Consider the following 288,358-nt stretch of genomic DNA (forward strand, 5'->3'; position numbering starts at 1 on the left):
GAGTCAGGCACGGAGGGAGGGTGGGTTGGGACACGCACTTCCTCGCAGTACGGGAGAAATAAGACGGTGAGCGCGTGCAAGGAAGGGAAGGACCCTCATGGGTTCCCCAGCGAACACAGCACGCTCGTTCCTGCGGGGGCACTCAGGGGCTTTCTGCCACGGCCACCGACTCTCCGTGAGCTTCATACACACGGGAGAGAGACGCACACACTGACTCTGTGCTAGCTACGAAACCTTTCCAAGGAGCCTGCCCGTAAAAGGTACTGCTTCCTTGTGTGTGGGGATGTAAACGACGGAAATGCACAATTAACAAGCAGGAAATGATGAGTCACAGTATTATTTGCTTCAAACGGGAAGCCTGCTCGCTCTAGCAGGCTTACAGCAAAGTATTTAAGTATTTGATGCATCGCCTCCCACGGTGCTCTCAGTTTTGAACTGTAAAGGAGTAATAATAAAGGCGATGGCTTGCAATAAGGAGCAGTAATAATAATAACAAGGTGAGTCATCCTTCGTAAAGTAAAACCTGCGGTCGGCGTATGGCGTGACTCACTGGCATGATCAATTACTCCACTTAGTAGGTATCGGTATTGGTCTAAGGACTTTGTTTTTTTTTCTGGTAATCCGTACTCAATTTCTAAAACTCATTAGAAAAGAAAAAGATTAATTTATTTTGGAGAAACTGTGAACAGAGAGGCAAAGAGAGAGAACGGGACTTTCCACTGGACATGGAGCCCGACGTGGGGCTCAATTTCATGACCCGAGACCACGACCTGAGCCAAAACCAAGAATTGGACCCTTAACCCACTGAGCACCCAGGCGCCCTTGCAAGTCATCTAAAACATGAGCTGGTCGCAAAAATGTTGCTGAATCACACATACATGTACAGAAACATACCTGTGTAATGGTTCTTAGGATCACAGATGTAAATATAAAACCAAAACTCCAAAACTTGTAGAAGAGGGGCACCTGGGTGGCTCCGTAGGTTAAGCCCCTGCCTTTGGCTCAGGTCATGATCCCGGGGTCCTGGGATCCAGCACCGCATCGGGCTCTCTGCTCAGCAGGAAGCCTGCATCCCCCCCCCCCCCCCGCCTGCCTCTCTGCCTACTTGTGATCTGTCTGCCAAATGAATAAATAAAATCTTTAAAAAAATTTTGTAGAAGAAAACACGGCATCTTGGGAATCTTGGGTTATATAAACATTCATACACAGACCACAAAAAGGAGGGGTCATAGGAGAACACACGTATAAAGGGGCTTTCATCAAAATTAAAAGACACCAGTAAGAAAACAAAACGCAAGCCACAGGTAGAATAAAAATCTTTACAACACACACACACACACACACACACACACACACACACACACACTTTCACGCACGGATCTTGCATCTAGAATATATTAAGAACCTAATGTTACCACTCAAGGATGAGACAAAAACAACCTGCCATTGACAGAAAAACAGCTCCCCCCACAACGTCTACAACCTAATCCCCAGAACCTCGGACTGTCGTACCTCACAAGGCGAAAAGGAAGTCGCACGTGATCAGGTTAAGTGTCTGGAGGTGGGGGATGGTCCTCGATTATGCAGCCGGTACAACGTCATCATCAAGGGTCTTTACAGACGAAAGCAGGTGGGTCAGAGTCAGAGGAGGTCCGCGCACAAACACAGGGGCTGGGAGGGGGAGGGAGGACCACAACGCAAGGAATGCGGGCGACCTCTTGAAGCCGGAAAGGCAAGAAAACAGTGTCCTGCAGCCCGTCCAGAAGGAACACAGCTCTGTCAGCATCTACACTGTAACCCAGCAAGCTGACGTCCTTCTGGCCTCCAGAATGGCACCATAATAAATCTGCTGTGTCAAGCCACGAGCCACGAAGCCGTCTGTGATCATTTGTGATAGCTCTGATAAGAAGCTAATACACGACCCAGCAGAGGAACCAGGGGGGGTAAACGGCCCCACAGCCTCTGCAACACCGACCGAACAAGCAGCAGCAGTAAAAGGGAAAACACAACCTATCACAACACGCAGTAACACATATGAGTTTAAGTCAATTACGGGCAAGGAAAGACGTCAGGGAAGTTCTCAGAAGAGCCAAACCATCCACAGTGGGAGAAGCAGACCAGCAGCTACGTTGGCATGGGATGAAGACACGGACGGGCTGCGGAGGGGCATGGAGCCTCAGGAGTTGTGGGAACGTTCTTGCCTCGAGTGTGCAAGTGGAATCACGCTAAAACGATCTCACTGTGCACGTTAACCTACCCTGGAAGGCGAGCCCAATTCCAGTTTCCTGGGACTTGACTTTCCTTCATAAAAGGTCATTTCTGTGTGTCGCAAGAAGACATTTGCTGACTGCATCCAAACTGTCTGGTTCTGTCCTCCAAACAGGGGCAGTTTTACATGAAACTGAGCCCTCCAGGACTGAAGACAACCGAAAGCAAAAACCACCCAACATGTCAACCCTGCCCTTCCCATGGGTTTCAGAGCAGCCATCAGGGTATGGCCATCACAGGACAGGACGGATGAATTAAGATCTCCCTCAAGTACAACAGACATTGAGAGCAAAATTCTGTGGAGTTATACTTAAAACTACAAATTCTAACTAAATTTCTGACTTGGTCTATACCGATGAAAATAAGCTTCATAGTCCAAAGAGTCAAGAAAATCAAGGAATATTGTCTGTACTTTGCCTATTTGAGTTTTTCCAAATTTACCAATTGGGTATCATCACCATTTACAGTACAAGGTCAAAATGGGTAAGTGAGGCACGGTGTGGTCCTGCTGCTGACGAATACTGTCCCTGCGGTCAGCCCACGACAATCAGGACGAGAACGTGGGGACAAAGAACAACTTCCATGAACATGGTCCTCAGTCCACCAGAAAAGACACCTGTCTGTTAGAAACCATGACATTTGTTCCCAAGGACAAAAGACTTAGCAGTGTTGCCGGGATTGAAGGGTAAGATGAGCTTTCCGTAGGGAAATCCCAGGTGTCCCGGGACCCCTGTCAGGTCAGGTGTCCCCGGCAAGCCACGGGGTGCAGCCAAGCAGCCTTCCACCTACGCCCATGATCACACAGAGTACGTCTCATGGAAGCCACTGGATGGATGACCCCATCCCCTTTTCTTAAAATGGGTAAGCAACAGACAAGTAAGATGATCCATTCCGGGCATGCGGGCCACCCTCCTTCAGTGCCTTCTGCTTCCGCGCGCCTAGCGTGCCGCTCTGCTCCCCCTCCTGCCCCAGGGAGGCCATCATGTGCTGGGGAACGTGAGGTGTTGGCATCGGCCGGCTGTGGACGCAGCCAACGGCGGGGAGAAGGGGAGGCTGGAGACAGAGGGGCAAAGAGCAGACAGGGCGGCACTTCCCTCCAGGACAGCATGTCCCGGGCTTGGAGAACTGCCCCGTCAGAGACAAGCATCTTCTGAAATGGGGGGATATTCAGGGAAATCACTGTGGGATTGGGTGGTGATAATGAAGCGTTTTTCCGGTTAAAAACCTCCCAAACTCAGCTCAGACTCACGTCACCAGGGGCAGACTGTGTTCCGATGCTTAATGAGACGTCACGGATCCCCACATGCTGAGGCCACTTGGGAATCAAGAAAATGAGACGCATGAACGGACGGACCAATCTGTAAAAACGAGACCCGGAGACTGAGTTTCAGCGACGTTGCCCGGCTGGGTGGGCTGTCTGGCCCGGAAGTGCGCTGGCAGGCCCACCCCGTCCGCGGTCAACACGCGGCCTCGGGACGCAGCCTCAGCTCCGGGCAGGGGCGTCCCGCTGGGCTTCTCTGGGCGACCCGGCAGCATCTGCTTCCCCTGGGAGCTCGAGGGGAAAGGCAGACTCTGGGATCTACCAGACCCACCGAGTCAGAGAGCCCGGGGCCCTGGGGGCCCTAACAAGCCCTCTGACGCCTGCGCAAGTCTGAGCGCCGCAGGGCTACACGTCATCAGAGTTCACGCCGTGACGCGACACAGAAGCATCGGCACAAGAGGGGCGGTAACGGATGGCACTTCCCCGACTGAGTGGTGCTGGAATGTGTGACCGTGGCCTGTGACATGCCCTAGGAGCACGCCGCAGCCAGCTCTCAGACAGGCAGCCTGATGCCGACACGGCACACCGACCGTACAGGAGGCACAGGAAGGGTCACGTACCTCCCTGCCTTCCTCACTGTGCTTCCCGGGCTCCACACACCTGCTCTCCCACAACAGCGGATGTCTGTAAGCATCTGGATTCTCCCATGGGCTGGAAAGGTCCGTGTGCTTAACCCCACACGTCCTCCGTGGGCAAACCCAATGGGCTCTAGGATTCACGTTAATTGCCGGCACCCGGATTCTCCCATGGGCTGGAAAGGTTTGTCTCCTTAAGCCCGCACGTCCTCCGTGTGCCAGCCGAATGGGCTGTTGGATTCACATTATTTGTTGGCACCAGGTTCGTCTCCTTGACCCCACACGTCTTCTGTGTGCAAACTCAGGTTCCAGGTCTCACGTTTGCCCTGTTTCGTTCTCTGTTGTTGGAAAGACTAATGTAGAAGTTGGGCGCAGCGATATTTTGCTGCGGTGCCCCTGAATCCAGTTATTCAGCTGAGGGAATGAAGGGACAGTGTCGCCAGACTCTGGCAGCGAGTAAGCAGTCACCCACGGGTGAGTTCTCCCCCAAGATTGCTCTTAAGCCTGGAGCAGCGCTCCCCAGACGGGGGCACGGAGGGTTCCATGAGCTTTCAGAGTCCTACAGGGACACCAATCTCTGCTTCTCCTACAGGGAGCCTGTTCCCCTTCATCTGCCGCATGTCATGCTCACATCGGAGTCTGTGCGGGGACCTCAGCCCCTATGGCCGGTGGCAGAAATGCCCGCAGCAGCGCTGAGCAGGAATGGACGGCACCCGTGACTGAGAAGCTCAGAGGAAGAGCCGTACCTCCTCCCTCGTGGACTCACTTGGGAAACAGAATACCCAGTGTCAGAGTCGGAAAGCCACCAAGAACACATCTTTCTGTGTTGGGCAATCCGTGAGGTGGGCGTTTGGGCGTGTCAGGTGCCGGCCACCTGTCGAGGCGGAAACGAGCAACGCTGGTTCCGGACGGCGGCTGCCCCCACGCAGGTTATGTCAACACCGCTCTGGCATCTGGAGACGAGGGCACGCGTGCCCAGGGACATGAGCACATCCTGCCGTGACGCACGGGCGGGGATGACAGCGGTATGGGGTAGGGGCCCATGTCATCACCGACCCGCCGTCCTCCGTCTTTCTCGGCAGGGGTGTCGCAGGGGCACACGCCGCGGAAGCTGCGGGCAGCTCAGCCCGGGGAGGAAGAGGAGTGACCAGAGGACCCCAGAGACCCGAGTTCACATGCCGGCTTTGCCACTTCCTAGCAGCGTCACCTTGCCTGAGGAAAATCCCGCGGAGAACTCAGTTTTCCCCAACGCTGCAGGAGGGGGGAGGCTCCCTGTCCCCTAACTTTGTCGGAAGACGGAACACCTTGCGAGAAACTGCGGAACAGAGCACGTGCTCCACGCACAGTTGTTTCCGTGAGGTGAGGCTGGAAATAAAGCCAAGGCGCTTTCCCTAACGGGCTCCGAGAGGAGGCACATAAAAATTAAAGAGGGTGCCAAATGTGAAAGCCCAAGTGAAGCGCGTGGAGAGGAGCATCCTTAGAGGGGACCCTTGCCGGGTCGCGTCTTTAGAAGGCCACCTCCCGTGTGTCCCGAGCTCTGGTCCTGAGTCCCACAGCTCCCCAGGCGTGAGGCACAGACCACCGGACGGGAGCACAGACCCGGAGCTCGCAGAGTCTATCCACTCCCACACCATCGCGGCCAAAGGCAGTTGGGCTCCTCTTCCGCCTTTAATGACGGGGAAGGCGGGCTGGTTGGGATGACTGCAGAGAAGAGCGAGGCCCCGTGGCTCCTGGGGCAGCCATGTGCTCCGTGCATGGGAAGGTGAGGCTTCCCAGATGGGAAGGACCCAGAGGGGAGATGGGTGTGTGGCAGGGGCTGGGGACTGTGTGGGCTGTAGGCCGCTCCAGAACCGTGGGGCCTGTCCCACAGGGAGGCCGTTCTCTCTGGTGTGCCGTGTCACAGTTCTCCTCCACAGCCAGGGGACCGTACCCCGGGGCAAAGAGCCTGGGCATGGAGTCGTACACTCAAGGGAGCTACACCATCTTCAGGGTAAGTGACAGGAGAGCAAACCGTCAGTCGTATAAAGCATGTTTACAACCAGCTGATACCCGTGATGAAGGAAAGAGCCCAGAAGGAGGTGAGTACCATCGACATTCGCTCTGTTCGGGGGCAAACCGTTCTCTCCTGTTGGAAAGCGTACTTTTAGCCGACCGCATGTGGAAACAAAGGGTTTCCACGTGACTTTCCTTGTAGGGCCAGGTACTGAGGGCCGCCCCATCTCCTGCCTTTCTCACATGCAGTTTTCAAGGCAGACCCGCAGACAGGACAGCTTGCTCTCCTGCTCCCTGGAAGGAGGCTGCCGCTGTCCTGTGGGAAGTGCCTCTGCTTCTGAAGGGGGGTCCGCCAGGGGACTCAGAGGCTGCAGCTCCCGCCGGGAGCCAGCAGCCATCTGAGCACCACCACAGGGAGTCAGGGAGCGGGACCCAGGGCCGTCGCTCTGGTCTCGCCCAGATGACTTGGAAAGGCTGCCCACACCGCACGATGGCCCTCGGATCCCGCCTGGCAAACGAACGCAGACGGAGGACGTGTCACAGAAGACAGGCTCCGCACAGTGTGCAATGTCCCTGACACTCAGCCACTGTCTCCTACGAGGCTTCTCCCCAGATCGGACCAACTGTGCTGTTAGACCCTTGTGGCAACTACGCACACATGTGTCCATCAGCACCGCTGTAGGATCGGAAGACAGTGGCGCACCCCGGGAGAACTTCTCACAGGAGGGTGGCATGGAGCCCGAGAACCATCCGTATCTACGTTTTGTTTTGGAAAACATCCTCACGCACAGTGTGGAAAGACTGAAACACAAAATACTTTTTATATGTGAGTGTCTGCTTCTCGGTTCATTATCCAATGACCAGCTCAAAAATCCCTCTGGTGGGCTTTGTAAATTATGTTCCGTACGGATGCTGGAACAGTATTTTTATACCTCAGAGCAGTGGTTCGTGAATGGGGAAGGAGGGGGGTGATTATGCCCACAGGGGGACAAAAACAAAAACAAGATAAATGTGTTCTTGTTTGTCAATCTTTTTTTCTCATCTGACGCAAAAGACATTAAGCGGCAATTATAAATCTCTAGGAGCACACAAGGTAGAAAGATGAAACACCAGTAACACTAATAGCACAAAGGATGGGGTGCACCGAAGCCGTATGATGGCAAGGCTTTTGTACACTTTTTAAATTATGTTGGCATTAATGCAAACCAAATGATCACATGTTTAAGCCGCTAACGGTAATCTTCAGAGCAACCATGAAGAAAATAACTAAAGGGAAAAAAAAAGAACTACACAATAACCTAACATACACATAATAAAAGAAACAGCACGAGAATCGAAATGGTACACTAGAAGATGTCTCGTTAGCGTGCAAGGAGGCAGTCACTGAGAAATAAAGGAAAAACAACAAAATAAGGCACAGAGAAAACAACATGCCATACCAAAATCGCATTTTATGAAGAATGGCATTTTATGTAAACGGCTAAAATCCCTAATAAAAGGCAAAGACTGCCAGAACGGACTTTAAGAAAGAAAAACAACGTGAGCCAACTTACAGGGCGTCTGTAAGATACACTTTTGATTGAAAGGTGCAGAAGGTTTTTAGGATGGAGAAGAAATCCAATGTAAACAGCAACCAGAAGAGCAGCGGCACAAGACAGACCCAAGACAAGTATCTTTGCTAGAAACAACACAAAGGAATGTAACAGAAACCTTCTACAGAGCCGTCATTCTGCATTCCAAAGACGCAGCAATTACAAACATGCATGAACTCAGCAACACAGCCCCAATGACACAAAACAGAAACTGACCAAAAAACTGGAGAAAATGATCATTCAACAATGTAGTTGGAGATTTGGATCTCACGCTTCTGATATGGGATAGGACTCGATAAAATGTAGCAAACAGATAGGAGAGCAGATTTGATACAGTAACTACTTAAACACCACCAACCAGCTGCACTTGGCAGGATTAAATGTAGCGAGCAGACTTGATACAGTAACTATTTAAACACCACCAACCAGCTGCACTTGGTAGACGTCCATGGGACGCTCCATGCAACACTAACGTCACACACCTTCTCCAGGAAAACGCACCTTGACGTAGGAGTAGGAAAAGGCGGTACGTGAGGCCAAGGCCCCATAAACCTACAAAGGCTTGAGATCATACCATGTAGTTCCCTAATCAACAATGGAAGGAAGTTAGAAGTCAATAATGGGTACAAAATGGGGGAATTCATAAATATGTGGAAAGTAAACGACACGTGTGTCCTGAAGGGTCAGGAATGTCGGAGATGCTGCGGGATGAGCGGAAATGAACACACAACACCGTAAACCTATGGGGAGAGGAAAGCAGCGTGTGGAGGGAAGTGACTGGCCACAAACGCCGACGCTAATGAAGAACGGTCAGAGACACAGCGAGCGGATGACCTGCAGAAGAGGAAGGGGCTGCAAAGCCAAGAACGGGCAGCGTCTGAGTGAGTGGACAAAGCAAGGGAACCGATCCTCCCCTTGACCTCCAGAAAGGAATGTGACCTTGTGGACACCTTCATGTCAGCCCGGGGAGACCTACTCGGGATTCCCAACCTCCGAGACCGCGCTGCCCTAATACGTTTACACTGTGTTAAGCCGCGTGGTTTGTGATAAGGGGTTACTCCTGCAACAGGAAACCAACACTGTAAGAAACTTTCCCCGCCATCTATTTTTGGTTTTCTTCTAACTGGACTTCTGTACAGTGGCCTTTTTTTTTTTTAAGATTTATTTATTTGAGAGAGAAAGAGAGCACATGAGCAGGGAGAGGGGCAGAAGGAGGGGGAGAGCTATTTCAAGCAGATTCCAACTGCCGGTTAAGCGCGGAGCTTGACGTGGGCTCGACCTCACCACCGTGAGCTCCTGACCGGAGCCGAAATCAAGAGTTGGAGATGCTCAACTGACTGAGGCCCCCAGGCGCCCCTGTGCAATGACTCTTGAGCACGTCAAAAACACGGCCTGCCAACAAACCTTTCTTAAATTTCATTCGCACGGGCTTTCCCAACCGAAGGTCAACGGTCCCTAAGACAGTTTCAGCTTCCCCGAGGCTTCCCACCTGCTGTTCAAGAGCACCGTGGCCTCGGGCTGTCTTACCCCTACATCATCATCACACATGTATAAACCTTATCCATCACCGGGTTCCTTTTTCCCATCTCCCACTGACGCATCATGACACTTCCATTTAGCGAGGGTCAATAATTTAAGTTCTTCTTGAATTTTAAGAGACAAATGTACGACCGTGGCGTTCCAGATGGATGTGTCTTTCTCATACTCGAGATGGATCAACACTGTGAAGAATGAGCTTCCCAATGCCCCAGGCTTATGGCTTCATGGTGAATCCGTAGTGAATGTACATATTCTTATGGGTTTTGAATAAATGACAAGCAGCAGCTGCCCTGCACAACCTGCACAGTGTGAAGACGTTCCTCCCCCAACCCCAGGAACCGCTTCCATTATCTAGTTCTCGGTGGTCTCTCCTGCTACTCCGGTTTCTGCCGTGACTATTGTACGACGGCGTCCCCTTCAGAGGCGCGCTGGACAAGGACACCAGAGTGAGCATCCCTACGGAGCCAACGGCAGAAACCGTCTTCACGGAGGGTGATCCACAGCACTGGGGTATCGAGCGATCGTGCTGAGATGAAATCAGGGCTAAACAGCTCCTCCTCTAAAGACACAAGGGCCGCCCGCCACAGGCACACTCCTTTGGCTGCTCAGGTGTGCTTCCTGTCCCTTCTTCTCACCTGTGGGTGGAGGCGGGGGAAGGTCGGAAAACTCCATTATGGAAAGATGACAAAGGAAAACGGGATGAATGTCCAAGTACTGCCGTGGGCACCGGCCTCGCCAAGCAGCCCTGAGCACGTGCCGTCCACGGCCCTGGCACAGTCTGCCCACCAAGTCTCCAAAAGCGCGGTCCAGGCTGCTTGATCCGCTCACGGTATCACCCAGTCTACGTTCCCGGGCGGACGGCTAGACCTGCCAGCACAAAGGCACACAGACTGGGCAGCTTCAACAGTACACGCGCATCCCTCCCTGTCCTGCAGGATGGGAGTCACAGACACAGGCTGGGCCGAGATGGCTCCTCTTGAAGCCGAGGAGATGCCACATCCTCCCTGTGTCCTCACAGGTCCGTCCCTCTGTGCCTGTCTGGGTCGTCCTCTCCTCTTTTTACAAGGACAGCAGTCCTATGCGGCCAGGGCCCATCCCAGTAACCTCATCCCACCTTCATCACCTCTTTAAAGACCCTGCTCCCAAACACAGCCCCATTCGGAGGTCCTGGGGGCGAGGGTTTCAACATGTGCATTTTGGGATTCCATCCCCCAAGTCCATCTACAACACAGCATTACAGATCTTCATCTTTTTGGGATTTCCTTCTGCCAAAAGCAAAGGCAACCAACCACTTTAAATTACCCTTGTAGATCTTGTTTTTCGGGGGACGGGGCTACCAGAATAATCAAGAATGAAGAACCAAGATCCTTTTAAAAAGCAGATGCTCACACACTAGAAACCGCTTTACAGATCTCAGATTCTACTGAACTCTGCTCGGGATTTCTGCCAAGATCCAAAGAGCAGTGATGTGTGGGTCCCTCCTTCCATGCGGACTACATGGCCGGTAAAAAGTACTGACGTCCCAGCGTTTCTGACCAAAGGGGACAAGCTTCGCACCCTGATCTCCAGCTGGGAAGTGGCCACCTGTCTGTGAACCCACACAGGCTCCTTGGACAGAGAGTGAAGCCTGGCTGCTGCTGCTTTTCTGCTGCACGTCAGCGCAGGCCTCGTCAGCTGCTCCTCTAACTCAAAGCCCGTGAAAGATACCAGCGCTCCCTCAGAGGTCATTTCACAGCCCTCCTTCCGACCTGCTTAAACTTGGGAAGTATAAGGAAAATGCGGAAGTCTCGCCGAGTTCAGAGACTATTGGACTGAGGCGGAAAGACATTTACACGGGCGCTAAAAAGAATGCACAACCTGATCCGCCGCATGGGAATGGAAAGTATGGGGTAGAGGACCAGTTTTCCCCAGTGGATGGGTAGGTCGTTCAATGCCCACCGCACTCAGTGACAGCTGGAAGCGGGAAGGCCGCCGAATACATCCCGGGGTGCTAGTTAATGCTTTATGACTCACAGTCTTCCACCTCCCCTGGCCTGTGGGGCCGACAGAGCTGTAAATAAACGTCGAAAGGCACACTCGGCTTACTGATCCTCACTCACAGTTTAAGGGGACATTATCGGAACGCGACTGAACAGTCAACTTCACACTCATCGTTTTTACAAACTTCATTTATTAGGCCAAAGTGATCACTGGGTCTTCAAAGAGGCTCCCCCTGTTAATTCGGACAAGAGAAGCACCGAACAAGGAAATAAAAGCTACTGGCTTTCTAAGTATGGTTTAACGAGCGTAAAGGTGTTTAAGCTGAGAGAAGAAATTGTAAGCAGGATCGAACGCTGTGACGGCCTCTTTGCGGTGACAGTTCGAGTCCACTACGTTTGTACACAGCACGAGCAGATACTAAATGTTCAAGCAACAGGTACATTCTGAATCCCTAATGTTAATAGCCATACAGAGGCCCGCCGTCCCTCGGTGAAGTTAGGGACCTGGGATGGCGTGCGTCCACGGCTACAGAAGAGCAGAGACTGAGAAAGGACGGGCATCCGACGGGATCGCGGGCACAGAGTCGCTGGCCCAAGGCAGACCCATGCCCCAGGCCCTGCAAGCTGACACCAGAAGGGACCTTCCCATATTCAGCCAGAGGTGGGCAGGGAGCTTTGGAAATACGACAGCCCCCGTGTACCAGCAGGGTCTTCTCAGTGTGAATCTGGGTACTCAGTTCACACTTAGAACACTTCTATCTGGGGACACGCGGTCCCATCTGCCAAGTACCACACAGCCAAGTTCTGTAAGGCCCCCATTTACACGCTCCTGTCGGTGCAGACAAGAGATGCGTGGACGAAACCCAGACGGCTCTCGGACGAAAGCGCGAGGCCCACGGGGACTACGCCGGGAAGAATCGAGATTCTGTGTGTTACATTACATGTCCCCGAAGGCTCACCCCCTTCATGTCTTTTCTGTCACTGGCAACCGGGCATTAAGTTTAATTGCGCTTCGACGCAGGTGGGCTAGGAGTTTCCCAGGTGCAACGACACGGCAAACAGGGCTCTTACGTGGGAAGGCAGGAGAGATAGTCCTCGGCCTTCGGGGGTTCTGGCAACTGGTGGTTTGCACATAATTAGAGAAGGCAAGGACATAGGAGACAGGTGCCGGGATGCAGTTCCGTCCTGCCCAACATGCCATGAACAACACTTTACAGCCCGTGAAGATCACGGGGTGCACCCAGCCACACCCCAGGTCCTGCGCTCGTTTCTGCGCTCATCCGGGCCGCGCTGTGCTGAGAATGTGGGGTGAAGGACGCGGTCTCACGTATCAGAGCTGGCTCGTCCCCACACCCCATATAGCCGCATACAATGCAGCTGTGCACACCAACAGGTACGTAATGCCCGGGCCTCCTCCGCCGATAAACGCGCCACGTCTGGGCGCTGTGCTACGTGCTCGGGCCCAAAGGGTCCGCAGAACTGACCTCGATCCAAACCTCCGTGGGGCACGGTCTAGCAGCCAGGGTTTTGCTCACGGATCTGCTTGCCAGCCTCCGGAGTCAGGCTGAGCCCTTCTGTGCCTTCCGAGCACGGTAAGCATTCCACCGGCCCAACTGTCCCCAGGGAAACAAAAACTGCACGCAAGCGCCTTCGCCAACAAAGCCTGCCTCTCTGGAGGTATCACTTACGTATTTTACCCGAAAACAGCCTGCAACCTGACCTGCACGTACGACGCCCTGCCTTGCTGAAGGACGCAGACCCTTCCGGAGGGCATGGGAGGATGTACCTGCTGCCACGTCCACAGAGGCTGGACCCAAAATGGCAGGCGTTGACTCAGGGTTCAGGAGGAATCACAGGACGGATGGGAAGCCCGAGAAGGATCCTGACCTGCCTCCTCTCTGTCGGGTCACACCCTTTCCTCCTCGCTCCCAAATCCACGTCTTTTTCTCTATTTCCATGCAACACTGAAGAAAGCCAATCAAGACACGTAGCAGAACAAGCCGGGGGGAGTCCATACAGCTGAATTTCCAGATCTCTCCTTCCCAGACCCACGAAGCAGGTCTGGGAGTGTCTGCACTGCGTGCGGGAAGGGGGACATGACGATGTCAACTCGCACTGCCGTCCAGGGACTGCCACCATACACAGACGGGCCTCGGCAGCGGGCCACGTGTTTTGGTGTTCTTGGCAGGGTGTCAGCCTCAAGGGTCTTCTCGGTGTCAGATGGGAAACCACGGCAGCTTCCCTGCGTGACGGCCACGTCAAAGTTGCCAGACTTCCAAGCGACTGAAACCCAGGGTGCGCATGTGCCCAGAGCAGACCCCTTCACTTGTGTTGTGTATTATGTACCTGGTGTGTACTTCAGAACAAGCCACTGCGATCCAGCCAAGGCAGAAGAGAATGCTGGCCACCTCCGTCTCCCTGGGTTCCTGCAAACCCCAGCATGACCCAAAGAGTCTCGGAATCGACCCTCTCCCCCTCCTTCCATACCGGCCCTCTGTGTCCTTGCAGTGGAGTGCGTGGTGTGTCTCAGACAGCTGTGTCTGCGCCCTGCCCTCTCGCAATCTGTGCACAGAACCTCATTCGGAAAAAGGACCTTTGCAGACGGGATCAGGTCAAGAGTCTCAAGACAACGTCATCCTCTATCTGTCGGGCGGGCCCCAAATCCAATGACAGGGGTCCTTGTAAGAGACGCAAGAGAAGGCTCAGACGCAGAGGAGAAGCCATGTAAAGACCGTGGCACACGTGGGAGGGAGGTGGCCACAAACCCAGGAATGCCCGGAGCCTCCAGAATCTGGGAGAGGCAGGAAGGACCCTCCCCTGGAACCCTGGGACAGAGCATGGCCCTGGCCACACCTAGATTTCAGACTTGTGACCTCAAGAGCTGGGAGAGGGTCACGAAAGCCAGCAGCCTGTGGTACCCTGTTATGGCAGGCCCCAGAAAGTACCACAGTGCTGGGGTCAAGCCTCTGAGCCCGTCTCCCTGAGTGGAAGCCTTGGTCACGGATATCATCCAACCCCCCTGGCCACACAGCACCCTGTGCCCCTGGCCTGAGAGACTCCCCAACTTCCTCCCTCGTCCTCCCGACTCCCTCGGCCCGGCTGGATGGCCTGCTGCAGGATGCATGTTGTTTGGGAGGCACCCTGGGCAGCCGGCCCACTTCCTCCTCCCTCCCCAGGAAACTGGGTCAGCTCAGCAAACAAACGACAATGCGGCAGGATGGAGAAAGTCTGCTTCCCCCAACGCAGAGCCCACGGCGGTCCTGACTGTGTCCCGGAAGTGTGTGGGAGGACCCATTCCTGGTGTCAGAACCCAGCATCTGGGGGGCCAGCGACAAAGCCTGTGGACCCACATACTGAATGAACGCCCTGACCACGTCTGTCTCCCTGGGAGCTCTTGTGAATCTGTCCTATGCTCTCCTTGAACTGGTTCTGAAGCTAAAACCCTACCCCAAAGCAACCCTCCAGGGCAGAAATCGCCATCTGTCTTGAGCCGCCTGAAGCCCTCTGCCGGGCCTCAGATGACTGGGTACCTGTCTCGTTCAAACTCCCCAGTGGGCGACTTCAAAGGTCTTTATCAGGCTGCGGGATCAGGCGAGGTCAGCACGACGGGTTTAACAAGACGGCTGCTGAGATAGGGCTGCAGCTTCGGGAAGGGACCGGCTCGCAAGGCTGCACCTGGCAGAGCCAGCATGACTTCCGTGCTTGTGCGAGAAGCACACGCCCAGGCAGCCCAAAGCGGCAGCCCACAGCACGGGGCCCCACGCATACCACGGGGACAGCTGACGATGATTTTTCTCTGCACCGATGCAGAAATAAGGGACCTGCTTATGGGCCCATTCCTCAAAGAGATGTAGGAACGTCGCAGGGGAAAACTGCCTGAGGGTACGGTCTTCATCCAAACGCTCCTGGGTGCCGGGATCCTGCAGGGTCACCCTTGGGAGCAGCAGGAATCCAGCGCTGCCGCTGAGGGGGGACGGACGTGCCCCAGAGAAGACCCGAGATTGGTGAAGTGTTGCCTCCCTGTGCGCCTGTGAGACGAGGCACGACGCCGCCCACGTCACCGTCACTGCCCCAGCTCCCTCCTCGGCAGCACGGGCGATGCCGGCAGCACGAGCCTGCGTCCACCTTGTAGCGCTAAGTGAGATATGCCCAAGACTCCTCCCGGGAGCGCGGGGCTCACAGGAAAGGCTCTCGACAGGCACGGGCTGGGGAGGAAGCCACGGAGAGCCTACAGAATGGCAGTGGTGGTCGGAAGGACATACTCAGATGAAGGTTAAGGCCGCATGGCTTCGGGGGTGGGGCAGAGGGCGCGGAAGAGAGGATGGGCAGGGAATTCCCAGTCTCTGCGTGTGGCCCACGGCAGGGCAGGAGGAGAGCAGATGGGGCCAAGAATTCCAGACTCGGTGGGACATACACCGTGTGCCAGGCGGGGTTACACGGTGGTGACGGGGAAGCACGGATCAATGCAGGAGAGAGGGGAGGCCAGACCACAGGCTTGGAGAGTCCTGAAAGCCAGAGCAGTTGCTGCAGCTGGTTCACGGTGATGTGCAAGACACAGACGGGGTCCACACCGGTCACGGAACGGAAGAGGAAGAGGACAGCCTGAGGAAGGGCGGAGAGGAACGGTCCTCGAAGCCAACGAGATGGAGTCCCAAGGACGGAGTGGGGAAGGGGCGGGGGAGGCAGGAAGTTCTGGAACTGTAAGAGAAGACTGGATGTGGCCACACAGCAGGGTGCTCCTTTTCTGGGCAGAAGCCAGCTCTCGGTGGGGTGCGGCGGCGAGGGAGCGGGAGCAGGAGTGCGGCCCCCTTTCCAAGAAGCCTGGCAGAACACGGAAATGGGGGAATGCACTCTGGCCGGCAAACGATGGAGGAAAACCACAGGCTCAAAGACCACGTTGATACGCCACCCAAGGCCCTCAGCACACGGTCACTACGGTTCCACAAAAGAGACGGAATCACAGGACTACACTATGCCCGGCTTCTTCGCCCCATGAGTGTGGATTAGACCCAGGGAAGTAACACCCCGCTGAGGGGAGGATGGCCCTTCTGTGCCTGAAGAGCGTCCCGTGGTTGTGTCAGGGCACCGCGACACCGGACGGGTCAGTGTTTACAGCCCCTTGCTTGTACTGCTGGGGCTGGGAAGAGAGTGGGGTTCCCATTTCGAGGGTGTACTCCTAACGTGCCCTCTTCAGCACTGTGCTACGTGGTGCTAAGTTCGCAGGAATCAGCCAGCACGGCTTCCTCTTTCTGGTCCTCTTCACGCTGATGCCTCTGCCTGGACCAGGATTCCGTTCCTTCCTTCCGCAAGGGAAGAAATGCTTGCCTTCTCCTCGGGATGGACCACGGCTGCTGCTCCTTACCTCTAACAGTTGCATGCGTCAGCAACGAGCATGCTAAGTCCGCACGTTGACAATCACCCCATCGTTTCACTCAAGCTCAGTCTCACGTCAAGATCCCTTAGACCATGGTAGCCTACAGGTAGTGGGAGAGGAGACAAAGCCACGTCCGGAGCTGCCAAAGTCAGCTGACAGGTGCATGAGAATCCGTCTCCAGAGTGCAGGGAGTCGGCAGACAGGTGCCAGAGGGACACAGTCCCCGGGTCTAACCAGAGCACCGTGTCAAGAGACACCACCGTGCAGAGAGTGGCAGGGGGCTATTTTCTGAGCAACTTCAGGCAGGCTTTATTCCTCTTGTGCGTGTGTGCTTGTCAGCTTCCGTGTGACGCTACCACAAGAAAATCTGGTGTGTCGCAGTCTTGCTTTGCAAATCCCCAGGGCCGGCTCCCGCTGCACTGACAAGAAGACACGGAGGGCCTGGATGGGAAGGGGACCTCGTCTTCTCCAAATGTTTCCTGCTGTCCCACAACATCCAGGAACGCTGCCTCAAGTGTCCAGGGAGCTGGGTGTTCTGGAGCTCTTCCTTCCAACATGAATGTTATTTAACGATGTCTTTTTAAACAGAACCTACTGACTACGAACAATTCATTCACATTTGGTTTTGTTTTTTCGCGCTTTGTGCTAAAGCCTTAATCGTTCTATTCCATCTTAGTAAGTTTCAACCACGTGGGAACGTTCCAAAAAAGTTCCTGGAGTACCCAGGAAAGACCCATGCAACCGAGGCCTCTGTGCAACCAAACCCTACAACCTGCAGACAGCGTGACCACTTCATTCCTAACTCCGCACGCTTCTCCAGAAAATAGGACACTCATCTATACAGCCAACATAAGTTGGAAAAAAAAAAAAAAAAAACTGACGTTAACCTTTCCAAAATGTCTACAAACTGTAGACAACTGTACTTGCTTTCTGTGCATCTCTGCTTTCCAAGGAGAGGTCTGAACGCCCCTGGACGGCGTCCCCCACAACCACTGGGAGAAGCCATGCCTGCGACCGGAATGAGATGGGAGCAAAAGCAGCATGGGCTGCTGACGTACGCGCGCGGACAGACCCTAGGTTCCCACAAACACCCTCTCTTCAGGGTGAGTGGTGCCAGCGAGGCCTCCATGTTCCCCGAAGCCACACCCAGCCCGTCTATGTGCTCAATGGTTCAGGCCTCCAAGACACCATGGCCCTGCCTATACCTGGTATGTCAGGCTACACGCTTCTCCCCAAAATGCCCCAGGTGCCACCGTGCAGGATGACAGTGGGTTCCACTACGCTTCTGAGGACCAGATTCGTCGGCAGGCTGGGACTACGGCGACAGAACAGACCACATGCCAACTGTGTCCCCAAGAAGGCAACAGCTGTGCACGAGGCATCATTTCCAGCTTAGAGGGCACGCGGGGATGGAGGAACAAGTAAGGAGACACCAGGTGGAAACGAGCAGCGAAATCCCAAATCCCAAACAAATGTACACATTCCACAACATCACTGGCCTGGACTTTTCCAGAGGTCGCCACGGAGGGGGGAAACAAAGGTGATGTGATTTGGGGATGGGAGACGTTTTCTGATTTAAAGCAGGGTAAAGGGACAGAGGATCCATGAGGATCCCGTTGGGAAATCACTAGAGCATTTTCAGCTGCATAAGCGGCTACCCTTGTCTCCACGTTCCGGTACAATCATTACTGAGAATTCTTTTGTTTTTTCTCCCTCGTTAAACTCAAACTCTGTGCTTGATAAAGATACTGTGTCTCCGCTTCAGCAAACATGATCCTTGCTCAACCGTTTCTTCCGCTGGTCGGGAATGCCCCTTTTCCTTCCCTGCCCCTTTGTGTACTTGACAAACATCTCTGGGGACTTCCTGTTCACAGCACGGCTCTGTCCCTATCGTGCCGTTGCCGTGTTCGCTGGCAAGTTGCGCACAGATTCCACTCACTGTGGCTTATGTCCCATCTGGACTCTGAGACGGAAAGAAGAGACTTGTTTTGAACCCCGTACAGCACGTGGCCAGCACACTGCTTCTGAACAGACGAGGATGAGTGAGGGCACGGCTCGGGAGCTGTGCCGTCCTGCATGGGGACCTGCAGCCACGGGAGGCTACTGAAATGGAAAGTACGACCACATAAACGGACAATTCCGTTTCTCAGTTGCACCAGTCACGTTTTACGGACGCAGGGAGCCCGTGTGGTTCCTGTCCGCAGCGCAGACAGAGAGAACATTCCCACACGGTAGGCAGTCCTGCGGGGTGGACAGCGCTGGTCTGGAGAGCAGAGAGGTCAACAGTTCTCATCAAGGACACCCCACTTCCCTTAGTCATGCAGGGTGCAGAGAGTGGGGATTTCAGGACACTTAGCTGTTGGCTGTAGACATCACAGGGAGGACGGGAGGGAGCCAGATGGTAAAGGAAGGCGCCTGCCAAAGGCGCAGAAGGTACACTAAGGTGTGCAGGAATGGCAGGCCACCTCGGCAAAGCCAACGGCGACGAACCTTCTGGGGGCAAAAATGATGTGCGTCACAATTGTTACGTTTTCCAGAAAATTCTCCATCCATGCCCTGCGTGGATATCTGCACAGTACGGCCGAGACTGCCCCCACCCATTTTAAGCACAGTTAAGTGCAGGTTTTCAGAGATGAAACGCTCCAATTACTAGTCACTGGTACACATGCACACCTGACAGCAGGAAATTTATTTCCAAATGTAAGCCACTGTGGCACGACATTCTAGTTTCCAGCCAGGGGCCGCGCCTGAATCCCTTCCCAAATACCTCACCCCAAGGTGTGACGCGGCATCGGGCATCTGAGTGATGAGTGCTTTTACGGCACGTTTCCTGGGGCACTACTTCCCTTGCTCTTTACAACGCACGACATCCGCAGCGGCCCCTGGACAACGACAGAGTGTAATGTAACCACAGGGGTCAAACCAACAACAACAACAAAAGAACCAGAGTCAAAGCCGTGTCATCAGAAGGACAAAACAGACCAAGGAGTCCCTCCCCCCCCCCCCCCCGAACTGCCTTTCCAGAAGAAAGGAGGGAGACGCAGAAGCTGGATGCTGAGACGGCTGCCCCGTGGCGGTGTATCTGTGACGCGGAGGTGCCCCACAAAGCAGACCGTGGGCTGGAGGCACGTAGGGGAAAGCGAGCGCAGGGCATCGCACACCTGCAGGGACAGGGCTCTGGTGAAGAGCTCAGTCAGTCGCCCTGCCAGCTGGACTGCACTCTCCTCTCTGAGCACCAGTCTGCAGTGGGGATGCGGCAAGGGCTCTCGAGAGGGGAGCAGCTGCGCTGCCCACTGGTCAAGTGAGCACTGACTGTAAGAAGGAACGTGCGGGGCCACAGGTCGCGCGCGTCTGCTGGAAAGACTCCCCAAAGGGGGCAGGGTTTACCAGCTTCAGTCCCTACGTGGCTGTCATCCCTATTCGTGACAAGGGTCCTGCAACACACAGAGTCTCTTCTTGTGGGAGGATCCCTGTCCTGGGTGTGGGGGTAGGGCGGGGGGAGGGTGCGCCCACCAGCATCTTACTCCAAACACAGAAAGTCGGACTCAGGGCTCGCTTTCGTGTGGGCTCTGCTCTGCCGCCAGGCCTCTGACTGGCCTCCAAATTTCAGCAAACTTCTTTGCAAGGAACTTAATTAACTTCCACCTAGCAAGAACAAAAACCCCAGCACCAGCTGCTGGCTCCCAGGAGGTCAGGACAGGAAGAATGTGAATGACAGCCCCTGGACTCCAGCCTCAGACCCCAGGGCACAGAACAAAGGGCGTTTCCAAAATGCCCTGCCTCCGCTGGGGTATCTAGGCAAGCCCTCAGAGTAGATGAAAACCACAGGCAGAGGCCCCTCAAGGCTCCTTTCTCTGCTCTACCTTCCTGAGCAGCTGCCAGGACCCTGGGAATGTGGGGACAGGATACACGAGAAGAACCAACGCACACACTGAAAAGCTCCTGGTCTCACTTTAAAAAGTCTCACACAGGTCACGTGGGGGTCAGACGACAAGGCGCTGTGGCTCCTATGAATATTAGTCTGGAGCATGGGCTCACCTTATGGAAGGAAATTCTCTTTTGTCATGAGCCTCATGGATGCTCCAGGGTGGAAAGAAATTAGCCTAGGTGAGGCGAGCAGAACCCCAGAAGGACAGGGGTTCTGGCCACAGACCGGGCACGATGGTGCCGCAGTCCAGTCGAGCAGTGACTTTCGGAACTCAGTGACCGCCACAAAGGCCCTGCACCACACACACACACACCCCGTCTGTCCGGGAGCCCACACAAACAGGCACCGCCAGTCTCGGGTACCGTTACTTGGCAGTCTGGGAACTAAGGCAGCACAAAGATGTCCAGCACAGTTCACGTACTCTGCCATGCGAAGGTGCAGCCACACGCCAGCCGTTTGCATCCTGGAACCCGTGTGCATTTAGGGAGACGTGGTAAATTATAATCGACCGTGCAAATCTCTTTCTCGTGCCCCGCAGAGATCTCTTACTATTTTCTGATCTTAAGAATTCAAACATGACCTTATTTTTCTTTGCTAACTTTTATGGATGTTACGTAATCACTGTCTGGGACACCCAGAAAACACATTTTACGTGCACTGCATTTTACACGTTCTGACCTTCCGAGTATTGTTAACCACCCTCCTCTGCCTGGGCCCGGTATCAAGATTAGACATGGTGGGCTGCTCCCTGAAGCCCTCCGTGGGAACGTCCCACGCCAGAGGCATTCGCCCAGCGTGGCTAAGGAACACGTGAAAGGTGGCTAGCTTGACTGAGATGAGCTTCTAAGTGTAAAATGCAGATTTCGGAGCCTAGGTCTCAAAACGCAGGTAACAGGTCTGGGGAATTTTTACACCGATGGGTGGAGACACAGTATTTCGACTATGTCGAGAGAGGAAAAAACAGACCGTTCAAGTTGGTTTCATCTGTACGTTTCTGCTTCTTCAGTGCCGCCGTGCGACGTTCTATGCTGTCCTATTTCTATCAGGCAGCACTGCTCCGCACAACAAACTTCTTGTCTTTTACCCAGAAAGGGCCCACCCCTTGTGCTCCTAATTTCAGTTATTTACGAACTAGATAATCTTCGCATGGCACAAGCCGAGAGACTGTTTGAAAACCTGTCATCTTCTTTCAAAATCTTGTCCCGGCTCATAAACAATCTCAGTTCCCTTTCCTCTTTCTCTAAATGGCCTCCGAGAACCAAAATTAGTACCTGGACCACAGCTGATTGTTACCTCGTGTCAACAAAAAACACAACCCGAAAGGGCCTTTCCTATTTCACCTGTACTGGGAAGTCCCCTCACACTGTCAACATGTCTACAAAAATTGCCACTTACTTCCTCATTGTCCCGATTAAACAAGCTTTTCCGGAACAGAAGCATTTTCGGTGAAACCAAGTGTTTTCCATTTCATTTCCCCGAGAACAGCCGTCCTGGGGGCTACCGTGGCCAACGGAACTTCCAGGGGAAACACATTCACCGTTCTAGAAAGCAGACTTTCTGCAAAAGGACTCCTTACGAATTCATGATAGGGCGTTAGGCAAACAGCAGATACTTGGGATGAAGTCAGGCGCTGAGGAGCTCGAGCAGGGGGCAGCGGCTGGACCCAAGCGAGGTAAGGCAGTAGATTTTAGAGAGCAGTGTTTTACACAAGACGCTCTGGAAACAAATGGAGTAAGCGAATTCCTGCGAAAGTTCTGCCAAGTCTTACTACCTCAAACAAGACTTAAAGCAGAGAGGCGGGGGCAAAGGGCAGAAAACACGGAGAAAATCTTCCGAAATGGCACTAACTCTTGGTTCTCGGACCAGTTCCAAGGACTGGCTAACAGTGCTAGGGGCTAGTGGAGACCCTGGTTAGTCGCTGTCCCTGCAGGCGCCAGGGAGGGTCCCAGACGCCGTACTGATGGCTCCAGGGACCGGTTGCGCTTGAATCTGGAGATAGAAACAAGCATGCAGCTCATTTAGAACTTTAATCAATTTAATTTCAGTGACGCATCTCGGCGGCATGAACGTTCATGAGACGCCCACCACAGGTTCTCTGGACCTTCCATTAGAGGGTAAGGAATTTGACAATTTAAGTGCTTGACCACCTGGGCAGGAAAATTCATGTCTACCAACTAGGCTTATAGATCCCAGAAGGTTTCTGAAATGGAGTCGTTTCAGAGGTGGTACCTGCACATACTGTTTTCTGCAATTAGTGACCTCAACAGGGAATTTTTTTTCCGTCCTTAGGAATTCATCGGTTTCTGTCTCTGGGTTCATAAACCAAAGTGACTGTTTTTTGTATTCCTTTAAAAAAACAATCAGTCTTATTAGCAGAGAGCCACGTGTCGATATGATGGGCAGGGGGGCAGGGTGACCATGGCCACGAAGATGATCACAGCATGTATATTTAGAATCGATGATCTGCACTCCGTCCTTTTCTGCTGTGTGACCTTGGGCTAGTGCCTTAACCCCTCTGAGCTGCGGGGTTTGTTTTCACGGGTGACTGCAACCAGTTCCTCCTGCTCTGCAGGGTCTTAGGGCAAGAGGCGGTCATGTGTGAACCTCTGCAGCAGGGCAGGAGCCTGCACGGAGCGCGGGGGCATTTTTGGAGGCCCAGGAGGCCTTCGGAGGCTATGAGGTCAGAGCCTATGACCTCCGGGTGTCATGGACGGTGACGCCGAGGCTGTGGTTCTGTCCTGCTGCCTGCACGGAGCGGCGTCCTCTCCGTGTCTGGACGTGCTCCCTTCTTGCGGTGACCAGCGGCCCGTGACCCCCGCTATCAAAGGGGCCGTGGGAGACCCCCGCAGGAGGCCGGCGGTTTCCGGCCAGCAGCAGGGCCGGGGGACTTCTGGGACGTGCCTGCGGCGGGGCCGGGGCCGGCGGGGCAGGGTGGGGTGCGGCCCCGCCACGCCCCTCCCGGCGGACCCTGAGCTGCAGGTCCCTGCGGGCCGCCGCCCCGAGCAGGGCTCCTCCGGCTCAGCGCGGACCCGCGAGGCCGCGGGACGGGCCGTGCGGTGCGGCGGCCCCCACTTCGGGGACACGACCCCCGGCCCGCACGGTGCCGCCAGCCACGCGAGCACCTCCGCGGCGACCCCCGGGCGCGCACGCGGGGAAACGGAGGCCGCGCTCCCGCCCGCCCCGCCCCCGGCCGCCGCACGGGGGTCCCCAGCGCCGCCCCCGCGCGCACCGCCCCCCGCCACGCACTCCGTCCCGCGCGCACCGCCCCCCGCCACGCACTCCGTCCCCACGCGCGGCGCGGCCGCCGGAAGTAGCGCCCCGGGCGGCGCCGACGCCGGAGCCCCGCGCGCGGCCGGCCTGACGTGCCCCCGGCGCCCACCGAGGGTCCCGCGCCCCCCCCACGGGCGGCCCTCGCGGGGGACAGACGCAGCTACGCACCCAAGAGGAGGCCGTCCATGTCAAAGAGCAGGTGGGTGACGGGCCGCGGCGGGGGCACGGACGCCGCCATTGTGCCGCCGTCACGGCCGGGCGGGGGCGGAGGGAGGGGCGCGCGCTCGCCGGGCCGCGCACGCGCGCTCCGGGGCTGCGCGCCAGTGCCCCCCCCCACCGAGGCGCTCGGCGCACGCGCACCGCGAGCCTCCGCGCCCTCAGACGCTCTCGTGCACGCGAGCTTGCAGCCGCCCTTCGGGTCCCGAGTCGCACTGCGCACGCGCACCTCGGTCGGTCTGTGGAAGCTCCTGTAGTGCACGCTGTGAGTCGCCGTCGTGCACGCGCGCTTGCGACCCACCCTCGCGGCCGGAGTGGCACTGCGCACGCGCACCTCGGTCGGTCTGTGGAAGCTCCTGTAGTGCACGCTGTGAGTCGCCGTCGTGCACGCGCGCTTGCGACCCACCCTCGCGGCCGGAGTGGCACTGCGCACGCGCACCTCGGTCGGTCTGTGGAAGCTCCTGTAGTGCACGCTGTGAGTCGCCGTCGTGCACGCGCGCTTGCGACCCACCCTCGCGGCCGGAGTGGCACTGCGCACGCGCGCTTCGACCGGTCTGGGGAAGCTCTAGTGCGCGCCCTGAGACGCGCACGCGCACGCGCGCTCCGCTCTGCCTGCCGCGTCCCGCGCGCGCGGGCGACTTTTGGAAGTTCCGCTCAGCCCGCACCGCGAGGTCGGGACGTAGCACGAAGGGGCACACGTTTGCCGCACGGGCACCCCGACACGCGGGGCCACGCAGAGCCTAGTTTCCGGCCTGCGGGAAGTGCAGGACCTGAGTTTGGAAAGGGCGTGAGGAAGGAGGGCGAGCCTAGAAGGGCCGGGTCGTGGGGCTGTTTGGGGGTGGGGGGCTGGGAAGGTGCTCCTGTCGGCATCAGCGCCAGCCGCCCGGTAACCGGGAGCCCAGATGGCGCGGGTATGCAGTCCGCAGCGGCCGTCCCGGGACCCTCGCGGATTTCCTTTTCAGTTTCGCGCGCCCGCCGCCTCGCGGGTCCGGGCGCATGCGCAGGGGCGAGCGGGTCCGAGGCTCTGCAGCCAGCCGCGCACCTGCAGGTCCCGGGCGGTCCTGGGCAGCTGAGCTCTCCCAAAGCGCCCCTCCCCCCGGTAGATCCGATCGAAAAGGGCCTGAACCGAATTACTAACGTGCCCTGCCGCCTCATCTGCCTTACTCGCTCTCAGTTGTTCCTTGTTTTTCTTTCCCCCCCTTTCCACTCTTGCTGAATGCAAGCTGTAAAGATTTTTTTTTTTTCCTTTTGGGACACTCCCCCAAAACACCTCTTGGACCCTGTTTCTGTTCAGAGTCGGTTGATGTCGCATGTGCACGCTTACGCATCACCTCTTTAAAGAAGCAGATGCCAGAAAGTTCTAGACACTTTAAAACGTGAGGGTGTTACTGCTGGGACGCTGGGGACAGCTTGCCCCACCCAGCGGAACGTCTGTGCCTCAGTTTCCTCGTGTGTGAAGTGTGGGCATCAGAGGAGACCACGCAGGTCAAGCTCTGAGTATCAGGCATTAGTACATCCATGGTCAATGCGTGTCTTTCCAGAGCTCTTGCTAGGAGAGAGTCTAAGCGTGATTTCTTTTTGGTGGACGCCGGACGTCATTCAGAGAAGGTCGTTCATCAGCGGAGTAGTGAGGCGACTGTGACCCCAGGGTGCTAGGCCTGCTGCGACGAAATTCCACACACTGGTTGGCTCGAACCGCCTCTGTGTTCCGGAACAGGTCTGGAAAAGCCAGAAGTTGGAGGACAAGGTGCCAGCAGCAGGGTGAATGCCTCCCGCGGGCTGTGAGGACTGGGTTGTGTCCAGAGCTCTCTCCGTGCCTGGTGCACGACCTTCTTATCTCTTTCTCGCATCTGCTCTCTCTGTAGCTCTATTTCTGCTTCCCACTTTCTCCCTTTTCTCCTCCTAACCCTCGCTCCCCTAATGACCACCTTTTAATCTTATACCCTGGGTGAAGACTCTGGCTTCCAATAAAGTCACCCCAGCTCCCTCCCTGTTGGGACTCCAACTTTTTGTTTCTTCCTTTTGCTGTCTGAGGTTATCTATCCCATGCTCACGTGTTGGGTCTGTAGAATTCTCCTTCCCAGATTTTCTACTGTCTTTAGAAACCCTTGGGAATGCATGTTTTTCTCTCCCACTGTAACATCACAGCTCTGTTGATTCCTTAGATAAGAGGAGGGAAAGCTTCCAGGGCCAGAACTAAGCTTTCAGAGCTGCAGGAGATAAGCTGGAAGCTGTCTCTGGTGAGTTCCTAAGTCAGGCAGGGATAGCTCCTTAGAAGGAGTTTCAGGATTTCTACAGATTTGCTGCAAAAATAAGCCGGCTCGTCAATGCAGGTGATGAAGGTGACACAACCGGAGGGTAGAGACATCTGGAGTGTCTTCCTTGCCCTGTTCCAGCCATTGTGGCTCCGGGCATGGCTCTTGGCAGAGAATCCAGCTTGTTCACTTAGAGGAACACAGGTACCAGCTGGGAATTCCCCTCCAGTTCCCTGGACCTGGCAAAAACCTCACTGGACTTGTGGAAGAGATGCACTGGGCAGTTTTGTGGACTTGTTCTGTCCACAGAGCTGAAAATGTGCTCCGAATCATTTTTTTAAGTCTTATTTTCTATAGTCTTATTTATTTATTTCTCAGAGAGACACAGAGAGAGAGAGCGTGCACACAAGTAGGCAGAGAGGCAGGCAGAGGCAGAGACAGAAGCAGGCTCCCCACTGAGCAAGGAGCCGAATGCCGGACTCGATCTAGGACCCTGAGATCATGACCCGAGCCAAAGGTAGCAGCTTACCTGACTGAGCCACCCAGGCGTCCCTGATGTCTGTACTCTTGAGAAACACCTCTTGAGGATGACGGGAAATGCCTCTTTAAAAAAACAAAAGCAAACTAAACTGTGAGAACCATCATGCTTTTCTATGTCATAACCTAGATTAGAAAAAACAAAACAAAACTGAAAATGTGTTCACAGTTAAAGTGGTTTCTGTGCAAGTAACTAGAGGCACTTTAACTGTTGTTAATCCTCCTAACAGTCTGAGTGTCTTTGGAGAGGGAGGATGGATTTCCTTGCACGAATTACAATTTATTTTTGCAAAATTGTGTTTTCCCCGTGAGATGATGGCTCACTTTTCCTGACAACTTGATTTATTTTTTTTTAAAGACTTATTTGTCAGAGAGAGAGAGAAGGTGTGCGTACAAGCAGAGGGAGCAGGAGAGGGAGAAGCAGGCTCTCCACTGAGCAGGGAGCCTGATGCGGGGCTCATTCGCATGACCCTTGAACCATGACCTGAGCCAGAGGGGGTTGCTTAACTGAATGAGCCTCCCAGGTGTGCCTCTTGACGACTTTCAACTTGCCATTCATTGTACGAAGAAAGGATATGTATGTCTTAGCCATTCTTTATCTTGTTGGGTTGGTTCTTCCGTCCCTGTGTTTGCTTTCTGTGTTGTATCTGGAAGGCTGCTTGTTGCCTAAGCCATCTTCGGGAGCACACCCAGCTCTGCCGTTCAGCCTGAGCAGCCCTCATTTCCTTCCCTCGCTCCGACCTGGCGCCCGGGAGCGTGAGACTGATGTACGGTGCCCTTCCTGCAGGCTGCCTGTGTGGACCCCTGCAGCAGCTGGTGGCCGGGCTGGGTCTCTAAGGCATGTGTGCAGGCAAGCCCCGAGGGACACTCGAGGTCGCTGCTGGCCGAACTCGTCAGGCTTTGTGAGTAGTTTGGAGAGCCTCATAGGCTCTGCCAACAGCAAGGGCTGCTTGTTTGCATGGGTCAACATTCCTCTAGCAGGAGAACCTGCAGGGGGGCGGCTTCAGACACAATGGTGGCAAGGCAGAGGGCGAGCATAAAGAATGTGTATCTTTCCTTATGTGCACGTGCATATGTGTATACAGATACATTGTTACGTCTCATTCCGGGGCTTTAGAATCATATTCTTTACGGACATCGTTTAGACCTCAAGTAAAAAGATGGTGGCTCATTGCCAACCCGAAAAGGACGGGGTTCAGAGATTCTATAGGCTGGTGAGCACTTGAAGGTGCCTGGATAATGTTGCCCGAAAGCGTCACGCTTTTTCCCTGTCTCTCACCCTCTGCATCTGTTTCACGTGGATGTTGCTCTCTATCCTTTGTCATGTCCAGTGAACAGGAAGTCAGCTCTTTCTCTGAGCACTACGAGACACTCCAGCAAAGTAATGGAACCCTAGAGGGGGTGGTGGGAACCTCCGATCTGTAGTGGCTCGGTTGGGAGCACAGGTGACAAGCTGAACCTGCCGTTGGCATCTGGTGGTGGGAGGAGCTGACTTGTAGACCGAACCTGGCACCTGGGGCCTCTGACACAACTTCAGGTATAAGGTACAGGTACAAAGACTTGAATTGCAGGACACTCGGGCTGGTGTAGGAACGTTGCTTCGTGCTCTGGGAAAATCCGCACCTACGAACTGGTGTCAGAGTCATGCTCCCGAAGGCCTTACCTCCACATCCCATCCTGCGGGGGATGAGGGCTCTGCCCTGTGAGTTTTCACAGGGAGAGGGGCATTCGGTCCATTTTAGAGGGTTACTTTGTCTTTTGCCATTGAGTTATTTTCAGGTTCCATAACACACACCCTTAGTTCCTTGTCCCCTGCATGGAGTGACCAGGTCGCCCTAGCATGCCTGGGACCGAACCAGTTTCACTCTGAAAGCCTTCCATCCCCCGGAACCCTTCAGCCACAGGCTCAAGAAGACACTTGGCCAGCCTTCCCTTAGCTGCCCCTGTGTGAGGCACAGGAAGGTTATGGGTCAGGACTGAGCCCACTGTCTCAGCAAGGTGGTGCGTGGTGAATGGTGATAGGATTCAGTGTCCTGGACTTTAAAGCAAGGGGAGGGTGTGGTTGGAGACTGATGACTGACATACATGTCACTGTCAGTGATCATGCAGACATGCCTTTGTGGACTGGAAGGGCAGGTTATGCTACAGACCTCCATACCTCCATGTCCACATGGGTCGGCCTTCCCTCCAGTGTGGGCACGTGCATGACGCCTCACAGTGGAACAGCATACCGTTCACGGACACTGCAGATGACACCACGGGCCTCGGCATGTGGGTCGAGATAGCACAAGGAAGTGCAGAAATCACCCACCCACACGCCTCTAGTCCAGGGTCTTCCCTCCACGCCGTTGATCATTTGGGCAGGAAAATGGACATGGACTGAATTTGTTTCCCAAAATTCATGTATTGGAAGCCCCAACCCCCAGAACCTGAGAACGAGGCTACATTTGGAGATGGGGCCTTTAAAGAGGTAATGAAATGAATAATGAGGAATGGGCCCTGACCCAATCCAGTGGGTGTCCTTGTAAAAAGAGATTAGGACACAGACTCACACAGGGGACAACCACATGATGACACAGGGAACAGATGGTCTTTGTATGCTCAAGAGAGGAGGCGTTAGGAAAAACCAATTCTACCCACACTTGGATCTTGAACTCCTAGCCGGTGGTAATTTGTTATGGCGGCCATAGCAGACTATCACAATAATGCTGTGTGGTGGGAGCCATCCGGGGCACTGTGGGATGTTTAAGAGTATCCCTAGTCTCTACCTGGTAGAGGCCAGTAGTACCTCCTTTGCTGGGAGTATGTATGTATGTGTCTACCTAGCCATCCACCCACGTACCCGTCCACCCATCCATCCATCCACCCACCCATCCATCCACCCGTCCACCCATCTATCCATCCACACATTCATCCATTCATCCATCCGTCCACCTGTCCATCCACACATCTGTACATCTGTCCATCTATCCATCCGTCCACCCATCCATCCACACATCTTTTCATCCATCCATCCATCCACACATTTATCCATCCACACATCTATCCATCTATCCATCCACCCATCCATCCATCCATCTGTCCGTCTGTCTGTCCATCTATCCATGTATCCATCCATCTATCCATCCATCCACACATCCATCCATTCATCCATCCATGCACACATCCACACATCTATCCACCCATTCATCCGTCCATCTATCCATCTACACATCCATCCGTCCACCCATCCACCTGTCCACACAACCATCCATCCGTCCACCCATCCACCTTTTCATCCATCCATCTGTCCATCCACACATCCATCCATCCGTCCATCCACACATCCATCCATCTACCCATCCATCCATCTGTCCATCCACACATCCATCCATCTACCCATCCATCCATCTGTCCATCCACACATCCATCCATCTACCCATCCATCCATCCATCCACCTACCCATCTATCCATCCATCCATGCATCCACCCATGCAACCATGCATCCATCCATCCATCCATCCACCACTGCTTTGGACAGTGTGGCCTTCCATGCTTGTAGAACAGTGTCCTGCCCCTGAATATTCTCCTGAGTGACCTCAGGTGAGCAAGACCACTGTGACTTGCTGAGGCCATGCAGCTCCATGGAGAAGTAGAGTCTGTCTCTCTAGTTGCAAATGTGCTGTGCCATGTTGCATGGCCTGTCTTTCCCCATTTTTCCCTTCACGTCTGGACCTATAGGTCCCAGGTGGCATGCATGCAGACTGAGAGGACAGTAGGGACCCACGCTCTCTGTGACTGGGCACCGTGGACTGGGTCTTCTCCAGCCCTGGGTGCTTTTGAGGCCTTGACCTCTGACTCCACCCATAGGAGATGGTGTCTGCACTGTGTTCAGGCTCTTCATGGGTCTGCAAGTGGAACTTCCCCTGAGGACACTGGGCATCTGAATGGACCCTGAAGTCATCACTAACTCGGATCACGTTGCTTCCTTTTCACCCACCTGTAGCCGGTCTGGGAGGAAGGAACTTGGTGGCCCTTTGCTTGGGAGGCCTTGGAAGTATTCCCCACTCTCCCCTCATTTCCCCGCAAGCTCAGACAGCCCTGGAAAGGAGGCTGAAAGTACATCAACAGCCGAACTTGCTGCTCGTGGCGTTTTCCCTCTAGGACGTGGTTGATGTTTTGTGGAGAGGGTCATTATATTTTTTAAAAGATTTTATTTATTTCATTTGATAGAGAGAGAGATCACAAGTAGTCAGAGAAGCAGGCAGAGAGAGAGAGGGAAGCAGGCTCCCTGCAGAACAGAGAGCCCGATGCGGGGCTCGATCCCAGGACCCTGAGATCATGACCTGAGCCGAAGGCAGAGGTTTTAACCCACTGAGCCACCCAGGCACCCCGAGAGGGTCATTATTTTTGATCTTTGCTATCAGAGTACAGTGTCGAGGACCAGCCTCTGGAGAAGCCAAGTTCGGTCCTCACCGTGACAGACAACACGAGTCCACGGGGCAGCATCGTGGGAGCTCTGGCCAGACACACAGAACGTCACACCCCACTGGACCCACCGAAGCAGCCAAGTGACCAGGTGGCCTGGGCCCATGATCCCTGCCTGGGCCATGCTGGGTGCTCGTTCCGTTGGGTTATGGGGGTGTATGAAAACCTCTGCTGGTGATTCTTGTATGTAAAAGGGTGGGAAACAAGTTCGGCCTTACCCGTGTATATTATCTGCAGGGACACTGGTCACTGATCTCCACGGGGGACGGTCATGCGTCCTGACCTGCTTTCCCCATATCTTGGGGGAGATACACAGGGGCAGGGGTGGCATCCGTGCCCTCGGCTGTTTCCTTTGATTTCAAGTTAATGCAAACGTACGTTTTAGAGTTAAATGTATTCACCGGTTATTTTATTTTTAAATCAACTCTCACAAAATGCAAAAAGGGCTGAAAGAAACATCAGTGATAAAAGCGTGATCCAGACTCAAGTGAACGACACGGAAAGGTTGCTTCTGGCTTGAGCTTTATAGCTTTCCCCAGTGAGGAAGAAGGCACGTAGCGCAGGCATCTGAGTAGATCGTGGCCATCTGTAATTCCACGTATGGATGGAGGAGGGACGCTCGAAAACTGGGGGGTTGAGGTGCACCGTCTAGAGTTGTCTCTCTCCCTTTCGGATCCTTCAGTGACTGGACATGACCACGGATGCCTGATGGAGGTCCCTCAGGTCCATGGTGGCCCCGCTGGTCGGAGCTCTGTTCAGCACTGGGATACGTGGCACCCAGCGAGGTCTCCTGCCCTCTGTCTCTCGGTTCCAGCCTCCCTCTCATTTTCATGCTTTCTGTCCTGATTTTGGGGGTCTGGCTGAATCCTCTGGGAGACTGCCCTCCCTCCAGGACCTATTGGGGATAGCTGTGTCTGTGGCGGACATGCCCGGGGATGTCGGCGGCTTGCATCCTTCTGGCTCGTCCCCCATACACAGGAGTGGTGGCGCCCGGGGTCCGGCGCCCCGAATCTCCTCCCCGTGGGCAGAGTCAGAGCCCAGCCTCAGCCCACGGAGCACACACGTTGCACAGCGCTGCTCTGCTGAAACCGCTGGTTTGTCGGAAAGGCTCGATGCCACGCGGCAGTTTAGGCACGACGCAGGGAGCCCCGCTCAGTTCTTGGCAATGTTGATGCAGGACATGTGTCGAGAGTCCGCAGGAAAGAGTGATTTGGTGTTTGTGGTTAAAGTTGGCTTTCCGTTGCATCAGGACTCCAGTAAAAGCCGCCAGCGCTCCAATGAGTAGGACATGCTCCCTGCTTTATCAACCATGTCAACAACCTCGCCTGGGAGGCGGTGTAATTATTCTTACGTATAAATGAGCTAATGGAGCTTGAGAGACGTTAACTGCCTCGCCTCGGGCCACACACCTCACAAGGAGCAAGGCGGAATGAAGCCCAGTTTGGTCTTGATTCCTCGAAAGGAACCGACAAGCAGAACTGTCTGTTTTTATATTTTTCTATATACTTTTTAATTTTTTAAAACGATTTTGTTTATTAAAGAGACAGAGAACACGAACAGGGGGAGTGAGAGAGGGAGAAGAAGGATCTGTGCTGAGCAATTGAAACCATAACCCTAATACATAACTAATGTGAAAATCAGATACATTTATTTGTACCAAAAAAAAAAAAATAGAGAAAAAAATATCATGGAGACCACCAGCAAAAAAATAAACAAGAATGGGGGCGCTTGGGTGGCTCAGTGCGTTAAGCCTCTGCCTTTGGCTCAGGTCATGATCTCAGGGTCCTGGGATCGAGTCCCGCATCGGGCTCTCTGCTCAGCGGGGAGCCTGCTTCCTCTCTCTCTGCCTAGTTGTGATCTCTCTCTGTCAGATAAATAAATAACATATTTTTAAAAATTAAAAAAAGGACACTTGAGAAAATATATGTAAAATGTAAATATATTTGTCTTCCATATACACGCATACATTCCGTGTAAACGACGTGTGCGTCTGTGGTTTTCAAAACCCCGTGAATAGATGTCACTACTTCTCATCTCGGCCGTGATTGCCGTGTACACGTGCGTCATGTGTTGGTGCCCTGAAGAACCCTCAGAGGGAAGTTTTCTCTGTATATGGTGTGTGGGTGTGTATACGTGTAATTACACAGATCCGAGAATTATGTAATCGTCTACGCGAATGGGTGGATCAAAGACGTGCCGTAGATGTGTTTGGTTCTTCTGTGGACAGACGTCCATGGGGTATGTCCGTCGACGGCCGCTGTATTTAACGTGCAAGGGATAACATCCAAGAAGCGTGTATTTCCCGTCTGTTCCCCCAGGGCCCTTTCTACTACTGGCGAGGGGTCTTAGATGCAGTCAGTTCCTGTGAGACCTTCCTCCTGGGGTGGACCACAGGGCCATTTAGGGGAAGGTGGTACACCCAGAGTTCATTATGAGTTTAATGATACAGCTCCACACCCCGGAATGCATTATATCAAAAAGCGGGGCGTCGTTCGTGCACAGTGCTTGCGAGCCGTCAGAAGGGCATGGTGACTGACAGCCATACGTGACCGAAAGCCCCTGCCTGGAAACCACTCGAAGATTTACATCTGCCTTCTTTGTTCGGCACCTGTCCGTGTTAACGTACTAATTGCATGGTGGTGGGGGGGCTTTCCCCACGTGGGTTTCTTTGCTGCCCAAGAAGATTCATTGTGATCACCAGGAAAGGTCTTGAGATGAGAGTTGGTTGAGCATTTCTAGGGTTTATGAGTGTGGTGGGTGGTTTGCTGGAGAAGGGCCAGGCTCCTCCTGGATGTACAGAGAGGTATACGGCAGCTAGAGTGCTGGGTCGCTGTAGATCATGGAGTCCGACCCCACGCCCTGTCCTCCCCACACGGCTAAGACGAGAACCCTTCTGTGAGCGCCACGTGGCTGGTGCACTTGCCTGATTTGCATTGAGATGTTTCTTCCTTGATTCAAGGCCCTAATGACCAAGCCTGGGTCTTCACGTTTGGTCTTGGAGAATGAGTCTTTGCTGGCTGATCCCTGAATGACTGCCTCGCACCCTCGCTCTGTGGGAGTCGGGGATTTTCCAGCAGTCTTCTCGCCGTCAGGCTCTTCCTCCGTAGAGTCCGGAGTGAGAAGGCGTACCCGGTTTTGGCTTGAGGGTTCCCGTGTGATGCCACTGATGGTCAGTCCCATTCGAGGGCTGTCAGACACCAGCTAGGTTCAGCACTGAACAATTTTCTTAAGAACCTACATGAATTAATAAAACAAACCCTCTTCTTTTCATGACCCCAAAGGAGAGTAGTTTGCGTAGTTCCATCAAATGAAATATTTTCACTTCCGTACACTAAAATTTTCCAACAACAAGGGCCTACCAAAGGGCAAGGCATCACGCCCTGGCCTGTTGTCCCTAATCCCCACGCTTCCCTGAAACACAGTGTTCTGCCTTCCCCATAGAAGACTGGGCTGCTGCTCACAGACCTTAAGTGCTTTTCCGAGGTCCCACAGCGAGCCAGTAGCAGACTAAGAGCTGAATTCCTATGCATCTGCCTCCAAGTCCTCCTTGCTCTTTCTAAGATTAATCATTTTGGGAGGATAGTTATCCTAAGATGCTAAGTTGGAAGCATTGGGAGAGGAGCAAAGAAATAAAGGGGGGGGGGAATCTTTGATGTAGGTAGCCTGGATCCCTGTGGGTTGGGCAGCCCTGTAGCAGGGGTGCAGAAGGAGACGGGAGGGGTTTGTGAAGGGTTTCTTTGCACTGCGTCCTTCCCACGCCTCAAGGGTGCTGAGTTCCTGTTTGTATCCTGGCCCAGAGGGGAGGGTGCGGTGAGACTCCTAACAAAGATCTGATTGTGCGTCTCTAGGCACCAAGGGCTGGCACCTGATGAGACTGGGCTGGGCCATGAAGGAGAAAGCCAGAAACTCCTGTCCCCAAGCAACCCTCCCGGGACTACCCAAACGATGCTTTTGCGGGTGGGGGACACACCCGGGAATGCAAGTGGTTTCAGAATAGCCCTGGACATTGCATTCCAAGCGTAATGGCGTTCAGAGGCTGGAGGCATCCTGGGGCATGCTAGAATTTGGGCCACGAGCTTATAAAACATCTCTCCAACAGACAGGTTTTACAGCGATCCCAGAAGACCACAGGTCCCCTTGTGATGATGCCTCGGTCCTCGTCCTTGAGGATAAAATATTCCTCTAGGTGTTGATGCCCAAGCATCTGGGGTTACTGTTAAACATATGAAATACGTTGGCACCAGTATGTTATAGATTAATTATTTGGGTGCCTACCAGCCGCCGGAGGCACACAGAATCATTGAAAATGAGCAATGTTTTATTTATAGATGTGGACTCAAGAAAAGGAGGACGCAGCATGGTTTTACCTTCGTTTCTTTTTTTCTAAATGAAACACGAGGGACGACGTGAGGGGAAATACGAAAAGAGAAAAACCCAGGAAGTTTTTGTGTTTTTCCCCCCAAGGGTGTGATTCCCAGACTGGGCCGTGGGAGCAGAAACTCCCTGTACCCGTCCTGGCGGTGGACGGCGGGCATACCTGCCTGCGGGCCGCCCACGGAGCTGCGAGGTGTCCTTGCTCACTGCCTAACCCTTGGTGTTGACAAGAAGGAATTCCTCGGGGCCCTGGGTGCTGTGTAGGTAGGCGTAAGTCACCTAACAGACAGGCTGGGAGGGCTCGTGGGCCGCAGGCTAGCCCCAGGGCATTCAAAAACCATCCCCCTGCCTCAGCTGCGAACCCAGGCCTCCCTGCTGGAATATAGCACGTCGGCCCGTCCGCCCCTAGACCCCTGCCCGCTCAGAGAGGCCTGCTCCCCTTCTGCATCAACACCGGCTCTGTTTTTTTGTGCACACTGACGTGCACGTTTCGGCACAGCAAATGCTCCGTGCACGTCCGGCGTTTGTTGTTTTTTTGTGTCCCCCCCCCCCCCCCCCCCGCCCAACTGAGCACGCTGACAGGTGAGCAAAGGTTGCTGCGGAGCACTGGAAGCTGCCACCCGTCTTGCGAGGACGGATAGTGACCTTGTGATCCCCGCGCTCAGTTCAGGAAGTGCATGTTTCCTCTGATTTAGACGTCAACCATGCAGGGCGTGAGGAAGGACCAAGTGGACGCATCCAATCCCTGAAATAACTTTTTTATGATGGATTCGCCAATCAGCCGGTGATGACTCCGCGGCCGAGGAGGGTCCGTGGGAGTTTGCCGGGCTGTCTCATCATTATTCACGCGCCGGGAGCTTTGGGCTGGGTGCTGTCCAGCATGCTTCCTTGAAAAGCTGTGTGAGATCCTTGGAGGGAGGGTATCCTGTCTGAGTTTCCTGGCGAACACCCTGGTGGAAAGCCCCGTAGGAACTGGTGAGTTGGGTTAACTTTTTGTTGTTGCTTCTCTGCCTCTAAGATGTTGAGATAAGTGTTCAGCCGAGGGCGACCGGGGAATCGTCAGTCTGGTGTTCCTGGTTCAAACGAAATCCCAGAGTTTCTTTCGCTGCCTCATTCTGCAACAGTGTGGAACAGCCTGCAGGGAGAGAGTTAATTCAGGAAGTTTTATCGACCTACGTCTTAGCTGCAGGAGACTGCATTTTTAGGGATCTTCTGGGGAGAATAAGGAAAGTGTGTACCTTGCTGCCTATTGCGTGACATTAAAAGACAAACAAGCAAACAAACAAAAACCTGTAGAACCACCTACAAGAAATTCCTCTGCTTTCATTGGTTCCTTTGCCCTGAAACAGGGAGGTCTTTTTCGGGGGAAGAAAGCGATTGCCAGTCTTTCTTTCGTTGTGGATTAAAGTGGTAGTTGGAAAACACACGCTGCATACAGAGAACAAGGGAGAGCCCAGAGGCAAGAAACCCAAGAAGAAATGAGCAAATACAGAGATGCGTTTTGTGCTATAGTTTACTTAGAAGGGAAATTGAATTAACTGTATGTATCGAGATACTAGGAGCCGTGCTTCCCAGTTAGACAGAATGAACACACATGTTTTTGCGTCAAGCGTCCGCCAGGAAATGTTGCTATTATCCTAACCTTCCGACTCTGCTTTTCCTAAGGAGTAAATTCGAGACAGAATTCATGGCAGTTCTCTTTTCTTAACTTTTGGAAAATTTTTTTAAATATCTGGGGATGCCTGGGTGGCTCGGTGGGTTAAGCGTCTGCCTTAAGCTCAGGCCCTGATCCCAGGATCCTGGGATCAAGTCTGTCCTCGGGCTCCCTGCTAGGGGTGGGGCCGGGTGTCTGCTTCTCCCTCTCCCTCTGCTACATGCGTTCGCTCTCTCTCTACCAAATGAATAAATAAAACCTTGAAAAAATAATTTTGGGGGAAATACTTATTTTTCACTATAAGCGTACAGATCCGAGATGTGTCAGGAACCCCTGAAGCAGAACACGAGTGATCCCAGTTGGCAGATGTGCGGCTCAGCACGGGGGTTTCTCCCTGCAGTGCTGGACACTGGGTTGGGCTGTGGAGGCTGTCCTCCCAGAGGGGCAGGGTTCAGCAAGGACTGTTCCGTGGCTCAGAAACGGGCCACTCTTTGCCCTGAAAATGTGGATCGCTTCCAGGAGATAAGCATCCGGGAGACTGTGACCTTTGTCATGCTTGGCAATACATAATGTAGCAATCCCGAGCCTGCCAAATGGGTGCTTGCGTGGTTGGTTGCTTTGTTTTGCAAACAGAGATGCTGAGGCCTGTGAATAATCCCTCCCAGATGAACCCTCTGTGCTATCTATCGTGCTATCTCGTTATCCTTCTAGTGAACCCTCAGAGTTAATTAAGATGTCAAGTGCTTGCTTGCTTCTTATCTGGGTATCAACATTTTTTCTTTTAAGATTTATTTATTTGAGAGACAGAGCGGGAGAAGTGGGGAGGAGCAGAAGGGCAGAGTCCCCAGCAGACTCCCGGGTGAGCACGGAGCCGGGCCGACCCCGGCCTCGATCCCGTGACCTGAGCCAAAATCGAGAGTGGAACATTCAGCCGACTGTGCCCCTGGACGTCTTTCACGTGTGCATGGGTTCCCTCCTCAGAGCTGACCCTTGAGGACCGAGTTGGAGGGGGGATGAAAAGAATTGGCTTTGGGGACGATGTCACTAAAAATGGTGAAACTCCAGGGGAGCGATGATCCTGTTTTACGGTCATTTACGGTAGGCCCTCTGCGTCTCAGCCGACATGTGACGGTCCCTGACAGGTCATCTTCATGAACTGGTGTCTGCAGTGACATTAATATTGGCCAACTGCAAAACTGCCCCGTTTTCATTTATAAGGAGCTTATAATCTAACAGCCGATGATGTCACCATCCAGAAATGTAAAGGGTGTCCGTGCATGCCGAAAACAAAACAAAACAAAGAAGATACAAGGGCTCCTTCCATTTGCCCTTAAAACCCAGCAGTGAATGTCAGGCGTTCCTTCAAGGGCTGATTAAAGTAAACATTCGAAGTTTGCAGGTAAACACGCAAAGACTGTGCTCTCCGGACCACTCTGCAGGTCGACTGTTTTGTTAGTATCTTGTCCTCTCATTAAAATTCCTGCCTTGTTTGGAAGTTAACCCTGTAAAACTTGGTCGCTGAGTCAGCAAGCCCTTACCCAGCACCCTTGGGAGTCAGGTAATGAACGATTCTGCGGTGATGAAACACAAGGCCCATCTTCCCTCCAGGCACCTCCGTGAAAATAGTGCAGGTGCCAATGTCAGTAATGATTGTTTATGATGACGAGGATGAGGAGGTACAGGGCAGAGACTCACACCGGGCAAATTCACTGTAGCGCCTTTGACTTTCCACTCTGATAGGAAGCATGGAGGTGAGACGGACGGGGTCGAGGGTTCCTCGGAGCGGTTTCAGGACCAGGGGAGGTCTGACCCAGAGACGGACGCAGGACCGGATGTCCTCTGTGACAAGCGATTTGTCTGCCCCAGCGCTGGAAGCTTTGTTGTTGTAGGGACTGAGATGGGTTTGTAGGATGTGGACACTACTCAGGAGATGCCCCAGCACACAGCCACCAGCAAAATTGTCTGCAGACATTCCAAGTGTTGCCTGGGAAGGAGAAGCCAAACCCCCCCTGCCCCTCCCTCTCTTCTCAGCTGTTTGCCAGGCTTCCAGGAAGCGCATTGGTGGTGCTGGAGGTTCCCCCAGCTGGTCTGACCTCGGTCACTCTTGGGCGTGGGTTTCCTGTGTCCTCGATAACCCCCTGTGTCGCAAGGGAAGTACGAGCTTACACAAGGTCAGGAGGCTTAGCCTGCATCCTTTTCAGCATGCACAGGCTTCCCCGCTGTCTTGACTCTTTTCCTTTTTTTTAATTCTTTTTTTTTTTTAAAGACTTTATTTATTTATTTATTTGAGAGAGACACAGCATGAGTTGGGGAGCAGACTCCACGCTGAGCAGGGAACCCTATGCGGGGCTTGATCCCAGGACCCCAGGATCATGACCTGAGCTAAAGTCAGATGTTTAACCCAGTGAGCCACCCAGGCGCCCCAAGACTCCTTTCCAAGTGCTCCCTTGTGCATTACAGATCTGCAGCTCTTTGTTCATAACCAACAGGAACAAAGGAAGGGAAAGGATTGGACATGATTTTTGGGTGGCTTATTTTGGGCAGTTCTGCATCAGCAGTATATAAAGTGATAAAGCTGAACACTGTTTATTCATCCCACGGAATGCAAACAGTCATTCTGTTTTCTGCAAACTATTCCTCTGAGTGACGACAGGCTGCAGTCCAGAACTTTCTTCTGGGGTGTTTACCGGGTGCATCACTGACCCACCGTGGTGTCCTTCCGTATGTGTGTGTCTGTGCATTATGGACCGAGACAGTCATTCGCCGATGTGAATGTGTATCCAGTCATTACGTTGTGTGCCTCAAACTTAATGTGTCATTTTGTCAATTACAGGTCAGTAAAACCGGCATATATATCTGACAGTCAACAAAACTGGAGTAGAGTTGTACAGATGTGTCAGAGTTTCACTGACTTATAATTGACCTCCAATGTCTCGTCAGTTTAGAAAATATATGTGTATCTGTATATGTATGTGTCTTATCAGTTTAAAAATATGTATATATACTTATATATACATGATTTGATATAGATATATACGTGTGTATATATATGGATACATACACACACACACACACACACATATATATATACACTTGATTTGATACATATCACGAGGACTTGATACATATTGCAAAGTGATCACCAGGGTAAGTTTCCTTAACATCCACCACCTTAGGAAGTTACAAGTATCTGTTTCTTGGAATGGATAAGAGATATAATAGGATGAGTAGAGTTGTATAGAAAACAGCCGTGCTCCTTCGGGGTGTCAAAGACCGTCCTGGGGACAGCTCTGTTTCGCAGCAGTCTCTGCATGTTTTTCATAAATTGATTTTATTTTTTTAAATAACCTTCTAAAAGAACAAAAAAAATTTTTTTTTTAATTCTGAAACACAGTTGACCCCAAAAGTTTGCATTTTGAGACTGTGGAGCTGGGTTTGTCATTGTAAGCAGGGATCAGTTCGTTTTGAGCTTGTGCTGACTTTGAACCGTCTGAGAATGGTGGTACCAGGTGTTTTTTTTTCTTTTTTTTCCCCATTTAGAGCATCCCTTCAGGGGTGACATTTACTACTTCAAAACTCATGTTTTTTTGTAAACCCTGCAGGCCTTGTGATAAGGTGGGAATAGTCAGAAACCTATATTCAGCCGGTAAAGTGGGGCCGACCTTCTGTGGCTTTTGGTCGGCATGCCCAATGAGAAGCAGCTTCTGACCCTCCTCCCCAAGCCGCGTACCTAGGAGCAAAGTCTGCTTACTCAGACCTCGCCAGGATCCTAATGGCCCCGCCTGGGATCCCAAGGCTGGCATACTCCCTCAACACTGTGTCTTGGCTTTTGAAAGCCAGATGTTTGATTGCATTAAGCACAAACCCCAAGTACGTTTTCAGCTAGTGAGGAAGTCGGTGCTGTTTGGCGAGCACGTGGACGTCTAGATCAGGCTTTCTCAGGCTGGGCACCGTCCATACTCAGGTTGGACAAATCTGTGTTATGGGTGGGTTTTGCATGTTGTGGGATGTTCAGCTGCAAGCTTGGACTCTGTGCAGGAGAAGCCAACAGCACCCTCGCAATTGGGTGATGGTGTCGCTATACCTGTCAGACAACGTACTGGCTGATGAACCCTCTCTCACAGGTGCGAAAAACAGACCCATCTATTTATTAGAAAGAGAAGGAGAGTGAGTGTGAAAGAGAGAGCAGAAGACGTGGGGAGAGGCTGAGGGAGAAGGAGCAACAGGCTCCTCGCTGAGCAGGAAGCCCCGTGTGTGACTCGATCCCAGGACCCCAGGATCATGTCCTGAGCTGAAGGCAGAGGCTTCACCCACTGAGAACCCAGGAGTCCCCATGTTCCACAGATGCGTCAGGGTCAAGAGACGTTCTGCCCCCACATTTTGTCACGTACCACATGCAGGACTCATCCATGGGGTGTCAGGACTCATTTGCTTCCTGGATATTTTGGGCCGTCTCAAAGAATTCACGTGTCACGAGGCCGACTTAGGACAGTCAGCACCATGCAGTGGATTGCTGGGCCTTCAGGTTGCAAATTAGTCCAAGTGACGAGTTCAGTCATCAAGGAGGTTATAATGGCAGGTGTCCAGAGCTGGGTGTGCGACTCAGGAGGTCTTAGGTTGCAAGTTACAAACTCATGGCCGCCCCACTCATAAATACACTTCAGATTTGGTATCTCTTTTTAATGTTGTTGTTGTTTTTTTAATTGGGGTGAAATTCACATAGCGTACAAATAACCATTGTCAAGACGTAGTTCAGAGGCATTTAGTTCGTTCCAGTTCTAGAACTTTCTGATTCGTTCCCCCAAACCCCCATTCCCTCTGCCCGCAGGGCTTGGTAACCACAGACATCTGTATATTTGCTTATCGAGGGCATTCCCTGTAAACAAAGTCCTACACTGTGTGGCCTTTTGTGACTGCCTTTTTCCCTGCCTCATCTCATTTTGGGGGTTTTACTTTATGGCAGAACTCTGCTCTATTTTATAGATAGAAAGGGATTTTCTAGTTCCATGTGTGGGAAGGTCACAGAATCAGAGGAAAAGCTGCGGGATTTCAGGCTGGATTTTGTAAGGTTGATTGACATGAACCGCAGCGGCCATTTCTGGCTGCCAATGGAGGCTGACCGCTGGATCTGAGCACCGTTGGTATTGCATCCTGGTTAAATTCTGTGGGATTATCACTATTTTGCATATCTTTGGACGCGAATTACTGTCGTGGTTAATTTACGTTGCTGCCCAGCAAATCCGCACAAATGTCATGGCTCACAGTACTGCCACCCGATTATGGCACAGTATCAAGCTGTAGGTCAGGTGTGTGGACATGGCTTACCTGGGTCCTCTGCTCGGGGTCTTACAAGGCTGCACCAAAGCTCTGCCTGGGATTGCGTTGGCTGGACCTTGGGATCCTCCTCGGAGCTGCTCACTCAGGGCGTTCGTTGGCCAGTCTAGTTCCTTGTGACTCTAGGACTGGAGCCCTTAGTTCCCAGGGATGGTTGCTCCCTGTAGGCGTTTCATACCAAGAGTGTTTCATCAAGGCCTGCAGGAAAAGGTCTCTTTTTTGGGGGGGGGGGGGGGGATCTGCTTTCAGCAACTCGGCTGATTAGGCCAGCCCCACCCTTGATAAAGTCCCTTTTGTCTAGCATAGAGTCAGCCGGTCAGGGCCCTCCATCACACAGGCAACGTCCTTTGCTTTTGTGATATCCTATTGGTTAGGAGGACATCACAGGTCCCCTCACTCTCAGGAGGAGAAGGTCTCACAAAAGTGTGGGTACCAGCGGCTGAAAGCAGAGAGGCTATCTTAGAATTCTGTCCTCCACGGGGAAGGGGTGGGGTGTGGAGCTGGAAGCCTAAATAGCAAGTAGAAAAGCGTGTGTTCCAGGAACCCAATGAGCTAGTTATCGGCACACATTTGGAGACGTCTGTGCCAAGGTAGTCGGTACTGGTGGTCATTAGCTCCTGTTAACATCGTTTATTTTCATTTGCTGTTAATGAAAAGATGGGGGGCCCGACACATGGTGGGCTATTTCACAGTATGAGGCCGGCATCTGTTCTTGCCCGAGACAGAGCTGTCCCCATCCTGCTCAGGAACATGTCTGGGGGCTGGCGGGCCCTCTGGAAAGGTGCAGTGATCAGGTAGCACCCTTCTGTGGGGCAGGCTTGATGAGGTGTCTGTGGACTGCCCCTGGCTCTCCCTTTGTGCAGGGGACCCCCCAGCACCCGGCCTGTACTGCCCTGGTTAGCCCCAGAGCTTACGCACCATCTCATGGGGCCACATACTGGGACGGCCTTTCTCACCGATTAGGAATTCTTATGGAAGCACCCCCCCACCTCGATGTCACCCCTCCATCTGTCCTTGCCCTGAATGTCTGCTGGAACATAGGCCCACGTCCCTCAGCCAGGGAGGTGGAAGGGGGTCTCCCAACCCCACCTGCTGGAGCCTAGAACCCTACCTCCATTCACACTAGGGGTTCAGCCCTTGTGCACGTCTCAATTTGAGGATGTAAATTCATGAGATCAGAATTGATAGCAGAACGCAGGGTGGGTATGGTTTTCCTTTTTTCTTTTTTTTAATTTTTTTTTTTTTTAAATTTATTGGACTGGCAGAGATCACAAGTAGGTAGAGAGGCAGGCAGAGAGAGAGGGAGAAGCAGGCTCCCCATGGAGCGGAGAGCCTGATGTGGGGCTCAATCCCAGGACCCTGAGACCTTGACCTGAGCTGAAGGCAGAGGCTTAACCCACTGAGCCACCCAGGCGCCCCTGGTTTTTCTTTTAAATAAGCTTCAATCCATCTTCAAGCCTTTTTTATTGCGGTGAAATTCACACAACGTACAATTAACCAATGGTAAAGAGTGGAACTCAGGGACATTTTGTGCATTCAGTTGCTGCCTCTCCAGTTCTGATACTTTGTAAATCATTCCCCAAACCCATCCCCCCTCCCCCCCAGCCCTTGGTGACCACAGATGTCGTTTCCGTCTCTGTGCCTTTGGAAATTCTGGACATTCAGCAGAAACCGAGTCACCTGCTATGTGGGCTTTTGTGACTGGCTTCTCCGGGAGCACGCACCTTGGGTTCGAGGTTCATCTGTGCTGGAGCAGTATCGATATTTTGTTGCACTTGATGGCTGAATCATAGTCTAGTATGGATACATTGTATTAAGTCTCTGCATTGATCTGTGCATGGAAGATTGGTTTGCAGGTTTTGGCTGCTGTGCATAGTGCTGTTTGCACATGGGTGCCTTTTCTGATCCTGCTTTCAGTCGCCAGAGGTGTCCACTCGGAAGCAGAATCGGTGCGTCCTGTGGTGGGTGGGTGTGACTCTGAGCTATCCCCATGCCGGTGTCCACTGCAGCTTTTCATAGCTGTTCCGTGTCCCGGTCTTCCTCTCAGAGAATCTGGTCTGCTGTGCTGAGCAGCCCCAGGAGGCAGAATTACAGTGTCTCCTGTCTGAACTTGTGTTGAGGAGGCATGCGTTCAGCTGTGACCGGGCCCCTGGCAAACCCTCAGCATTTATTACGAGTACTGCGAGGACTTGTTTCTGTCTGCCCTGCGGCTTATTAGAGGGCAGGAGCCAAGGCATCATGAATGGGACAGGGAGTCCCAGGAAACGGGCACCGATGGGCAGGACTGCACGCTTCCTAGCTCGTGAAGGGACACGGCAGCCTCATGCAGGCCTGGGGGTCCAGGTGGCCATCCAGACCCATGCCACTGTGGCCGCACTTGGGACCACCTTTGGGTAGCTCCTTCCCAGGCTTAAAAATCCATGAGGGCCATGCCCAGTCCTGCGGCGGGCTGGCCTTTAGGGACGGTGCTGTGTTTCCATGATGGTGAGCAGGAAAGTCGAATCAGCCATGGAACCAGGAGCCAACAGGGTCAGCCACGACCCACTGCCCACCTGCCAGTTCTCCAAGCTGGGTCACCTTTCTTCTGATGTCACACCCCTCCCCCGCCGTGTGTCACCCCTGCCCTTGGGGACAGAACCAGAGGTTCTGAGGACAGAGCCAGTGCACCTTCGCCGTAAGAATACTCAAGCTCCCCGTTCCTTGGGGCCGTTAGGTTTGGGCTCGGTGTCCTCGTTGACATCCCACTCTGACGCCCGTCTCCTCGCCTTTGAGACAGCTGCATCCAGCTGGCAAATGAGGAGATGAGGGACTTTATGAGACATAATAGCGGAGAAGTGGCTGAGTGACTAATTACAAATTATCCTCAGCAAATAGTGCTCCTGGCCACTGCCCAGCCAGTCATTAGGCCATGGAACAGCTCACGGTAGGGTGCGGTATGCGGCGTGTCCACAGGAACCTCATTATAAATCTGATGGGATCCACTGCGGGGATCGATACTGGTGACTCCCGGGGCCTTCTGTAAAGAAGCACAGAAGGTCCCCCGGTCACAGCTGCCCTCGACCGTACCTGCCATGCAGGGCTTTCCAGCGGAAACGCTAGTCCTGCGATACTCATTTAAGTCGTGCGTTTCATGTTTGCATCTTTTAGACCGAGTGAACCTTGTGCATAAAAATAACACGTGGAGTGTAATTATGTCAACTTGGTTCAAGGGCTGACCGAAGGTGGGGAGGGGAACGTCGTTTCGATCTGTTATAACTGAATGTTAAGGATACTTGGAATCACTTTGTGTGGCCTTTTCTATTTTTCTACCAACATTCAGTAATTCCTTTCAAGGCGGCCAGCCGTTATTTGCTATATTCATAGAATTAGGATCCCCCCCCCTTTTTTTTAAACAGGCCTGTAGCGTCCTTGTGCGGGGATCGTCCCCCGAGAGGGTTTTCCCTATGGGACACGCTTTGTCGTGTGCTCACAGGCATCATCATCTCACACGGGAAACACATCGCGTTTCTGGCAGGGGTCCGGACCGCTGCCTTTTCCCGGCACGTTACAAGAACAGAGATCCTGGAGTCGAATTTCTCTCAGGGTGGTTGGAAGCCAAAGCTGACGGGTCATCGCTGCACTCATAGGAAGCATGTTTAGAAAGAGGGCTCTGTCCCTTTTCCATGCGTGCTATGGGAAGAATCCAACCTAAGTAAGTGGAACCGGGAAGAATGGATACTTCCGAGAGCCTTTTGATAATAAAAATGTGCGTTGATTAAAAACTTCTCCCATGACCAGGTTATCATCTGGAAGATGTTGTTCTTTCTTGGGCTCTCTCCCTAAAAACCGTGACCTTGGGGTGTCTGGGTGATGGATATCGGGGAAGGGATGTGCTATGGTGAGTGCTGTGAAGTGTGTAAGACTGACGAGTCACGGACCTGTACCCCTGGGGCTAATAATACATTATGTGTTCATAAAAATAATTAAAAAATTTTAAAAACATGACTTTGGGCTTTCCGTGAACTGTGAGAGCATCAGGTGCCCGTCTTTGGACGAGGGGGGATGAACAGCACCCGCCTGCCCCCGGACGTCTGTAGTCCCTTAAACAGCCATGCCCCCGCCGCCCACAGATGCTCAGAGTTAGAATGCCTCCCAGAAGCCACACACTTTGCTGAACATGGGCCTGAGCCCCTTGCTGGAGTATTGCCTCCTTTTTGGGTCCTGCCATTTACTCTGTGTGTCAAACGCTTTGCTTTTCTGTTTCTGTCCTCACCTTGGTGACTTCTCTACTCAGACCTTCGCCTCTCCCATCCATGCTGGTTCTCTGTCTTAGCTGTGGTGCATGCAGGAGACCCTGGTGGAGCTCTTTCCAAACGGAGGTGTTTCCCAGCTGCTTCCTCTCCTGCTGGTGTCCTAGGAAGCTGCCCGCTCAGCTTGCAGGTGCTCTGGGCAGAGCCTTTGCACCTTCACCTGTGAAGGTGCTCACTGTGAAGACCAAATTAGACGGTGTATGTGGGAGCATCCGTTGTAAGAAGCAGGCGAAGCGATCAGGGCAATAGCATCCATCAAATTCTCATTGCAAGACTAGGTCTCCTAAAGAAGGTGAGATGCAGGACTGTAGACCTCCAGAGACATCGGGACAATGTGCAGTCCTGTTTGCGTGTTCACACGTAGCAGGAAGAGAGTAAATCCAACTCTTGGGACAAAATCCAACTCTTGTGCTGTTCACGGGGGCCCATGAGGATGACTGCTTCTCTTAACGGATGTATTTGTTTTAACCAATGCACTCTGTCTTCTTATTTTTCTTTTGGTTGGTGAAATGGGTGCCTTCAGGGTGGTGGCACATTTTCCATGTCATTTTAATTCACCCACTTGTACGATTCAGTGGTTTTCCCCAGGTTTCCAAGTCACATGAGCTCCCGAGGTCAGTTTAAGAACACGCTCATCACCCCGGAGAGACGCTCCGTGCTCACTTCCCCACCCGCATTACCATCCCCTGCCTGAGCAGCTGTTCTCGGAGGCACATTTTTCTAGCTTTCCTCCGATTTCTTTGAACCCACGGCACAGGAATGGTGCCCGCGGGATGTTGAAACATCACTCTACGGCATGAACTATTGATCATTGTCAGAGAAAGACCCAGAACTCAGTCGCTCAGGTGTGAGGAAATGAAAGGTCTGCGTGCCGTGTGTCTCTGTGACCCTGCTTGGAATGGTTGCCTCTCGGCAGCCTTCACGTGAAATCGCATAACCCCTCTTCTGCTGCTGCTCCTGGTTTCTCCTTCTCTCGCTGGTTATTTCCCAAGGAAATGCATCTGGCATTCTTTCTTGCTCTCGGGCCCTTCAGACTGATTTTCCCGCAAGCTAGCCAACGCCCCCATCAATGAGACCTCGGTGACTTGTACATCTCCTACTGTTGTCATCTGAACAGGTGCACGATTTTTTCAAAACGCAGTTAACAATAAGGGTGGGGAAAGGCACTGGGTGTGGGCAAATGGCACCGTTGTAAATAAAACCCAAGACTTTCAATCTGGACTGGGATCATGCCGGGGGATTTTCAAGAGCAGAAACCCAGGATGATGTGACTTGGGGCAGTAGACCAGCAGGCCTGATCTAGACAATGAGTAATGACTTCTTACTGACGTGTCACAAAATCGGCAGAGAAGCGTGATCTGTTGGTGTGACCTGGGACTTCAGCGAGTGGACGTCCGCTGGGAGTCCTGCCCAGTGAAAAGCTGAAAATGTGGTAAACTCTTTTCTTTCTGGAAACTTCATGCTGGTGATAAAATATTGCTCTGAAATTGGCCATGATAAACAAGGAGGAATCGGTTGGTGAAGGGCAAGCCATGGTATCCTAGGCAAGAAGTGACCGTTCTCTTTTAAAATCTGTAATCATCAATGACCCACGTACTTTGCTCAGCTTGTGCCCTGGGGCTTAGAGTCGTTTAGAGAAAAATATAGATGTTCTCTCCTGGCCGGGGACTCTGAAACAGAATGACTCAAGTGTTAGGAAGTACTCAAACAGGATTGTCTGCCATTAAAATCACAAAGCCACAAAGGGTCCAGCAGGAGGAGTTAAAGAAAGCAGGATGCATGATGGCCACAAAACCAGACTTTGAAAGGCAGTGCATGTGAGGTCAGGGAAGACGGAGAGAATCATGAAATGAATGGCTTCCTTTCCCCCTTGAAGGTCAGGAAGATCAAAACCCCAAAGGCACTGGTCAAAATACTCCCTTGGTGCTCTGTGGTCTACCTTGATTGACCTATGGGAAGCCTGGGCATTTGCCATGTTTAGGTCGGAAATCCTAAAATCAGGGTGTTGGCACCTTCTCCGGGGGAGATGCTGTTTCCTGGTCTTTTCAGCTTCCAGAAGCCACGTGCATTCATAGCTTGAAACCCCTTCCTCATTTCCTCCATCCCATTATTTCCCTCCTCATGTCCCCTTCTCTGACTCTGCTCCAGCCACTTCCCGTTCATAAAGACTCCAGTGAGGACGCTGGACTGAGATCATGCAGGACCATCTCCCATCTCGAGGTCCTTCCCTTTATCACACTTGCAAAGTCCCTCTTGCTATGTAAGGTGACAGTCACCTATTTTTAGGGATTAGGGTGTGGCTGTCATTGGCTTTCAGTGATGTAGGTTGTAAAAGTAGACCTTGGGGCACCAGGGTGGCTCAGTCCGTTAAACGTCTGACTCTTGATTTCGGCTCCGGTCATGATCTCAGGGGCATGAGATTGAGCCCTGAGTCAGGCTCTGTGCTCAGTGGGGGAGTCTGCTTGAGGTTCTCTCTCTCCCCGGGCCCCCCAAGCGGGTGTGCACACACACGCACTCTGTCGCAAATAAATAAATAAAAATTAAAGTAGACCTTGCTTAGCTTTCTGTGGGTCTATCACTTAGCTATTTATGCATTCAGGAGTCCATTAACAACCAACCGCCGTTGCTTGCTAAAAGGAGATTATTGTGTGAGTAATACCTGTGTGTCCACGGACAGGTCGTGTGAACGTTCACTTTTCCTGCCGTCTCTTCCTGCATTAATCTTAGACAAAAGAGTTGTTCTCGGGTCCGTGTTCTTGAGCCCGTTCAGGGACATCTATGGGTGCAAATAGAGACAAAGGTTTAACTGTAAATGGTCTCATTCCAACAATGCAAAAACCTTTCAAATGAGAATGCTCATCATCATGGGACATTATATTTTTTTAGCTGCTAGAGCATCAGTGCTAAAAAGAACTAACTGTTCAGTGATCTTGTCTTTGGGTGTTTGTTTTATGATTTTTTAATGGAGCTTACTTTGGGGGAGGGAGAGAGATTTTGTTGGAGGCCCAATGAGGGGAGTTTCAGCGCGGGCCACTTTTCCTAAACTGCATGCTCCCGGCAGGTGCAGCTAGGGCTTCACCTCGCTGGGACACCACCTGGTTGGGACACCACCTGGCTAGAGCATCACCTGGCTGGGGCATCACCTGGTTGGGACACCACCTGGCTGGGGCATCACCTGGCTAGGGCATCACCTGGCTGGGGCATCACCTGGCCGGGAAAGCACCTGGATAGTGCATCTGGGTCTGTTGGTTTCCCCCTCACTGCTATTGCCTCTGATCACATTCCTTTCTGTCAAAACTTTGTCCTTTCTTTTCCTTTCCTGGCAAACTTCTCAAGAGTTAGCTCCTTCAGTGCATTGACCTCTGCTTTCCTCCCTATTCGCTGGATCTCCACGGATGGCATGGGCATCCCAACCTAGGGTCTCTGGTTTCTAAACCCAGTGGGGGATGAAACAGGAGAAGTCAGTGCTTGTACTGGATAAAATCAGTTCTTGGTGAGCATAAGGTAGCAGAGAAGTCCCCTTCTGCTGTCATGAGTGGCCAAGGTGCTGCGGGGGAAGCGGGTGGTGTTGGGTGGGTACTAGAGGTCTGAGGTCGTGCTGGGCTTGGAGCTGCTCTACCTGCAACACTGAGCAGGACCCAGCCCACGTGGGTCTCCAGACTCAGTGCCCTGAGTTTCCATCCGGTCGTAAATGCAGGTGTTAATTTAATGAATGGTGCTGCACTTTTGACGCGTGGGGGTGCGAATCGGGTATTAGGTCATTTATAAAGTCTCCACCTGAGAGAGCTGGCATGTGCCATAAATTCTCCCTGCAGCCACCCAAGATTGATAATTTTACACTGAAAGCGAGTCATTATGAATCTGCCTCTAAATCCCTTTTTAAAACCCGCACTTGAAAGTTGACAAACTGTCCTCAGAAGTCAGACACCACTCACCGCCCAGTACCCGTGAGCAAAGCCCAAAGCTGATGTTTTCCGTGGATGGCGTGACTGTCCATGTCCTGATTTCCCCGGGCCTGTAGAGAGGGGGTGTTTAATGTCCACCGACGAAACCCTTCCTGTATGAGTCGTCAGGGCGAGCGTGTCCACCCAAGAATAAGGGACTGTATTCCATGGTAAAAGGCACCAACGAGGTGTATAGTGTCTATGTGTTCAAAGTCCTACCCATAGTAATTCAGTAGAGTGTCATGTTTGACATAGAATGTCAACACTATGGACACCAGTCTGCCAACTGTTGGGTCCCTGGGGTAGAACGGAACCCTGTTTGTTGACACTGTCCTCATGAAAATGCCCGTGAGTAGGGTGAGGTCAGGCCAAGAAAGGGTAATGGTGAAGAGTGGCAGACGCTGTTTCGGGGAGCCATCTGGGAAGGTAACTGTCTCCGAGGGGTCAGCCTGAGCAGTTGAGCAGTGCGTCCTGATGAAGGACAGGGATCTGCAAAGACCTACTGGTGTACTCCCATGCAGGTCCCTAACCAGTGGCCCATCGGCCACGGCCACACAGCTGACCACTGTCAACAGACCCCCAGCAGAACACGACCTCACACCAACATCATGGCATTTCGGCTGTCACGGCTTAGATGAAGTTTGTCCTAGAGGTTGATGCCAGAGAGATGGCCTCCTAAGAGACCATTGTATTTAATTTTGTTACTGTTTTTTAAGGATCTACTCTACTGTGGATCACAACATTTCCGCCATTTATATGTCAAGGGAAAGAATGAGCGTTGGTATATCCTTCTTTTCAGTTACGACTCGTCCTTTCTAATGGAAAGGAAGAATATACAGATGATCATAGATTCGGTCATGGTGAATGCTGTGCCACACTGGCTTTCTCTCTCTGGCCGTAAAGTCGATGACTGTCTGGCCCTGCCTCCCGTGAGGCAGGTACTCAGCCGTGCACCCACAGTCGGCACCAGAGACCTTCTGGAGCTAACCGTGAGGAAGCCAGGTGAACTAGCGTACCTGAGCATACAGTAGGTGTCGCTCAGTATGGATCATGTGCTCCCCAGTGCCCAGGACCAGGCGTCCCCTCCCTGGCCCCACCACAGGGTAGCCGTTCCTCACCATGGGCTAACTCCATCCAGGTGTCTGGGATAGCTTTTGGGCCAGTGCACCTGATTGGACTCCGAAATGGATTCTGGTGTGAGTTCTGACTTTTGATGTCTCAGGTCCTGTTACCGGTCAGCAGGGGAGATTGTCTTTCCATAAACACCACATGTACTCGGAGGGATGGGTGTGCTGTTGGGTAGGAAAGTGGTTTGAATGAACATGAATGCCTGTGGACTATACAGGCTCGCTGGGGTGGGCTGGGGGGAGCTGGTTTGAGAAACAGTGGAAATGAGGCCAGGAGACATGGGACACTCTATAGGCACGAGAAAAACAGGTCTGCACTGGGTCCGCTCCAGCTTGCCTTCCTGTCTCCCGACTCCTTGGCTCTAGGAGGGAGAACTAGGGATACCCATATATCTTTTTCTTCTGTTTTTTTTTCTTTCTTTCTTTCTTTTTTTTTGTTATTCCAATACAGTTAAGCTACAGTGTTCTGTTAGTTTCCGGTGTGCTGTCTAGAGGGTCAGTGATTCTATACAGTACTCAGTGCTCATCCCAACAAGGGCATCTCGTCATCCCCTTCACCAGTTTCCCCCATGTCCCCAACCACCTGCCCTCTGGTGACCATCAGTGTGTTCTCTAGAGTTCACGGTCTGTTTCTTAGGCTACCATAGGCGTGCACGCCCACATGCTTGCACACACACACACACACACACACATGCATACCACACCTTCTTTATCCATTCATCTCCCAGTGGATAGTTGGGTTACTTCTAGGATTTGGCCGTTGAAAGCAATGCTACAGTAAACATTGGGCTCCATGTATCTTTTCAAATTAGTGATTTGGTGTTCTTTGGGTGAATACCCAGTAGTAGAATTACTGGAGCCTACGGCAATTCTACTTCTAATTTTTTGAGGAACTTCCATACTATTTTCCACAGTGGCTGAGTCAGTCTGCGTGCCCAACAATGGTGCAGGAGGGTTCCTTTTTTCCCACATCCTCGCCAGCACTTTTTGTTTCTTGTGTTGTTGATTTTAGCCATTCTGACAGGTGTGGGGTGGAATCTCATTGTGGTTTTGATGTGCATTTCCCTGATGATGAGTGATGTTGAGCCTCTTTCCATGTGTCTGTTGGCCATCCCTTTGGAGAAATGTCTGTTCATGTCCTCCGCCCATTTTTTTTAAGCTAGATTCTTTGTTTACTTGTGTGTTGAGTTGTATAGGTTCTTTATGTATTTTGGATACTGACCATTTATTGGATGTGTCCTTTGTAAATGTGTTCTCACTTTCAGGAGGTTGTCTTTTTATTTTGTGGATGGTTTCCTTTACTGAGAAGAAGCGTTTTATTTTGATTTCACACATTTTATTTTGATGAATTTGTTGAGACTTGTCTTGTGGCCTGATAAGCGATCTGTTCTGGAGAAAGTTCTGTGTGCACTTGAAAAGAATGTGTATTCTGCTATTTTAGGATGAAATGTTCCGAATATATCTGTTAGATGTGTGGGGTTCAATGTGTCATTCAAAGCCACCATTTCCTTCTAGATTTTCAATTTGGATGATCTATCCATTGATGTAAGTGGGGCCTTAAAGTTCCCTATTCTTTTCTTAAATAGTTTATTTGAGAGAGAGATAGAGTGAGCCACAGAGAGAGAACACAAGCAGGGGGAGTGGCAGGCAGAGGGAAGGGGAAAAAGCAGGGAGCCGGATGCTGGACTTAATCCCAGGATCCTGGCACCATGACCTGAGCCGAAGGCAAATGCTTAATCGACGGAGCCCCCCAGGCACCCCAAAGTTCTGTATTCTTACTGTATTATTATTACTTCCTTCCTTTATACTTGTTATTGACTGCTTTAATATATTTGAGCTCTCCCATGTTGGACACATAAATATTTAGAATTACTATATCCTTTTTCTGGATTGTTCCCTTTACACTTATACAGTGTCTTTCTTTGCCCCTTGACGCAGCCTTTGTTTTAAACTGTCTTTTGTCTGATGTATGTACTGCTACCCCAGCTCTCTTTTCGCCACCGTTTGCTTGATAAATGCTTTTCTATCCCGTCGTGCTCAGTCTGCAGGTGTCTGTAGCTCTGAAATGAGTCTCTTGTAGGCGGTGTACAGATGGGTCTTGCTTTCTTATCCATCCCGTCCCCCTAGGCCTTTTGATCAGAGCTTTTAGCCCATTCACATTCAAAGTAATTCTTGGTAGGTGTGTATGAGTTGCCCTCTGGTTGCTTGTGTTATAGTTGTCCTAGTTCTTCCTTGTTCCCTCCTTCTCTTGTTTTCTCTCTGAGCTCGCTAGCTTTCTTGAGTGATGTACGTAGGTCCCTTGCTCTTTATTTTTTTGCCCATCTTTTTCTGGTTTTTGATTTGTGGTTACCATTAGGTTTATATATACCATCTTATGCATACGGCAGTCTGCATGGCATTGATGGCCCCTTGAGTTGATACCCATTCTTTTCTCTCGCCCGCCTTTTAGTTATATGGTCTCATACTTTACATCCTTTTATTTTGTGAATCCCTTGACGGAGTTTTATAGATATACTTGATTTTACAGCTTCTGTAAAGCTTCCTACTTTTCTTCTCCTACGTTGAATCCTTCCTATCCAATCAAGGAGTTCCCTTCAGCATTTCTCCTAAGGCTTGTTTCATGGCAATGCATTGCTTTAACTTTTGTTTGTCTGGGAAACTCCTTTTCGCTCCCATTCTGAATGACAGCCTTGCTGGATACAGTATCTGTGGCTATGGGTTTTGTTGTTTTTTTTTTTTCTTTGCAGCACTTGGAATATATCATGCCAGTCTCTTCTGGCCTGCAGAGTTTCTGCTGAGAAATCCACTGCTAGCTTTATGGGGTTCTCCTTGTAGGTATCTGTTGTCTCTTGCTGCTTTTAGAATTCTCTCTTTATCACTACTTTTGCCATTTTAATTACTGTGTATGTTTGTGTGGACATCCTTGGGTTGATTTTGTTGGTGATCTCTGTGCCTTCTGGATCTGGATTTATAACTATTTAAAAGTTTACAGCTATTGCTTCTTCAAATACTTTTCTTTGCCCTCTTCTCTCTGTCTTCTCCTTCGGGGGTCCCTATAATGCCATTGTTATTACACTTGATGGAGTCGCTGAGTTCCCTTAGTCTGTTTTCATTTTTTATTATTGTTTTTCTCCCACTTGCTCAGCTTGATTGCTTTCCATTACTTCAGTGAGCAGCTTACTGATTCATTCTTTTACTTCCTCTAGTCCACTATTTATTTCCTCTAGTGTATTTCTAATTTCAGTTCTTGAGTTCTTCATCTCTGATTGGTTCTTGTTTTCTGTCTCATTGTTGAGGGTCCTACCAAGATCCTCTACTCTTTTCTCAAGCCCAGGGGTTATCTTTATGACCATTACTTTAAATTCTGTATCACGCATATTGCTTATCTCCATTTTGTTTAGCTTTCTTGCTGTGATTTTGTCCTCTGTCTTCACTGGGGACATATTCCTCTGCCTCCTCAGTTTGTCTAGCTCTCTTTTTCTGGGTGTTAGAAAAGTCAGCTGTCTTTCCTGCCCTTGGGAGGAGTGGCCTGATGTAGAAGAGGTCCTGTAGTGCCCTGTGGTACAGTGTCCCCTGTTCCCCGGAACCTGGTGCTTCGGGGTTGTCTCCTATGTGTGTTGTGTGCACCCTCCTGTGGGGGCTGAGCTGTTTGCCATCAGTAGGTCAGACCAGGCATTTCCCAGAGATGCAGCAGCACCACACTTTGGGGCACTTGCCCTCTGTTGTCCGCTGAGAAGCTTTGGTGGTGTGTGGGGCCTGCCTTCAGACCACGTGAGTGCTCCTTGCCCACTGCCGACACCCCTCCATTCCTAAAGAAGAAAGGTGCTTCTCGTGGGTTGAGGAGTGATCCCTGCAAACCACATTATTCCTGGAACCTCAGCATATGACGTTCTTTGGAAATAGAGTCATCGCAGACGTAAAGAGATAATAGTAAAGTTAAGATGAGGTCATAGTGCAGTGAGAAAGGCTCTGAGCCAGCAGGGCTGGTGTCCTTATAATGAGACTCCTGGACAGACATGGAGGGAGGGGGGTGATGTGCAGACATGTAGAGGGAAGTCCATGTCACAATGGAGACAGAGGTTAGAGTCCTGCATCTCCAGGGCAAGGCATACCAGGGATAGCTGACAAATGTATGTATGTATGCTTTGTATCTTAGTCCTTTTTTAATTTTTTTATAGTCTTTATACAAGCTGATATTTAAAAGAAATCCTGTCTCATAGCTCTTCGTTTCCAAATCTGTGTTAAATGTATGGTTACCCTAAAACTATTCATAGTTCCCCAGGAGGAATCTCCGGACCTCATTGTATAACTAATTTAAGACATAAGTCCATCAGACATTTTGTGAAACCCACTCTGCAGCTGTGCACAACCTTCAGAACGTTGTATATACACAGATGTGGCCTCCACTGGGAAAATCGTGTACTCAGTTTAGGGAGACGAAGTGTACCTCCCACCCAGTGCTGAGACTCAGAGGTGCAATCACTCACCCAAGATCATCCGAATTACTACACAGTAAGTCATAGGACTGGGATTGGTACCTCGCCGTGCTTCATTCCATAGTTGAGGTTCCTAATACTACCTACAGCACACAAGACAGATTACAGGGCATGCTAATTGCAAGAGTAGTAGACTTTTGCTAATGGAGATATTCCTTTAAATAGCACATAGATAAGAATCATTGATTCCAGTATTTTTTTTTTTAAATATCAAACCACCAACTGGCCCTATCAAGATTATAATTAAATAAATAAGTTAAAGACGGTAACAAGTGTTCCATCCAGAGCATGCCAAAAGGTAGCCTGAGTAAAACTAAGGCAACACAAGTCAAGGTATTTGACGAATTTGAAGCCATCCCCATGGCACAAGAGACAATTGTATGGTTAGAATTCCCTTCCCCCATCGGGTCACCGTTATTATGTTTAGCTGAGTTTGTTTTGTGTCATAAATCTGTAAAACTCAGCTCTATATCGGGCATAAAAGCTACTTTATAGTTTGACTCGAGTACTAAAAATCCTAGAATTTTGGATTATGGGTCTGAAATCAACCCAGCCTGGGATGCCTGGGTGGCTCAGTCGGGAAGCATCTGCCTTTGGCTCAGGTCATAATGTCAGGGTCCTGGGACTGAGCCCCGCATTGAGCTCTCTACTCACAGGGGGACTCTCCTTCTACTTCTCATGCTCCCTCTGTGCTCTCCCCCTCTCTCTCTCAAATAAATAAAGTCTTCAAAAAAAAAAAAAAAAAAAAGATAAACCCAGCCTGCCAGCAACATGACTCAGTGCCTGCTACGTGAAGTGGGAAATACAACATCACTTTCCTTGTTTTCTCATTGTACGCTGCCATTGAAAAATTCGCTGGTGCAGGAGAGGGGCTTCTGAGAATTAGGAATGCATCTGTCCGACGTGGTTGTATAAGTCCAGATGTTCCTCCTGTATAGAGCGACAGCTTGGTAACTCGCTCCGATTAAACTCCCAGCATTCCCGCAGTCCCGGGTAACACACGCTCTCGGCGGACGCTGCATATCGATATCCATCTCCCGTTTCTTATCTGGAGACCTTAGAGCCAGATGTACGTGGGGAATTCAGAGTCATGCTTATTTTAGAGGGACGATGCATGCCTTGGGCATGTCTCACAGAACACCGCAGCAAGTGAGGGCAGCCCTCCGTAAGCCAACACGTGAATACGCCCGCAGAAGGACGGATGACTGTCCGTCTAGGCGGGGTGTTTGAAGACAACAAGGGCTGTAATTGTTCCCTGAGCGTAAATTTCTATAGTCCTCTAGTAATAATAAATGAAATTGTATGCTGATAGGCCATCAATACCCTAGAAACTTAGTTTCTAGGAAAAACATCAGATACAGCCACGTTGAGATCAATACAATTCTGGGGTGTATCCCTGTAATACATGTTCACGATCTCTGCATGCTTCATGGGTTTTTGAGAAGCGGGTGCTTCAGGGCTCCCATAGGGCCATCGTTATGTAGTGGATGGCCATGTGATCATCACTTGGGGACAGGGTTCTCCAGAGACAAATGACCATTCGTGGAAAAGGCACGCCTCTAAAAGACATCTTTCATTGTCATCTGTCTTGTCCGGCCAGCGTCATCTCTGGTTCCTGAGACCAACAATCAACAGGTCCCATTTTCACTGTATCTTGGTTAGGGGTTGGCAGCCTGTTCCATATAGGGCCACGTAGCGGTCAATGTTGTTGGCTGTGAGGGTCGGGTGTGATAGCAGTGAGGAAGTAGTCATGGGCGGTACGTAAAGGCATCGACGTGACTGTGTTCCTGTAACACCTCATCCGCAGAAATAGACAGTGGGCCGTTCGGCGCACAGAGCCTACATTGCCAAACTGTGTTCTATGGGATTTTTTTTTAAAGGTTTTATTGAATGGGATTTTTTTCCCACTCTTCCTCAGAACACCATGATCATTAACACCCACTCTTATCCTTGTGCTTCTTAGAGTCGCAAACAGTTGAAGAAAATGTTTATTGGCTCTTCCTAGAGTGCAGAATTCCTCAGTCCACAGGCGGTATCACAGGTTTCACCGTAAAGAGTGAAGAAGTAGCTAGAGCACTACATTTCATAAGAAGTACAGGAGCGGGACCACGAGAATCTCTGCTATTTCATGGCTGACTCCTAGCCCGGCTTGTTTGCTGTCGATGGGCGGGCTCTTGGATTACTCAGGCCGTACTCTCTGGGAAGCCTCTCTTCGAATGACGATGAATCAGTAAATTGAGTTCACACTACCCTCATCTTGACTGTTGGTTTTTCTAACCAATGACTGCTCTGTCTTGCCTTTGCCTGAGGCATTGACACACCCCGGGGGCCATGAAGCTGGGCTTGAAGACCTGTCTCCCGCTGTTTTTGGAGGGTTTGCCTAGCACTCTAGCTCAGTGGCGGGATGGGGCTGTTTCACCCATGGGTACCGTGTACATGTATTCAAGATTAAAGCTCTTATCGGCTCTTGCCTTATGTCCAGTCCCAGGAAATAGATTCTGGGACGAGGGGGTTTTGGTGGTGCTGGTGGGAGTTCTTAGGATCCACACTTGTAAGGAGGATGAGGCAGAGGGAGAAGTGGGGTGGTCATGCCCTTGCAACAAAGATGTCACGCTGTGTCGGAGGGAGCTCGGGAGCTCGTATGACCCTCAGAGTTGTCTTACTTTGAAGCAAGGAGGGTACACCTTTGGGACCCAGCCACGGTTACCTTGAGGGTGGGGGGTGGCATCACCTTGGGAAAGGCAGCTGTCTCTGGCCGAGAGCAGTTTCCAAAGACACACTTAGCTGAGAGCTTTGGGTCACCAACACAGGCAGCAGCTGGCAGGGAAGGTGACCTCTGTCCTCACTTGACGTCAGGACACGTGCAGTAGCATCCAGTAAGGGTCTCCTTTCAGGTTCCTCAATGCTGTCTTCTGCTCCTTCCTATTCAGAAGATGGTTTTCACTGTGGGTTTCCATTAGCTTCGTGAACCCCTTTGGTCTGTTTTCTGAGCATTCACACTTGGCTTGCAGCGGTCACTTCTCCGTTTTGCCAAGCTTTGCACGTACTTTTGCCCGGGGCTGTCTCAGTTTCAACACTGGGACCCCTCTGTCCCGGACAAACTGGGAGCGTTGGTCATCCTGCGGCAAACCAGTCAGCCAGATTTCAACAACCTGCCTTTCCTTCTCTTTACCGTCGTCTCATACCGCCTCCGTCCGAGGCCCAGCGCAAGCAGACTTCCTGGATGACCACACTTCTCGGCTCCTGGGGCAGGTGCTTTCTCTCCTTCCTCTCACCGCCACTCCTGGGGTGTCTCGCACTCTTTTTGACGTTTTCCCAGTACAGGTAAGTCAGACGTCATGACAAAGCAGCGTGGTACCAGCCGCTAGCTGAGCCTGGCACGTTAACCCTCTGATACGTCCACGCGCTTTAAGTTGGGTTTTGCTGCCAAGTAGAACTCGAGTCACGAGAATCATGGCTAAACAGAGACAGGACGGGGTAACGAAGCATGCTTGCGATTTGTGAGTTCGCCAGCGTGTCAGTGTAGGGGTTCCCGATAATAAAGCCGACATAACCTGTCGGTCCCCAGTGTTCTTGTTCCGTGGACCTTGGACTGTAAATCGTGCCTGAAGAGACTTATTTTCACGTCGCTCACCGTAATGATAGTGGAGCCATCATGGATGTGCACACTGCTGCCGTGTGTGATTGTTGGAACACGCTGATCACGACCCCTAGCTACCCTGCCTGCTGCTTTTCCTACCTCTGTGGTCACACCCACCTTAGGGGTGATTGGACCTGTGCTCGAGGGCATAGCTTCTACACCGTGGTGCTGATGACATTTGACACCAGGTCCTTTCTGGTGGAAGTCCAGGCGGGTGGCTGTCTGTGCTGGGGGGCCGTCTCGTGCAGACTGGGTGGATGGTTCTCTGTGCTGGGGGGCTGTCCCGTGTAGGCCGGGCGGGTGGTTCTCTGTGCTCGGGGCTGTCTTGGGCTGGATATGGTATCTTAGAGCATCTTTGTCTCTGTCCACTAGAAGCCAGTATGCGTGCAGCCATGAGAACTAAAAATGTCTCTAGACATTGTCTAATGACCCCTGTTGGGAGCAATCCCCACGCGGTGAGAACAATGCCGCTGCTGTTTTGAAAAACGTCCTTTGAGCGTGAGCCGTTAGGTTTTCTCGTGCGGATTTCCTTCCGCAGGTGGGGCTCTTGCAGAAATACTGCGGAGGTAGGTATCGTGACTTCATCTCCTTCAGCCTGTTTCTTCGTCTTCCTCAGTCACCAGCAGTCGTGAGCACAGAGCATCCAGTACGGGTCAAAGCGTTTCCATGCTGATGGCTTGAACTCTATTTTCTGTAAATAAAGGGGGGATAAGAGAAAGGAGAATGATGGTCTGGATCTCAACTGCCTCCCGAGGGGGGGATCACGCTGTTCTTCCAAGCCACGTCCATGGGATCTTGGTCTTGCCCGGTAACATCATGGTCAGCGTTTGGAAGACACGACCGTGCCTGGTGGTTCCATCACCTGGGCAGTGGGAGGTCAAGGATGAGTATTGAGCGCGCGGCATCCCATTTCCAGCAGAGTCCAACGTGAAATGCCACGCCGGAAGATTGATGACAGTTCCAAATGCCATCTCTGGGGGGTGGGGGTGGCAAATAACGTTTCCGGGACCCCGACTGAACCTAAGAAATTGCTGCTGGAGGCTTAACTTCCGTCAAGCAAGCCCCATGCTGAGGAAAACCTGCAGAAGAGTCATTTAGCCCCAGTATGGTATTCGCGGCGTGTGAACGTGACTTCGCAAGTGAGAGAATACTTTGTATCTTAACGCGAGAACCATAAATCTTAGGCTAATTGTTTCAAGACATATGCTAGCTTTGTGTAAATGTCAACAACTAAAAATATGTGTGTATTCTTTTTTTTTTTTTTTTTAAGATTTTCTTTGTCAGAGAGAGAGAAAGCGAGCGAGCGTGTGGCGGGGGCAACGGCAGACAGAGAAGCAGGCTTCCCGCTGCGCAAGGAGCCCGAAGTCGGGCTCCATCCGAGGGTGCTGGGATCATAATGTAGGACCTGGGATCCTGATCTAAGCTGGAGGCAGACGCTTCACCGCCCGAACCCGCCAAACGCCCAGGCGTCCCTGTCAATACTCATGAGAATATTCAAGGCCGTCCTCGTGTGTAGGACTCTGTAGGGGAGATTGAAAGACTTGTCGTGGACGGGGTCCGACAGTCAGTACGTCCAGTTGTGCAGCCGCACGGTCTCTTGGGCAGTGATGGAACTCTGACCGTGTCGCACGGACGCCGCCACAGACGATACGGACTCCCGGACTCCCCGTCTCATATACTCTTGACGCACCACAAAATAGTCGTTTCCCAACCATTTGAACATGGGAGAAACATTTTTCCTGGGCTCCAGAAACAGAGAGGGGACAGTCCTAAAGCCAGCATGTGCAAGCCCGGTTGTACTCAGAAGACAGGTATTAGGGCTTACTGTGGCCGACACGTGGCGCCTTCCCTGTTGATCCCTTGAGCCCGGCGGGGAGAACAGATCCCACATATGAAACCACCCAAAGAGATGACCCCACAGAGTGTTAAGTGCCGTCGAGGGGAAACGGCGTGCGAGGATGGCTAGCCATGGAGGGATGGATCAGCTTGGCGCTGGTAACCAGGCGGGCTTCTCGGAGGTGGCGGCTGGTCTGCGGAGACCTGTAGGGAAGCAGGGGTTAGGCAGCGAGCAGAAAGCAGAGACATGCGGGAGGAGCAATCCTGGAGGCGAGAACAAGCTTGCTGCGTTGGATTTCAGCCTGGGCTGATGAGCGTCTGTCTCCGTCCTTTGAACAAATTGTCATTGTTGACACGGTGTGCACTTCGCGGGACCGCTGTCTGAGTGCTTGGGGCGCATTCACATGGTGTTGTGCAAGATCGGACATTACAGGGACAAGATGTATGGGGGTCCACCCATCCCCTGAAAGGTCATATTTGCCAAGGGAGAGCATCCTGTAGGAAGTTACTTTCCCCTGATGTATGTGAGCGACAAGGGACAGGGTGTCTCCTTCTGCCATTAAGATGTCACGGTGGGCACTGCCAGGCATTCAGAGCATGTCGATATCCCCAGGGCCAACAGGCTCAGAGGAAGGTGCACGGAGATGCTTTCCGAGAAGATATGGGTTCCCACTGGTAGGGAAGGTTCCCAAAGATGGAACTGTGTCGTGAGGTCAGAGTTGCGTTTCCTGGGACGTGGATCCCAGCTCTCCCCCAGCTGGCCCATGTCCTCAGGAAGCAGATGAAGTTCCCAGTGTCCACACTGCCTCTTGCAAAATGGGGCACAAAGGACAGGTTCCTAGTGTCACTGAAACAGGAAAGGTGACATTGTTGGGGGGACGGAGATGCTGATGAGTGGGACGCGCCTGGCACCCACAATGATAGGCACTGCAGGGAGGTGGTGGCCAGGGCGATTTCAGGGTCTCCAGACTCCAGTCTGGGTCCTTGCCTAAGCCTTGCTGACAGCAGGTGGGCAGTCCTTGGCCGTGCTCTTGCCCTCGGGGATGTGACTCGGGCATGTCTGGAGGCATTTGGGGGCTCATGATTTTGGAGGAGCTTTGGAGGAGCAGCCCAGACCCCACAGAGACCCTCTCAGCCCTGACCCTCAGCCGTGGGAGCTGCAGAAACCCTACTTGCTGACTTAATCTTCTCTTTCTTCCCCGAATATATTCAGTGTTTTTTTCCATTCAGAGATCAGCGTTAGAATGAGAATTCAAGAGAACAAAAAGAGAAAGACCTTTTAGGATTTTTTTTTTTTTCCTATTAAATGGAAACCCCACAGCAGAGGCTTCTCCTACCCCAGGAAACAGCCATGGAGACTTAAAGCCTTGGCTTGTGTTCATTCTTAATGCCAAGCCGCTTAACTGATACATTTTTCTATTGTGATTTCTGTAATTTGTTCCTTAAAAGGCTCATTGGTTCCTTTTCTCTGTTTCAGAAACAAACTTTTCGGGGTTTTAAAAGGATAATTTATTTTCTGAACGTATCGTTCATGCGGGAGCTCGCTCTGGGTTCTGACACAGCTTTCACAGCCGTAAGCACCTGCTAAGTAGACTTTTATTTTTATTCCCCTAGAAAACAACCGGACCTTTTGCAGTGAAATACTTTGAATCTGTGTGTGTGTGTGTGTGTGTGTGTGTGTGTGTGTGTCTGTATGTGTGTGTGCACGTGTGTGTGATTTTAGTCTAGAGGGGACAGTAACATTCTCCAGACCCAGCTAGAAGAGCTCGGAGAAAAATGGACAGACTCAGTAGCTAATTAAAAGTATGCAGCTGAAAAGGCTCATGATTAATTCATGATAAACGAATACACACTCCTTCTTCCTTAACGTTCTGATGTGATGTGGGAGTCTTTCGGCAGAGACTACGGTATGTGTGCCTAAAGACCTCATAACCGTGTCCATTATATCTCCCCACCATAAAGCTATCCTCAAGGGGTATGTTAATGTCCTTCACAGTTTAAAACGCAGGGTTCGGAATGCGGCATCTTAAACTTTCCCCCTCTCCTTGAGTGGACTGGCGATCACCGAGAAAATACTTTGATCTTATGTCTGATATTTCTCTCTCTTTTCTCCTCCCAAAAAAGGCTTCGTGAAATTAAAGTTTTCTTATGAACCCCCTCCCCAAATTTCCTTTTGATGAGACATCGTCTTGTTTGAGAAGACCTGCCAGCAGGTCTCTTGAGGTGCTCTGCTTACATATATACTAAGAGGGTAATTTTTTCATCCTTTGGTGACAGTGAAAAGGTGTTTCAAGGGGACGGTCAATCCTTAGTAAGGTTATTTTTAGGGCAGCAAGTACCCACGACAGTACGCACATTTGGGGGTCAAGATCATGCCAACCCAGGAAATGATGGTCAACGTGTTGTGTGTCTCCGAGAAATCAAAGTTCATGCAGATACAACGCGAGAGAAAATAAATCAATCCATCTAAATATCGATCTAAATAATAATCAGAAGCAACAAATCGATGTAACAAATCAATCAATCAAACGGATATTGTCGTTGACCGACTGCTCGTAGGGCACCATGGTGTCACGTGCGTCCCGATCAGAGGCAGCAAGAACAGGAAATCAGCTGCGGAATGTCCCTGCCGGGAGCCTTGCGCTGGGATCTGTCACGAGGAAAGGAGCGGACGGACCCAGAATGTAGCACATTGTCACAGATAGTTGACCTAGATTCTTCCAAAATAGTCTGTGTCATGGGACGCAAAGGAAGGTCAGGGACCGTTCTGGATTTGGAAGGAGGAGGGAACAGAGCAGCGGTGCCTGAATGTGGAAAGGGTCCCAGATGTGGGCGGGGGGGAGGGGGAGGAACCAGGAGACTCAGTTCCGTGGAGGCTGTGTCAAAGCTGAGTGTGCCGATTTGGCGTTTGTGTGCATGGCCGGTGTGACGGCCTCGAGCTTACAGAGGAAACGTCCTCATTCTGGGAGACTCACGCCCAGCTCTTCAGAGGGCGACGGTGATGGTTTCTGCAGAAACATCTCTATGAGACGTCATGACGCACAATCACACGTCCATTTTCCATCCTTTCTTCCGAGGCAGAAAACAGATGTGCGCGGACGTGCGTGCGTGCATACGTGTGTGTGCACCTGGGGAGAGACAGCAAGCGAGCACGCAGTGCAAAGTGCAAGCCATCCGTCAGCCTAAGCGAAGGATACGTGAGTTCGTTTTCTTTTTAATTATTTGGTGAGTTGGAAAGTTTTGCAAAGATAAGTCTTGGGGAAAATACGTATGCAGCGTCCCTGTCCTTCTGCTGTCTGAGGAGCTGTTTGGGTCCCATCGGTGGTGGTGGTCGGAATTTTGTGCAGGACCCGTGTGCAAGAGGCAGGTGTCCCGCACCGCCCTCCATCTGCCTCGGGGATGTCCGAGTCTGCCACGAGGCTCAGGGTATCCTGGTCCCGTCTGTGATGGACGGGTCCTCATGTTGTGTGGTTGTGGGCTATGCTTGGCCAAACCTCCTCCCTGGGACTCTGAAGATGGTGAACCCTGTGTCTTTGTTGGGTGATGCTCACAGAAAACCGTGGAGGCCATCATCCCTTCCGTGTGGCTTCCCTGTGTGGTACCCAGCGCTTCGTGGGTCCTTGTGCAGTGGTGCAGGCACGACGCGTCGTTGGTAATTGCTGGGCCACTTGCAGACTCCGCCTTTGCCTGTGCGTGGTTTGGGCTCCGGGGGCCTCGGCCTGTGGGTGTCTGCGTCGGAGCAGAAATCCCAGAGCCCATGTCGCTTCTTTCTGGCCAGTACCGTCTGGCTTCGGGATCTGGAGCAGCCATCTCGTTGTCCATTTCTGTACATGCGCGCCACACTACCTCAGGAATAAAGCATTCCGTGTAAGAAGGCATGGGCAGACACACTCACGTCACACGCTTGGTTTGTGAGCTTGACATCCATTCGAGGGGACCCGTGGAGGACGCTGGGCCCCGTAGGTCCACACTGTTCCTGTTGGAAGCGTGAGGGAGCTCCACGGGGAACCTCCTCACGCCTGGGGACGGGTTCAAGTGGATCCCGCCGTCCTCTAGCGCAGCAGCTCTGAGTTTTGTGTCTATTGGACTTTGTTAGGAGCGAAAGATGCGGTGAATGAGCTTACTGGCAGCTCCTGGTTTGCCTGCCGGCCCCGTTTTGTGACTGAGGACCACTGGCGGTGACAGGTTTGATGACTGACATAAAGATGTGGGTCTGTCCGTGGTCCCAGCTGGGTCTTAGCCGCAGTTCGGTGAGCAGCATGGCCGTCCAGCCCCGGGATGGACAGTAAGAGCAGAGACACGTGCCTTACGCTGGAAGACGGGGCGTTCAGAGCGCAGAGATCTCTCATGCACAAAGATCAGCCGCCCCCAGCACTGCTTTCCAGGTGTCCCTTGTCTGTCCATCCATGCGTCCCTCCATCCGTACTGGCACGGCCAACCATGCCTTGGGCTGAGCTGTCCTCCAGAGACACATGTGTGACACACTCACGTCCTACTGGACCGTGTCGTCCACCGGGAGCCAGACGCATTTCCTCCAGCCTACACATGGAGCTCCCTCTGGCCCTGCTGGGGCTCTCTGGTCGCTGCCCACTGGAACGGAGATGGGATTCTGGACCAGGGCAGGGAGGAGCTCCACTGTGGGTCTCTTATCAGTTCTGGCCTCCTTGCTGTCTCCGTCCCTAGCAGACACATTGCATTATGAAGCTGTCCCACCAGCCAGGCGCTAGGCCCCCTCAAGGGCTCCCCCACTAGCCAACTTCTCCTGGCTTGTGGCCTCCAGCTGGGTGAGGCGCCCTCCCTGCTGCAGACACTCCTGCCCCGTGTGGGGTGTTACTCGGTCTCAGATGGGATCGTGGGTCCCGTCCTGATGCTTGGAGTCACCTCCGTCTGCAGACCCATTGCACGTTCTGGAGGCAGGAAACAGTGTTCCCTGCAATGTTCCAGCAACGCAGAGAACCTTGTAGCTGTGGAGTCTAAGTGTTGAACGCATGAATGGGAAAGGATGCTTCCGGTGGTCATAGTAATGGTATATTTTGTTCCTTCGATTTTTAGTCAAATAAGGTGACTTGCAAAAAAGGGGGGGGGAATAAGTTTTCTGATAGAATTTGGCCTGTCCCGTACCCCAGTGTAGAGAATGGTCTTTAACTGTGGGGTGCCTCAAGCTGTGGCTTTGCCCAATAGGACAGGGGCAGGCACTTGTCAGCGCTGATCTCTCCTTAACCCGTGGGGGTTCGTCCCAGGAGCCAACGCATCTCGGTCCCGGAGGAAGCGTGTGCTCTTCTTGTGTCTCTGTGCACAGAAGCAGCACTTTAAAGTCGGGTCCCTGAATTTCCTGCCAGGTTCCACCGCACAGGCTTTCGTCCTGTAGCTGACGACCCTGGAGAAGAAAGTCAGTCCCTCCATCTACACCCCGTGTGGGGTGCTGTGTGGATTAGGATTCTTTTTCCCTTTCAAAAGCTTCTTTGAAGCTTCTCATTCTAAGAGTAAGTTCTGTACAAAGACCGTCAACTAGCCTGTGGTTCCGGGTATGAACTATGAGACGGTTTGGGGTCAGGAAGAAATCCGTACCACACCTTCACGTACATCGTCATCTCCCCGGAGAAAACGTCGGAAGACACTCGTGAGATGCCTGTGGTCAGATTGGCTTTATAACGTGGGCGCAGCCTTCTAATTTTAAAACAATAATCGCTTGATGAGCAGTGGTTAGCATAATGCTGTTGCAACTGTACTGCGGAGACATTTTATGTCTCTTTATTAAATCTGGGCTCTGGCCCTGTGCGGCCTTCCGTCTGTATTTTATTAAAATCAACTCTGAACTTGACGACAGGATGGATATTGACCATCGGACATCATGTTTTCCTGATATCCTTCTTCTGTAACTTAAGACGTGCATTCTGTCTCTGAATTCTACATTGTTTTAAATTTTTTAAAAACATTTTTACTTATTTATTTGAGTGACACAGAGAACAGGAGCTGGGGGATGGGGTAGAGGCAGAGGGAGAAGCAGGCTCCCCACTGAGCAGGGAGCCCGACGTGGGGACTCGATCCCCGGACCCTGGGATCCTGACCTGAGCCGAAGGCACACCCTTGACCCACTGATGCATGGGGAGCCAGGGGACGTCAGTTATCTGTCTGGTTTGTGTATTTCAAAATCTCACACTCGGGGTGGGGGTTGATCAAGTGCTCGGCTCCTGTGTATTTGCAATAGTGGCTCATAGGTCGTTTCCTTGATGACTCGTGGGTGTTCTCTGCTTTGAAAAATAAACCTGAGACTCGTTCTTCTGAGGGACAAAGAAAAAACATGGACTCCAGAACGCCTTTACGTCCAAAGAACATTTCTCTGTGCGAAAAGCAAGAAATGGCCTCACCACGTCTGTAGCTGTTGGAGACGTTACTACTAGGGCAGTGCAGAGAAGAGTGTGTTAAGTGCATTTAATAACGCTGAACATCGGGGCCCCTGGGTGGCTCAGTGGGTTAAAGCTTCTGCCTTCGGCTCCGGTCGTGATCCCAGGGTCCTGGGATCGAGCCCCACATTGGGCTCTCTGCTCCGCGGGGAACCTGCTTCCTCCTCTCTCTCTGCCTGCCTCTCTGCCTACTTGTGATCTCTCTCTGTCAAATAAATAAATAAAAATCTTTTTTAAAAATGCTGAATGTCATACTGATAGCTACAAGCACTTGTGATTTTCTACTCAGATTTAGTTCATGTTTCAAACATCAAAGAATTTGGTGAACTTCCTTTTTTTTCTCCATAATACTAGTCTTTAGTTTATTTGAAAGATTATTCTAGGTCATCTTCATGAGGAATGTCGAAAACTGAATTAATCCCCATGGTCTTCTTTTCTTGTGAACCATCTGACCATAGTATTTAAGGGACATTTTTTGTGGTCTGTGTTCTTTCATGGTGTTGAAAGGCGTGCAGGAGGTATGAGGTCATTCCCTTGGGAGAACTCTTTGTCAGACTTGCAGGAAATGTTGAGGTTGCGTATAGGAATTCTAGACTCTTTTTTCTTTTTTTTTAAGATTTAGTTTGTTTATTTGACAGAGATCACAAGTAGGCAGAGGTAAGCAGAGAAAGAGAGGGAAGCAGGCTCCCCGCTGAGCAGAGAGCATGATGTGGGGCTTGATCCCAGGACCCTGGGATCATGACCTGAGCCGAAGGCAGAGGCTTTAACCCACTGAGCCACCCAGGCGCCCTAGAACTCTAGACTCTTGTATCTCGAATCATCTCATGGTGTATGTGACGGGGACGAAGGTACGTTTCAGCTTTCCCTACCTTGTCGATGGGATGGACACCCTCACACTCTCATTTCTGGTGACAGGCCATCACCTAGAAAGGCAGTGAAAGGAGCTCCGTTCTTTCTCCACCTCTGTTTGGATGGGTGTTGGGTTCAACGTGGAACTTGATGGGATAAGACAGAAAAAGAAAGATGGGGAGAGGCCAGAGAGAGGGTCCATCTGGTTTGGTTTTTATCTGGGGATGAGAACGAGTCTCCAGCAGTGAAGGTACATGCGTAGTGCCATGGTTGGCACGTTTCCCGAGTGCTGAGTCTGGTGGTGGGAACTTCCACGGGTCTACCCCAAGCACATATGTCCTGGTGGGCTTTGGAGCCCATCACACACACCTGTCCACAGCTCAGCACCTGTTGGACAGTGAAATGCTCAGAGTCAGCAGCACGGATGCTCCGTTAAGATGGTTCCCAACGTGAGAACCCAAACCGATTTTGTGTTTTCCTTAGCCTCTCTCTCTTCCTCCCTCTCTCTCTCTCTCTCTTGCCCTCTCGAATACATCCAGGGATGCTTCAGAGCAGAGCAAAGGTGCAGGGAACTCACTGCTCTAACCGCAGACGGTAGGCATCAGCCCCTTCTCGTACCGGCGAGGGCGTCCCTTTGCACCCGGCCTGCGTTCTACCTGTGCTGTGGACGATGTCGTTCCGTCCCCTCCATCCGTGCTGCCCTTCAATGCATTCTTCTCGGTGGCAGTCTCCCCGCAAGTTGCTGGGCTTCCATGGCTTCTCTGTGTGTTTGGGAGGGATCCCTGCTCCTGGAGGGGCCACCCTGGAGGTGTGGCACCGTGATCTTGGGACACACTGATTTAGATGCTTGCCATCCCGCTGTTGGGGCCGCAGAGCCATGGGCACACCCTCGATATAATACGAGAACGGAGTTTTGAGACATGAACAGATGGCGTCCCCAGACTCAGGGGTAGTGGTGCTGCGGGCAAGGACGGACCCGCACCGTCATGACCACCGGGGTCGCCTTCGTAACGTCCCCTCGTTCGTGTCCACGGTGCCCCTCACCCCAGTCTGAAACACTGTGCGTGCCTTTGAGCTCTTTCCCTCTTGTCCTCACACACTTTGGTGGAGGTTTTCTTTCTTTCCAGCTAAACATACTGAAAGAATTGCGGCGAAGGAAGCGTGTTAACGTCTGGGGAAGGCTGCAGGGATCCCGGGGCAAGGCTTTAGGCAGATGGTTTGAGATCCGTAGCTTCCTGGGACGTTGCGCTGTTGTAATCAGCTTTCTTCCACGAGGCAAGAACTCCGGAGATGAGAAATCGGCGTGAATTCAATTCTCTCGCGAGGAGCATTTATTAAGCATTTACCATGTGCTTGTGCTAAGAGAATAAGCACTTAAAAGATTTCTCTGAAAAGAACATTCTTCTTTCTTTTTTTTTTTTATGATCACATGACAGGGAGCAGCTGCATAGCATTCGACGGGATCACGATTTAAAAATCAGAGCTCATCACGCTGAAGTCGTCTCAATTAGGTTCTCTTCAGGCCAACGGGAAGCCCGGGTTCATTGTCTTTTTACTCCCGAGTTAGAGGAGTTTTGTAAATTTAACTGTGACATTGTATCCTTTGGCACAAGGGAAGTATGCTTAAGTTGGACTCTGCAGGCCTTTTTCTGGCTAGAAAAATAAGTAGAGTATTTGATAAAAGCAAGAATTTATTTGAAAACCATGTTGAAAAAAAAAACCCTCTGGTCGTCCCACGCCTTCAGAAGTGTTCTTTTTTTTTTAAGATTTTATTTATTTATTTTGACAGGCAGAGATCACAAGTAGGCAGAGAGGCAGTCAGAGAGAGAGGAGGAAGCAGGCTCCCTGCTGAGCAGAGACCCCGATGTGCGACTCGATCCCAGGACCCTGAGATCATGACCTGAGCCAAAGCAGCGGCTTAAACCACTGAGCACCCAGGCGCCCCAAAAGTGGTTTTAAATGAAGTTCTGTATTCCTTATTTCCAATTACATACATGTATCTCTACACACAGATACCATGTATCTCTACACACAGATACCATGTATCTCTACACAGATACAGCTCTAACATAACACATCCGTGTACAAAACTGAATAGTTTGTTGTATTTTTTTTTTAATTTGGGGTCATGCTGTCTTAATATCAGGTTCTGTCTTTTCCACCCCAAAATTACACCACGAACCTCTTCTTCATGACAAAAAATATTATTCAGAAGTCAAGAATTTTTGGGCTGGGGCGCCTGGGTGGCTCAGTGGGTCGAGCCTCTGGTCAGGTCAGGTCATGATCTCAGGGTCCTGGGACCAAGCCCTGCATCGGGCTCTCTGCTCAAGAGAGGAGCCTGCTTCTCTCTCTCTCTCTGCCTGCCTCTCTGCCTGCTTCTGATCTCTCTGAGTGTCAAATAAATAAAATCTTAAAAAAAAATAAGAATTTACAGGCTGCATAATCCTTTATGATGTAATTGACTTACATTTCCGCCATGTCTGTAGCTTTGCGGATTTCTACTGTTGGTAAGAGTGTGTTGGGAAGTGACGTGTGTGTCCCTCCGTATTTCCCTGAGAGGAGTTCCTGGAAACTTAAACGCTGGTTCAAAGACTGTGAAAGTCTTGACGTACCGGATTGTCAGTCGTGCTCCCGAAAGTCTGTCTGACTTTGGTTTGCACAGTCGATGAGCAGGCATCCCCATGACCTCCCTGACTTTGCAAGAGACACTGTTAGCACAACATAGTATTAACCCCATCCTAGGTCACAAGCAGCGTTTTCCTTGTGGGTTCATTTTAATTTTCGATTCCTAACGGGACTGGGTATTTTTCACGTTTCTGTTCGTTTATCATTGGAGGACGTTGCTGGTTCCTGTCTTCCCTCTCACCGTCCCTTCCCTCCTGCTTTTTTCTTAGCCAAGTGCTTATAATAATGACCTGTTTCCTTTGAACCACTCTGTGGCTGCCCCTGGTGTTTTCCACTGTGGGTTCTTCTCGAGGGCGGTTTCTGGGGCCTCTTGTTGCAGGTAACATGATTGGGCTCGGACACGTCGGGTGCTCAGACCTCACAGGAAGAGAAAACAGAAAGACCCTGTCTGGGGTCACGTTCCCATAAAACCAAGCCTTGAGCAAGTTTGGGATTCAGCAGGTTCGCCCAGTGAAGACAGGTGAATTCCGTGTGCTCTGGGACGTGGTTTCTGTCCGGGGGAATCAACGTTGAGACAAGCCTTTTTTTTCTGGCTCCAAAGATCTTTTACTGAGACCCATTTAAAACATTTCAGTCCTTAATTCAAATAGACTTCAACTCCGCTGGATGGCTGATCTAGGTAAAGGCTTCACGGTGACAAGAATACGCCCCTCCTGAAGAGACCTCAGAATCGGTTCCTAACGATAGTGTGAAGGTACTCAGGGTCTCTGTCCCATCTTCTTCAGGGTTCGATTGAGCTCCTCAAATTTGTGGATCTGCCGGATGAAGAAATCCCCATAGCGCCTGGCGACCTTGGTGTCTGCGATGTGGATCATGTCCTTATCGATGTAGAAGTCAACCTCGGAGGCCGACTGAAATTCGCCATCGAGCACAGAGATGCCACTGGTCCACACCAGGTTCTTCATCTTGTGCTTGAAGACCAGCAGCTGGATCCGGAACTCCTGCTCCGTGAGGTCCAGGAAGCCGGCCAGCTTGGCCACAGGCATGGTGGTGTAGAGCTTGAGGAAGCTGCGGATGGTGGACAGCTGCGCCTGCTGCTGCACCTCGTCCGAGAACACCTTCAACTGCTGCAGGAAGGGCTCCTTGTGGTAGTTGGGGTGCACGTTGTCGTAGTTGGGGACCACGGGCGACAGGAATTTGGGGCACGAGTAGCTGAAAAGTTCCTCATAGACCTGCGGGTCGCCCTTCTGCATGCGCAGCATCTTGTCCCCGTACTTCTCCCGCAGCTGCAGGTGAATGCTCTCGTCGATGCGCATGGGGTACATGGTGAGGGCGATGGCCAGCAGCGCGTGCATCTGCTCGTTCTGCTTGTTAATCATCTCGTACTTGTATGTTGTCCTCTGGAACATGCTCTTGGTCCTCTGGATGTAGAGGAGGATGTTGGCAAAGACCCCGGATGGCATCCTGATAGCGACGCATCATCAGATATGCAAAACCGACGTAGTAATACGTGGTCACCTGGCACTCCCTTCTTATTCAGTTCAATATTCTCCAGCACTTTGATGGCTTGATAGTAGTCCCCCAACAGGGAATGCAGGTGCAGAAGGCCCACCAGGCTGAAATACCCAAGCATCTTGTAAAGGGAGTGTCGTCCGTACTCGCCAGCCACACTCTCGGGGTCACCTCCGCTTGTATACACCTCCAGCTGCCGGTTAATGTTGGACTTGTCTACCAGGGAGTGAAGGACATTGAGGACACTGTGAACATTCCAGATTTGGGGATTGGAGCGAAGGAAGCCTTGAGCAAGTTTGGGATTCAGCAGGTTCGCCCAGTGAAGACAGGTGAATTCCGTGTGCTCTGGGACGTGGTTTCTGTCCGGGGGAATCAACGTTGAGACAAGCATGATCGCTGCCTCAGCAACAGCCTCCCGAGTTCACGGTCCAAGAGAGAGGGAACGGGGATTTAATTATGGTAATTCTTATTAGTCATGTTTTGCTGTTCCCCCCAAGACAAATGTGACATTTTTCTGCACTTGGTGTTTGGGGATGTCAGTGAAGAGTGTGTAACGCCCAGAAAGGCAGGCAACGTGGCGTGAACGCTCTGTCCCCATGCCAAGGGGCAGGTTCCTTGGAAGCAGAGGCAAGTGGTCAGTGTTTGTGTGTGCACGGTGTGTGCACGGGCTCTGTCCCTGGGTCCCCGTGGTTTTCTGGTGTGCGGCGCCAGCTCGGAAATCATTTTCCCTTTGAATTTAGGGACTGTTGTAATCTGACATGATTCAGCGCGGCTGTTGAAACAGCAAAGCCACTGGGAGTCTCTCTGTGGCTGTCCTGCATCTCCCGTTTGCATGCACGTATGACCTTTCCTTTGCCCTCCGTGTTCTAAGGCTCGATAACGGGCTTTTCCTCCGGGTCTGTTTTCAGTCGTGGATTTGGTCATGTGCTCGTCCGTTCAACATGGACCTTTACTTCCTTAAACATCTGTACTCTGTCTTGTGTGACTGCTTTGGGAATTGATCCCCGCACGTGCTCTGTCTCTTTTCTCCGCTGGTTGGACCTCTCTTTCGGATATCCAGGTTTCCTGTCTTCTGCCCTGTTATCAATCACCTTGATGTTTTGTCCCATCTTCCTTTGAGAGACCCTCAGTTTCCTCTTCCCGGCTGATTTATCGCATCTGTCCTGTGCTGCATTTCCAAAACTTGTGTTATGTTCTCTAAATGTGCTTTTTTCCAAGGCATCTTTTATGTGTCTACTTACTGATTGATGGATTGGTTGGTTGATGATTTTAAGACTTTTTTTTCTTTCTTCTTCTTCTTTTTTTTTTCTTTCTTCCTTTTGTCTCTGACCCTCATGTTGGAGACTCCTTGCAACTGTCTTCTGGTCCTCTGCCTGTGTTTGTAGAGAACAGGGAGGTTCTGCATTCTGCAGAGCCAGGGGGAAGCTCTGTGCTCACGGGGACATTTACGTAGTTGCTTGTCCAAGAGCTGTAAGCTCTGTAAGCCGTAGCTCTCCAAGGCTGTTGTCTGGGAACATCCAGTGTGTGCAGAGATGAGCGTGGGAATCAGGACCGGCAGGACGAGGTCCCTGGCCCTGTGGGACACGGTGGCCCACCCCGTTTCGGTATCACGGGTGCTTCCTGGGGCCCTCGGCTTTCCAGCCCTCCTGATTCCTTACTCAGAGACCCTGCAGGGTCTGCTTGCCACGCTCCAGGAACACTGCCCGTGTCTTCTTTCCATCTGCCTTTGTCCGACTGACTTGGGAGATGCTAACGTTTCCTTAGTGCGGTTTTAAGTGGTGTGTAGAGATATTGTTGGTGATGCATGTGCTGTTTTACCCTTAAAACTCTCTGCTGCTGGTGCCCCATCTATAGAGTAGCAGTTTCTGTAGCGGCCTTGACAGTAAGGAACTGGACCTCAGGATGGTGGGAAGTTTCCTGAGAGCCACACAGGTGACCCGTTGAAGCTGACGTCGGCTCCCAAGTTCACGCATCGCTCGTTTTCACGTGCGGTGTCTGTTGGGGCCATACGACACGGCCAATACGACACGGCCGATACGCATTTCTGACCTACACGATGGGCTCTTCCAAGGTTTCACCTTGTACTTTGATAAAACGATCGTGATCTCAGGGTTGTGGGATGGAGCCCCACGGCCAGCCCCGCGTCGAGCTCCGTGCTGAGCGTGGAGACTGCTTTAGACGGTCTCTCTCCCTCTCCCTCTGCCCCTTCCACGCCCCGACGCTCTCTCCTCTCTTAAAAAAAGATCTTGTGCCTGCTATCAGTCATTAAAGCTTTTCCATAGTCATCACACTAAGAAGCATCAAGGAAAAGGGTGGGTGCCTCCGTGTTGGGTAAAATATCCTATATCCTAAGTGGAAGGTTACCCACTTCTGTATTGTAAGTGGAAGGAAGTGCGAACCCCAGTTATGCTGAAAAACTGTGTTGGGACCTGACTTCTTGTTTCACAGATCACAGAGACCCCGTGGCTATGGGAGAAAATAATGTATGCATTTATGTTTGGCAAGCGAATTGATATCCTTTTCCTGCAATCCATTTTGAGAGCTTACAGATTTTTATTGAAAATCACACCTGTCCCCTCCCGTAAAGTAAACACATTTTTAAGAGGCTGATTGATTTTTCTGCATGGCTCAAGACTTAACGTTAACATTGAGGAAACGACTAGCGTCCTGGTCTCGTCTACCCCTCGGCACTCCACTCACGAGCTGTGCTGACGTAGTCTTGGAGCATTTCCACGATGTGTGGAAACCACAGGAATTAGGGCTGTTCTCCTAAGGGGTGGGTTGCACAATGTTGGTCCTCTTTCTGATTTTATCAACAAAGTCCTTGTACTTTCAGGCAGGGGAAAGACGGAGTTTACCATGTCCCCCCATTGCTTGAATTCATGAATACTAATTTTGAAATTTTAATTTCTCTAAATGATACGTGAGAAAGATCTTGTGGCTGGTGGTGAAAACCCAAACCCTAATTTAAGGGTTCCCCACATACCTCCGATGTAGGGCTTGGCAGAAAAACTTACAGCAGGAGCCCTTTCAACATTGCATTCCCAGTTGGAACTTTTGCCAAAGCAGGACCCAGATGTACAAGGGACCTTGCCCGTAACAGAAGAATTATTCTCTTAACTGGGGACAGGTCTGGGCTTACAGGGACCTGTTAAAAACTTTGACCTTGGCCCAAATCAGTGCATGACCGCTATTCCCTAAGTCCTGTCCCAGGAGCTGAGCTAATTGGGGGAACATGAGGGGGATGGTGTCCTGGCCTCTGGAAGTTGGTAGGACAACGGGAAACACAGCCGTGAGGCTGGATGGTGTTGGAGCCGGCACAGAGCTGAAGGTCCCCCCTTGTGTGTGAAGGGACTGGTGGCTTCAGAAGCCGTGGGGGAGGGAGCGCGTGTGCCCCTGGGCAGACAGGAGAGCGTAAGTGTGCAGAAACAGGACTTCGGCCCTGAGCAATGTCTCTCCAGGAGGAGAGCAGTTCGTTGTGTCTCTCCGTGATGTCCTGGGTTTTCCTGATTTTTTTTCCATGCCTTTGTTATTTTATTTTTTAAGGGTTTTTGTTTGTTTCCATTGTCGTGATAAAAGGAGGGCGTGTTTGGGACACACAGGCGGTGCCCTGGGTGACCCACCCTCCTGCTGGTTTGGAGTCAGGTCGTGATCTCAAGGTCGTGGGATGGAGCTCTGGGCTCAGCACAGAGGCTGCTTGAGATTCTCCTGCTTGTGCATGCTCGCTCTCTCCCTCTCTCAAATAAGTAATTCTTTTTTATTTTTTAAGGGACATGTTTACTGTTAAAAAAAAAAAAACAAACAAAAAACAAAGCCAGAAAAGCCTTTTAAAAAAAAAACCACCATAGTCCCATCACCCACAGGAAGCTCTGTAATTCGGTGCGTATGTGTGTCCTTCCTGAATTTCTTCGGGATCCTATGTAGAAATGACAATCTACTATGTGTTCTGTTGTACAGTTTCCATCTTTTAAATTGTATTTGAAAACAATTAGAGATTCAGAGATCGATACAAAACAGGAGAGCAGGGAAGTGTCTTGGGTAAGGGACTCTCGTTTTCGACAGACTTACTTCCTATACCTCGAGACCTAGAAATTCCTGAATGATGAAAACAATCATTGTCACCCTCCCTGCCCTCCCTCACTTTGTTTCTTTCTTTCCTCGCGTCCTCCGTCCCGTCCCTGCTTCCGTGGACTCTTCCCTAGTCTTCCCTGTTAACTTTCTAGGGCCGCTCTCGGAAATAGCGGCAAAGCTGGTCAGACGTCCGACGGCAGAGGCTAATTATGACCCAGCCCTCCGGTGGTCAGAAGTCCACAGTGGGGGGTGTCTGGGTGGCTCAGTGGCTTAAAGCCTCTGCCTTCGGCTCAGGTCATGATCTCAGGGTCCTGGGATCGAGTCCCGCATCGGGCTCTCTGCTCCGCAGGGAGCCTGCTTCCTCCTCTCTCTCTGCCTGCCTCTCTGCCTAGTTGTGATCTCTCTGTCAAATAAATAAAATATTAAAAAAAAAAAAGAAGTCCACAGTGGGGGTCAGCAGGCTGGCTTCAGGGGGTCCACACGGCCAGTGCCTCCGGGAGCTTCTAGGGCAGGATCCATTTCTGCGCTGTGTGCAGCATCGAGAGACGCCAGCACGACTTGTCTCCTGACCCCTCCCCTTGTCTTCACAGCCAGTACAAGGACCGTCATCCAGAGTCTCCCCATCTGCTTTTACAAGAACCTCTGTGATGACATTGGGTCCACCTGGATAAGCCCGGATTCTTTGCCCATTTCAGGGTCTTTAACTTAAGCACCGCGGCGAGTCTTGTTTGCTTCCTAAAATAAGACAGTCTCCGGTTCTGAGGGTTAGGACGTGGCCATCTCTGGGGGCTGGTTCTTGAGCCCGCCCCACTTTCCTTTGTCCCTGCCGCTCGGAGCCTGGTCCACGCGGACGTGTATCCTGGGCCTTGATCGCATGCCGGGCTCAGCCGGGCGGGGTGTGTTTGTAGCATGGTGGCTCCGTGCAGATGGTCCCCTACTTGTGACGGCGCGACTTGGGTCCTTTCCGCTCTTCGTGTTACGAGGCTGCAGTGTCCACTGCAGTCGGTGGACACTCTCCTCGGGAGTGCGACTTTGGATCTTCTCCCCGACGAGGGGCAGGCAGCCCTGTGCTGCGTGGCCATGCCGGGCACAGGCAGCTCCCAGCCAGTCCCGCCGTCGCAGGGGGCCGAGGGCCCGCACACTGACAGCCAGTCCGGCCCCAGACGGCCATCTGTGTGTCACTTTCTGCATTTGGGAGATGACACAGTCAACCCCGTATTATAGGAAAAGGCCGTGAGAGACGATCCTGCCCAGCCGCAGGCTCACGGAAGTGTCGGAACACGCTGACGGCAGGCTCGGCTGCGCGGGGAGGCTCAGTACGCTACGTGCCTGCAGTGGGGTTTTGACTCTCTGGTATTTTCCACCTCCAGTGGGTTTTTGGGGACCAGTACATCACCAGAGCTGCACGACGGCCTGTTGTTGGAGACAGACTGCAGAAAAAGAATTGGATGCTAAGACAAAGGGTGCAGATTTTTTTTTTTTAAAGCGGGTTGCGTCTATGCATTTATGACCCAAATATCCCTCATCCGAGACCTGCGTAATTTGGATAGGAGCGTGTGTGCGTTAACGTTGATACTCACTGTATTTGTGGCTCTGTTTGGTGATAACCAGTAGCTGCAAACAACATCTTGTATTATCTCCCGGTCTCTGGGGGTCACGAGTCCACGCCTGGGATACATTGAGCCTCTGCTCAGGCGGCCGCATCCAGGCGTCAGCCAGATGCCCCTGAGGCTCAGGATCCTTGTCCACGTTCAGGGGCAGGTGGCAGGATTCAGCTCCTTGCTGTTGGGTGTGAGGTCCCTATTTCCTTGCTGCCTGTAGGTCCAGGGCCACCTTTGGCTCCTAGAGGTGACCCATGATTCCTGAGCGGCGCTGGCCTCCAAAGGTGGTTCATGTCGGAGCTCTTGATTGCTTCTTCAAGGCCAGCTGAGCACTTCTGGCTTCCCAGAGGGCTCCGGACCTTTCAAGGGATCCCCTGATTGGGTCAGGCCCACCCAAGGCCACGTCCCCTTTGAATGAACTGAAAGTCAACAGATGAGTCATCTCGTTACAGGACGGACCTCCATTGTATTCAGAGGTCCTGTCCTCCCCTCAGGGGGATGGGGTTAGACAGAGCGTGCACACCAGGCTGGCGGGAATATTGCCGGCCATCTTGAGGTCCTGCCTGACACCCCCCGGTTTTTCTGGGCGCTATCATTTGAACCTCATCCCTCTCTAGAACGCGGTGCTCCATGCAAACAGCCCTCTGTCTCTTTCTGATATCCGTAGTGTAGTCTGCTGTCCTGAGCCGCCCTCATTTGCTGAGATTCCCGGTGGACACCTAGAAAGCTGCTGGTGGGAGCAGTCCAGAAGGCTGGACTGCTCGTGGACTCCATGGATGCTGGCTTCCTTGCTTTGCTTACTTTCCTTCCTTTCCCTCTCTCCCTCCCTCCCTCCTTCCCTCCCTCCCTCCTTCCTTCCTTCTTTTTTCTTTTAGGGCTGCAGCAGCCTCTCCCTGCCGGACATGGGTGGAAGGCATGTCTCCAAGTGTAAAAGCCAGGCTGGGTTGGAATCCAAACCCTCGCCCTGTCCCTTTACCTCCCCTTCCCCCTGGGGCCTCCTCCACACAGATCCATGCAGCAAAGAGTCATCTGTGCGTTCCTGTCTCTTTCCGCCCATCCTGGGACCCAACAGAACCTTTCAGGACCGGACAAGCAAAGAAACGCCGTGTGGGCTGTGGTAAAGGTGAGCTCACAGGATCGCTGGCTTATTGGAAGATTTCAGTGGAGAAGGGCATGGGGTTTTCCATACTTTGGAGAGAATGGGATCTCAAGCTAGACTTTATCTCACGGAGAGTTTGCTGTTCATGGGGCAGATTTAATGTCCCGCGTCCACTGGACTCTGGGCCTTCTTGCACTCAGAGCGAGTTATTATAAATAGGTAAGTCTTCCAGCAAAGGTAACCCCTCTGAGATCACCAGAATGCATCCTTACGTACACACACGTGAACCAGAGCTCTGCCCTTTTCATGCAAGTGATCAGGACTGTATGAAACGGGATTCTTGCTACCAAGTGCAGTGATTTAATGAATTTGCATGATATAGTTGTAATCAGCATTAAATGTAACGCTTGCGATTTAAGTATCCACACTCCTCCTTGCCGTTGGAAATGCTACAGCCTAAAGCGGTTTGTAATCAACACACAGGTTTGCTACTGTTTCTTTTTTCCTTATAAAATCACCTCCATCTCTGACTGTGGGGAAGGAACCCTACACACAGCCATCCTCCCAGGCCGGTGCTTTCCTTACGTTATTAAATCCCCCTCGGATTTTTGCTTTTCCCAACCCATGCCTGCCTGTCTGCTGCAAGACTATTACCTGCTTTTGTTGGAGGACTGTGTGGGTGGGCTCTTTGGGACCTTACCGTGTAAGGAATTTATCTGTAATCCTTTATCAAAAAAGATCCCATGGGTGAGGACTGAGAGAGCCGCACACAGACCTGAGTGTGGGATGGTCACTGCTTGGCGTCCAGTCCTTTTATGTCAGGTGTGGCAATGCGATCCCATCCCTGAAACACGGGACTGACCAGAGGACACGGGATGCTGTTCGGATCTTGACTTCAAAGGTGGGGGCTGAGACAGTGCAATGGGTTGGTCATGGTAGGGTTATCCTGTCTGCCGTGGGGAGCCAGACTCAGTCCGCCGTGGGGAGCCAGACTCAACCCCAGCTTGCATGCCCCATAAAGTGTGTTTCGTATTGGTCCTTTTGAGTCCCGGGGACATCCCATGACAGAGACCCCCATATCTAGTATAGATCAGAGGAGACACTGGCAAGGACCAGCTGGCTGATTAAGGTCACTGACCCAACAATCTGGGCTCACATCCTGTTCCACAAGATCACGAGGAGATGGGAACTGAATTCTGGAATATTACATATCCTTTAACAGACAATTGTGGGGGTTTTTTTGTCCTTTTAAAAAAATTTTTATTAAGTTTTTAATTTTAATTCCAAACAGGTACTTGCTTTTGTGCATTTCCGATGGGGGTGTATGAGCAGAAACAAACATTTCCCCTTCTTCCCTTCGTAGGTTCTTTTGGCCATTCTATTAATGACATTGGCATAAGACCGATAAACAGGAGAAAAATTTAATTTCATACATACAGAGACATGTGGGGCTCCCTGATAGGCCGTTTCAGCGTATGTACCATCCTGAGCTCAGGAGAAAGGGGTCAGGGTCTGGGGTTTCACAGGAGGGGAAGGGAATTCGCAGGTAGAGCAGGTGTTTGGTGAGGGTCACAGGGAGAGATCTGAACACATCGGCCCGGCCAAGCTCCCCGAGCCTCCTCCAGTCCGCCCAGACTCGGTGCATCTCTCTGATGATAGCTGCCTTCCTGGACCAGCCTCTCTGTCTAACTTCTCCCAGGCAGGGAAGGGGGAGGTAAATGGCGCGTCCTGAATCTTTTGGGCGTTGAATGTCTTCTGCTCACTGTTGTGTCCGAGTTTTCGCATCCGAGAGACCACCAAGGAGCCACGCACGATGCAATCACACGAGGGTTTATTGGACAAGCTTAAGCTTGGGCCCAAGTATACCCCACAAAGCGGAGTAGGGACTTGGACCCCGAACCGGATTACAGTCGGAGTTTTTAAAGGCAGAGTGGGGGTGGACTTGGCCGTAGATAATTGGGCCACGACTGCCGGCTCAGCAGTAAGTGAGGACAAAGGGGATGTTCAGAAGGGCTCTCAGGGTAGAAAAGACTGTCAGGATATTGGAGGCCTGGTTACTATCAAGCCAAGGCCGTTTTCCCTCTGGTGCGGCACTACCATGACGACAATTGGGAGTGTCCTGGTGGAATGTCACATTCCTGCTATCAAGCGTTCTTGTTAGTGAGATTTAGGTTTAGAAGAAATTTAACTTTATTTAGTTATCCTTCTACCTCAGCCTCCTTCAGTTTTGTTTATGGAGGGGAGGGTGATGTTAGGGCTTGAGGAACTGAGTTATGTGCCTCTGGAAATTGGGCTATTGATAAGGTAACTTCTTTGTCGTTAATCTCAAGGACATTCATAAACCAAGGGAGACTCCTGCCTTGCAGGATTGTTATCTCTGCAAGTTAACTGTTTGTTTCTCTTTTAGGGCAGCCAGGGATGCCTGAGGACTGTCACACATACTGCTGAGGGGAGGGGAGCGGGTGGAGAGGGGTGCAGGGTGCCAGCTTTGCGTTGCCAAGACGGCTGTACTTCTGTTCACGCTGAACCTGAGGTGGGATGGCCTGAATTGCCTCGGCCTCCACACTCACAACAATACACGTGCCCAAGTGGCCCATTTGGGGAAGGCTGGTGCTGAACCCCTCCAGGGGAAATGGTGAGAGTAAAAATAATTATTTTGCATCCAAGGGTTGAGTTTCTTAAGAGTAATATTATTTTTATCAAAAACATCCTTTCAACATTTTGCATCCCTGAAGAGCCCATACAAATGTATATACACTTATATACATATGGATACATACACACACGTAGACATTTATGCACGCATACACCTGTGTACGGCAGCCTCACATTGGAACTTGGGAGGGTCCTTTCCTGCGGCCTGGGGATTTTCCCTGTACTTTACTGCAAATGCTCCTTTGGGGAGGGGACACACTCCCGACCTTCAGCCAAACAGATCCTTCTGCAGAGCCCTTCCATCACAGGTGAGTGCGTTTGGAGGCGGGTGACCAAGAAGGTGCAGAACCCCACCCACTCCCCCGTGGTCATTTGCCCTCCAAATACGACTTTCTCACGTGTTAGTGTCTGCACACCAGGGGGCTGGGAGGGATCATTTTTGGTGGCTGAATGCAGACCGTCCGCCTGGACCGACCTCATCTTGCAGTGGTGGCTTCCGTACTGATTGATGGTGTCATGCCTCGCCTATCCCCTAGCCTCGTCTTTCTGCTTTAAGGAAGGCGGGTGATAACCCGGAGTCTATGGTGAGGATTGGGTGTGAGCCCACCCTGTGACTCAGTTGCACATGGGGCACTTTTTTTTTTTCAGCGTAACAGTATTCATCGTTTTTGCACCACACCCAGTGCTCCATGCAATACGTTCCACCCCCATTACCCACCACTTGGTTCCCCCAACCTCCCACCTCCCGCCCCTTCAAAACCCTCAGGTTGTTTTTCAGAGTCCACAGTCTCTCATGGTTCATCTCCCCTTCCAGTTTCCCTCAACTCCCTTCTCCTCTCCATCTCCCCATGTCCTCCATGTTCTTTGTTATGCTCCACAAGTAAGTGAGACCATAAGATACTTGACTCTCTCTGCTTGACTTATTTCGCTCAGCATAATCTCTTCCAGTCCCGTCCATGTTGCTACAAAAGTTGGGTATTCATCCTTTCTGATGGAGGCATAATACTCCATCGTGTATATGGACCACATCTTCCTTATCCATTCATCCGTTGAAGGGCATCTTGGTTCTTTCCACAGTTTGGCGACCGTGGCCATTGCTGCTATAAACATTGGGGTACAGATGGCTCTTCTTTTCACTACATCTGTATCTTTGGGGTAAATACCCAGCAGTGCAATTGCAGGGTCCTAGGGAAGCTCTATTCTTAATTTCTTGAGGATCTCCACACTGTTCTCCAAAGTGGCTGCACCAACTTCCATTCCCACCAACAGTGTAAGAGAGTTCCCCTTTCTCCACATCCTCTCCAACACCCGTTGTTTCCTGTCTTGCTAATTTTGGCCATTCGAACTGGTGTCAGGTGGTATCTCAATAAGGTTTTAATTTGAATCTCCCTGATGGCTAGTGATGATGAACATTTTTTCATGTGAATGATAGCCATTTGTATGTCTTCGTTGGAGAAGTGCCTGTTCATCTTCTGCCCATTTTTTGATATGATTATCTGTTTTGTGTGTGTTGAGTTTGAGGAGTTCTTTATAGATCCTGGACATGGGGCACTTTTGAGAGTGTAAAGGAGGTGTTAATAATGAGGACAGTGAGCACGGCACTTAGCCTGGGGTGGCGTCTGAAACACCCTTGTGCGGGGCCCACGCTCCTGCAGGTGCTGGCCCAACTCTCAGCTCCTCTTGGTCTGTATCACCATCCTTGATGTACCTGGTATACAGCTGGCGTACTATAAATGCTACTGACATCCTTTCCACCTCAGCACGTTAAGGTTTTCAAGTCACGTTGTTCCTGATGGCTTGCAGAGGATGCCCAGGGCAACATTGGGAACTCAGGCAGATTTATTTCCGTCTTTCCTCTTTTCGCCTTCCCACAGACGCAGCCCCCACCCCCGAGTCTTGCATGAACTCACGTGACCTTACGCTCTCCAGATCTCGCCGTCGAAACCTCCTGTCTAGAAAGAAGGCCTTCATGTCTGTGTGCTGTAAAGGGAATCTGAGCCAGTACCGTCCTTCTCTGATGGTTTTCCGTGGGTCCTCCTGGCTCGTGGAAGGCAGGAAGGCGGCTTACACATCGGGGGGTAACGGTGGAGAGAAACATGGGTTTTGTGGAGGCAGGTGAACCAGAGTTCAGTTCATGGTTTCCCCTCTTGGACTCCTGGGTGGGTGAGCTCAGGGCTTTCTTTCTTTTTTTTTTTTTTAAAGATTTTTGTTTTTTTTATTATTTATTTGACAGACAGAAATCACAAGCAGGCAGAGAGGCAGGCAGAGAGAGATGCAGGGAAGCAGGCTCCCTGCTGAGCAGAGAGCCCGATCCGGGGCTCGATCCCAGGACCCTGAGACCATGATCTGAGCTGAAGGCAGAGGCTTTAACCCACTAAGCCACCCAGGCGCCCCAGCTCAGGGCTTTCTGGAGCAGACAGAGAAAGAACGCTGCCCTGAGATGGGGTGAGAGAGGTGAGCGGCATTGTGACCTTCCGGGATTCCTCCCTGTTGTCCTCTCTGTGCCCCCCCCCCCCCACTCCGTTCTCCTCCCTGGAGGAAGCCCCATCGGGACTCCATCAACAGACCGTCTTTCTTCTGGCTTTGGTGTGTGCCACTAAGGGAAGATACGGCATCCGGAAGGGGAGGGGACTAGGGTTGAGGTTTTCATCCAAGCCCTTCTTCCTCCCATAAAGGTCTGCAAAGGAAGGACTGAGTTCTGGACTGGGGTCTCTGCCCCCATCAAGGGCCCTTGTAGTCTCTGGGGACCACTCTCTTCGCTTTGGCCATCAGGCCAGGACTGTCCCCCTTGGCTTCCCTAGTCCTACCCATACCCCTGTCAGCCTTTTAGTGAACATCCATAGTTTTCTTATTTTGTATGAGTCTTTTCTTTCCTGCTGGGATGTCTGACTGCTTCTGGGTTCCTCCTGGTGCCCCCAGGAAAACGGCAGCTCATCTGTAGACCCCAGAGGCCATCCTTGGTAGCTCCAGACAGAGCAAATGCTGCTCCTTGGAAAGGGTTCCAGCTCTGCCTGGGCAAGACCCCCACCCCTGCCCCCCAAGACAAGCTGGTGTCGTGGCGACACATGGAGAGCCGGGAAGGAGAGACTTTTATCCAGAGGCGTTCTTTCAAGGGGGAAAACATATTTGTCATGAGGTCTGCACAGTTTCAAAGCTTAGGCAAAAAGGATTTTGCTTGTGTAAGGGGAAGTAGACAAAGCAGGGGGAAGTGGGCGTGGGAAGCAGGGCCATCAGGGTGACGTGATAGGGCAATGGCTCTGAGGCAGGTTTCCCCTGGGGCCAGGCTGTCCCCAGGAAGAGCTGTCTGATGGCTCAAGCTGAGAGTGCAAAGCCCCGGGGGCAAGACAGAAGCTGAACCAAAGTCTGACCAGTGTTTTCTTTGATTGATGAGTGGGGACAGGCCATTCTGTGAAGCGTTTGAGACAATGAAGGGGGATTCGGTGGGTCTGTGTCTGGCTTTGTCCAGGGTTGTCTGGGGGGACATCCAGAAATCCTGTCTGGGTCATTCGAGGAAAGGAGACGCTTTGCAGTCAGCCTTATTCCAAAACAGCGTGAGTGGGTGTATTTCTTAACCGTCCGTGTCTTCCAGGATCCCAGGGCTTGGGTGAAACCAAACGTTGTTCGTGAACCAAACGACCTTTTCTTCTATTCACTGCGGCTGAGTTCCAAGGCAGGCAGTGTCCCCAGGGTGCTTGCCTGTGTCTCTATCCCAGGATCTGCTGGCCAAGCTCTTACAGCCGAGCCGGACTGTGCTTGAGGACACATTGGTAGGGGATGTCAGGACTTGGCTGGGGAGGCCCCGTCTCCAGGGAGAACATTCCTGCCAGGAATGTACTCATTCACCTCCCGCTGATGCAAGAAGCAAAGAGGAGGGGACGTGAGTGGCGGTGCTGTCTCCTCGCCAGCGGCCGCATCCCTGCTGGCGAGAAGCCTTGCCCGTAAACATGTCTTGCCGTGGGTGTGCTCGTGGCTTTCTACCTTGAAGCCCATGGCACCGACCTGCGTCTGGGATGCCCTCCTAAGACGTCCTGTCCCACACCCGTGTTTGAAATCTGTTGTTGCTTGGTGATTTCCATTGATTATAATGATTTTCTGGGATGCTTAGCAAGGGGCGGTTTAGAAGGGGTTATCCATGGGGCTAAGTAGTGAGATGCAAATCGCTTTTACGGCTGTTTCCAAACATTGAAATGACCCGTAATTAAATCATGTTGCCAAATTATTTCTTAATTATCGTCTTCGCACTGAGTTTATTTCATCGAGAGATCTCACGCGCCGTGTAACGGGCCGAGCACGGAGCATCACAGACGGATGCCTCGCAGAGAACCACGTGAGCGCGCATCTCCTTGGGTTTCCTCTCTCAGCGGGTCGGGTTTCGTGTTTCTCTTCCTGCTCGGATTGATCTTTGATGCTGAGTTTGCGCACGGGCTGACCGCATCTGCAGGCCAGGAAGGATGATAGCCGTCCCGTTGTTGAAATTCCCCGCTTCTCCACCAGGTCGTCCCTCCCACGATGGCCCCGGCAGATGGGTTTTTCAATCTGTGCCCGCTCGTGGCTGGGGAAAGGCCAGGTGACAGCTGATCGATTCGTGATCTGAGGATAGCGTGTCCTTTGGACATGGTCCTGGCTCTGAGACAACGGCTAAGTCGTTTCTCTCTTTGGCACACGGTTTCTCAAGCAAATGTAAATTAAGCACTTTGGGTGCCTTCTGTGTATGGGGTGAAAGGCGAGTGATTCCTGAGCAGTCACGTTTGCAGAACGGGGAGCGCTGTCTGTGCCCTCCGGGTCCTATCTGCCTGCATGTCCACCAGCCTCAGCTGGAGACGTCTGTCTCTCCCTGCTCGAGAGCGGTGATACCAACTGAACGATGCTATTTCAGCTGTGGTCCGACGTGGGCAGAGTTGGCTGGAACGTCTCTTCTTTGTCTTGGAAAGATCTTCTATAACATATGCTGAAGGAGCGCTAAGTTTAGCCCTTAGGGACCCAGTCACTGGGTCGGTCACCGAGCTCACGCTCACGCTTTCATCGGCCAGCATCTTCGTCACGCGACTCGCGGTGCGCTCACACCTTCTTGACGCCGGCATCCTCCGGCCATCGATGATACTTGTTAGGCTTACGGGCATCCTTCTGAGACCGTCCTCTCTTCCCAGACACACACTGTCCCCCCGTGTTGGATGTGTGTTCTCCTAGCACGATCACACTGATCGTTGGTGTCCGTCTCTAGGAGAGCTGACTCATGCTGGCCATCGTCACACACCTTCCCACTGGCCGTGCCTGTTGTATGAGCCAGCACTCTCCTGCAGGTCCCGTTCTGCCAGCCTGCAGAGCCATAGGGACCACAGCATGGGCCATCCAGATCCCTGGCTAGCAGGACTCTTTGGTCTGCCGTGGACACCAGCGCGACTGAAGAGGTCTGGTGCCATGGCCTCCCAGGAGCCGAGACCTGCCTTGTTCCCAGCCAGCCCAGGACGGGGCCAAACTTCAGTCCCTAGTAAGGTCAGCATGCTGTGGGACTACACTGGGCGTCCGGTGTCTGCATTTGGACAGGCACCACGTGAGGAAACAAGGAAATGGCATTATTTGCTCACAAAGTAGAATTGGGTTCTGTTGTCAAGTATCACGGTGTTGCTGTTTGAACTTGGATACTCTCGGTTTTTTGTGGTTACAGCCGTCTATCCGCAAGTGATAATTAGCTTTCGGTGTGAGGAAACTCAGCCTGTAAAGCTGTGCGCCAAGGGCATGTCTGACTTTAAAGACGTTTGGACGTGAGAAGCTCCAGTTTGGACACTGCTGGTGGGACTGAGCGCAGACAGCGTAGATCCTTGGGGGACACGCGGCCTCGGCTGAAGATGCGGTATCTTGAGTCTCATGGAAGACAATGCTTAACCCAGAGGCACTTACCATCGTTAGGTGTCTCGCACTATGTACGGTTCCATGGTGTTGCTCGTCTGAGAGCAGAGATCTGTACCCTAAATGCTGGGCCTGCAGGACACGTACCGTGAACACCCACCTCCCTGTCCCCCTCTGACTGTCTGTTTCAGCTTCTTATTCCGAAGATTGGACCTCCTTTTATAGTTATATCAAAACTGATTTTCAGCTGAACACAATTTTGAGTGGCTTCCACTTAATCTTATTAAAGGCTAGACAAAGTCTACAGACGTTTCTGCAGAAGTTACCACCAGTGGAAGAGAGTAGACACACTTGGATTGTTTTAAAAATCCTTTAACATACTTATCATTATTACAGATATTTTAGATGTGGTGTCTGATCATTTTATATATTTTTTTAAGATTTTATTTATTTGACAGAGAGAGAGAGAGAGTGCACCCTTGAGCAGGGGCAGAGGTAGAGGAGGAAGCAGGCTCCCCGCTTAGCAAGGAACCTGACGTGGGACTCGATTCCAGGACCCTGGGATCATGACCTGAGCTGAAGGCAGGTGCTTAACTAACGGAGCCACCCAGGCATCCCAGGGTCTGATCATTTTAATGTTTGTGCATCTCGTACTACTTCCCACGGTGTATGTGTACCTAACGTAGATGTGTGTACTTATATATACGTGTCTGTGTACATATATAGGTTTTTTCCTAATGGCAGACATCGAGTCTAAGTGACCGAGTGGACACGTAAGTTCAGTATTCGCCCCCAGACAACACCACAGGCCTTTGTCCATCTGGCCCCTTGTGTGAACGGCTCTGTTGGTCCTGTGCTGTTTGCTAAGCTCGGATTAGGTCCAGCTCCCTGTGGCTTCCAATGCTCTATGGGGAGATCCACACTCTCCTTTCCACAGAGCTTGGGGTCTGACACCAGGGAGGCTTGGAGGACTGTGCTCTGGGCTACGGTCCACTGGCTGCATGGGTTCCCCTCTTCTCCCCGTTCCATCCACCAGTGCTGGAAGCAGACAGGGTCTCCCATGTAGGAAGTTCCATCCCATCCTGGTTTAGTGCCTGTGCCTCTCAGTGCATGCCCCGCTTGCAGATGGGTTATTAAAACACTGGGCTTTAACGGAGAGCATGAGACGTGTAGCTGGTGTGCGAGGGCATTGGGCAGTTCCTCACCAAGGTAAACCGGCTCTCCGTACCACACAGCCATCCCACTCCTGGGATTATAACCCCAAAGAACTGGAAACAGATGTTCAACAAACCTGCACATGAATGTTCATGGCAACACTGGTCTGAAAGACACCCGTAAACCAGAAGCCCTGCGAATGTCCACCACACGGTACCTGAGTCCGTGTCTGTGCACTGTCCAGAAGAGGCACGTCCTTGGAGAGAGCAGATTCGTGCTTGCCAAGGGCGAGCAGGAGGGAGAGCTGGGGAATGGGAGTGTGCTGGATGCAGACTTTGCTTTGGGGCTGCCGAGACGTTCTGGGAGCAGGTGCGGGTGGTGCTTAGACCATACATCGAACGTTCTCACGACGACTGCATTGGACACTTTACGGTGGTTTCAATGGTGGCGTGGATGTCATGTGAATCGTACCATCTGCCCTCATGCACAGAGTTACATGGGAAACGAAAAATGTTCCGCATTCTGCTTGGAGATCCTGCAGGCAATATCCATATGCTTATAGTCACTACCAAAACTGGGAGAGATGGTGTGAGAGTGTGTGTGTTGGGGTGGGGACGCCCCCCTCTCCATCGTCCCTGCAAAGATGGCTGGGCTGATGATCATTTTTCTGAGATGCGTCTCACGGACCAGTTGAGTAGGTTGCTGAAGGGTGAGGTTCCCACAGGCAGCTGGCTGGCCATGCCCTTAGTGGGAATGGCCTGGTTGTCCTGAGCCATCGTTGTCTTGTTCCCTAATCTGGTTGTGACAGTGGTCATGCCTGGCCCCGCTCCCTAGTAGCTAAGATCATGTTCCTCTTTCTCATCTCGAGTCACTGCCCAGCAGAATGTTCCTCACCCCAATAAACACAGCTTTAGAAGGATGCCTGGGTGGCTCAGTGGGTTAAGCCTCTGCCTTCGGCTCAGGTCATGATCCCGGGGTCCTGGGATTGAGCCTTGCATTGGGCTCTCTGCTCAGCAGGGAGCCTGCTTCCTCCTCTCTTTCTGCCTGCCTCTCTGCCTACTTGTGCTCTCTGTCAAATAAATAAAATCTTAAAAAATTAAAAAAAAAAAAACAGCTTTAGTACCCCTGAACAAACAGCCCCAGAGGCCTTCTGACATTACAGCCCCGATGACCATACCAGAACGTAAAGAAAGCAACTCTTCTTCGTTTCCCTTTTCTCCTTCAGACCTCCTGCAATGCTCTGTCTTCTCTCCTGTTAAATTTGCTGGCCGTTCTCTCTGATTGCCTGTGACGTAGGTCAGCTCCTTCACCGTGAATGTCAGAAATCACAAGTGTTAGAAAGCTGGACTCGGGGTGCTCACGGGGATTCTGGCCAGGGGGTCCAGAAACATGCAGATAACCCCCGACATGCACCGACCCAGGCTCTGTGTCTTCCTGGGAGGCCTCCAGGAAAGCCCTGTGTCCAGCAGGGACCTCCTTAGGCAGAGTTATGTTTTCTTATCTGCTCCAGCACCAAACTCCGAAGAATTCTAGCAGCCTAGACTGGGATCTGCCGAGAGCTTCCGTGCTGCGTAGACCACACAGGCAGCCTCACTTTGTCCCATGACGCCTCCTCTGTCAGGTTGCTGATACCACCCTGTCCCCAAAGCCCTGCTCCTCCTCATAACATCCCTTTGGAAGCAGGTTGGCCTCTGGTTCCGGCACACGTCTCTTCGTTACAGGGCCCTGACAACCACTGTTTGCAGAGCGTTTACTCTTCTGAGCATAGGACATGCAGGGCTGATGGCCTTATTCTGCACTGGTCATTTCCATTTGCGAAGGAGCTTGTCTGGAAAGTGTGATTGCATCTCAGCTCACACATTGTCCTTTAATGTGGAGAAAAATGTAATTCACCATTAAGATAACCCCTTATCTTACTTATTTCATTTTATTTTCAGTGTTCCAGAATTCATTGTTTATGTACCACACCCAGTGCTCCATGCAATACATACCCTCCACAATACCCACCACCAGGCTTACCCAACCTCCCACACCCCACCCCTTCAAAACCCTCAGGTTGTTTTTCAGAGTCCACAGTCTCTCATGGTTCATCTCCCCTTCCAGTTTCCCTCAACTCCTTCTCCTCTCCATCTCCCCATGTCCTCCATGTTCTTTGTTATGCTCCACAAGTAAGTGAGACCATATGATACTTGACTCTCTCTGCTTGACTTATTTCACTCAGCATAATCTCCTCCAGTCCTGTCCATGTTGCTACAAAAGTTGGGTGTTCATCCTTTCTGATGGAGGCATAATACTCCATTGTGTATATGGACCACATCTTCCTTATCCATTCGTCCGTTGAAGGGCATCTTGGTTCTTTCCACAGTTTGGCAACCGTAGCCATTACTGCTATGAACCTTGGGGTGCAGATGGCCCTTCTTTTCACTACATCTGTATCTTTGGGTAAATACCCAGTAGTGCAATTGCAGGGTCATAGGGAAGCTCTATTTTTAATTTTGTGAGGAACCTCCACACTGTTCTCCAAAGTGGCTGCACCAACTTGCATTCCCACCAACAGTGGAAGAGCGTTCCCCTTTCTCCACATCCTCTCCAATACATGTTGTTTCCCGTCTTGCTAATTTTGGCCATTCTAACTGGTGTCAGGTGGTATCTCAATGTTGTTTTAATTTGAATCTCCCTGATGGCTAGTGATGATGAACACTTTTTCATGTGCCTATTAGCCATCTGTATGTCTTCTTTGAAGATGTTTCTGTTCTTGACTTGTACCCGTTTTTTAACCTGATTATTTGTTTTTTGGCTGTTGAGTTTGAGGAGTTCTTTTTCTTAAAGGCAATCCACTCCTTATAAAATATACATTCCACAAAATGGCACTGTATCAAAGCTCCATGGCATTAAATGTTTTCTGGGGCGATATTGTAAGTAAATATTTGCTTATGATAATTATGAGTTTTTATTTACACAGTGGGGGAACTGATAATCCTCTTTTGTCTTAAGAGCAGGCCGTGAGATGTGAACATCTAGCTACAAGACACTCAGCCATCTCGAATGAAAATAATGAATCAGGAGCCATAAAAATGTGTCCTGTACCCTTTGGGATAATGTTGAAGTATTAACTTTTACAAGGCTCTGATATTCACAGACATTTCAGTGTCCTACTAGAAGGTGATGCACACCTGTATTTGGGTTGTACATAAATGTCTTACATGCAGGGACGTGGATAGCAGCGTACATGTTGTTAGCGTGTGCATGACAAAGATATTTCACAATGTGTACTTCTTCACAAATCGTAGTCCTGCGAAGAGCTCTGAAGAATTGCATAACCGGGGCCAGGAGTCCAGGAATGCAGTCATTCCTGGTTAGCTGTTTTCTGTACTTTGTCTTTTAGAATTACATCATCGCAGTCAACAGATGAATGGCTGTGGGGACGCCGGGGGGCTCAGTCAGTTCCGTGTCTGCCTTCAGTTCAGGTCATGATCTCAAGGTCCTGGGATCGAGCTCCGCATTGGTCTCCCTGCTTCTTCCTCTCCCTCTGCTGTCCCCCTACTTGTGCGCACTTGCTCTCTCTCAAGTAAAGAAATAAATCCTTAAAAAATTATATGAGTGGATGAAGAAAATGTGGTCCATCGACCGAGTGGAATATTATTCAGCCTTAAAAAGGAAGGATATACTGACCCGCGCTACCACGTGGATGAACCTTAGGACAGGATGCCAGACACAGAAGGACACATCCTGTATGATTGCAGTCCCATGAGGTACTTGGAGTAGTGAGATGCAGGGAGACCGAGAGGGGCAGCGTGGGTATCAGGCGCTGGGAGAGGGGACACGGGGATTCAGTGCTCCGTGGGGACAGAGATTCAGTTTTACAATGCAACAAGCATTCTGGAGATGGACGGCGGTGATGGTTGGCCAGCAGCTGTGAACAGAGTTAGTAGCACTGAGCTGTACAGTGAGAAATGTTTACGTGGGTGAGTTTTATTTTGATCTTTACCACAATTAAAACTCATTTAACAACTCCGTAATCGGTCATAAAATACTCAACGCAGCCATGCATAAAGTAAAATAGAATGCTCCTTGCAGCCACAACTTGCCCCTTGGTGGTACCACGTGGCTAGGCCCCTCTTGGCACAGTTCTCAGTGAACGGATTTGGGTTCCAAGAGTACTGGACTAGGAGCCATTCATTCCATCAGTCACTTGCCACACGTCCTTGAGCTGGTAATATCACCGGTCAGGTTGACTCCACGTCTGTATCATGGGAGTCATCCCAGAGCCTGCAATGCCAGTTGCTGGATGTGAAGGGTGGTCCCGGGTTGCTGGACGTGGAGGGTGGTTTCCGGTTGCTGGTCGTGGGGGGTGGTTTCCGGTTGCTGGTCATGGGGGGTGGTCCCCGGTTGCTGGACGTGGAGGGTGGTCTCTGGTTACTGGACGTGGAGGGTGGTCTCTGGTTACTGGACATGGAGGATGGTCTCCGGTTGCTGGACATAGAGAATGGTCCCTGGTTGCTGGACGTTGGGGGTGGTCTCCGTTTGCTGAACATGGAGGGTGGTTTCTGGTTGCTGGACGTAGAGGGTGGTCTCTGGTTGCTGGATATGGGGGATGGTTTCCAGTTGCTGGTTGTGGGGGGTGGTTTCCGGTTGCTGGATGTGGGGGATGGTTTCTGGTTGCTGGATGTAGAGAATGGTCCCTGGTTGCTGGACATTGGGGGTAGTCTCCATTTGCTGGACATGGAGGGTGGTCTCCAGTTGCTGGATGTACAGGGTGGTCTCTGGTTGCTGGATGTGGGGGATGGTTTCCAGTTGCTGGTTGTGGGGGGTGGTTTCCGGTTGCTGGATGTGGGGGATGGTTTCCGGTTGCTGGATGTAGAGAATGGTCCCTGGTTGCTGGACATTGGGGGTAGTCTCCATTTGCTGGACATGGAGGGTGGTCTCCAGTTGCTGGACGTACAGGGTGGTCTCTTGTTGCTGGATGTGGGGGATGGCTTCCAGTTGCTGGTCGTGGGGGGTGGTTTCCGGTTGCTGGACGTGGGGGATGGTTTCCGGTTGCTGGACGTAGAGAATGGTCCCTGGTTGCTGGACATCGGGGGTGGTCTCCGGTTGCTAGACGTGGAGGTTGGTCTCTGGTTTCTGGACGTACAGGGTGGTGTCAAGTTGCTGAACGTAGAGGGTGGTCTCTGTAACAAGGTACCTGGCAGCTAACTGTCTGATACAGACTGAAAGGTGGGTGTTGTCACTGTGGCTTTGCCCACTGGTTCCTGTCTATGCCGCCGTGTCTCCTTCTGATGCCTCTTGCTCTTGCTGTGGCTTTCCTCACTGGCGTGGACTTGGTACTTCCCAGTTGCTCTGAACTCCAGGGGACAGAGGGGCTCCCCTTCAGTGGGCTTGCCCGGTTGATGGAGGAGACTACAGGACTATTACCACGTTTCCTGAGGAACTCCCCCTCCCGGACCGGGCTGGGAGGGGTCTGATCTCATGACCAGCTCAGTCTCATGACCATCTCAGTCACATTGGTGTGATGGAGCACCTGCCTCTTAGCATTTCTCCGTGTCAGCCGGAATGCTCAGCCTTGCCGAGGAACCAAATACAGTTGAGGCAGCCGGATGTTGACCTAGACAATGCGGGGAAATGCTTTTCCGAAACTCAGACATCACAGGGTCTTAGGCTCCTCAGACTCTGGTTTTTATAATTTTCATGGAATATTTTGCTTCGTGCAGGTGCTTTCAGAGGTTTACCCCTGTCCTCTCAAATCGGAAGACAATATGGAGTCAGATCCAGGCAGACTTAGGGAAAAACCATCAGGTTTTGGGAACGTAAATATTACAGGCGCTTAGACGTGGTAGGAGCGCTGGTGTTGTCCAGCCGTAGACACAGGTGTGCAGAGATCGAGCTCCTCGGTTGCATGTCGGACGGTGAGGAACGTCACCAGGAATTTGGGAAGCGTCGTGGCTGGGCTCCCTGTATGCCTCCCTCTTACTGGTGTCCTGGAGCGTCAGCCTTACAAGCAAAAGAGGCAGAGAAGTCAGCGGGAGCCAGGCGGGTTTCCCCGTTTCCGAACTGAGTGTTTCCCCGAGCTGTCTGAAGATTTCAATTGTAAACAAGGAGGTTAAGACCTAATTTTTCAAATAGCTTTCATAATTAATGCTCTGACACTAATATAATGAGCTTAGTTGTAGCATGAGTAGTTGAGAGTGTGGACATGTGCAAAGACCCGAGCGCCGTCTCCTGCGGCAGAGTCCATAAAAACAGCGATTTGTTGAATAAGTAAAACGTGAATATTTTAGAAGAATTGCAAGCAATTTCTTGTTTTTTATTAAAGTCCCCTTGGCACACAGCGTTGCCTTAGAAAAGTCACAATTTAAAGAGCTATTTAAATCTATAGAAACACCTACCTGTTTTAACACATATTCAGATAGGTTTTTGCTGTCCTGATGTCAGATGGTTTTTATGGTTTTAAAACAGGACATCTGTTTAGGTAACCCTTTGTTAACCAATTTCATGAGTCAAGAAATGTATTACATATAGTTTTAAACTATACTACATATAGTTTAAATGGAATAGAATTGCCTTTGTTCTAAAAAAAGTATGGCTTGTAATGTAGGGTTTTCTCTATTTTCAATCTGCCTTTTTTCCCATTGAGCAAAGAGATCGGGAACATTTTTGTTGCCATGGTGAAGTTTCTGTGATGTAAGCATCGTGTTAATTTTTCTTTAATGAACAAATTTAATGTAATTACATCTCCAGTTACAAAAATGTTCTTTTGTTTCTCTCCCTCATAATAGCTCTGTTTTAGGAATACCTACTTCCTCCCGAAAGTGTTTTCGTGCTTTTTTGCCAAATTAGGATTGTTCAGAAAAATAATTTAATTTCCGAAGGAGGGAAATTATGCTGTTTTTCAGAAGTTAATGTACCATACTCATGGTTTGGAGTAGAGCATTTTCATTTATATTTTAAGTACTTTTATCAACTAACTGTGTTTTAATAGTTGGAAACATCTTTATAAATGCCCATGCTCGTGGGGAAAAAAATAAGTTCTGGTTACTTCAGACAGTAGTCGTTTATATGCAGAGAGATTCTGAATGGCTGTTAACAGACTGACATTTTCTAGCAGTTTTCACTGGGGCGGGTGATCTTTGTCAGCCGAGGTCTGGCTGTATCTACCGCAGGCACGTTGTGGAGGTCCAGTTAATGACAGAAAGTCACAGCGAGGTAACCAAACCCAGCCATTCTGTGATTCGCAAATTAATACCCTGTAGATACTAATAGTTATTAAAGGGCTTTGATCCTACAAAGTTTAATTCTAATTTAAGGAACAGAAAAGGTCTGCACCTGAACTAAGCCTCTCAGCAAAATGCACAGAAAACTGGAATGGATTTTTCCAGTCACGGATCCTTATTGTGGCAACGTCTCAGCGTGAAGCCGATGTAATCTCAAGCCCCAGACGTTTTCTGTCTTCATTGTTCTCGCAAAGCTAATGGCCACCATGTCTTTCCAGAGAGCAAGGCTGACATCTCATTGACCGCTCTCTCTCCCTCTGACGCCTCCTATCCAGTTAATTACCTGTGGGTATGAATTGCATCTCAGATCAGTCCTGTTGTTCTGCCCCACCTGCCCCCAGCTGGTCTGGGTAGCAGCATCTCTGTGGCATCATGGCCCACCGGGCCCACATTGCGTCCCAACTCTGCCAGAGTCCCTCCGTCAAAGAGCGGCAGAATGATGGGGCATGCACGTCACCCCCAGATTAAATTCCGCGGCGTCTGCCCGTCATGTCCTGGGCGGGCTGACAGTGCTGTGGTCCTTTTCTGATCCCTGCTCTTCCAGGAGGCTCTCTCCATCTCACAGTGAGAGTCTTGCATGGAGGAAACATAGACCAGAGCAATGGCGTGTGGCCGTAGGAACGCTGTGCCTTCAGACATTCCTGGGGCAGCACGGGGAAAAGAATGTGGAGGGAAACCCGTCACCTGAGTGGTTCTCTGCATAGTGGCTGCTCTGTTTTCTCTCTGTACCTTCAGAATAAAAGCAAAAATGCAACAATACAACATTGATTTGAAAAAAAAAAAAAAAAAAAGAATTTTGATTTTCATGTCTAGTAAAAGCCGGGTGGGCCAAAGTAAGTTTCAAAAGAGCTGGATTTGGGGTAGAACTTTAAGACTGCCACAGAGCCTGGATTTTGCTTCATTTAATCTCTGTCAACCATATCCCTCTGGGCTGCCGTAAGTCCATTTTTCATTCCCGGTATTTTCAACTTTCAGCCATAAAACAGAAATTCATTCTTCACGTGGTTGGTGAGCTGAGCCGTGTGTCTTTAAATTACTTACATAAATTCTGACTGCTCATTGCTAATGAAGCCGGTTCTTAAAATAAGCGCAGCATGGCCTTTGAGCCCCTGCCATGGAAAGTCTTTGCAGGTCCTCATTAATGCAGTGGAATTTCCCATCCAAAGCTCTTGGACTTTGTATTAGTTTCTGCTTCTGTGGAACAGGTGAGTGTAAAAGTCAGCAGCTCAAAGCAACGTGTTTGTTATTTCAGAGTGTCTGTGGGTTAGAAATCCGACACAATGTAGCTGCTGCTTTGGGATCAAGGTGCCGTCCAGGGCAGTGGTCTTATCCGAAGGTTCCATTCCCAAGCTCATTCCAGTGGTTGTGGGTGTGATTCTGTTCCTTGTAGGTGGTCAGCATGGGGAACTCGTGTCCTTGCTGCCTGTTAGCTGCAAGCCTCCCTCAGTTCCTTGCCGTGGCGGGGGCGGGGGGGTCCCTCCAACATAGAGTCTCACTTCATTGAGATCCAGCCAGAGCAGGAGGCTGCTAGCCAGATGGAGGTCGTGATGTAACCACAATGTCAGGTGCTATCCGTTTTCCACATTCAGAACCAGGTTGTGAGTTTCTGCCACATCCAAGGGGACAGGATGGTACAGATGAGGATACCTGAAGGCGATCACCAGGGTCAGGTAGTGCATTGCCACAGTGTGCTTGAAACTCTATTGCTGTCCTTATTACCGTCTACACAGAGTTACAATAGCACCGTGCTGACTACCACTGACAGCCGCTGGCCCGTAGTGATGAGCCCCTTACGCGTTCATAGCGAAGTGTATACTTTTATCTTCTCCATCATATGCCCAAGGTATTGTTAGGATTATCCCCATTGCACATACCAACAGAGAGGCTGAATCACGGTCCCGGGTGTCTCCGCCACCAGGCAGGAGGCCAAGACTGAATTGTCATGTCACTTGCCAAAACCACGTTTGTCACTCCAGTGCTCACTGGGGTGGGTGCCGTGATCCTGTGGATTCCCTCCTTTGGCCAGCCAGGTGCATGTGGGGTCATTCTGTGACACGTGCAACCCTGAAACCATCCCAAGGCTGTCACATACGTTATCTGTCCCGTAAGTGGGTTGAATTGGAACGGATTTGGTTGAACTGTCAGTGACTTTCTCGTCCTCCTAACAGGGGCTGTTTGTCTCATACTGGATTGTCTCGGAGACTTTTTCTTCTTCCTTTTTCTTCTCCTTGTGGGGAGGCGGGGGAATGCCCTTCCTCCCCCACCCCCCAGATTTATTGAGGTCTAAGGGACAAATAAAATTGTGTACATGTGGAATGGAAACGTGATGATTTCCTATCCATATAGATTGTGAAATGATGACCACAAATCAGTTAATTAACAGACGCCTCGACTCACGTATTAGTCACCATTTTGTGCTGTGTGGTGAGAATGTTTACAGTCTACTGTTCCAGGGCGTAGCGAGTGTAGAGCCCAGAATCATTAACTGTAGTCGCCGTGCTGTCCACCGGGTCCACGGGACGTGGTCGTCGTACAACGGAACACGAGTTCCCTTGGGCCAGCTTCCGCAGTGTCTCTGCCCCTAGTGAGCGTTCCGTTCAGTTTCTGTGAGTTCCGCTTCTTTTCCTTTCCCAAGATTGGCCATTTCCTTTCATGCTGCGTGTGTCTCTCTGCGTCTGGCTTCGTATCTTCCTGGTTCATCGCTGTTGTTGCAAATGGCAGCGTTTTCTTCTTTTCATGACTGAGTGATAGTCCATCGTCTGTACAGAGACTACGTCTTCTTCACCCATCTGTTGGCCGCTGCTTGGCTCGTTCCCGAGCCTTGGCTGCTGCGAACAGTGCAGAGAACACGGGAGTGCGGGGGTCTCCGAGATTGTGGTTGTGTGGAAACCCTTTATTTCCACCATGAGGGCTGACTCCCCGTGGCAGACACAGGATCGCAGGGAACGGTGGGTGAGCCCAAGGCACAGGCAGCTTGTGGTTTGTGCCCAAGACCTTGCGGCTTGTGGCCTGACTGGACAGGACCCCTAACTCGTAGTTCTTTCTCCACACTCTGCTTCCCGACAAGCAGGGAGGAGAAGCCGCCAAAGAGAGCATGGAGGGCAGCGTTAGGGATAACCCCGTGACTTCAGTCAGGGCCACGGGTCCCCGCTTTGCTTGTCTTTAGACGAGGGGAGGGCTGGAGAGCAGAGTTTGATTTTTTGAGAAGGGAGGATGCTTGAGAGGGAGAGAGATGCAGGAGGGGGGAGTGGAAGTTGGTGCAGACAGAGAGGAAGGTATCGTTCCAGGTCACCAACGTGTCAGGGGGCTAAGGACCCTGTCTTTTCGTTCCTAGAGGCAGCTGGAGGATGAGTGTTGGGAGACGGGTCTCCCCCGTGAGCAGGGGGACACACCGCAGAGACGGACAGGAGGCAGGTGAAGCCAGGTAAGGAAGCACCGTCAGGGCCCGACATTGTCTTTGAAAGCCTCCCCAGGATTGCTGCGCACGTGCGCGGGACTCGAAAGCTTCTGTGAGCGGTGGGGGCCTGTCCCGGCCAACGGGCATCATCAGTGAGCGTTGAATATACGGCTGTGGGTGCAGAGGAGGAGTTCACGGTGACTCGGTGGGTGGCCGCTGCCAAATCCTCCTGTAGACGCCAGGCTGCTTGCGTGGGCGAGCAGAGGGGGTTGGGGGCAGGTGCAGGACACAGAGATGTTGTGGGTGAGAGCGCGGCCGGCCGACGGAACTCGGCAACTCGCCCTGGGGCCTTTCTGCTGGCGGGGAGCCGCTGAGCATTCTCCGGCCTCGGTCCTGTGCAGGCTGGCCAGCCCTGTGCATGTCAGCGGTCAGCTAAGATCCAGTCCTCGTTGATTTACAGGATAAACCAGTCGTAGTTGTGCCGTACAGGTGAAACGATTGGGGGACGAGTGCCTGCTCCCGGGACTCCTCCGCGTAGGTCACTCGGTACAGGACTAGCCAAAGTACGTACAGGGCCTGTGCCCACTCGCAAGGCTGTGGTGTCCAAGTCGGACGTTGTATCTCTTTATTTTGTGTATGGAGTGATGCGTGAAAAGACAGAGGTGAAGCCGTGACCCTAGGGTTGTGGCTGTTGTCTTCTCGGGGAGGGAACTCCCCCCGTTGAGTGCTTACGGGGACAGGACGTGAGGAACCTGCTCTTTTATGTGCCACCGGTATCGGTTACGGATTTGCAAGGTGTCCAGTCCACGCAGGGCCCCCGGCCGTGCCCATCATCTGCATCCCGTGGGCATCCCTAATGGGTGTCTTCCGTCATCCTGAAGCTGTCCTATGTGGCGGTCCTCATGGTGACAGACGGATGCTCGTCTTCCAATCCTTCTCTTACCCATAAAACCTTCCAGCCCTCTGAAACGCGCTGTCCCATCCTCGTTAATCTCCTGTTCCAGGGAGTTGGAGCGAGGCATGTTAATTCAGCAGAGAAAGAATGTCCACGCTTGGTCTCACACAGCTTCCTGGGGTCCCCGTTTCTCCAGCCACTGCCCCTGTGGGGCCCACAGCTTGGTTAGGGATGAGAGCATCTTCCCTGCCTTCTGTACACACAAATGGTTAGCAGTTTTTGCGCATTTGCTCAGCGATGGTCCGACTGCATTTGCTCGGTCGCAGAGACCGCCTGGTGTCCGAGGGTGTGTTCTGAGAGGGGGGGCGTGCAGACAACACGGCAGTGGGACGCGGCTGGAGACTGATGTTGTGTCTCCACAGGGCAGGGGGCCGAGGTCCTCCCCGGCCAGGGAACCGGGTAAACAGCATCGCTACCAAACCGCTGCCTCAGCTCTGCTCTGAACAGACAGGGGCACCGGCTTGGGTCTGAGAACCACGGGGACGGACGGGGACAGAGTGCGGAGGGAAGCAGCAGATGATATAGGAAGCCGACGCTCCCACAGAGCAGAGACCCTGCTTCCAAGGAGGACAGGCTTCTGGTTCCCGCTGGAAGGTTGAACAAGGACCCTGACCCCCACCCACTATCCAAGAAGATGGCAGAGCAGGACGGGGTCAGCAGAAGACAGGACGGGAGCCTGCCCTGCCCGTGGATGGGCAAGCCAGCAGGAAGAGCGAGCTTAGCGTCCGGAGACCCAGAAAGGGCCAGAGAACAGGAGCGCCAGGTGGTTCTGAAGGTGGTGTCAGGAACGAGAGCGGAGCCCAGAGGACTGTTTGCACGTGTGTGCGGAAGAGACGAATTCTAGGTCTCTGTCCAAAGGCCACTGAGGTGGCAGGGCCCCAGGGTCACAGAGAAAGTCCCTCAGGAGACTCTGAGCTCGGGGTGCCTGACCCAGCTGGGGACCCAGGGAAACGAGGGGTCGGGACGAGGCGGGAGCATCCACGTCCGTGTCCCATAGGGAGGGCAGCCGGCTCCTCCCTTCACCGCAGGCCCGGAGTGCGGCCAGCCAGAGACACCCGCCCCCCAGCAGGACATGGGGTGCTCCATGGGGACACAGACCAGGGCAGGAGGCTGCGGGGTCCTGACCGTTCATCCTGCCCACACACACGCAGCCCTTTGACCTACTTCCTGCGTCCTGCCCTTCAGGGGGATTGGACCCGCAGGAGGTCTGGGGTCTGAGCAGGGTCTCTACCCTGGCAGGGACGGCTCCGTGCTGTAGGACAGAGTGCGGAGCGCACACGCAGCACACGGTACGCCGGCTGCGTGTTCTCGGGGGGGGAGGGGGGCGGGTTTCCCCTGATACCATAACCAACGACGACCGACCGTTCCGCACGCCTTACTTAAACCCACTGATTCACACATCCCAATGTTCTGGAGGCAGGAAGTCTGCAGGGAGGCTTCTGGGTTGAAATGAGCGCATCCACGGGGTCCTGCTGGACGCTGTCGAGGGGAATCAGCTTCCTCGTCTTCAGCAGCTTCTAGAAGCCCCCGCACTCCTGGGCTCCTGGCTCCCCATCACGCCACCTTGTCCCTCGCTTTGCTCCTGTGGCCGCCGAGCGCCCCCACCCCCCGCCTCCCGTCCGTGAGGACATTAAGGAGCGCGTTGGGCTCAACGGGACCGTTACGGCACACCTCCCTGTAGCAAGATCTGGACTACCATCTGCAGAACCCCCTTCTCCGAGAAGGTCACGTGCTCGCTGTTTGCAGGGGTTAGGGTGTGGGTGTCACCCGGCGTGAGTGTGTGTTGTGATGACCGTGTGGGTCCCCTGCATTGGGGGCATTTGCTCTGCCCGATGACCCGGCTCCTGCAGCTGCTGCCCGAGCTATTCAAGCTTGTGCTCCTGGAGTTGGCAACCATTTAGCCCGGTTTCAAGAAAAAAAAAAAAAAAAGAAAAAAGGCTCATTGTACAAAGGAACTGATTTTGGAACACCTGTGGGTCCACGGCTCAAATAGCTTTCCGCTAAGCATGGAGCTGGCCTTCCAGGAAGACATGACCCGTGATTACATTTGCATTTTTCCGAAGAGAGCGTATGTTTTGGCGGTGGGTAGAAATGTGAGGTCATTGCTTGCTGTCCTTGGAGAAATGAGAGGTCATTGCTGTCCTTGGAGGAAGAAGTGCTTGTTTTGGAAACGAGGGAATGAAGTTCTTTGTCCCGTGACCTGTCAGCATGCCTTTGGGACACATGCTGTGTGGGGCGGACAGGTGGGAGGAGGTCCCAGGAAAGGAGAGGGTGAGTCGCATGCGGCTTCCTTCACTTGCCTCTGTCTGCTTGCCCTTTGCAGAAGCATGAGGATCCTTGTGCTGCTGCTGCTGCTGCTCATGTGGGAGGCCCACAGCCACGCGGCCTCAAGGCCCAACTTCGTCCTGCTGATGGCCGACGACCTTGGCATCGGAGATCCCGGTTGCTATGGGAACAAGACACTCAGGTACACTGGCTGACGGGGTTGCTGTGTGGACAGGTGGCCATGCTCGCGGCAGCGGCCACGAGGGCTGTGAGCTCACGTGCACAGAGCGCAGAATGCCCACACGGTCAGAGCCCTTCAAGGCACACCCGTAGGTGCATCCCAGTGGTGACGTTCACGGGTGACTTTATGTAGCTATGCACCGAGAGTGGCGTTAGGAAGACGGGTAGGACTCGAGCTGTTGGCACAAGGTAAGCCCAGAAAGCTAGAAAGACCTTCACAAGGACTCTTTCTTACTCAGCCATGCTGTACGGCTTTTCACCCGTCCTCCTCTGGTTCTTCCCGTTGCTTTAGATGTTTTAGGTGAGTCTCTCTGTTGGGCACTCGCTTCATTGCAGTGGGCACCTCCCATGGCCCATGGCTCTGCTTGCCAGCTCCAAGTCTTGTTTTCACAATTACCAGCCACCCTGGCCAGGGAGAGGTGGCCCAGGGACGCACACCAGGTTGGAAGACTGCACAACTTCTCAAGCAGCAGGGGTCATGGTGGTGGGGGTGAATCACGACGGGAAGCAGACGTAGGGACAGAGAAGGACGTTCTGTGTCTCAGCCCCCCTGTGTCACACCACGTTCATGTCAGACATCGTGGAAGGGCCCCTTGATTTAAAAAGGAAAGTCGGTCCTTGTCTCATAGGATATTGGCATCAACACTTGCATTTTCTCTTTATAATCATGGGGAGATGGTGACCAAAACGGCTTCTGAGCCTCATGTTACCAACGATCGGTACGAACTGAATGGCACAAGGTCGGGGAAGAGTAGATCATTAGCTTTTACTAGAATTTTCTTGTAAGATCTGTGAATCATCATAATAATAGCACGATGCCGGGAAACGTGCACCGGAGAGTGCGGCGGACGCTGGTGGCCTCACACTGGCTCATCTTGTTTTCAACACGACGAGGCAGCTCAGAAGACTTGCATTGCATTGTGTTGGATCAAACAGAATGCGGGCGTCAGTGGTCCTTTTGAGGACGACACGGCGTGCAGATGTGGGTCTGTTCCGTGCGTGCAGATGTGGGTCTGTTCTGTGCTGAAGCTTTGCGTCAGACGCTGCTTGTCGTGTTTGAAATGTGCGCTCACCTGCAACATTTGTTAGAGCTTGAAACACACGGACGAGGAGAGATTCCAATGGACTTTCTACGTTTTCCTCCCCACTTCGGGCCTCACGTTGTGAAACGTGTAGGTCTTGCTTTTGGACGCTTCTTATGCCTCTGTGGCTCCTAATTTGTTTTTTCTGAGCAGAGTCATAATCATTTCTTAAATTTTGTTTATGATATTTTCACTTTATTTTTTATTTTATTATTATTTAAAATCAATTAACATATAGGATATGAGCAGTTTCAAGGGTAGAATTTAGCAACTCAGCAGTCGCGTACAATAGAGCGCTCGTTGTATCACGTACGCTCCGTAATGCCCATCACCTAGTTACCCCATCCCCCACCCACCTCCTCTCCAACAACCTGCCCTTTGTTTTTCCTAGCGTTAAGAGTCTCTTATGGTTTCCCCCCTCTCTGATTTCATCTCACTTTGTTTTTCCTTCCCTTCCCCGATGCGTGTCTGTTTTGTTTCTCAAATTCCACCATGGACTATTACTCAGCCATCAAAAAGAACGAAATCTTTCCATTTACAACGACATCACGGGGACTAGAGGGTATTATGCCAGGTGAAATCATTCAGAGAAAGATAAATATCGTATGATTTTTAGTATCATGTGTATGTGACCTTTCCGACTCAGGTGTTTGAATCAAAAAATTACAGTCAGGTTTTAATGTTCCATTTCTACCAGATCTCCAAAGAAAAAAAAAATAGCATATACAATCACAGTGAAGAACTTATGCCACAGTGTACCCCACGTCTGTCTTATTCCATAACAGATTCCAGCTCCTTACGAATTTTATTTTTTGTTTTATGTGTAATCAGCTCCTACCCCAGAGTAGTCAGATGTTTCTGTGGGCCAGTCCAGGCATGAGAAGGTTTAAGTCCGATACACAGATTCCGTCTTCTGTGCCTTCTAAATCTCGTGACGGAAGGCAGAAGCACATGGGATGTGGGCTGCTAAATGCATATGCTAAATTCACGGATGGGAGAGCAGGTGGACGTGAGCAGTGCAGGGAGATGACCTTCACCTTCAAGCTGTGTATCAGCAAGGGCTAGTTTGTGTGGGCCCTGGAGCAGGAGGGGGCCACGACGAAGAGGATGTGTACCCCCGCTTCTGTGCATCTGTGTCAGAGGCAGTAGTTAGCCGTGCTGTCCCTTTATCATGAGGAGCTGCTGTGACAGGATCTGTGTCCTACATATGGACCGGGCCCCCTCATGGGACAAGGTTGGCCATAGGAGGCTCACGAGAATCCCGTCTCTGCCAGGAGCTAAAGGATGGAAGGTAGCCAGGTTGGCAGAGAGGCAGCGGCCACGTTCCCAGTGGAGGATGTGGGCTGAGAGCTCAGCACAGCCCCAGAACGTGAAGAGGTTCATTTCTGAATGCCTGGCAAGAGTGGAATGACACCCTGACAGGATCAGCCAGACCATTCCCAGAGCACAGGCACAAAGATGACTTGTGCGGGTTCACCCTTCCTTCTGCGAGCTTCCCTCGATGATTGGGAGGTGACCCATGATAAAAAGCACCGTGCAAACTGCATGTTTCAAGGTCATCATGAATGACATGAGTCTTCTGTTTTAGGACGCCCAATATCGATCGGTTGGCTGAAGGAGGGGTGAAGCTCACTCACCACCTGGCAGCTTCACCCCTGTGCACACCAAGCAGGGCAGCCTTCATGACAGGCCGGTACCCCATCCGATCAGGTAATCCCCAGGCTCTGTAGCCATGGCTGTGGTCCTCCTGGGGGCATCCCTGACCTCCTCCTTCAATGGATCGTTTCTCCTGCTTCAGGAATGGCGTCTGAGTCCCTTATGGGGGTGTTTATCTTCTCGGCCTCTTCCGGAGGACTTCCCACCAGTGAGATTACCTTTGCCAAGCTTCTCAAGGATCAAGGCTATTCGACAGCTCTGATAGGTATGGGCAGCTGAGGAGGGGGAGTCGAGGGCCTGGGCAGTGTGAGTGGGAGAGGGCATGATAACAGCCTTCGGAAGGATGATACCACTGATAACAGTTTGCACAGCTTCACGTAGGGAAGAAATGATTTCAGTTCTTAATCAAAATACAGCACACCTACCCGGGCTCTGTGAAAGGAAAGATCTGTGTTGTGTGTGTGTGTGTGTGTGTGTGACTGTGTCTGTGTGTATGGATGGTTACATAGATGATAGATAATGATAGATGGGTAGATTGGTGGACTGGTGGATGTATGGATAAATAAATAACATCGGTGATAGAGGGAGGATGGATAGATCAGTAGATGAAATGGATGATGGATGGATTATGAGTGGGTGGGTAGATGGGTGGATAGATGGATAATGGATGGTTGGATAATAAATGGATGGAGGAATGGATGGATGGATGATGGTTAAACAGATGAATGGGTGCATGGATGATGAATGGATGAATGGATGATGGATGGAGAGACGGATGATGGGTGATGGATGGGTGGATGATGGGTGGATGGATGGATGGATGATGATGGATAATGATTGGATGGATGGATGATGGGTGGAGAGACGGATGGATGTATGGATGATGGATGGATGGATGATGGTTGGATGGACGAAGGTTGCATGATTGATGGATGGATGATGGGTGGAGAGTTGGATGGATGGATGGATGATGGATGGATGATGGATGGATAATGATTGGATGGATGGATGGATGGATGGATGATGGATGGATGATGGATGGATGATGGATGGATAATGGTTGGATGGATGGATGGATAATGATTGGATGGATGGACGATGGTTGGATGATGGATGGATGGGTGATGGGTGGAGAGATGGATGGATGGATGGATAATGATTGGATGGATGATGGATGGATGGATGATGGATGGATGATGGATGGATAATGGTTGGATGGATGGATGGATAATGATTGGATGGATGGATGATGGTTGGATGATGGATGGATGGATGATGATTGGATGGATGGATGGATGGATGATGGATGGATGGATGGATTATGGATGGGTGGATGATGATTAAACCAATGGCTGGGTGCATGGATGATGGATGGATGCATGCATGATGGATGGATACATGATGAATGGGTGATAGATCCATGATGAATGGTTGGATGGATGTAGGGTGAATGGATGGATGGGTGGATGATGGTTGGATGGATGGATAATGAATGATGAATGGATGAATAATGAGTGGATGGATGGATGATGGATACTTGGAGAGGTGGTGGGTGGATGGTTGGATGGTAGATGGATGGATGGGTGATGGATAGTTGGTTAAATGTTTGGATGGATAGATGAGACACAGAGATGAGATAGGTGATAGCTAATAGATTGATTAATAGATAATTATGCATGCCATACCTCATACATCATACAAAACTACATACACACACTATGCTATTGAACATTTTATTTTATATATTAATACTAAAACTGTACCAGACTTTCAGTTGACATTCTCCTTGGTTTTTTTTCAATTGATATGAATGATCCATTCTCCCTTTTTACTTGATAAACATAGGTCCACGTGGGACATCAGATGAATCCTAAAATCTCTCAAAGAAGCAAAATGACCATTCTCTTTCCTCTCCTCTTGTCATAAAACAAGAGTTTTTAGTTTGTGAGGCACTCGCTACTTTAGTGCTATAATCAACATTTTATAAGAATTGTACATAGATGTTTAAAGTAATTACTGAGTTACAAGTGTGATTCCATTATGTTTCAGGGGTAGTGTTTTGGGAAAGTATTCATTTTCCCTTTTAATGTTCAAGGGACAAATCCAAGTTGGTTCTACAATTTGAATTTTAAGGAAATGTCTTTAAAAAACACTTGTGTTTTTCTATGTATTTTTGTCGCCTGCCTATTAAATATGTCAGGTGTTGGTCTTTTGTTTTATTTTGTTATTTTCAGCACAGAATTGGTGGTTGTTTTCTGGTCGAGTGAGTCAATGCCCTGTTGCGTGTGGAGAAGGAACAGAAACACTGTGGGGTTTGACAGAACAGGAGTTGGGCTAGTCCGTGTACAGAGCAATCCCGCTTTCCCTCGTGTGGGACGCCGAAGCTGATCCTCACGTGGGGGTGTTTGCGGGGTCTGAACGTATCCTCCATTTGTCTTCTCAGGCAAGTGGCACCTTGGGACACACTGTCACAACAAGACAGATTTTTGTCACCATCCCTTGAGCCACGGCTTTGACTATTTCCACGGGATCCCCGTGACCAACCTGCGAGACTGCAAGCCCGGGGAAGGCAGCGTCTTCACGGGGGGCATCCGGGTGCTGGTCTTCATCCCCCTGCAGATTATCACCATCGCACTCCTCACCCTGGCGGTGCTCAGGTTCCTAGGGCTGGTCCACGTGCCCGTTGGGGTCTTTGTCTGCCTCCTCTGCCTTGCTGCCGTGGTCCTCGGCCTTCTGGTGTGCTTCCTCCATTACTTCCGGCCCCTCAACTGCTTCCTGATGCGGAACCACGAGATCACCCAGCAACCCCTGTCCTACGACAACCTCATGCAGAGGCTGACGGCCGACGCGGCCCAGTTCATGCGCCGGTGGGTATCGCCTTTTCTCCGGATGCTGCCTGTTGCCGCGCGGTGCTTGGGGATCTCCGTGGAGGCTGGAGGCCCGGGGTGGCTTCCCCTTGCGCGCTGTGGAGATGGCAGCCGGGCTCTCGGGGGGAGGGGTGCGCCCCGTGGCGTGGCACGTGCAAGGAAGAGCGATGCCGTGGGCTCTCACCCGAGTGGCTCTGCTCTGTGTCCCTCACGTCCTCTGCTTCTGAGACCACGCCAGACGGTCTCCCGGCCGACCCACGCTCATCACTCTTGGCGTGTGCATTGTCTAAGGATCGGTGTGGTCCTCGAGACAGAAGCGACGTAGGGAAGTCCGAAAGAGTCTGTGCAAGTTTCTGAGCAGCGCAGCTGTGGGAGAGGCCCGGCCGGGGCCAGTGATCTCGTGTGGGTATGTGACGGCCCCCTGCGTGCACAGGGTCGAGGGTTGCAGTCGGCCAAGGGACTAACCCTGCATAGCGGGGGCGGTGTCCGTCCCGAACAGACACTGTGTCAGGAGCACCTGCTATTGAGGGCTGACCAAAGCGTGTTGTTCCGTTTGCAACGCTGGGGTGTGTGGTCACTTGGCACATGCGTGCTGAGAGCGTGGTGGCTCGGGCCCCCAACGCGGGTCCCAGCTAAAGTGGCAGGAGGAAGGACGTGATGGGGTTCTGGACAGGAGGAGGAGGATTTTAAGCTGGCGGTCATGCTCCTGGCCTCTGTGGTCATGACGGGCACGTGGAGGTACCATTGAGTCAACGGTGCCTTCGTGAGCCTGAGTAACTGTTGGCCCGCACAGCCGGAGTAGGGAGTGCCTGGGCTTTGTGTTAGCAGAACCCAGAGGCGGTGACAACCCGCAGATCGCCAGTCTCACGTCCCGCCATTCCTACTGGAGAGCGCTCGGGCAAGGCTGCACACTCCCTGAGCGCGCCTGAACCCCGTGTCTCCTAGGACGCTCGGAGAAGTAGCTGGGGCGCCGTGGGGGTTTGCCACCAAAGCCACAACCGTCCTTATGCCTGTCGATTTTTCTACAAGGAGATGCTGGCTTGTGGTCCGAGGCAAGTCTTAGAAGTTTATGAGGTACACGATTTACAGCATTACCTAGTCTGGTGTACGCAGAGTGTTCCTAGAAACAAGGTTCTCTTCGTTTCTTTCTAGTACAGGGGTCACTTCTGAAACTTTCCATCTTACTGGGCTGCGTGTTCCTTTTAAAACACCCTCTGGCTGTGACGGTAAATTGTGTCATCGCTCAACAGCGGGGCACGGTCCGCGTGGATGACAAGGCTGTCAGCTCGTGGGTCAACTCGCTGGGTTTTATGAGCAAGCGAACAGCCATTCCCAGGTAGGACGGCGCCCCATGGGATTGCAGTCCGGTCCGTCGAAGCTCAAAACCCAGCAGTGGGCTGTGCGCCAAACTGGCTGAGCCAAACGCTCAGTGACCAGGACGTGACCAGGAGAGCACCCCTGCCAGAATCACAGGGGTCAGGAATCGTCCTTGGTGTCCCGAGAACTCCCTCCTCCCCAGCATGTGCTCTTTGGACAGGAACGGTGGAATCTGTGGACAGTTCAGGTGATTACAAAGTCCCGTACTGGATCCCTCAGCACGTGACTTTGGGAGGGGACCCAAGCCATTGGACCGTGAGGGCATTGACGCCTCTGCCGTCGATCCTGACCCTGTGGCCTTTCTGCCGTTTTGTGGCAGAAGTAGGGATCTAAGACGTGGTAGCATCACCCCGTGGGAAGTCGTCGTCGTCGAATTACTGTCGGAGGGTTACTCTTCCCAACACGCGGGTCCAGAGGGAATGCCGGTTGCCCGTGCTGCGTGGGGCCTGCGTGGTCAGTATTGCGGGAATGCCGCACGTGTGAACCGCGATGCCGTACGGGGAGAGCGGCTTCCCGGCGTCCGCTGAGGATGCCAAGATCAAAAGCGTCTGGACAAAACCATCCTTGGCCCCCCGTGTGCGACGTGCCGTATCTGACTCGGCCCACGGCATAGCCAGACACCTTGAGAATCTGCTTCCTGTGGCACCAAAGAAACATCGCTGTCGTTGCAAAAATACATGATTTGGAGGACGGGAAGACGCGTTTGTTAGTGCGGCCTCACTGGCCGGCGTATCCTGGGTCACGTAAGGTCTTTACCACGTTCGTGTGGGAAAGCGGTTCCGACTTGGAGCGGAAGGAAAATGACGGAACACAGAGACAGTGTCTGTGACGTCCATTCAGACGCACCTGAGTTCGGAACTTCACGGTGCAAGGAGTCTTCTTCAGTGAATTTACAGAAGAGACTGGGTCGGCCCAGTGCCCATCCGACTCATACGTCGAAAGGAGCGAGGAAGATGATGTACACTCTTGTTTCTCCAATTTACGTTCTTCCCGTAAGCCTTGTCTCTGGACTGGTTTATCCTGCCGATGCTCACTGGAGGTGTGGACCGGTGGACGGCAGGGGCAAGAGGCAGAGAGGCCTCGTTGGGGTGCGATGCTCTCAGATGAGCCCTCCCTTGCCAGGTTTGCGACAATCGTGCCCCCGGACTCGAGTGCACACGTCTGTACAACGGCACACTCCACGGTGCCCCTAATTCCTAAATTAGGCCTTTGGCCTTAGGGATAAAAATACATCCTGGGACATGCTTCTGTTGGGAAGCCAGATAATGAGGTCTCCAGGCCATATGTTAAAAACCACAGAGTCATGCAAAAGACAGGTCATCCTTAATGCAATTTAATTAGCGAGAAGTCCGTGTTGCTCTTTCAAGCAGAAATGAGCTGTGGGTTCCTTAGGGATTCCCAACCCTCTCTCTGTGTCCTGAGCGAAGGACCCTACAGCCATACGGCTTGCCCCCTGGGCCGTCGGTTTCTTCCGGGCTCTGTGACTCACAGCCAGCACGGGGACACCGTGCCAACCGCGGCTTAGCTTGGGGCACGTTCCAGTGTGGATGACCTTCGTGGAGTCCTTGTCTATGACCGGCCAGGCCCTGGGGATACACACGTCACCGGGGACACATTTCACACACGTCACCTCCTTCTTGCTACAGAACATCCATGTGGCATGGGAAAAAGAGATGTCTTCTTGTGGAGGACTTTGAGTCTCCACACTTCAGAGCAGAGGGCCAGAGCCATGTGGGTAATAGTAGAGATCAGATCTGGAAACCACAGCAAATTGCCTACGGAGGCCGTCCTCTCTGTCGGAGCGGGCCATGTGGATCCCTTTAAGGTGTTTCCGACTCAGCCAGCTTACCTCCTCCTTACAAGAGGAGGAGGAGCAGACCAGGGAATGATACAGATGGAAACAGAAGTCTCCGGGTCTCGTGCCCCCGAAGTAGAACACGTCCCGGTAATTCTTACGGGAGCTCTGATGTCCGTCCCCTCATTGCCATGGAGATGGAGAGGTATTTGCGGACTCTGAAAAGAATTCACAGGCTGCCTAGTAACAGGTGAGCTCAGTGAGTTAATTTGATTCACCAAGTAGTTTTTCCCTTCGTGTAAGTCAAGGCCACGTTTAAAAGGTTGATGCCCGTGGGTAGAAGGAGACCCACATTTCTCGTCGTCTTCGAACGAGCAGGTGAACTTTGGTCACTCTCGGTGCGGAAAGCCGGCGATGTCGGACCCTTTCCTCCCTAAATACATCGAAAACGGTGCTTCGCAGCTAGGAAGAACATTTATGCGGAAAGAAACCGCTCTCTTTCTCCCTGTGAGCCTCACGTGTGCAGGCTGAAGAGGGTGCTTTCAAGGACGATGGCGTTGTACGCGCCCTCGAGATTTGTACGGTTTCACAGTCTTCAGTCACTGCGTTCGTAAATTCCTACGAACTTTACCGCGAGCGTTCGGATGCCCAGGCCCACACGTTCAACGCGTCCGGAACAAATTCAGAGTGTATTCTGTATGTATACAGCATGTTCCCCGCCAGCTATTCTAAGAGGCTGTCATTAGAAGTGAGATAAACGCTAGTCATTTCCAGTTACGCTTAGGATGGGGCATCTGAGAACAACATCTGAGAACAAACCCACCGTCTGGAAAAGACGTAGACTTCTGTGTTTACTCTCTGCTTTCCCAGAGTGGGGAGATCTTGTTTCTGCAATGTTAACAAACCCTGACCCCTGACTGGTCCTCAAAGGGAGGTGAGTGCGACGTGAGTGCACGGGGGCGGGGAACATCACGTGGCTGTGGAGAGATGATGTCCTCATGGGAGGGTCGTGGGGAAGAGCTCCGTTTGCCGTGTCCTGGGCTCTGGAGCTGTATAGGAGACGAGACTTCCTCCTGCAAGGGCGGTTGGTGTCCTCATAAAGCCCTCAAACGTGGGGCCGCTGATAAGTGTGCCATGAGGAAACCTGACCTTTTATCCGGTTCTGCTGCCGTCGATACTGGGCACAGTCAGAAGCCTGGAATGCACTAACAGGGTAGCCTTCGACAGCCAGGCCTTTGACACCTCCAGCCAGACCGTGGTGTAAGTGGCCCTCACGAGCGGCTGTGATTTGGCCCAGAGCATGTTGCCAAGCAAGGGATCGTGGGATGACTTGATTAGTTTCAGTAAGAGTTGAAGCCAGAAAGGAAGAGCGGGGACGTTGATCTTTAATTCACGGCAACAGTAGTGCATCCCATCAGAATTAAGGGCCGTACAGAGGGACACACACACACACACACACGTGTTCACCGGCGGAAAGGTTGGGTAATTGAAAAACGGTCTTGCTCGGTAAGGCTAGATGCCCCTGGGTGAGCCTCTGCCGTGCATGGGTCACCGGGACACGGGTTCGGAGCAAAGGGGTCCTGTGGCTCTTCGAAGCTGCCCCCGTCCCGGGCAGAGCATCCTGCAAGCCATCTTCACATGTGGAGGGAGGCTTGCTTTTCGTGATTCCGCATCCAGATCCGTGTCATCCCCGACGGAGTGGGGCGTGGATAAGGCGCTGTCACACCCCCCCGTTCTCCATCAAACACACAGATCCCTTTCACACCCTGGGATCATGACCTAAACTGGAAATCGGGAAGCATGAGCGCTGGACGTCGAGTTCATAGGTCCACGGCAGGTCCAGGCTGCTGAGGGAATGAGGGATGGATGGTATCTGTCGTAGGGCCCCCGGGAATGGGACGTGGCTCAGCTCCTTCCGGGTGGTGAGCGGTTGCCCTACAGGTATGCGGGCTAGTGCAGTCGACTTTCCCGGAGAAAGCAGAAATGCTGGTTCGTGAGAGGGAACCCCGTAGGGGGGAACTTCCGAGTGGTCTCGATATTAGCTTATTCTTTTTAGCGCTCAGAACCCCTGCTGAATGATGGAATGGCTGTTCTGTCTGCACCTCAGCCCTGACCACACGTTGACTGCTCCCAGGCTCATTGGTTCCTGCCCTTTGCGGCCTTCTGTCCCCTTCTCTGGGCTGAGCGTGAGCGTCAGGAATCTGTACCAGCCCATCTGTCTGGTCTTGTCTGTGTTGGAACAGTTACTCCGAGCAGGACAGATTTACTCCTAGGGGGTGAATAAACTCTCCTATTCCTCTCCTCTTTGACGGTCCATCTAAGGAGGCTCTCTGCACCTTTTAAGATGCTCTTCTAGCGATGGCCAAGACACGCGATTGATTTTCCAAAGCCACCTTGGAAAATGCATCTCCTCCCTCAAATCTCATTTCCTATTATGACAATCCTAATTGTTTCTGAGGTCCTACTACCTAAACTGCAGGAAAACTATCTATCTACCTACCTACCTATGTATTTATTTGCTACATATGCTAGTATCTTGCTGTCTCTGGGTTCGGACAATGAATGAATGCATGCAGGGAATTTACAGCCAGAACCAGCAAAGGATCTTTCCTGCACCTGTTGCATGGTGGGGCATGTGGGTGGCTTTAGGTATTTTTATTTGGATCACACTGGGTTTGGGGAGGGGGCGTCACAGATGGTGATGGACGGGGTCAGAGCCTGGCATCCTCACTGGCCAAAAAGCCCTTGATCTAACGAGAGACCTCAGAGTCACAACGAGGCTGCGTCCGTGGAATCCTTGCACAGAGAGCCCCGTGTGAAGCCCAGCCCAGCCGATGAGGCCAATGTGCACATGCTGGAGGGACGTAAGCAAAGACTGAAATCAGGCTGCTTTTTAAACTCTGCTTGGACGGACTGGCTTTTAGAACGGGGTGTCCATATTAAAGGACAAAAGTGTGTCAAGTAGAAAGTTGCAATTGTTGCTGTTGCAACGGCAACAGTTGAAATCGTTGTGTTCACGCCGTCACACCAAGGACTTGCCTTCCGCGACCCAAGACGTAGCAGAGCCTGTGTGTTCGTGCGGTATCTTTCTGGAAGTCTTTCCACCTGTATGGACTTTCATTTTATTTTTAAAGATTTATGCATTTATTTTAGAGAGTGTGTGAGTTGGGGAGGACAGAGGCAGACAGTCTCAACCAGAGTCCCCACAGAGCATGCCGCCCGACGGGGGGCCCGGTCTTGTGACGTCCTGAGGTCGCCTCCTGAGCTGAAACCAAGAGTCAGACGCTCAACTCACTGAGCCACCCGGCTGCCCCCATGGGATTTTAGTTTGAAGATTATTTTGATGTCGGGGCCCCCGGCTGGTTGAGTTGGTAAAGCACGTGACTCGACCTTGGGGTTGTCGGTTTGAGTGCCCGTTGAGTTCAAAGATGACGTAAAATCTTTTGAAAAATGTTCTGATTGCTGGGCGCCTGGGTGGCTCAGTCTGTTAAATGTCTCCTTTCGGCTCAGGTCTTGGTCCTGGGGTCCCGGGATTGAGTCCCACGTCAAGTGCCTGGCTCAGCAGGGAGTCTGGTTCTCCCTCTCCCTCTGCCTGCTTGTGCCTCTGTCTCTAATAAGTAAATCAATGAAATCCTTAAAAAATATTCTGATATTTTGAATGAGTGGTTTAGGGGCTCTGTGTTACAGAACTCAGGGTTGTAGCTCCCCAGGTGAGTATCGAGGACAGGCGTCTGCTGTCGTCCTCTCTGTGGGTGTGCACGGGGATGGGTCTGGCACTGGCGTGTTGGTGGAAACCACTCACGGGTGCTGAACCCCTGGAATCGTCCTTTCTCTGGGAGCAAGTTCTGAGCTCAAGCTGCGTTCCGGCGGCAGGACCCGGCAGAGCTGAGCTCTGGGGTTTTAGTGGCTCGGACCATGTCGGCCATACGGGAACAAAGCAATCTTAATGTGTACGCGTCCGTGTGGTGTTCCCAGCGTGGGCTGGGTGACTTGACGGCATCTGCTGCTTTGTGCCTCCTGTGATCACCGGCATCAGCAGCCTCCGAGGGCTCCCATACCGAACCCACAGACGTGCCCATTTGCATTCCCGCTACGCCCGATGCCGGTCAATTTTGGATCTTGGTGGCATGATAAGGTTCAGCCCTTGGGTGAGGAATATTCTGTTCGAGAGCTTCGTGGCAGACAGGAAAAAAACATAACAAAAAACGGCTTCACTATCTGCTCACGTGCGTTTTCACTCCGCGTTTATGGGACGTCCGTCTTCTGACTCCGGGATTGAAATGATTGCAGGTTGCCAGGAAGGCAAGGACCTGCCTTCTGTATTTTTCACAAACATAGCAAAGGCACGGGGCGGGAGAAGGTTCGGTCTCTTCCCACAGCTTGCAAGACGGTGGCAGTCAACTTCCCAAAGCGCGATGTGCTGAATGGCTCTGGCAGACAGCTCGGGACTTTGTTCGCGAGAACTCTCCCGCCCCCGACTCCATGGAGTGTCCTGCGTTTTCAGAGCGCAGGGAAGGGAGACCCAGACCGCCCCCACCAGCCTGACCCGCTCTCTGTGCCGGGAACGATACTGCTCCGTGAGAACTTGCTCGCCGGAGAGCAGGCTGCCAGGCCCAGCCCAGGGCGTGTGCAAAGCTGCCGCAGGTGCAGGTTCGTGGGCTTGTGGCCCGTTGCTGTGCACCAGGGACCGGACCTCTGTTCCTGCACGGTCCATCCTTGCCATACGGAGCTCTGCACACTGCTGCGTGTCTCTGCATTTTCCAGGCTTGCCGGTGCTTCTAAAACCTCCTCACGGCACGTGGACACCCAGGACCTGGGCTGGGGTCGGCAGGGCCAAGCCGCTCGGTGAAACACAGCTCTGTCGAGAGATGACAGCAGAGAACCTTCTAGAAATACTGCACGGTGTGGTGATAAGCACGGGGACTGCCTTCTCCCCTTCCGCCCAGGGTCCACGGACGTTGCAGGATAAGAGTCCCGCTCTGGGGCTCGGCTTGAACTCCGTGGTGCGCTGACCGCTCTCGAGCACCCGGGCCGTGGATGCTGATTACGTCAGGCTCCCTGGTTTGCCTGTTGAGCCAACGGCATCGTCCCGTCCATTCCTTCTGGCCTCACATTTCAGAATGCCCCGGCTTGGGATGGAGGCCGATGGCGGGATCTTCCTTCTACATCTTTTATGTATTGATTATTTTCTCGGAAGCCCTCGGGCATGCGAACCCTCCTCATCGTCACCACAGTCTCTGCCGCATCCCGTATCACCCGCTCTGATCACACACGAGCATGGAAGGGTGACTTTTTGAGCTGCCCGACCTGTTTTCCTGTCCTTTAAATGTACAAAGAAGCAGGAGAGCCGAGGAGGGCAACATGGTACCCGTAGGTCATGTCACTGTCCATCTAGGGAGGGTGTCACGGCGTGTTTACTTGGGGGACTGTAAGCCGGGTTTTAGGGCCATTGTCTGCCTCTTGAAAAGGAGCCGCAGTGTGTCCAGGTGTGGGGAAACCTCCCCCAGGATGACTCAGACGGGAGGCCCCGGGGACAGAGGTCGGTGCCCTGTCACGTCTTGGTGTCCCTTCTGCCAGGGTCCTGGAGGGCATCTGCTCTTACAGGCGGCCAGAGCGACGCTTTGGTAGACATCCTCGGTGCTGACCGTAAGCGTGGACGGCAGCTGCCGTGGGCCCCTCTGAATGTGAACGCATCTTCTTCCCTTTCTGACAAGTAACGGGCAGGAGTCCTGGTAGACCAGACGTCTCGGGGCTGGATTCTCGTGCAAATCCCACTTGGCGTGGAGAGGTGCTGTAGATCACATTCAAGGTTTCCACGTGTTTGCTGGTTGGCTTTTGGTGATTTTGGGGGGAGGGGAGGTTGGGCTTTTTTACTTAATTGTAGAATAATAACCAGGTCACTTTCTGGCATGCTCTTTTGGAAAGGGAAAGTGACAGAAATCAGCAGCAGCCCTGCCTCTCTGAAGGGACACCCAGATGGTCCACAGTAACGTGCCCAAGTTGGTCGTGAACCAGCAGGGACCCGGCTCATGTAAAGTTTGAGTTTCAGGCTGATGATCTGTTTCAAAAGGCAAAGGGAACCTCCGTGTGCAAGGAGCCACCTTCCATATAAAGGGTGATGAGCAGCCGGTCTGAGGATGGCCCCATAAGGCGTTATGGGGATGGAACGAACCCAAGCGGTGTGCTCGTGGACGCCCCCATAGAAAGGGGCTTCCACCATCAGTCGAGTCCGTCCTTCACTCTGTCTGTGCCCAGCAGCCATCAGAAGGGCACTTGGACAACAGCGCCGTTGACACGGAAAGGCATTTCTGGCGCTTTCCAGGACAAAGGTGAACTCTGAACTGCTTCCATGAAACCAAAGGGCTTCCTCAAAGTGCATTGGTCAGAGATCAGCGCCTGGCAAGGAGGAGGAGCTGGGACTTCCCGACCCCTCTCAGCAGACTCGGGTGAAACCCCTAGACCTTCGCACACTCCGCACAGTCCTGACTGTTGTAACAAGGCCCCCCCGTTGGCAGTGTGACTTACAGCTCTCTCCCAGCTGCGTGTTCTCGCCCGTTACAACACAGGCTGTTTTGATACACACTGAACGAGGAAATGCTTCTGCAATAACTTGACACTTTTTTATCGCTTGGGACGAGCTCAAAGAATGTTCCCGGTAACTTCCAAAACGTCAGTGTGGACGGTGGGGCCTTTATTGGAGGAGACGAGTTCGGTAGTAGAAGGTGGGCAATATGGCGGAACGGTTGACTTGGCATTAGATGGGGGAGACGGGTGCTGCCGTAAGAAGTCAAGAAATGGGGGTGTACCGGGCAGTAGCTTGTGTGTGTGCGTACATATTCCAAAGGGAATATGCTTCTGAAGGCTCTTGAGTTCCTACTCATCACTGTATAGAGAAGGAAGAATAGAATTCAAGGCTGTTCCCATGACATTCCTTCCAGAGCTATGTCCTTGGGGAAACGTGTTGAGAACATAGCAGGTGAGCCTTCTGCCCGGACAGGGTGACCATGACTCTTCTCTTCATAGGCACGTTGTGCACACGTCCATTCTCCAGAGGACACGTGCAATGTTGGACGTCACCGTGTGGTGCTGCCTGACTTTTCACACAGCCTCACGTCATGCTAGTTGGATGGTGGTGGGAACGGGGCCCACGTGCTCATGATGCTGTGCACTCTCTCCTCTTGCAGGAACGCCAGGACGCCGTTCCTCCTGGTCTTGTCGTTCCTGCACGTGCACACGGCCCTCTTCTCCTCCAAGGACTTCGCCGGCAAAAGCAAACACGGCGCTTACGGCGACGCTGTTGAGGAAATGGACTGGAGCGTTGGTATGTGTGTGTGTGTCTTCCGTGGGTGCTCACGGCGTCTGTGAGTCCTCCTCCTTCTCCCTCGCGTCCTGGGAAGGGCCACCTCCGCGCCCCATGCCTGTATAGACAGCAGATGGGTTTTGGGGTTTTTTTGAAAAAGGTACTGAAACGTAAGTCAGAAAGGTAAATGGAGCATAAACAGCGTCTTCAGCCCCAAGAGCGTGGTTGCGGTAGCCAGCGGCTCAGTGCCGGGGGAAGACGGGGTCTGGGGGCCGGCGAGCACAGGTGAACGGAGACAAGGGGCCAACGTGGTGTTCGCTTTCCCATCGTGGATCCTGTTAACAAGGAAACATGCACAACGCTGTGTCTTCTACAGCGACATTAGGTAAGTGGTAGGTTTGGGGACGCGGAAGACCACAGGCGCGCACGGCCGGGGCACACCGCTGCGAGGTCTCCTGGCGATGTCCTTCTGTCTGGAGCCATGGCCCCTGTGTTTCCTTCATCCAGGGCTGGTGTTCTGTGGCTGCCCCCGTGAGGACCGTTACACCGTCTTGTTCTTTGTGTTCCTTCTCTTCCTTCCTAAGAAAATTACTCTCTTCCCGAAAAATGTGCCATTGTGTTTCCAGAGCTGCTGGGAAGACTTCTTATTTTTTTTAAAAAAGTGTCCTCTCCGTGTCCGTGAGATCACCTTGACCCTGCCGTCTTGGCTTTTCTCTGGCAGACCCGAGCGATGTTGGGTGTGTTGTGTAGTGTGACGGGGAAGCCAAGGGATGGGAAACCAGGGGTCTGAACCCATCACGCAGTGCCTGTCTTTGCCGGTGACACTGTCCCTTGTGTGGATATTGTGCAATCCCTGTGGACAAAAGGGGACACCGTGGTCTCAATGTCACCAGTCCACAGGTTGCTTACGATTTTCCTGTGTTTGTTTTCCTTTCCTCTTTTTTTTTTTCCTTTTCTCATTCTTCCTGGGTTTTTTCGGTGCACCAAATTGGTAGTTTTTAACTCTTTCATCTACATGATTTGGAAATAAGCTGACCGTTGCCAAGGAGCATTTTTTTGTTTATTTGGTTTTGAGCTGCAAATTGAATGTGATGCTGCTTGCTTTTGGGGACGATGAGAAGAACAAGTGTTGGTTTGTTCCATTTTGTTAAGTCTCAAAAGGACCGCTGTCTTAAGAAACAAGGGGACAGGACCCTCGTGCTCCCTCTGGCTGTCCATGCACAGTGTCCACGAATCTGACAGAGGTCTTAAGTAGTTAGGCTTCCAGCCTGTCGTCTTTATGTGAAGAATTCAGAGGAGGCAAGCCCTCGGCTTCTTTCTTCTCTGAGGGTCTCTGATTCTGTAGAATGGAGAGGGAGTCGCTGTGATGAATGGTGGGGTTCACGAAAGCACAACATTCCCCTTTTCGAGACTGACAGGACAGATGCCTGGCCTGGGGCTGTCCTGGACACCAGGACGAGCCTGCCTCTCTTTGTTTCTGCTTCTTGAAATGTTGCCTGTGAATCCCTTAACGTGTTCCACAACTTTGTGCTGTGACTCAGTAAAACATTTCACCTTCTTGATGGCTGGTGATTTTAAGGGACAGGTTTCTTGGACGACTCCGTTTGTGGGGTAACACGCGGGCTCGTGCTGGTACCGTCCCGCGGACTGATGAATTTTTATTCCATTATCTTGCCACAGATGCGTGCCCTAACTCATGAGCAAGTCTGACATTCAGTGTTTTCCCCTCCGGGTCCCCTCGAGAATGAAACAGAGCGTGTTTCCAGTCTTTGAGGGCTGCGTTAGAACCCGATGTCCCATTTGTAGATGATTCTGTGCTTTTCTTTTTGCCAAAAAATGCAGTCCTCCCCGTAAGCAGTGACATCCATGCGTCGGGGCGTTTCTGCTATTTTACCAGGCCCGCGCATCTGGGCATTTCCAGGAACATCCCTTCTTTCCAAGAAAAGCCTTTCCTTATGAGGCTGACCGGACTGCGGCGTTCTGAATAATTACGTAATAAAATGAAATGGGCATATTTGCTTGAAAATGATGCCTCCTGCAAAAGAGCCCCATGAGAGGGGAGCGGGTAGCGGCAGAGGGCACGTCTCTGCCTTTTGGAGCATTTTCTTTCAATATTGTTGGACATGGCCTCATTCTGTGGAACCAGCTTTCTCCACTGCAGGGTTCCCTGTACCGGGAAAGGCATCGTCAAGACAAACACCTTCATTACTTGGTTGTGCTCCCTCCATGGCCGTTCCCACGCCACGTCCTTGTGTTCTTGCCTTATTCTTAGCTGAGGGATGGCACCATCTTGGGTAGCTATGGTGAGTGGGTAGGTATGACTCAAGGACAACAGAAGGGGCCCTGCACGGACCCCACGTGGGGGACTCACATCCTGGATCTAGACTCCCTCTAAGGAACCGACGGGTGGTTAGCCTTCATTCATGATCTCAGGGACTGCTGGTGCGGGGAGTCTGAACACGTGCCGTCCTCTGTGTGGTGGGCCGCCGGTGTGGGAGGTGGTGCCTCTGTGCCGGTGTGGGAGGCGGAGTGCTTATTGTCCCCATTCTGAGGATGAGGCAGGTGAGGCTGGCGGGGCGGGGGGGGAGGTGGGGGGAGGCTGACGCACCTGCCTGCCTCAGGTGTATTTCCTACAGAATCAGTAGACGTGATGAGCAGGAACCTGAATGCAGGTGTTTCCCCAGACCGTGAAGGTGGTTTCACCGGGTCCCACCGCTTTCCCTATAATGGGAAAGGCCACCTTGTAAGTGCCGGATGGCCAGCCATCAGCCAGAGGGAATGAGCTCGTTCTGCATTACGCACGTTTGTTGAATATGGGAGACTGATTTTCTCTTTTGGAAGCGGTGAGTAATGCTGATACGGCCCCTGACGTAAGGGAAGTTAGGAACCATGGAGGATTTAAGATTCTTCCAGGAGATCCAAAAATAACGCAGCGTGGAAAGAGGTGAATGCGTGTCCCAGCCAAAATGCTGATGTGCTTCTCGAGAGTTTGGGGAGGGGTCGGACAGGCATATGGGGCCAGTGCACACAGCCCACCATGTCATGTTGGCAGGATACCCCCACGCTCCTATCCTGGGGACAGTTGGGGCGCCTTCACAAAGTGTAATTTTCAATCCCAAGTAATTCTGAAGACGTAGAGCTTTGGGGAGGAATAAGCCACATCAGTGCGTTCAGACGGGCACCCGGTATCATGAGGCCGTGCCGTCCTAGCTGTTCTCCCTCACCTGGAAATGGAGTGATTCTTCCTTGGGATCTGTGAAGGCGACCAGGGCACAGGGAGCAGACGGAGGGACGGACGTGGTTGCTGCCGCTGGTTTCTTCTCTGTGCCTTGTACCGTTCCAGACGACATCTCCGGTCTGTCGGGCGGAATCTGCATGCATTGAGCATTCATTCAGAGCCCCGTGCCGTTGGTAGAGCCATGGGAAGGCATCATCAATCAGCACTTGCTCGGGATTCCACTAGCCCGTTCTGGGTCCTACAAAGGGAGATGCATCTCGAGCACAATGGGGTGAATGACTATAAATCTCGGGCTTTAGATCGGTCCTTTCAACTAAGAAAGAAGTCCCTGCCACTTCAAGGGTTGGGATTGCGTGGCTGACGAGGGTTTTTTTTTCCTTCTTTCAAACCAAAACCATAAGCTTTTTCTCTTCAGCAGAAGCACCACCAGCCTTGCTGTTGGCATGGAGAAGTCTTGAGGAGCGAGGTCTCCGTTGCCCAGTATCTGTGATGTGGTACCTGCTGGTGGCTATGTCTGATGCTCTGATTGTCCCTTTCTCCTGGCCTTTCCCTCCATGGGGCTGGACAGGGCCACCTTCTCTGGGTGCAGGGATGGAACACACAGCCAACCAGAAGGGGAAAACAGCACGTGGCCGACGTGCTTCTCCATGTCCAACGTAGAATTGAGCACATAGCACGTGGTATTTGTGGTCACACATCAAATCCATCTTGAGGAATGGAAAAAAAAAATTGGAAGGTCTCATTTAGCAGGTCAGGATAGTCCCAAGAACCTCTAGGAACACAAGCACATGAGGAGACTTGGGTGTTGGTCAGAGCCCCTCAAACCTATGGCGTAATTCTAACCAAGGTTTGGGTTATTGGGCGTGAGTCTAATGGAGTCTCCCTTTAAACATGGACTCTTTCTAAGACCATTGTGAGACCCTGTGGATAATCCCTCACTTAGTTGGTCCATGTGCCTGGGCCAAAGTGCTCTGGTTGGGTTCATGTAGAAGACATTTGCTTCTGGAATGCTGCAGACCAGGAGCATAGCAGGGGCCCCCAAAAATCATATTTAAGGGTGAAATCACGGGAGTCAGGCGCCTGAGACTTGCAAAGTCCTGTCCAAGGTGCTGAGGTTGCTAGTAAAGTGTGACTTGCTTTTACCCGTGTGCATGAAGGTCCACCTGTGGGAGTGGATAAGCGTGTTTTGAAAAGATACTGAAAACACTTGAGTAGGTCGCAACTCAAGGTTTCCTTCCATTGAAATCCAAGGTGAAAGTTGAGAGATGAACTTCCCTGTTTCTCCTTCTCATCAGCTAACATCCAGGCTCTAAAAAACGAAACGGTAACATTCTTTCTGTGATTCTTTTGTCCTCTGAGGAATGTAGTCTGGGCCACCATGCTGGATATTTCCTTTGGGATTCAGGACATCAGTTTTCTGTCTTGAGTGTTTAAATGCTCCTTTTCTTGATAAACGGGGCCTCCCTCTAAAGCGTGGAAACAATGTGTTCGCCTCTGAGGCATACTGAAAATGGAAGGCCGGGTTGACCATTCAGAGGAAGGGCAAAACAGAAATAATCCCCAACGGAAAAACAAAAAGAGTAGAAAACCAAGAAGAGTTTTCCCCAAAGGAAAAACAAGAAGAGTAGAAGACCAAGAAGCGTAGGAGTGGGGTTATCAGAATACTTCAAAAGACAGTCACCTCCAACTAGGAAGAGGTGAAACGACTCAGATAGGTTTAGCTACTAGGAACGTTAGGGTTGTCGGATGCACCGGAGCGAGCAATATTTGAAGAGCTCGGGGTCAGTGGGGATGGGGTATTCCTTCAAGAAGCACAGAGGGATGTGGTTAGGGGGATAACTTACTGGACTCTGTCTGGTCTGTGTTCTGCTTGGAGGGAGACCAGGAGTCAGGTGTTGGCTCAGAATGGGCAATTGGGTAATTTTCAGTCCGGCGTTGAGGCAGCAGATGGATCATTGAATAGACTGTTGACTGAAATGTTGCCAGAGAGTATCACAAAAGACAATTCAGCCTTGGAGTTTGGGTCATTAGGGAGTGACCCACGTGTCAGGCCATGGCAGGGGAATGAGGAGGAGGAGAATGGCGGGCTAGTGGCTTGGGAGGGGATGGGTTGCACCTCCAAACATGATGTGTTGGAAACCTGGGAGGAGGTAAAAGTGTTTACATGGCAGTAGTGGAACCATTTCAGGTATGCACAGGTGTGGGGGATGCTTTTAGGGGTTTGGATAAAAGACAAGAAGTCAAGCTTCTTGCGTCAAGCACATCAAGGGACTGGAGAGCCAGGGCATCCAGCCGGCTCCTTCCTTGTGAGTGCATGCACATAAAAGACACCAGGCTCCGCTCCCCTGTGACTGGAATAGCTGATTAGCTTCAATAACTTTCAGAGTAGAGGTTGATGTCTGCACAAGACCCCAGATGAGTAATGGTGTGCTTTAGAGGGAGCAAGTAGAGCCATTATGGACCACACATTCATTAACTGAGCTTCCAGTTTTATCAAACGCTCAGTGGAGACCTGAAAATTATTTCAAGGGTTGGTCACCAGCCAAAGTTCCAGGTTTTCAGTAGGTTTCAGGGAGGCAGGGAGGTGGTCTGTGCACACAAAGCATGCTGGCTTCCGGCTCTGTACAGCACAGCCCCATCTGTCAGCTCCATGGCGTGGAGGCGGTATTAAGAGTGAAATGCTCAGAACGCGTGACTCATTGTCACCTTGTAGCTGTGGTGCACGTTGCAGTGGACTGTGCTCGGGACCGTTCCTACTCTGATGTAGTGGGAAGCAGAACGTTGGAGCCTTTTGTAATAAAAGTCATAAGCTTCTTATGTGGAACAAGTACGTCCTCCAGTCTTCTGCAACCAAGGTTGGATGTGTTGTGAATTCTTGAATGTGTTTTTCACTCGCATTGTGTTTAAAAGTGTGCTCTGTAGAGTTTAAATAAAAATAAATAAATGAAGCCGGATTGCCCTGGCTCCAGACTAGACAGAATGATGGAGAAGAACAGGAAGCCCAGAAAGAGAATCTCATGTGAATGTGAAGTTGGCCTTTCAAGACAACTTCAAGCTAAGAATATTCAAGCTAAGAATAGACAATAATGTTAATTGCCATAGGATGATTACACTTTGGGAGACATTATGATTACCTTGGTGGTGCCTGGCATTGTAGTTAGTGTATTGCATGCACTGAAAAGAGATGGTGGTTGTGATGATGATGATGATGGTGGTGGTGGTGGTGATGAAGATGATGGGAATGGGGATCATGATAGTGGTGATGATGATGGTGGTTATGACGGTGATGGAGATGATCATGATGGTGGTGATGATGATGGTGGTTATGACGGTGATGGAGATGATCATGATGGTGGTTATGACGGTGATGGAGATGATCATGATGGTGGTGGTGATGATGGTGGTTATGACGGTGATGGAGATGATCATGATGGTGGTTATGATGGTGATGGAGATGATCATGATGGTGGTTATGACGGTGATGGAGATGATCATGATGGTGGTGATGATGTTGGTGGTTATGACGGTGATGGAGATGATCATGATGGTGGTTATGATGGTGATGGAGATGATCATGATGGTGGTGGTGATGATGATGGTTATGACGGTGATGGATATGATCATGATGGTTATGATGGTGATGGAGATGATCATGATGGTGGTTATGACGGTGATGGAGATGATCATGATGGTGGTGATGATGTTGGTGGTTATGACGGTGATGGAGATGATCATGATGGTGGTGATGGTGATGGAGACGATCATGATGGTGGTGATGATGTTGGTGGTTATGACGGTGATGGAGATGATCATGATGGTGGTGAAGAAGATGACAGTGATGGTCGTGATGCTGGTGATGTTGATCGTGAAGAAGGTGATGGTAATGATCATGATGGTGATGATGAAGGTGATGATAATGAAGAAGATGAGGATGAGGGTCATGATGATGATGGTGGTTAATGGTGATGAAGGTGATGATTTTGAAGAGGAAGATGGGGACAGTGATGATGGTGGTGATGGTGATGAAGATGATGATGATTTTTAAGATGAAGGTGATGGTGATGGTGGTGATAATGAAGATGATGGTGATGATGATGAAGGTGGTGATGGTGAAGAGGATGAGGGATGATGAAGATGATTTTGAAGAAGATGAGGATGATGGTGATAATGAAGATGATGGTGATGGTGGTGATAGTGATGGTGGTGAAGATGGTAATGATGATGGGATGGTAGTGATGGTGATTTTATAAAAGGTGGTAGTGATGGTGCTGATGGTGATGATGATGGTGGTGACGGTGATGATGGTGATGGTGATGATCATGGTAATGCTGCTGCTGCCGATGGTGCTGATGATGGTAATGATGATAGTGAAGAAGATGATGGTGATGATAGTGATGGTGGTGATGGTAATGATGGTGGTGATGGTCGTGATGATGATGATGATGGTGATGGTGATGATGTTAATGCTGGTGGTGATGGTGATGATAGTAAAGATGATGGTGATGGTGCTGATGATGGTAATGATGATAGTGAAGAAGATGGTGGTGATGATGATGGTGGTGATGATAATGGTGGTGTTGATGGTGATGGTGATGATGGTGGTATGGTGCTGATGGTGATGGTGATGACAATAATGGTTGTGATGATGATGATGGTGGTGATGGTGATGATGATTACGATGGTGATGGTGATGATGGTGGTGATGATAACGATGGTGATGGTGCTGCTGATGTTGGTGATGATGGTAATGATGATAGCAAAGAAGATGGTGATGGCGGTGATAGTGATGATGCTGATGGTGACGATGGTGACGACGGTGATGCTGATGGTGATGATGGTGATGACGGTGATGGTATGATGATCGTAGTCATGGTGCTGAAGGTGATGATAATGAAGAAGGTGATGGTGATGGAGATAATAGTTGTGGTGAAGAAAATGATGACAAAGAACGATGAAGACGAAGATGATGATGAAAATAGCAAAGACGAAGAGAAGAGGAAAAAAGTGATGCTGGTCCAGACAAAGAAGGCAGTTTCTCAGGGAGCTGTAGTTTCGGCAACTAGAGTAACTTACCCAAGCTCTCGGAGGTGGCATATGACACCTGGTCTGCTGTTAATCTGGTTTTGTGCTGTGCTGCTGTCCCCCACTCATCTAACCGAGCTCCCCTTGCAGATTGAGTTTGGAAAATTGACCCATGAAAGAATGCAGGAACATCATTACCATTGGGCTTTACTTATCCAGGATATGCTTGATCAAGCTCTTTCTAAAAGCAAAATAGATAAATATTTGCTCTAAAAGCAAAATAAATAAATAAATAGTGAAGGACAATATTGATAGACTCATGTAAAATTTAAAATTTCCTGATGTCAAAAAAGATAACGCAAAATCCTGGTAACAAACCAGTTTAAAGGCACTTATAGTAGCTACTTAAACTAAAGAGAAAATCCCTGAGGTGTAGAACGCATGTGTACAAAGGAATGGATTAAAAGATAAATACTAGGACAGATGCTGACAAGGATGCGGAGAAAGGGGAACCCTCCTACACTGTTGGTGGGAATGCGAGCTGGTGCAACCACTCTGGAAAACAGCATGGAGGCTCCTCAAAAATTTGAAAATAGAGCTACCCTACGACCAGCAATTGCACTACTGGGTATTTACCCTAAAGATACAAACGTAGTGATCTGAAGGGACACGTGCACCCGAATGTTTACAGCAGCAATGTGTACAATAGCCAAACTATGGAAAGAACCTAGATGTCCATCAACAGATGAATGGATAAAGAAGATGTGGTTCATATATACAATGGAATACTATGCAGCCATCAAAAGAAATGAAATCTTGCCATTTGCGATGATGTGGATGGAACTAGAGGGTATTATGCTGAGCGAAATAAGTCAATCGGAGAAAGACAACTATCATATGATCTCCCTGATATGAGGACGTGGAGATGCAACCTGGGGGGTTTTGGGGGTAGGAAGGGAGGGAGACAAACCATAAGAGATTCTTAAATCTCACAAAACAAACTGAGGGTTGCTGGGGGGAGGGGTGTTGGGAGAGGGGGAGGGGGTTATGGACATTGGGGAGGGTATGTGCTATGGTGAGTGCTGTGAAATGTGTAAACCTGGTGATTCACCTGTACCCCTGGGGCTAATAATACATTATATGTCTATAAAGAAATTTAAAAAGTAAAAAAAAAAAAGATAAATACTAGGAAAGGGAGTTGGTTGTGTCAACGTAGTGTGTCAGATCAGTACATACTTTGTAGCACTGAGCGTTACAATTTCTGAAATCATAATGTTAACAATAATTACCCCCCCAAGAAAAGCTTCAGTAATATAATGAATGATACAGAAAACCTGTTAAAGTTATATATGACATATTGTATGGATTCTTATATGTATGCCATATTATATGGATTCTTAACAAAAGCAGACATTTCTCTTGGCTTTTTTTTTTAATTAAACAAATAAAAAGTCTGTTGTCATTTATGCGGCAGAGTCAGCACATTTTCTTACGCCCCTAGTCCCAGGATGCGCTGGTGAAGAGCCGAGGCCGTCCAGTCTTCTCCAAGTTGCCGCTGCTAACCTTAGCACTCAGTTTACTTACAGAGTGTATTTTAACAATTCAGCCAGCATTGGCTTTTTCTGAATCCCAAGGCTTCTCTGACACAATTATTAAAACTCAACTCAAGCAACAAATTGGATTTTATTTTCACACTGGTGCTTCTCTTCATTGAAAATTCCCTTTTGAAATTTTTCAGCAGACTTTAATTTGCTTGGGGGCGGGTGTGTGCGTGTGTGTGTGTGTGTGTGTGTGTGTGTGTGTGTGTACACGGGGTCCTCTGACCTCCTGTGTCTCTCCAGGTGCATCTTAAATAGCACACTTTTTTTTTTATTCGTTTATTTATTTACAGCATAACAGTGTTCATTGTTTTGGCATCACACCCAGTGAATAGCACACTTTTTGGGCAGAGTTTGTTAAATCTGTTTAATTGAGTAACTTCCATGGGATGCTAATTCCCCAAAGTGGAGATTGATTTTTAGACTCTTTTTTATTTTATTTTATTTATTTATTTGAAAGACAGAAATCACAAGTAGGCGGAGAGGCAGGCAGAGAGAGAGGAAGAAGCAGGCCCCCCACCGAGCAGAGAGCCCGATGCGGGGCTCGACCCCAGGACCCTGGGATCATGACCCGAGCCGAAGGCAGAGGCCTTAACCCACTGAGCCACCCAGGTGCCCCGGAGATTGATTTTTGGAAAAGGCAGCAAAACAAGGAACTCTACTAGCTTATCCCAGACTATCAAATCTTGTGTATAGCCTTAGCGTGGTATGTCAGCTCTGAGTCAGATAAAAGACGACCTCCAGTCTTGTCCCGGTAAGCCCTTCTTACCAAGATAATCATGACCTAGACCCTGCCGACTGACAGTCTCTTCCCAGGCCCTGTGTTGCCTAGTGGACAAATTTTTTGCTCCAGCAGACCTAGCCAGGAGAGAAGTGAAATCGCTCCTGGAGAGCACTGTTTACCTGAATGCAGGATACCTAATGAGGTTGCGGAAACTTTAGGAAGACATCTAGGAAGTGAGGATAATGCATGCACTGTAAAGGGACGTCTAATACGGACCTACCTAGGTATAATTTTCTCTCCACGGTCGCCAAGCTGATTTAATCAAGAGATAGTATAAAGAAATCACATGCTTGGTTTGCAAAGGTTTGCACTAAGCTTCAGGGCGTGTGCAAAAGAATTCAGGAAATGTGCCGTGGAGGTAGGTCAGAATGCTTAACACATATTTTTAAAATGCAGAACTTCCTCAACATCCTATATGGGATGTTGTTCCTAGAATATAATTTTATTGAAGTTCGTACACCTTCCAGACGTGAAGAAAAAATAAATGAATTTAGCGTACATGAAAATAAAATCAGCTGTGCCAGGATTTTCCGTGATTGTCACTTTCTGAGATGTATGTTCGAGGACTCCCTTGTAAGTGGTATGCAGGACGCGGCCGGTGCGGGATGACACCGACCGATGTGGGATCTTGCTTCCCTCTGTGCTTCTGTATGGGGACAGTTTTCTGTCCATCCAGAGGCTGTCCTGTGGCAGGATGAGCCAACCGCTGAGTCCTGGGGGCACAGAGCTCAGGAGGACAGCTTGGAGGTACCTGTCCATTGGCATCCATTTGAATGTTGTCCTCATTGTAATTGTTTTTCTGATTGACAAAGTAATCAGACACGAGCAAAACCAAAGAACACAGACCCAAGTGACATTACGGACGTGCCTTCTCCGTGATGGGCAGCCTCACTGACGATCTCAGACAAAGATTCTACTGCTTTGTAGAAAATCATGTAATATCATGTGTTGCCAATATCATGTAATAAATTAAGACATGGTCCTATTATTAAGAGTGTTTTATGCAAACTCTCCGCATGGGTTTTTGCCATTTTCCTTTAACACCCAAGTAAATACTGGGCTGTTTTTCAACTTTAGCATTTCGATTTCCACATCGTATTTCTTAAACTTCAGCTTACTGAAGCTTTCCTCTAGGAGGGACAGTGTAGTTGCTACCAAGTTTTTGTTTTTCTGTTTGAGGCAGCACCGTGGTGACGATTCTCTTCTGTTTATCTCTGTGAATTGGTGGAACATTCCTGAAAGACATGTTTCCCAGAATTAAAAGTACTGAATCAAAGGGTCTTAGAAAATTAAATTTTAGTAGGTACTGTCTGAAACATCTTGTCTTTTTTTAACCTTTACAGGGGGACACACATTGATGATGTGTGTGAATGCTAATTTTCTCATAATTTCAACAGCTCTAGGTATTATGATTTGGAAAAGATGTTTACTTTTCTGTTTCTCAGGTGAAAACTGCTATTTCACCATTTCAGCTTTCCGTCCAGTTACACCTTTAGTTGAAACTATACATTTCCATGCAGTTATGTTTTTCCTCCTAAGAATTCCATTCTCATATCCCTTCCGTGCTTTTTATCGTGTTGTCTGTCATTTTTGTTATTGATTTCTATGGGCTCTTTACATGTGAAGGACATTAATAGTTTATTTGTTGTATGTTACAAATTTTTTTCCTGCTTTTTTGTCTTTTCATTTTATTTGTAGACTCCTTTTGTGGTGAATTTCTGTGGTCAAATTTGAGTGCCTCTCCTCTTTGGCTTTGGGGATTGCTGATGGGCTTTAAAAAGGCTTTTTCTACCTAGAAAGTTATGTATCTTTTCCCTTGTGTTTCCTCCAAATGTGTGTATGGTCTCATGCTTTACAGTGAGGTATGTGAAGTATGGAAAGGAACAGGTGTGTGACCATTCGCTCGTTGTTACAGCTTTTGGTCTCAGGTGGTCAGCGCTCCTGGCTGGCGTGGTTGTTGAGGAAGATGGGTCGTGCTATCCCAGTGCTGCACTTTGCCTCTGGGCAGCAGGCAGCAGGTCAGACTCTTCCTGCAAAGCGTGTGCAGAGTTCACACTAATGAGGCCCCCACGGCCACTGTCAGCCTGGTAGGTGTCGACCAGTGGTCACGTCCCAGGGTGAGCAGCACGAGGTGGTTCAGGAGGGAAGGGCTGCTCTGTGAGTGGGCGGTGCTGACGGTTCATCCCTGTGTCATCACCAGTGGATTTGGTGCTAAAGTACATGAGGACACGCAGGAGGGTCTCTTGCACCCCTCCCCCACCACCTGTCCGCCGCAGGTGTTCTTGCTCCTGCCTAGGGGCACAGAATCTTATACGGGAGCAGCTGTCCCCAAATGCCCCCAACAGGACATTGCTGCTCTGCTCCGTGTTCCCAGGCAGCAAGGAGGAAGCGCGTGGCTGATGCCATGGGGCATCCTGACCTCACTGGTGATCCCACCCGCGTCCCAGAGCTCTGGGTGTGCTCCCGGGACCCTGCACTGCTCCCCCTTGATGGCCTCTCCTTGTAGTTCATCTACTTACTTGTTTCACTTTCAAAGAGAGTTAGGGAGAGGGAGGAGGCAGAAACTAGCGTGTGTCGGTCTCATTTCCGGGATTTTCAATGACCGGTGTTAAAGCCACATTGATTTTCGCATTCAGCACGGGGAGAGAACAATTAGGGATCATTAGAAGACATTTCTCACATGTTAGCGAACATATGATTTAATGAAAAGCAAGCAATTCGTGAGCTCGGTTCTTTCTTCCGCCTAATAAGATGATTGGCCAAAGGCCATTAGGGATGTGGACTGTTCCTGGCTGTGTTAACTGGGTGGCTCAGGGTCATGTGTTCGCGTCTCCCTCTGGCTCTTCTGGTTTCTCTCCGTCATTCCAATGTCCCATGGCCACACCGCTACCAGCTGCCCCTGCCGTAACGACACAGATGCTCCTGATAATAAGCATCCTGGTCCTCACTCGGGACACCTTCTCTCTCCAGGCGTCAGGAGTCTTCATTCGGTCTCCTGAGGACGGGCCCTCACTAGTCCACTTGGCCGATATGGAAAGCAAGGCATGTGGGAGGGAAGTGGCGTGCCCCAGCAGGCTCTCTCAGCTGAGAAGGGGCAAGGGTAGAATCCAGACCCAAGACCATGCATTTGCATCCATGATGGGACTGAGCGGGATGCATGGCCTCGTGACACGTGACTTGTGCATGTTTTGGCAGCCGCGGTGCTAGGGAAGGGTGGAAATTTGGGGCCTGAAGCTTAAGGTTCTGCTGCACCCCCGGGAGCTCCTGGCTGGAAGCAGGGGCAGATTATCATTCTCATTGTGCCTCTCTTTCCTTGTCTGTAAAATGGGGTTATACCATTGCTTGTGTTGCTGGGATGTCTTGAAGCGGGCCCAGGTTGTATGTAGACCTCTGCACGGTTTGCTATTATGATGATGATGACGGCTGCGCACACCTCCCATCGACTCCCTCCTGTCTTTCTGTGCCTCCCTTGTGCCATTTCTCTCAGTATACTCCATGATGCTTGTTTGCTGGAGGCAGAAGGCACATGGCCATAGATGTCCCAGGGCACAGTTTCATGGGCTGGAGTCTTGTGACCTGTCTGCCCGTGAGACAATGGGGTGACCGCCATCTTTCCATGTCTCTGTCCTCTGAGATCACTGAGCATGACTCTGTGCCTGCAGTCTGTACGAGTCGCATCTATCTCCAAGGAGCCCTGTGCAACGGGAATTCAGGTTTTTTCAGAGCCTGGCAGTTGCTCACCATTTGCGTTCTGAGCCGGCTGCTGGGCTCAGCCACTGGACCCGCCTCTCAACACAGGGCCAGAGCTCCGGGTTGGAGACGGTGATGGCTCAGGACTCTTGTTTCCTTAGGAACAAGGCATTTGGAGAGGACAGTTTCTTTATGGCAGGACTGTGTACATTGTTCTATTTGCTCCCAAGCAGTAGGGAAAAAGTAGCACATTTCCATAAAGGACTCCTTCTCGATCCAAAATAGATCTTCTCCACCGGGCACCACCAACGCCACCGATGCAGAGAGTGACCATGGGGACAGAGGTCTGTCATTTCCAGACTTAACGTGGGTGCTTGCCAATTGCACACCCGATGTCATCCTTTGCACACCTCCAACTGTAGGTGCACCCATTGGCTTCTGAGGTTTCCCAGTCCCTGACGTCGTAAAACAAGTCCTCAGTGACATAGAGCTGCAGAATTGCCTTGAGCCCGTCGTCGTGGCAAAGCGTAGCTTCTGCCCACGTGCACCTCTCCGGTTACTGGAAGTGCTTGTCGAAGGAACGCTGTTGTCATAACGTTGTTTCGTTCCCAAGTAAGACAATACTCGGGAGAGAGCCAATGTGACAAAATTACCGCATTTTAAGGATTTTAACTTTAATCATTGGCAGGTGGAATTGCCTGTCAGATACCTTCGTCGGCACTGCTGTGCGTTGCCAAGTCTCATCAGTAACAGCCATCGTATAAGTGCATTTATGCGTCTGACTTTCAGCAAGGAAACATGCTGTACTTCAGGCAGAAGACAGCCTACAGTCAGTAAGTTTCTTTGACCATCTCTGAAGCCTCGAGGACTGACTTTGAGGAAAAAAAAGCCATTTCACCTCGTTGACACAGCTTGACATTTGGGCTTTGTTTTCTGCTGTCTTGCAGCTAAACGGAGGGGAGGCCGAGAAGTCAAAGCACATTGTGATTTATTTTGACGTGGAAGGAATTAACGGTATTCACACATAGGGTGGATGCCTCCGTCTCTGAAATGCTTTGTCGTTTTATGCACAGGGGTCTCTCTGGGCGGGCATCCCAGCTGGGGGCTGCTTCCGCACAAACCCAGCTCTAGCAGAAAGGAGCGAGTGCTGCTCAGGTGCCGCTGGCCCAGGACGGTTGCTGTCCATAAGGCTGGGGAAGGAGAAAGGGAATCCTTAACCAGAACACTGTGAAAGACTCAGGACAGCCATAGTGTTGGCGAGGACAGGCAGGATCCGCTCCAGACTGTATGCAGTCCCCTGCCTCTGTGTTTGCAAGAGCGTGAGTATCCTGCCGAGTTCCTCCCGGCCTGTCTCACCAGGAGTCAAGAGATGGCCTTGCTGGTGTGCCTCCAAAGGTGACCTCTGCTTACTTTGTCCACAGCTTCATTTTTCCTGACCTTGCTTTGGAGTCCATGCCCGTGCCACAGCAGCTAGCCTCGGAAAGGCCATTTCCTTATTCTCCCACTGAAACCATCTATTTTATGTGGAGGAGGGCTCTTCTCACCTTGCTGGTACCTGGATCTAGGTGGCCCTGGAAATGGACGCCATAAGCCAGGGCCATCTCTTCCCAGGCTCACTGTATGAAATGCCGTTGGCCTGCTGTTTGGTTTCCTTTCTGCTCTGATAGCAGCCATGGGAGAGGTCACAGGGCTTGCCCTTATTTTAGGGGGAAGGATGACATATCCAGGTATGTGACTGTCAGCTCTGCAGATCCCATAGGCTCTCTGGAGGTCAGCTCTACAAATCTCATTGGGCCTCTGGAGGTCAGCTCTGCAAATCTCACTGGGCCTCTGGAGGTCAGCTCTGCAAATCTCACTGGGCCTCTGGAGGTCAGCTCTGCAAATCTCGTTGGCTCTCTGTCCCCATCTGCTCACAGATCTGGAATCTGTGCATGTGGGTGACCTCCTGGCATTTGAAAGTGGAGCTCCTCGTGCCCACTGGACATGAGTTCCTCAAACATATTTATCAGGCTTTGTGCTCAGCACTTTCTAAAGAGTGAAGGTTATAATTCCTACCGGAGAGCCCAATGGGGAGTATTGTGTGGCTAAAGACAAAGACACATTAGGGCCACCAGGGACATGAAGTTAGAACCATCTGATGCTCTCTTGGTCTGTCTTGTATGGTGGAGCCCTTAAAGTTAGTTTCTGTCTGTTCCTCTGTGACTCTGTCGGACCCATTGGCACACCCGTCAGACATCCTGCATCATCGCCGTCATTGGTCCCAGACTCTGCCCTCATCTGTGTTCACTTGCCTTGCTTTGTTCTGACAGATTCATCCTTATCTTCACCAGGGCATGCTTTTCTCCATTAACCGATTCTTGGTGGTGTGTGTGCTGCGCGTAAGCACATCTGGAAAGCTTCACGTAAATCACAGTATCAGAAAAACCCAATGACAGGGCAGCAAGAATAAAGGAAACGTGTACGGTGCACATCTTCCTTTCTCTCTCGTTCCTGTATGAGTTACCAGTAAAACTGCATCTGTAGGAAAGTAGTCCATTTTGTGCAAAAAGCGGTTTTTGCAACCTTGGCCCAGGGGTGTAAAAAGTACACAGTAGGGGATGGAGAAACACAGAGGAGGTCACCCAGGCAGGACCAAGGCGCGTCTGGCGATCCCGACAAACATTCCGCCGTAATATTTAGTTGGAGATGCATTGTCTTGAATATTGATTCTGGTTCTCTAAATTAATTTAGCCCATAAATCATTAACCTCTGGATTTCATAAACTCTCTAGGAATGTTACCGTTTTTACAAAGCCCGAAGCTTAATTTCACGTTCCCGGGCTTGGATGGATATTATTTTACCTTGAATTTACATCTCGAATTGAAATGAATCGATTGTAATGCTGTTGGATAAATCCTTTCCAAAAACCAAGTAACATCATAAATTATCCAGGAAATCAAGTCCCAATTAATTCGAACGGGATTAATAAAACATGTGGGCGCATTTTGAGAATACGGACATGAGCCGCCACCCCCTGTGTGTGGAGGAGGAAGGTTTGTTGACCGACAGCGGCTAACCTGTGGAATCGTTCGGTCATTCCAGTAACTCACTGAAGTGTTGCGTGTCGGTTCATGAGTTTACGGGAGGTGTTTTTCTCACGTGTTGTTCACAGGCGAGAAAGTGCGGTTTTGAGAAGGGACGTAGCCTGTGCGTGATCGCCCGCTGCCGACTCGCCGCCCCTTGTCCTCGGAGCTGGAGGGGAATCTGGGCTGTTGCGTTACCTCAGGCGGGAGACTGCTCCTGTCCAGCTGCGCGCCTTCTGCACAAGCCCGTGTGAGGGTGCATTTCCAGCTCCTGGGTTCTAAGACTCGACCAAGTCCCATGTTCTTGCGTTTGCCCCGTATACCGTAAAGACAACTGCATTCAAAATCAGACACCAGCTACAGAAAACAGTAAGACGTCCGTGTGGGTCGTGCAGGACAGCAGTGTTTGGGATAATGTTTCCTGCCCCTTCACTTAACCATTTTAACATGTTTAATTTGCTCGTTACTGTTTCTAGGCATGGAAGACGAGGCATTAGGACCCGGGATGGGGAGTTTGAGCAGTGTTTGGGTAACATCGCACTGTGTACCGCTGTGTGTATTTGAAAGGTGAGGCTAGAATTTGGGATCAGGGGGAGATCTGAGACCTGTTGCTTTTAAGTCAGGATCCAGCTAGGGCTGGTCCGGAGATCAGACATGATGGCCCCCACAGCTGTCTTCTACCTGCTTGAATTCATGGCATTAATCAGTCAGACTCTCTGAAGTCGTGTCTTCAGAGCATGGCCCACAGTGCCCCAAAAGCTCAGGTAGTCAACAAATGCTGCCTCTTCTTCTTCTTATTTCCCACATGTGGGAGACATTTTTGCCTGAAATGTGCATATTATGCCTCGAAATCACTGTGACCCTCAGTTTACTGGGGTGCAGCTTCCCTGCACTGTCTCCCGAACTCTGGGGTGATGCGTGGGCTTGACGGGGAAGTCGCCAGCTCTTGGAAACAGTCCATGGGTGAGAAAAAAGTCTGATGAAAAAGCGAACTTGAATTCACACCATCTCTGAATATCCGATTGCTACCGTAGCTTCTGTTTGAGATGGTCCACTCTGGACCTCATGCCCTCCAGAAGAGTCCATCTGCCCAGAGCCTCAGCAGGAATGGCTGAACTCTCCCTGGGAGCCTGAGCACACAGAAGGAGACCCGAAGGTCACATAAATGAGGGGGAAAAGCCAGGAGGGGAGCTCGGTGCAGTGTGAGCCCGTGTGCCCGGGAGGCCTAGAATCCGAGTTATATGCCGGTGTCTGTGACAGCAAGTGGAATTTCGGACTGTGTGTCTGTAGCTTTGGAGATGGTAGAACCCAAGCCAATAAACAAAACGCAACAGCAATGAAGACCCCGCTCGTAAAATAACGGTGAGTATGGGTGGTGTCCTTGAGCGTCAGCAGTGACGACTGGACCCTGCACGCCACCACGATGCAGCCTGGAGAACGCCCAGGGCAGGCTCAGCCGGTGGCTGTTCAGAAGGGCACAGCGCTGCCCCCCAGAAGCCCCAAACCTTAGTTTCTAGCAGACAGGGACGTGCAGGAAGTACAACGGCCTGGCGGGTTCACGAGTGGGAAGTGCATTTGGTCCCTCTGAGCAAATGCCCTTTGCAGACAGTTCTGCAGCAGTGGTGAGAGCCCCCACTACCCGGTCCGCTGTGCCACTGTGGTGTTTAGGACGCTAGGGAAGCAGTGACCGCAAGCGTGCACTCGGAGTGGCTTCCTCTGAGTCACAGGCACGCCAGCCTTGGGCTTCCTCCCGCACACGTGTGTGATTGCCCTGAACAGACGCGGGGACACTGTTCTTCTGCGTGCCTTTGCCTCGTGGATGCAGGAGAACCCCGGTGAGCTTACGGGGGATGAGAATGAGCTGAATAATAATTCAGATTATTTTCAGCAAATGCAATGCCCCGGGGTTGTGTTGGGGGGGTGGGCCAGAGGTTACTGTTAACACAAAGAAGATAGCAGAGTCGAGCCGTGAAACAGCCCAGATGGCGAGCACAGGTGCAGGGGATAAATCACACATTACGGCTGTGATGAGGGCACAGACAGGCTTAATGGAGGAAATCACAACATTATCATAACAACCAGGTATGGCGTGAAATAAGGATGCATTTCCCGGAAAACGGGAGCCCACACAGGAACTGCCTGGAGGGAGACGTTCTGGCAAAAGTGAGCTGAGGGTCATCTGTAGGAGAGCCGCGTTGGAATCCTGGGCTTTTCCCTTTGGTAACTCCCCTAAGAATCCCGAGTCTATGTTACTATGTTTCTTTCCTGGGTGTAAAGTTGGGTGTGAAATTGAAACTGTATCCAAATCTCATGACTGTTGCAGTTCTTGAAATCCGTACAGTGTCAACCATCTCCTTTTATTATACATCAGTGTTTCTTAATCATTTAATCATATGTACGCTTTCTTCTGAAAGTATGGCCTTTGCAGACAGACAGGTGTCATGTAGGAGCGTTTCAGAAGTTCTGCAGGCCCCAGATGGACAGAATTAGAGTCTTCCTGTTAGCGTGGTTCCTAGGGCGGTCAGTCGGCTCATTAAAATTGGAAGAATGCCAATGTCTGATGGGAATGTGCTAGGGAACCTGTGTTTTAAATACGAGGTCTCCATTGTTAGTCTTCATCACCCGGAAGAAGGAAAAACAAAATACCTACATGAATGCCTCAAGCGGCCTGATAGATGCTTACCTCCCCACAGCTCTTTGCAAAGTGATGAGGGATGTCTTCTAAACATGTTCTGAGTGAAATTTTCATGTCCCTTTGGAGATGTGAAAGTCCATGAGATAACTGAAGGGTGATCCCCACGTTCATGGGTATGGTGAGTCTGATGGAACGGGAATCAAACAAGATCTGGTGTTGGGTGCCTTTTACGATAGTTTGCTTGTTCCTCCCTAAAGATACCCTCAGATGACCGATGAGACGTCATAACAAAGGACATCAGCTCTCCCCCCACAGCACGAAAGCCAGAGCATCGTGTCCATATCCCTGGGGACTTAAGGAGGGGAGATAAGTAATCCCATCTCAGGGATTTCATTTTTGCCCATATACTTTTTTTTTTCAATGTGTAAGCGTTTGAACTTGGTTTTATACTATAGATAATTCATAGGCTTTCCAATGCCCCATCTGTGGGATCTCTTGAGCTCCACGTCATAGAGAAGATCGGGACCAAAGCTTTGGAAATCTTGACCATTTGTTCTGGAAAAAGTACTAAGTCAAGTTTGCCTGCGTTCGGCGGGTACTGCTTCCCACTGGAGAGAGAGTAAATGTCTGCGCGTTGGCAGATGTGTCCTGATAAATGGGATCTTGGCTCTGCGTCTAATCCCATGGCAGCTCACAAAGCATTGCCTTTCTAGGGCCACTGACAGTCAGATTTCTCTGTGCTGGTCGGTAATAGGTTTGGGAGAGCATGAGGACACAGATTAAAGCCAACTTTCTAGAACAACGTCAGGCATGGCACACACCCCACAGAGAGTCCGGGCCACCCTGACGGACTGTCAGTAGCGACTCTCGTGTATTTATCTTCAGCTTCTAACCCCCCGGAATCATTTCCGTCCCACCATTAACCTGTTGATCAGATAAAACACTTCCTAAAATAGTTTTGGGGGGCCCTTTTTAGGGTTTCCTCGTGTTCCCTGGGGTCACGTTGAGTAGGTGGAAATTTTCTTAATTACTCATGTTGTCTGGCTGCTTGAGACATTTTTTTTTTTTTCCCCTTAATGAGAACGGTGCTTCTGAAAAGGTAAATGGTTACTTCACGGCATTTTAGTCCAATATTTTGTCTCGGCTGACCTGCCTTGTAGGAGAAAAGACAGAGACAGAGCAGCTGAAATCACCAGTCTTCAAGGAGGCAAGCCTGTCTTTTGACTCCATTGTAAGAACTAGGGTGACTTGATCAATCATAGCGTGACCATCTTGGTCTGTGTGGTTTGAAATTCCGCTCCTTTCTGCCTATGGGCAACACTTTCACTATTGGACATCCTCCTCTCTGATTTAGAAGTTAAGAACCCCACTGAGCCCGCCAGGGACAGACGATTCAAATCAGGTCTGCTCCTAGTAGGAGCCAGAAGGCAGAGCCTGAGCCCTTAGCTCCATGGGGTAGCCTCTCTCTTGGGCAAGACGTAGAATTGGCGTGTGCGTGGGGAAGCCTTCTCTGTCCTGCATGGAGGGTCACTGTCTCATTCTGGACAGCAGTTTAACGCTTGTTTGTGGAATGAATAAACGGAATAAAGAATTCTGTCAAATTTAGGCTTCCCCTGGAAGCCACATTCACACCCAGAGAAGGAAGGAGCTGCGTCCGTACGTTTCCAAGTTGTGTCCTTCCGGTTTACAAAACTCGGGTCTGAAGTTCTTGCTTTATGATAAGCTGGCTCTTGTTGTCCCAGTTAAATAGCCAAGTGTTCCCGAAATGGCTTATTTTCTGTATTTGTTTCATTCAGGGGACAATGTGAGAAAGGTTTGGAAATAACACATTTCATTTATAAGCTATCCTCCAGCCCACTGTCGGTAATTCGAAACTATCATCCTGTATGAATTGGTATCATTATACCTTGAGAACCTTGCTGAAAAATAATATTTGTGGACCTCTGACTTGCGGCACGGTGCTCTGAAAGCAAGAATAATACACCAGCATTTGTTCTCACGGGAGAGTTCCGTTCAGCATTTTTAGAAGAGAAATATGTTAGACCGTTACGGGATCAATCTTATGAAAACTTAAACAGTTAACGGGCTCCGGGCTTTACAAATGAGATTCTGGCATGAGACCTAAACTGCATGGGATCCAGAGCGCGTCTTTTGGGGAAGAGAGAACTCAGAGGAAATCAGAAACCTGACAGTTTCTGCACACATTTGACCAAATAGTCCTTTGTTTGTGGATACGTCATGGCCTCAGCTAGATTCCCTTGTATTCATCGCAGCCCAGTTGCACCAGGGCACTTTTGATGAAAAAGAGGAAGTCATTCCTCTGGGCAATGGATGAGGAAAAACTGACAGGGACAGAGTGAATATCTTATCATGGTCATTGGGAGTTCTGGGGTTTAGAGGAAATCCCAGGGGGGTGGGCATGTTGGGATGGGGAAAGGTATAATATGTATTGCATAGAAGGAGTCTGGGTTGGAAGTGCAACCCTCGGTTCATCTGGAGATGGAAAGAGCCGGCCGGGGAAATGGGAAACAGGCGTTGCAGCGAGCTCGAACCAAGAAAACCAGTCTCCCGGAGGCCCTGAGGGCTTGGACACTCAGCCAGACTCCTGCCCTCAGCACGTGCTGTCCAGGTGCTTCCTGACTCGTGTTGGGTACGTGGATGAGGGAGTCTTGGATGGAGACGTTGCTTCTGAAAAGGTACTTTTTCAGAAAGTAGCTGGCAATTTGTTGAGCAGTTTTCAGTTTACGGGAACATTGAGTCGTAGGTCCCGTGTTCCTTTTATCCCTTTCTTTTGCGCAGGTCCTCTTAGAATATCATGAATTGGTCTGGTGCATTGGGTGCCCTCCAGCCGACGTGGATGCTTATTGTCGACTGGACGTCACACTTTCCAGTAGGGTTCACTGTTGGAGTCCTGCCTTCTGTGGGTTTGGGCTGCGGAATAATGACACGTTCCATCATCATGGTACCCGACACAGTCCTCTCATTGTCCTGCAGAATCCCCCTTGCTGCCCATTCACCGCTCGGCCCCTCCCCCGCCTGAGGCAGTGGAAACCCCCGATCTCTTTCCTGTATCTGCCGTTTTGTCATTTCCAGAATGTCATGTAGTTGGAACCATACAGTATATACCTTTTCGGATGGGCTTATTTCCCTAGACAATAGGCGTTTCAAGTTCCTCCGTGTCTTTTTGTTGCTAGACGGCTCGCTTCTTTTTAGCGGCGTAACATGTCATTGTCAGGTGGACTGTGGTTCATCGAGTCTCCTAGTAAAGGACATCTTGGTTGTTTTTAAGATTTTGACAGTAAGGGGCCCCTGGGTGGCTCAGTGGGTTAAAGCCTCTGCCTTCAGCTCGGGTCATGGTCCCGGGGTCCTGGGATCGAGCCCCACATCGGGCTCTCTGCTTGGCAGGGAGCCTGCTTCCCCTCTCTCTCTGCCTGCCTCTCTGTCTACTTGTGATCTCTCTCTCTGTCAAATAAATAAATGAAATCTTTAAAAAAAAAAAAAGATTTTGACAGTAATACATAAACCTGCTGTAAATATGTGGGTGCAGGTTTTGTGTCCATACAATCATCCTGGATGGCACATTTTTTATAAAAAACCACGCTACGTTTCTCCTAAATCTATGGAAGGTGAATTCTGTTTGAAATGGAGGTGCGTGGTGGCACACCCTTTTGTAAACTAATAATTACACAAGGAAGTAAAATCTTCAGTCCTTTGCTAACTGATAAGTCTGTGTTATGGGACTTTGACATTGCTGTGTGAGTCGAAAGGGCATTTTTCTTTCAAAGTGTTCGGTGGGGTTGTATTGTCTTAGTTTTTCTTCCTGCATCAACTCATTGAACTCATTACCCTATTAAGAACGATATGATGATATGTAATGATAATGCAGCTGAAATTAGTGTCCGCGTCCCACGTCCCCGAGCATGCAGGTGATTTGCTTTGCTGTACTAACCCCCCGGTCGGTGTCTGCCTGATCATGATTTATCCTGGGACACAAACCCAAAACAGCCCTCGTGCATCGTATTCCTCGGTTCCGAGTATGACATTTATGTTGATGGTGTGGCTTCTTGGGATGTTTATTATGTGAGTTAAAAAATTGAAGATTGCAAATGCCACAGGCTATGGTAGTACCATAGCCTGTGGCATTTGCAATCAAGTAGCAAAAATTTGTTTTGTAATGGATGACTCGGGTTCTGCGTTGGCTTTGGGAATCATCTGTGCCCCCTCCCTGGAAAGCTGACTCTGCAGCCCCTGCCCTCCATTTCTGGACCACCTAGGTGAAGGGGCAGCCCCAAAGCAGAGGGCCTGTGCCCACTGGGGCATGACCTGTATGCCGGGTAGGATGTGCTCATATTCACTTATTATTCCTGGTGCAAGGGATTCCTGCCGTCCTTACAAAATTTCAGTGGCTGTGGTGATCCTGCAATCATGAGACGGGTCCCCTGCCCTAAATCTGGTTCCCAGATCCACACTTACAGCAAGAGGCGATGAAAAGGTTTATTACGCACCTGATGAGGCTTTCTGGGAGGGAAGCAAGGTTGCTCCCTGGCTGGTCTGAGAACAGCTTGAGAGGGATGAGAAAGGAGAATGATTGACCTTTCACCATCGGAAGGGGCCCAGGTCGGGTAGAGTATTCCAGCAGGGGTTGGCATAGCTTGAATGTCCCCAAGGAATGCAGGGAGCAGCACTCAGCTTTCTTCTTGGCTTGTTGGGCGCGAGTCCAATAAGGACTGGCCGGGCTTAAGAGCTTAAGACCCTAATACCTCAATCAGAGTCAAAGTACATGCATAAACTTACAGAATTAAGCTGGCAGCGTAGAAGCGTATGGATCTCTGTGGAGATCACAAATTGTGTTCGTCTACTTTGACCATCCTTTACTTCTGATCGGACTGCTGACCACAGCTTCCTAATCGGACAGTCCATATTTCAGCCCCTTCTGTCTCCAAGCAGCTTCTGTTGTTTTTTTTTTTCCTTATGGAACGTGTAAACATAAACAGAAGTAGGTAGAAAAGTACAGTAAACTTGCCCGCATCCCTCAGGTGCATTGAACAGCCGTGAAGTCATGCCTGCCCTTGTTCAATCTATACCCCATCCTCCCTTCCCTTCGTCCTGTGCTAATTTGAAGAAGACACGCAGCTGTCCTGCCCATTTTGTCCAGGACCACTTCAGTAGGCATCTCTTACTGCCCCCCTTGTGGAATCTCATCGAGTCCTTCCGCTTAAGTATGTAAGGTTTGTGGTTCTGGCCTTTAGAAGCAGTTTTAACCCTTATCCTGGCTTTTCAACTTCCTAACTTAGTGTGAGCTTCAGCGGGTCACAGTCCTTAGAGAGCCCTGTGGTTCCCATCGGAGAAGCGGAGCCTACAGTGTTTACTCACAGGGTTTCAGGTGCTCTGAAGAAGAGAGTGTGTCATAAAGGCGTTTGAGAGCAGAGACACTCAGTAGATGGTCCCTGCTGCTCTTCCTGCTTTGGTCCGAACTGTGGTTCTGTTGAAGCGTTGCTGTGTGGGCAGGGTAGTATATGATGTCAGGTGTGGGGAAGGAAGATGAGGACAAGAAAAAGGAAAGTGTAAGGAAAACTGGTACTCAGAGCGGATAGTTCTACTGTATCTACGAGTATCTATTGTAGGTATTAAAACAGGGCATTGATCCTACAATATTAATAGACATCTTTGTTCATATAAGAATGTTGGGGCGCCTGGGTGGCAGAACTGGTTAAGTGTCTGACTCCTGGTTTCAGCTCAGGTCGTGATCTCAGGGGTGAGATGGAGCCCTGCGTCAAGCTCCGTGCTTCCCATGGAGTCCACTTGGGATTGTCTCCCTCCCTCTGCCCCCTCTCCGACCCCCACTTTCTCTCACTCTCTCTCAAAAATAAATAAGTAAATCACTTAAAATAGAAAAAGAAGAACATTGCTGGTTTTGTGTTTTGCAAGGAATACGAGAAATTGGTACATGTCTTTATGTCGTTGGGACCGTCGCACCTTCCTCTCAACAGGCACGACCTCAGGGCCTCATGCTTCCAGAATGCTTTCTCGTGTCTCTGTACAGAACCACTGCATGATGCCTAGAGTTTCAAATGATGGTTATAGGTGATACTTGTTCAGTGACTAGACCTTCTGAGAACCCTGCCCCAGGCGGGCCTTCTGATTGCATTGCGTCCCCTGTGGGGACGAGTGTGGGACCGCGACAGCATACAGGGGAATTCCCTTCCCGTCCTCAGAGGAGCAGATCAGAGCACACAATCTCCTTTTCTTTTGTCAAAATGAAAGTGTGTAAAAATGGAACATTTCTCTCCTTTAGGGCAGATCTTGAATGTCCTAGAGGAGTTGAAACTGGCTAATAACACCCTCGTCTACTTCACCTCGGATCAAGGAGCCCACGTGGAGGAGGTGAGCACCAAGGGAGAAATCCACGGAGGCAGTAACGGCATCTATAAAGGTAAGGAATCTGGGAAGGCGGGAAACGCCAACGTTGGTCAGCTCCGGCCGCCCAGCTCACATGGTGGGCACCTTTGCCCGGACCTTTGAGCTTTGACGTTGTCCCACTGCTACTTTCCAATATTCGGACTTTACTGCGTTGCAGGCACTGAACAGGAAAGTGACCAGGTCCCGTTTCTGTTACGGTCCCCACGGAGGTTAAAAGCACAATTTCTCGGCCGAGACATGAGAATGAGGGCATTTTCACTTGGGGTAAAGGCAGCCTCTCTACTGGACAGCTGGTTAAAACAATAAACTCATGTATTAGTTTCCTGTTGCCGCTATAACAAAATAACACAGACTTCTGGCTTAACGCAACACAGTTCATTAAAGTCACTGTTCTGGAGGTCCACAGTCTGAGATGGGTCTCACTGGTCTACTTTCTGCACGCTCTGGGGAAGCATCTGTCGTCATGTCTCCTCCAGCTTCTGGAGGCCACCTGCGTTCTTTGGCTAATGACCGCTTTTTGCATCTTTAAAGCCAACAAAGCAAAAATCTCCAGACCTCCCTTCCTCTCTCTCTGACCTCTGATTCCATACCGCCATCTCCTTCACTCACTCACTGTGACATATGGTTCCTGAAGGACTGCTGTGTTTCTCTTTGTCCCACCCAGATCGTGCCGCTGATTTTCCCATTTCAGGGCTCTCCATCACCTCCCCACTCCCTTTTGCTGTGGACGGTCACATAGACACTGGTTCTGGGGAATCAGAATGTGCCTCTCTTTGGGAGATGATGGTTCTCCCTACCTCGGTGGGCTCATGCCTCATTCCTGACACAGCCTCAGATAAGCCACCACTATGACCAGTCACACTAGTCACTGGGGATATGAGCTAACCCAAAGTAGACCAACCCAGCTGCTGACCCCCGGGGCACACATGTCTCGGTGAATTCAAGACATACCTGTCTTGTTAAGATAAAATGCGACCCCTTTCACAGACTTAGAGAGAGGCTCAAAGGGGCATATCCGGGTTTAGGGTTAGGATACTCCCCTGAATCTGTGGTGGGTGTGGGTTTTTGCTCTGTAGGATAGGTTGAGTGGAGGTGACCGTGGTGAAGCATCGTGTCCCAGCGGGCGGGGGCCACCTCCGTAAGATGACACGGGAAAGCAGGTGACTAAAATTTCCCTAGTGTAAGGTCAAACATTCTGTCATACGGGTGTATTGGAGATTCCCAGGGATGCTGGGAATCCGAGTTTACATCCAAAGATATGAAAGGATAATCAGTAGGATCCTTGGGTCCATAAATTGGTTTAGAAATATTGATTTGGCTGCGCATCTGGCCCTGGGCCTGAGGCATAAATAAAACATGGTCTGTGCCCTGAAGGAACCCAGGGTTTGCTCGTGGTTGGCTGGGTGCGTAGCGGGAAGCCTAGACCATGGAATTTAGGAAGGCCGTCAGTATTTATAGGCACAAGAAATAGTGTTGTGTCCGGCAAGGACAGCCTCAGGAGGGCCTGGGACCCTGGAAATGTTTGCCAAGTTGGCAAGGCTGGAGGGAGTTAGCCACAGAGCGTGCCTGCTCTCGTGGTCTGCTTCTAGCTCTGCCCGCGCTCACGCACTCCGGTCCTGGGTGTGCGGAGAAGCCCACGGCTCGGTCTGCCCTGTGAAGGAGCTGAGAAGGCTGCATCCCAGCGCAGCGAGGCCAAGAGGCGGGGAGGGGGAGTGTGTCATCGGTCCCAAATGCGCACACCTTGCACTTCTGTTTACCCTCTCTGCGTGTGTCTGCCGTCCTCTTCTGAGCTCCTGGGGGCGGGGACCCTGCTTCCACGTTCCGTGCTCTGGAACCCCAGGCAGAAGGATCCCTGCTGAGTGCTGGTCAGGAGGACCCTCAGAGGATGTGCACGCCCTCTCCTTTGCCTGCCACTGTTGGCTCACCAGGGCCCGGCCCCCAAATGCAGTTGGTCGCGGGTCAGCTGGAGGGACCGCTCTGTTTCATCTGCCCAGGATTGACCAGACCCAGTAGTCCCGCTTTCGGCCAGCCCCCCCTCCTGCCCTCGCTGTTCATCATGTCATTTTAGTGTAGGGAGAACTGGAAACTTGAACTCCCATATATTAAGATTAGTTGTATGGCCGGACTTGGGCAAGGTCGTGGCCTGTGTGGACAGAGTTGTTTGTACCTTATTTTAGTGATGACAGCATCTCTAAAGGTGGACTTACAGGTTGTACCTCGTGCTCACGTCCAGCCTTTCATTCATTCTCCACCGGAGGACGTTCCAGAGTAGGTTAGCAGCTGCCGATGAGACACAGTAACAGAAGTGGATACAAAGTAATACATGATTTCAGAAAGTCACATATATGAGGGCTTGGAGCCTCCATTCACAAAGACGAGCAGAGGGCCAGCGGCGGGTGGATCTCGGGATGCTTTATGAGCAGACGAGGAGATGCAATTAGCATTTGGCTTTGATGGTTGACTCCTGTGAAGACATCAGTGGGGTCAGTTGGAAAGAGAATGTCAAGGGTCCCGAAGGACGGTTGCAGATCAAGGTCATCGCAGAGCCTGAACAGCACGTCAGGACCTCTCCCCGATTTTCTTTTTTTAGAGGAAACATATTGGGCGTGTGAGCAGTGTTTCGCTCTTTTCCTTGGGTGCTGGAAATACCACCAGTGTGTGACACTGTATTAATGTCTCTGGGGCTAAGCGTCATCCCTTTGTCACATGGAGTTGGACTCAGGCTCACAGGGCAACATTGTTAAAATATGCTGCCCCGAAAGGAAGCCGTGGTTTCCTTCTAGCGGTAGGAAATGACCAGAGACTCTGGGCGATGTCACGTCTCCTTTTGTAGGGCTGGAAACCCCAGCACCCTCGGACACAGAGGAATCACGCTGTTGAAACTCGCTGATCAAAAGAGCATCTTTTTCGGAACGGTTAATGATTTTTAGTCTCAATCCAAACCTCTCAGGAAGATTGTTAGTGTGTGAGCAAGTGCTTCTACCATTTTACCCAGGCACATCTACGTCCCTGATGAAGTCTGCGGGTGAACTGGATAGAACGGGTACAGTTAAATCATCCTTCTCTAGAATTCAGCCCTGTCTTCCTTTTAATCATAGGGACAGGAGATCCCTGCAGTAGTCTTCATTTAAAGAAAAAATAATATTATACGGATGAGGGAATAGTGACACCATTAATGCTTTCTCTCCTGTTTTCTTAAAGGAAATGTGTCTGCGGCCAGCATGAATCTCCTGTTTGGATTTAGAGAAGGGCAAACTGAGTTGGTCAAAGGCTGTGACGTCCATGGAAATTGAGAGATAGAGGCAGGGTCCAGTGTGGGTTTTGAATACGATGCTAGTGAAATCGTAGCAGTCTTGGAAACGTCTTCATCCTAACAGCTCCCGATACACTGACTTCTGAGAGCCTCCTAAATCAATTTTCCTCTGACGGTCCACACGTTCTGAATGATTGGGTCGGCCGCATACACCTAGCCCACCAAGTGACAATCCACTTTCCGTGTAAGATTTCAGGAAGGATGGGTTCCGTTAGTGTTTCTAGTTAATCTGACGGGGTTCGCATACTGAGCTGTTAGGATTTTTGCCAAGAGCAAGATAAATAATTGAACAACAAAATGCCAGAACGTTTGCATTGGCCTGTGACCAATGTATAGCGGTTCAATGTAAGGATTCCAGCAGGGCTGTTGAAATATTAAAAATGTGCACGCTGCTAATTTGAGAGTGGGGATTAGGAATCAGGGCTTTGAAGGAACAGAGGATTTATGATCTCTGTGCAAACCTGAACTGTCTCTGGGGCGCAGAGGTCGTGGCTCTCCCGTTTGTGAACCTGCACCCTGGGAAGGGGTTGGGTCTGTGCTGAAGCGGTCCTCACAAGGCTGTCTTCCTTCCGTACCCTCACCGGGACCAGGGCTCAAGGCAATAGTCCTATAAACAGGAGTTCTCTTGTGGAAGGAACCGCTGGCCCCAGTCTACGTCACCTGGTGTCTAAGTCAACGTCTGAAGCCCTTAGAGCCCTTCTTGTGGTGAGAGGCGTCAGCAAACACTTGGAACCCAGGCCTCGCTCTTCCTCCTCCACTGACCTGCCTCTCCAAGGTGGAGACCTCCGGGGCTCTGTCCTGAGTCCCCTCACGTCCTTACCTACACCCTCACACTCTATGATCGCATCCAAAGGCTTGACCTCAAGTGGCATTTGGAATGCTGGTAACCCCCACAGCCAGCCTTGACCCTGGCTGGGAACCCCGGACTCCTCCATCTGGCTGCCCCCATGACGTGGGCTATGGGTGCTCGTTAGACACATGCTAATGAGCCGATCTGCTCTAGAGATCTCGTTCCCCAAGACCACATGTCTCCTGGGCTAACCCATCTCATTGATTTGGACCTGTCTTCACTTAGTGATCCAGCCCCCAAAGCTGGGTTCTTGGAGCTCCCAAAGCCTCTTTCTGTGACCTGCTCTGTACCTCATGTTCCAACAGCATGTCCTGTAAACTTAATCTTCTCAGCTTACCTGACATTGACCCTGTTGTCTCACGGCCAACCATTACAGCCTCCTCCAGGCCAGCGGCCCCGCCAGGTCATTGGCCAGTGGGTCTCCAGATGGTCTTCCTGGTTCTTCTTTGTTGTCGATCCACTCTCCCGCCAGGCACTGGCTGAACTTTAGTACACGTGCGGTCACTGTACTGTGTTGCGTCTCCTATGACGGCCACAAAGTGGATGGTTTCCAAGCAGTGACTTATTCTCTCTCTCACTTCCAGACACCAGAAGTCCTCAATCAGGGGTCAGCAGGACCATGCTGCTTCTGAAGGCTTTACTGGAGGATCTCTCCTTGCCTTTTGGTGGTCACTGGCAGTCTTTGGCTTTCCTTTGCCTGTAGACACATCACTCCAATCTCTGTCTTCTCTGTCTTGTTGAGGCTTTTCTTCCTTTCTTAAAACACTCTATCCCCACGTGCAGAGTCAAGTGTGAAGTCTGCATCTTGGTGATCCACAGGACTAACACGACCCAGAGCTGCTTTATCTTCCTCGTGCCTTTCTCTTTTTTTTCTGGGGTCCCCCAAGATTTTCATCTTGTTTCTACCTTAGGGCCTTTCCACTGGCAGTTCCTTCTGCGAGAAGCTCATCTCTTGGTTTCTACATGGATTGGGTCCTTCATCCCCACGTTGCCTCTTTGAGTCCCCTCTGGGTCCGTCCCTCAGCCAGAACCCAGCATACCTCCTTATTATACTCGACTCTGTGTCTGGTATACTATCTGTTTATGATTTATGTGCTCATGATCCGTCTCCCTCCTTGTAATGTAGATCCCATGGGAGCGGAGATCTGCGGGGCCTTCTTTGCCTGTCTGTGTCTTGGCTGCAACAACCTCCTCGTGGGTGTTCTGTACACACTTGCTGAATGCAGACTGGAAATGTCCCAGATTTCTCTTCCTTCGACTCCTGGTACCACACCTGACGATCTCCCTGCCTTTCCCCGAAAATACCCTCCTTTCCCAGGAACCAGAATAACTTCCCTAAGATTTTCTTACAGTCAAGTTTAGAGTTTTCTGCCTCTTTTTCAGAGCAGAGAGTTCTCTGTCGTGTCAGAACAGTTAGACGAGCTCTGGCTTCATTTCCATTCCTCTCTCCAGTCAAGGTCACCCTGAAGGAGGCTCTCCCCCGCCTTCCTTTTACTCTGCCTAAAGGCAAGGAATAAATGTCAATGGAACGGATAAATTAACTCTATGGACGGCCTCTGCAGAAGCTTGGGGGTGCTGGAAATTCTATTTTCCTGAGCCGTTCACAAACGTAGACTTTCCCCACTTGCAGGAAAAGATTTTCCGAATTCCGTGACGCCGGCGTCTGAGGCCCTGCCCCTCCTGGCCTGTCTCCTTGACCTGAAGTGCAGGTTCCAACAACCAGTTGGGCTCCCGTCTGTACCGCTTATGAGCTGCTTCTTTCACTCCCTGAATTTGGCGTGTCGTGCCCTCATGCAGTAACACAATTTTCAGAGAACAGTTGCTGCTTTTGTTGGAGAATAACGACAACAGCAGCAAAAAGTCAATCTGGGAGTTTATTAGAAGGTGGTTATGTAACGTGCAGGTTGTGACTTCAGATTCGGACAGGTATTTTCGTCAGCTTCCCCAGAGCAGGCAAAGCCGCCCCCGTCTTGGTGGTGAGGGTGTTTATTGCGTCGGGAGGCATCTGTAGCCTTTTCACCTCTGAAAGAGGATCGCACACCGTCTTCATTTCTGAGTGTGCTCGATCCGTTCCATTCCGGTAACCGCGCTCCTTTATTGACTCCGTACAGTACGCCAGGCATGGGGCTCGCTTCTAGGGCATGAAGGCCGAGGAGACGGGCTCCCTGAGCTCCTGGACTCATGTGCTAATGTTGAGATGCACATCACAGAGATAATTTCAGAGTAACAGACTGCGAAGGGAACCCTCAGGAATGGGCAGTTAGAGGTAGTCAGCCCAACCTGGACTTCCGAGAACCTCCCAGGGGAGATGACCTTCTGCAGGCTGGTGTGTTTAAGTGTCGGCGAGGAGAGGAAAAGCGAGGAATTCGCTCTAGACGGGAGGGAGATGCTTACGGTCAGCCCAAGAGCAGCTCCGTGTTGTTAGAGGTGAAAGAGTAAACCAGGAGCGTCGGGAGATGTGGCCCATGACGTCCCCCCCATCCAAGTCACATGTCCAGTAGGAGCGTGTTAGAAATAACCATTGCCATTCGGGTAGTAAAAATTGCATGAGAAGAATATCACCCAAATCCAGTGTAAGGAAAGGGTAGAGGTTTGCAAATAAGGGGAAACTGAGGAATGACCGTGTGTCGGTCCCTCATCTTTAGACTGGAGGAACAGAACCGTTGCTAGAGGACTAGCAGGAAGAAATTTGGGGAGGATCAACAAGTCAGCGCCTGTAAAGTGCCGGCAGATGCACTTCGTACGTGCAGCGGGTTACTGTCATCCACGAAGGCGCAGAATCCGTGACAGCGTAAGTGTCACTGATGCACTTCTGTAGCCGCAGGAACAACAGAGTCTCATGGTTTCAGAAGTAATTTCTGACTGAGTACAAAACTGGAGAAAAGAAACACTTGAGCTTGGTTTCGAAGGACACATACTTTGAGTAGATAAGACGGGACTGGAAGACCTTGGGAACTCCAGAGTTGCTGGTGGTTGGTTGGAGAGAAGGGAAGACATCCATGATGTGTCCTGTGTTTTCGGCTTGAGTGGTTGTGTAGGTGGATGAGGTTCTCTTGATGGATTAAGACTCATGGGCAGAGACCGATAGTTAGTTGGTTGGCAGGTGGGAAGGTGTATGAGATTGTTTGGTGCCAGAGGAGAGTCAAGGACCATGCCCTGAGGAACTCTTACCTAAAGGGTGAGGTGGACAATGATGATGTCGTAAAGGCAATGTTGACAGAGTGATTTGGGATATGAGAAGAAAACGAGGAGAAGATGAGATTCAGGGAAAAGCATGAATGGTGTACGGTGCTAAAAGGGCCAGTAGGATGAGGACACTTGTCCGTTGCATTTATTACCACCTGGTGCTCACAAGTATATTTTTAGAGGAGAGGTGGGGGGCAGAAGCCGGATGGATGGAAGAAGGGTGGGGTGAGGGGGAAAATTCCTCACATTCTTTTGAGAAATTTGTCTGTGCATGGAGGCAGGCTGTTGTAAGCAGGACTTGGTCATGGGAAAGGTTGGAGCATGTGTGATGATCCGGGGTAAACGTTCATAGAGAGCTAACTCAAGGCATCACTGAGAAGGTCAGCTTGCTAAGAAGACTGAGATTTATGGAAAACAGATACATTTTTCATTGGCGGCTGGTGTCTTCCTGAGGAGATGGCAACTCGTGTCAGCATTTATGTGGGAGGTGGAGTTTGGGCAAGGATATGATGGGCAGTGGTGCACTGCGTGATCAGAGCCGATAGTCAGAAACAGAGAGAGGACAAGGTTGGCAAGCACCCTGAACACTGCAGCGCCATGCGGCATGATTGGGACTGTCTACCTAAGCAGAGAAGAGACCTGCAGAATGCTTAGCATCTTAGTCCCATGACAGAAGGATTTCATGTGCTGCTTTCATTTGGCAGAACATATGGCCATGATACTACAAGGTAAAATACTGCAGCTGGGTCCATGGTTGCAGAACCCATATCAGGTGGCAAGATTCGTGGTTGGATGATGGGCGTTTGATTTACTCACTTTTGAGCCATAGCAGATGGAAGTGATTTGGTCTAGTGTGGTCAGTGCAGAGGGAGGCTGAGGTTGCACGGCGGCAAAGTGGCAGAATGGTGGGACAGATATGGTCATGGTATAAAAACCAAGGTCTGGGCAGGTGGAGTTGAGGAATTTTGTGGTAATGAGCTCCTTTTCCTGGATGACATGCGGTGCGAGGTTCTCTTCTGAGTGTGGTAAAACTTGGAGGAGGGAACGTTTGGAATGCAGTTGATGAGGGAAGTGAAAAGTCCTGCCAACATTAACGGACAACAAGGTTGGTTCGGCTCGGGTCGTGGTCTCGGGGTCCTGGGATCGAGTCCCGCGTCGGGCTCTCCGCTCAGCGGAGAGCCAGCTTCCCTTCCTCTCTCTCTGCCTGCCTCTCTTGTGATTTCTCTCTGTCAAATAAATGAATAAAATCTTTAAAAAAAAAAAAAAAAAAAGAATTTCTTACCACCCTCGTCTATAGGAGAGTCCTTTTCCCCCCTCAACTGTGGAGAAACAAAGAAGATGTTCAGTTGAGTGAGTGAAAAAATGCATTGTTCATAGAAGCCCCTTTGACATTTCCCCTGAATACTGTAGGATTTAACATGGCGGAATAAGGTTGGTTGATGCACTCACTGGACCACACAACCTAAATTCAGGGCTTAGCCAACTGTGGCGTTAGGGTTCCACAAATGGAGCGTGAAGCCTGATTTTGTGAATAAAGTTTTATTAAAACACAACCACACTCATTCCTTGATGTGAGGTCTCAAGATAGGACACCAGAGGTGAGTGTTGGGAAATGAGTTACGTAGCACTTGAGAGACATTGACCAACGCCTACACAGATGACTTAGCAGTGTGATGTCGTGTTCCTGAAGGAGTTCCTCTTAACTTTTCAAACTGTGTCAGTTCATTTTAAGGGTGTTTTCCAGTGTTTTACCCCTCCTTTGAGCACGGACATCCAGACACTGTTTGGTCTTTGTTTTGCCTTCAGCATAGGTTGATAGAACGGAGATCATTATTCTATCATCATCTCTCCCGTCTGGAATGGATTAATGACGGAGAGAGTAAAGTATGGCCTCTTGGGTGAGAAAGTGTTGAATGCAGACGGCACCCTTCCTACACATCCCTGTGGCTCGCATCCATCCGGAGAAGCCGTGTTGTGCAGACAGGGAGATGCCCAACTAGGAGAAAGATGGCCACGAGAGTATTGCCTAAAACTCTATGCCCAGACCCAGCATAAGAATGAGTGTCATATGCTCTCAGCGCTGGAAGTGATTTGACCTGACAGGTGGCAGCATTAGAAAGGACAGAAACCGAAGCCTGGTTCGGAAGCAGCTGTTCCTCACAAGTCCCGTAGGAAATGTAGAATTTTCTCTGCACTTGCCTGGAGAGACTGACGGGCTCAGCCTTCCTACCTCTGTGACTTCCCATCATGACAAAGCGCCATCTAGACGTGAGACGTGTGATTTTGACAATTATTTGACAATTCCTTGGTCAAATTTTAAATTTAGACCTTGCTTCTTTTCTCTGCTCACACATTTTCAGGGGGAAAAAATCCAGATTTTTTACCGTGTTGGTCTTTTTTTTTTTTTTTTTTTTTGTCCTATAAGCTGCTTCCAACTTTCCTGCGCTTGGTTCTCCCTCACAGCCCAAATCAAGCCTCTGTTGAGTCAGGGCCGGCATTCTGAGGGAGCCCCCTGGGCTGTTGACTCCCAGTCAGAAGGAGCTGTCCTTGGGAACGTGTCTGTACAGTGTTGCGTTCCCTGTGGGATTCTGAGAATCAGGAAAAGCTAGGGATCGGGAGCCCCAATTCTGGAGCTATAGCCGGTGTATCGCTTGCCTGCCGCATCACCTTGGGCAGAGATTTGCCAGCTGTGAGATGGGGGACCTGTGTGGCCGAGGGCAGTGAGGAGGGAACGAGTTAACATCTGCAAGGAGCTTGAATCGTTCCTGGAACCTGGGGCACTCCATCATTACTCCTGGTCGTTGTAACTCATTGCTTCATAAATAATGGCACTCAGCGTTGGAGCTCCTGTGAGCAGTTCCTGGGAGGGGAGCGGTGTGTGCTGTCCTTTTTAAGCCTGATGGGCGCCTTTGGCACATGGCCCTTTCCAGGGAACACAGCAGGAGGAGTGCATCTCCGAGTTACACCATCTGACGAGTAAGGATATTTGCTCATGAACACATGCCTGGGAATGTGTGATCATACTTTATCAAACATGTTGTTCCCTGGGGAGAGCGCGCACAGATGTGTTTATCATCTGCTAAAAAATTTTTAAGTATTTTCTTTTTTTACTGTTCCTGTTGTTAAAAACACTCCTTTTTACAGCTTTAGAAGGTTGGGCGAGATTTTTTTTATCGATCTATGTCTCTGGTTTCTGAGTATAAATTCGGAACTGTGAGATGTGAAACTTAGGAGTTCATATTTTCCCGGCAGTGTAATAGCTTATCCCGAGTAGGAGGGTGTGTCTTCCGAAAAGTAGCTGGGATGACAGTGTCCCTAGTCCTGTCATCCCGTACATACAGGGACCCAGGGGGTGCCTGGGTTTGGGGGATGCAGCCCACGGGCTCCCAACGAGGTCTCATGCCTTCCTCGAGGGTGCTTTGAGCATTGCACCTGAGCACAGGTAAGCCCCTTCCCTACGCCCACATGGAGCTCTTGCTGCCAGGGGGCCGTTTGTGGTTTGGAACTTTCTAGGGCATCTTGAATCTCTGCTAGGGTGTGACCTCTCAAAGTCTTTGTGGGAGTGTTGTTTTGTCGACAAAGCAGTTCTATGTCTCAGAGACTTTTATGCCATCACCTGGAGGTCTAAGACCTCAGCAAAGCTCCTAGAGTAGAAAGGATCCCTGATGTTTGAGTCCTGATAGATATGTGCTTTCGATGAGCCTGTGGATTTCTGTGGCAGTGTCTGCGTTGTGTGCGTGTGTGGGTGTGTGTGTACGCCTAGAGAAGAGGAAAGGCCTTTGTAGAAATGGTAACAGAGATGCAAAAACTATGGTGAGATTGAGTCTCATTTACAAAAGAAAAGCAAAGTATTTCCATTGCTGAGTTTTTCAGCTTTTCTAAACTATAAGTAATAAAAATTGTACACATTTAAGATACAGTTTGATGTTGGAGTATATGTATCCATTGTGAAATGATCGCCACAGTCATGTTACTTAATTTAACGGACACTTCACAAGTTACCATTTTTGTCTCCTTTTTGTTGTTGTTGTGCTGAGAACGCGTGAGACATATGTTCTCAGCTCATGTCACGTATACAGTGACACAGCGGAGCGTGTTTAACTGCTGTCATCTTGTTACACATTAGGTCCCGAAATTGATTCATCTTGTGTAACTGAAACTTTGTATCCTTTGACCAGTGTCCCCCAGTTTCCCAGCCCCCTGCTGGTGGCAGCCGCCAGTCTGCTCTCTGCTCCCCATTCCTCACGTACGTGAGATCACGCAGTATTCATCGTTCTGTGTCTGGTGCATTTTACTGAGCGTGATGCTGTCCAGGTTCACCCGTGTCTCCAACGGCAGGACCTCCTTCTTTCTACGCCTGGAACTCCACTGTGTGTGAGTGTATCTCATCTGACTTTTTCTTTATGCATTCGTCCGTTGATGGACATGCATTTCCGTATCCTCGTGGTTGTGACAAAAGATAAGTGTCGGTGAGGATGTGGAGAAAAGCGGACCCTCATGCACTCTTGAGGGGAAAATGCAAAATGGTGCAGCCGCTCTGGGAAACAGGGTGGAGGGTCCTCAAGAGATTACAAACAGAACTTCCATTTGGTCCCACAGTCCCAGTTCCGGGTACTTGTCCAAAGGGAATGAAGTCAGAATCTTGAAGAGATGTCTGTGCCCCATGTTCATGGCAGTTCTATTCTAAGACAGAGGAGCTTTAGCCAAGACAGGGGAAGTTTGGCCCATCTCAGTCCCGCTCACATGTGGATTTGCCGCTGCTGTCCCTTTAGCGTCACCCGGGGAGCCCCGGGAGATCGTCCTCGGACACTGCCTTTTTCCTTAAGGAAGATGCATCTGTTGACTGTTGAGAAGATAAAAGAACGTGCTCAGTGTCCCTGCTGTTTCTTAAGCCTTCGGTTGAGAGTTGTCCTTCTGCGTTTCTAAATCCAGCCCCCCTGTGGTCCTCTTCCAGCCGTGCGCAGGCGAGCCAGCCCTGACTGTCTCCTGCAGCAGAGATGAGATGGGATTGGGGAATCATGCAAGTGCATGGACTCCAGTGTGGAACCAAGCTGGATTTGTATGTGTGCTCTGGCTCACCAGATCACTGACCTTCCGTACCTAACTTTGCTCAGCCCCCTCAGGTGTAGGGGTGGGTAGCCCCCATCTAGAAATTGGACCATGACCGTAGCACCACCGTGCGGGGCAGGTGTAATGATTGAATGACATGAGATGCATATTATAGGCCGTCAGACTTTGCGTCTATAGATGGGGAGTCATAGTAGTGTCCTTGTGAAGTGGATGTAAGGATTTAGTGAATGAAATGCATATCCTAGTACATATGCCTTAGTATGTGATCAGTTAAATGTGAGCCATTAGAAACAGGACATATGGGGCACCCGTGTGGCTCAGAGAGTCAAGCAGATGACTTTGGCTCAGGTCTTGGAATCAAGACCCACATTGGAGTCCCAACTCAGCCCAGAGTCTGCTTGTCTCTTTTGGTCTGCCCCTCTCCACCACTTGCTCTCTCTCTCAAATAAATAAATAAAATCTTTTAAACAATGAAACAACACGACATATAAAGGCCTGTGAAGTTATTCTGTTGTTTCCCCTAAGGTGATCCAGAGGATGGCAAGTACTTAGTCAACTGGGGGAACACACAAATACCATCTCTATGTAGGATAGCTTTTACTTTGGAATCAGGATAGATTAGCAGAGTTATGGAGATGCTAAAGGTAGCTACGGCTTTCCCTGCCCCCAGCTTCCTGCAGTGTTGACTCTCTGCATAACCACGATTATCAAGAGACTAACCTTGGAACATCACCTTTCACTGAGCTACACATTTTCCACTAATGCACTGGTTCCTTTCAGGATCCCATCTGCAACACCACATTGTACTCGGATGATACATTCTTAAAGGATTCTTTTCCATTATGGTGGTATTTTGGTCTACCTTCTGATTTATTTATTTTATTTTAGGTTAACCAGTGGGACAATAAATATAAACATCTTTATGTTATATAGCAAACCTCCTTTGTTGTTCATAAATTTAGAGTGAGTTTCCATGAACTCGATCGAGTAGAAGGAGAGTCATTCTATCAGCTTGATCCTGGAGAATGATGCACATCTGAGAATTATATGAGGTTCATCTGGAAGGACACTTGTGTGCATCTGGAAGGATAGACTTATGCATGTTCATCTCATAGAAGAAAAAACACACGAAAGTACTCCGAACTTGATCCCACAGGTGGATAAACAAACGACAATTTTATGAGATTCATCCAGAAGGATAGAAGGCGAACATTCTGTGAGTTTGAACTTGAAGAAGACTAAGAGTTAAGTCTATGAGTTTGACCTCGTAGAATAGATTTTTTTTAAAACTCCATGAGCTTAATCCAGCAGAATAATGGGTGAAAATTTGATGAGGTTCATCTGGTCAAAGGAACGCTTGTGCATATCCTGTGAGTTAAACCTTACAGAGGGATAAACATGAAAAATCTGAGTTTGATCCAGTAGGACAAGCGGGTGAAAATATGATGAGATTCATCTAGTACAAAGATTTGCAGGTGCATAATCTTTGATTGATCTCAAAGAATAAACAGATGGTAGTCTTTGAGCTTGATCTGGTAGATGAATAAGGAAGTTTAAATCCTGTGAGCTTGGTCTAGTCGGAGGACACATAGATGAAAGTCTGTGAGCTTGATCTAGGAAAGGGATAAGCAAGTTTAAATCCTGTGAGCTTGGTCTAGTGGAGGGATAAGCAAGTTTAAATCCTGTGAGCTTGATCTAGTGGAGGGACAAGCAAGTTTAAATCCCGTGAGCTTGACCTAGTAGGAGGACACATAGATGAAAGTCTGTGAGCTTGATCTAGCAGAGGGATAAGGGAATTTAAATCCCGTGAGCTTGACCTAGTAGGAGGACACATAGATGAAAGTCTGTGAGCTTGATCTAGTGGAGGGATAAGGGAGTTTAAATCCCGTGAGTTTGATCTAGTGGAGGGATAAGCAAGTTTAAATCCTGTGAACTTGACCTAGTAGGAGGACACATAGATGAAAGTCTGTGAGCTTGATCTAGGAAAGGGATAAGGAAGTTTAAATCCTGTGACCTTGATCTAGTGGAGGGATAAGCAAGTTTAAATCCCATGAGCTTGGTCTAGTGGAGGGATAGACAGGTTTAAATCATGTGAGCTTGACCTAGTAGGAGGACACATAGATGAAAGTCTGTGAGCTTGGTCTAGGAAAGGGATAAGGAAGTTTAAATCCTGTGAGCTTGGTCTAGTGGAGGGATAAGCAAGTTTAAATCCTGTGAGCTTGACCTAGTAGGAGGACACATAGATGAAAGTCTGTGAGCTTGGTCTAGTGGAGGGATAAGCAAGTTTAAATCCTGTGAGCTTGACCTAGTAGGAGGACACATAGATGAAAGTCTGTGAGCTTGATCTAGGAGAGCGATAAGCAAGTTTAAATCCTATGAGCTTGGTCTAATCGGAGGACACATAGATGAAAGTCTGTGAGCTTGATCTAGCGGAGGGATAAGGGAGTTTAAATCCGGTGAGCTTGACCTAGTAGGAGGAGACATAGATGAAAGTCTGAGCTTGGTCTAGTCGGAGGACACATAGATGAAAGTCTGTGAGCTTGATCTAGCGGAGGGATAAGGGAGTTTAAATCCCTTGAGCTTGACCTAGTAGGAGGAGATACAGATGAAAGTCTGAGCTTGGTCTAGTCGGAGGACACATAGATGAAAGTCTGTGAGCTTGATCTAGCGGAGGGATAAGGGAGTTTAAATCCTGTGACCTTGATCTAGTAGGAGGAGACATAGATGAAAGTCTGTGAGCTTGATCTAATGGAGGGATAAGGGAGTTTAAATCCTGTGAGCTTGATCTAGTAGGAGGAGACACAGATGAAAGTCTGTGAGTCTGGTCTGGTAGAGGGATAAGCAAGTTTAAAGTCTCTGAGTTTGGATACGCAGGTGGAAATCCCATTATCTCAATCTGGTGGAAGGGTAAACACGTGCACCTTGTGCGTTTGATGGAGCAGACGAATGAGCAGGTGAGATGCCCTGAGCCTGATCCTGTAGACGAATGAGCAGGTGAAAGTTCTGTGTGTCCGATCTCACAGACGGATAATCAGACTAAGTCACAGGTTGGGATGCCTCTTGTAGGTCAGGCAGCTATGGACAGCTTGACGAAATGATGGCAAAGTCGTTGAACTTGCCTGTTCTTTGGTAGCATACCTGTGATGCGAGTGTGACGGTATTTGTCAGATAATTACCTTAAGATCCTGTTGAGAAGATTGCGGTGCTTTTGACTTCTCATGGAGGCCGTTACAGAAACTGCAGACTATAATGTGAATTTATGTGTGAATTTTCCCTGACGTCTGTACGTAGAAAACATTCAGTGCCTGATGTTTAAAGATCGTATAAGAGGAGTTGAGGCTACCGTCGTGAGCGACAGTTCATTCTGCAAGGTCAGAATTCAGGGTCGTGGTCATCAAAAGGCAGCATGAGGAAGGGAAGCTTTGCTTCAGGACCCCTTGAACCTCTGTCTCTGGCAATCCATTTTTTAAGTTTCAAGGGCATTTGCAGCCTTCCCTAACCATGCATCGTTTTCATGCATTCTTTCCCTGCCACGCATCCGCGTTCTCCTTCAACTTTCTCCATTTCCCTCTTTATTTCATCCTTCGTCTAAAGCCTGAAAAGGTATTTTCAAGCAGCCGAACATCGTTCTCTCCCTTCTGTCCAGCCTGACATCCAGCGGTTATTAGACCTGCGCTGTTCAGCTGTGCTCAGCGCGTTTTAAAGCTGTGGGGAACAACTTCGGGGGAAACCAGGCATCTGCTTTTACATCTGGGCTCTTCCTGCGTGGCCTGGGGGTTCCGGCCCTGGGCTCTCTGAGCTCCTTGCTGGCAAGCCGCTGCCCATGTCCCTCCAGGCGCATTTTCTGCAGGCCTTGGAGAGGGTCTTCTCTGCAGAGCCTAGCGTACCATGCCATCCTGTCCCCTCACCCCTGCCGTGTTCTGTCTGCTTACAGTCAAGTGACCTCGAATGGACAAAGCTCGTTTCCTCGAGGAAACAGTAAGCTGTCCTGCTTGTAAAGTTACAAGCAGTGGTGGAAACGGCCATCTCAGGGCTCTTCTGCGTGCAGTCCGGGCGCTGCGCTTGGTGCTTGCGGTAATCGCACAAAACACTCAGCCGACTGTTGGGGGGTGTGAGGCGCGGACCGGGGAACCGCACAGCTGGCGTTTTCCTTTCCTATGGCTGCCCGGAGCTTGGGTCCCTCAAAACAAGACCAACTGATTATCTTATAGTTCTGGAGTCCAAGGGTCCAAAATGGGTCCAGCCATGCGAAAATCAAGGTGTTGGCACAGCTGTATGCCTTTGGGAAGGCTCCCGGGGAGACTGCTTCGGGACCTTTTCCAGCATCTAGAGACATCTGTATTCCTTGGTGTGGGCACCTTCTTCCATTTTCAGGCCCAGCCGCGAAGCCTCAGCCAGCCTCTCTCTCTGCCTTGATTCTGAGTCTCTGCTTCCCTTACAAGGACCGCTGTGGTCACACTGGACCCACTCAGACAATCCAGGGTCACACCCAGATTATCCTGGGGGTAGGGAACTCATGTAAGGTACGCTGTGTGCCTGCCTCCCTTCCTCCTGTACAGGGACCCCTGTGATCACACTGGACTCACTCAGACAATCCAGGGTCATACCCAGATTATCCTGGGGGTAGGGAACCCATGTAAGGTACGCTGTGTGCCTGCCTCCCTCCTTCCCGTCCAAGGACCCCTGTGATCACACTGGACCCACTCAGATAACCCAGGATCCTAAGCCCTTTGGCTATGGAAGGTATCGCATCCCCAGGTTTTGAGGATGAAGACATGGACATTTTGGGGTGCCATTGCTTTGCCCATGACCACTGGCAAAAAGTAGAAATGGCATTTTAACTTGGTGACTCCGTAGTCATCGACCGGAGTCCTTTCTTGCTTTGGGAGCTGAGTTTCCCAGATGACAGCCGTAGGTCATGGCCACCGGGCACAGCTGGCGTGTGCCGTGCACAGTAGGGAACGCGTCGTATTTTTCTCCACCACTGTGTGTGGTGTCCTGCTCACAAAATTTTCAGTGAATCCGTGTCATTAGAGCACTTTGTTGTTCCAGATCGCCCGCTCCATGGTGAACATGGGAGAGTGTACTGAAATGAGCCTTCAACCAGGCTTTGAAAAGACATGCGTCTCCCTGCTGCCTCTGTGTTTGGTCTTCCAGGGGGGAAAGCCAACAACTGGGAAGGTGGTATCCGCGTGCCGGGCGTTCTGCGCTGGCCGGGGGTGATACAGGCCGGGCTGGAGATTGACGAGCCGACGAGCAACATGGACGTGTTTCCTACGGTGGCCAACCTCGCCGGGTCGCCGCTGCCCGAGGACAGGTACTGTGGCTCAGACGCGCTTGGGGTTGGGATCGGCCAGCGGGGTCTGGTGTGTCTGCAGTCTAGTGTCTTCACGTAGCAAGTTTTCAAGGAAACGTCCTTCTCTTACATTTAAATACAACGTCCTATGACATGGCCAGTGGTTTCTTCTTAAGTGTTACTGCCAGTCTGAAGAGTTTCCCGTGAGGCATGCTGATTCATTGTTTTCATGAGTTCGGTGGCCGGCAGGCGAATGTCATGCAGGCGGGCAGCAGAGCTTGGTTCGGTCCAGCCGCCCGCGGCACGAAGAGGAAATGGGAAACCAGAGAGCCAAAGGCAGCCCCGTCTGAGCTCAGTGCCTGCCTGCACAGGCTTGCTCCTGTCCCATCGCTTCTGAACTTGTTTTGTCGTTTATGGCTTGCAACTTTGTTGCTTAGGTGTATCTGGCCCCACAAGCATGCAGGCATACACGTGCACACACACGCACACACACATGCACACTCATACACACGCGCGCTAGAGCCGAGGCAGCATCCGACAGCTCAGCCCTGCACCGATGATGTGGTCTCAACGCCCGCGTGCATCTTCCGTGATTGACGAACCCAGAGACTTTTCGTTATTCTGTCTGGCAACACTTAGCATAGGAGCCTTCACACCTGAAAACATTCTGAACACACAGGAGCCCCCACCTGCGGACCGCAATGATGTCCTCTCCCGCCGTGAATGCAGGGAGATGGAGCTGTGCGTGCCTGCACGGGGCGTAGCTCAGGCAGACAGCATGTGGTCTTCTCGGGAAAACAGTGCTGGCCTCATGGGCCCCTTTGAAGGGTCTTGGGTGTCCCCGTGGGTCTCTGGCCCACAGTCTGAGGGCACCTGGTGCCGTGCCTGAGAGCAGGGACCCTGCTTCGGTTCCAGTCTTGGCTTCCATGCTGGGTCCATGTTTCACGTCGTGGCCTGTGTTCCTGGTCCGGAACGTGGCTTCCGTAAGGACGCCGACCCTGCGGGCTCCGTGGGAGGACTGACGGCATGAGCGCACGGAAGCCGCTGAACCTTGTGGGGTTCCAGCCGCACTGAGAGGGAAGGAGTACGTGGCTGCAGATCTGTCCTCTCCCACAGTCAGAGCTCACCCGCAATCCTAGAGTCCTGACGGGACAGGGCTGGGCAGCACTGTGGCCTGGTCAGCCTACGGCTTCGCTGCCTCAAGGACACCCGGAAGATGTGGCCGCAGGACGTCGTAAAACGTTGCTCGATGTAAAGCCGGACATCTCACGCCCTGTCTCATCTGCCCTTGTTCCTACACTTGGAGTAAAACTTTATCTTTCCTTAAGCAGCACGCACAGCGTTCAGGTCATTTCATGACTGACCTTTTCCTCTCGGCGCTCATAGTCTTAAAATCAACTGTGCCTCTGCCCTGCCAGCATCCGTAAATGGGGTTTCTGTGCTATTCGGGGACAGAGAGGGGGAGGGAAAGGTCAGAAGCAAAGACGAAAATCCGCTGAGGGGATTCCTGTCTCACGCGTCCTGCCCACGGCAGTTTGACGGTCATGGAGGTCAGTCTGTTTTCCTTCCGTGTGCCCAGTGAGGACGGAAGTGGCCTCGGTTTTCGGCACGCCCGAATTAGTTCACGGGAGCCGTGACGTTGGTAAGAACCCCGTTCGCAACGGCGAAGATGGTTCTCATGGATCTCACTGACGCGTGCAGACCAGCTCAGGGCAGCGATGCTGGCTGTGGAAGGAGCCGACGGGCCCCAGAGAGCGCCACATCGTCCTGGAGACGGCGCAGAGAAGGACTCGGAACTCCGCCTCCACGTCCTTCATGGAGATAGAATCAGTCACACCGTATCTGATGTAAAGCACGTTACCAACCAGGTCCAGAACAAGGAAATAGAGGTAGAGACTGTGTCCAGGAGATGAAGAAGATACCCCGTCCTGAGTGGTCCTGGAAAGGCTCTGCACGTGAGGTGCTGGTCCCAGGAAGGGGTGAGCGTTTCAGTCCTCTGTCCCCTCCTCCGGGTCACTTTGTATCTCCCAGGGTTCTCCCCTAAAGACACTTACACCAGCTCACTCTCGTGCAAGTATTCAGACTTGCATATTCATACGGACGGAGTCTTTCTCGGAAGGGATTTGAAAGGACCAATGCACAATGACTGCCGTTTGGGGACAGAAAGAACGTTTCAGAGAGCGAGACGGTTCTCAATAGAAGCATGTCTCTGCCTTGCTTCCGTCTCCTCTTGTGGCAGACGGGAGCGCGGGCTTGGGAAGGGGCCAAGGGTGTCTTTTGTACTTATTTTTAACTTGCGATACTAGAATATTTTCAGTCCGTGGGCTGCTGCGGAGCTCGTGATTAATAACGAGGGTTGAGGCCAGAGAAGTGCTGCCCAATGGGGCTGGAATTACAGGGCAGGGGTTTTAGGGACTCTAGGATATTTAAACCTCACATAACGCTAATCCCAATGGTATAGCCTAGTCTGCCTTCCAGTTTCTAAACTCCTCATAATAAGGGGTGACAGGCGATGGCGTGTTTTTGATCAGAGGAAGAGAACTGTCAGGGGACTCCAGCTCTTTCCAAGTCGCTCTCTGTGCCTCGTTTCCATGATGGGGCCTGGTGGTGTCCATGACTTGCGTTGGTCTAGTAGCTGGTAACGTGCGTTACGCTCAAGGCCGGTCCCAATGCCATGACCTCGGGTACGTCATGTACGCTTTCTGGTTGGCGTTACGTCAACTCGTCGCCCCGGGTTGACAATGGTCCCAGCTCACGGTGCAGGATTAAAGGAGTTTTTACAAGACCGGAATTGGCCCCGTGCAGTTGCATATGGCGCCTGAGAGGGGTCCATGGGTGCTCTTTGTGCTTACGACGAGACTCTCTCACGCCCTCGTGTGTGGGAAGGACCACTCAAAGGTTGGGATGGTTGGGCCCACGATCGATGTGCCGTGTCCCAGCAGATGCCTCCCTGGTTTGCCCCACAGGATCATCGACGGACGGGACCTGATGCCGTTGCTTCAGGGGAAGACCCAACACTCCGATCACGAGTTTCTCTTCCATTACTGCAACTTCTACTTAAATGCCGTGCGCTGGCGTCCTCGGAACAGTGAGTACAACACGTGTCTGGGCTTCTAAGGCGTCCGCCGCCGGAGCCGTGCAGGGAGATGAGATGGCGAGAGCTCTTTGCCCTGGAGAGGCCAGGGGACGCTTCTGTGGGTCGCGGTGCTTTGTTCCTCTCTCCTCCTGTCTTTTCTTGTTCCTTGGGGTCCTGCCACTCTCCAGGCACGACGTCAGCGGACCCTGGCCCTGACTCGTGAGTGGCTGTTCCTCCCAGGCCGAGGAGGGCCCAGGTTGCCGCGGGCATGGCGGCCCCATCCTTCATGGCCCGCTGGCTGACTGCGCGCCCAGCTTCTAGCCCGCAGGACGCGGTCCTTCTCAGGCTGACGTGCAGCGGAACCAGCACCTCTGCTCTCGGGGGCACGTGCCTTGTGTGTGTGCGTTGTCTGCTTGGAAGGACTCCCATTCTCTTGCATTTCGGGGAATGCTCAGCAGCTTCGCAGCGCCTGCCTCCCAGTGCCTTCTGGAGCACAGCCCTGTGCCCGCTGTCTACGGTTTGTGCCCTCCTGGAACTTCGCGCTGTCCCGCGGAATGGCCCGTAGATGTGCGAGTGGCTCTCTCTGGCTCGGCCCTGCCGGGGCAAGAGCCGGATTCAGACGTGGCGCGCTCAGTCCAGATGCCTCCGTGTCCTCGCACGTCCCCCACTGGGTGTCCTTTGCGCCGTGTGCTCGCCCAAATCGGCACAGAGTCCAGGTTTCCCCTCCCACTTTGGGCGTTGTGTTGGTCACGGGCGTGAAGGAACAAAGGCAGCCGGGCGGTCGTCCTCACTGTAGGGATAGGGTTTTGGTGTTTTTTTCCTTCTTTCCCGGGTCTTTAAACTTAGAATCGCAGTGTTGCTCAGATTGCCACCAGGCGCGGGCGCGTGTGGAAAGCGGCTTCTCCCCGCCGCGCACCCCGCCCGTCTGCCGCGGGCTGCTTTCAGGAGCAGCCTCGCCGCTCGGGTGAACGTGGAAAATTTCAGCCATCGCGGTCGCCACGGACACCCGAGCAGGCTGGCGAGTTTCTGCCTGAAACTCGGGCGGCTTCTGTGCACTGTTCCCCAGCAGAGAAATTGGGCAGAAGCGTGAGTTCAGGGTTCCAGGCCAGGAGCGTTCTGTTCACTGATCTCGCCAATGAGTCTGTCATTCCAGACGTCGGTAGGGATGCGCTCCCTCATCCAGATGGATGGACACGGTCAGCGTAGCCGTCGAGGGCCTGGTACGGGTCCTCCTTCCCAGTCGTGTTTATAGAGAGGCTTAAAGCACAGAAGGAGGTTTCTGGGACTCCTGGCTGGTGAAAGAAATGTGGCAGCCTGACCCGAACCTCACGGAACTGCATTTCCCTGAAGCCGGCGCCCCCTACCCCCATCGCCCGCGGTGGGAGGAGCCGGAAGGAATATATAGGTTCAGGGGCTGCAAACGTGCTCGCTGTGGAGGACAGACAGACAGACAGAAAGTAGGAGTCCGTGAAAAGAATGAGACCCAGATTCCAAGAGGCAGCTGGGATCAAATGTGCTTCTCACACACGTCTCGGTGACATTTCCTTCCCTTGGGCGACCCGTGAACGTCTGCTGCCTTCAACCGGCAGCAGGAAAGGAGACGGGGCGGTGTTCTGGGGCAGGAGGTGTCCCTGCAGCAAAGGGGTCTCGGTGCATGGTGGGTGTCTATGCCCCTCTGTGACTCGCCTTTAATGTTGTGTCTGAAACTTGGCGACGGTGCTTGTCCATGATCAGCACGGTCACTGGTTTTGGGGCTGTTTCCCCAGTACGTCACCGATTTATTTGTTTACAGATATTTTTGAGCACCTACTATGGGGTGCCCTCTGTGCTCAGACGAGTGTCCGTCACTGAACAAAACTGACCAGATACCGTGCCTTTGGCGGTTGCTCAAGGCCTGGACCATGATGCTTGGCCAGTGGGGTCAAGGGCTGGGCATGCAGAGGTGCGTGGGGGAGGTGTGAGTCTCGTCCGCACGGACTTACCTGTTCACGGTATGGGTTGGCCTGATCAGCTGAGACCATCTCTTAGCTACTCGGGAAACAGATTGCTGGGGACCGTCATAGTCTATACTGGGACACTGTCCCTGATTCTTAAAGATAAGACAGTGGCCGCCTGAGCTCACAATACTTTATTGCACAAGAAAATGGGGGTGGGGGGAGGAAAGAAAAGAAAGGATGCCTTGGGGGGCTCCGTCAGTGAATTGTCCTGCTTTGGCTCAGGTCATGATCTCAGGGTCCTGGGGTCGAGTCTCCTTCGACTCTCCACGCCTGCTTATGCTCTTGTTCCCATTCTCTCTGTCATATAAATAAATTAAATCTAAAAGAAAAAAAAAAGGAAAAGAAAACAGATTTAAGATCAGGATTGAGTCGCTGGTGGGAGCCAGCTCCGCTCAGTCAAGAGTCTTTGCCACGTGCCGTTCAACCGTCGCTGACTTCAAGTCAGCCCACGTCGGGCACGTTGGCTTCCCAGGACTCGGCGGACACAGCAAATCCAGGCCTTGTGCTGTTCTCAAAGACGACTGGCTCACCGGCAGGTCACCGCTGGCAGGAAATTAGACCTGACCGTGGGCGTGGTTAAGGTCCCATTACCATTTGTCCTGATTAGTTAGAGGCCAGAGTGTTCCAGACGCATTAAGTACTTATTTTCCAAACACTCTGAGCAACCGTTCTGTCTCCACCCGTTGGAAACGCGAATCCCTTCCAAGTGCTATATACAGTGTCTTCTCTATCATTTAATAATTCTGTAATTATCATCACGTTATAATTTCGTTGTCTCAGCAAGTTGAATGACACAGTCTAATCATGAACTAGTATCATTACGCCCATGACAGTGGGAAAGAACTCGCAAGGGCATCATTGTAACGTGCCTAAGTTTTCGTGCATTAAAATGCGGGATTTTGAGTTAAAACGGACGGTTGGACGTGCGTTAAAAGTCTTGGCTTTAGGTTTGGGCGTATGAATCAGTGCTATTAAAAATTCGGTGTAATGACTGCTTCATTTTATGGATAAAATTTATCTTAGAAAGCAGGTACCTAGTGGGCTCTGGGATTTTGCTACCGATTTTCAAGCTTGTGAATGCAGCGTATGAAATAAATGCTCGCGTGAACAAGGGAGAGCCCCCACCCCAGCCAGTCACGCAGAAATCCACGGGATGTGGTTGTCCGGTTGCTGATCCCAGAGGGCCTCACAAATATGGCTATGTTTTCAGGACCTTTATTTCTGTGATTTAAAAAAAAAAAAAGCATCTGTAAAAAAATCAGAACAGAAACACTGTAGGATCATTGAATTCCTTCTCAAGAAATGTGTTCATACCCAGCTCTTTAAAAGGTGCCTTCTTTCCAAAGTACGGGATAAGGAAGGTTTATTCTTCTTCAGTGATGTAATCTTGTTTATTATTAGGATTGGGGTAAGGAATATGCAGATTTCATTTACCCCTCTCTGTTTCCCATGCCTCTGCAAGACATAAGCAAAGTTTAAAATCCAAACAGCAGGACGGTGGTTAAGGGAGGAGAAGTGCTTGCTTTGTGGGCCATCTCAGTGTTCCACAGTTAACAAGTTAGTTTTGCCTCTAAACTAGACCCAGGAAAACAGAGAATATCCACTAACAGCTGCTTACGCCTTCATGGCTTCATGGTTCCCCGGGGCTGTGGTTGGCTTTCGTCTCTGTCACTTGTCCCGCTGGAAGCCCTTTCCGGTCTGATCGCCGGACATTAGATCTAAAGGGTTAGGACACGGAGGGCCGAGGCTGTGGGACAGGGGCCATGGCATTTTGCTGCCGGGACCTGCTACGGATGTGCCCGTCCTTCAGCTGACCTTGAGCAGGACAGCTCTTGCCCTCTGCCGGGACTTGCGTGGCTGGTGGATAGACGGCCACCCCTGCAGGAATGCGCGTGAGCCTCGGGCTTTCCTTCCGGGGTGTGGATCACGCATCCCGCGAGCTTTCCCTGTGCCGGTGCTCACGCACGTGCGGTGATCCGAGCCTTCCGAGTCCAGTAGGAGGGACAGCATGCGTGTGCTCAGCTGCGGTCGCACAGCCTGGTGGTGTCCCATGACACGGCGGCATCCGTTTTGGCAACCGGGGACAGCCACTGATGTTTGAGGATGCAGGAGGCTCCCTGGAAATGACGAGACTTGAGTTTCATTTATTTTATCTCATTAGCACTCAGACCCCCAGGAACGGGCTGCACTTCCCGGCATTTCCTTTAATGGGAAAAAAATCTCATAAATGGACTTTTCATGTTCCTCCATGGAATCCAGTAAACGTATATTTTCATATGGCCTTTGTGTTCTCTTCTGTTAGACGCTATTAGACAGTTTTTAAAGTAGGCATCCAGGGGCGTCTGGCCGGCTCAGTCAGTGGCGCGGGCGACTCTTGATCTCGGGGTCGTGAGTTCAAGCCCCACGTAGGGTGTAGCTATGACTTAAAAATAAAGGCTTTAAAAAAGGCATCTTCTTTTCTACTAAAGATTTCATATGCCTGACCTAAGATTTCATTAGTATCATGGATGCAAAAAGGGTCAGCCGTGAGTTTTGGTAATTTGTGACGATGTAGGGGTGCCTGGCTGACTCAGTCAGTAGAGCCCACGACTCTTGACCAACAATGTTGTGAGTTCAAGCCCCACGTGGGGTATAGAGATTTTCTTGAAATTAAAATCGTGGGGGGCGCGTGAGTAGCTCAGTCGTTAAGCATCTGCCTTTGGCTCAGTCATGATTGGGTCAGGGTCCTGGGATCGATCCCCACATCGGGCTCCCTGCTCGGTGGGAAGCCTGCCTCTCCCTCTCTTTCTCTCCCCCTGCTTGTGTTTCCTCTCTCACTATCTCTCTCTGTCTGTCAAACAAATAAATATTTAAGATAAAATAAAATCTTGAAAAAAGAAACGGTCACAATACAATTGTCCTTTTTATAGAGACAGAAAACATCAAAATTAGATTTTCTTTCTTAAATAGCAGAAAGGACAGTGTTTTGAATGCGGCAACACCTTCTTCTATCTAAGCTGGGAATGCGGCCGTGTCCTCCTCTTATCCGATGTTCTGTCTCCTGCCCTTTTCAGCTGGCACACTGGGTTCTGCCATTTTACTGATGGTCTACACTGGTTTGCCCGTCTCCTCTCTGGGACCTCGACGCGGGGCTTATCACCGTCCCCTCACGATGCCTGCTGACGTTAGGGCTGACTCCTGGTTTGCCGCCCTCTGGTGTGGGACCTGCTGTTTGCTACGGAGACCGTGTAGAGCCAAGCATGGCTCGGCTCATCCTATTTAACAAGTCTTTGGGTCTTTGTTGACTCTGCACGTTAGATGCAAAACTGTGTTTGTTGTAGGCGGTAACAGGCTCTGTTCTCCACTCATCTTGAAACTGGTCCCCTTTTCCTCCTGTGGCCATTGTGTGTGTTTTGAAAACAGACTTGCTAACCCTACACCTTGGCCTCTGTTCCTTATCTCCTGTCTATCAGACGCACTCCTGTGTGCTTCACATCTGATACGTCTTCTACTCCTTATAGTTTACAGAGGTTTTGAGGACGTTCATGTCAGGTTCATCCTCGCACAAAATGAACAGTAGCGTCCCTCGGGGGGGGCATTCCTTTATCCATCTCCTGAGTGACGCGTACAGGTACATGATCTGTGCGGTCTTGGGTCGCACACTCCAGGCTCCCCTACACCATCCGGAAGGGGCAACAGGTTCCTGTGTGCGGGGAGTGATGGTGGTGTCCGCCGAGGGGCAGCGGGTTCAAGAATGAGTGGGAACGATGAGAGGGAAAGAGTGCAGGCCAGTTTTCTCCCAAGGAGGATATGCAGACTGTCCCAAGTACACGCCACAGGGCAGCAGGTGCTCACCGTGCACACCTATCTTCAAAGGAGGCTTGGAGGTGGAGCCTTCCTGGGTATCCGTGTGCCCACGTAAGACCTGCCCGGTGTGGAAGGCTCGGAGGACAGGTAATAGTGTCTCCCACAGGGGTTCCTCTCATTCATAGCCGGGGAGACACAGGTGAGCAAGGCACGTCGTCGGCCTCCGGTAACTGAGTCGATGGCGAAGTGGGATCCGTGGCCACACCGTCTGCTTTCAGAGTCCATCCCCCCGCGAATGGGAACTTCTTTACCGCGACAGTGAGCCTCTGATGCAGAGTTGGAGAGCGGGTTCTCCGTGCTCTCCGGTCGCCTCCACATCTGCGGGTGTGGACTGTTTCCGGGCCTCATCCGTGCTGGCGTACTGTGGTCTTCCCTCGCTGGCTCCGTGGCGGACTTCCGCCCTGCCAGCTGCCCCCATGTCTGTCTCTCATGCCCCTCCATGGACAGGCTTGCCCAAAGGCACAGGTGGCTTGTGTTGGCCATGCCCGTCCCTCAGGACTGCCCATTGTTCAATGTCAAGAGACTCCAAGACAGACGTGTCCAAAGTCTCCAAACGTCCAAAGAACGTCCTCGTTCCCATATTTGCCATTAGTGGGACGCTCCTGGGGGAGGCAGCAGAATGCACTGGGCTTCCTGTGTGCTCACGCCGGCTCTCACAATGGCAGCCGGCTTCTTCCCTCGCTCCGTCCTGCCCCCGTCATCGTGTCTTCCGTTGGCTTACCCCGCTGAGGGCCGTGCAAGGAGCTAGGTGCCGGGCAGACAAGAGTTGGGGGAGATGCCGTTGGCCGTTCAGAGAGCGAGGGACATGGCGAGACAAATGGAGGGACAGACATGAGTCCACAGACAGCGATATGTAGTGAGCACTGGTGAGCAGGACAGACACACCGATCACGTCCGCTGCGGTTCGGGTCAGCCCGCGGAGTGGGCATGGTGGGAAAGCCAGACCGGTGGGGGTTTCCACAGACAGAGGCAAAGAGCAGCAGGCAACGCGCTTAGCATGCAACGGGCAGCCACCTTGTATTGGGGTTCACGCTTCTGCTCCCACTGCCGTGTTGTTTCCACGGTGCAGGGCTGCTCAGAGGGAGCGTTTTGGGTTCTGACAATCAGCCCTCCGTCCGGGGGAGCTGGGATCGCTGGAAATCCTGCCTGCGTTTGGAGCAGATGCTCTTCGCTCGAGCCCTGAGCCGCATCCTCGTTCACGCTACTGTTGTCCTGCGGGATTCCAGCCCGGAAGCAGGCTCACCTGTGACACATTCGCTCCGGGCTGTACTGTTCACGGTCTGGGCTTCGGCGGACAGGACAGGTGGGAGTGAGCGTGGGGGTCGAGAAGGACAAGGCGTGGCTCCATAGTGACTCCACACCGAGAAGACACTGGTACCCCCACGTGGCGTTGGGTGTCTGTCTGGGTCTAAGAAGGGAACGGGGGCATCGGTGTAGGGTGGCCAGCCAGGACAGGGGAGCAGATGACGTGCTGCTGGAGGTGTATCCCCGAAGCAGGGAGGTCACCGTGGGCTGGGGGCTGGTGGTGGGTTTGCAGACATCAGTAGATGGCGTCCACGTTCCTGGGGGGGCACTCCTGGGATTCTGTGGGCGTGAGTCCCCGCGGTGTGAACACAGAGTGTTCCTGAAGCGGTTCTTGAAGGACTTCAAGGTGGCAGTGTTGCAGGAAACCTCGCCAAACCGAAAACCCACTGTGCCTCTGTGTGCCTTACGTGAGCGACACACGGGATCCTCCAAGCGTCCGGAGTCCGTTTTCCCAGCACTGGCGCCTGGACGGCATTAGCACGGGAAGTCTGGGTCTGACTGATGAATGAAGAGCCCGTGTCCCAAAGCCATTGACGTGTGATTGTCCCGACTGGTTAGGACGTCTGAGCGGGCAGGAGTGTCTTAAGATGTGTGACAGGGACAGGATTTAAGAGCAGAGGGAATCCACAGTGGATTCAACTGGGTCATTACGGTGCACCCGGCTCTGTGTATCCAGGGGTTTTCAGCATCAAGGCGGTGTCACAGGGCAGGGACTCTTACATCCACACTTTATGGAAGGGGACAGCGCGCTTCCCAGGGAACCGCGTCTGAACCCAGAACAGGGGCAGTCTCCCCAGGGTGCTGGTCCCTGCTACGGACCAACAGGGACCGTAATGTCAGTGACACGCACTTTGAGAGGTGGATTGGCGTCCTTTATGCACAACTGAGTATCTTCTGAATGAAGCTGAGCGATGTGCCGGTCAGTTCCCCTCCGTTCTGGCCGTAGAATGGAACAATGGGTCGTTGCAGCTCTGTTCTAAATGACTTTGACGTCCCATCGGGGTCCAAATAGTTATCTGTTGCAGAGGCAGGAAGAACAGTCTTTCTTCAGAGCAGAGTGGAATTCTTACAATAGAAAACATGTATTTTTTTTTTAAATCCTGCTATTTTCCTAGTATATGGAGAAATAGAGGAAGAAATACATTATGAACATAGTTTGGGGACATAGGACAAAGTACAGCTATTGCCAAGGTAAGGGGACCCCAGAGCCTACCTGCTTTACCACATGCCTGGGATGTCGTGGTTTCTTGGAAACGAGAGCTCAGAAAATGTTGGTTCCCAGGTTCCCGGGGGAGGAGGAGTGGAACGGGGTCCATGTCCTGTGAGCCTACAGGCCATAAAGTGTATTTCCATCGCGCTGAGTGGAGCAAGTCCAAAATGGTCCAAGAAATAACCGAGAGAATAAGCCTTGTTTTTGCGAAAATGTTTAAAACTCACAGGAGACAACCAAAAGGAGCATATCCCACAGAGCATCGCAAGCCAGACAAGACTCAGAAAAACGGGAGCTTCGTTCTGCACTTGTCCGGGCTGCGTAGTGATCCCCAGCTGGTCCAAGGTGTGGATGTCCGGATTCCCTGCCCAGTCTTTACACCAGGGCTGTGGCCCACGTGCCAGCAAGCTTGGGCAGAGGCGGTCGTGATGGGAATCTGTGTGCGTGGCTTTCAAAGGCGAGTGGGACGTATGGGCCCTTGAAATGAATTTGTCCCGGGAGCCTGCTTTCTCCGGGGCTTTTAAACACACGGAGGCTTGACTCGAATGTCAGGTTGGGAACACCACCGTCCGGATCGGCAGCGATGGGAGCAGGAGCCGAAGGGGCTTCCCGCAGGCTTCTGTCTGTGGCAACCTTGGCCCTTGCTGGCCCCCAGCAGCGATGGGCTCTCCGTGGCTGCGGCGTGTGTCGCCAGAAAGAGTTCTAAGGGAAGTCGGTTGTAGTTGGGAGGACACGGGAAAAGAAGAGTTGATGGAGAGAAGGTTAAGGAAAGCCACGTGGGTTTTAAAAGGCTGCTGGAGAGGGTAGCCGTGCTCGAGGTACGGTGTCTGCAGGCAGGTGTGCGGAGCGCCAGGGAGGGGGTGCAGGCGTGATGACCAGCCTCTCCCGGCAGCCACGAGGCCGAGCCTGCGGGCACCCGGAGACGGATCCCCCGTGACGTGTTCATGCATGGCGCAGGCACACCACGTGCCCTGTGCTTCCCGCGTGTCCCAGCTGTCCCTCCAAACCACGGAGAGGCTCACATGTCCTGGCCTGAGTCTATCCGAGAGCAGGGCTTGCTGGCGGACGAAGCAGACACCCACGACAGTTGTGTGACGTGGATCCCCTCGGTTGATCTCATACCGGCAATGGCTGTTGGCCGAGCAGCCTCTGATATGTGCAGATTGTGGAAACGCGTTAGCAGATGTGTCTGGGGTGACGCACCGTGGGAGCGTCTTTGGGGGAGTTCGGAAAAGCCCTGCGAGGAAGATGCAGAGGGGGGCATGCTCGTTTGCCAGCTGCTTGCACGGGTCAGGGGCTGCTCATGCTATCGCTGTTCTCCACACGCAGGAAGCTGTTTGCAGAGCCCTGTGAGAGGCTGTTTGCCGAGCACTCAGGTCCTCACCAACTCCTAACATTCTGGAGTCAACAGGGAATCCGTCGTTTCCTAACCATTGTTTGTAAGGCAGGCTATTCTTTAAAAAGGAAATTGAGGGGCACCTGGGTGGCTCAGTGGATTAAGCCTCTGCCTTCGGCTCAGGTCATGATCCCAGGGTCCTGGGATCGAGTCCCGCATCGGGCTCTCTGCTCAGCGGGGAGCCTGCTTCCTCCTCTCTCTCTGCCTGCCTCTCTGCCTGCTTGTGCTCTCTGCCTGTCAAATAAATAAATAAAATCTTTAAAAAAAAAAAAGGAAATTGAGTATTTGGGAGGTATAAAGGAACACGGACTTGGTTTTCAAAGAGCTTAATCTTTAGGGGCGCCTGGGTGGCTTCCTTGGCTAAGCATCCAACTCCTGATTTCTGCTTGGTCTGGAATTCAGTGAGGTTCGTGAGTTCAAACCCCACATCGGGCTTTAAAAAAAAACAAAACACACAACTTAATTTTTAAACAATGTCATCACCCTCCTGTGGGGTCAGTGAGTTCTCCTCATTCGGCATTTTGAGCAGCTTTATTAAAAGGCAAGTTGCCCTAAAATTCCAGTTCCACGCGTTTTAGCCAAGCAGTACCAGTCTGGGAGGAGGACATTTCCTCTTTCCTCCTCCTCCCCGTTGGCGGTCCGTCCCCGTCTGCACTCGGAGGCCCCCTGAATCCTCGACTGGCTGCTTTCAGGCCTTGTCAGGTCTTAGCGAGTGGAAGATTGTGTGTGAGTCCTCGCGTGTGCGTGTGTCTATCTGCATCTCTCATGAGGAGGTCGAGCTGCAAGCTTTTCGTCTGTTTGTCCGTGTGTGTGTCGGTCGACTGTCTGGTCTGCAGTTCCACACCGTAAAGTCTGCGACCCCAAAACGCCGATGCTGGCTCAGCTCCCCGTGCAAACGGTGCATAGGCTCTGTCTTCTCTTGCCTGCACAGCATCGCCTAGGACCTTGGGGGTCGGGGAAGAGGAGGAGGAGGGAGAGACAGACGGGAGGGCAAAGACAGACAAGGGTCTTCTCCATGAGAAGAAGACGCCTTGGTGAGCGCGCGTGAGTGTGCCTCGAGGAAGCTGTCGTTCTGCCGCTGCCCCCATCCTCTCCCTCCTGCGTGCTTACGGCTTACTGCATGCTCCTGCGTGCTTTGTCCGAGCTGGGGCTCTTCTTCGGAGCGGTCAGGACCAGCCGTCCGTCTGTCTGTCCGTCGCCGTGCTAACTGAGGCTTTGCTTTCCGGGAGGAAGCCCGCGGCCGGCTTCCTTCCCCTCCGCGGGGACGCTCCAGACGCCCCCTGCCCCGCGCCAACCTGTGTCCTTGTGCACCACAGGCACATCCGTCTGGAAGGCCTTCTTCTTCACGCCCAAGTTCAGCCCCGAGGGCGCCAACGGCTGCTTCTCCACGCACGTGTGTTTCTGCCACGGCCACTTTGTGACCCCGCACCGCCCACCGCTGCTCTTCGACCTGTCCAGGGACCCCCGGGAGAGAAACCCGCTGTCGCCGGCGACGGAGCCCCGCTTCCAGGAGATCGTCGACGCCATGCGGCGGGCTGCCGAGCGCCACACCGAGACCCTGCAGGACGTCCCCAACCAGCTGTCCCTGGGCAATGTCCTGTGGAAGCCGTGGCTGCAAATGTGCTGTTCGGCCTCCGGGCTGTCCTGCCAGTGCGACCGGGAGACGGCGGCCCGGAGGGCGAGCCGCTAGGGGCCCGTCGGGGGGTGTGACACAGGCCTGGCACCCGCCCTGCCTCTTGCCATGTGCACGCACAGGGGGTGGCCCAGCGGAGAGCCGGCCCTGTCGGCGCTCGAACCTCTCTCCATCTCACCGCCCAATGGCTCCTTCGAGAGCCCCTCCTCATCCCAGGGGGGCATCAAAGTCTACGGGACCTGCAGGGATCCATGCCAGAGCTGGGGCTTCCGTGGCCCAAATGCCGAGTCCTGTAAGCGTGGGAGGGTTAGGCATGTAGGAAGGAGCAGAAGGAATCACGTCGATGCCTCTGCAAATGCAGGACCCATGGCATAAGGGGCCGTGATCCCTCGATGCCGTGAGGGGCGTGGGCTGCCATGCTTCCCCCGGCCCGCCCCTATAAAGGGGCATAGCATTTAAAAAGCAGCTACAAAATCTTAATATATGGAACTAAGAATGACTAAAGGGCCCTCTTCTTCACCCGTAAAAGATGCCGTGAATTGCGGATTGCTTTGGAAGGCCATGACCGTCAGTGTTACGTAGAGCACATAGTAGAAACGATTCGTGACAGATACATCTACAGACACACCGTTTATGTCTTTCCTCCGGAAGTCAGAGATGCTTAAGCCATAAAACTAGAAGCTTCACGCTCTGTAGGTAAAAGGGAGAGAGGCTCCCAGACACACTTTCTTCACACAGCACACTTTTTTTGGTGAAATCCTTCGGGAACCATAATCTCCAAACAGTCTGTCCTGAGCGGATTTCTGTTGCGTCCCTTATAGTGTTATATCTGGGTCTTACTGTTTCTTTGGCGAATGGTCTGTGTCAGAGAAAGGCTACCTCGGGGACATGGTCGCACGGGGAATCCCTCCCGGTGCGGTGTGGAATTACTGACCCGGGACGTGGACTGCTAGGGCGGGGAGGACTCGTAAGCACATTGTGACCCACGCACAACATCGGGATACCTTTAGTTCTTGCAGAATTGGCTGACGAGACCACAGTAGCTCGTCTCAGTATGTTTGACGCTGGCGTGGTGTGCTAGAAACACGTGTGCCTTCCGTCCTCAGTGAGATGGACAGTTTTGTTCTAATCCCGCGTTTTCCGGGACAGGGCATCGGCTGGCCGCGTGCGAGAGGGTGGGCACGGCTCCATGGGCGGAAAGTCCTGACTCCGCACCCCTGCCGCCATGGAGGAGAGGATGCACCTGAGTCCAGGACACTCCTGGCCCTTGATCAGACACCAGAGCTCCTCCGACAGTATCATGCAGGTCTTTCCAGTCCATGGAGACGAGCTGCCATTCCCGTGCCTGTCCCGTTCCTCTCTGTAGTGCACGTGTCTGAGCATCCCCTCTGGCCCGGTGTTTGCTCCGTTCCGGGAGACGGCAGACAGCTGGAAACCTGGACCCCCACCCCCGTGGCCTTGTGGACACTGTGTGTGTTCTCAGGCACTCTCTGATCACGGGCCACACATCTCTCTATGTGTCCCCCACCCCAGGAGAACTTCCAAGATCCAACAGTATTCCTGCAGTCCCTCTTGAGGTCCGTGATTTCACGTTTCACACCTTTCTTTGCTTTCCCTTACAATCGACAAGGGAAATCGTTTGCCTCCCCTCCCCGGGAAGGGTTGAAACTTGGCGAGCAAACAGGTGTCTTGCTTTTCGTGGGGATTTCTAACTCCAGAAATTGCCGGGAATCTGTCCTCTTGCTTGGCTGGTGTTACGATGCCAAAACAATTTAAAACCACTGTTATGAACTTGTGTTTTACGCTGATCGTGTTTATTTAAAGTTTAGCGCACTCACGGCAAGTGGCCTTCTAGACAACACTTCCGGGGGTGGGCCGTGTGTTCAGGATTGAGTGAGGGGATGCACTTTTATAGATTATGTGAATACATAAGTATGTAGAGACTTGTTCCGTCTGTACAATGTGAGCAGCCAATGAAGGACACATATACCTCTAGAAATAAAATCAGCTTTAAAGTATTTGCCTCAAGAGACGCCCAGGCGGCTCCGTGAGCTCAGCCTCTGCCTTCAGCTCAGGTCGTGATCCCGGGGTCCTGGGTTCAAGCCTCACGCCAAGGACCCTGCTCCACGGAGAGCCTGCTTCTCCCTCTGCCCGTCTCTCGCCCCACTTCTGTGCTGTGTCTTTCTCTAAAACAAATAAATAAAAATCTTTAAAAAAAATTGCCTCAAAATAACGTAGATGACTGTTATGGATCAGGGTATTGGAAAATCAGGTTTATTCATGATAAGCATAATTCTTAGGTTTCAGCCCACTTGCCCTGTGGGAGGTTGGTTTGGGATGCACAGCAGGAAATTGGAGTTCTGTTTTCAGCAGACGCCTAGCAAACCTCTTTTATGACCTAGTTTGTGTTGTTTTTACAAGGTTGTATGAGCTGCTTGTTTTCAATACATCTCATGGGTAGTACCGCTTGAGGTGTATGTCCCAACCTTACTAGGTTTTGGAGCTTTAAACCAATTCTTGAAAAGAAAGCTTATCGGGGCGCCTGGGTGGCTCAGTCGGTGAAACGTCTGCCTTCGGCTCAGGTCATGTACCCAGGGTCCGGAATGGAGCCCCGCATCGAGCTCTCTGCTCAGTGGGAAGCCTACTTCTTCTTCTCCCACTCCCCCTGCTTGTGTTCCTCTCTCACTGTATCTCTCTGTGTCAAATAAATAAAATCTTTTAAAAATAAAATAAATAAATAAAAGAAAGCCTCTCTATGTGTAGCATGTCACAGATCTGACGTGCCAAGCAAACAGGGACGTACGGACAGGCCTCATTTCCCCAGGCCCGTAACCCTGCGTGACAAGCTGCATCGCAGGCGGCGGCGGTGGTCAGCTTCCCAGAAAGGAAACACGTCACATTGCCCTGGAGGGCGTACAGCGGAGAGCAGGGAGAAGGTGCAGGGAAAGGTCTTGGTCCGTGTCTGGGACATGCTCTCTATAAGGACACACCTGCTTAAGGTTCCTGAAAACCTTGTTCCAGGGTCCATGTGAACTTAAAATAAAATTTTCCTTGACAACGAAACGTGCTTTGCCTTGTCGCGTGACTCAACGCAGTAAGTATGTGGGGGGAGGGGTTTACTGTGTGGAGTGATGGGGCTGCATGGTTCTGTTGGTCCAGTCCTATCCCTAAGCCGCAGGGAGGTGTGAAAAGTGCAGAGCTGGCAAGAAACAGACCAGCCCCTCCCCTCTGATCAGGCGGGCCCATCGCCTGGGGCCTTTTGGGGCACGTGGAAAGCACGCACTTGTGTGCGGACACAGTCATAAGAAAGGAATCCGGGTGTGTTTCCACATGTTTTAGGTTCGCACACAGCAGGTCATTATCTTAAAACGGATTTACTGTGTTTTCCCTCCACGGGTCTGGAGTGGGCCCACATGTGGGGGACACGCCTCTTGTGCTCATGAGACATTGGCAGCGGGGAAGTCTGCAGGGTCGAAAGGGCAAAACGGAGAACGTTGATCCGCGTGGTTGGGTACTGGGACGGGATGCCCTCCAAACACCGGAGCCGCGTCAGAATAAAGCCCGGCAGCGGGAAGAAGGATGGGCAAGCAGTGCGGGCACAGGGGGCTTGGGTGGGCTCCCGTCTGACCCGGCCCTTCCGCACAAATGCCAACACGGGTCCTGCGGGAGAGGCTAGTTTGGACGATGTCTGGGGACTTGTAGAAGCTCCCCGCTGGCTTCAAGCCTCATTACACGCTTGTTAGCCCTCAAAGAATGTGCCCTGTGATGTCGATGCTGGCTCCCTCCAGGACACCTCCCCTGAGCCCAAGTGGGGGACTCTAGGGTCCTGGCCATCCTTGGGGATCCTTGGGATCCCCTTGGCACAAAGTTCCGTGCTGCTAACGCCAGCTCCAGGAAACAGCGCTGAATACCGTTGGAGCTCGGTTTACCGGGCTCCCATTAAAACGATCATGATAACTTGCCAGTATTTAACAGCATCAAATATTGTGTTAAGGGAGCCCTTTCAATTGAGGCAATGCCAACCCTCCTTCTTAGGGTTGTTCCCAACACCTCGAACGTTATGCACGTGCTCACACAAAGGAGACATCGTTGTCCTAGCAATGTATCCGTTTCCTACGAAGAAAACAGCATCTTGGAGACCGTCAGATGTTTGCCCTATGGAGGTTCTACGACTCGTGAGGGTCATATGTTCTGAGCGGGTTTGCGGGGTAGCCCTGTTTAGCTTACGCAGCAAATACACCCCATCCTCCCAGAGGCAGACTGCACGATGCCAGGATCGGCTTTACCCAGTATGCAACCCGTCACTTTCGCACCAAGTCTGGGATATAAAATCGGCCTCATGGATCACGTGAGAGTCTCAGGTTCCAAACCCTGTCGTCTATGGTGGTGTTTTTCTAAAGGCAAAATCTCCAGTGGCTGCATTTTGACAACTACGCACTTTGAGTTGACTCTGAAAAGGCGTGTTGTCTCAATTGAACACAGTGTGCGAGATTAAGTACGTAAAATGCCATATTTACAAAGACAGGGCGTGTTCCCGTCTCTGTCATTACCTCTGAGACAGAAACGTCCTCCTGGAGCGAAGGCACAGTTTTGTGTCTGTGGGTATGAGATGGAGACGTATTTCCATCTTCCCTTATCGTCGGGTTGGGACCGTGAGACGCTCAGGTGGCCGAAACGTTCCATGCACAACCTCTTTCCTTGAGGGCACTGAACACAGAACATCCAGGTAAGGAGTCCTCGAAGACCTGAGGAAGGAGGGTGCCACGGTGGGGTTACAGGAGCCTGAACCCCTGAGCCTTGTCACCACCCGGGGCAGCCAGGGAGAGCTGCCTGGTTACCGACAGACCGTAAGCTGACCTAGGATCCATTCTTTCCTCTCGGAAGCTGCCGAGATTCAGAAGTTGATGCTATCGCAGAAGGTTGACTAGGAACCTTGGTTCACTGAGTCATTTGGCTCACACGTTGATCAGCATGACGTGTTGTGATAGCTCTTTGGATGGCAAACGATGTGTCTGACTTACTGCTGCTGCTTTCTGTGATACCACACAGAGCCCCAGATGACCCTTGGTGACCACAGAGGGTGACCATAAGATAAGATACTCCTCTGTGGCTGGAGTGAGTGAGATCTGCGTGTAGTCATGACAGAACGAGCACATTCCACTCATCTTGGAGACCTCCCCTTGTCACCCCGTTCCTGCAAAGGAATAGTCACGAAATGGGGCAAAATACTTCACTGGTATTTGTGCGAAGCAATCCCGTGGCGTTTTAGACACTGGAGTAATTGAGGCTTAAACAGGCTTCTAGAAGGATGTTTTACGTAGATGGAGGAGAGGAACAATGAGGATGGCTTTGGGCTGGTGTAAAATGAAACAAAGAAGCAAACAGAAGTGAGTGTTTAGGTTGACTGTATCTTCAGAAATAGACACATCTAGGACACCTGGGTGGCTCAGTCAGTTAGGTGTCTGCCTTCAGCTCAGGTCGTGATCCCAGGGTCATGGGATCGAACCCGCATCAGGCTCTCTGCTCGGCAGGGAGCCTGCTTCCTCCTCTCTCTCTGTGCCTGCCTCTCTGCCTACTTGGGACCACTGTCTGTGAAAGAAATAAATAAAATCTTAAAAAAAGAAAGAAATAGACACATCTGCTAACCTTTCCAGAGTGGGAATTAGGGAGGTAAATATCCCTCCGCACATCTTACATCACACGGAAACAAGGTACCCATTCTGCAAGCTCAATTCTCTTGCTTTCACGACAACAAACCCTACATTTTCATGCCATTTTAAGTGTTGGAAATGTTCATCCCTGTTTAATTGTATGTTAAAATTTGAGGACCATGTATTTTAAGTAAAAAAGGATAATAAGAACACTAACGTTTATTTGCATCCTGCTGTTAGCTTTTCAAAACAAGTAAACCATCTTTCAACCTTTTATCATTTGAATTAAGTTTGCCCTTTTTTTTTTTTTCCACCCCAGTAATGTTTGGTGAATTCTGGTGCAAAAAAAAAAAAAAAAAAATTATACAGTGTCATTATCTTCCACGACAATTTAAAGGGCGTCTTGCGTTGGGGAAATATTGTAAACCACATTGTGTAATTTCTGTCCCAGCAAGGCAGTGTGAAAGTCTCTCCAGGACTATAAATGGTTCTTCTCGTGGAGAGTTGTTTATATTCTACAAGGATGAGGATATTCAACAACGAGGCCACGAGCTGTGTGTTGACAGTGGCAGATGGGGGGTGGTGTGCGGGACGGAAGCTGTGTCATCCTTTCTGTTTGTGGCCACATTCTCTTTCAAGATGATAAACCGGAGGTTGGGCGTCCGATGGGCCATCGGTCGTGGTGTGGCAATTACCCAGTAAGACTCCCATCTGCCGTGATCTCCGATAATGCACGGGAAAGGGCTTGATTAATGCTTCTGTCCAAAGCACTGTTTAGCTGCACGGCAGGTGCAAAGCCAGAACTCAGGAGCTTCACCCCTTACTGTCTTGAGTGTCAAAACCATGCCGTCCTTGGGTGTCAGCTCATCACTTACCGTGCTTCCAAAAGACATATTTCTCTGCAGAAAGATGGTCTCTTGGCTTCTCTGCTTCCCACAAGTTTTCTTGAAATACGAGAAATCCCTCTCGATGGAGGCCGGCATTCATTCTAGGCGATGACAGACAGCGTTCTTGGATTATCTTCTGATGAGATCTGGCCGTGAGCAGTGTCCCTAACAGCTACGTGGCATGGTGCCCTTTCTAGAAATTAATGGCAGTGACAAAACCGTTTTTACCGCCGCGTGGGTAGCTACGTCAACGCTCACTCTGTGAATACCATAGATAATTAGCAGCGCCCGCCCGTTCTGAGATGTTCTCTGATGAGAAGGGGCGAGCCCTGTCCTCTTCTGCCTCTTCCGTACTTCTCTGGACTAACGCCCTTCGCTGACCGCGTCATTTCTCCTTCTTGCGACATGAGCAGAGAGCAGCACACCAAGGAAGGAAGAAGATTCAACCCAGCCCGTGAATCATACCCCCAGTCCCTAATTTTGAGGATTTCAAACATAAAACAATTCCGTCTCCGTCATATGAGTAATTCTAGGGCCCGAGAAGGCAGGACGGTGAAGACAGCAGTTGCCGAAGTGTGAGGCACCGTTGTGATAAAACACGATTATTGCATAGAACACATTTTAATTATCCTCAGAAGAGACCATTACCCAATTAGAAAATGTTTTCAGCAACACCCTGGTAAGACCCATTTTGATTTCTCTTTCCCACTGTTTTAATTGCAGTTTCTAAGGAACAAATGGAACCTGAAATAGTAGTTTAAACCCTTTCCTATTTGGCCGATGAGTATTTTCCTCTGCCGTGAAGTAGGGATGTGCCGATGGAGAGAGTTAATCACGTTGCCCTAGATTTTCTTTTATGCTGGCAGAGAGAGAAAGAGAGCTCTTTCCAGCATGAAACTCAGTTCTCTGACTGCTCTGTGGTTCGTTTTCGCTCCCAGTACCCTAGGTGTTACAAAGGCAACACATCTCCATCAAATGCTAAAATACGACGGGACCTTCCCCGGGCAGGCCCTGTGCATTTTGCATTTCTATATTACGTGTGGCATTAAGAAAGACTGCCTATGTATAAATTTGCATGGGATTGCATTGTGTTTCTGCTGCAAGCAACGAGCTTCCCATCCACTGGTGGTAGCCTCAGCAATTTGGAACAGAAGCTTAGAGTACAGTGATGTTGTCAGTTTCACGAGCGAGGCACAGATGAAAATTTAAATTTTAAAACCCGCTCTCATCCCTGTTCTTCCAAATGGGGAGACAGGATGGAAAGAGTCCTTTGCATTCGCTAAGCATCATTAAAAACAAAATGAAACAACGTATGGTGGGAGATGTCAAACACACACAAAAGTGGAGAGGGTAATTTGGAACCTTCCATGACCTCGTCCCCAAGCTTCAAAAATGAGCACCGCCATGTCCGTCTTCAAACACAACTGTGTTGCCGTATTTTAAAATTGTGCGTTGTCCTCCATGAGCAGAACACAAACATTGTAATGTTTTGTAGCACCAATCGCCATGAAAATATTTTGTCTCCAGAGTGTATCTGTTTTCATATCTCTCCTCCAGATGATCCAGTGATGTCTGCATTGGCAATTTTTTTTTTAATAATTTAACTTAATGTATTCATTTGACAGAGGGCGAGATCACAAGTAGGCAGAGAGGCAGGCAGAGAGAGAGAAGAGGAAGCAGGCTCCCCGAGGAGCAGAGAGCCCGATGTGGGGCTCGATCCCAGGACCCTGAGACCATGACCTGAGCCAAAGGCAGAGGCTTAACCCACTGAGCCACCCAGGCGCCCTGCATTGGAAAAATTCTTAATAGGTCAGGGTGCTAACATGATCTTTCAAAGGAGCACATGTTTTCAGACTGTCTCCCTATCTGGGATACCCAGAAAGGGCAGGTCACTTGAGAGACCCATTCCAGCTCACCTGCTTTCAGAGTCATCCAGAGTCCCTAATAAAAACAGCTCCAACAAATACTATTTCCGTGGGAATCCTAATGATCTGAATTTTTGTGTCCAACACATTTACTTAATTTCTCATTAACCTAAACATCTCCCCTAAATGAGCGATTTTGTGTCATCTGGCTCCACTTACCCCTTTAGAGGACAATTTCTTGTTTTCCTCGAGGCTCCTTTGAAATAAAATGAACATCTCAGGACATAATCCTCAAACAGCAGGTTCCAAACATTATCTGGGTTCCAAGTCCCCAGGGTTATTTTGGTGTATTTAGAAAGTTAAATTTTTAGCAAAAAAAAAAAAAAAAAAAAAAAAAAAAAAAATCAAAATGCAAACTTGGCTACCTCTAGGAATAAAAGTACCAGAGCCACAAAACAAAAAACAAAAAACAAAATTATTATTATTGGGGCACCTGGTTGGCTCAGTGGGTTAAGTAAGGCCTGGGCCTTTGGCTCAGGTCATGATCCCAGGGTCCTGGGATCAAGCCGCACATCGGGCTCTCTGCTCAGCGGGGAGCCTGCTTCCCCCTCTCTCTCTGCCTGCCTCTCTGCCAACTTGTGATCTTTCTCTGTCAAATAAATAGTCTTTTAAAAAATTATTATTTTTTTGTGGATAACACGGACCTAAGACAGTTTTGACGCATGTTTGAATATAATAAGAGGAATAGGGCCGTGGACTAATTGAAATCATTCCTAACGATATATAACATAGTACCACTTTCCGTTATTTGAGAGATCACATACCTAGGGTTTAGCAATGAGAATTAAACTTTCGTCGTAGAATTAAAACCTTAAAACAGGGTTTCAACAATGTGTTTGTGTTTGCAGTACCCCATCAATCAAATGAATTGGTTAATTGTTTTCTTATTGTGTGAGCTTATTGTTCGTGCATTTGGGGGATTAAAGACATGAAACGGTTTTCCTAAGGCCTGATGTTCTGAAGAAGATGTAGATTTTTCCGAGCACAAGGTGAAATCCATCTGAGCTAATGGGCTGGTGTAGGTCCAGAATTAAGTGAGTCCCTAAACTGCAAGAAAAATTGCAGAACGACTCAAGTTTGTGTAGATTGTAAATGCATGAACTGTGCTGTTTGGTGACTTAAAAAAGTAAAATTTCTTAGGCATTTATGATGCACTTAGTTTGCGTAAACATTGGCATGATTTGACGATGGGGCATTCGGCGAGGCTGTTCAGAACACGCCTGTAGTTGTACGGGTTTATTTTTGCTCTCTTGTCCGTGTCTTGGTTTTGGGGTTGTTTCATAATGATCTCTGGTCTTCAGCTCTAGGGTCTCATTCTGTAGAAGTCCACGTAGTGGAAAACCATAGTTGCAGACCTTCAGAGAGCATATCGCTGTGACCCAGACTGTGGCTTGGAAACCAATGTCATGAGTTAGTTAGCTACTTCCACAGTGATGCTGTGTAACAAGCAACCTCAGCTCAGCGGCATGGAAATAAGCATTTGTTCTTATGCTTATTGGTCTACAGCTTATCTGGCATGGCTCTGCTCTGTGTATTACATTCGGGACCCAGGGCCAGAGGACAGAAGCCCCCCAACGGGCAAGAAGAGATACCTGCTACTCTTGAGATCTATGCCTATAATTGCCATTTCTGTCCTCATTTCTTTGGCCAAAGTACGTGACACAGAAGTCGATGTCTCCCGTAGATGTTGAGGTCACATCTACTATGTTAGATAGTTTTCATTCCTGTGTAATGCATACCGCAAAGTCACTAGCATAAAATAATACCCATTTAATGTCCCATAGTTCCTTGAGGCACAGTCCAGCTCCACCAAGCTGGGTTCTCACCAGGCCAGAATCAGGATGTCAGCTGGGACTCACTGCAGTCCTCACCTTGGGCTTGAGAACCTCTTCCAAGCTCAGTGGTTATTCACAGAATGACTCTCCTTCTCACACTCCCTGCCTAGTTTCCTCCGTGGTTAAACCAACAACAGCAGGTGAAGTCCTCCTCTGCTATTTTGCTCTCTTTAGCCACTCAGTGGATTGGGAACACTCAGATTGAGAACAATCTACTTGGCTCAGTCTACAGAGTCAGACGCTAATCTCATCCAGGAACACCCTCCTAGACACACCAGAACACGATGATTCGCTCAATATCTTGGCACCCCCTAGCCCAATCTAGGTGACACAAAATAAAATTAACCATCACGGAGCATGCCAAGTTCATGAGCATTGTTGAAACACAGAACAGAGACGGGGCTGGACAAAGGCAGGGACCCTGTGTGGAAAGTCTCCTTGGAGATCTTGGCCTGTATTCTAAAAATGTCGGGACCCCACTGGAGGAGTTAAAGCAGGGGAGAGGGCTGATCACATCTGAAAGATCATTGTTAGCACATTGCATGGAAGACCAGAGGAATTTGTTGGGGGGTAAGGCCTCACTAGGTATATGACCACCTCTGTCATCTAGACAACAGATGATGGTAGGTTGGCCATGGGTGTAGGATTGTACAATGTAGAAACCGATAACTTCAAGAGTTTTTCTGAAGGTGAAGTGGATGGGAGATGGTGGTTGACCAGACATAGAAGTGGAAGCAAAAGAAAGGATATTCCCTAGTAGGGGACCCAGGACGGTTGTAAAGATCTTACATGTACTCTGGAACAGGGATTCCCAGTTGTAGTCTATAGATTGCCAGAGTGTCTGTCTGTGCCTTCCCTCTAGAACATTTTATCTTGCATGATTGTTTTACCAGTAGACCAAAAACAAAAGTACCTAAACCTTCTGGGTGAGGTGGGCTGCTGCCTCATGATGGAGCACTGCCATGTTGTTCCAGAGTCTCCAGTGGAATTTCCATGGACAGTTACATTAGTGTCCTACAGGGTCCTCGTTATGTCACAGTAAGCTTGGGCTTAGTTCAATAGCTTGGTCTTGGTTCAATAGCTTGGTCTTAGTTCAACAGCAAAGTTTTGAGGGAATGGAAGTTACCACCAGGACTACAAAGACAGCAAATCCAGAAAATCTGTATGTCAGAAATCAACATCAGGAGTAGGAAGGATTCTCTCTTGCAGCAAGTAATGCCCCATACATTATTGTGTATGCCCCTGATACTATATTAGAAGATACTAGCTCTCAGGACATGGCAGTAAGCTGGAGAGTGTGTCTTGGAGGCTACATGACAAGGGGCAAGGCAGCTAGGAAGGAGGCATACAGTAGTGGACCTTCGAGTGGAAATGTTGCTGCCCACTGTTGGTGTCTGTGATACAAGGGACAGGTCCTAGAAGAAAACCCATCTGCTCTTTCCAGCATATGCAACATTGCTGGGAAATCAGAGCTGCCTTAGCACTCCCACAGCCCCTCCAAGGGTGGGTCATTGGTGGAACCAGGTCACTGGCTCTATCTCTTCAAGTCTGTGCTCGAATGTGGCCTGATCAGAGAACCCTGCCCTGACTCAGCTGCATTTCCTCTTCAGTGGGGCTGCTTTGCCTTCATAGGACTGGTCAGCACCTGGTTGGTGGTGGCTTGCCACCCCTCCTACCCCTAGTTAGAGTGCCAGCTCCATGTGACCAAGGACTTCCTGTTACGGTCACTGCCGATTCTTAGTGCCAAGCTCATGCATGGAGCCTGGAAGTCATCAGCCAGGCTATGTAAGTAATAATGCCTAGTCAATAGAAAACAAATCTGTGAAAAAACAAAATACAAGAGTGAGATTGGGAAAATGCATATGCATAGAAGGTAGCTGGGGATGCCCCATAACTATGTCCAGGGTCTAAAGGAGGGCTGGTGTGAGAAGGAGGGGTGTGGCATGTTGTATCTGCGTGGAACTGAAGGTTGTAGAGAATGGGTACAAGCTCTCTTTCCCCATCTCTTACAGGGGTTGGTGAAGTTCTCGATGGGGTTTCTCTTCTTTCCCAGAGATTATCACAGAGAGCATGGTTCATAGTTATGGGGACAGGGGGTTCTGGGCTACAGAGGGCAGCTCTGGGGAAGCAGATAGCTGAGGGCTATGTGGAAAGAGTAAGATGAACAAGAGACACGCAGAAACACCCCAGGAGGAAAGGATAACCCCTCTCTTAGTGTGGCTGATCTTTTGAAGGACTCAAGGTCCCCATGGCTTCCCTTGCCCACTCCAGAGGAAGCAGGCAGAGCAGATGGGGAGCCGTTGAGTTCCAGGACAGACTGAGGGCAGCCTGAGCCCCTGGGGCATGGTGTCAGGGAGCAGGAAGAGAGGGGGTTGGGAGGGCATGGGCTCAGAGAAGAGAGCCGGGTACCCAAAATGAACTTTGGCTTTTTCACCACACACGGGAGTCATGATTACTGCGCATCGGGTCGGGATCAAGGGCTTTGATGGCTGCAGATAGTAATTACAATCAAAGACCTGGCACTCGTAGCAGAGACCTGCATCAAATGTGACTTACACAATTCTGAGCTTTATTTCTCTGCCCCATAAAATGTGCGCTGGGATGTGGCTGCCTTTTTGTTCACACTTTGTCAGGGGGTCATAGTTCTTCCATCTTGTTCTTTTGTCGCCCTCGGGGTGCTGCTTTCCGAGACACTTCACTGTCATGTGATATCACAGTCCCCAGAGAAAGCAGAAAGGGGGAAGCATGCCTGTTCTGTCTAGGACTTTCTTGTAGAAGTTGGACAGTGTCCGACTCTTAGCTCTCATTGGCTAGAACAGAGTCATGTGACCAGGCCGAGCCACAGAGGAGTCTGGGAAATGTAGTCTTTCACAGAAAGCCAGGGGTTCCGATGTTCCCGTGATTGTGAAATGTGTGCAGAATAGGTTTGGACGCCGACAGCTGGCCCAACTGCCCTTCAGGATGACGTCCAGCCCGCGCGTCATCAGTCTTGCCTACATCGAATCATTTTATTCTCAGGCTGTATCCGTGAGGGAGGGAGCATTTTTCTCAGTTTCTGGGTGAGGAAGAGGAGCTTCCCCAGAGGGAGGTGGTTTTCTGTGAGTCGGGAAAGCAGCAAAGGGATTGGAGGCAGAAGGTGGGACAGGACCTGGGGAAGGAAGGGCGACGTGGTACCCGCATCCTAGTGATTGCAAACCCACTAACGTGCTTGTGCGTGTGTGCCTGCCTGCGTGTGTTTGTGTGTCTGAATTCCTATGTGTGTGCTTGCCTGCGTGTGTGTGTGCGTGTGTGCCTGCCTGCGTGTGTTTGTGTGTCTGCACTCGTGTGTGCCTGCCTGCGTGTGTTTGTGTGTCTGAATTCCTGTGTGCGTGCATGCCTCCGTGTGTGTGTGTCTGAATTCCTGTGTGTGCATGCCTGCGTGTGTGTGCATGCGTGCATGCCTGCGTGTGTGTGTGTGTGCATGCCTGCGTGTGTGTGTGTCTGCACTCGTGTGTGCCTGCCTGCGTGCATGTGTGTCTGAATTCCTTTGTGTGTGCTTGCCTGCATGTGTGGGTGCGTGTGTGCCTGCCTGCGTGTGTTTGTGTGTCTGCACTCGTGTGTGCCTGCCTGCGTGTGTTTCTGTGTCTGAATTCCTGTGTGTGTGCATACCTGCGTGTGTGTGTGCCTGTGTGCAAGCCTGCGTGTGTTTGTGTCTCAATTTCTGTGTGTGTGCATGCCTGTGTGTGTTTGTGTGTCTGCACATGTATGTGCATCCCTTCATGTGTGGGTCTGTACTCGTGTGTGTGCATACCTATGTGTGTTCACGTGTTTGGATTCCTGTGCATGTGTGCATGCCTGTGTTTGTGTGTTTCAATTCCTATGTGTGTGCATACCTGTGTGTGTTTGTGTGTATCAATTCCTATGTGTGTGCATACTTGTGTGTGTTTGTGTGTCTGAATTCCCGTGTGCATGTGTGTATACCTGCGTGTGTATGTGGATCTGAATTCCTACGTGCATACCTGTGTGTGTTTGTATGTCTGCACTTGTGTGCGTGTGTGCATACCTGCGTGTGTTTGGGGGTCTGCAGTTGTGTGTGTTTGTGCATGCCTATGTGTGTTCGTGTGTGGAATTCCTGTGTGTGTGCATGCCTGCGTGTGTGGGTCTGCACTTGTTTGTGTCTGTGTGTGTGCACATGTCCATGTGTGAGTCTGCGTGCATGTGTGTTCACCATGAGGGCTGGAAGAGAGATGTGGGTGAAGAGGCAGCCTTGCGAGGCTTTAAGGGAGGGACTGAGGTGTCTCTGAGACACGCAGTGACAGCAGGTGCGTCTGCTCTGCGTCCTTGGCACCTTCAGAGCCCACCTGGGTCAGGCAGCCAAAGCCCGATGGACATAAAGCTCCCAGGTTTAGTCCTCGTGGCAAGTCCGTGTCCGTGCCGCGGTCTAGACGAGAGCCTCCAGGTGTGCGATTGGAGGGGCGTGAACACGGGTCTCTGTGCCGCTTCCTCTGAAACGCACACATGCTTCCTCCTGTCTCAGCGAGTTGTGCTTTGGGGCTTGGAATCTCGGTCCCGCAGGCAGAGCGTCATGTTCACAAGAGGCTCGTGTCCCCCCCAGGACGCAGGAGGAAATGACCCCTGTGGAGGGCTGCTCTGTACAGAGCCCTCTGTCTCCTACCACGCCCGCTGCCTCTCTCCCTCCCGCTTCCCTCCTCGCCGCGTGTGTGCAAGAGCCTGGAATGTCCCGTCGCAGGCAGATTCAAATCACGTTAGGACGGCAAATGAATTCGAGCAGTCACAGACACAGTAAACTGGCTGCTGGGTTCAGACAGGACATCTATGCCGAGCTCTGTAGCTCGAAGGAAAGACGGCCATTCCCCCCCTCTTTCTCCTTATGGACTCGGAGGTGCCGGAGGAAGTGCTCCACAGGCAAACAGTGACGGGCGTTTCTAGGGGATGAGCCTACCTTGCAGTCTCTCCGGAGCGAGCTCTGCCCAGAGCACCTGCTCCGAGGCCATGCCTACCTCTGGACTAGGTAACCCCCTCTCGGCTCACCTCGCTGTCCCCCAGACATTCACACACGCAGCGGGGAGCAGCGGCGAGTGCATCCGCGGGCCGCTAAGAAATCGATGATCTCGTGTCGTCGCTGCGGGCAAGGACAGCCATGGGGACAGATTTCTCACCAGGAATTTGGATCGGTAACCGTAGAGTCAGGCACCCGCCTGCGGGACGTGCAGCCAGGACACCAACGATGAGTCTCCTTTCGGGGCGATACTGGGAGCCACCGGCTGGCGGGAGTCCTGGAGAGAAGCCGGGGAAACTGGAGAGATGAGAACAGAGGGGTGGGGAAGCAGGAACGCTCCGTGTGAGACGGAGTGAGCAAAAGATGTCTTTTCTGCAAAAATGTGCCTCTGTGTTCAGATCCCCCGGGGGCCGGCTATCCTTGGTGGCCTTTCTCTGTGTTTCCTGAGCTTTCTGTGAAGTCTTACATAGTATCCGGAGCCTTGTGACCCAGAGCTCTCTCAAGAGAACACCTAATCATTCTGTAAAAGCGCAGACCCTCCTTTAAGTCAAAATTAGGTAATGATTATCGCAATATTTACACTCCTGCCCGGGCTCCAGGCAATATCCTAAAACCCTTATGCACGTCGACCCCGTTATTTCTGCAGGAACCCTGGTGAGGTCTTTAGTCCCTGTTTTGCAGATGTGGACGCTGAGACCTGGAGAGGGCAGCCCCTTGCCACCGGCGTGCATGTGAGGACAGGGCAGGGTTCCAGCACGACCCAAGTGTCCCGCATGCCCTTGGCGTCTGCGTTACCTGCCAGGCCCAGCGGCTCGTGGGAATGGGTTCCACTACACATGAAGCAGGAGGAAATGTGGGTGTTATTTTACTCTTTTAATTTACGTATTTAGCCTGCACGGGGGTGGGGGGCAAGGGCGGAGGGAGAGGGGAGGGACGGTCCAGCAGACTCCCTGCTGAGCGCCATCACCCATCCCACGACCCCGAGATCATGACGGGAGCTGAGACCAACAGTCTGAGGTCCAGCGACGGAGCCGCGCCAGCGCCACAGGACATGTGGCTTTGGTACAGGAAATATTTCATGTGTTGCTCGGTCCGTGTGTGACGGAGGAGCTTGCCTTGTCCTGGGGCAGCCATTCGAGGGTCATCGCTTGGAGACGCACATGGACGCCGAGCCAGGGCTTCCCGACCTGCCGGCCGGTGACCGCTGGTACAAGGCGATCACGCAGACGGCGGCCCACGAGGACAAAGGAAAAAAAGATGGAAGGGAGCTACACGGGAACACCCAGCACGGCGTCAGGGGCTTGTGTAGGTGATGAGCTGGGGAAGCCGGTCCGTCACCTGCAGCTGCGCCGTCCGCCGGGTGGTCCCGGGGACAGAATCCACACCGGGATTGTTGCGCGAGGCTTCTCCGGGCGTCCTGCTCCCCCGGGCAAGCTCTCCCTCTCCCTGTTGTCTCTCACCATTGCAGACCGAGAACGAGGGTTTGTGAGCCACCAGACCCGCCCCTCAAAGCCCTCGGTGGCCGGCTGTGTGCCCGGGTACGGGCTGCCTCCCCTGTGGAGCGGGTGTGCAGAGCACTGTCACCGCGGGCAGCTGTGGTGTGCGTGATGGACACACAGATTCGCACTCATGCTGGCACGTTCACACTCCGCAGACCGTATGGCTGCCCCTGGTTCCCCAGGACCGCGTGGCCCTCCAGATACCGAGTGGCGTTGGCCGTCCTCTGGTGCACTTGGCGTCCTCTGTACAAGCTCTGCCCCCTGCCCCAGAGTGGCGGCTGCTGACCTGTGGTCCCAGCTCCAAGTCTCTGGCCCTGTGCCCCATGCCCCCACTCTGGACTGCAGAGCTCCGTGTCCTGTGGGAGGTCGATCTGCCGTGCTGCATCCCGTCCCTGCCACATCTCCAGGACGCCGAGCCATCTGAGGGTTGTTTCTGGTAACTTCTAGCCTCTCCTGCTTCCTGACAGATCTGCCCTCAGCCCTATCTTTAGGACACCTGCCCTGTACACGGACACTGTGTCCCAGTCTTTGTGGCCATCTCAAAGCCCGTTTTTCCCACCACATCCCCCTGACCCCAAGCCCCTGCTGCCTTGCCATCCGGGGGACGGATTTTCCTGGCGCTCTCACCCCTCTCTGCATACAATCCCTCCTGCCTGTCCCTCCTTCCTCTCAGAAGTGACTTCTGACCCCCCCAAAGCTGTAGTCTGTGTTATGAAGTCCTCCCCACACGCTTGGAATTCAGCTCACCCCCACACGGAGTGGACGAACCTCCCCTTTCCCCCGTAATGCTTAAAAAACCCCGCGTAGCCCCACTGCTTCTCTGGCATAACCGCTTCGCCAGCTTCCGACTCGGGTCGCCTCGACGTACTGAAGTCACCTTCTCCTCCTTGGCAACTGTTTAATTTTATCGAGTTCTGTTCATTCCATTCGGGAAGCTTGCGTTGAACTTTCACATCCGTATTGATTCCAAGGGCCACTCTCTGGCATTGGGGTCTTGTCATCTCTTACCCCGATGATCTCTGGTTGATCGTCTTTCCTGCTGTGGCTCCTGGTCCGTTGTCATCTGCTCTGCAGGAACATGCTGCACCTATCCTCCTCAACGCTCCGTCCCTAACCTTACTGTCCTGTCCGTGTTTGCTCTTGTCTTCATGTGACCGTGTTCGAGGCTCGTCACATGCCTCGCCATTTCCTTTGCTGCTCGTGGTGCTGTCTCTGGGCTCATGCGAGCAGACCGTATGCCTTGCAGTGACTTCTCTCCGCTCTGCCCTTGGATGTCTGCCTTGGGGTTCTCTTGCTGCCATAGGAAAAACATCACTGACTTAGCAGCGTAAGACATCCCTCATGCATCATCTCGTAAGTGGGTGGGTCAGAAGTTGTTTGGGGGAGGGCGGTCGGCTCACTTCCCTGCTCTTGGTCTCAGAAGGGGGTGAGTGGCCTGAGATGTTGAGTGATGCTGGAGGCTGTCGGGGAGACTCAGAATGTTCAGAGACTCACGCAGATGCTCGGCAGCATTCAGTTTCGTGCAGGTTCAAACGTGCATTCCCTTTCCTCCAGCTGTCCTCTTAGTGCATTATCTCCCTTTATGTCATATTTTGTTGCACGAACTTACCAGTGTGCTGTTATGTGTAGCGTGAGCTCAGAAAATGCACCACCTGGACAATCCTGTGAGGCATCCAACACACTGAGGTGCGTTTGTCAAAGAAAATGAGTGTGTTTATAATAGTTTGCTGAATATTGATGAAATAGTTGACATGTGTGAGACCCCGTGACCCCCAGATCATGAGCCATTTGAAGGCATCGACGGATATGAAGGTCAATGCTGGGGCACCAGAGTCACTTACGCATCGGACCCTTGATCTTGGCTCAGGTCTCCATCTCAGGGTCGTGAGGTTGAGCCCTATGTCAGGCTCTCTGCTCAGTGGGAAGTCTCCTTGAGATGCTCTTTCTGTCTCCCTCTCCCCTTCCTCCGCTTGTGTTTTCTCTTTCTCTCTCAAATAAACAAATCTACAAAAAATGCTTTCAATTAAACACATTTACAAAGGTGAATGTACCATAGGTAAATGTTCCTTGGGGCTCCTCACCTCAAGGCACACTCTGGCTTACGTGGAAAGAGAAATATGCCCCACACTTGGTTTTATTTTTGGCTCTTTTTTAAAAGATTTTGTTTATTTATTTGACAGAGAAAGAGCACAAGCAAGGGGAGCAGGGAACAGAGAAGCAAGCTGTGCACTGAGCAGGGACCCTGATGTGGGACGTGATCCCCGGAATCATAACCTGAGCTGAAAGCAGACGGTCCACCGTCACTGGCTGGGTGAAAGCCACCCAGGCGCCCCTGTGCCCCGCACTTGTTCTATCAGTTGGGTGTTGCTGCGTAAGCAGGTATCACACACTCAGGGCTTAGAACAATGCAGGTGCATGGTCTCACACTCACTGTGCATCAGACATGAAGGCAGACCTGAAGTAGGTCCACGGCTCTGGCTGGCTCATGTGACTGCCATGTGTGTGTCAGCCCAGGCTGAGGTCTCATCTGAAGGTCCGACTGGGGAAGGGTTCCCTCTATAAGCACATGTGGTTGCTGGCAGAGTCCGTACCTTCCCAGCTGTGTGCTGGAGACCTGTCTCTGTCCCTTCCCACATGGGCAGTTCCACTGGGGTATCTCACTTTTTAGAAGAGTTCCGGCCAAGGAGGCAAGAGAGACCCGAAGCACGGTGAACTTCTGATCTTCTCTAAGCTGATGATGGAATTGACGTCCCACGTGTTTGTCGAAGCAGGTTTCTAGGTTAGCGCCCATACCAGGGTAAGTGTTAACACGAGGGCGTGGATTTTCCAGAGGCGGGATCATTGAGGGTCAGCGGCGGGTATGCCTGTTCCATCGGTCTTTCCAGAGACAGGGATGTTGGACCATAGGAAGTCACTCAGTGTGTTGAAGAGCAGGTCCACTAGGAGGACAGAACCAGAGCGGGTGTTGGTAGAGCTTGGTGATGGGCACATGGAGGAAACTGACTTGGTAGAGGGAGAGATGATGAATGGAAGACTAAGACCAGAGTTCCTAGTCTTGAAAGAAGTAGGGTGTCTAGCAGTTAACAACCGTGCCTACCCACTAGCAAGCATGGGGCAGCTGCACAGAGAACCACGTTGTGTGTTGGAAGCAGGATGTGTCTAGGACAACCCTTCTCGAATGTTCTGGTCTCAGAACCCCATCTCAGGGTTAAACGTTACTGAGGACCCCACAGGGAGATTTTTATGGGTGACAGCTATGGCTGTGTGCTCGACGACAAATGAAAACAAAGATACTTAAAATATTGACACATTCATGTAAAAGTAACAATCACAAACCTATTTCATGTGAGCATAAAATATTTATAAAGATAACTACATTTCCAGGGTGCCTGGGTGGGTCCGTCGGGGAAGCTTCAGCCCAGGTCATGATCTCAGGCTCCTGGGAGCGAGCCCTGCTTGTGCTCTCTCTCTCTTTTTGTCACATAAATAAATAAACTCTTAAAAAAGAGTTTTTTTTCCCTAAAACAAATATATTTTGTAAAATAATTCTATATAATTCTAATGATTCTATATATAATTCTAAAATATATTTTCTGAAATAAAATAAAATGGTGAACTGTGTAGCATTACATTTTTGTGCACTCTTGCCCGTCTTTTTTATGTCCCGATTTTACCAACAGGCAGCTGGATCGCCATCGCTGCTAACGCACTCAGTCTGTTGAAATGTCTTGTGTTGGTTGGTGTGTCCTCAGGAAATCTGGCTTCCCACAGTTATGTGGTTGGAAAAAACAGGATCATTAATAGCTGTGGATATCTTTCTCTACTACTACCGCAAAACTCAATACCAGTAGCTTCTTAGAGGTTAAAAAGTGTCCTACGGACCTCTATCCAGACACATTTTCTTCTCTATAACATTAAAATTCATTGTTTTATCTTGCACTTAAAGTGCATATTTTATGCATGCACAATTTCGTAACATTATGCATTAGTTCTTTCAGAAAATAGCAGTTTGCTTCATTATATAGGCCTTCCAAATACTCAAACATCTCATCATACAGCATGGGAACCTCACATATATTAATTAGTTTATTAAAAAACTGAGCACCAGTTCTGTTAGGAACAAATTTGGGAGTTTGGGGAGGCCATTGAGTGTATGGTGGCAGAAACAAGATTTCTAAAATACTGATTTTTCCTGAAATCTTGAATTCGGTTATTGGCAGCAAAGACTTGTCAGTTGTTCTCCATCAAGCGACAGACGTGCTTTGTTCATTTTTGAGAAAACGTCTGCCAGCTAGCCAAGTCTGAAGTACCACAGTCATCTGCCAGGCTTCATGTCACGTAAACATGGCCGTGGTGGAGTCACGTCACAAACTCACACAATGGCACCTCTTTGTCTTCTCCCGTGGAGACAACCGTCAAAGGTCCTCATGCAGGAGAACAGCGCTATGTGTATACCCCCCGTTTTATCGTGCAGGATATCTTTTTTAAAGATTTTATTTATTTATTCGACAGAGAGAGAGAAAATGTGTGAGCAGCAGGGAGAGAGGGAGAAGCAGACTTCCCGCTGAGCAGGGAGCCCAAGTTGGGACTCGATCCCAGGACCCTGGGATCATGACCAGAGTGGCAGGCAGGTGCTTAACTGACTGGACCACCCAGACACCTTATCATGCAGAATCTTAAAAAGATAGGTATTCAAGAGATATTTGAGAAGATGACTATCGTTACAGCTTGGGTCACAACATTCTTACGTGATAGTGGCATTCTCGTCCTCAAGAGCATGGTGGCATGATGTTCGCACTCTTTGGGACCACTGCCTCGATCAGGTATAAGATGACCGCAGCTTCACGTACCCCTGCGTTTGCTCCCTGAGTGCAACGGTTTGCACGCTGCAAACAGCCCGCGGCATTCCTGTATTATTAGGAAGACGGACGTGTTCCCAGGGACCCTGTAAAAATGGTTCCCAGCCTCCCAGGGGACCAAGGTTCACACTCGGAAAGCCGCTCACCTAGGATCTAGCAGGCAGATTGTTGAGTGAGGCTGTGGGAGGTCTGGGAAGTCAAGATCGGCTTTACCGAGAGCTCAGGCTCGCTCTGGCCTCCGGTCTGTGGCTCAGCCCCCGCTGGGCGTTGTCTCTTCTGCAGTGGCATTGCTGGTCACAAAACAAAGCAGAACTTCTCAACCGAGGAAGAAGCTCATCACTGGCTGCTTCGACAGTAGGCCCAGCCCAGCCGGGTCTTTGAGCCTCCTGGGTTCTCCTTGTAGTGGTCATTTCTTAATATAATTGTTGTGCATTCCCTTGGAGCTGTTACTCATTGACTTATAATGTCACTCGTGGGTGGACTGTTCCCTCGCCTACTTGGGTTTGCACATGTCTGTCCGTCTGGATTCAGTCAGTCTCTGCAGATACTTTGCCTCGGCTCGTCTCTTACACTACCCTTTGAGCTGTGGAGCCCTTCAGAGATCTTTAAAGAGAGAGAAATGGACACCGTCTCATCATACGATAAGGAAAATGGAGATACAGTTCAGCTTATCAACCCCGCGGAGAACGCAGCTGTCCTTGTTTTTGTGCTAACAAAAGAGCGGTTTGGAAAGAGAAACACACTGAAACGAGCTTTTAATTCGGTGCTGCTTCAAGCCCACCTTGAAAAGCTCCCAGAAACCCACACCGAAGGCAGCCGCAGCCGTTAGAAATAAAGCCAAGCTCAAGAGAGAGAAATACGAGTCGAAATGAATATTGATTGGACAACAACGTACCCCTAAAAGCAAGCGATTTTTTTTTTAAAGATTTTATTTATTTATCTGACAGAGAGAGATCACAAGTAGACAGAGAGGCAGGCAGAGAGAGTGAGAGGGAAGCAGGCTCCCCGCCGAGCAGAGAGCCCGATGCGGGACTCGATCCCAGGGCCCTGAGATCATGACCTGAGCCGAAGGCAGCAGCTTAAACCACTGAGCCACCCAGGCGCCCCAAGCAAGCGATTTTTAATTGGCCTTTTATCAGTCAAGCTTGCACGAGGGAGCGATCTTGAAATTTAGCTGTGATTCTCTATGTTCTCATCCCTGTGGCATTTGCATTGTAAGGCTCGCTGCGTTGCTTGCTGGGGAGAGGAGATTAGTATAAGCTCCTGATGAAGGACCCTGTGCTAACCCCGGTGTTTCCACCGCCCGTCAGACTCTCTGCGTGCAACGCACACTGTCTTTCGGTCATAAAGCCAGAACCTGGTTACCTTCTTCTGAGCATGGCGGCGTTGGGGGAACAGCAGTCATGGGAGTGACAGGTCATGGGGGAGAGACCTTGGCATCTCTCTGAGTCTTGCCTCCCTTTTCTGCGAAATGGGAGTAAAGATACCTACTGTTTCATCTCCGTGTCACGATGTTCCCACGTCGGGAATCATACCATGTGCAGCGAGTGGGATGTGTTTTGATAAGGCCCATCGTGCATGCACACGTAATGATTTTTCCGATCCTCTGCTCTGAGAAATGGGTTTTTTAAAAATATTCCAAAATATTCAAATAAAAATATCCAAATAAAATATTCAAAAATATCTTTAAAATATTTAAAAATATGCTCCCCCATAACTCATGTCCTGTAAGACACACTCGCAAGGGAATTTCTCTTACCACTAATGATGCAAAGCGACCCCTTCTCAGCCACCCCTGCCTGTATTGGGACCTCATAGGCTCACATGCCCTGCGTTTCCGTCCATCATGTGGGCTTCATGTTCTTGCAAAAAGTTTTCCTGGGAACAGGTTCTATGTGTCTGCTTTCATTTTGCCAACGTTCTGAGGCGGACGGGTGTGGAACCCTTGGGAAAACGGAGAGCACCCGCTCGTGCGGCGGCTGTCGCTGGATCCTCTGTACCATTCATGACAGATCTCCAGCTCCAAGATACGTGGGCCACGGTCGGGTGACCTGTTGGGAATGCGTCTTGACTTCTCATTGCTAAGGTCGGCCTCAGAAACATCAGGCCTTCTTTCGTGCATCTCACTCGAGACGACGTAAAAGATGTGGCGGGAAGACAGCCTTCATTGGTTTCTGTAATTCTGATGCATTATTAATTTTCTCAACCAAAAAAAAAAAATGTGCATGTCAAGATTGATTCCAATCCTTCATAGGTACGTAGTTTAAGGATTGTTCCAACGTGACTTCTCCCCAAGATGACTGATGGTGGGGAGGAATGATTCAGTGTCTGGTAATTCTGCTAATCGTTACGCATGAGTTTTGCATCTAATGATCTCAGACGGGCTGCCTGGTGACTTTATGTCTACGCCGCCATTGACGCTTGCTTTTCCTAATTGAAATTAATTGGAATAAATACGTGTCAAATGGTGAAACTCAGTAACCTAATTTTAATGGAATGATTGAACTCTTTTTCGTTCTCATGAGCCTGTGTATATTTTCTCTCCTTACAGAGGTCTTCTTTGCTGTGCCTTTTAAGGACGGTGTGTTTTTCATATGTGAGGTTCTCAGATTTCTCAGAAGTGGGTAGGGTAGCCTCCTGGATCTCTGTTGCAAATGAGAAAAGAGGTAGTCATTTCACTCGTGGCACCAAAGTCGCTAAGGCAGTGAAACATCCAGTCCTTCCAACTCATGGGCGAAACATCGCTCTTGCATCAGGTAATTATTCCAGAGATGCTAAGTAAATATATCTGAAGTGTGCAAGCGTGTTAGATCAGAATTTTATGACCTTGGCATCCTGCACTGATACGGACAGAGCTGTTGACAGGCTCAGGATGTTTCGAGTACTTACTGGGCATAACAGATTTATCCGCCGGCAAGCCTGTGTCACAGTATCGTTGCAAAATCTGTAATTGGCAATGACGTTCAAAACAGCCCATAGGTTCCCTAAGTACTGCATATTACTCGTGTCCTATGAGTTTCCCGTGCAGAAGCGGGGACGCATTCCATGGGATAGGGTCAGATTCCACGCCTGTGCCGGGGAACCGTTGTGAAACCAAGATGTTTGCTACCAGAAGTCCCGTTGCTTAATTAATCCCGAGAATCCCGAGAATATCGTGGGCACCTTGGTCGTCGTATCTTAATGGCGTGAATTATCATCATTGCTCTCTGCCGTATACGTGGTTCTTGACATGGGTCGGGCCGTGTGTGGATACACACGCGGTTGATGGAGAGGACGGCTGTGGCTTTCTAAAGTAATCCTGGTTTACGGCGGGCACATGGACCCAGACGGGATGTCGCTCAGGGCCAACCCTGCACACAGAGCCGGGCATCCTGGGAGGACTGGACTGTCCCTGAATAGGTCACACTCCTTGGCTGCCAGGGGCGAGCAGCAGATCCCTGTAGCTGCAGCCTGTGAACCATCACACGTGGGAGCCACCGGACTTAAGGTTGTGGGGGCTGAGCCTCCGTGTAAGATTGGCAGAGCAATTTGCCTCGAGATAAGCTTTGGGAAACTCCCAGAAACAGGGCAGGCAGAGGAGAGAATCCTTGCCAGCGCACTGGGCTGAAACTCTTTGTTTCTGGCTCTGGAGGCAGTCCCGTGGGGTGTATCACGAAAGAACCGTCAGAAGCTACAGGAAAGCTTGCTCCAGCAGCCAGACCCTTGGGGCCAGGAGCCGCACGTGTTGGCCTACTTCCCACTGCATTTCGCCTCCGGTGGGGTGGGCGGTAACTGCCATCATCGTCTTTGTGGCCTCTTCTTCTGGTCGAAACTTCCACGTGCGCTGGTGCTGGGGGCAGGAGAGATCTCAGAGGCTCAACTCGTGATTCTGGGCAGCTGAATTCTGCTTTTATGATTTCGGTCAATATTCAGATCAGGGCGCTGGGTGGCTCCGTGGGTTGAGCCTCTGCCTTCGGCTCAGGTCATGGTCTCAGGGTCCTGGGATCGAGCCCCACATCGGGCTCTCTGCTCAGTGGGGAGCCTTCTTCCCCCCTGTCTCTCTGCCCACCTCTCTGCCTATGTGTGATCTCTGCATGTCTAATAAATAAATAAAATCTTTAAAAGAATATTCAGAAAGAGACTTCGACCCGGTCGGAAACCTCTTCAACCCATCTCAAAACCCGTCTCCTGGCCTTGTCTCAAGATGATTCCCAGGGAGCTTCCAAAGCTTCTGGGAGGTGGGACGGGGTGGGAGGGCGTTCTTTCTCCCTTCCTCCAGGGCTTCCTGCCCCACTCAACTACCTCCTGCGGGCATAGCCCAGGCTCAGGCCTCCGGATGACAGAGCTGTGCTCCCCGTGGCCCCGTGCACCTGCTCCCGGGGGGCCCCCTCCGTGGCCGGTTCTGTGCTTCCCAGGATTCTGGCCCTTGTTTCCCTTTGTCCCTGGTGTGGGGCATCGCTCTCTGCAGTCCTACAGGATGGAGTCCTGTTCTCCTACATCTGTAGGAGACGTCCGCTGTCTTCCAGGTGGGAGGGATTGAACCCCACCTGAGCTGTGTGGGGACACTTGGAGAGCCAGAGTGTTGAGGCTCTGGGCAGGTTTGTCTGGAACTGTTTCTGGGCGTTCTGCTCTGCCTTCTGCCGGCCTTAGACTCCTGCCTTCAGCCTTCTCAGGGTCTGAAGCTTCCATGGCTCAGCCTGCCCACTTCTCAACTCTCTGGCTTTGCTTCTCCCCTATCTCCGTCTGAGCTCCCCCTGCCGTCTGCTGAGAACCGTCTTTACTTGTTAACCTGTGCACCTGTCCATGGACTGTTGGCAGCAAAATGCCAGTGTTGTCTTTCCACGGCGTTTGCTCTTGGTCATCACGAAAAGCTTTTTGAACGTGGAAAGCCCTTTCCTTAAGCGTGAATTTCGGACAGCGTCGATGTGGGTACGTGTCCAGTTGGAAATACATGTGCCGTGCCACCCAAGGTTGAAGGAGTCCTGCTTTGTTCTAGGCACGGGGACCTCCTTCTGTGCCGTTTCCCTGGGTGCGGTGGGCACGGCTTCGGGAGCGGCGAGGAAGGGAAGCTATTTGGGTTTAATGCTCTAAGTAGACTATTAGTTTTATGCATTAATATATGTGTATTTTCTATGCAATCACGGATTCCCTGCCTCCAGCTAGTTATTGAAATAAGGCAATTTTGCATATTTATAGTTAGGATAAGTAGCAATTTCAACTCTAATATTCTAAAGGGGCGAATGATTGCGGAGAGTGAGTGGAAGAGCAAGACGGGCGGTTGTCACGGTCTTCCTCAGAGACAATGCACAAGGGTCTTTAGAGCTCTGGGCGGACGCTGGTCCTCTGGGCGGATTCCCAGGGAAACGGCACAGCGGGTCACTTCAGAAGGAGGCCCCAGAAGAAGGGGAGGCACACGGGTGTGGGGGCATAGAGGACGTAACATCGCCATCTTGTAGGGCGCCCCTCCACCCCAGAACCGCCAAGACCCTAGGATGGGCGCCCACCGACCCGCTCACCGTGGCTCAGGAGGGGCCCTTGCTCCCACGTGGGGCTTGGAAAAGGTCCCCGGAGAGTCACGTTGATTCACAGGCTACCCCTCGATGAGCAGAGAGGGTTGGCCTCCCTCGCTGGTCTCTGTTCAAAGCTGGAGAGTTCCCAAAGGGGAACAGGTTGTAGCCCTGCCAAAGGGGCGGGATGCCAGGCGTGTAAGGAAGAACTTTACATGTGTGGACACGCCCGGCCACCTCCTCTGTCTTTAAACGCCTTCGTAATTTTGCCCACGGCCACAAAGAACGCACGGTTTCTGCCGAAAGAATCGGTTTTTTGCTCGGAGGCAGGAAAAAAAAATGTATGTGTTGGAGTAGAACCCGGGACTTAGCATTCCCATGGTATAACCCACCGGGTGGGTAAAGAGAAAGATTTACAGAGAACGCTTGTGGAGTCTCTAGCTGGCTCGGACGGCGGAGCACGGCGACTCTGGATCGTCGGGTGGGGAGTTCAAGTCCCACGTTGGGTGTAGAGACTGTTTAAGGATAAAATCTTTAAAAAGAGAGAGAATAACAGAGAAAGAGAAACAGGGAAGGAGACGGAAGGGAGGGAGGAAGAGAACCATTTGGAAGAGGTATTTTATATAAAGCCGTGAGAAGACAAATGCATTCCGCTGGTATATGCCCAGCCTTCAGCTTTTCCTCCAACACGGTCCTGACAGCAAATCCCTGCTTCCCCTAGAAGAAGACTCGATAATTTGCTTTGTGTGTTGTTTGGCGTACCTGGAGGTTTCCCTGCTTTCCCAGAAGCCCGGGAAGGACTGCAGGCTCTGCTGGAAACGCCCCGTGGCAGAACCCTCGCTCGGGGGGGCGGACTCTGGGTCCTTCTGACGCCAGCAGCCTGTCACGGCTTCCCGGAGGCGGCTCGTGTTCCGGCACGCTCTGCGGAGCTGTCCCTCGGGGCCCGCAGGGGCCGCTCTGTGCGCAGACTTCATGGGCCCCCCTGCCGCAGCAGCCTCCGCGGGGAAGGTCGGGTGTGGCGAGGGAGGGCACGTGCTGGTGCCTTTCGTCTCCATCCTCGTTCCATGAGGCTTCTAGAAAGCACAGGTGCTCTCACTGAGTGGTCTTCGCAGATGTCATCTGTGAGCACGTGCTCGCGCAGCCCTTCCCCGTGGCGTCCTGGCCCGACGTGGCAGCATTGGGGTCCTCTCCCGGGGCGTTGCAGGGCAAGCCCGGGGCTGCGGGCATGTGCGTCCACTGGCCATTCCGCGGAAGCCCTGCCCTGCATGGTGGAAGCTGCATCACGTGCCTCAGAATCAGGTTCTTACGGAGATGCTGGACCAGGGCACACGGGGTCCAGGGTCGGACACTATGAATCCACTTGTTTGTAGCCACCAACCTGTCCCTCAGGGCCCCACTCTGGAAGCTGGAGCCGGTGTCCTGGAGGCTGGAGCCGGTGCTCTGGAGAGTCATGGTGTGAAACCCGCAACCTTACGGGGCAAAAACCGTAGAATACAGGCCGTTTACGTGCTCTGAGTTTGTACACTTTGGTCTTTACCGCGTGGCTTCCTGGTGGAGTCCGCACCTCAGGGGTGCTGGAGAGATGCAGCAGAGCGGGGAAAAGGAGAAGCCATTGGCCAACATCATCTTCATGGACCTTCTAGACCCCCGTCCTCGGAGCGGCAGAGGTTCAGGCACGAGCGAGGCAGGGTCTTCCCGTGACGATCCCAGCACAGGTCCTGAGCCCTCCTTCCACGCTCCAAGGTGGCCTGACATTATCTCTTCCCTTTGTGCCCAGCCCCAGGGTGCAAGCCTCGTCCACGGCCATCACCCGTCCCTCCCCTCCTGGCTTGTCAAGCACCCGGCCACCTTACCCAGTGATTTCCAGTTTGAACTCTCTTCTCTGGGTTAAGCAAAGCAGTCCGTGTGTTCTTACACAGACGGGACACCAGCGTTCAGGACTGTGGTCGGAGGGAGCTCCTCCCAACCCTCCCACCTTGGGGAGTGCAGACGCATAGTGTTGAGGGTCTCAGTGCATCCCCCTGTCATCCCAGAGTGGGCCTGTCTGTGTGTCCGGCCCGTCCTCCCGCCTGGAGCCCCCGGGCTCCTCCAGCATCCGGCCGACGGCTGATGGGAGAGCACGCCAGAGGAGGGGCCTGCCTGTAGTCCAGGTGCGTGTCGACACATGGGTTCTCTTCGTTGGAGGGTCCGTATGCAGCAGGCTCTCAGCTAGCACGAACCTCACGGCCAGGGCGCATCGCTGTACAATGGGACCGCATAGATGTCCCCACAGGAGCTCGCGGGACCCTTTCCAGACCCATTGTGTCCTCCCTCAATAATGCAAGCTGTCTTCTCAAGGCAGACCCACACCTCCTTCCCACAGTCTCTTGGCTGCTCTCAACAGCCTTTTGGATCAAGACCTTGCATTTTCAAGGCCCCTTGTCCACCTTATGGAGTGTTTCTTGAACTTCTGTCCAATTGTGGGGTACATGAGTGGTCTCCACTGGTCTTGTCTGGAAGCTCCCCACCTTTCTTCACACTCCCGTGTGATGCTCCTGGACGCCCATCACCTGGCTTGGAGCCCACGGCCAGCGAATCCTGCCAGCGATTTTCCTGCCAGCTCCTCCCCTGACATGCAAGGTCTCTCATACACTACCTTGGATGCACCGAGTGTGAAAGTAAACTTTTACTCACTCCCGTCTCCCGAGGAGAAGGTGTAATCAATGCCCTGTGGACGACCGTGTCATATCACTTCCAGACTTGCGGACTGAGCCTGGCTCGTGCCTACGGGGTTCGTTGTGCTAAAGCATGAAAGGGGATACCCCCTCGTTCATTCCGCAGCGCGTCTCCGTCGTTTCCATCCGTGCGCCCGCGCAGGAATCGTCTCCCCAGTGGCTTGCGTCCTGAGCAGGTCTTAGAGGACGCATGGGAGCCGGCCAGAGAGAGATGGTGGGGAGGGGGTTCTAGGCTGGGGCAAAGGCATGGAGATGTCTCTGGGGATCTGTGGACAAAGGGAGTTGGAGAGGGTCTGAGGGAATAGGGACATCCGAGGTGTTGGCTTCTCATTTCCACAGAGGCGTGGAGTCGGCAACTTACACTCCCGTGTCATAGAGGTCACTTCAGCATCTTTGATGGAACCTACCAGCCTCAGAATTTCTAGCAGTGATTTTAATGGGGTGAGTCTGCCTCGGGCAGGATATTTGCACCATGTGAAGGCACGGTGAGAAGACGGTATTTTGTTACTGTGGCCCTCACAAAGCAAGGCCCACATTCATCCAGTAACGTTCTTCTGGGGTTGGAGGTTCTGCTGATGATGCTCAGGAAGGGAGACAGTAGGCTGACCGACCATGCGGTCATGCTGGTCTGCGTGGGAGTCATACTTGGACCGTATTGGTGTTCTCTTGTACGTGTTTTGTTCAAGAGGATCCCTTCTGAGCTGCAGCGTGCCTGGGAGAGACCTCCCCAGTGTGCAGGGGGACAGTGACTCCAGCTCGAGCACCCATGAGAAGATGGGCTGACCTCACCGCCTGCTCTCACTACAGAAGCCCCTCCAACCCTGCACCCTCCTTTCCCAAGACTGTCTTCTCAAGACACACGGCACCCCGCCTCAATAGGTTCCACGTGATATTTCTTCAGAAAAAAGGGTCCAGCATCCCATCCATCTGGGAAATGCTGTTTCTTCTAAATAGGTTTCTTTCCTGCCTTTTTCTTGGGCCTTTTTATTTTTGAAAATGTGAAAAATTCAAGCAGGATGTGTATTACGAATCATTGCTGAAACATACTTCAATGAGGAACTCGTCTCCCGTGCTCACTATTAATTCCGTGGTTCTTTCTCCTGTCATCCCATTTCCTGCTTTGTGCATGGCTTCCTTCTGTTCTCGAACCAGACCAGCCTGAGTAGCGATTTCCGTGTCTTCTGTTGACTCCTTCTCAAGAAAAATGAATCCCACCCGTCCTTGTAAATATCTCTGTTGCAGTCCTAGGCACGCTGTATTGATGTCCTCTGTCCGTATCTCTGTCTCTTTCAGGAGAGACATTTTCTTAATCAGTTGCTGAGCTGGAAAGAGACATTATTCTAATTCAGCTTACCATCCTCTGTATTCCTCTCCTGGCTGGATGTCATGCACCAGCTCACGCTAGTGTTTCTTAAAGTGGGATTTGGGATGTAAGAGCACTGGTTCCACACGTGTTATGAGTCTGGGCTGCTGTCACCATGGCCAAGAGAGTGAAAGCAGTAGGCACGTTGCTTAGAATGAACACAGGCAGAAAGAGAAGAGCAGCCTACACCCGTGGCTATCTGCGGCCCTTTGGAGGTTTCCAGGCTAGGCTAGGGTGGGGTGCAGATTCATATCACAGCTCCCCGACCCGTCACTCCTGGGCAGGCCAGCCCCAAGACGAGCAGGTGTTTGGGACATACCCAGCATGTCCCTTCAGGTCCGAGATACAGGGTTCACTCTGCTTCCCAAGCAAGGATGAGTTGGGCCCACGTGAGGGAGCGCCTGTCTTCTCCCTCTAAGACCTTGTTCTCATGATGACAGTGGCAGAGAATTATTTCTATTGTATGGTGAACCCGGCAGGAGGGACTCAAAGGCATTTCCTGGCAAGAACGATAGTTGATCTCAAATGTAAAATCAGTCAAGCAATCTTAGGTTGAGCTGGATTTTTCTTGAGCATGAGTCTAGTATGACATAGGGAATAGCGGGGCTCGTAGGTGTCCGAGGGACTCCTTCTCTCTGCCAGTAGCCTTCCGAGGCGGGACGTACAGTGAGATGGTACAAGTAAGCATTCCGTCTTACGGGGGCCCTCCATCTCTTTTCCCCAATCTCCTTATAGTCCTCCTGAGTCTTGGGTAATCTCAAACCCCCACCCATCCGTGTTTAAAGACAACTCATGAAAAACAAGAGCTTTTGACTTTTGGTCACTGCTTTTTAAAGTCCAGCCAGTAGAAATCTACATTTTCCAGCATCTACAGAGAGAATGGGGTGGTAGGGAGGGAGAAGCAAAGTGAGAATGTACATTATAATTGTGTTCATCAGGCTCAAGTATTACTGGCTTGTTTCCACATTGGGAATTCAGAGCCCGTCTGAAATGAAATAAGAAAGCACGATGTTGGGATGCCTGGTTGGCTCGGTCTAACTTCAGCTTAGGTCACGATCCCAGGGTCCCACATTCGGGCTCCCTGCTGAAAGGACACTCTGCTTCTCCCTCTCACTCTCCCTCTGCACTCTCCTTCTCTGTCTCAAATAAATATATAAAATCTTTAAAAAAGGAAAAAAAGAATGCACTATATTGAGAAAACCCACAGAACGTCTGTGTGAGCATGTTGGTTAAGGTCTAGGAGGAGAGGGATTGCTTGTTGTGAATAGGGGTTGTGCCTTTTGCTAACACGAAATCATGAGATGATGAAACAAGAAGGGGGAAGAAAAGGGAATGAAATCGTGGTTGGAATAGGAGATCGAGGAACCCGTTTCTCTATATTTTATGTGTCTCGAGGATAATTTCTTTGCATTAAATCCTTTTATTATCTCGGGCATGCAGAGTCGATGAAGTCTATTAGAGGTACTTATTAAAGGACTATGTTCTAATCAATGTAAAATTCATTTTCTGTTTAAAATAGAGAAGCGATTTTTTTTTCAAGGACCTCTCCTAAGCGTCTGGCACAAAACAACACCCTTTACAAGTACAGTAAACGTGCTGCAAGCCAACCAGGGATTTGTTTGCTCACATCTTCCCAAAGGTTTCAGATAGGCCATTCAAACATAAATGCAATTCTCAGTGGGACTTCAACTGCCTAAAAGCTTGAGAAACGAAATGAATACAAGTGCCACGAAGAGAAAAAATGTGTCTCTTACAGTGGAGAAGAAATATGCGAGAGCACACACACAGTTTGTACCAAGAAGATACACACACACACACACAGTTTGTATGCAGAAGGCATATTGGCCTCGCTCTGCCGTTATCTCAGAGTATCACAAAAATAAATGAATTCTGCACATTCCTTGCCACCATGGAACTTACAGTTTGCTGGTCGGAGTCGTAGGCATGAGTCTCGGAAGATTACTCTTCTGACACAGCCCTGTTGACCTGACAGTATTTGGCATTCCCAATGAGGAGCTCTGCACACAGCAATTTACATAGACCATGTAAAGTTTTCCTAATGGCGTAAATTGTTGCTTTCCACATTTGTCACGTTAGAATATTTTTCAAACTAGTTTCTAGAGATGGTCTCCCAAATGAAGGCAAGAAGGCTCTGTGCTGGGAGCCCATTTTTTAGAATTATTTTAAAGATTTTTATTGATTTGTTTGAGGGAGAAAGAGTGACCGGAATGAGGGAGCCCGACACTCGAGATCATGACCTGAGCTGAAGTCAGTTGCTTAACAGACTGAGCCACCCAGGTGCCCCTATCATTTTTTTTTTAAGTGGGCTTCACACCCAGTGGGGCTTGAACTCATGGCTCTGAGATCGAGATCTGAGCCAAGACTGAGTCAGATGCATACACCCAGGCTTCCCAAGGTAATCAGTTTTATAAGACTACTAAGCAATGAATCCACTTACTTATTTCTTGATTTCTTAGTACCTAAAAGAGTGCCTGATGCATAATAGGGCTTGGTATGTATGTGTTGAGTAAGTGAATGAATGAGCAACTCCTGTGTAAGAAGGTGTTGCTGGGTTATGGGGTAAAAAGTTGACTGAAATAGGGATGCGGCTCTCATTTCTGATATGGGGAATCTGCCTTGCTTGTAAATGTCAGCAACTGAAGATAGATGTGGTATGTGAAAAGGGAGTTCTTGGACAAAAATAGAGCTTGCAAGTTCATAGCCAAAAGGATTAGTGGGACAGAGGACATTTTTATTTGATCAACACATGGGGTCAAGAAGCCAAGAGTCACAAAAGGGAAAGAGAACGGATTTCAGTGTGGATAACAATTGTCTGGGAACCCCCAAAAGAAAACCTAGAGGCACAAGATCAGGCTTTAGGGAGAAGTCACACTCTTTATGCACACACAGGAAGCATCCCCCCAGAATCCATTTGAGGAAATCTTTGAACATTGCCATTAGAATGATGAGTATGCTAGATAGAATAATGACCCCCTCTCCCGGCCCCAAAGATATCTATGCCCTAAGCCCTGGAGCCTGAAAATATGGGAGCTTGCATAGCAAAGGGGGATTTTGTAGCTGGGATTCAGTTAAGAACCTCCTGTTGGGTGGGGGAGGGTTATCTTGGATTATGCAGGTGGGATCCTTGTAATCACAGGCGCCCTTACAAGAGGGAGATAAGGGGTTGGAGTCAGAGAAGGAGCTACACCCACAGCAGCTGAGGTCAGAGTGACGTGACTGTCCAGGACAGCCTCTGGCAGTTGGAGAGACCCAGGAAACACATTCTCTCCTGGAGCCGCTAGAAAACATGCTCTCCTGTATGCACCTGATTTTGTCCCTTTCACACTATTTCAGACTTAGGGCTTCAAGAGCAGTGAGATACTCCATTTGTGTGGTTTGAAGCACTTGATGGTTACAGATGTAGTGAGCTAATAAGCTCTGGGACCCACCAGCCTTTCTCCCCGTGGTGTCCTTGCTCAGCCTAGAGCAGCAACCTCGGGAGCTCGTCCGCATTCAGCGCCGTGTCCTGATTGACACAGCCATAGGTGTGAGCCGTGTTTCTGATGGCACGTGGCAGGCCAACCCTTGAAAGTGAATCCATGCTTGATCGTTTGTGTCCTGTTGCTATGGGGCCCAGACAAAGTGGGATAAATTCTTCTTTTCTCCTGGAAGGGCAAAGCCATCAGCTTACATATTCCAAGAAAGATGTGCTGTTTGTCATCTTGATTCCAGGAACACAGATGGGCACATTATTTTTTTTTCCAGAAGTGTGTGTGTGTGTCAGAAAATCGTTTCAGTGAGCCTTCAAAATATTTGGGAGGAAACAGTCTAAAATGCATAGTTATTTACATCGATTCTGTTAACCTCTGGCATAGGCTCATTTCTTCTTTCCTATTTTCCCAGAGCAAGTCGTGAATTGTTTGGCCCAAAATAGGAAAGACATTCACACATAGGACAGCATCTATTTTCTTGTCTTTCTTCCATGTCCGTGATGAAAAATGATGCTTAGAGCATCACCAATAATTATGACATTCTCCAAGTGGGATAAAAACCTACCATCACATATATAACCTTCAAGGATTTACCAGAATGTGTGGACTACGTACTGCAATTTGTTGTTTAATGACATCTACACACTTAGGTTCTTTGGTCAAATCTGGAAAACATCACAGACTCTTTTTTGTCTTTTTAACATCTTAATTTTATCTTATTTTTTTCAGTGTAGCAAGATTCATTATTTATGCACCACACCCAGTGCTCGCTGCAATACGTCCCCTCCTTAATACCCACCACCACAAATTCTTTGGATTTCTACGAAACTAGAGAAATCCAACTGCACTGCAAATTACCTGGAAAGGGTGAACATTTCTCCCCCCAGCCTTCAACCCTGTGTGAACCCACATAGACACAGAGATGTATTTGAGTTGGTTCTTGATTTGCAACAGGATCTCTGTTAGAACACAAACTGTGGGCACACCGATCCAGTCCAGCCTCCATGATCATGGGGCATCAATCCAACCCCGAAATTCAGACAGTCCTATCTCTCAGTCACCTTAAAGCCCAGCAGGGAGGAGTGAGTTCTGATCTAAGGGAATTCCAACTTCCCAGGATGCCTGGGTGGCTCAGTCAGTTAAGCACCTGCCTTCGACTCAGGTTATGATCTTGGGGTCCTGGGTTCAAGCCCTGCCTTAGGCTTGCTGCTCAGCAGGGAGTCTGCTTCCCCCTCTTTTGCTACGTCTGTCACTTTGTGTATCAGTCTCTCTCAAACAAATAAAATAAAAAGCAAAACAAACAAACAAAAAGAATTCCAATTTTCCAAACCTACAGAGAAATGTGCATGGCTATGTGATTAGGAATAAATCCTAAATGTTCTGTTATTCTGCTTGTTGTAATTGTCTACAAAGACAGTTGAGGTGGGAAACAAGTACCTATCTAGAAAACATCAGTTTAAGTCTCCACCTGTTATAACTCATTTGCCTGGTTTTCAGTTGTTCAGAGGTTCTCCCAGTTAGATTTAGATGAGCAGATTTGAAGACCCAAGCCCAGCATTGTTAGAAGAACTTTCAGATAGTCATAAGAAAATGTGTATTTTGTTATAGAATGTCTTAGTCCATTTGGGCTGCTGTCACAAAATGCCAGAGTCTGGGAGGCTTATAAACAACAGACATTGATTTCTCACGGTTCTTGAGGCTGGAACTCTAAGACCTCAAGGCTGGAAGTCCAAGTTCTCGATGCTGGAAGTCCAAGTTCTCAAGGCTGGAAGTCCAAGTTCTTGAGGCTGGAACTCTAAGACCTCAAGACTGGAAATCGAAGTTCTCGACGCTGGAAATCCAAGATCTCAAGGCTGGAAGTCCAAGTTCTTGTGGCTGGAACTCTAAGATCTCAAGTCTGGAAGTCCAAGTTCTTGAGGCTGGAACTCTAAGATCTCAAGGCTGGAAATCGAAGTTCTCGATGCTGGAAATCCAAGATCTCAAGGCTGGAAGTGCAAGTTCTTGAGTCTGGAACTCTAAGACCTCAAAGCTGGAAGTCTAAGATCTCGAGGCTGGAAGTCCAAGTTCTTGAGACTGGAAGTCCAAATTCTCAAGGCTAGCAGTGAAGGGTCCACAATCAAGCACCGATAGACATGGTGTCTGATGAGAGTTCCCATCTGATTCGTAGGAGGCTGTCTTATAGTGTTGACACTTAGTAGAAGGGGTGTGGAGCTCTTTTGGGATCTCCTTTATAAGGACACTAATCCCATTCATGGGGTCTCCACCCTCATGACCTGATCACTTCCAGTGGCCCCACTTCCAGATACCTTCCCATCGGTGTTCAGAATTACAACGTATGAACTTGGGAGGGAACAAATATTTGAACTCCAGCAAACAATTGCAGCAGGACAAAGTAAGAAAAAAATGCAGGACCTTCAAATGTGCACCAGAGCTCCAACTTGGAAGGTGTCAAGAAGACATGTTCCTTCAGGGTGTTGCAAACCCCTCCAGAGGGTCCCAGATGGTTGATGCTGTGGTACCAAAGGCAAGAGTGACTCCAGACCTCGCTGAGTGCTTGTGTTGGAGAAGACCTTGCTGTGGGTGCCAAGAACTCAAGGACGAGAGTGTGCCCACAAAGTCCATGTGACGAAATACCATGGTGTAGGAAAATCCAGCAAAAAATAAAGTCTCGGGGTGCTGTGTTTCAGTATGAAGATTGAACTGGTGTGTCTGTGGGTGTGTGGCTGCCTCTGGGGTGCAGTGCTTGCCATGATGCTCATGGTTGAACCAAGAGTTCTGACGTATGGTGGGGAGTAGTCTCCCAGCACGGAGGGGAGCTGTGGGTTGTCCTGTGGATGCTGTCTGGTGCCGGTGCTGAGGTCTCCTCACTGCACTGAATGGTCAGTTTGCTTCTCCAGAGATGCCCTAAATACTCTCCTTCTTCTTGCTCGTTGCCCTGGGAGGCTGAGCTGTGTGGACCGTATCTGGGGATTCTGTGTCTCGGGCTTGAGGATGGTCTGACCAATGGTGAATGCTGGTGGGAAAGCAGAGTGAGCGAGAGGCATGGAGGACAGGGGCACCTCTTCCTGCGTCTGTTAACACCCTGTCTACAGATGATGGGTGCTTGAATTAAAGAAAATGTGTCTGTGAATGCCAGCTTCAGGATAAAACGTGCCACGTTCACAGGGTCTGGAATATAAAAGCACTGCTAAGGTTAAGGTCTGTTCGTAGGATCATTTTACCGAGCTGGGTTGCAAAATGATCCATTTAAGTTCACGCTCTGCAGGTGTGGGTTTTGAACTCAGAAACTGTCCACAGGTGCTAACATTAAATGCACAGTAAGCACATATTAGCAGGCCTGCTGCTGTGTGTGTATGTGTATTTTTTGCCTATATCCCTTTTTTATTTGCATAGATTTGTCACACTTAATTTTACCCACAATTGCAATTTGTGCTGGTAATTTCTGAGTCTGCCCACATTGACCTAGCAAAGTCACTGTTATTAATTTTTGTTGATTTGGTACTTTGGGTTTGTAAACCTTTGGAAATTGTACTTTTAAAATTTTGCATGTATGGAATAAGGAAAGGGGTTCTTTCATCTCTCCCGGCAACTGTAGGGAAATTCTGCTACATGAGCTCCCTGGTTTTCAAAGACCCTTTCGACCAAAGTCTCTCTGTCCATCATGTAGGATTATAACTGCTTCTAGCCCTTCTGGTTAAGATAAAAGTTCTCTTCTTAATATTTCATAACCCTCGCTACTAGACTTCAGAGGGTGTGCTGGAATGATTGGCCCCGTTATTTTAGGGTGGAGCGTGGGGTGAGAGAGATGTTACTTTCTGAATTTCAATCATTCGAATCAGAACTCAGTCCAGGCCTGCCCTCTGAAATGTCTCAGGTTGGTCCGGATAAAGCTGGACTGGATAAAGGGAACTAGAAAGCTCTAACCCTTGGCCATGGGAGTGCCTCTGAAGCAGTGGGTCTCCCAGGGCACCTGTAGAACATGCTAGTTTATCCCAAATTTGCCCTGACCTAAACCCAGCGCCCTCTACCAGTATATGCGTGTCCAGAAAGTCGGGGGTATTCCAAATCCAGGGGCAGCCCTGGGGCAAGTCTCTTCTGACTATAGGAACTGAATTGACAGACGTAAGTGGGATTCGGGAACCCTGGTCATGCAGCCCAGACTTGCCGCACCTCACAGCAGTTTACGTGATCTTTCCAGTGTTTACTAAGGCTGCTCAGAGAATGAGAAATGCTTTAGGGATTTTTAGCTTTCATGGTCTTCAGTTGTATTTAAAAATACTGGTTTCCATACTAAACATTCACCTTTAGTTTTGTAGGAGAGTTTATCAGAAAATGTTAAATGGGGTGGGGCGCACCTGGGTGGCTCAGTGGGTTAAGCATCTGCCTTCAGCTCAGGTCATGATCTCAGTGTCCTGGGGGCAAGCCCCACATTGGGCTCCTTGCTCTGTGGAGAGCCTGGTTCTCCCTCTCCCTCTGCCTGCTCCTTCCCCTGCTTGTGCTCTCTCTCTCTCTGTCAAATAAATAAGTAAATAAATAAAATCTTTTAAAAGAGAAGATGGTAAATGCAGAAGACTTTGGAGGCATGAAGTCTGTGCGTGCGACCAGCTGCTTGGTTAGCTCTTCATGACGCATATGGATAAATTCCACCAAATCCATGCTATGGATGGTTCTCTCCTTTCCACCAGGAGGGACATTATGAGCAAAGTCTTGGTAACTACAGCCCCCATACTGTTCTAGGTTGAGGGTCAGAGCCAATGCTTTCGAAGAACAGCAGGGTCTGCACACTTTCTGTTGTCATTGATGTAGCATGGACGTTTCCATGCTTAATGAGGCTATCTGTCCTTCCAGCGTGAGTTTTAGCCTCTGAACTTCAGTACATGTGAATGCCTTGTCCTATGACTAGTCCAGCGAGGGTTGACTTTGGGGAGTCTGATGTCGAAAGAGAAGGTGTTTGTAAAGGGACTGTGGTAGTGGGTAGTGTATCAGTTATCTGTTGGTGTGTAACAAATGGCCACCAACTTAGCAGCTTCAATCAACACCCATCGATTATCTCCCACATTCCATGCGTTGGGAATCTGGGAACTTCACTGAGTCCTCTGCTCAGAAGGCCGTGGTCAGGATGTCTGCTGACCTATGTTCTCATCTGGAGGCTCAGTGGAGGGAGAATGTGATTTTGAGCTCCCTTAGCATGTTGGGGGAAATTCTTTCCTTGCGATTGGGGCATTCATGGCAACATGTTCCTTCCAAGCCAGCAAGAGTGGCTGGAGGAGGGGGTTTTCGCAGCCTTGTCTGGAGGTATTCTTTTGACAGGCTCCCCTGATTAGGTCAGGCCCACCCAAGATAATCTCCCCTTTGATGACCCCAAAGTCAATCAATGAGGTAGACTTCAGTTGTATCTGTGAAACCACTTCACTCCCATTGCCTCTGCCACGCTGAGAAGAAAGCCAGAAGGAAATTCAGAGCCTTGGGAAATATTAGGCAATGGACAGGACAGCCCCGCACAGCAAAGAAATAATTGGTTTAAAATGTCAATAATGCCGGGGCGCCTGGGTGGCTCAGTGATTTAAGCCGCTGCCTTCGGCTCAGGTCATGATCTCAGGGTCCTGGGATTGAGTCCCACATCGGGCTCTCTGCTCGGCAGGGAGCCTGCTTCCCTCTCACTCTCTCTGCCTGCCTCTCTGCCTACTTATGATCTCTCTCTGTCAAATAAATACATAAAATCTTTAAAAAAAAAAATTCTCCTGGGGCGCCTGGGTGGCTCAGTGGGTTAAGCCGCTGCCTTTGGCTCAGGTCATGATCTCAGGGTCCTGCGATCGAGTCCCGCATCAGGCTTTCTGCTCAGCAGCAAGCCTGCTTCCCTCTCTCTCTCTCTCTGCCTGCCTCTCTGTCTACTTGTGATCTCTCTCTCTGTCAAATAAATAAATAAATCTTTATAAAAAAAATTCTCCTTAAAATGTCAATAATGCCAATGTCAACAGAAGTTGGGACACCTGTACTGCATTTTGACTTAATAAACTGTTCCGCAAGCATTGCTCTTAGAGGGGGAAAAAAAAAAAAAAAAAGAAAACAGGGGCGCCTGGGTTGTTCAGTGGGTTAGGCTGCTGTCTTCGGCTCAGGTCATGATCTCAGGGTCCTGGGATCGAGTCCCACATCGGGCTCTCTGCTCGGCAGGGAGCCTGCTTCCCTCTCTTTCTCTCTGCCTGCCTCTCTGCCTATTTGTGATCTCTGTCTGTCAAATAAATAAATAAAATATTTTAAAAAAGAAAAAAGAAAACACACGCCCCTTTGCTATCTGGAGTTATGTTTTGGACGTAAATATTCACTGCTGTTGGCCTCGCATTTACTCCAGTTCATTTCTATGATTCGTGCCTCTCACTCCTTTTCAAGTCTTTACGATTTTCCCTGGGGGTGTTTTGCCATAACAAATCTGTTTGTTATTTCTGTGTGTCCTGCTGTGTCTTCAGCAGCTCTGGGATCCTTCAAAGGGGTGCGATATAAAATAAATAACAATAATGATGGTGTGTACAGTACTTATCCCCAGCAATTTCAGGGGCATCAGGAAGGCAGACACAGAGAAGCAAGGGACAAAGGAGTGACTTTGCATCTTGGCGTTTTGTCTATAAATAAGCAGAGAGCAGCTCTTGTCTGTGGAGTATCCATAGATTTTTTTTTTTTTTGGCAGTGGGGGGAGATAATATTTACAAAATACTGTGGGGTCTGGGGAGAGCATTTTAAATCGGTTAGTACAGAGGGAAGTAGCTGCGAATGCAGAGGTGTGAGGACGCTGCTCTGACTTGTCCACGGCCCTCACACGGTCGAGACAGGGAGGGAAAGTGGGAGAGGAGGCATTGGGATCTCTTCTCATGGGGACATGAATCCCTTCACGGGCACCCCCTCTCGTGCCCGCCTCTGACGCTCAGTAACCCCCAAAGCCCACCGGCCACTTCCATTGCAGATGCCGTCTTGTTGGGGATTATGGCTTCAACGTGTGAGGTTCTGGGAGGACAGAGTTCTGTCTGCTGCCGTGCCTCTGGTTACCAATTGGGAAACAACCGCTGCATAGTGTGGAATTTCAGAAAACAGACGTGCTCAGAGCTAGCGGCCGGATTTCAGGATTTTTCTGGGTGATGTTTAGGGACCTCTGATTTGCCCCTCAGGGTTACCTGCCTTCATGTTATCCCCAATCACATTCTGTGTCTGTCCACCCCACAGGAACCTTATACCTACTAGCCTATAAAAATTTGGGGGATGCCTGGGTAGCAGTGTAGGTTAAATGTCTAGTACTTGATCTCATCTCTGGTCTCGATCTCAGGGTTGTGAGTCCAACGCGACGCTGGACTGTTAGCTACGTGTGGAACCTACTTAGAAAAAAAATTTGTTACCATAAGAGACTCTTAATCTCACAAAACAAACTGAGGGTTGCTGGGGGGTAGGGAGTAGGGAGAGGGTGTCTGGGTGATGGACATCGGGGAGGGTATGTACTATGGTGAGTGCTGTGAAGTGTGTAAACCTGGCGATTCACAGACCTGTAACTCTGGGGCAAATAATACATTATATGTTAATAAAAAATTAAAAATTAAAAAAATTTTTGTTTAAAGGACCCCATGTTTAAATGGAAAAGGTACAACTTTTTGAAAGGTGGACGCGGGGCTGCCGATAACTTTCTGATCACTAGTAGATGGCTGGACCGTTTTCACAGAGGAAATACCGCAGTGATTTTAGAAATTGTATTTTACCATTCTGACATTTCAAAAGTTTCCATTTAATAGATGATAATACCACCTTAATTGAATGTTTCCTTTTAAATTTTTAATCCCTTTATTTAAGCTCCTTTGTCTCCACTTTTTAAAAATTATGTACTTTTTAAAAATCCTGGTATCATTAATACACAGTGTTCTGTTAGGTGTGCGCTATAGGGATTCGACACTGGGATACAACACCCCGGGCTCATGACAAGTACCTTCCTCACCCCAATCACCTGCTTCATCCAGCCCCCCCACCCCCGATCTGGTGACGATCAGTTTGTCCTCTGTCATTTAAGAGTCTGTTTCATGTCTTTTGCTCATTCTCAATTGTATTGTTTGTTAGGTCTTGAATTATGTGCGTTCTTTCCATTTTTAAAGGTTTAACTTTTGAGAAATGTCTACACCTGGGGCACCTGGGTGACTCAGTGGGTTAAAGCCTCTGCCTTCGGCTCAGGTCATGATCCCAGGGTCCTGGGATCGTGCCCCACATCGGGCTCTCTGCAGGGCAGGGAGCCTGCTTCCATTCCTCTCTCTCTGCCTACTTGTGATCTCTGTCTGTTAAATAAATAAATAAATAAATAAATAAGAAAGAAAGAAATGTCTACACCCAATGTAGGGCTGAACTCACAGTCCTGAGATCCAGAGTTGCGTGCCCTACAAGTCAGCCGCGTGCCTCTGCTGTACAGGTTCTTTATACATTTGGGGGCACCTGGGGGGCTCAGTTGTAAGCTCGGGTCGTTCCCAGTGTCCTGGGATGCAGCCCTGTGTCGGGCTCCCTTTCTCCCTCTCCCTCTGCTCCTTCTGCTGGTCCTCTCACGTTTTCTCTCAAATAAAATCTTAAAAAAGAAAAAAAAAGTGATTTCTATATTTTTAGATAGTAGTCCCTTATTGGATATGTCCTCTGCAAATATCTTCTCCCATTTGATGGGCTGTCTTTTTGTTTTCTGGACAGTCTCCCTTCCCGTGCGAGAGCTTTTCATCTTGATGAAGTCCCAATAGTATAATTTTCCTTTTGTTTCCCTCGCCTCCGGAGACACATCTAGAAGGATGTTGCTACAGCTGATGTCAAAGAGATTAGTGCGTATGTTTTCTTCAAGGAGTTTTATGGTTGTGGGTCTCACGCTTCGCTCTTTGATCTATTTTGAGTTTATTTGTGTATGTGGTGTAAGAAAGTGGACCCGTTTCTTTCATTTTCGTGTAGCTGATCTGTTTCCCCGAAACCATGTGTTGAAGAGACTGTCTTTCCCCATTGCATATTCTTGCCTGCCTTGTCATAGAGTAACTGACCATGAAAACAGGGGTTTATTTCTGGACTCTCTGTCTCATTGATCTTTGTGTCTATTATTTGTGACATGACTATAGTGTGTTGGTTACCACAGCTTTGTAGTCTGCCTTGAAATCAGGGATTGTGAGACCTCTGGTTTGGTTGTAACTGAATGTTGCTTTTCTCTGATTATTTCAGACTTTATAAGTCAGGGTAAGATTTAGAAACCAGGAATTGCTCTATCATTTCTTTATTAATTATTAATAAAGTGAATTAAAATTAAAATGAATGGGCCATTGGTTTAGCAAAACCAAACCAAAGTTTTTCATGGTTTCGTTATTATGGACAGGCACTGGATAGGATTCATTGGTGAGGTCACCGTGAATGATTAGAAAATACTACTGAGTTGTTGGTACTAAAATTGGGGAATGCAGATTTTTAGTTGAGAAAAAACTGACAGAATAAGGGCTGGCTCCGTCAGTAGAACATGTAACTCTTGATCTCAGAGTCATGAGTTCGAGTCCCATGTTGGGGATACAGTTTAGTTAAAAAAAAAAATTTAAAAATTGGCAGGATAATACAAAACATAGGAACTGTCATGAAAACAAGGCAAGTAGACGAATGATATCTAATATTTCTGGATTTTAAATGGGGATTTTTGGAGTACAGTTGTACATGCATGACCCTTCCCCCCAGTGGTGTGACTTTGAGAAGGTCTCCTCCTAACTTTATTGTTTATAGGATAGTGACAATGAAAATACCTATCCACGGCCAAGAAATGTTGGGACTGAGTATCAAATGAGAAACAAACAAACAAAACAACAACAAAACCGCCTCCCCCCCAAAAAAAGCTCAGAGAAGTAAAAACCATACAGATGAACAAAAAGGAACAGTAACCAATTATAACGTATAACAATTATAAGGTATAACAGTAACCAATTATAACCAATTGTAACAGTCAAGTAGAATTTCAGTTTTATCATGCATCTTCTCATCCAGACGGGAAAAAAATGACTGCCAGTCCCTGGCTATTAGATCTTTATGGGATATTTGTTAACAACGTGGCAGATTTCAAAATTAGGCTAGGGAATGATCACCGTTAGAAGACAGAGGATATCATTATACAAGCACAGCTCTCATGATTGGAGACAATTTCGTTACTTCCTATAAAAACTTCCTATAAAACTAATTCCCTCCCGCCCCCCCCGCCCCGATACACAAGGCAGGTCTATAACTTTTGAAATAGAAGGGCTTTATCAAAATTCTGTTGCAGTTCCAATTCTGTGTACTATTCATAATAAATCCTGAAAAATAGGGTACGTTGTCCAGGATGTTGATGCAGTAGGGACTGTGATCTTGACTTGTGTGTAAACCCTTTTCTGGAACCAAATTATTATTTCTACTTTCATTTTTGGGAGTTTAAAGATCTTTGGGGGGGAGAATACTAGTAGGTTGCTGGAAATACACTGGATTTGTGAGCCTAGATTTTTATTTTATTTTGGTTTTTTGGAGGTGTCTATTTATTTGAGAGAGAGAGCCCAAGCAGGGAGCAGAAGGAGAGGCAGAAGCAGGGAGAACAGCAGGCAGAACAGGGAGCCTGACACACGGGACTTGATCCCGGAACCTGAGATCATGACCTGAGCTGAAAGCAGACACTTAACTAGCGGACTGAGCCTCCCAGGGGCCCCCTTGTCAGCCTAGATTTTTAGAGAAAACTAGTAGCTTAAAACAACACACGTTTATCATGTCACACAGTTTTTGTGGGTCAGGAGTCCGTGCGTGGCTTTGCCGGGCCCTGACGCTTGGGATCTCTTACAGGACTACAATGACGGGGATGACTTGGGCTGCGATGCCATCCCAGGGTTTGCCGCGGGAAGACCTGCTTTTCAGGCTCACCCAGTGGTTATGGGCAGGATCCCATCTGTTACGAGCTGCTGGCGGGAAGTCAGCCCAGTTCCTTGCCATGGGAGCAGCCAACAAGGAGTTGGGTTTCTCCAACATGGCGTCTTGTGCCATTAATGCCAGAAAGAGGTTCCGCCAGCAAGATGAAGTCGCCGTCTTTGCTTAGCTGGCCACGGAGCAACATCCGTTCCTCTTGCAGGACTGTGTTCTATGCAAGTGAGTCCCAGGTGAGGTTCTAGCCGTCACCTGAGGGGACGGGGTCCCAGAAAGACTCGAGTCGCAGGAAGCAGGTGTCATCATGGAATTCTGTGCTCTGCAGATGTCTGCTCCCGAACTCACTAAATCCCAGAGTGAAACAGTTAAGAACAACGAGATGAGAGAATTGGCCGGTTCACAAGACTTAGCATTGATCAAGAAGGCACAGACTGGAATGGAGCCCTTCTCCTTCTCAGTGTGTCTAAAACCCTCTGACAGTCTTCTTCCTTTTCAACTATATGGGTCCAGCCAGCATGGCCTGATTCCGGCTACGAAGCAGAAATTCATCCTTGGACTTGTCTCCTCTGGCTTCCAACATCATGGTCACGGCATGTAGAGGAAAGCACCTGGGCTGCCCCCGTGCTCATACAGGGTTCATCTCATTTGCTGTTGGTGGAGACAGCCTATGTGCCTTCACGACCTTCCAAGCCCAGGGGCAGCCGGGATGTGAGAATTTTCTTTTAAAATACGCTTCTGTGTCCGTTTTACCAACAACAGACTGCCAATGCCTGGAGCGATAACCTTGACATCTGAGCCCCAGATCTGCAAACCTGTTCAGCTACATGGATTCGGGGTCATCTGAAATTACCATGCTTTAAGCTCTTCCTCTCTCTTTCTTTTCCCTGACACTAGGAACACTCTTTCTGTGATTGCTTTTAAAATCAAATGGTTAGAGCATCCTGTGTTTTGAGGATATGCCCTAGTTGCTTTTCTCTAAGAGGAGTATGATCCCCGTGCTTTAAGGATGATTGTTTTCGGGAGAATGACAAGTCCCTGGGTGCCCCGTGCACGGAGCTTTGACATGGCCATGTCCCCAGTCCTGCCGTTGTTTCAGTTCACGATTTCGTTCTCATAGGTGAGAATTCTGTCACAAGAAGGGTTTAGATCCATTTTTGTGGCAGGCTCTCCAGTAAAACTTTAGGCCAGCTGGGTTGGGTGTTGGAGTCTATGTGAGCTCAATGGTGGGGGACGCCAAGAAGAAGGACACGTTGATTCAGTTGGGAATTTCACGTAGTCTCACTCTTTACCCTATTTGTCTTCAAGGGAGCTCTAGAGATTGGTGGCTGCTATACCAACTGTACTCAGATTAAAAAATTAACGGAAATAAAGTCGTCTTCTCTATACACACAGAAAGATGGCTATGGGGTTATGACGAAGTTTTACTATCTGTTAACAGTATTTGTTGTTTTTCTTCCTGACCTGTTGCCTGACTGGCTCCCCCTGACCCTGCCCCCAGCCTTTGGCACATCCCACTGAGTAGACACATTATCGTGCCTAGCAAAGATACATACTAAGTACCAGGTCTGGGCTAAAGTCTGGAGACGCTAAGACAAATGAGAGCTACACTGTCCCTCAACGAGCTTACAGCCGGGAGAGGGTCTGATGAGAAAACTGACAGATGAGATGCAATTCGAGACGTTGTAGGAAATGGGAGCTTGTTGCTGTAGGAGCGCGTTGCATTAGGTAGACAGAAAAGGGCCAGAATTCTTCCTGGCAGAGACAGCAACACTGTGCTGGGAACCGTTGTGAGGTGTTTTAGGGATTCCCTGTTATTTGTTATCTGACAAACAGATAGTAGACGTGTGATGGGACGCGGGCGTCTCAGGGGATACCCCTGAGATCCTCAGGACGACCTTTCCTCCATGGGATAAAAGAGGTGATCACACAGTGAGAAGACTGTTGGTCAAACCTAAGCGATACGGGAAGCACAGAGAGGAGGGCAGAACGCCAAAGACACGGCTGCTCAGACGGCATTCCTGGGACCACTTGAACGTGCGTTGATGGAGACCATCTGTAGGCAGCACAGGGCAGACGCGAGAACCCAGAGTCCCCAGCATCTCAGAGAAGACCTTGCTCTCGAATTCAACCTTAGGTTCCACAGAATTGGGTCCTTCTCAACAAACCGTATCTTTTATTTCACATCATTGGATTCAAGTAGTCCCAAGAACACCAAACCCAACAAAGGGTAAACCAGGGGTAAAGGGAATAGATCTCCTCTACCCTCAAGGCCCGGAAGACTGCACATTGCTTTGGCACTGAGCATGAAGGGGGTCAAGTCTCATGTCTCATTTCCCTGAACTCTGGGGTGCATTGTTGGTCCAGTCAAGTTGTCTGCGTCACCCCAGTGCACAAATAATAAGACACGCACCCAAGAATGCTTATCGTTAACAGTGTTTAAGTAACAATATGAAAAAAAGATACATCTGCATGGTTTAAAAAAAAAAAGATTTTATTTATTTGAGAAAACAAGAAAGAACATGAGTGGGGAGAGCAGCAGACGGAGAGGGAGAAGCAGGCACCCCACTGAGCAAGGAGCCTGAAGCAGGGCTCGATCCCAGGACCCTGAGATCATGACCTGAGCTGAAGGCAGACGCTTAACCCACTGAGCCACCCAGGTGCCCCCATAGTTTTCTTGAAAAATTTGTGTTTAAGGGTAACATGGGAATCAGGCAGTACTTAACCCCAATCAGTTCACACACGACCCACATTCAACCTTATGTTCCAAAGAACTGGGTCCTTCTCCACAAAACGTTCTTTCGCTTCACATCATTTGACTCAAGTAGTCCAATAAAGTTGTTAATTTCCTGTTGAAATGCAAATGCTGGCAACAAAACCTTGGTCCCTGGGGGGCGGTTTGCAGAGCAATGTTCATGTTTTACACCAGCACCTCAAGCCCCGTTGGTTATGATGCGTTATCATTTGTGACACGCTGCTGGTGGTGTAGGCTAAAATTTTCTTTCCGTCTGTCTTTCTCTCTCCCTTTTTTTTTTTTTTTTCTTTTTTGGGATCTGTTGAGGGAGATTGGCCCCTAAGTGTTCTTTCTCATGCCGCTTTGTTGGAATGAAGATTATGTTAGCACCATAAAATGATTTATTGAACCTTCCCTTCTCTGTTCTCCATAAGAGTCTGAATAAAATTTGAATTACTTGTTCTTTGAGAGCTTCATAACCGTCACTGATGAAGCTGTGCGAGCCTGGCATTTTCGTTCTGGGAGTATTTGACTAGGAATTTAATTTTCTTAAGGCATATATGACTGGAGGCTTTCTATTTATTCTCTTGGTTTTTGAATGACATCTTTTTGGGGATTTATTGCCTGAATGTTTTTCCTCATCTCTTTAGTGACGTACTATCTTAAGATACTCCCATTTTCCTTTGCAATATTGGTTATTTCTACCTCTGTCTCTCCCTGCCCGTTGAATGATCAGACTTGCTAATTTGCTCATTTTATTGGACCTTTTGAAGAACCAATTTTCATTCTCATCCATGTGTTCTATTCCATATTTGCTTTCTATTTAATTAAATTCAGCTCTTCTCTTTTATGTTTCCTTCTTTCTGCCTGCTTCCTGATTATTTACCAATTTTTAACATTTTAGGATGGTGATGACTTTGTGAATGTTCAGTCTGTCTTCTTGGCTAATGCACACTGTTTCCAGAAACACTGCTCTAGGTGCACCCAAAAGATTTGATATGTAATTTTCAGGTCATTTATTTAAAAACATTTTTCAATTTCCATTATGCTTTCTGCATTTACTGGTAGATAATGCAGCCTTTAAAAAACATCTCCCAGTACCTGGGGGTGTCACAGTTAACTGCATAGTCTGTGTTTTCAGCCTTTGGAAACACACTGAGACTTGTTTTCTGGTGCAACAGAGCAGTAATTTACATGGACCTTTTCTGTATGCTTGCAGAGAACTAGTACATTTTACTTTTTAGTGCAATATACATATGTCAATTAAGTGTGTTAATTGAAACATTTTATTTTTTTATTTTTTAAGATTTTATTTATTTATTGCACACACAGAGATCACAAGTAGGCAGAGAGGCAGGCAGAGGGAGAGGGAGAATCAGACTCCCTGCTGAGCAGAGAGCCCGATGCGGGGCTTGATCCCAGGACCCTGGGATCATGACCTGAACCAAAGGCAGAGGCTTAACCCACATTTTATTTTTTTAAAAGATTTTATTAATTTATTTGGCAGAGACACAGAGCAAAAACAGGGGAAGCAGCAGGCAGAGGGAGAAGCACGAGCAAGGAGCGTGATGTGGGACTTGATCCCAGGACTCCAGGACCATGACCTAAGCCAAAGGCAGATGCCTAACTGACTGAGCCACCCAGGGCCCCTAATTGAAACATTTTAATCTCCTGTTTATGAATGTTTCTCTGCTGGCTTTAGCAGTTACTGTAAAAAATATGTTTAATCCCCCCCATGATAAATACAGCTTTGTTTACAACTCCTTTTAGTTCTTTCAGTCTTTCTGTTATATATTTTAAGGTGTTGTTACATTCTTCCTCACCGTGTATTTTGTTTATCTAGCATTTGTTTATGATTCCTTCATAGAATACATTTTGTCTGATAAGAGGGCTCTCTTTTTTGTTTATAGTTTTTAAAAGATTTAAATTCATCCATCTGTTTGTTTCAGTGTCTTTGTATATTTGTGTTTCGGTTATAAAAATACCAGGATGCATTTATTCATTCACCTGTTGATGGACTTTCGGGCTGTTTTCTGTTTTGGGCTTTTTTGCATCAAGCTGCTATGAACATTCTTGTACATGTCTTTGTGTGGACATGTCCTTTCATTCCTTCTCCGTAAATATCCAGGAGGAGGCTGGCTAGGTCATGTTGAACTTTATAAGAAATGGCCACAGCGTTCCCCAACGGGATCATTTCATACCGATCAGTGTATCGTGGTCATAGCAGAGAAACATTTTGATTTCCAACCCCATAAACTCGTCTTACAGGAAGGGAGATAGAGTAGAACATCCTTACCCTGCTCCTGATGGACAAGCCCTGGGCTGGAGGACCCACGGGACGCTCAGCTCAGCTTTGTCGTCGTGAGCTCCGAGCATGGGAAGAACAGGGACATCGGGCTGAGTCAATAATCAGCCTGCAGTAGGCAGCCTGTCCTACTTGATGATGTTCAGAGGCTTGGCGAGGTCCCAAACACATCTCTTGAATGAAGAAGGGAAGCATCTTAATCAGTCATGCAGCTGTAGATGAATCCAAGGATTCATACCATCACAGGCATCCGTAACTACTTCCGGTTACTGACCTTAGTGCTCAGGGTCTACCTTGGGAGATGGGAGGGAAGGACCCGTTCCATAGTTAACTTTTACCTTTTAAATTCATTCCCTTCTCATTCACTCCCTCCCTTCCACCCTTTCTTCCTTAGTAATCTTTATACCCAATGTGGGACTCACATCCCTGAGATCAAGACACAAGCCCCACTCACTGAGCCAGCAGAACTCCCCAATTACTGTATCCTTTTGGTCCATTATGTGACCTGTCTGTAAAAGACATGTGTTTCCCTTTAAATGGCTGGTGTCCAAGAGAGTTTAATAAAGTTTGCATGTTATTAAACACATACATGTTTTTAATGAATAGATTTTCTTTGGGGGCACCTGGGTGGCTCAGTCAGTGAAGCCTCTGCCCTTGGCTCAGGTCATGATCCCGAGATCCTGGGATCCAGTCCCACATCGGACTCTCCGCTCAGCAGGGAGCCTGCTTCTCCCTCTCCCTCTGCCCCTCCCCCCTGCTCATGCTCACTCTCTCTATGTCTTTCTGTCTCTCTCAAATAAAAATATTTTTTAAATGGTTTTCTTTTTGAGAATTGCTTCATATTTGTAGAAGGAATGAACAGAGCAGGAAGTATAGAGTCCTCTGTCTCCTGCTTTTCCTGCCATTGAAGAATACAAATATTTTTTTTAATACAATCTTTTTTTTTTTAAAGATTTTATTGATTTATTTGACAGGTGGAGATCACAAGGGTACAGAGACTCAGGCAGAGGAAGAGAGAGAGAGGGGGAAACAGTCTCCCTGCTGAGCAGAGAGCCCAATGTGGGGCTCTATCCTAGGACCCTGGCATCATGACTGGAGCCAAAGGCAGAGGCTTTAACCCACTGAGCCACCCAGGTGCCCCGAAGAATACAAATATTTTTAAACATCATTTCACTAAGTATACCCAGAAGAAGCTATTCACTAAGTCAAGTCTAGCAATGATTCTGGAAAAAAAAAAATAGAAATGATGCTGTAAGGAAACATACCTGGATAGAAAATCCCATTATCACAAAATCCTATTTCTGTTTTTAGTGTTCTAAGTCAGTTTGGCAGATTCAGCGAGAAGGGTGTACTTTTGGTTACACACAGCAAAATTTCAGATATAAAACACCCTCATCTTTGAGAAGGTTCCCGGAAATGGAGGAATTTATGATCTAGGGACGGGGCTTATAATGTTTGTGAAACTGATTTCATGGCGGAACAGGATTAGATTTCTCAGGCCCTTAATTTCAGGAGAGTGAGCACCATTCACTTTGAAGGTTACCCATGACTGAACTATGGCTTGATCATGGAGCCCTGGAAGCAATTGGGAGAATTTTTATGTTTGTACTGGAGAAGAAGGAAGAGTGCCTCGTGTTTAATCTGCATTCCTTTTTTCACATCCTCTTAGGGGGACGCATTACCAGTATTTCCATACACCTGTTTTTCTGCCCGTACTAATCATTTGTCTTCTGACTTTGAGTATTTCCTGAAATTTGTAATATATGTATAAATTTATATATAATAATATAGTGTGAGTTTTTATAGTTTATGGTCTTATGCAACGCCAGTATCCTTTGCCTCGAAAAATTATTCTTCTGATTCCTGAATATTGCTTTCCCTCTTACGGGGGAGAAAGATACATCTTTATCGTAATGGTTCTCAGGCACCTCTGCTCCCCAGCAGAGGGACATACAGCCATGTCTGGACGCCGTTTTGGTTGCACTGAGTGGGAAGGGGTTGTTCCTGGCGTTCAGTGGGTAGAGTCCTGAGATGGTGCCGCATTCCCTAATGGGAGCAGAGCCGGCCCAACGGAGCATCAGGCCGCCTTGCCCATCGACAGTGCTGGCGTTGAGAAACCCGCGGTAGCGCAGGCGCTTTGGGGCTCTTTCCGTGTCCCACCTGACTGTTAAAAACAAACATTTGTCAGGCTGGGAAGTCTCTATGGACGGCTCTCCCCCTACTATTCCGAAGAGCTGGGTTAAGATATTAAAGAGGAATAATGGGGTTCACTCATGAAGAACCGAGTCATACACCAAGCCCATGTTTGCCAACATGAAAGAAGAAGCAGCCAGTGTGGTCGGCAGGAAAATTCAGCAAAGCCTGTCGGTGCATAAGGAATATCGGTCTTTGAAAATTAAAGAAGGATTTTGGCTTGGAAAAAATAAATGAGGTCATGATATGGTTGTCTTGCAAACCCTTGAAAGGTCTCCTTTCATTAACTTGCCATTTTCCATGCCCAAATCTCAATGACGTTCTTCTTATCATTCTGAGACGACACTTTTTTTTTTCTGTTTTGCCATTGCTCTGAATTTGAGGTTCTGTTTGTATCCCTGACTTGAAATGCTTAGTGATTTTGGAGAAGGACCCCTACGTTTCTCTTTCTCACAGCGTCACCTGCGCTGGGGAGAGCTTAGGCTTCGGTCTGTGGAGTTCACCGGCAGTCCAGACGCTGTAAAGCTATGGCGTCACGTGTTTGCATGTGACTTTTACGCTCTCCGTTCTCCTTTAATGCATCTCCGGAACTTTCTCTCAGTTCCCCGTTTACTCTACCATGAAACAAAGGTGTCCCGAGTTAGGGGTCCTCATTTCAGTTCTACAGTTTATAGATGGTTACGTGAGCTGCTCCTAACTCACAGTATTACCAAGAAACAGTATTTTTAGAATGGATTTGAGTGTGGTGTGCCTATCAGTAGTTAGGGACTTCTGAGATAGATACATATTTTTTTTAAAACTCCTGAATCTTTTATGTAACTTTCATAGCTAGACGAATCTGCTCTTTCCTTAGAATTTCTTCTAGAACTCATTCCTTATTGTATGCTTAGATAGTTTTGTATATAAAATTAATTTGCTCTCCCCGCTGTTTCAGTGTTGATGAAGAATATCCCTTCCCCTATTTGCACCCCAAATATCCAAGTCAGAACCCCACATTCACCCTGACTCATGCCTGTGTTCCTTTCTCAGACACCACAGTTGACAGAATCCCCTATAGAAATGTCCTTCCTCTCCCCTTTTGTCCGTCATCGTTGCTAGGGGCTGAGTTCGGCTTCATGCATCACAACCGGGTTTCTGTCTTGACGTTCTCTATTGCGGCCTTGGGCTGGTACTCTGCGCTAGCGTCGGAGGGTCTCTGTAGAGCCTCAACCTTGTCATAGGCCTGTTCAAAATCCAGCATGAGTCATTCCTGATTTCCGCTGAGATCCGACTCCAAGTTCTTTAACATGGCCCTGAGGCCCCTGGCGATCTTCTCCCTGTCGGTGACTTGTGATAGACTTTCTATACAGCTACCTACCTATGTCCGTTTTCACTTGCTGCTCTCCCGAGAAGAGACATTTTTCCCTGTACTAATTCCTTTTTCCATGTTCTCATTCCTCCTCATCTTCCAGAGACCACCCCCCCCCGACTTTTGGGGAAGCAGTGGCTCATATGCTCTCCTGGGCTGATTTCCTACCTGCCATGTGTCCCCATGCTATCTGGAGTTATCGTCCCTGCCACGTACTTGAGCTTGTATTGCACTTCTCTTTGTGGGGCTGTTGTATGGAGAGGCCAGAGTGATTCAGTCATGCAAAAGCAATCTCTTGTTCAGCCCGGAACCTTCCTAAGTGTTCCGTGCTACACAGCTAGAGAGGGGGGGAGAGTGAACGCATGTTTATAGGAATAGCATCTTGGTCTCTCTCGAATGTCTTTGCAGCCTGCTATCATAATCACCCCCCAATTCTTTTCATTCAAAACTGAGCTCTTTCTATTTGAAAACCAGTAAAAAAATCCTCTTTGTCTACATAAACATTGACAGAGAGTGTAAGGATTAAGAACCTTCCTTCCACCGAAAATGCACGAGAATCATCCAATCTACCTTAAAAATACCAGCAGAGATCTCCCTACTGTGGTAAGTCCTTTAGAAAATACCATTCTTTACCGATGAATATGCTTCCCCAGACGGAAGACAATTGAGAAGCTGTCACATTAATAATAAGTAATATATTTTCATTATTTACGTCTAAATCCTTGAGTTTCAAATTAACAGCACTTGAAGGAGACCTGTTCACAGAAATGAAATTTGAATTGTAGATCAGGTGACACTCTGGAAGGGTTAGGTCACGTCACAGCTTTTCAACACCGCCGAGATGTAATTTATGTAGTGTCATTGCAAAGAGAGAAGTCTAATGGCTTTTTAATTATTCTCAACTTCAAAGAATAAATGGGAGGGAGACCCGTTGCCAGACAAAGGAAGGAGATATTGGAAGCTGGGTAGAGATAATTATGCAGCAATGCCCTAGTAAAAGTATCCTAGGACAAGGGAGTGGAGAACGCTTTTCTGCCCAGGAACCTGGGGAGTAAAACCTAAGCACACCCTTTGTTCACGTCCCTACTGTCACGCCTCGCTCTCCAAGGTGGGTGGCCACAGCAAGTCATGGAGCATTGATGGAAAGCTCTGGTTACTGTTTTAGGGAAGTGTGATCGGCTGTGGGTTACCAAGAAGGAGCAGAGGCATTTGTTGTGTTCATTTGTAGAACTCAGAGATGGAGTGACTTTGATACAGTAGCTTCAGAAAAACCCACCAAGAACGTGGTCCAGAGTGAAATGTTGTCAACACTGTGTGATAAGAGAAAACCGTTTTTAAGCTTCGGTCTCTTTGGGTCCATCGTGGGAAGAGAATTTTGGGCCCTCGCGGCTATGTGGGAACCGATGGCCTTTCGCTCTGAAAGTGGATATTGAGTTTTTAGTTATAAAATAGGAAGCTTGGATGAGAGCTCATTCCCGCAGAGAACATGGAACTTGTGTGTTCACACAGCAAATACGTGCTCTTTCCTAATCCTAATGTTTACCATTTATGGAATCTCTGTAGCATGCCAGGGACTCGAGATTTACTCCCAAGGGGGCTTCTTGGAGGAGCCAGTTTCATTCCAGTGAACGTAAGGATGAAAAGAACTGATGGAGGGACAGAGAGACAGATTAGAGAAGGAAGAAAAACTAAGGAAAAAGGAGATGTTGGTGCCATTCTGATGAGCACAGGACATGGGGACGGTCCGTAGCCTCCCCTCCAGCAGTCCTAGTAAAAATTTTACAAGAAGGATCTTGAGAAAATGCAGGCGTGCATGTGTTGTCGTTAAATAAAACGACATAAACCAAGACATAAAGTGTTAGGTTGATAGGAGAGAAAACGAGTTCCGCCAGCCATTGTGTGATAAGTTTATTGTTTTGGTGACGTCTTTCTTACGGCTCCCGGGTTCCTACTCAAGTGTCAAGATTCTCCTCAGCACTACCTCGGAGTGAGGTTCCACGCGTCTTTGCAGAGGCTTCCCGAACTATCTGAAAATACCGATTTTGTGACGAGAGGCATTAAGAGTTACTCTCTGCAAACTTCAGCTTCCTATCGGTGGTGTGGGGGAAGGTGTCCCGTTCCGCAGGTTTGAGAACTTTGAGTTACAGGCTCACGGGAGTGGTGAACAATGCATGTGGAAATAAATGTCTCTAGCTAAGGGGGACACAGCAACCGATTTGGTTAGCGGGATCTTCTGCCAACGTGCAGTGGTTATTTTATTTCCAACACTTCAGAGATGTGTCTAGTTCTGCGTGTTTATAGTTTCTGCCCCAGTTTGTGAGCAGCCATTTCTGCTGGTTCAAAAGTTTAACGTCAGACGCTCAATATCCCGTGGGTAAGCCACCGAGCAGGACTCATGGACTTCCAGTGTAGTGAAGGAAGCTGCCCAAACTGGAAAACGTCCACATCAGTGTGGCCGTCAAGGTACACATGGAGCCCACCTTGAAAACCAAAGTTCATAGATGCTGTGTACAGAGACACCACGCGTAGGTGCTCTGTTCACTGCTTCCCAACATGTTCCATGATGAGAACACGGAAACCTCACATGGGATAAGGTTGAAAATATTTGTTTTATGGTATTTCTTTGACTCTGTGAGCCTTTGATCTCTTTCTGCTTGGACAACGTTATATTCCCCCATCCCTTGCATTTTTTGGGGGGGGGGGAGGCAATTCCTCCCATCGCCTTTCTAAGCAACACACACCTGCCATATAAAAGCGATGAATGATGATGCAGAGTTGAGGAAGACCCCAGGAAGGCTACCATTTAGTGAAAGAAGCAGACATGTGCAAAATCTACCAACCCCACCATTGTTGGGCAGGTGCCAAGAGAAGCCATAAAAAGAAGTGAAAAGGGAAGAAGCCTTAGCAACTTTGAGTATAAAACTCATTCAGTGGACCATGAAGTAAATCATCCCTAAACTCAATGAGAACAAAGTAAGACCCTTCCGTATTGTACCTCACCAGGGCCAGCTGTAAACTGCATATCACCATAGTCACTGCACAATTGGAAAATGGGCCGATGGTACCAGTTTGCAGAATACAAGAAATAGTGAGTGCGATACATTTGCAGCCATCCGCCTTGTGGGAACAAAACTTGAAAATTGACACTACACATCATTGGTTCCCTACCAAACTTCTCCTGTCACTGAAAGTTCAGAATTTGAATTTTCCATGATTTTCCCACAAGAATTCCAAGATATGAACGAAGGAATACAGCAGAACGGGAAATGTTCCATCGTCCCCTCATTCCCTCTCCCTATCACCACCGCCATTTTGTTTCTCTAGACTAAAAACCGCACCAGTACATGCCATGTCTCACATAACTAGGACTTTGGAGTATATGGCTGTCTCCTGCACAACCACACGTGTTCCCATTACTGAGTTTTCCCCCCCCAGATTCCCTCTGCCCTTCATTTATTCAAAATCTAGCTGCACTTTAAGGTACAAAGGCAATCATTTCTTGGCCATCCTTGTCTACTATAATTTCTCTCCCATGTGCTAAGGGAGTACTTCCTCTTTTCATGAGTGTGTTTGGCAATTATACTGTAAGATCTTAAGGTAGCTCTGTGTCTCCCTTATTTTTTTATTATCATAATGCTCCATAAAATGTATACAGTTGGTTGAATTATAATAGCTCCCAACCATGTGGCACAGGGCTGCTTGGAAGGCCTAGAATAACAATGAAATCTGTCCATTTATTCATTTTTGTCCTTTCATAGTTGCCTTCTATATTTGGAAATTACATGATAATTATACGTTTTACCAGTAGAATTGCAGTATGTGTCTTACATTGAAAGTGACATTTGTTAATAGTTGTAAGAATGTGTATCGCTAGGGGGCCAGGGTGGGTCATTCAGTTAAGTGTCCTACTCTTGATCTCAGCTCGGGGCTTTATCTGAGGGTCATGAGTTCAAGCCCGTGTTGGGCTCGATGCCTACCACGTTCACCCAAAAAAAAAAAAACATTGTTTAAGGAATTTAAGATTTGAAATGATTCTAATTTCTAAAAGTTGAAAAAGTGTAAATCATCTGAAAATCCTGATCACTGAAAGGATACTGCCAGGAAACAATCTATAAAAATAATTTTAGACACTTGCAATTAAATTCTATTTTTTTAAATGTACAAGGAACATGGTACCCATTGAGTGATATACTGTTTATTTCCATAAACAACTTAAGTCTAAGATTCATGTTCTCCTACAGATGTAACAGACTGGAAGATATATTGCCGAGATTAAAATTCGGTCTCTTCCCTGCCTTACAAACGTGAAGAAGAAATCAAACTCCATTGCACCTTGAACATTTAATAACAAATAGCAATAACAGATGCTTATTTTAACCAGGCGGTAATCCATCTGTGAACACGTGTATGAACGCTGATAACAATATGAATTATGGAAACAAAAGAAAACAAGACCACAGAGAGATGCATCATTTGGCATGATTTATGTACACTGGCTGTTCCTATAAGGTAGACAGATACTCAGACCTCACAAACTATATCTAGGAGAAGAGCATGCGTGAGAAGCTCTCCAGACGTGCGTGATTATCCAGCAAGATTAAGTATGCTATCGGTGGTGTTGGAAGAATCTTCAGGGAGGATCATTTTTAGGTGGTGTTTGTGATGGAAAGTACATCAGTGTGGGAGAATTCAGGAAATGATTGATTGAAAGGGTCACGGATGGCAAGGATACGCACATCTCAAGGAGGAAAGAGATAAGAGGTCAAAACCAACAAAGAGAGAGGAGGCCTCTACGTGTTTGTTCATTATATTTTTGGGAAGGTGAGGGAGGAAATTCCCAGACCTCAGGCATAAGGCCTCTTTCTTTAGCTCTGGCTTGATATCATCTGGGGATTATGTTGAATTTGGATTCAGTCAGTCAGGGATGGGTGTGAGTCTCTTCATTTCCAGCAAGCTCCAAGGTCATGGTCATGGTGGTGGTCTGCAGAGCATGAGGACATTGTCATAGAAGAGAAACGGATCACTGAGAAACTGATCACTCCAACTTGCGATGAGTGAATGGAGCCAGGAGTGGTTCTCGTTCTTGGCCACCATGTTTATTGATACCAGTATGGCATAAAGATGTGCTCATTTTCCATATTTTGCTGGGACAAGAAGAGGGTTGTCATGCACGCTGTCACACCATGTTACGGGTGTGATAGTGAGAAATTTATAAGCAGAGGGAGAAACCCAGAAGGGGCAAAAATGGTGAAAAGTGGTGCCATTATAGATACTTAGAACATCAGAGGACAGAGGAGTTCGGGACACGTTGTGCTTGCGGAACAACATTGATGCTCCTATAGGGATGTTTAGTGGGTGTGCTGGGCAGAGTTCTGGCCCCCGTGACTTCTGACTGCTGGCATAAGTCCCATAGTTATGTTACATGGCAAAAGGACTCTACTGATACAATTAAGATTACTCATCCGCTGACCTTATGTGGGGACATAATGCTGGTTTATCAGGGTGGGTGTGGTATAACAAGAACCAGTCAAAGCCGGGAATTTTGCTGACTTGGAGAGGAACAGATGTGGCAGAAGGGGGAGTCCTGGGGAGCTGAAGCCTGAGAAGGACATAATGCAGGGAGGTGAGACCGCAGTGCTCGTATCCCATGCAACGGGGCAGCCAGCCGCCAAGATGCACCTGGAAGTGACTCTTTCTCAGAGTCTCTGTTGAGAGGTCCTAGTGGCCCACGTATTGGTTTTGGCCTGTGAGACCGGGAGCTGAAGAACCCACTGAGCCCAGCCGCACTTGTGAACCACACAGCTGTGAGATGCTGTCTTCGGCTGCTGACTTGGGTCTCGTTTGTTACAGCAGCAACAGAAAACTCATACACCAGAGGTATACGATGTGTGATAAATGGGGTTTTCCGCACGGTTTAATAAAACACTGCAGAGACAGAAGGTCAAGGGGAGGGTATGAAGGATGGAGAGGCTGTGAAAATGGCCGTGTTTCCAGACAACCTGCAGTCGTTCCTCCCCGCCCGCGCCATCTTCACGGACACCCGTCATACTCCCTGCTGCGTCTGTGTGTGTGTGGAAGGCTTAGGGGGGCTCTGTCTTCAGTCCGGTTTTCTTCTCAGAAATTCCCTTCTGGGCAAGGCTTTCCTGAAATCCAGAAAACGGCAGTAGATGGCGGCCATCTGCGTAACGTGCCCATCCCAGATTCGTCGATGGTCTGTTTCCTAGGCCAGGAGATTGAAGATATGAGTACATGAGGGCGGGCCTTTGTCTCCTCTTCCCAATGGCTGGAACCAGGCGTAGCACGTGCCAGCCCTGCAGACCTATTTATTGTATAATGAATGAATATATATTGTACATGAACGAAGTAAACATAAACATTAAAATCTACCATGAGCCTCGTGTGACGATGAGTCTACAAGCTCAGGAAAGCAGAGCCTAGAAGATCTAAGAAGACCATTGTCCCCATTTCCATCTGTCCGTACTCATTCCCGAACACAGACCATTAAAGGGAATGTAGTCGCTTACTTTTTCCTTCAATGCGTTTTTTTATTGTTTCCCTCTCATATCTGGCACAACCCCTATGGGGCACTCACAGCCCCCTGCCTTTGCATACATCGAAAACCTGCATAATGAGGCTGCGAATTTATGCATGGGGGGGGGCATTTGTGCTGCCCACTGTCAATTGGTAATTCATCACCCCGGAACACCGCCTTGGACACCCGGCACCAGAAGACACAGCCGAAGAGGTTGGCCTTTTGGACGGAAGGATTTGAAGTACCTGTAGGGTTCATTTAGCTGATCGAACTGCCATTGTCTGCTCACATCGTCCCAGTCCATGCAACGTGCCTGTGTGTGAACGTGAACATTTTCATCTCAACATACTAACACTGAGAGTGTCGTGAAACCAAACCTTGCTTAACATCCTTTGCTAGTTTAAAAAAAAAAAAATGCGTTACTAGTTTTCTGGTTTTTGTTTTTCTTTGTGCTAAGATTAATGGTGTCAGGAAAGGAATATAATTGCTATTATAATTTGAAAAGTTCCGGAAACATTCGGTGCTGCCCTTTGGAAAGACGATTGCATGACATTGAGCAAAGATAGTCAAGGCCGTTTATTCTTTGGAAATGGATCCTGTCATCTGTGTCCAAGGGGGGCCCCATTTTCCCCTGGAGGGATCTTGTCTATGAGTGTATCCTGTAAGAATAATTTCCAGCCTCCCTAGTAGCCAGTCGGCACGTCACTGGGCAGGACAGGCATCCTGCGGGGATGGGGTTTTCCACGTGAAACAAAGCTGATTGCATGAGCTCTCCAGGTCAGTTGTGAAGGACGAATACCAGGAAAAGAGAGGGAACCAAAACTGGAGATGGGAAACGGTAGAGGGCTAAGATTCAGCACGTTTCTAGAGCCTTCTCCTCTCTCTTCTCACTTTCCTGGGGTCGTCCAATGTGCTTTTCATAAGATAAATATCAGTAAATCCCCAGTGCCTCCAAGAGACTGGAAACGGACATGATGGGTCTCAACTTCTGCTGGTGTCTCCCTTATAAATTCGCTATTGTCACACCAGAGCCTGATGTCCCCTCTCCCCAGCCCAAACACAGACATGGTTAGAGTCGTGACTTAAGAAAGTCTATTTCAGGCACATTGATGCCATTCCACAAATATTAATGTGTAGAAGGGTCGGAAACAGACCATATTCAGTCGTGGCACTTTTGTGTGTTCATAATCCCATAATCACAGTGCACGGCGAGTGCTCTGAAGTAATTCAGACAAACACACGGATGTTCTTCCAGAAGATGGTCTGGAGAGCTGCTGGGGAGTTGAGTTTTGCTTTGCACCGTGGTTTAAGCATGCTCAGTCCTTCTTGCCCTTGTGGTATGCCCCGTACACTTCTCCATCTGGTCCTCCTCTGCGGCCGGACACATGGAGGAACGTCCCTGTGTTGCAGGCTCTGCACGGTGGGACGGCACTAGCAATGATAGGTGTCACTGGGTTGAGTCTGGGTTGAGGCAGCTGCCTTGAGTTGCCTCTCCCGGGCTGTGTTCCCTGCTGCCCGAAAGCCTGACCGCTCGTGTGGACGCAGTGGCACCGCAAGATGGCAACGCCTCCATGGGCCAGTCTAGAGTGACGAGGATGAGCAGAACCTCTCTGCTCATTGCATTGAGGTTGAAGAGCGGGCAAGGCATCCAGCTTTGTGTTCTACCCTGGAGAGATTTCGGAGTGGTTGGGTGCGGTCCTAGAACCTGGCTTGTTCTCGCTGAAAGTCTCCGGGGTGAGGGAGGGGGTAAGTCGTGAGAGCAGGCCGTACTCACTTCTGCTTGCTGTCGACAACCAGTTTGCATTCAGCATTTACAGGGCATTCAGAGGGGATACGTGACCACTGCGAAAGCTCTGGCTGGTCCTGCAGATCACAACCCACTAGAATGCCGATCTGGAAACATCTTCTTCCTGGGAGGTTATTGTCATGAGTACTGAAGTGGCTGGACCCTGGCCAGCATACTCCGCAGCTCTGACAAACTTCATTAAGTCAGAGACCCTGAGAGAGTCGCTTGGAGGCCCTTGGGGTGGCACACGGTTTCTGGTTTGGTCTGAGTGGTAGAGAACTGTAGAAAAAACATCTTGAACATTTGCAAACACTCCTAATATCACTAGCAATTAATAAGAAATGGCACTCAGAACTCCAGAGTCAACAGACAGAACAGTCCTCCTTGTGGAGTGGAGCTCTTTCGACATGTTCAATTCCAATAATATGAAACTCGGCTGTCATTTCAGTGTTAGGTGGTTGAGGACCCGAGGAAAATGAAGATCGTGGCCATGGGGAACAATTAGAAGGTGGGCTTGGCAGAAAGAGGGAGGAGCTGCTCTTGGTAGAAAATAGGAATTTATGGAGAGCGTTTCTTCCAAGTCTTCCTTTTATCCTTACAGGAAGAGAGAAACCTTCCACTTTTATATTTATAAATACAATTATAAATGTGGTCCACTTCTGTTTTCGATTGTAAGAAACTCGGCGGACAAAACCTGACAACAAACAGAATAGAATCACACCCAGGCTGCATCGTTTGAGGGGGGATAAAACCCTTTCCCACAAACATCCAAAGAGGAACAGAGTAAGCGTTGCCACGATTTTTGCAGCTACGTGGGTGTAAGCTGCAGATTTCGTAATCCATTTCTGCATAAGTTCTCATTTGGTGATAATTAGGTCTATTAACAACATTTGTTTTGCAGTAAAATGCTGTACCGATCTAATGGAATTAAAATAATAATAATTAAAAGGGAACACAAGACAAAGGGGGCATACAGTGAGTCAGAATTATTCATCGTGGACCACAAACCCGGCTTTCTTGTTCAAGAAGCCTGATTTTGTATAAAGAGAAGTCATCAACGTCTTTGAATAGAAATAATGGCTGCAAATGCTTGAGTCATGTGTGTCAGATTTGGGGGAAAAAAAGTTTAGCTGATTCAAAACTTTCATTGATGAAAATTAAGTGATTGCACAGCATCGGAGAGAGTAGTAAGTTTATGAGCTTACAGAAGGTAAAGATTATGATGTCGGCAGATTTTCTCTTTTCTATCTCCCTCCCCCAATCGTGTGTCCCATTGTCTGTGTCCTCAACCGCTCTGGGGTCCCCAAATGCCCCATTTCCTTGTCCCACAGTCTTGCTTCTTCTCCACTGTCTTGCCTTTCCTGGGTCCCCTCCTGCTATCTGCTGCAATTAGGATGATGTTAGAGCGAGATTAGAAGTCACCGCTCTAACGAATGGTCTGCTGATTCCGGGGCAATGAGACGTCTCCCTGATGGAATGGGCTGGTCTTCAGAGCTGTGAGGTCCAACAGGGGTTGTGGCTGGTGTCCAGGGACCTGGACCTGCCTGTGTCCTCAATGCCAGGAAGTGGTTCTTGGTGGTGAAATGATCGTGGAAGGTCTCTTCCTTGAGAGTACTTAGAGGACTGTCTCTGTTGACTTGGGCGCTGCTCTGTGTAGCCCTGAATGTAGAGAGATGAACAAGGAGATTAGAAGTTGGAGGAGAACAGAGATAGGACTTGGATACCAAGGCTGTGGGCAAGACTAAAGGTCCTACTTGGTAGCACGTTGCTTTAATGTTCCGGTGCGTGATGGCGGGGGCCACCTGCGCCGAGTCACGGGAGGGTCCTGGTACGGGGTAGGCGCGTTTGCTCCCTGCAAACAGAGGCAATAGGGGGTCCTGAAGCCATTTTCTCTGTCACCCATGGAGACTTGCCCGTGCCTCGATGTCGTTATCAAGAGCTTTACTTAGTGTGGGCAGAACGTAGGACTCATTTGGACACCAAGCTCTTTCCGATGGCCTTCCTCCTCTGCCTTGCTGAGTTTGCTCAAAATACCATTGCCTTACAGGCCCCTTTTTTCTCTGTGCATTGAATGAGGCGGTCTCTGTTTTCAGCATCCCGCCCGCCGGTCTTCATTTAGCCTTCATAAAGAGAGAACACCAGTGTGGTGTGGGAGATGCGACGGTCAAGGGTATTTTGCTGGCCGTGGATGGGTCCGGGGTCTGAAGTGACTTCGGCGGTTTCTGGTTTGGACAGCGGGGCAGGGCTGTCTTCTGAAGTAGCAAACTTGAGGCCAGAAGAGCTCCCGGTACTAGCTGGAGTCCTTGCCCACAGGCCAGACCCTGACCCTAGAAGCTCTGTTTCAACACACAGTGGGCCTCGCTGAACGGCCCAGGGTGTCCATATATGTGGAATCAGGCCTGTTTGGCTCCGCCCACAGGAACTCGCTCAGAGCACTTGCCTGGTTGGTGCCGGGCCAACAAAGCCAGCCTGGTGAGAGCTGAATAGGAAGTTCATGACGTCATTGTGCAGATCTGCCTGTTGTGGGTAGAAACACAGACTGTAGACCATTGCAGCTGGGGTGTGCGTTTGGATACTGGAGAGTGAATTATCTCTCCTTACCTCTGCTCCTGGGCTTTCTCCTAAACCCTTTCAAGCTAATTGCTTTGCTTGTACTATAATCTGGCATCAGAGAATAACTCAAGGACAAATAGCTTATGCGCTACCATATAATCGAAACCATTTTCGGTCTTTTGCGAAGCTATTACGAAGAATCCCGTCTCAGTCTATTTTCGTGTGTGGCTCAGACGAGCTGTTCTTTCTAAGTGCCTCCCTGTGCCCTCCGCTGGAGGCGGGTGTCCATTTGCAAGAGCAAGGAGCTGAGATACCTGCGGTGCAGGTGAGAGGGGGAACAGAAGGTACACCTCGGAGACGGTTCTGTTAGTGCCCAGAGTGGCTCAGAAGCAGTCGGAAAGGAGGACTGGGGACAGGACCGGTGACCAGGCCCTTCCTGTGTGTTATGGCCGAATCATGTGCCTCCCAAATCTGTGCATTGAAGGTCCAGCCCCCAAGACCTCAGAATTTGCAGACAAGGGTCTTTAGAGAGGTAACCAGGAGAAAACGAGGTCCTGCGTGGGCTGTCCTCCCGAGAGAAGGATATTTGCATGTAGATGGTCACACACTGATGGAAACAAACGTGGGTCAGAAAATGAAATCCCGTTGGTTAAGGTCGTTAGTGTGTGTGGTACTTTGATATGGCAGACAGAGCAGACAAAAGCTCTCGGGAAGGACACTGGGTGTGTGTATGTGTGTGTGTGTGTGTACGTTTATGCGCACACAGGTGTTTGGCTATAGCTGTCTTTCAGAGATAAAGCCAGAAGTCGTCTGGGTGGCTCGGTTGGTTGAGCATCTGCCTCCTGTTCTGTCCCTAGTCCTGGAGTCCCAGGATTGAGGCCCACGTCATGCTCCCTACTCGGCGGGGCGTCTGCTTCTCCCTCTGCCCCTCACCCTGTTCATGCTCTCTCTTTCTGTCTCAAATCAATAAATAAAATCTTAAAGAAAGAAAGAAAAAGATAAATCCAGGGACCTAACTCAGCCCTGCCCCCTAAAGCAATGAGGATACACACTCCGAGGTGATCCCACAGCGATCATGTCTGGCCTGATATAGACAGGATAATAGCCTCCCAGAGATTTCCATGACCCGATCCCTGGAAACTGCAAAGGGCATACGTTCCTGGCAAAAGGGGCCTTTGTAGATCTGAGTAAAGCCATGGATCCTGAAATAGAGAGATGATTCTGGATTATGGGAACGGGCCCCATTTGATCCCTTGACCTGTTCAAAGTCACAGAGGGGGGCAGGGACGCCCATCAGACACAGCAGAAGGAGAGGAGGCAAGTGGCCGGGTAAGAAGGATTACATGCTTTCTTGGTCTGAGGCGTAGCTGACTCCATGCAGGGACAATAGAGGTCAGTCCAGGAGCAAAGGACAGCCCACAGCCCACGGCTGGCAGCTAGAAAGACAGCAGGGCCCTCCGCGCCCTACAATTTCAAGGGGCTGGACTCTGCCAAGCACCTGGATGCATTTGAAAATGGATTCTTCCCAGAGCCTACAGAAAACACCCAGCCCGAGGGACACCCTGACTTCAGCCTCAGGAGACCCTCGACAGAGGACGTCAAAGAGCCAGGTACACTCCAGAAATGCAGAATGCTGAACTAAAACGTGGAACCTGCTAGACGCTGATCCGTCTCTGCTGACTTGTTACAGCAGCAATAGGAAACTAATACAGGTGTGTCTCACCATAATTTTGGCAGGCTGCCTATTGGCCTCGGGTGAGTTTGCCCCTTATTACACAGAATGTGGTCTGTGGACCAGCAGCTAAGTGTCACCTGGGAGTTTCTTAAAAATGAAGAACTTTGGGGGCTCCTGGGTGGCTCAGTCGTTTAAGCATCTGCCTTCAGCTCAGGTCATGATCCCAGAGTCCTGGGATCGTGTCCCACATCAGGCTTCCAGCTCAGTGGGGAGTCTGCTTTTCCTCTGACCTTCTCCCTTCTTGTGCTCTCACTCTTTCACTGTCTTTCTCAAAAAAATAAATAAAATCTGAAAGAAAGAAAGGAAGGAAGAAAGAAAGGAAAGGAAAGAAAAGAAAGAAGGGAGGAAAGAAACAAAGAAGCAAAGAAAAGAGGAAGGAAGGAAGGATGGATGGATGAATGAACTTTGGGCTACATGCAGACATGCTGGTTCAAAATCTGTGTTTGGACAGGAGGCCCAGGTCATTTCTTGCATACGCCAATGGTGCCTGTCTCCATTCAGAGATCCAGTGAAAATGAGGAACTTATTTCTTTTTTAGCAACATGAGGAGAGGTTCCCAGAAGTTACCTAGATAAAACAAATCTCTTAGCGAGATTTCCACTAAGGAAACTGTCGTCTGTGCAACCTTTCTTCATCTTCCTCTGTTTGAAGCCTTGTAAATACCCGTAATTCTCGTGGTCTGTTTCACGGCTGGCGAATCTTGTGTTAATGCGACGTTGACAGGAGCGTTCCTGGGAACAGAACCGACTTCAGCCCGGATCTTGGCATTTTCAGCTCCAAAGTCGGTTTTGTGCGTGAACACTAATCCGGGCAGGACAGGGCAGCAGCTGCTGCGGAGGGCTTGCGCCCAGATCAGAAGTTGGAGGGTATTAGATGTTTATAAAACCACCTTAATACCCCCCCTTTCATCACGAGCACCTTGGGGCTCCCTCAGTTGTCTTTCTGTCTACCTCCTGGCAGCTGCGGGAGTGTATTATCCTCTGAACCCAGCCACTCCTCCTTCACTCACTCGTCAACTCTTTAAACCCGGAGTGATCATTGCTGTTTGACAGCTGGTCTGGGGAGGCGGCGGGCATGCTCATAATCAACCTGTCTTCCCTCTCCTCCGGGTTATCTGTCTTTACGGGACTCTCCATCAGGCTCTGCCTCCCAGCTCCTTGATCTCAGCCCCTGTGTTTATCCTACACGAGATGCTCTCAGCCCAGATTTCTGCACTCTGCACTGCTGTTTTCTCTGCGAACTGCCGCACTTGCCAAGCACTTTCCCGACACACCGGTCTTTCAAGCATCCTGATTGTCAAACAGAAAGCTAACAGGCTACTTTGATCTAGCTTTTTAAGACATAACGTATCCCCAATTAAGCTTTCCCAAAGGCAAACCCAGATGGATGTCAGACTAAAAACAAACGGAATGTAGCTTGACATGTAAGTCTAATGACTAATACAAGTAAATTGGGGATTAATTTGTTGAGCAGAAACTCCCTCTAATGCATCGAGAGGGCGTTCATTGGATATGAAATTATGATTTCAAATGTTATAAGCTGCCTGCCGACTTTCTTAAAAAATCTTCCCATTTGTAAGAAATAGAAACCAGGTGTTATTACGCTCCTACTGTGACGAAGAGGACAGTCCTGTTGTGGTTAAGATTACGCTCTGGGTGTGACCGTTTAAGCACATGTTCAAATAGTGAAGATGCAGCTTGTGGGAAGCTGTACTGCATGCATCCAGGAAACACTGGGACTGAAATCTTGGTGTCGGAGCTCAGGTCGGAAGGTGTAGTCCCCGGGGAACTTTAAGTCCCGCCACAATCCAAAGTAGAGATACTGAAAACTGACATGTTTGTCGAAACACCACATTCACAGAGTGAAAATGTCACGGAGGGCATGGGAGAAGGTGGTTGTGACATATAGAGAGAAAAGACTAATATACTGCATAAATAAAGAACATCTTTCAATCGGCACCAGATTTGCAGAAAACAAATCAAAGAGACGGGCTGAATAGGCACTTGGAGACCATGTAAATAAGCAAGATGCATATGGAAAGTTTCCCAGTTTTGATAATCAATCAGGAGAATGCCAACTGAACGCATAGGATGGTACCGTGGAACAACCTCCAGAAGTTGCCTGAACGGAAAAGACGGACAATATCAAGTGGGTGTGAAGATGGGGAGCGACTGGAACTCTTCTGGGTCTGTACCCTGGTCGGTCTATAAACCCCACAGCGTGTGCCAAAGCTAGGATGTGTGCCCACCATGCGGCTCAACGGGTCCGGTCTTAGAGATCCACACATTTCTTCCCGTCCACATGGAAAAGAACTTTTTTTTCGCAGCACTATTTATGATTACCTTACACAGGAAACTACTCAGACAGTCATGAACAATAAAGGAAAATACCAAAGAAGTCTTGACAAAGCAAGTGTCCTTTGAGCTCAGTATGAACGAATGAGTTGACTTTTATCCCGGATTTAGTCAGATGATTCTGCTTATTTTACACCATGCATATGATTTTTGTTCCGTGTATGTCTTAACACCCTGAACTTACTTCTTTACGTTTCTGGTTATTCGTCCGTGTATTTCCCAGGCCTGACCCAGGGCCCTGCATGCATCAGTGCATGTCTCCTAAGGAAGAAAAAAAAAAAAATCAGATAAAACAACTTTTCATACAGTGGAAGCATTGCCTGCTATGTTTTTCCTTTCAGGTTTATTCAAAGGGTCATTTGCAAACTTTAAAAGGAGATTTAATTACAAGAGAGACTATCTGCTGTGTGATGTCTCTGTCAGTTATGTTGCTAATTGCTTTGGCTGCTGAGAAGTGGATTCTGAAGAATGGGAATTGAAACTCTCTCATCTCTCATGGTCAAAGACATGCCTAACTGGTGGCAAGAGGCACCCCAGATAGCTAAGTCCTTGGCCGTCCTCCTTGACCTTTATTTACTTCTTCAGAGAGACACACTCTTCAGTGGAGGACCCTCATGTCGGAAAACTCGTGTTATTCTTCACAGTCTGCTAAGAAATCCAGCTCCCTGAAGAGGAGGGGATGATTCAGATCACTGGTTCTTAAATAATAATACTGTCATAATAAAGATCCTTAAGCTGTCTCCTCCAGAGATGTGGAATTCATAACCCCAACATAAAAATGCCATTAAAAAAAAAAAAAAAGAATCCTTGCAAAGAATACTTGTGTTTAATTTGAGGCATAAAAATGCCATATTTTGGAGAAATCCTTGTGTCAAATCTTTGTGTTCAATCTCTGGGTAGAACGACAAAAAAGAAGGAATGATGATTTCTGTCTCGTAATAGCTGAGTCCTCTTCCCCAGAATTTTGGTCTGTCCACTCGTCTTCTCCTCTGATGTGGTCAGGAGGGGTTGGGATCCACCGTACCCTTCAGGAGGTCTCATGCAGGGAAAGACCCTTTATGTTAGTCTCATGATCTGTTCTGCATGGAAAGCAGGCACAAGCTTAACCTGCAGCCCAGGTAGAGAAGTGAAGCCTGGATTCTTGCTGTTTCTGGAATTCTTGGTTTGGCTCATTATCCTGGGCAAATACATGAATTCTAATGATCTGGTTACTTAACACGCATAAATAAGAGACTATACCAAAGGGTCTGCCTCCATTTTTGACATTTGTCTGCTGACAGCTTTCAAGCAGATCACCTCCTCCCTCGCTGTCCTACATACAAACACTATGATAAGAATGTCTAGGCATACCCTCGTTTGACCAGGGTGGGAGGTGTAAGCCGTGCAAGCCCCAGCCTGTGCTCAAGAGCCCTCAGACCATCTCCATGCCCTAACCACCATGAAAGCTTAGCTGTGTTTTTCCATGCTTTTTTTTTTTAATTTTTTTTTAAGATTTTATTTATTTATTTGACAGAGAGAGAGATCACAAGCAGGCAGAGAATCAGGCAGAGAGAGAGGAAGGGAAGCAGGCTCCCCGGTGAGCAGAGAGCCTGACATGGGGCTCGATCCCACGACCCTGGGATCATGACCTGTGCTGAAGGCAGAGGCTTTAACCCACTGAGCCACTCAGGCGCCCTCTTTCCATGCTTTTTAGAGCGATTTTGGAGCAGTTGGGGAGCCTGCCCTATTCTCCCCCAGAAAGCTTCATTATGTGAGTAGTAAATCTTTTCAGATATATTTGATGCTTGTGCTGTTATGGATCTTGACCTCTAAACCAGACTGTGAGTGGAAGGAGGTCTAACCCACCACTGTGGGAGGACTCGAACAGATGCTAAATCTTAGCCCTGAGCATACTGTGGAAGAGGCCAATATATTCAGCAGAACAACAAGAGGTCCACTCCTTTGAGCCAAAAATGTACTCACCCATCAATATTTGAATAACTTGGGGCACCTGGGTGCCTCAGTGGGCTAAAGCCTCTGCCTTCGGCTTGGGGCATGATCCCAGAGTCCTGGGATCGAGCCCCATATCGGGCTCTCCGCTCTGCAGGGAGCCTGCTTCTTTCCCCTCTCTCTCTCTCTGCCTGCATCTCTGCCTACTTGTGATCACTATCAAATAAATAAATAAAATCTTTAAAAAAAATATTTGAATAACTTGCTTCTTCTACACTTTCCAAAAGTGACATATTCTATTTACTGCTCTTTCCTTGGATGCCATCTACATGGGATTGGGGGCCTGAAGTGGTTCTCTCCCCTATGAATTGCCATAGTGTTTTGCTTGTCACTTTCTTGAACAATTGACTCGAGTATGGTTATGTGGGCATGCTACGTTGCTTTGGGCAGTGAGGGTATCTGCTCATTATGAAGCAATGTCTTACACAGTCCATGCTCCATGAACGTGTGAATGAGGACATCTTGAACCCCAATAGCAAAGGTGTGATGGAAGCCAATGCTATTCAATTTGCACCGAGCATTTATGAGGACACATTGAAGCATTTATAGATCCATCTTCAGCCACCATAGCAAAGATGTAAGAAGCAAATGCTGTTCATTTCCACCAAGCCTTTATGAGCACACATTTAAGAGGGTCAGACAGGCTTTTCCCTGCTGTACCATTGTCTCATCAGCCTAGTGTACAAGATCACATGTTTTCTTGTTCACGAATATGGGACAAAAGAGAGAAGGAGCCTTGACTATGACATAACCACGTGTCTGATGGAACTACAATACTAACTTCTTATTTGTGGAACTGTTAATCGGTGCTGCCCATTTTTCCGGCCCCATTACATGTAGTAATTCAGGTGACCACATCAACAGCATTCTAAAGTATATATCATTTTTAACCCCATTAATGAGATCTGTAAAACTGAGGACCGGTGAAGGAAACTAAGGGTTTTTTAAGGTTATATGATGGTAAGATGGGATGCCAGGCACACGAACCTAGGGGTTCTCCTGCTAGATTGCATGTATGATCTTAGTACGTGCTCTGTTCAGCCTTTTATTAGACTCCATGCTGCTTTCTAATGTTCTGAACTCCTGGAATCCACAACCTCATGGAGTTGGCTTGTCTTATATGTGGGAAGGACCTGACTTGCTTCTAACCAACAACACAGCAGAGGAGATGTGGTGCCATTTAAGATCGTAATTTCTGTATCTCTTGGAGTTTCTCTTGTTTGCTGGCTTTGAAGAGGGAAGCCGCCGTGTTGCAGATGCCCAGATGGCAGAGAACTAAGGGCTGTGTGCAGCCAACAGGAAACTGATGCTCTTAGTCCTGTCGTTCATGAGGACCGAATTCTGCCAACAGCCATATGAACTTGGAAGTGGAGCCTTCCTCACCTGAACTTCAGATGAGACCACTGCCCTGGCCAACACCTCAGGTGAAGCCTTATGAGGGGCCCTGCCATAGAAGACCAGTCAAAACACTCCTGGACTCCTGACCCATAGTAACACAAGATAATAACAGCTGGTTGGAGCCCCTGAGCTTAGAGTAATTTGTTGCACAGATGTGGATAATGTGGATAATGCAGAAGGGTTAATACGTTTGGAAGACACCATGATCCATTCTCAAAGCCTTTTATCACTGACAGCTTCATTGTCGATCAGCTTTCTCTTTTTCTCCCCTCCTTCTCATCTCTGAGAGTAGTACTTTATTTTTACTTATTTATTTGCATAAAGATTTTATTTATTTATTTATTTATTTATTTATTTATTTATTTGACAGAGAGAGAACACAAGCAGGGTGAGCAGGGAGCCCGATGTAGGACTCAATCCCAGGAACCCACAATCATGACCTGAACTGAAGTCAGATGCTTAACTGACTGAGCCACTTGGGCGCCCCAGAGCACTACCTTCTAAATGATCCTGATCATAAGAATCACCTAGGGGTGCACAATTTCTACCCTTTAGACTGAGTTAATTCATTTAGGCATCTGGAGTTTCACCAAGGTGCTCATGTATTTTGTGCACAGAGTCACAAAGCACTGTCCTAGATTCCGGTGGCCGATCTTGACTTTAGTTATATTCTGGACTCCTGTGGAGTTTGGGGCGCCTTTTCTGCAGTGAAGCCTTGGGACTGGTTTTGTTTTTTGTTTTTGTTTTTGTTTTGTTTTTATAGACGTTACCCAGGTCATTTTAATGTGCACCCAGAGCTGGGAACTGCTGACTTAGAGCAAACTCAACCTCAGTAACTGGCCAAGACTCTATCAAGTATCCATGCTAGCTTTCCAGTGGGGGAAGCATGTAGAGACAACTCAGGTTCAAGCAAATCTGTACTTGCCTATTTTAAGACTGACTCCCTCAAAGCAAGATGGTCCATTCATCCTTTAAGTCTACTTGTTAAAGTGACTGATTCTGAACTATCCTATAATGTAAGCCTAACTGCACAACGTCTGCTAGTAAGATGTTTTTGAATATGAAATTGAAAAGAAAAAAAAGCTGGCAATGAGAAGCCACCTGGCTGACTCTGTCATAGAGCACGTGATCTTCTGAGCCCCATGTTGGGTGTGGAGATGACTTACAAAACAGAAGCTGCCAGGAAGATAAGGGCAGAATTTTCTTTATAACATCTAGGTTCTTCTAGAAATGTAGGTGGGATATTTAAAGAGTACGGATCCACACAGAGTCAGCTACGTAATTTGTAGAGTCCAGGAGAAACTGAAAATGTGAGGTCCCATATTCAAAGAGTAGGAAAAGCATCCTATCAAGGGAACACGGTGTAAAGCTGTTTCCTTTCTTCCATAGTCTGTCTCTTGCCCTGTCGTGGTGTTCTGCGTTTGCTCTTTAATGTTGTTCTAAGTAAAGGAAAATTAAATTTTTAAAAATTATTAGCTTGGGTTTTACCATTCATCTTTCTGTCGGGCAATGCCAGTTTTAAATGCAAATATAAGAGCACTTAACTTATGTATGGAACCACTGGAATGACCCAATTTATATTTCATAGCTAGTCCGTGCACATGTATTTCGTTCTCACCAGAACAGGGGAGACTCTGCCCCAAACGAAATCAGCTGTGTTTATCTTGTGTCTTCCTCTGTGCATGCTCTACCAATACCGTCCACCACTGGTTTGCTGAAGTGGAGGACGGACAGACTAGGACAGGAATTCTGGGCTGACCTAGCTTTGTCTTTCCTTCTGTGTTCATCAGTTTCAGCCTGAGTGACCGCAAGGTACCACAAGCCAGGCTACGATGGGTTCCGTTGTTGCATTTTCCTAGAATATCATTGCCTTCCCTTATGTGTGCATTTGAAGCGTGCTGGGGTTCAAGTGGAAGGCATGGCCTTCTGAACTCCTAGCGTTCCCTCTTACTCATTTATAGACGTGACATGCTCTCTTTGTCCTGACTTTGAGCCTCACGGATCCCCCACACGTTGCAAGTCCCCTAGAACTCCGTGATCTTAGGATACTGCATGAACAGGGCAGCACGCAACGGAGAACACACATCTTGCGTGCAGGTCTTCTCACACGCATGCTCATTCTCCCATTGCATTTCCCTTACAAGACACAAGTACAAAGAAAATATTATCAGGAGTTTCAGTGATGACCCCGGAGCATTAAACCAGGCACGGGGTCCTGTGTGACTGATGACACAGGTTCTGTGCCATAAATACAGCCAGCCCCAAAGTTCTCTAACTACAGTGAGAACCAGAAAACAAAGGAAAGAAATGGAGCCAATGGTCGGCATTGACAACAACAAGTGGACATAGTTTCTGTTGGCTTTGAGATTCCAGAAATCTGAGGACTTGGTTTTCTCCACCCTTCTTACGGATTTTCAGTAAGCCGGAGGCCACGTGTGGGCCTCTGACCCTACCTGTCAGCATGGCTTCCCAGGTCGCAATGACAGTGTACGTTGAATCAGAAGATTGTTTATGACGAAGTAGGAAGTGTTTTATATGACAGATGGAGACTAGGGGAAAGAAGCAGGCTCTTCTCCGACTTTCCATCTCCAGTGACAGCTCTCAGGATCCGAATTTGGAGGGTAAGGTGTTGGGTAGAGCATGGCGTGTATGACGGGCTCATGAGATCATAAGAGGAGCCATGTGTTTTGGTTTGTCTCACTTGCTCCTATCCTCAAATAGTTCTGAAACCGATTCCGAAATTCGCATCCGTGGAGCCTGATACCGTTAAGAATGTCAGGGCCACGTTGGAGGGTGTGTATCTGTGACATCTTCTCAGAGGTTTGGAGAGGGGCTGATGCAAACTCTGCTCGTCTCCCTTACACCCCGCTCTCCCTTCCGTCCTACCGGGGGTGACCCACATGCTGAGCCAAAGAACGGACTGGGTTTTTGTTTTTGTTTTTTAAACACCATGTAATTTTTGGTTGGCATAGTTAAAGTATTCTTTCCCCCTTGTCCATTTGGATTTCCAAACACAGTGTCAGCACTGAGCGTGAGTGCATTCATTTTGAAAAATGTGGGGGCACTTGGGTCAGTAACAGAAGACTTCTAAGGGAGGCATGAACCCTCAGAAGCTTCTCCTTGGAGGTTCACGTCGACCGACCAGGTGCTATAAGAACAAACACAAAATAAAAAAATAAGAGGCTTAATTCTCCCTGATTAAAATAAGGGATGAGATGTTCTCTTCCTTTTCCTTGGCTTAAAATATTTACTTTTCACAAGTTGTTAATTTTTATTTTTCTTCTTTCGAAATACATGTCTCTGCCAAACACACGGGACGACCGCTGACTCCGTAGTTAGAGTAGAACTTGTCCCAGGACTTCGAGCCCTCAATTCACCCTTAAGTGTTTCCTTTGAAACAATGATTGCATTTCTGTCAGGCCTGGATTGTTTCTCACTCAGCTTTGCTGAGTATGACAGCAAGGACGTTCCTAGAATTCTTCACACGGCTGTGAGAGCCGGCAAGGTCCCTCCGGCTGAATATGGTCCTGGAGAACCGTGGTGATCTGCTCTCAGAGGCTCAGCAAGGTATGAAGGAACGTACGTGTGTGTGTGCCTTTATTGCGTTCATGGGTTTGGGTGTATGGCAGATCAGACTCTCCCAGATGTTAAAGCAAGAGGAGATGCGCCTGTGTTCGCCTCCGGAAAAACACACAATCAGCCAACATCCTTTTCCTTCTGACCTGCCCATCCCAAGACTTACCATGTCTTAATGAGATTAATTTCCTAATATCCCCTTGCATAATGCCCCCTTCCGGGGGCTGTGCCTGCTTGGGTCCCTAAGACACTACTTAGCTGAAACCATCCATGGCACGTTTCTTCTGTGAACCCAGGCTTGGCAGGTGCTGGTGGGGCCCGCCCTATCTAGGCGTGCAGCAGGAGGCTTTGAGGCTGCGGGGAGGGGGTGGGGTGTGGGGACACCACAGTAATTATCACATTAACTCCCGCCACTTTATTCAAAGACTTTCAACCTTTGAACTGCTGGATCTACGCTTCAGCACTTGTCCTCTCTCCCAAATCCTGATGCTTCTGTAGAGTAAATTTGGTGAGGAGAAAACTCATTGCGAGGTTATTATTTGAAAGAGCAGTTGACGGTCGTGCAAACCAGGACGCTATTCACACATTAACCTTCTTTGATTGCCTGCCTTTAAGAAGCCAGGCCAACGGATCCCATTAGCGATTCCATTGTTATTTTGCACCACTAATAATTAGATTCAGCTCCTTAACGTGGGTCCCTTAGACTTTTTTTTTTTTTTTTTTTTATTTTAGACCATGAATTTTGCATTCATTGATGCACAGGAAAGAAAATGCAAACCCGAGCTACTCTCAGACGGGGCCCCAGGTTTAATTTTCTTTCCTGACTTCAGTTATTGGGGACGAGAAATTTCTGCTCCCACCTCTCAGGTTCATTATGAGGGCGTGTGAGAATGAGCGTCCGTGTTCGTTGAAGCGGGCACCGGCCACGCGAGAGTTAAAATAACGAAAGAAAGGTGAGCAGGAGAAAAGGCCCAGTGTTTATTAATTTCTGTGTGCGCAGAAGGTTAAGAAAGTACAAATGATTTCGCTCAGAGGATTATATACCTTTTTAACAAAGATTATATATATTTTGGGCTTCAAGGGCTGATAAATTGTGTGAAAAGGACTAGGAAATGGGTGGGGGCTACTAGGGCAAGGTATTTTAATAAAGTTCTTTTGTACAAAATCACTGTGGTGTCCACTCCCCTCTGTGCTGATAAGAAATGTTACTCTTGGGGGTGCCTGGGTGGCTCCGTCGTTAAGTGTCTGCCTGTGGCCCAGGTCATGATCCCAGGGTCCTGGGATCGAGCCCCACATGGGACTTTCTGCTCCGCGGGGAGCCTGCTTCTCCGTCTCCCACTCCCCCTGCTTCTGTTCCCTCCCTTGCTGTGTCTCTCTCTGTCAAATAAATAAATGAAATCTTTAAAAAGAAAGGAAGAAAGAAAGAAAGGGAGAGAAATACTACTCTCCTGAGGTGGGCCGGTGTCTGAATGTCCATGAACACACCTTGCTCTTAGCCAGACACTGGGTGGCAGGTAACTCTTCCCTAATTTGTCAACTCTCAGGTGCCTGTAGCTCCAAATGATCGTTATGCCGAAGCGCTGTACTTTGGGGAACCAAATTCTGATCCCCTTCCCATTTTGTCTGCGTAGTTGAAAGTTGTTCATTGTGTTTTTATTCTTATAATATGAATATGTAGGTTTTTAAAGTTTAATATGAATCAGGGTTTTTCCCGTGACAATCTCCAGCTAATCCCACTCCATGTAAGACCATCTTTCCCCCACTTGAACGGCACAGTTTTGCCCTAAACTTCCTAATTTTGCCCTAAATCAAGTGTGGGGGGATGACTGGGTGACTTAGTTAGGTAAACGCCTGCCTTGGGCTCAAGTCATGATCCTGGGGTCCTGGGATTGAGCCCCATGCCGGCTCTGTGCTCACTGGGGAGTGTGCTTCTCCCTCTCCCTCTGCTACTCTCTCTCTGTCAAATAGGTAAATAAAATCTTAAAAATAAAATAAAGTAAAAAGAGAAAGGATTGTTCATTTAAAAGAAATAAATACATCGAGTGTAGGTCTCTTTAGGACTCTCGGTTCAGCTCTATTCTGGAGTCATGACCATACCGTGTTAACGACTAGGTTAATACTGAGAGACCGTAGATCACATGGACAATGTCCAGATCAAATACGAAAATAGAACTTGGGCCAGCCCACAACCCCAACCCCTGTCCCTGCAGCAGGTGGCCTGGTATGCTCAAGACCTGGTCACTATTACTGTTCTACCAGTTGCCCTAATTTTTCCCCTTCCTTGCAACTCAGAACCAACCTGAGAAAGACCACCGTGCTCCCCAAACCAATCCCCTAAGATGTCCTGCTTCCACCTAGCATGTCTCCAGCATCCTCCACCGACTGAAGACTCTTGGCTTACTTATTAGAGTTCTCATTTAGACGGAGAGATATCTTTATTTCCACAATTCTGAGTCCTCAAATGTGGTGGTGTATGTCTTCCAGCTTGGCTCTTCCTCAAGAATGTCTTGGCTCTGCTAGGTCCTTTGAATTTCTTTTCTTTTATTTATTTATTTGATAGAGAGAGAGAGAGAGAGAAAACACAAGTAGGCAGAGCAGCAGGCAGAGGGAGAGGGAGAAGCAGGCTCCCAACGGAGCAGGGAGCCCGACATCAGGCTTGATCCCACAACCCTGGGATCGTGACCCGAGCTGAAGGCAGATGCTTAACTGACTGAGCCACCCAGGTGCCTCGGTCCTTTGAATTTCTATATAAATTTTAGAACCAGCTTCTCATTTTCTATGAAAGTCTGCTTGTTTTTGTTTTGACCAGGATTCAATTAAATTGATAAACCCGTTTGGGGACAGGACAAACCTTGGTAACCCTGAGTCTTCCCATCGATGCGAGAGTTTCAAACAGGGCTTTCGTTTTGCCGACCAAAGCTTTAGCCTGTGTCTTCAGCGCGTAGACCCCTTAGGGACAGGCTCGTGGTGGCCACTGGCTGGAAGACAGCTTCAGCGCTAGCACTCATCCTTGCTAACTCACCTCAGGGACTTGTCTTTCATATTACCTGATTGTCAGTCACCAGTACCCGATCTGCTTAAGAAAAAAAGTTTACATTTTATCTGTCATTTTCTAGTTTCTATACTAGATGGGGTTGCTGCAGCATCCATTTGGCCGTAAGGCTGGAAATGGAGCTTCTCAGGTTTAAAAAAATGTACTTTAACTAATGTCCCTAAGTTTCCTAGTCAGTTAGGTAACAGTATACCATGTAGTTAATGGATTTTTCCCCCATTATTTCTTCTTTTTTTTGTTAATACTAGAGCTTTAAATGCAAAGCGCTAATTGTATTCCAAGCTACGGAAATATATTAATAAAACTGAAAAAAATTAATAACCAGAATTTTCTTCTCAGAGGAAGTTTGCTTAGATTTAAATTTACTGATATATGTAATGAAGAGAAAATCATTTTTTCTTACTTGTATAACTGGAGGTAAACAGAAAAGATTTCGTAAAATTTTTCACATAGAGGGCTATGCATCTCTAACAAATTAAAATTTATAGAACCCACTGACTTTAAAATTACATTGCATACATAGAGATACACATAAGTTATTTTTAATTTAATGTTTTGCAAAAATTTAGCAGCAGCATTCTTTATAGACAAAGATATCTTTATAGCCCACTGATTCTCTCTCTGTGTTCCAGTAATAGTGGTGATTAATCCGATAGCTCAGAACATTACCTCTTCAATGAGTAATATCGCTGTTATAAATCGTATTTTCGTATTTTTATTTTCCATTCAGTAACTCTTCAAGTATTTCTGGCTGAGAATAAGTTCTTTCTCTGTGTTTCTTACACAGCTTCTCTGTTAACTGTTAGCCATGGTTGGTAAGACCAAAAACCATTGGAAAAGTTTGTTTCACCTGTGTTCGCATTGTTAGTAAGGTGTATGGTCAAGCTTTTATATTATTCTGTTTCCTTCCTTCTTCCCTCCTTCCTTCCTCTTTCCCTCCCTTGTTCGCATCATCAGAACATGATGGGTAGCTCTAAATTCATTGTCGTTTTGGTACCATGTTGAGTAGCCTAAGGTTCCCACCCAACTTTGTCAAGGCTGATTCATTCTGCTTCATTTCATGGGTAAACCTATATTTAAATCTTGTTTGGTTGTCATGATTTCTGTGTAATTGGCTGTAAATTGTTCTCTTTTTTTTAAGATTTTATTTATTTATTTGACAGAGAGGGAGAGATCACAAGGAGGCAGAGAGGCAGGCAGAGAGAGAGGGAAGCAGGCTTCCTGCTGAGCAGAGAGCCTGATGCAGGGCTCGATCCCAGGACCCTGAGATCATGACCTGAGTTGAAGGCAGAGGCTTAACCCAGTGAGCCACCCAGGTACCCTGGCTGTAAATTGTTCTTGTTTTATGCATGCACAGTGGGCATACAGAAATCCCTGCTACGTCGTGTGCCAAGGAGACTCACATACGTCAGCGAGTATGAACATAGGGTACCTTCATGCACAGGAGCATGGTGGGTCTTGGAACAAATATCTGTGTGACACATGTCATATCGAGTACCATGGATTTCAAGTTCTCACAGAAATAATTTTCTTCCTCCTATTTTGAGGAAGGAAGGGATGTGTCTTGATGCCTGGTGTGTCCTTGCAATGGGGACTGTAGATCTTGCGATGTCTCCTGCCTTTCCCTTACTCCCTGCCCCCACCCGGTCCCCAAGGGAAGTGGAATGCCTTGTCTGAGTTGTCAGAGGCATGCTTCCCCCAGCTGCATCATTGTCCCTTTCTTCTGGGAGTCAGCAGCCCATGGGACTGTCCATCTGTCCACATCCATCCCATCTGCTTTTCCATATTGGGAGTAATAAGGGAGCAGTCTTAAGGGAAGCCAAGTTCCACCCAGTGCTGGCTGGAGCCAAACGCACGAGAGTGATTTGGGGGTCAGCACTAAGATTGCTCCAGATGAAAGCACCCTTCTCCAATCTCTGCTGTATTGATATCGATAACGTGGCCAGATTTGTCTCTATGAATCATTTTTTTCCTAATTACTTTAGAGCTTCGATGGGGCAGAGGGATTCTATGAATTGGGCTCCTTGACCTTCAAAGAGGTGCTCTGGATTCATGACCTTTCCTTAGAATCTTCTGGTGAGCACACTAGAAGCACAACAACAGTGAGGTTTTGGTCCATAAAACAATTAGCTGTGTACGCATATGACCTGTATTGTGCATGGGGACTAGGTATATGGGTGTTCTGTTCCTACCGTTCCAATGCTCACGTGATAAATGGTATCCAAGCAAATAATTATTGATGCTGGGGCCAGACACAAAGCTCTCATTTATGTCACATCTGGAATGTTCTTTTTTCTTCCATGTAATGTCGTCCACCAAACTGTGACTTGGAGGCCTTGTTCTTTGTTTTCATTTTCCTCCATCTATTCTGCATGAGTTCCATCTTGAAAGTTCAATAAGCCTTAGAATTAAGAGTCAATGGTATCAGCCTTCAGGAGTGACATCAGTCATTGTGTGTGTCAGTCAGAATGTCGGTCATCTAAATAGGTCTAGGCCAGTAGCTCAGGATGGAAACACAATTTTTTTAATAGATTCGGTTGTGATGATGCATAAACTATAATCTGCAGCTCTGTGCCGTTTTGGTTGGAGAAAGTTTTTGGAACTGTTTAAAATCAGGCAAGTATGGTTTCAAAAATATCAACTTATTGTAACTCGAGGGTATTTACTATCAGATGAATAATTCCATGACTGTTGATGAGATTCATAGAAATTAAACATTACAGGGTTTGAATTCTCTTAATACCTGAGACTTGACTGACCTTCCTATTACAATTCCTAGAAATAATTTGCAAAGACTTTCTTACAGAGCAGGAAGTTAATTGCTTCTTCTCTTTTGAGAACCGCTATTCTGCATATTTCTTTCTATGTATGTTCTTCAACTTGTATCTACTTTAACAAAAACCTGATAGGACTTCTGTTCCTTGAAATGACCTTGTGAATCCAAACAGAAAACAAAACTTCCTACGATCCTCTCCACACTCCATATCGTGTGTATGAAAATAAGTCCCAGAACGCGAGTTCTAAGTGAAACCCTTATGTGAGGCTCTCACGTCCACACTAATGGCGAGACACAGAGCTCACGAGGATTCAGAAGAAAATGCTGGCTTTGGTTCCATTGGGATTTCATTTTTAACTTAAGCATCAGAGTCAAATTTCTAGTCATGTCCACCTTAAAGAGACCTAAAGTGAATGTTTATCTGCTTAGAGCACATTTAACTGGACAGAAGTGGAGCAAAATGTGGGGCTGATGGACAGTCATTGCCCGTCCATGGTATAATTAGTTTAGATACGTATCATTTGCCTTGAGAAAATAATGTGGCTTTCTTATTTTCACTAAATAAGTCATGTCTGACATGAAGTTATACATAATGACTGCTGTATGTTGGATAGCTTATCTCAGAGAATTATTGGTAACCTTATGTCAATTCTCTGTCATCTATCTGTGTATGAATCCATCCATCTATCCATCAATCCACACATCCATCCAATCATCCATACATCTATCTGTCCATCCACATATCCATCCATCCATCCACCCATCCATCCATCCATCCATCCACCCATCCATCCATCCATTCACACATCCATCCATCCGTCCACACATCCATCCATCTGTCCACACATCCATCCCTCCGTCCACACATCCATCCATCCATCCATCCACCCATCCATCCACCATCCATCCATCCATCAACTCATCCATCCATCCACACATCCATCCATCCACCCACACCACACATCCGTCCATCCAGTCATCCATCCATCCATCTGTCCATCCATCCATCCATCCACACATCCATCCATCCATCCATACATCCACACATCCATCCATCCACACATCCATCTGTCCACCCATCCGTCCGTCCATCCATCCATCCATCCATCCATCCATCCATCCGTCCATCCATCCATCCATTCACACATCCATTCAGCCAGCCAGCCAGCCATTCATGTGGGAATGTCTATCATCTTTAAAAATAGAAATTTACAGAGTTGACAGATTCTTTGTACACTTTCCCCATTCATTCCCATCCCGCCTCCCCCCCCCAAAATCTGTATCCTCAATTTGACATATATTTCTTGTTATTTGTCTTTAAAATGTTGCTGTGGGTGACATCTCTTCAGAAATAATATGTTGACTTATTTTACAGGGTTTAAAGCTTTACATAAACGGTATCATATTGTGCATATCCTTCTAGTACTTACGATCTGTGCTCCCCCATTTGTGTTAGAGGTTTTTGGGTGTTGGCGCGCCTCTGGTTGATTCATTTGATCTGGTAGACAACTCTTTTCATTGCAGTCCTATCCAACATAGGACTCTGTTTCTCTATTGATGGGAAGTTTAGTTGTTTCCAGTTTTCTGCTGTTCTAGGAAATGCCTCAAGGAAGCTGTCCATGTGTGTTGTTTTGAACACAGATATGAGTGGTTCTTTAAAATGTGTGATTAGGAATGGAATTGCTGGCCCCAAGGGCAGGTATGTCTTGGTATTGTTTTACCATGTAGAGTTTGAACCAACTTCTAACAATTGGCTTTGGCAGGCTTTTTTAATACTGGTTGATCTTGTAAAATAACACCTCATTGATGTCGTAGTTACATTACTGTGGTTACTGGTGCGCTCAAATATCTTTTCGTTTATTTATTAGCCATTTAAATACCCTTTTCTGGGCGCCTGGGTGGCTTAGTGGATTAAGCCGCTGCCTTTGGCTCAGGTCATGATCTCAGGGTCCTGGGATGGAGCCCCGCATCTGGCTCTCTGCTCTGCAGGGAGCCTGCTTCCCTCTCACTCTCTCTGCCTGCCTCTCTGCCTACTTGTGATCTCTCTCTCTGTCAAATAAATAAATAAAATCTTTTAAAAAAAATAAATAAATACCCTTTTCTGCGAATTTCCTGTTTATATTCTCTGCCCCTTTTTCTTCTTTGGTTTTTGTTTTTTATTGAAGCTTACAGATATATAGATATACGTAGGTATTATCGGTATAAAAATCTTATATATATATTTATATAATATGCATCCTAAAACATATCATATATATTTATGTAATATGCATCCTAATTATATATTATAGATATAAAACTTTCATCAGTTTTTATGCACAAAAAAAAAATCAGCTGTGTTTTATGTGTTTTGTTTATTGGTCCTTAAAGTTAAGGCTACAGAATTTATTGTATAATTTTGAGGTTATCAACATATCAGTCATTACCTTCTTGATTTGTATTCTTTGTACCAGTTAAGAAAACTTTTACTACTCAAAGTCATAACCGCATTTTAATATATTTTCTTGTCGAAGTTTTAAAGTGTTGTTCCCCCCCCCCCCCCCCCCCGCATTCAGGTACAGTGGATTACATTTCCGTTCAAAGTAGGTCTCCTTCACAACCATCTGGCTTCTGAAGTGTTTAACACCCAGGCACTCAGATAATTAGTATGCAAGCTGTGTCCTCAGAGTCGAAGAAGGGAAAATAACATGTACATAACAGGCTCCAGCTTCTTCCCTAATAAAAATGAAGATAATCGGCGTAACTCCAAAGTATCATTTCACAGCCTGAACAGGGGCCCCTATAGATGTGAAACAAAGTCTCATACAAGGAAAGCCTTTTGTTACCAGCACTTGCCATTATGCAGGCAATTAGCTCTCCACACCAGTGAGCCGGAGAAAGGAGAGCTTCTGGCTAATCCCACATGCAAATCCCCGCCCTGTTGAAGGGTTTAGGACGTTTATGCTGAAGCCTGACTGGCACCTGTCTCAAGTCACTTTTCTCTCATTCCTGCAGAAATGACCTTGTCATCATAGGCCTCGTTTCCCAGGTTCATTCTGAGTGGCCGTGGTGGTTCCGACCCGAACCGTGTGCCTTGCCTTCTCGTGGCTGTTGTGGACGCCGACATGTTGATTCATAAATTATTCTGTATCATTTTGAATCAATTTAGTAGCGTCTGATCGATGCTGGGTAAATAGATAAAAATTGTATTCTGAAGCTGGTTCAGACTGTATCGATCTGAGAGCAGACTTGGTTGTAGTAACCCATGGAGACCGTGTTCTTATTTGGTATCTCAATCTCTGCGTGGAATCAGAAAGAAATGTCCTGTGCTCAAGGAACCCTTTTGTGCCTCTGGGTGTCAGACCATTCTGGGGATGCCTTGTGGGAGACCCGCATTACCCCAAACTTGAGATCACCTGTAGCCAGTTGGGAAGATCAGAGAGAATGCAAACGACCGCAGACATAGTTTTTCCGTGCATGCATGTTTTCTTAATTCTCTTACAGCACAAGTTCACTGCGTTGCCTCTAGACAATTGTGCAGGGTCGTGGTACCCGGCTAGGTGAGCACGCGCCCGTAGTAGTCAGGGGTGAAGAAACGTTCCTGATAGCGGGCATGGTGCCCACGCTAGCCCAAGACTCTGGTCAGATTCCCCCACAGCAGACCCTGTGCTAGGATTCCTGGGGTCCACAGAGGGAAGGCCAGCCAAGCGGCGAGAACACAGGGCAGGAAAGAAGAGAAGTCCCCAAAGAGGGTGATTTCTGCAAAATCCCAGCCTCAGCCCGATTCCTGGAGGACCCTGGGCTGTTAACAGTGTCTCACAGGTTTTGTCTTTGTTTTGCCGGAAGGTCTGGGAGCTGGGCAGTCCTGTTTACCCCGAAGGCAAGTGCTGGCTACAGTGTGGGCTGTGGGGGTAGATATGATGGAGGTGCAAAGTGAGGAGGGCATTTGGGCTCCCAGTCCCTCTCTGTTCTATTAGCCTAAACAGGGTCGGTCCCCTGAGGCAGGTGCTGGAGGAAAACACCCCCAGAGTAAGTGCTGGGCACAGGGAACTGGCAGAAGGATGTGCTGGGAACCCCGCCAAATCAAAACAACATGTGCGAGAGGAGACATTCAGTATTTATTCAATCGAAAATCTGCCTGTAGAGTTTGCAGTAATTCAGTCCGTGGCCAGCTGAGGACTTCATGGGGGGAAAAAAAGGAGAAAGGAGAAAGGAAGGAAAGCAGGAGGGTGAGAGGGAAGGAAAGAAAGAAGGAAAGAAGCCCCTCTCCATCTCCCATATTTCTTGCCTGCAAAACACGATTACTGTTGATGGTTTTCTCAGCAATCATCCTTGAAGAAAATTGCCTCATCACAGAGTGTCCTTTTACAAACAGATTCCGTCAGCCGTGCGGGGCTGATCGAAGCTGGAGTTTGCAGGAGGGAAATTGGTTGATCAGAATAGACAGAGGGGACTTAATTGGGGGGAAATTATCGAGGAGATTTATGGAGTGGCAGAAATGGTTATAACTTGGGAAGCAGCCAGAGAACACTGACTCGGAGGGATTATCATGTAATCGATGAACAGGTTGCCTGAGAATGAAACAACGTTCGACGACGCGTGGTGCAAAAACAGTGCCAGACCTTCTGATTGAAAAGAACTCAGAGGTGCTCTACTTTGCCCCGATAAAAAGTTGTAACACATGATTATGTCGTCCATACTTGTGTGCAGTTTTACCTTGGCATTGTTGTGTTTTTTGTTTTGTTTGTTGTTGTTGTTGTGTTGTCTTATCATAGAACAGGAACTGTTCCAGCAGTTAGATACCAGTCCTGCTTGAGTTTTCCAAAGTTCTGTTCCTTGTTTGTTCCTTATCGACATTTACCCTGTAGGACAGGCCACATCCTGTCCGGCCCCTGCTTCTATCAATAAAGTTGTATTGGAACAGAGCGGTGGTCATTCTTAATGCTGCAAGAGTAGAGATGTGTAGGGACAACAGAGACCATGTGGCCCACAAAGCCTAACATATTTACCGTCTGGTCCTTTATAGAAGTTTGCTGACCCCTGCATCGGGGGATGGGAATTTCCCAAATACCCAGCACCTTCCTCAAATACCTCCAAATACCCTTTCCTTCCTCGGCTTTTTGTTTCTTTATCCCCGGGGGACTGCGAAACTCCAAACAATGGATCTTGAGAAAAACAACGCATTCGAAAGTCTGATCTTTTGTTTAACAGTCTCCAAATTATATGGTGAGACAGACGGACAGGAGACACAGCCAACTGTAAACAGTGGTTTACCTCTGCCTACTAAAATGATAGAAGCATTTTGTTTTATTCTTTGTACCTATCTATGTTTTCTGCGTTTGAACAATACACATGCAAGTGTACGTTCTATAATAGAAAACGCAGTTTTTTCAGGGTTTTTACCTGATTTCAGTACAGTTAACATGCACTGCCATATTAGTTTCACATGCAAGGAAACAAATTTTCTTTTGGCCAAGCTACAGACTTGTAAAAGGTCTCAGAAAATTCTTTTCTCCCTGGTGAGGAGATGGTGGATTTGGGTCTTGGATACAGACCCACATTTAACGAGCATTTTGCAGCGTTGGGATAATTTGACATATCCTCCTTAAGCATGTTGTGATATGTGATTTATAATAAGAAATATATGTATTTGGTCTTTGTCAAGGCTTCTGGCCCAGAGCTCCTAAAACCCTTGGCATTTCCTGTAAAGAGAGCAGCAGAGGTGCCTTTTGTGATGATGATGAGGAGACTTTTGGAATGCCTCTGAGGAAGGGGGGGGTGCTTGCCTGAGAAACAGCCAGGACCAAAAGGATAGAACTTCGGGGTCACTTCGCAGGAGAGGAGAGGGGCTGGAGGTTGAGTCCATAGCCTCTGGGCCATGAAGTGATCAGTCCTGCTTGGGTAGCAAACCCTCCGTAGGGCCTGGGTCAGAGAGTTTGGGTTGGTGAGCACATGGAGATTTGGGGAGACAGGAGCTCCTGGAGAGACCAGGAAAGCACCCTGCCCTTTCCGCCACACCTGGTTCTCCGCATCTGTCCCAGCGGGCTGTTCCTGAGTGACTTTCTTTCGTGATAAGCCGGAGATCTAGTAAGTAACGTGTTTCTCTTGAGTTCTGTGAGCTGCTTGAGCAGATGAAGGAAACCCACTGTTGTGGACGGGGTTTGGGGTGGGAGACCTTCGCTCAGAAGCTCAGGGAAAAGTGTGGGCTTGAATTGTGGTCTTGAGTCTGAGTGTGTGTTTCTGTGTGGGGTGCGGGGGAGGGCAGTCTTGTAGGACGGAGCACTTTCCCTCAGAATCTCTCTCTCCCGGCAGACAGAGTTGAACTGTGGGGCACCCCGCTGGTGTGCGAGAGTTGGCTTGGCGTGTGGGCAGGTAAACTCCACAAAGAATAGATCGTATAGTAATTAAATGATCTTCGTGACCATCTCCTTCCCAAATGGCGGGTCTTCATTCATAAGTGAGTAAGGGGAGGTTTTAAATAGACATTCAATGGTGGGGCCTAAGTTCACAAGTGCCTAAATTAGGTCACGTGTGTTTGCCTCATGTGCGTAAGACAGGGTTAATAACAATATTTTCTGGAACAGTCATCCCAGAATTCCCGTCTGTTCAAGGCTGGCTCTGGTGAGATAAAGTTGGGAGTCCTCCAGCAAGTGGCTAAGTATATTGGAAAATGCTGTCGATCAGATTTTTTTGTTTTTTTATGGTACCGCAGGACTTTTCAGAGCCTTTACCAAGTGGTTGTTCTTTGTGAATGTTCAGGAGCTTTTTGGGGGGATGCTGTTTGGCAAGACGTTTTTGGTCACAACAGGAGGGGAGCCCAGATGCTGCTGAATATTGTGTCGTGCCCAGGATGGCCCCCGGGGGCAAGTAGCGATCTGGGGGCCAATTCCAGTAGTACCGCGGTTGAGAAATCCTGGTTTGCAGAAGCAGAGGGGTTGCAGAAGCTGTGGGTTTTTCTGACACTCCGAATCTATATCATGTTCATTTCACTGAACCCCAGGACTCTGAGAAGCGTGGCCAAGGAGGCATGGGCAGTGAGGTGAGGCTCCGAGGCCCAGAAGTCCAGGAGTGTCTGGGTGTTTGTGACGAATCTCCATGAGACAGGTGTGCTTGAGAGTGGAAACACCTTCAGAGACAGCATTAGACAGCTGCCTGGGAATCAGGCATTTCTACGAACATCTGGTCAACCAGGCCAAGTGGTCCCAATGTCAGTCTGTTGGGTTGGGCTACAAGACTCCTGGTGAACAGATGTGCTCCAGGTAGAGAAGGTGCCCAACAGAAGCCCTCACCCTGTTCCTGTGGGCTGTCGGAGAGGAGCACCATTCTGCATGATTCATATCCAGAAGTTGTTTTGAGGTCAGGGACACGAGGGTCAGATTTAGGAGACAGGATCTGGACGGTATGATCTGCCCCGAGGGAAGCCAGTGGAGGTTTTGACGATACAAGAAAGGGATGTTCAAGTTTATTGGGTATTTCTTCCCCTGGCACTCAGTGAGTGAAATACAAAAGGAACATGTGGTGAGAAGAGGACATGCCCTGGGCACAGAGCAAAGTAGCTTTGGGATCCCGTGACCGTGTTGTCCATCAAGATGGGAAGCCTGTTCTCCCCTCTCCCTGCTGCTCTGGGCTGCCATGCACCGCAAAGCCCAGACACCAGGTGTGCTCTGCCCTGTGGGCTCTTTCCTGACCCGTTCGTGGAGACCTCCTGGGTGAACCGGGGGCCGGCCGTGGCCATGTTTCTGTCGGGTGTGGGTGCAACATGCCACCAGCATGGTGCTAGCTGGAGGGGTTTGTGAGGTCATTCGGCTTGAATTTGCAGCACGGCTGAGAAATAACTCTGATGGCAAGAGTGAACCAGCAAATTGAATTAAACCAGATGTGGACGAATGGAAGAATTAACAGCAGAGAAATAAAAGCTGAGAAGTTATAGGGCTTTGGAAAATCTCGTAGGGCTTGAGAAAGTTATAGGGCTTTAGAAAATGTCCAAATTGCCAAGAGAGAGTAGCTTGTTCTCTGTCAGGAGAGACTCGAGTAAAGTGAAATGTCGGTCGTAATCATTATGATTGTGGCTGTATATGAATCATGGGAATTGTTAGTAGGAAGAATGTCCGTGCACTCCTCTTGTCGTATGGCCCACATCCTCTGGTCTGTCCTTCCCATCATCCCGTGTGTATGAACTGGACACCTGCTGCGTTCTGGGTGCTGTGCTTGAATTTGGGAGCATATACATGAATGAAGCCCATTCTCTACCCTCCAGAGTTCATGGTGTAGAGTGAAAGACAGACGTGTGCCCTAAAAGACAGCATAATGTCATTTTGTCGTGCTGGACCCCGCCTTGATGGCCGGAGAGGTGATGGTTTTTAATAACACTGGGGGAGTGGACTGTGGGCTTGGAAGAGGTTTATCTGACAGTAGGACGTTGATATAAATATCCTCTTCAAAGGACATCAAGAAAGCCCGTCCTCTCTGCACTGTAATTTCCAATAAGGAGCAAGGCACTCTTGGAGAAGGATCTAAGTTGTTAGCAGCCGCGATCAAGCAGTCCCCTAGCTCGAGTGCAAATCCCCTTGTCTTCCAAGGGGAGCCCACAAAGCAGTGGTGGGTCTCGTGACCCCTGGGGTGTCCTTGGGGGGTCCCACAGCCCTCAGATCTTTTCATGGCTTCGTTATCCTTCTTGACATGCGAGCACTCGAGCACTCACCGTCATCTCCCCCAACTGGAGCACGAAGAAATGAACCAGCTGAAAAGAGTTTTCAAATTCAAAAAGTCAGTGCCATCTGCAGGTAAACAGCCTAACGAAATCCCAAGATTTCAGGCTTCTGTGTAGGATTCCTGAGGTGTGTTATCTCTCTCAGCACACACAATGCTGGGATTTGCTAATTATTGATTTCACGCTGAACAGGAAAAAAAAAATGAAGAGGTATTTCCTATGAACACGGTGTTTTCAGAAAACCCATAGCCCATTGTGTTGCATTTATAGGGAAGTGACTGCCTTTCTGTATCCAGTGGGATTCAAGGATAGGTCAAAGGTTAGGTCAAGTGCTCAAGGGAGGAGAGCTAAGTTTCTGTCACTTCTCTGTACCCCCAAGGCACAAGGTCCGGGAGGTGGTGGGAATGTTGTTCAGGATAGATTGAGGAGAATCATCAACCATCCCGAGATGGTGCCTATAATTGGGAAAAGGAAGGGAGCCTGTTCAGGGAACTAATCCATTTGAATAGTTTGGTAAACACCAAATCAGCTTGATTCAGAAATCATACGGCAACCGAAGCCGCTTCTTGATATATTTGTCAGTAATTCCAGCTTCCAGGGTATGTGGACCCCGACTGAAATATTTCTTGAGACATCTGGTATCTGACATATTGGATTTTCTCTCTCAAATGCAAAAATCTCTCCACTTAAAAAAAAAAAAGTTATTTTGGGGAGAATTCTTTTAAAACATTTGGTTCATAGCTAAACACTACACCTATTTTTTTTTTCAAATTTTGATGGCATTTATACAAGTCGCATTTAATTCACTGATCTGCAAATAATTTACTTCATAGCGTTTTGGGTTCTACCTAACATACTCCGGGGTTGAACAGGGCTGTGGAGATAACGTGCTCATGCCTCTGTGTAGGGGCTGATAATTCTGTACTCCACTCCACGTTTCTCCCCATGACCTGCCTTGCTTCATGGGTCCTCCCCCCTTGGAGAACCGCCTGACCCTCTGGGCAGGTTTACTGTGTTTGAAGGAGTTTGGGAAGCAGTATAGTCTTGCTCACTTTCTGTCTCCTTCTGGAGGTTCTCGAGCACCTTGGTTCGGGGGAAGGCTTGGCCATCTTCAAGTCTAGGGGCGTCTGCGAGGAGCCCCACTGGTCTTCCTTAGCCTCTCCTAGAAAGTTTGTGGTTTTGTTCTACTGACCAACACTGTAGGAGTATTGAAACAAAGCTTACGTATTTCCTGGGGCACTTTTTGAAGGCTCGTGATGCGCTTCCTCATTTTCTATCCAAAAAGAACAAGGCTTATTGTGGTTCAGTGAATCAGCAGTCCTGTTAAAATAAGAATTGCATGAAATGATGTATGCACACTTTAGACGGTATGAATAGATGAATATGTCTGGGTTTCCAACTCCGAGTGCGGGAAAATGAATGAAGTTTTTAAGGTCTGCGTTTTGTGGAGCATCTCATGAGCTACGGTCTTAACGTTACATATTCACGTATGTGTGTCTATGTTCACCGAGCTTAAAGGCTGGGTAGTTTGCCCCAAGGAGGTCAGCATGCTGGCAAATTCGCCGGAACGTTTTACAGAAGGAATGGGCTCTGTGTTGATTAGTTTCACCAGATGATTACATCGAGGTCACTCAAGAGACCTCTATGTGACAATAAAACTAATAAGTTCTGATTTGGGTATTCTCTTCTTGCGTGGACGTCTTTTAAGTTAGGAGTTGTGGAAGAGAAGAATTTTGGGAATGAAGACCTCCCCAACCTTTAATTAATATTCTCTTGATTTGAAGTTGTTGTTACGCCTAATACGTTTGTGGCAGGTATGAATTTAGAGGGAGACAAGCCCAGCTTTGCTCTGTTACCTTGTATCTGGTTCGACCCCAAACTTGTCTGATCAAGATTCCCAGACAGCAAGTTTCACAAATGTTGAACACACACTATTTGATATTATAGGGGAAAACTCCTGTTCCTGTCCATCTGTTCACCAACAGAAAAGACAGGGGAAAATCACTCTACAGCGAGGATTGAGGAAGATACTTCCAACGCACAGTGCAGAGAAATACCCAGGCTTGTGCATCCTACGTTTTACGTAACCTGCCTCGAGTCCCAGCCCTGAGGTTATAGACCCACCGAGTGAAACAGACCTAAATGCACAAATAGTCCCGAGACAGGAGAATCATTTCTTCGCGGCTCTCCTTGGGCATCAAGGATGCTTGACTTTTCAAAGTCAAGGGAAAGTAAGGACCATAGTACCTGGTCATTTCATCTAGCTCAGATTGACCTGCTGACTGAATGGTGATAAATTATCAGATGCCCGTAATTCCAGGGACCCGTACGAATCTGCCTCCACCAGCGTTTCCGGAAGTGATAGATACTTCATAGCTCCAAACCCTCGTGATAATTATCACTGGAGCAGTCCCCCGATCCTGGCATGACAAAATGTCACTCCCGGTTTTTGCCATAATCACGGGGCTGCTCTAATAGATACAGAATTTGCATTTGCTTCTCCTCCTCTGTAAGGCTAGATCGAGGAGACTGTGTCTGTCTATTATCTGTCTCTGTCTAGGGTCCTTTGAAGGACGTCGCTGGTACTTTGTTGCATTCATTGTACTATAACCCGTTTCACCAACCCTACGGATGAATAAATAGAGTGTTTCTACGCTTTTTTTTAAACAAAAATGGGAAAAGTATGTGTGTACATGTGTTTGCGCATTTGCCTGGTGATCCTCCCGGGATAAATTTCTCAGGTGGAATTGGGGAGTAGATAAGACACGCAAATTTAAGATTTTGATAACGTATTGCTATACATCTGTTGACATTATTTACTGATACTGGGTAGCACTAAATTTTTTCATCTTTATCGATCTACCTGTTGAAACAAAGACATGTTTTCATCCAGATGTATGAGGTAACTACTTTTTTTAAAACTCAACTCTTTTCTTTTTAAGAATGATAAAAATTAAATATATATATATATTTTTTCTTCCTTTGCTGTAGCTGGACTTTTTTCTTCTTTTTCTCATATTCTAATGATTTCTGCTGATCTTGTAGTTTGCTTTTATCATCGTGAAACTAAGTTTTGTTTTTTTGTTTTTTTTTTTTTTACTTTCTCATTTTATTTATTTTTTCAGCGTAACAGTATTCATTCTTTTTGCACAACACCCAGTGCTCCATGCAAAACGTGCCCTCCCCATTACCCACCACCTGTTCCCCCAACCTCCCACCCCTGACCCTTCAAAACCCTCAGGTTGCCCCAACCTCCCACCCCTGACCCTTCAAAACCCTCAGGTTGTTTTTCAGAGTCCATAGTCTCTTATGGTTCGCTTCCCCTCCCCAATGTCCATAGCCCGCTCCCCCTCCCCCAATCCCACCTCCCCGCAGCAACCCCCAGTTTGTTTTGTGAGATTAAGAGTCATTTATGGTTTGTCTCCCTCCCAATCCCATCTTGTTTCATTTATTCTTCTCCTATCTCCTGAATGTTTATAGCAGCAATGTCTACAATAGCCAGACTGTGAAACTAAGTTTTTTGTTAGGTTTTATTTGAAAAGAAGGTTCCATAGCTAAGGAAAGGTGAATGATTTTAAGATCCGCACAACTATTTATTTTTCAGAAAACTGACTTCTGAGCTTAGGAAACTGAGCAAAATTTAAAAAAAAATTTTTTTAAATTAATATATAATGCATTATTATCCCGGGGGTACAGGTCTGTGAATCGCCAGAGCAAAATTTTTAATATAGCTCAAAAGTAGAGGTATTTGTAGTCATTATCCTCTATTGAGGTCCTAATTATTATGAGAAGATACATAAATTAGGGTGACCTAAGCATTTATCATTTTCCTAACAAAAGCTATTTCATCTATTTTAGTCATTCGCTTTTAATCAAGCATGTGTATGAGAAAAGAATAAATTCAGCTAAATCATTCTTTGAAAACAAAGAATTGAATTATTAGTATGAAGTAAAAAAATATATACCTCAAAGCACTATAAAGCAAAATGGAATTAAGAGATGTTTAAATTTTGACATATATGTTAAAAAGTTGTTTTCTAGGCACGAGGGGGAGAAATGGAATTTTACCCAGAACTTCTGTGGTGTTCTACATATTTGGGGGGTCAAAACATATTTAAATAATGATCTTTTGGGAGCGCCTGGGTGACTCACACCGCTAAGTGTCTGGCTCTTGGTTTCAGCTCAGGTCATGATCTCAGGGTTGTGAGATCGAGCCGTGTGCTGGGCTCCATGCTAGGTGTGCTCCTGCTTAAAAAATAAAATAGAATGCCTTTTTTTTTTTCCTTATTTAACCTGAATGAGTTTTTTGGAAAGATGCGTCCATATGGCAGCGTCACTGGGATTTGTTGGGTGTCATTAATCCACATGCGGAGTACTCTTTGGGGACCCTAGCAGCTATGAGAGCTGGCGTGCAAGTGCTCATTCACCCCAGGTGAAGTAAAGAGGAGGAATCTGTAATGGAGCCTGAAGGGGGACAGAAAATATCCAGGTGCAGTCCGTGTCCTAGGAAGGAAACCCCGTAAAGTAGTGAGGTCTTCCCACAGTCCACCCCCTACGGTGGGGGTTAGAGGCAAGAAAAGATAGATGTCATCCGTCTTGATTCTGGTGCTGTGACCCTTTCCTTTGTTCCAGTTACACTTACCTAAGACCGTTGCCGTCTTTTCATTACTTACTGGTCTCACTTTAGCCAAAACAAATCTGGAAACCCCGTCCTGGGAAAGGAAGGAAATCAGGGGTTCGGAGAGTTTCCTGATCAGCAAGTCCCCCCCCTTTTTTTTTTCCTGATGCTATGAATATCTTTTTCTAAGATTTTATTTATTTGACAGAGAAAGATCACAAGCAGGCAGAGAGGCAGGCAGAGAGAGAGGAGGAAGCAGGCTCCCTGCCAAGGGGAGAGCCTGATGTGGGACTCGATCCCAGGACCCTGAGATCATGACCTGAGTGGAAGGCAGCGGCTTAACCCACTGAGCCATATCTAATCGGAGGTACTTTTGTTTTGCAAACAACAGAAAACCTGGTAGGTGCTGAATGAGATAAGCAAAGGGAATTTATTACTGGGTTAGAACAACATCCTTTAGAACCCCCTGGGTGGATGGGTTTTATTTTATTGTCTTCTTGAGGAATAAAGGTGTGCACAGCCGAGATATTGGAAAACAGGCATTGGTTCTCTCCCTCTTCTGCGTGGTCTTGTAAGAAAGAGTCGTCATTCGTTGAAAAATTTGGCATTGGCTCTCATGAGCCCTTCCAGACAGCTGACTCTCAGCCCGTTTGTGCTCTTGGAGCCGCGTTGGACTTCTTTCTTGTTCAGGACAGGTTGGAACTGACCAACCCCCACACCCCCCAAAATAGGTTTTGCCTTGATTTACAGTTCAGTCCCTTTGCTCCGTATGACTGTGGGCTGCCTTCCCCCCCTTTTGAACCACCTCTAACATGTGTCTGGGGTTCTTGTTGATTGATGAGCAAAATAAAATCTTTAATGCGTTCATTTTTCATCTGCATAAGAGTCAAGCTTCACCTTTTTTTTTTTTTTTTTTTAATTATCTCTCTTCTCTTGCTTTTACTGATTCTGCACACACCCAGGATCGTGGCTGGTTCATCCCATGCTGATTTTGCATGATTTCGGTTCAAAGGGACAATGTTTCTAAATCTCAGGTACCAATTCCTGATAGAGGAGAACGTGTCTGCATGTGTTCAGCTGACATCATCCCACCCTTGGGTGGTTAGATGAGTTGAGAGGGTGAGACCTCCCACTGCCCACATGTTTAATGGGCCTAGGATTTAGGTTGTTGGGGAAGAAGTTCCCAGGAGAGAGAGAAAAAGAGAGGGAGTGTGTGTGTGTGTGTGTGTGTGTGTGTGTGTGTGTCTGTGCACTGTGCACTCTTGGTGGTTGGAATGGTTCTTGGCCAGAGCAGATAGGCAAAGTTGACTCCTGCAGGTGTCATGGCTATAAAAGTAACCCAGACATGCCTTACAGAATCGGGGATTCTTCCGCGGGAAGGGGCAGAGGACCTTAAACCAGAAGGAGCAATGTCCATGCATGCATCTCACCAAACTTCATTGAATTATGTCTGTCATGCAAAGCCCTTGCGAGGGAGCCCTTGCGAGGGGCTCTGGTATAGATCAAGGGGTTGCAAAACAGACATAGGACTCAGGGTAATTCAAATTAGTGTGGGATAAGTACTATTAAGAATGACAGATAATGGTTGTTGGGGGTCTGGAAGATGTTACCATGACATCCTGGTGGAGGGAATTAAATAGGACTTTCTGCTATCCTAGCAGGCCGTGTGGACCCTGAAATCAGAGACCAGATTGGAACTGGTCCTTTGCGGTGTCGGGGCGTGGTAGGGTTGGGAGTGGGAAGAGGTAGAAAGATTCCAGGTGTTCTGCCATAGAAATCTTGGCATATCCTAGAATCCACTCTTCTGGGCTGTCTGCTCCCAGTTCATTGTCTTTTAGTTACTTGGCATCTTTGCGTTGTAGCTAACGGATGGGTCTGCATACTCTGTACACTCAGGTAGACTTTTGTCCGACCAGCAGAAAACAAAAAAAAAAGCCAGTTTGCCGCCATATGCAATTTGGGTGCATTGTTGACTTGGCCTTTCCACACACTGACATCGTCTTTTTGGCTCCCTATTGCAAGAGTAGAATAAAATCTTTAGGACATACTCATTTTCCATCTGTATCATGGGCATGACTTTGTCTTCTCCTGCAAATGCATCTTTGAAGAGCCCACCTGCTGGATTCTTGTTTTGTTGTGGTTTGTCTTCCTCAGTAAGCTCCCAGGCTGATCTCTCCTATTTCAAGAAACTGTTGCTTCATCGACGACATATTTTTTTTTTTAAATCTGAGGTCCTATCCCTAGAAGCAGGAATCTAATAGAATTGGGCCCATTTTGGCCACAGCGTTTATCCCAGTTGTGATCTGTTGGCAGGATAAAGGCTTGCTTCATTGTGTGAGTTCTGGAGCTCGAAGACAAAGTTCATTATATGAATTCTCTGTCCCGGCTGGCAATGCCATTCTTAATGATGGAGGCACCTCAACCTAGTCATCTCTTGGTTAACACACCGTGCTGCAAGATCTGATGTATTTCATAATGCAGGTGGGACTCTGTAAAACAGGAGCACAAGATAAAGGCAAAACAAAATTCAGTCTACAAAAAGCTAGAAATTCTTTTAATTTATGACAGTCAGTCTTTTCCAAGGGAGATTCAAACCTATGAATCTGATATCTAAAATATTTTAAAGTAGAGGTAAAAATTGTAGGAGAAACATATCTGGGACTTTTTAGGTCTCCAGTCAGTGTTTAAACGGTGGGAATTTTTTTGCTTGGAGTTTGGTACGATGGAAATTCTTTCCCGTTTCTCCTGGCTGCTGTATCGTCTTGTCACGACAAAAGCATTTGTTTACTTATTCTCTAGCAATTGTGGAGTTGAGGCAAGAGTGTAAGAGACTTTCTGTCCAACTTCTGAGACAATTTGATTGCCCTTCATACAGAGGCAAAGTCACATTGAATGTGGATCCTGAGGGCATAGGAGATTAGGAAGTACCCTGGCAAAGGAAGGGCTTTTAGCAATATTTGAGTTCTTCATTTGAGTAGCTGAATTCAGCTCATTTTAGCAATATTTGAGTGAGCTGGGACACAGCCTACTGAACTCTCGGGGACGTAGGACATTTTCACGAAACTTTGGTAAGATCAACTGACCAAAGCAAAGACAATGGATTTTGAATGTAAGTAATTCTTAATCCAGAGCTCCGTGGTGTAGGAATAAAGAGCGAGAATAGGCCAGAGTCAGAAGATAATCCCCAAAATGTGATCCGTGGCTGGGGACTCACTGGGTTGGGAATTAGAAGAGAAGCTGAAAGCATCATCTTCAAACTTGGAAGGTGTTTATTCCAAAGTGGTTATCAGCGATTGTGACATATATGTGTTCTCCGCATCTCCCTTCAGTGGAAGACAGGGACGTGGAAATGGGAAGGGTTTGTGAGAATTGAGAAGACGTATTTCAGAGTTTTTGATTTCACAGAATCCATGCTGGGTTCCATCATGTTATTTTTATGTAAATGCATGTCCTTTTGAAATGGCTATCTTTTAGTGGAAGAAAACCTTTACGAGGTCAGTGTCCACGTAAAAGAAGGAAACAATGAAGCAAACCAGGGGAGACTTTTTTGTGTCTTCTCGTTCTTTTCTTTTGGATGGTGAAACCATTAAGAAGATTACTAGGGTCTTAAACAACCGTAAACATACCACAGATGCATTCTGTATGTTGAATTAATTGAAGATACATTGGGGACGGAGTCTCATAAAAAGTGGCAGCTGGAGATGAAAACAAATGCAATGGAAATAAATTTGATTTTACTGCAGTCTTGCAACCTCATATATATATATGGGTTTGTGGAGTCTGTTCAATATTTATGTATTCATCATTTGATCCATAGCTCATACCTTCCTTCAAAGATGGCAGCTCAACTCTTTATATGTTGGGTGCATAAGCTTATTACCAGATTTTATGTCCCGTTCTTTGGGCGTCACCTTTCCTGAGCTAGCAAATGCTTGTACGTGTCAACATCGAATGCTCTGGAGTATTTTAATTGTAACATTATTTTAAACTTACAGACAAGTTGGGAAACTAGTACACAAAACGTTGTGTACATTTCATGTAAAATCATCCATTGTAGGCATCTGCCTCCATTTTATCTGTCTCTTCTCTCCTGATGCTTTGAGTGTAAGTTACAGGCTCTTTAACCCCTAAACATTTCAGTGTATGTTTCTTACGAAGCACAAAGACTTCCTCTTACCGAAGTAGGTAGGGTGGTCACAGTCAAGACATTTGACCTTCATGCAATGCTATTAGCTAATCTACTAATGTATTCATATTTTGTCAATGTCCCCGGGGCCACGTCTGTGTCTCGGAGCAACCCACGATCGGGCATTACATTTGGTTTTACTTTTATCGGGAAGAGTTCCTCATCTAGTTGTTTCCCAAGCAGCCCTCGCGGGCATTGGGTGCCCAGCACTGATGTGAGTGACGGAGTAGATTTCACACTCTCCTGGCAGCATTAGGTGCCGTAGGATACACAGTTATAGGGTCAACCTGAAGACAAATAAAGAGGCAGTCGTCTGGGGACTCAAAGGGGTCTCGAGGTTGGTAATATGTTGAATAGGAAGACCCTCTCTTGCAAGGGAGGTCTTCAGCCAGGAGGTCCAAGACTAGGTTTTGTTAATCCATCTCCTGGCTGTGCCTGTGCCTCAAATGCTCCCGGCTATGGTGTTGGCCCCAGTAGTTTTCATATTGTAATGACTCGAAGATTAGCCATGTCCTCTCTGACCCTCTTATGGAAATAAAAGAACTTCCTCCTAAGGCCAGTAGAATCTGTTGGGGAGAGGTGGGGAGGAATTCCCAGCAGGGTCCCTCTTAGGTAAGTGGATTAACTCAGCTGTTATGGGACGCAGCTGTAGTTGACTGATTAGCTGGAAAGCCAGTCTTCTGTCTAGAAAACAGTGGACAAAGGGGAGAGGGGCAAGAATGATGTGGTGGACGTTAGCAGGGACGTGTTTATGAGGAGCCCTGGGGGTCCTGGTGAGGAACAAAATTTAGGAGAAGTTGAAGAAGAATGCTTATGAAGTAAGGTCCACATACATCTGCCCCCGTCCGCATTTTTTATGTATTTATCTCCCGTGTTTCTATTTCGTTCACAAAAGTGTGGAAGAAACAGATGACCCAATAAAGAGAAACATGCTCAGACAAGGGAATTACTCGGTTATGATTCCATCGGAAGACCAACATAAACATCCATAGTGGGATATATCACTTTTGGTAACATCAAGGACAACAAGGCCAAGGAGACAAGATGTTTGAGTGTGGGGTTTTAATCTTCACCTTGATGAAGGGAAGCCAGATAGCAACTCGAGTTAGAAATTTCCATGTTTCTTTCTGCTCTGCAAACAAGTAACGGGAGGGTTTGGCCTTAGGAAAGGCAGAATGTTTGGAGAAGGGAGGGGCTTGGGCGTGAGGAGGTGAATCCCAGCAGCAAAGATGGGTGGGTGAGAACTGAGTACAGTGATCCTGGCCAGTTCAATATGTCTCGGGATTCAAGGTTGGGTCAGAGGAGCCTCACGTGGACTGCAACCATTCTGTTTCTGGTTTGTTTAAAATTGTGTGTTCGATTTCTCTTACTTCCACAACATAATTACCACAGACCTAGCAGCACCAAACGACTTCATTTTGTATTATCTCAGATTTCTGTAGGGCAGGCATCTGGGTGGGCTTGGCTAGAAGGTCTGCTTAGGGACTCACAGATTGGAACTCAAGGTATTAATGGGGCTGGGTTCTTCCTGCAGGCTCTGGGGGAGGGGATTTGCTCCTAATCCCACTCAGATCACTGGTCTGAAGGAGACAGCGTACCTAAGGTCCCTGGGTCTTTGCTAGCTTTCAGCCAGGGGTCATTATCCGCTTCTGAAGGCCACCCACTCTACTTGCCTTATGCCCCTTTCCTTTTGAAAGCTGGCAATGCCATTACCAAATCCTTCTTATGCTTTGAATTTCTCTGATTTCCTTTCTGTCTCTGCTTTTAAGGGCTTATGTGATTAACGTGGAAACTTCCTGGATTCCTACCAGGATGCCTGCAGTGATAATCTTCCCATTTTGGGGTCAGCTAATCAGAAACCGTAATTATATGTCTGCCGAGTGCTTTTGGCATATTCATAGCCTCTGGGATGAAGGCGTGGAAACTTCTTAGGAGTCAGGGTCCTGGCCACAGATTCCGGTCCTACTGTTGCCTGATTGACGGCAGCTCTGCGTCCCTGCTCTCCCGTGTCTTCCGAACTGAAACGAGGGAAATGGTGCCCGTGTGTCATGGGGATGTTGAAGCACGTGACATTAGTTGTATGGCAGACAGAACAGTGTCGGGCGTGTGGTTAGTGCCCGCTCGGTGTCCGTTTTCATTTTGCAGAGGAGTGGGAATGCAGCCAGCATCCGATTCTAGAGAGGGATCGCTGGTAAGACAGGAGTGGGGCTCCAACACTGAGGTCACGGGTTGGCCAGAAGGTCAGACTGGCTCATGGAAACCGAAGCCAGTTCCTCCTGTGGTGGGGGCGGTTGAGTTTCGTTGATAAGCAGACACATGAGCATATGCGATTATTTCAGGTACGTTTGAGTGCGAATGAAGGAATTATACAGGAGATCCAGGCGGAATTCGGTACTGAAAACGTCTGCTGCTCCTCTGATGTCCCCCATGAGAGACGCAGAACCGGGTCTGATGAGGGAAGCGATGGAGAGAGCGGGCCACCCCGTGTTTCTGGAGGGACCACACTGGGGATGCAGACTCTCCATGTGACAACCACACCCGGGCTCTGGCTTTCCATGCAGAAACTGACTCTCTAGTTATTTCTGAGATTACAAAGAACCCTGCGTCCCACGGATGGAAGGTTCTGAGATCTGCTAGGAAACTAGGAGACCAGAAGGAAAAGGAATTCTCCTCTACGTGCCACAGACGTTAGAAATTCACTGTGCAGTAACCCAGACGGTTAATTCACTCTGCCTGGCTTTTAGCAGATATCTGCATAATTTACATAATTTTATGATTTTAGTGGCACTTCTGTTTTCTTCTCTCCTCACTTACCACAACAAATCTCTTCTTCATTTTGTCAGGAGAAGTTCTTCCTTGAGGATATATGAATCTTTTAAAATTGTCCAGAGATTCATTGAATGTCCTTAGAACAAGGAAGATGAATGAATTGCCTATTTTTTTTCTTTCTTTCTTTCTTTTTTTTTTTTTTTGGTGCAGAATATCAACTCTTGTTGTTCAGATCCAGAAAGGAGAGCAGTAAGGGGTGGGGGGAGTCTGCGGGGGAAGGAGGTCAGCAAAGGCGACTGCAGAACATTTCTAAAGCTTCAGAGAGGATTCAAAGTTTTCTGCAGTGTTGAACCACCAAACATAAAGTAAAAAGAAGACATTTTTATTAGATTTTCCTCTTCGTTTCCGTGACTCCCATTAGCATAGTGCTGCAAACAAGATACGGGTTCTGTGTACAGAGAATAATGGAAGGTAAACCTCATTCAGCTACTTGCAGAAATTGTCAGACCTAACTCCTGGAGGAAGATAGCGGCACAAGTCTAACTTCACGCTGAAATGCAAACATATATTGAAATATAAATGGAAATGTATAACAGTCTGTCATATATTGGTGTTACAATGTTGTAATACATTGATATATGCATACATTATAATATGTAGATATGTATATGCACATATATGCATTATTTATATACATAATATATGTCATGCAATATATACATTTATGTTCTAAATTATAATGCTGTATACAATGTTACACATTGTATAAACACACACTGTTATACATGGTATAAACATGCAATGTTATACATTGTATAAGCACGCAATGTTACACATTGTATAAATACACAATGTTATACATTGTATGATTGTTGTAGGACATTGTATATATGCAATGATGCTTTTTACTATAGGGTGATATTATATATACGTTATATAATAGGTTCTATTTTTTAAAAATTTTATTTATTTATTTGAGCTAGAGAGTGAGAGAGAGAGAGAGAGAGCATGAAGGAGAGGGACAAGCAGGTTGCCCACCAAGCAGGGAGCCTCATGCAGGACTCGATCCCAGGACCTTGGGATCATGACCTGGATGATGGATGCTTAACCATCCACCAAGGTGCCCCATCTTTTTTTTTTTTTTAAAGATGTTTTTAATTTTTAAGTAATTTCTACATCCAACATGAGGCTTGAACTCACAGCCTTGGAATCAAAGGTCACATGCTCCACTGACCGAGCCAGCCAGGTGCCCCGTTAGACAATGCTTTCTGTGTCTCTGCATATGTGTGCACATATATGATTTGGGGATATCTATCTAGTATGACCAAAAGCAATACATTTTCTAATTTTTGTCAACCGTTTGAGATAAGCCAGGGTCTAGATGGATCCCTATTGTTGTACCCAGGACTGTAAATTTGTAACTAGCTTTCCAAAGAGTGCACTGTTCGGGAAATTCATTTTTCCTTGTTTTGGGCTGTCTCTAGATTCTGAGTTGACGGCAAAGAGAAGAGTGACCGAGTGTTTCCTGAATCCAGATGAAGTGTCAGGCCTCGTGTGTGCCCAGGCATAGGCACCAACACACAGTTTACGCACTGGGCATGTCATGTACATTTGAGGAGTCTTAACAAGGGTCAGCTTCATTGTCTGTCCCGACTGCATTGTAGCAATCTGCTGGTTCTGCGGGGTGCGTCTCCCTGGCAACAGCCCAGGGTCTCCCTGGGTGGACCATACCCTGGCAGAGGGACAAGCAGCCTGTGTGTGGTCCTGATGTGGCATCTTGGGGAGAGGGGTGGTGGGCTGGTTGCGGGGCTCTCGGGGATTTGTGCTGTGGCGCGGGACCCCGTCTCCTCCTGTTTCTGTCTCCGTAGGGAATCTGGGGAAGTGGTATCACCCCTTGCTCTGGTTGCCAGCTTCCAGGGATGGCCATAGCTCTGCTGGTCCTTCTTGGGGAGAAGGAGGGAGGCTCTGGCCCCTGGAGCGTCACGGTCCAGAAAAGAGGGAGCCTGACCATGTCACCCCGTGGATAATCCATTTGTCTCTGCATGTGGACTAAAAGGAGAGAGAGTGAATATCTGGGATGGGTTCCCTTGAACAATAGTCCTCATTCACAATGGTAATGACCTCCCAGTCGTCTGCCCAAGCACGAACGCCTAGCCTGGCTTCCCTGTGCACGGTAACGTACGCTAACCTGGGAGAGTTCCGTGCATTTGCGTTGCTATTCATTAGCTACTGGTCCCGAAGAGAATCATCTTGATGCAAGAAATAGAGGCCGTTATGCTTCTGATTGCCCATATGAAATTTACCTTCCCTTTCCGACCTCAGTGTGGGCCCGTGCAGGGCATCGTGACGGGGACCAGCAAGGATGAGCAGGGCTTGGCTCTTTCCCAAAAATTCTGCTCCTTCTCGCGTTTCATTGGGTATTATGCCTTGTTTCCCCCTAATATGCCAAATTCTTTCTTTTCCTTCCTCCTGTTGTTCCGAGCTGACCGGCAGGCAGTTGTCTCTCATTTCCTTGGTCATCTCCTCTGAGACGAGGAAGTCAGAATTTGCTACACTAGAAATAATGTTTTCTTCTTTCTTCCTCCTTCCTGTCCTCCTGCTTTTTCATCTCCTCCCAATTATTCTTATTATTTTAAATTTTCATCCCAGCATTTACTTTTCGCTCTTTTATCCCCCAGTCTAAAGCCATCCTCTCTGAAAGTACGTTGGGCTGGTGGTGGTACCCTTCCACGCTGGATCACCACCATGGCCCTACTTGTCTCTTAAGGTTTTATCTCCGTGACTTCGTGCACGATTAAATGCATAAATGCTGTTGCTTCGATGTGCCCTCTCCATCCATCTGTAAGGCAGACTTCTTAAGGACACACAGTTTCCGTCCATGGTGCAGATGAACAAGCGGAAATCTATTTTTAATTGCATGCATGCCCATGAAAGGTCACCAAGGAAAATGCAGCCCAAGGTGGCAGTCAGATGTTTGTGGCTTATTCCCCATCTTAAGGTTAAGGGAGAAAGGGATATGGGCTTCTGGTGAGGGAGGCAAGTTACGGGAAGGGGAGGGGGGACATCTAGGGTGAATAGTGCCCTCTTGTTAGGCAGATAAGTCTCTCAGGTAGTTAAGCATTATCTCCAGGGCTGGTTCTCTTTCTGGTGAAAGACATCTTTGCACATGGATATTTCCTTTTAAAAAAGGGGAAATTTATGTACTCTCCTTTGAGGTGGTTAGAGGGAGGTAAAGAGGTTTCCCTGAGTCTGCTGGTTTTGAATTGCTGTGGCTGAAAACAAGTCTCTGTGACAAAGAGGTATATCGTGGGGTGCATACTCTGGGACCCTACAACTCAGATTATTGTAGGGGCTTGTAAGGAGAGGTTAGGAATTATGTGATGGGACACGCCGAATATATGGAGAGTCGTATAGGGTTCATTCCTTCAGCCTACATTTGCAGAGCCCTGAGGACACGAGCCTAACTTTGTAGATGTACAGGACACGGTACGTTCTGCACGTGGAGGTCGAAATCCATCCCAGACCTAATATTGCTCTGTGTTTATGGAGGATGGTCTCATTCACAGAGGGAGATGGTAATCACAAATTACCGTTTTTGTGTGTGCAACTCTGCCCTGACCCAAGGTTCACGGATCCATAGCACATGGCGTCAGGTTCTCGTTGGTTAGCTTTCCGTTACCGAGGCTCTGGGGGTTGCCTGGGACGGATACCTGCCACAACCGAGCTTCACCAGAACAGGGTAGGTGTGATCCCAGGACCAGAATACTCAGCCTCCGTTCCTCTAATAGGTGCTGAGGTACCCTTCTGTGCCCGGCATCTCTGGGCTTTTGGTCAGTCTGTCCGCTGGAGAGATGATGACTCCACTTCGTTGGAAAGGCCGGGCAGCTCCAAGTAATGCTCGTGGATCCTTAGTGATTCCAATGAAAGAGGGACTCCCACTGCAGGAGATGGAGAAAAATTTTCCTTCTACCCTCGTGAGTTCTTGGCTGAGACCCCGGGACTAAGGTTAACAAGAGAAAAAACAGAAACATAGTAACCTACATTTCCCTGTATGCAGGGGGCACCCAGGGGAAATGAGTAACTCCCTCGGGTGGATTCTGTTACCAGCGTAACCGTGTTCAGCTAAAGGTGAGAGAAAGAGTGGTGTGTGTGTGTTTGGGGGTGTTATGGTGGGATGATGGAAGGGGATGATAAACAAGGATTAGATGTCTTCATGCAGATTGAATGTGGTGTCTTTTCCATTGGGAAGGTTCTTTTCTTTCCTTGGTGCTGAGTTGAACACACCTTTACCCATGGAGACGCCTTTATAAATGCGAATTTTCCTTTCCAAAAAGTAACTTCTCCTGTGTTTTTGGAGTTTCTCCTGCATCTGCTGTTGCTCAAAATAATCAGCTCAAAAAATTCCTTATGCCAAAGAGGCCTATTTTGGGGTGCTATCTTCTGCTTTCCTTCATCAGTCTGAGGATTACACAAAACTCTGAGGGTCACTGAGCACATCTGCTGAGGTGACGTGTCCCCCCCCGGGACAGATGAGTGATGAGTGACACACTGGGGTTGGCCAGATCCAGCTCCTAGGAGCATCGTCATGGGGGGGGAAGCAGGGGGACACTGAGGGTCCCTCCAGAGCTCGTGGGAGATAGGTGGGTACCTGTGCCTGAGTCCTGCCAGGGCTCACAGGCTCTCATGAAAGACAGGCAGATGGTCTACACCTGATGGCCTCCCCTGAGCAATGTGTATCAGAGGGAGGGTGGTTCCTCAGTGAGGAGAAGACAGAGACCAGTGCACCAGCCACGTGCCCCTTCTGTTCTCTCATCCCGAGTCCGTACGTCATCACAGCTCATAGCACTGGGCTCTGGAGTCCTCATGCCCACGGCACACACCTGTTCTCAGTACCTCCAGCTCCAGAAGGCAACTTTGACTTATGCGAAGGGATACCTATGACAGACTCTGTCATCGTGCCTTGATGAAAAAGAAGAGACCGTCCTCATCCCGTGACTTGAATCAGGGTTGAACATGAACCCCTGTTCTGCTAATATTCAGGCATTAACCCACCCTGTACCCCTGTCCTTGAGGCGTTCTCCAGCTCTCAGGGTCGCTGTCATGGAGTGTCTGCCTCCGAGATGTCCCATGCTCTGGACTTTGCTGATTGCTCATGAGAAAATGCCGGTCAGGGAAGTAGCTTGTCCTAACAGAGGGGAAGACGGACAGGACAAAGTTGAGCTTTCAGCTGTTTCTCTTGGCGTAACCCAACCCACGGCCCCCATGCCTCCCCATCCTGTTTCTCACGGTCTGGGTTCAACATCTCCCCGTGCTGGTCGCTGGTGTAAGACATGATCTGATACCTTCACTTCTTGAAAGCTCATCCCTTTGTTTGCCTGGAACGTGCTTATTTTCGATTTCGAGGGAGGTTTCTGTGGGGCTAATGGACCAGAGTGATGTCCCCATAACGTAGCGTCTTACAGTGTTGGTGACCTGTTGGCATATTTTCCGTTAGCCTTTCGCCGTCCCCGAGCAGGCTCTCAACCCGTAGATTAGTGAGAGAGAGAAGCCGCTTCCCCGGCCGGCCCGCCTTTCCCTTCACGGTTCGGTGCCTTGTTTCCTCACTGTAAAACGAACGTCATGAACCCTGACAACCTCAGAGATGTCGTGGGACACAAGAGGCAATCATCTTATTGACTCGTAGTGGAAGTGAAGTCGCTCTTGGAGTCAAGGATGCAGAGAGATGCCGAGGCGGGATGTGTCCGGCTTCGTGGGTTTTTATGCCGCCAACCAGCGTGGGTCACCGTCGCCAAGACGAGGAAGCAGAACACTGCTTGCTCAGAAGCCCCGTCTGTGCTCGCTCCGGGTGACCACGGCCCCCGAAACACAGCGCTGAGCCCACACGTGTCCGAGTCGGTCCATTCTGCCTGTTTTCTTCCCTTTCTGTTAACGGTCTCCTGTGCGATGAGCTCCCAGCGGGTCTGTGCCCGGCGACCTGCACTCCGCGCCGTGGTTCGGAGACCCGTGCGTGGTGGATACAGCCGCAAACACCCGTTTTTACTGTGCTGAAGGACTTCATTGAAATCCCTTGCATAGTCCTGTGAATGTTTTGTCTCTCCCCTTAAATTTTTTGGCAGAACATATCCTAGAATTTGTTTTTGAAAGAAGTACGTGTGCCACAGACATGGCGAGACCGTGATTACTGAGAGACGCTCTCGTGCTCTCCAGCGGGTGGGATGTAAAATGCCGGTGCCGGGACGCCTGGCGGGCTCAGTTGGGAGCGCGTGGGACTCTTGATCTCAGGGTCGTGAGTTCAAGCTGCACTTTGGGCATAAAGCATACTTTAAAAAAAACAAAAACAAAAAACCCCTAGTGCAAACACATTCTCCTTCAGAACTTTGAAGTCCTGGCTTTATTCCTTCAAGTCCCTAAGGATATGATAACACGTGTGTTTTTTGTTTTTTTAAGATTTTATTTATTCATTTCAGAGGAGAGAGAGAGACAGAGAGAGCACAAACTGGTGGGGAGGGGCAGAGGCAGAGGGAGAAGCAGACACCCCACTGAGCAGGGAGCCCGATGCAGGACTCGATCCCAGGACCCCGGGATCATGACCAGAGCTGAAGACAGACGCTTCATCGACGGAGCCACCCAGGCGCCCTGAGACATGTGTTTTTTAGAAATACCATCACCCGCCTCCTTCCCTTGGCGTTTTTAGAATTTTTGTGTGTCGTCCTGTAGTTCTGGGCATTGACCAGAACGTGGTGTGGCTGTTGTCTCATTAGGCTGCCTTAATGTTGCTTAGTCTGGAGGTACAATCATTTCTCCTACAAGTGATTAAATTATTCCATAATTTCAATTCCATAATATCAATTTATTGCCTCCCCCTGCTCTGGGTTCCCACGTTCTGAACATGGTCTGAGTTTGTACTTCTATCTCCTCGTTCCTCCGTCTAAACCTCTTCCACTTCCTTGCCGTCTCTCTCTATTGTTTGCTCTACCTTCTGGAAGATTTGCTCAGCTTTTCCGTGTGGATCATACATTTATTCCTCAGCCGTCTTCATTCTGTTCTGAGATTTTCCACGGACTTGTTTTATAACTGTAGCATCCTGGGGAAGGAGGAAGGTTGGCTAATGTGTGGCTTCAGTCACCGTATTGGACTAGAAATCCCGTCCCCAGGTAATTCGTTGACGTCCAGACCGGCCACATAGATGGCCTATGGCTTCTTCAAATTCCCCTTATAAATGTTTACCCTAAACAAGATGATCAGAGCTCATTTTTTTATGCCAGATTTACAGAGACTGTTTTGTGATTTTTACATTTTCTGTTTGTCAAACATGTTTGTGTTTGTTGGCCCCCAAACACGCTTGACCGCGTTGGAAGATGGCCGAGCTGCTCAATGCTGTCTTTGTCTTTCGACATTTGACCTCCATCCAGCCCATTTTGAATTCTGTTTTAAAACAGATTCTTTGACCTACAATGACCATCTTTGACCAAGATGACGCTTTCAACTATTTTGTGAAT

The 288,358-nt window shown here is 49.6% G+C and overlaps 1 protein-coding gene and 1 pseudogene across 4 annotated transcripts; one reads left to right on the forward strand and one right to left on the reverse strand.

The window, feature by feature from the left end:
• The first annotated feature begins 23,948 nt into the window (after positions 1–23,948).
• LOC123935906 (steryl-sulfatase-like) lies at positions 23,949–178,875 on the forward strand. Of its 4 annotated transcripts, none has more exons than XM_045996748.1 (11): positions 36,381–36,663; positions 65,090–65,205; positions 103,770–103,913; positions 106,622–106,743; positions 106,832–106,954; positions 109,133–109,556; positions 119,913–120,049; positions 146,353–146,490; positions 164,054–164,213; positions 167,159–167,280; positions 178,339–178,875. In XM_045996748.1, exons 3-11 carry the CDS (start codon positions 103,774–103,776, stop codon positions 178,710–178,712), a joined length of 1,740 nt encoding a protein of 579 aa, XP_045852704.1. In that variant the 5' UTR covers positions 36,381–36,663; positions 65,090–65,205; positions 103,770–103,773; the 3' UTR covers positions 178,713–178,875. The 4 variants fall into 4 exon arrangements, with proteins under 4 accessions (XP_045852702.1, XP_045852704.1, XP_045852701.1 ...); XM_045996745.1 differs by lacking the exon at positions 65,090–65,205 and adding an exon at positions 100,429–100,518; XM_045996746.1 differs by lacking the exons at positions 36,381–36,663; positions 65,090–65,205 and adding an exon at positions 23,949–24,037.
• Positions 72,468–73,789, reverse strand: LOC123935822 (annotated as a pseudogene).
• Positions 178,876–288,358: the final 109,483 nt, after the last annotated feature.

The sequence above is a fragment of the Meles meles genome, chromosome Y, assembly GCF_922984935.1.
Source record: "Meles meles chromosome Y, mMelMel3.1 paternal haplotype, whole genome shotgun sequence".
NCBI lineage: Eukaryota > Metazoa > Chordata > Mammalia > Carnivora > Mustelidae > Meles > Meles meles.

What these genes read in the sequence shown, in the direction of transcription:
- LOC123935906 (XM_045996745.1), top strand. Translation starts at nt 100,442, where the DNA reads ATGAGTGTTGGGAGACGGGTCTCCCCCGTGAGCAGGGGGACACACCGC. An exon ending in TATGGGAACAAGACACTCAG is followed by an intron (nt 103,914 to 106,621) that starts GTACACTGGCTG and finishes CTTCTGTTTTAG; the next exon opens with GACGCCCAATATCGATCGGT. An exon ending in GCGGCCCAGTTCATGCGCCG is followed by an intron (nt 109,557 to 119,912) that starts GTGGGTATCGCC and finishes CTCCTCTTGCAG; the next exon opens with GAACGCCAGGACGCCGTTCC.